The sequence below is a fragment of the Dermacentor albipictus genome, unplaced genomic scaffold, assembly GCF_038994185.2.
Source record: "Dermacentor albipictus isolate Rhodes 1998 colony unplaced genomic scaffold, USDA_Dalb.pri_finalv2 scaffold_21, whole genome shotgun sequence".
In the NCBI taxonomy this organism is placed as follows: Eukaryota; Metazoa; Arthropoda; class Arachnida; order Ixodida; family Ixodidae; genus Dermacentor; species Dermacentor albipictus.
Genome location: NW_027225575.1, coordinates 5539075 through 5823191, shown reverse-complemented (window position 1 = coordinate 5823191; position 284117 = coordinate 5539075). Strand labels below are relative to the sequence as shown.

The following is a 284117-nucleotide window of genomic DNA, read 5'->3' as shown; positions in this document are numbered from 1 at the left end:
CTGTAGATACGGAGGCCAGGAGGCTCAAAGACTTGAACAAGCATCTGGCCACCATGCTGCGTGATGCCAAATAAAGATGGTTTGTGCTGCGTGCCCTAAAATTGACCTCTTCGGAGCTGGTGGCTCATTGCCCGACTCACGTGCGATTGAAATTCACTCGCTGCAATGTTGGCAGACGATGTTACTGTGTGCAACTTCATCAGAAATATTGCATGAACAAAAGAACTCGTTCAACACAAATGAGAACACTTGTACAATGTAGCTAAATAAGAATAGCGTCTTTTGCATAGCTGAAGAGAACATTTTCATGTAGAACGATATCGTGGAGCGTAGCCATGCGAGAACGATATCGTGGAGCGTAGCCATGCGAGAACGATATCGTCAAGCATAGCCATGCGAGAACTATATCGTCAAGCATAGCTATGCGAGAACGATCTCGCTTACTGTAGCCATGCGAGAATCTCGTTCAGTGACGATGTCCACTCGTACACATGTGACATACGATGTCGCTGAGTCTACGAAGCAATAATAGCGTAGAGAAGTTCTCGCTCAATTATCATACATATTTTTTCAATAGGGTAAGCGCCACTCAGAGCCGATCCACGACGCTGATCACACGCGTATTTTGAGTGTGCAATATTGAGTGAGAAATTTCTTTTAGGGTGAAAAATATTACCGCGGATCCAACGCACTTGGTGGAATCAACATTAAGCGATGCATGAAATGTCGATTCAAACATTTCACGCTTTGCAAGGACACGCGCATAATGCGAGCAACGTTGTTTTATTTCAAAGTACGCGCAAAGAACTGAAGTTTTGACTCGTTTGACTTCTTGGTAGCGCTTCGTGTTCTGCGCCGCGGTTTTGCAGCATATAGCGAATACATGCCGACCCGGAAAGACTGCATGCAGTACGATATACTCCCACAACGCGACCCCCGTGAATCCCGGCACCCGCACTGTATCCACGTGACCTGCTTCATTACACTGTCTCCGGGATCATCCTGCTTTACTCGACGAGAAAAGGATCGTGCACCCAAACCACGGGAAAGAAATCGAAGAAACCTTCCATTTTATAATCTATTTATGCGCTGCAATGCGTATATTTGTTGTGGTAAGGACCTTTCGGTACCATTTCTTGATTCATTGTGTAACTCCGTAGAGAACAGAGCCGGTCAATGTCACAATTGTAGGGGCAGTAAAAATGGGGTTATATGAGCTAATTGGTTGGCTATGTGTGCTGTCCTGTGTTGAGCTATTCTGGAAGACAGCCACGGACGGCAATGTCCGGAAGATTTCGCAAAGAAAGCTTGGCGTTATTAGTAAATCATACCGCACTATTTAGCCTGCAGAAGAACTCATGTCTCTAATAAGGGGCCCAACTGTAACAAAGCAGGCGTATTCGCTCTTGGCTCACTACACTTCGAATATGGGCCTGAAGCAAACATGCGTTTCTTTTTTTTTGCGAAATTTTCTTTGCATCTTCCTTCGACTTTTCCACTGCTGCTGCTGCTGCTGTCGGGCACACCGCGTTGGGAAGTGGTTCAGAGCGTATGTATACGTCACAGGAGTGCGGCACAAAACAAAGGCGGCGCGAGAAACTCGTTTCGACCTTTGCACTGCGTCGAATGTGCACAATACCCTCTGGAGCTTCCTGAGTGTCGCCACATTAGCCTTGTTACAGCTGTAATATATCCGTGACCCCCTCTAAGGCATTGCAGAAATTACAGCGCTTAGCTTTCTACTAACGTGCAAGTCCATAGAGAAGGTATAGATAGAATGGCAGAGAGAACAGGGAAGAGGAAGCAGAGAATGGGCGGAAGCGACGCAGACGCGAAACAAATGAATAACAGCCTTACCACTCTTCTTTCGCAGTTCCAATACAAATAACGGGGGACGGTGGGGGGGGGGGGGGGTGCAGGTAACGTGAGAAGGCAAGGAAACACTACTAACAACGGTTGCGGGCAAACGGGATAAATTTAACTTCAAAGTAGTTACGGTACATTCCTGATGTTTCTGAAAAATAAAAACCATGCACATTTGTCAAGTGGACAACTTACGCGGGGCGTGCAGAAGCAGATACGCATTAAAGCGCACCGTATAGTGTCTAGGTGACACTACGAAAGCAGTCACACGTCAAATCAACGTCTGTGTCCGCCGTGGTAGCTTTGTGGCCATGGCATTGCTCGAAGTCGCTGGTTTGATCTCGACCGCGGCAGCCGCCTTTCGACGGGGGCGAACTAAAGAACGCTCGTCGACTAACATTTAGGGACACGTTAAAGAACACCACGGTGTCAAAATTAATCCGCAGTCCGCCACTATGGCGTGCCTGATGATCCGATTGTGGTTTTGGCACGTAGTTTCATTATTCAATTAAAGTGTAAAATTTATGCCACGATGCGATGCGCCATGTGAGGCAATGAATATGCTCGACCTACTCAGAAGTCATGAAGTATGGCGCACAAGAACGCCTTAAGCAAACACCTCCCGCTGTGTGTTCTGTGTACTAGCCAGACGAACAGCAGTGGTGCACGCAAGGTAAGGTTTAACATCAGCTCGCCACTTTCGTGTCGGACTAAACGTTGAAGAAATTAAATACTCACCGACAAGATCACCGCTTATTATCGTGAACCAAAGGAAATAGCACAGAAAGCTTCGCTGATATCGATTCCCACAGTGCGTGGGATCCGCATATTTCTTTTTTTTTTCTCGTCTGTCTTTACAGAGATGTATAAGATTGCTCGCATTAATGAAGCACATGTCATTTTCAGACTCGTGCGGATGTAACGCAAATATTTGTCATGCCAATATTCTAGAATTTTCATTACTCAGCCCGCATTCCTGAAAAACAGCGTCAACAAGTCGCCAGCCTGGCTTACTCTCAAAAGGAGCCCGGGCTATCTAAGAGCGTCTGAGCCTCGTTCCAAACTCTAGTCATCGCAAAGCGCACCCGCGAACTTTCCCTCGCGTCACATGCGCCCAGCCTGCAGCGGCGGCTCGGGCTTGCGTTCGCTGGGACGCAAGGGAAGCACTGTCAACAGGAATGCCGTGACCTGCAGAGCCTCTTGCGGCTTCCGTCGCGCTCGAACTACAGTGCGCAGGAACCCGAGGAAGACACAAAGTTTGGCGTGCGAGCCCGGGGGACGTGAGGAAGGGTCGGAGGCCGAGGAAGGAGCGTTCGCGATCCCCAGACTGTAATCCCTTCCGGACGTTATGTATGCGGGCTCCACGAAGCGAAGGACACGAAACGCGGCAGCTATCGCATAGAGAGAAGGAGAACGCCAAGGGAGGTGGAAGGAAGGAAGGAAGCAAGCCGCATTTGCATACGACAGGCGTCCGCCGTTCGGTCGTGGCTGTATCCATCGCAAGCACGTAGAGTGAGAGAACGAGCGGCCCACCGCCAGCAGCGCGGGTTAGCGCGGACGCGCAGCGCCTCTGTTTTCGCGCGAGAAACGCGAAGAACGAGGGAGGCCAGAAAAGGCTGCGGTCCTGTAACTGGCTTTCTGCGCAGAGGACACCCTCTGCCGACGCGTTCTCCTTCGCGAGAGGAGGGCAGCCTGCGATCCTTACCATGCCCGCACGCTCCCCACTTCTCTGGTCTCATCGTTTCATCGTCGCCGGTCGCAGCCACCTCCTGAGACCGCTGGTACACACGGCGCGCCAGCGCACAGTGAAGCACAATATACATGCACGCACGCACACACACGCGCGCATGAAGGCGCGCGGGCAAGGCAGCGCATCCTTTCCCCTTTTTGTGCGTTCGTCGGTGACCGCGCGCGAGCGCTCCAGATGCGTCGCAAGAGTGAGGCCGCTGAGGGCCGCGTAGGAGGGTGAGGAGTGAGGCCGGCACGGATTTGGAGGGCAAACAAGAATCTCATTACGCAGCACCGCCGCTGCAAATCCCCTGTGTGGGGTTCTCGGGCACGCCGGCCGCGGGCTCCGCCAGCCGTCCTCAGTCTCCTCCGCTCTCCTCCCCATTTCTCCCTCGCTCAGCTCGCTGCCGTGCGCGCGTGCTTTCCCTTTCTCTTGCTTCCACGTTTCACCCGCATCCCTACGCGAACGCCATCACGCGGGTGCGCGACGCGAACACAGAGACAGGGAAGAAAAAAAGGCGGAGGTAGAGAGGGGGGCTACAAACTGCCACGCGCGCTTCTGCGCGTCGCTAATCCCGACAGCGGTGGCCCCGGGAAGACGTGCCCGCAACGCGCGCGTGCGCGTCTCCACGCGATCCACGGGAAGGAGGAGGAGGGAAGCCGGGCGTTTCGCAGTCTAGCGAGCCTTGGCGGACGGACGCTGCCTGCGAGTGCGCGGCCGGCACAGCCAGCGGGACGACGGCGACGCCTCGTGTCGCGCTGCCGTCGGCAGCAACAGGAAAAGTTGCGACGAACGCCACGTGGAGGCGGTGGCGCCGCGAACGCCGGCACGCTTGCGTGCCTGCCTGTGAGCCGCTAACAGAGACCCCTCATATTTTACCTGGAACGGGCAGGCGTCGCGTGCTTGAAGCACGTTTCGCCAATACTTGCAAGTGAGGCGACTTAATGGGTTTACGACGTGGGTATCAGTGAAAAGGAACATGTGGAGTTGGATAGGACACGTTATGAGTAGAACGGACAACCGCGCGTCTTATAGACCAACAAAATAGGGGCCAAGGGAAGAATAACACAGTATATAGGTACAGGTGATCAGATGGAATGATTCGACAAGGAAATTCGCAGGTGCAGGACGAGTTGACTGGCGTAGGATTGGGGTAACTGGAGATCGCTGAGCATACCATCGTCATGCAGTTGAGTTGTCGATGATGATACTGATGGAACAGAGAGCGCTTCCGGGAAGCGCATTTGGTACCATGTTGGCGTCAAATGCGGAACAAAGATGGCAGAGTGCGTTTCATGTACTCGAGAAGGCGGAAAGAAAACACGCGTTCATGTCGCGTGGTGATATTCACCTGAGTCAACGGCTGTCATCAAGGATAGCAAGGACAGCAAGAACACAAGACATTTCTTAGGACTCGCCAAACAAGAGCAGAAGACGTGCTTCCGCGTTGCGCCATGCAGAAGGGATTGACTTTACACTGTTTTCCACCCCGAGTGATATGGCGTCTCCTACAGCGAACAAGGTTCATCGAGAACGTAGACATATAATGCCGCACCAGCTACTTCTTCACGGGCCGGCGGCAAAAGTGGATGCTACAAACGCGTGGCCCTTCAGCTTGACACATGTCACTTGCCTACAGGTTTCGTTTTGATTTCAACGAAACTTGCGTGGTTTTTGCCCTCAGCTCCACACTTTCGCACGTGAACCTAAAGCTTGCTTCCCCACAGTACTTTGGTGCACTGTAGAGCAGTGATGGCTTTGCTCTCGCTCAGCGCACCAAGAATTCGTAAACGAATAAAGCATAAGACGCAGCAAGTAATTTGCAAGAACCATTCGTTCGCATTCAACAAGTCGTGTTATAAAATTATGCGATGACGAGCCTTTCGTCAGAAAACAATTAAATATGTAATCAAATATTTCCTTCTGAAGAGTATTTGAGAGAACAAGTGAATGTAATATGGAAACTGGAGGCACCTGGGGATCATAAGCTTCAGCATTTCGCAATCGAGGCATTATGACTGCTGTAGGATGTGCAAGTTCATAAAGATGTATGAAGCGCGTTGTAAGGTTTATATCAGTATTTCTGTTTCGCAACTCTGTTGTTGGTCATGGGAAGCGGCAGCCCATTTTGTACTAGGTATAAGTCCCCTTTCCCCCATGCCCAGTGTAGGGTAGCAAAGCGGGCGCTCGTCTTGTTAACCTTCCTGCCTTTCCCCCCACCCTCTCTCTCTCTCTCCCCCTCCATAGTGAAAATTCAAAGCAACATCTTTTGAACAAACAAGAAAACTGGCCAAAGGAGCATTATGCTGTGCAACTGCACATACATGATATGACTGCTTTCCCCATAACGCTAAAAAGATACTGAACAAAAATTCAGGGACCCGTGTTAGGCTTTGTACTGTATACCTATATATATGTAGCCTAAGCATTACTACTTTGAGAGGACATTAAAGTGCTTGATGTGTGTGCTGTATTGGTGGCTCTAGGGCGCAACTTCTGTCCGGCGCACCTTCTGAAAATAAAATGCGGCCCTGCTTTTCTGTGCATGCAGGACCTCTGACTACAGGAGAATGCTGACTTACGACGCTTCGCGTACGAAACACTAACGTCATTCTTAGGTGCCTTACATATTCTTTAAGAAAACCAACTGAAAAATCAGAAGACACGGAAATAAATTTGATAGCGACAAAGCTCTCTCATTTTAGTATCCAAGAAGTTTCTCTGCCTTTGTTCCCGAGGACGGGTTACCAACTTTCCCAGGCTCGCACTCCATCTTGTCCAATTCCACTGAGGTGACGCATAATCTTTGTCGTTATACCAGCCGTTTCTGCGACGTAATTTTTCACAAATTTCTTGTTTCAGCTTGCCCAATTCAGCCCTTGAGCTGGTCTACTCGAAGAGGTGGATATTGCTTGCACGAGAAATCGAAATACATAGTCAAATAAATAACGAAAACTTACTAATTAGGTTTTTAACTAATCATCTTACGTCTCATATTCCAATTTACAAATTGTAGCTGGCGAGACTGCAAGGCATACCCACTTGAAAATAATTCTGTGGATATCATTTTCGAGATATGCACCATCAAACTTGCTGTAAAAATGCACCATCGTTCGACTTACTTCTTTAACAAAACGCAGTTTTATGCATTAGTGTTGTATACAAAGTAACTGGACCGTTAATGTATTTCTTCGCAAAGCTCGGGAATTAATATCTTAAAATTGGTGTCATCTTGAGAATTCATTCCAACTGGATCTACCTTGCGAACTTCCACGCTGCAATTTGTAAATTACAATGCGCTGTAAACTATTTAGTTAAAATTTTAATTAGTTGTTCCGTGGTAATTAATCGATTATGCATTTAGATTTCTCGTACAAATAAGGTTCGCCTAATTGGGCAATCCAGCTTAAGGATTAAAATTGTACTATCTGCCACACATGATTTTTTAAACGTTACTTAATCTATAAGCAGAAACACCCGCTATTTAACGTTTCTCTTACAATGTTCCTGGTAACTTTGACCTGGATTTGCTCGCCCCACCGGTGTTGTGCGTGCTTAATCTGCGTAATTTGTCTTCTTATCTTTCTTTATCTTTATTTTATGCATTCGACATTTTTTATATTCTGCGTGCGTTTGTTTAGACCCACTTGTTGAGAGAAAGTGCTGCGTCGCTATAGTATTATTTCGGGCAGGTCAGCCCCACTTACGGCCACTCATCACTTAGCGCCACCCGGCGCTTAAGGTTCATGGCTAGCACCAAGCGACAGCGTCCTTCTCTGGAAAACCTCACGAGTGACGGCACTCGCGGAACAAAAGCTCGAGAATCTCCGAGTCGCCATTCGGGTACACAGAGCACTAACGGACTTTCCCCGACAAAACCAACACTGAGAGGGACATCGGCAGGTGCGCGCGCAGACACATTGTGTGCCACAGTGCGGGTATATAGAGACACTTTCAGAGTTCATCTGTTCAGCGAGGTTAATGCGGCATATATGGGCCATAAGTAATAATCTCTCTCTAGCGACGACTGGGCGAGTCAGAGAGGAGACGGGTGCATTATACGCCACATCGCACCGGGGCGCTGCCCGGGGGAAGGGGGGGGGGGGGGGGGGTAGCGTTATTACGACTTTATGTGGCGATGCGTATTTATGTGCGTGTATGCGTCGCTGTCTCCCTTCCTCTCTGCTACGTGTGCGTGCGTAGTCGGAGATGAGGACGAATAGGAGGGTGTGCGCTCCACTGAGCGCCTGAAGGCTGGGTGAGGGCAGGCACACTATATAGCGCGCGCCCAGAGGAATAACTTGCGCTCCACGGAGTCCTCATGCGCTCACCTCGGGGTGCGAGGGGACGCACGTTGCGGGAGACATCAGGCGTGCGCCGACGGAGGGACGTCATCATTTATGAACGCATCGTTTAGCCGCTCCCCACCACGCTTTGTCTTTCCCGCGCCGCGAGGCGTTTATCGAGAGAAAAACAGCGTCCCTCGGTTTCTTCCGCCGCCGGCCAGTCTTGCGCGTCGCGTCCCGAGACCTATGTGCTGTTGCATGTGCGGCGACGGTTTTGCCATGGAGCGTCAAGCCACCGCCTTCCCGCGTTGCGGCCGCGACGGATAGTTCGTCCTGCATTTGGCCGTCGTCGCACCGTACGCGCTCTGCAGCTCGCGTCTCCAGTGCGGTCGGCTTGCTCTGCTCTCGCTTTTCGCGTGCGCTGGAGCTGTATTCGGAGCCCGTAGCGTAAATGCGCTCGCACGGAGTCGGGTATATAAGGGTGTCTTCGCTCCATATTGCTGACACGTCGACTAAAGTGTTTCATCACGAGGGTTCGACGCATTGCTTGACGTACTTTTGTCCTTCAAGGACGGTCTGTCTGTCTGTCTGTGTCTGTCTGTGGCTGTCCATCGGTCTGTCTGTATCTGTCCGTCTATCTACCTGTCTGTCTGCATCTGTCTGTCTGTGTCTGTCTGTCTCTCTGTCTGTCTGTTTGTATCTGTCTGTCTGTCTGTGTCTGTCTGTCTGTCTGTCTGTCTGTCTGTCTGTCTGTCTGTCTGTCTGTCTGTCTGTCTGTCTGTCTGTCTGTCTCTCTGTATCTGTCTGTCTGTATCTGAATGTCTGTGTCTGTCTGTCTGTCTGTCTGTCTGTCTGTCTGTCTGTCTGTCTGTCTGTCTGTCTGTCTGTCTGTCTGTCTGTCTGTCTGTATCTGTCTGTCTGTATCTGTCTGCCTGTCTGTCTGTCTGTGTCTGTCTGTCTGTTCGTGTCTGTCTGTTCGTGTCTGTCTGTCTGTCTGTCTGTCTGTCTGTCTGTCTCTGTCTGTCTGTCTGTATCTGTCTGTCTGTATCTGTCTGTCTGTGTCTGTCTGTCTGTCTGTTTGTGTCTGTCTGTCTGTATCTGTCTGTCTGTATCTGTCTGCCTGTCTGTCTGTCTGTTCGTGTCTGTCTGTTCGTGTATGTCTGTCTGTCTGTCTGTATCTGTCTGTCTGTCTGTCTGTCTGTCTCTATCTGTCTGTCTGTATCTGTCTGTCTGTCTGTCTGTCTGTCTGTTCGTGTTTGTCTGTCTGTCTGTCTGTCTGTGCGTCTGTCTGTCTGTCTGTCTGTCTGTATCTGTCTGTCTGTATCTGTCTGTCTGTATCTGTCTGCCTGTCTGTCTGTCTGTTCGTGTTTGTCTGTCTGTCTGTCTGTCTGGCCGTCTGTCTGTCTGTCTGTTTGTGTCTGTCTGTCTGTATCTGTCTGTCTGTATCTGTCTGTCTGTATCTGTCTGCCTGTCTGTCTGTCTATTCGTGTCTGTCTGTCTGTCTGTCTGTCTGTCTGTCTGTCTGTCTGTCTGTCTGTCTGTCTGTCTGTTCGTGTCTGTCTGTCTGTGCGTCTGTCTGTCTATCTGTCTGTCTGTCTGTCTGTCTGTCTGTCTGTCTGTATCTGTCTGTCTGTCTGTCTGTCTGTCTGTCTGTCTGTCTGTCTGTCTGTCTGTCTGTCTGTCTGTCTGTCTGTTCGTGTCTGTCTGTCTGTGCGTCTGTCTGTCTGTCTGTCTGTCTGTCTGTCTGTATCTGTCTGTCTGTATCTGTCTGCCTGTCTGTCTGTCTGTTCGTGTTTGTCTGTCTGTCTGTCTGGCCGTCTGTCTGTCTGTCTGTCTGTCTGTTTGTGTCTGTCTGTCTGTATCTGTCTGTCTGTATCTGTCTGCCTGTCTGTCTGTCTGTCCGTCTGTCTGTCTGTCTGTTCGTGTCTGTCGGTCTGTCTGTTCGTGTCTGTCTGTCTGTCTGTCTGTATCTATCTGCCTGTCTGTCTGTCTGTTCGTGTCTGTCTGTCTGTCTGTCCGTCTGTCTGTTTGTCTGTCTGTCTGTGCACACTTGTGCCTGTGTCCTGAATGCAGCACTGCGGAAAAGTTCCAATTTAGTAATGTACATTTCGCAGCAATACTTATGTATTTTATGTAGTAATTAAAAGCGAACTTGACGGGTGCAACTCCGAATTGAAGGCGTCTGCTGAACATACACTTCAGTAGTGTCATCTAGCTCATCGTGGCTCCACGTCATGTGCAGTAAAGGCGCACGTCTTCGTCATCATTATCATCATCAAGATCTACGCCAGTGAACGAAATTCCATCACGGACATGCGCTATTGTCGTCGAGGGCCAGCGAGCATCACCGCGAGAACGTATGCCAGCAACAAGTAATCCTGCGGATCTGCAGGTCCCTTCTCTGTGCACGACCGTGAGTTCACTAAGCTTGGAGGCACATTCTGAAGAACATGCAGTGCCAGTCGCACCCCTAAATGCGCCAGAAGTGTTTTTGAGTCGAAAGATTTAGGTGCCTATGTTGGCGGCGTCCTTTGTGAAACTTCGCCGTGACGAAATGTGGCCGACGCCGCAAAGAGTAAAAACGTGTCAAAAATGCTCGGATTGAAGTCAAATTTATCAACGAGGTTTTCCTAAACAAAGTAAATTAGTGGCTTTGAGTAGGAAATGTGGTGCTGCATTTGGGTCTGGGCGGGAATCAAGCCTGGGACTTCGGGGTGCGAGGCGAGCACTATTCCCTGAAGCGTGCTCCACGGCTCTGGCTTTCTGAACGTGTGCCTAGTGCGTGCCTGATTGCGCACGTGACGTCGCAACCACCTCCCCGACGCCACCTCCTACGCAAAGCGTATGAGGTGGCGCCACGTCATGAGTGTATAAAATGAGTGCGTTGATGACGTTCCGAGGTCCACAAACGGTATAATGATTTCGCACTCCCACACGTAAGCAGTCTTAAGTGCCGGCCGCATTTTAAGTTCAGTGCTTTTAAAAAGTGTTTTTTTTTTTCGAGCGTGAAAGGAGCCCGCGAATAACGCATAATTGCCGCGCGACTGGCTGCTCGAGGCACTTTGCGTGTATTCGTGGGCTTCTTTCACGCTGGGAAACCACTTTTATGTGGCACTTATTCAGCAACAGAAAGCTGCATCGAGAGTTTTTCATGTGGCCCCACAATTTTCTCACTGACACTTTTCATCTAATAATAATATTTGAGAAGTTGATTAATTAGTTAATTAGCTAATTATTTAACTCGGTGGAATGTAAAGGATAATCTCAATATCTCCAAGCGACGACAAAGAACATTACCTTTGTTCTGTCCAGCTACGTGGTATTTGCATATTTTTAAATCTTGGTGCATAATAGTTAGAACTCTCTCTATATATACATTTATATATATACATATATATATATATATATATATATATATATATATATATATATATATATATATATATATATATATATATATCAATTCTTTATCATTCAAACACTGTGATATGCTATGGTATCGCATGCTGCTTTCTTCTTTCGCCAACTCGGCTTTGAAGTGCCTCATAGCAAGAGCTAAAATAGGTAATCCGGTGCCAGCGTGCACACACACTGAGCCCGTAGCTCATTCTTTGGAACCGACAAATACTTGTCGCGAAGGAAAGAAAAAGATTGCGAGAGAGAAAAAAGAGAATGAAGGAACAAGAAGAGAACAAAGAGTCATGTAAAAAGAAGGAAGATATGAAAACGAGTTCAGGGGCTATAGCTGGTGGTTTTGGTGAGGCTGGGCAACGTGAAGAGGTCATTAAGCGAAATAAACGCAAACAATCCTTTTGAGGAGGCATTTGCGGGCAGTCTGTTGCAAAGGGCGCTGAAAATGGAAGTAGCTGACAGGGTAGCCATGTGAATTCGGGCCAACAAGCGGAGTGCTCCCGCAAAGCAAGTACCAAATAAATGGCCGCTGTCTGCAGAGAACTAGCCTGAAGCATATTCAATCCAATCAATCTCTTTTCGAGAGCTGCTGCTATCGATAAAAAAAGATACGCATTATATAGTTTAGTATTTACTAGATGGCTGACTGTGTAAAAATATATATAAATGAGTCGAGAACCTGCTATTCCTCACTGATTAAAACAAGGTAACAGCGGTTGTGCTGCTCTTATGTTTTCATACTAGAGTGGCGCATCGGAATGGACACCCCTGTTCCCTGCAAACTAAACTTGCGTCGACGCGAAAGAGTCCATGAATACTATAGGTCCCGGAAATTTTATTTTATATCATTCGTTTATATGTCCCCTTACTCAGAACTGGCGTTGCAAATAAAACATAATTTTCTGACTGCAACTGTGACGCAGACTTACTGGTCTTCCCCTATAATCTTTAGAAATGTCTCGTATACACACACTTGATCTGTCCTTAAAGTAGCAAGTGGCATAAAAAATTCCCAACTCTAACGCGACATTGATGTGCCGCCTCTGGCCAGCGCGGGGTGGTATTTACAAAGGCTTACTACACCCGTTCCCCATAGCAATGGGTGGCACACGCGTATGGGTCACTTGAAGAAGCAAAGAAAGTACTGAACGCTTTTTGTGTGCCTTTATCCCCACTACAACGTCGGGCGTGAACCTCTCCGGACCGCATCAAACGGGATGGGCTCAAAACCGCTCAATTTGCTAACAAAACGTCGTTTTATGCATTGAAGCACGCAAGTAACCGGAACGCCAATGCATTTTCCCGCGAAGTTTGGGAATTAATATCGCGAAAGTGCAGCCGTCCTGAGAATTCGTTCCAAGTGGATCCTCCTTGCGAGTGGCACGGCTAGAATTTGTCAATAGCAATATGGCTCATAAGGTAATAATTCAGATGTCAATTAGTGAATTTTTGTTAATTAGTCGGTTTTGCATTTCAAATTTTTTTGGAAGTAGTGCCTGTCGCTTCGAGTAGACCACTGCATGAACTATAATCGAGCTATCTTCCAAACAAAACCTTTAAAGAATTTTTGAAGGTGTTCGCTGAAACACCCTTATATGCTAATATAATGAGTTTGGCTGAAAACAAATACAAAATGACAAGGTTCTGCCTTCGTCAATAAAATACTTATAAAATGACTTAGGAGGAGAGCCATCTATTAAATTCCGAAAACGAAAAAAATCCAGCGCTTGTCTGATAAGTCCAGACCAACTTTAGCACAAAAAATGCTCCATATATTGAGCTATACACGTTGCCGATCTTGCCGTTCGGGAATTATTTTCGTGTGTCACGCGACGGTATGCGATCGTGTGCACGCAGTCACCTCCTCAAATATAGGGGTAAAAATGATCGACAAACCTTCGAACATACTGCCTATACAGTGTTCAGATTTAGGTCCCGCTCGCGTATTTTGCTAGATTTTGCTGTCACCGCTGTACATTCGTTCAGGCATACAGAGCAGCCAAAGGACTAAGGCCATCGGGACACCCGCACGCTTACTCGAAGACCACGCGACAACCTTTCGGTAAACGATCGTTGTTGTGTGCAGCGACACCAAAGCTGTAAGGTTACGATGGCAACGACTATACGCCAACTTCAAAAATATCACTTTTCAACTTCATCTATACAGAAGGCGCAAAACGTGCATAACCATCACCGACCAAGGCACGTGATAGGCTGTATTATCGGCTATTAATTATGTCTGATGAAACTTTAGTTTCAAGCCAGATCTTGAGCAAATTGTTAAGTTTAGATAGTAGCAGAACAATCGGCGAAGTTAGACGTTTTAATTGAATTATATTTAGCGCCACAGGGACGTTCATCATCTGGTATGCAACGCAGTGAAGCACGCTGGACAGGCGCTGTCTTCCGCTGCTATGTGCTTCACTGCGCTCAATTTATCGCGATGAATGTCAACAAACTTACGCATTGTCAACGTTTCTCCACAAAAACGAAAAAAAAAATAATCCCGGCCGCGGTGGCCGCATTTCGATGGGGGCGAAATGCGAAAAGACCCGTGTAGTTAGATTTAGGTGCACGTTAAAGAACCCCAGGTGGTCGAACTTTCCGGAGTCCTGCCCTACGGCGTGCCTCATAATCAGAAAGTGGATTTGGCACGCAAAACCCCATAATGTAATCTAATCTAAGAACGGAAAAGTTGCTCAAGTTGTTTTGCATACCATTTAAAGATAACCAGCTCAGAAAAACAAAGCGCAAATGAAAAACAAGAACAGAAGAAGCAGTGATAAACCACAATATCCTTATCTTATTTCATATTATCACAGGGCATACGCATGCTGCACCAGCATCACCGCTGTGCGTGCACAGAACACAACAAAGAAGGAAAGGTGAAAAAAATACAAAAATATATCTTGAGGCTTCGACCGCTTGCATAAGCTTGGAAAAAAACTTTTAAGGAACCACATAATAACTTGTCCTGAACTATACTCTCAAACACAAACGGAAGAAAAAGAAAACCTCATCAGGCCAGCATGCGAGACATGTGCATTTTTAGCACCAGTTGTGTACTAACCGACTTCTCAGCATAGAAGTCTAACCACAATGGTCTGCAGATCTGAGCTAAATCACTTGAGAGTCAGCATTATTCCCATTAAGCATGGGAATGTGAGGCGTTATCTTCGTGAGTGCAATTTAGCCGAATTGTCTGTATGGGATAGCGATGCTGAGGAATACAACAGGTCGCTCTCGACTGCTCGACAATAATTGGAACCGAACATGGTGTAGAAGGAGCCTCAGTGCAGCAGGTCGTGCACCCGTCTATACGGCGAACGAAGACGACAAAGCTTGCTGCACGGCGTTCCTTGGAGCCATGCGGCGATGTAGCTATAGCTGCTTTGAGCCCGCGTTCTGCACTGCCAACAAAGGAGGTATCGTTAAGTGTAAGAAAAATAAGAATAAAATTTTTTGTTTGTGCTTCTTGCTTTGTCTCTTGTGTGCCAGTTATGCACATTTTCCTTTTTTTTTTGCAGTCATTCTAACATTGTTCAAACAAAGACAAACGTCAAGAGCAGGTAGGAGATCATCATAGATTTAGTGCGGCTCGAACATCAGACATCAGTTACCTAAATTAATATGTCCAAAACAGAGAGGGAGATCCAACAGACCTGTCACACCGGACTGTTCTGTGAGATACGCCAATGCGCACATGGTGCTCTTGAAACGCAGCGTAAACGCTGCGCTGGGAGCGCAGGAGAGGGCTCGGAAAGCGCAGCGCATTCGTTGCGCGACCCTGACGAACCGGAGACGGAAGCCCCAAAGGAGGCGCGCGTGCTCGCTCACGCGGAGACGACAGCACAGCGGACGGCCCGGACGCCATCGTTTGAGGAATGCCCGAGGCCACGATCGTGGTCCTGTGTGGAGCTCTCTTTATTCGCTTTGCTGGCTCCCACAAGAGCGGCATTGAATACTATTTCTCCCGTCGTTATGACCGGTATCATTCTGGCCCTACCCAAGGCGGAGGAGGGTTTCGCCGCGGGCAAACGGCGGAAGGGACGGCGCTGCAGGGTCACCAGCGCTCTCTCTTTTGTTTGGTCAGCGTCGCGAGGTACATCGGCAGGGAAACGGCCAGTCGGTGCTGCAGGTCTTCAGGGAGGAAGCGCGCGGCCGCGTCGTCCCGCAGGCCGGCCGGCAGCGCCGCGGTCCGCGGCAGTTTCACGGCTAATGGAACGATCACGGGTCGCTGAGGAGGAACACGCGGCGGAGGACGACGAGGAGGGAAGGGGAGCGCCCAGATTTATCTTTCCTCCATCTCCCTCCTTCCCCTATCTATCCATCGCCAACGCCAGCGTCCGCCGAGCGGCGGGACCGTGCGTAGCCAATTGGGGATTAGCGCAGGAAGGAGCGCACACCGCCTGTTCCGCCACGCGGTCGCTCGTTTGTGTGCGCATCTATCTGCCTATTTATATGAGTGTGTGTCCCTGCCCCGGGCCACACGCGCTGAAACTAGTCTGCGCGCGCGCACATACCACGTAAGGGAGGGCAGCAAAAAAAGGGCAGGGATGCACGAAGACTGCAGCGCGAGACGGCTCGCTAGACGGGAGGAGCGGTTTTTTTCTCCTCCCCGCAGGCCTCCTCCTGCTTTCCCCCAAAGCGGGAAGAAAAGGGACGCCGGGATTCGACCGACGCTCATTTCGTTGGCTCGTTCGCGTCCCCCGAGCGCGCAGTGAAAGCTGGGGACTGAGAGAGAAAGAGATAGGGCACGCTGGCAGAAACAACGCCGGCGTCTCCGTCGTTACGCTCATTGGAGTCGCAAGTTTTATTTTCCCGATGGGGATGGGTTGTCTTTGCTCCCTTTTTCTCTTCCCTTTGTCCTCTGCTTTCTTCCCCAATTTCTGCGCGACAGGGTCGGCATCTTTTTTCGTGCTTCTCGAAGCAGCTCCGCGCGTTCAAGTCTCGTCGTCGGTATACCTTGCGCGGTGGCTTCCTTTTGTCGCTTGCCGTTCCCGGCGGCGTAATGGCCCCGCTGATGAGATTGTCGTTGATGATGATGGCGATGATGGCTCTTGTAGAGGTGAAAGCGTGGCATGCGCTGGTTCCTTTGGCCACCCCTCGGGGCTAATGTTCTTTTGGTCTTTTTCCTTTCCTTCCTCAGAAGAATCGTGAACACGTGCTTGCGCACGGACAGAAAATGTTTAGTTTTTTCTTTCATTCGTAGATTTGCCCTAGCAACATATTTTCCTGTTGCAGCGTATAACAACCGCGATCTTGTTTCTCATTGTCTTAACGAAAGTGAATCAGGATGCAGGAGGCTGAATATAGTCGCTCTGCTTTTGTTATCAAGAGTGAAAGACAGAAAACTCAAGACGAAGGCTCAGGCAAGGTGTGTAAGACGATGACCTTTTTCCTTACTTAATGAATCTGACATTATATTATATTATATTATATTATGTTGCATTCTATTATAATATATTAGTGAAGGTTATTTGTTCAGCCAAGATACTGTGAGACAATCGTGAAGCAAATATGGGCAGTACTTAGCCGTTATCCTTCACAATATGGCTTTCAAGCCCGGGATTTGTCATGTCTGTCCACAGCGTATGGCATACCCGGTTTCTGCTGGTTCGAATCTTTTTCGAATAGTCGCTTAGAAAACACTTGGAACTTCGGCGCCATATCGTGGGTTCAAAATGCGCAGTTCATAATATCAAACGTGAGCTGGTTGAATTCAGACGTATACATATAGGTATGCACGAGAATATACGTATATCGTACCATCGTTGCATAGACGAGGAAGCCTTCCGTCTCAGCGTCCCCTTTTAATCTGCCTGAGTCAAAAGATGGTGAAGGCGGCATAGTTTGATCATTGCGCAGTATTAAATAGCACAGAAAAATGGACACGAAAATATACGCAATATCTATTCAGAAAAGTTCACCTCGATGTATCTTCCCGTATCTCTGCTGTAATCGTCCAAAAAGCGTCCGCGGACTCATGCATGCTGCACGATATTAGCAGCTATATTAACAGCTGAGGCTGCCAGTGAAATGGCGGCTTCGGACACCAATAGGCAGGCTGTCACTTAAAGTGTTCCTACGATCTGAAACTAAACACGCCGTCCCTGGGTTCGAGAAATTCCACACCGTTTCGTGTTCTTCTGCCATGTGTGGCAATGTGTATAAACGTCGTATATATTCTTGCGTCCATGCGCCAAGTGGTGCACGTTATATTCTGCTGCATGTAATGGCGTGTTCGAACTCGTTCCAGCAAGCAAGGTTGACGCCTTGTGGTGGTGCTGGTGGTGGTTGGTATCCACTCATCTTCAGGCGCATATTTGCTCCGGTATGTTTTTGTCCTCAGGCAGCCAGCTCGGGCTTGAAATAGCACGGCACTCCGCTTTTCGTTTTCATACAGGCTTCGCCTCCTGATTTCTCTCTTGCCATTCTTGTAAACCTCCGTGGTCTTTTTAGTTCCAGCCTTTGCATCCAATTTACCGTCTACGTCTCTCTCAGTTTCTTTTTTATGACTCCTGCTTGTCTATTTGCACTTTCAATTACCCTGTAATTGGTTGCCAACTTTCCTGTCCTCTTCCTCCATTCTATGTCCACGCTTTTGAAGTACAGATATGTGCACTTTAGCCGGTCATCTCTTTTCATCCATCTTTCCTAGCCTTTTTTTCAAAACTAATCTTGTTCTGCGCTTCCTTGACTTCAAAAGAAGCCCAGCCCATGTCACGTTGCGCTGTCTCTGTGGTTTTACCGTAGGCTCCCAAAGCCTGCCGGACAAGATTTCTGATTTATAGCACAGAATTGGATTTGCGAACGTCAATGCTGGCATCATTACTCCCTTTCCAGATTCCTCGCATCATCTTGCATTTATTGCAGTCCCAAAGTATTCTATGTTCTTGCTGCATTCCGCTTCCATACCATTTTTATATTATCTTGGTTGACGCTTGAGTAGGTCTTTGCCTTGTCTCTGTATACACCCAGGTACTTATGTTGCTTGACTATGGCTATGACTTCCTGTTGAATTGATACCACGTCATCACTGGTATCTTCATTAAATATCATAATTCCTGATTTCCCTGTGCTAAACTTAAGGTTTATATGTGTGGCTGCACTGTCACTCATACTCGCAACTATTTGTAAATCCTTTGCATTGTCCGCTTGTAACACTATATCGTCCGCATGCATCAGCCCAGCATCCTTCTGCTGCACCTTTTGCCCATTACGCGTGTATAAACCATATTTAAACCACTTTCCAATCGTATTTCTATGCCCTTCACATAAAGCGTGAACAACAACGGAGAAAGAGAACATCCGTGCTTCAATCCTCAGCAAAATTCATTGCATTTCCGGCCTTCCCACACGATTTGCACTCGTTTGTCGCTATGTATCCCCCTCAACAGCCCCACGATATCGTCGTCTAAGTCTTCGTGCTTGAGAATATCCCGTAGCAATCCCCTGTCTACTTTGTCGCAAATTCCCTTAATATCTAGAAATGGTATCCATAAGAGTCTATTCTGATCTATTTAAATCTCTATGCACTTCGTTAGGGCAAAGATATCATTCTCTAAGCGACTGTCTGGTCTGAACCCATTCTGTGGTTTCCCCGGTATAACGTTTTTTTCTCCGCCCACTTCGATAGCTCTAAATTTGTGGCTTGCATTGTCATTCTGTCGACAATAAAGGTATAGTGTGGCGCCTGCTGTAGCATTTTCAATGCTCGAGATTAGCATACCTCATATTGGCATGAATCGGCGTTGCGTTGAAAATGTTTACGAACGTTCAGGAGCAACACCCGCGCTAATAGCGCGTAAGAGAGGCGCAGACAGAGCAACTGCCGGCCAAACACGACAGCTTCAGGCGGCCGGCTGCTGCGTCACCAGCGAAGCCTACAAGGAGGCCACGAGGCGTCCGCACAATAGGAGTTCATTCAGCTGGAACCGACAACAGAAAGTAAATGTCGTCAGCTATATCGTGGTCAGCCACTTGGCCAAAAGCACGGCACACTGCTGGGAAATAACTTATTCCAAAAGGAGTGACAATCAAAAAGCCTTCGTGCATTTCGTTTTCAATTCTATCCATTGATATTGTTCCACTTCGTACTTCGTTCTACCTGATACTGTATGCGTACAATATTATGCGACCGCTGTGCGACGCGTCATTTATTGGAAGTGTATATATAAATGGCATCAGGCCCCTATAATCTTAGCGAAGCGTGGGCAGCCGCAGCAGAGCAAGAAATCGATGAAGGACCACTGAGCACTGTAACAGCTTCTCGCGTTGCGCAAGTAATTCACGATAATCCTGTTAACCCAGAGACGGGATTGGGCTCGGAATTTTGTCGGTGTTGGAAGAATTAGCGAAAGCGCATTAAATCCTCGGGTTGCTTATTTTGCCCCCTCCCCTCGCCTTTGTTTTAAAGACCATTTTAAAGAACCAGCAAGCGATTCGTTACAACGCCTCGATTATCGCCAGTTTCTCACGAACCCCCGCGGATCAACCGAAGTCCTGAATATGTATACGCGGCACTAAGCGGTGCAGAAAAGCACACGATCGGCGGGCACCAAGCGTGGCCGACGGTATTGAACCAGAAATATTAAACTGATTTCTATATGTGCCCTCCGCTGCGCGGAAACGAAACGTGCTGTTCTCGCGTTAAAGTGTATCGCCGGTATCGGCGATTAGGCAATGTATGAGCATCGTGCACCGTGTTTTCTATAGCGTTAGCTCGCAAACACGCACCGCATGCGCCTTATATACAGGGTGTCCCAACTATCGTGCGCCAAGATTTTAAAATGTGCAAATGCCACCTAGCTGGACATAACCAAGGCATAACATTGTTTGCCGTCCCTTCGAGATGATGAGATGATCTTTTTGCATTACGCCCATTGCGTAATTATACCTAATTAATTATTCACCTTCTCAAATATTACAATGAGATGAAAAGTGTCAATGAGAAAATTGTAGAGAAACACGAAAAACTCTCGATGCAGCTTTCTGTTGCTCAAAACGTGCTACATAAAAGTATTTTTTCCGAGCGCGAAAGAAGCCCGCTAATGCGCGCAAAGTACCTCGAGCGGCCAGTTGCGCACATTTGCGGCCTTCTCTCACGCTCGGAAAACACGCTTTTTATTAGCACGTACTGAACAACAGAAAGCTGCATCGAGAGTTTTTCGTGTTTCTCTACAATTTTCTCATTGACACTTCTCAGCTAATTATAATATTTGAGAAGTGGAATAATTAAATTATAGTAATCGTGTAATTAGGCGGAATGCAAGAAATAATCTTGAGTATCTTCAAGCGACGGCAAACAACATTCCCTTGGTTCTGTCCAGGTACGTGACATTTGCATATTTTTAAATCTTGGTGCATGATAGTTGGGACACCGCGATGAAGTGTCTACGCAATCGGGTAGCCTTAGCTGCGCATGCGCTGACCATTTCTCGCACGAGCTTGTCGATCGCAACACATTTCGCTGAAGCGGCTTTCATGGCATTACATTACCACCACATCGTTTCGTTTACTTTTCGGATTGCAAGCTGTTCTTGTGTTTGCGTTTGGAATATGGGGTGGTAGTTGGGACGCTGTTAAATTCCGCCATGTCAAATTCCGCCAGGTTTCTGCGTTGAGCAGGCTAGAAAGGGCGTAGCCGTCCTTTCAGCTCATCAGAGCTGACATACATGTAGACGACGATTTTGATATGGGAGAATTTGACACACCAGAATAGCATCCCTGCTTGTGTTTACTTTTTTGGCTTGCACTACACCCTTTGCTTGTGATAGCGATAATAAGTGCTCATTCTTACGAATGACGTTCTTGTAAACAAACACTGGATTGCTAGTGTAGAGCTTCCCATCGGCGTCTCACCTCGCTGTGCTTCGCCCTTCGCGAAAAACGCGTGATGCACGCCGCGGCGTCAACTGTCTCGGCCTGCCATTTTGCTTACCTAGCCCCATTTCGTTCTCATTCCTCTCGCCTAATAGCGTACACATGCGCCGATGTTACGCGTGTTGACTTTATGATGGCTCCTTTCTCTGGATATGCTGACGTGCGCGGTGCTGACGAGTCTCGCACGGTGCACCAGCGAGAGCCGAGAGGTGCACACGCATAAATGGAGCTCTGGCGAAAAGATACACCACCCGCCGTGGTTGCTCAGTGGCTATGGTGTTGGGCTGCTGAGCACGAGGTCGCGGGATCGAATCCCGGCCACGGCGGCCGCATTTCGATGGGGGCGAAATGCGAAAACACCCGTGTGCTTAGATTTAGTTGCACGTTAAAGAACCCCAGGTGGTCAAAAATTTCCGGAGTCCTCCACTACGGCGTGCCTCATAATCAGAAAGTGGTTCTGGCACGTAAAACCCCAAATATTATTATTATTATTAAAATATACACCGATGATCGGGCCAAGTTTGAGACTGCGGTATACGCGTCATTGTGGAACCAAGCGCCGTGCACCCTGCTATCCCCTCGAGCGGGCGCCCACAGGCTGCGCGGCTGCGTACAACGGTGCATGGTCGGCGTGCCTGCGGACGTGACGGCGCACGTTGCGGTGTGGGCGCGCGGCACGGTTATATGGCCGCGGGGGCAACCGGTGTGTTGTTTTTTCGGCTGACCGTGTTATCGCCGACGAGTGCTGGGCCATAAATTGTCCCTCGAATAAAATGTGGCCCATCCGGAGCCCGATAGGCGCGCGCTGCGGCCCCGAGGGGTGCAATCGCGCCTATCTCTTACACAACGACACGACAACCGCACGGCGACAGCGGCAGCACACCCATTGCAGCATATGGCATGGCCGCCTTTCTGTGGCGGGGCTGCACGAAGCAGGGCGGGCGCTGGCTGCGCATATGCCCCGTGTGCACGCGCCTATGTGGAGCATTGTGTATACTAATACCACGCAGCGAGATCTGGCGCGGTTCTCGATCGACATTCGTGGAAATCATTTGTGTACACTGCGTTTATTTCGCGTCGCTTCTTTAAGGAATCGCGTATCGGTTCCTGCCAAAATTATTTGTGACGCAGTAGTCATGTCGAGTACTGTACGTTACTTTATAGCGGCCTTGTGTTTAGGGTTCCCAATAAAATAACCTTTTCGCTTAACATTAAGTCTGTCTGTGTTGATAAATGATAACTCGCCATATAACTATTGTTGTCATTGCAAGGAACATTTTCTTTGCAATGCTCTGCTTGAAAATTATCGGACGATCGAAATTAAAGGCTATGTGAGAAAAATCGTCACGCCAAAATGAATTTGCGCTGGCAGACTAAACGTTAATACTGTTAACTTCGCATCCGCTGCCGAGGATAGCGGTTTCTTACCGGATGCTGGTCGACGCACAACGGCGCCTTCGCTGTGTTTCTTGCTTCAGAAATACTATAATATAATTTAGAAACCGTTCCTTTTTTCGTGGTATCGATATAAAACATCCTAAGTCCGTGTGTCTCCATTACAATTCTTATGCTCTTAAGGTTATACGGGCGTTCATGGTAGGTTGATAGTACATGCGAGAGTTTAGTTGCTTACAGTGGCAACTATTTCTTCCTTTACAGCCAAACTTACGTACCACTCTGACATAAAAAGTACAGAGTACTTATATTCATGTAGAGAAGTGACGTACTTCACTGTGCGTGCACCTGTCATCGCCAATTCTCCCTCGAGGAGCGTCGTAAATCGCGTTTGTCCTCCTGAAATCGCTGCGTACGCACAGACTTCTCGCACTGTGAATCCTCCTGATTTGGAGTTTGCATACACATGCTGGCATATCTCGGGAGTGGTGTGATGCAGAAAGATAAACATTGCGTGAGATTACGCGCTGCATGGACGAAAGTGAATACAACCGCACATATCACCCTTAGTTGTATATAGTGTTTAATTAACCACTTCACTAAAGCTTCGCTTCACGTATATAGATTCCAACATGTACATTGGAGCTGTATTTCTGTCCTTCGACTGGCCGCTTTTCCGTGATACTGTTTTTTAGCGCTGCCACGGGCATTTACACAAGTACACACGCCAAAGGATGAAGGAAAAAAAAAGCGATTCTAACGTCGCCATTATTAAGCACGCTATAGCGCAGTGGGTGTACGGCGCTCTGCTGATAAACACGGAGAAGGTCACGAATTTGGTTCCTCAGAGTCGCGGCCGACTCATTCTGAGCATGATACACATAAGTATACCGCGCGCGGCGTCGCTATATCGACGCAATCAATATAAACTTTTAGGAGACGGGTAAATGAATCTGGAACACGCAGCTGTACGGCGAACCGTATATAGGATTTTACATTACATTCTTGGATCTCACGCGTCAACACCATGCTATGATCAAGAGGCACACTGTACTGAAGGACTCCGGCTAAATTTTGACCGATTCGGTTTCTTTAACGTGCACCCAATGCATTTATAGACGGGTGTATTTTTTTATTTTATTTTATTTATTTTTTTGCATTTCGCCCAACCGAAGTGCGACCGCTGCGGTCGGGATTCGAGCCCCCGCCCTCGGGCTTAGCAGCGCAATACAAAAGCCACAACGCCACCGCGGCGGGTGCCATATAGAGATAGTACTTTGCCGTAGCGTTCCCTACTGAATATTCGAGTGGAGAGTGAAAGGGAGGGGGTAGGCGACCTTTAGAGTTGGCAGATGTAGCTAGCTATTGCGAACCGCGGATCAGGAGTGTGAATGAACTAAATTTACGCAATTCGCATCTAAACTCTTCGTTATTATACGAAACGGCTGTTCAAACAGCGAGTCCTTTAGATCAATAATATGCGCTCGTATACTCCCGCCTCGGCTGTGGTTTCAGTTATGTTTTTCTGCCCGAAGTTTCAGCCCGGCGAATTTAGTGCGAACGTAACAATGTAGAAACGATAAAGTGTCGATGGTTTGTGGCATCAGCGATATCACCGAGTGAGTGTGAGCGAGGAAACCTCTGCCGCGATATGTATTCTTGCTTGGTCGATGGGTAAACATGCGGACACACTTCGCCAAATGCAGCTTAGGGGACCAGAAGAAGTAACGCGTTGTCGGCCACTGCGCATCTGTAGAATGTAAGCCACGTTCATGAGCTCGGCGATTGCGTCGGACTCAAACACGAAATGCGAATAGCGAGAGCAGACTGAAAACCGATAGCGTATATATATGTATATATAGTGGAGACATGGAGAGCACTTCGCCGTGTTTGCTTCGCCAATACAAATAGCCGTCGTCCCCGCTATATGTGTGCTACACTCGCAGTAAATGCAAATGTGCAACAGGTTTACACTTCCTCGTATCTTGGTTAGATCACGTTGTTTGAGCGATAAGCCGCCTCGCTCCTTATTGCTCGTTTTTTTTTATTTGTAGGACTGCACTGCGATTCTTAACATACCCGTAAAACCTTGCTGGGACCCATCAACATGAAAGCAACGACAGTGCAACCACGTTGTAATGGGGAAACGCATAATTTGTTTTCTCAAAGTAGTAGCTGATGGGTATATATCATGTATTATGCTGCTTTTGCTCTATATTGACCTGTAGCAATCGCGACGCGAAGCGTGCAAAAATGTCAAGCAGTATCTTGCTATAAGAACTCTGCTTTCTATACCCTGCGACGCAGGCTGCAAGTACAACGTCGGGCGCGTTTCAGCCTATAGCTCTCGTGAGGCTTCAGCTCGAGTGGACCAAAGTCATTAGTGTGCGTTGTATTTCTGAGACTCTTGCTGCGTTGCGTTGGAAGTGCAATAAGTGAATCTCGCGCTGTTAAGTGTGGAGTCCCACAATGCAGCGTCTTATCGCCGCTTCTCTTCAACAGCGTATATATGTGCTTGATGGGCTTCCAAGCCGATTGCCTCAAAAATGTGACTTACCAATAGGCATAGTGCTGATGACATTGCACTGAGGATCAGCGGTCCTTCGCACCACGGCCAACGTCTTCGTGGAATTTCGCAGAGAGCTCTGACTGTCACATCAGAGTACATGGAGGAAGTTGGTCTGCAGATTTCACCCGCTAAGTCAGCCGAAATTGCGTATACCATCCTAGACAACGCGCTCGTCGAACCATGAGCCGGCTATACCTCGGAGATACACCGACAGATTGGGTAGAGCAACACCGCTACCTGGGTGTAATTATCGATGATCGCCTATCATGGCGCCCTGCCGACACCTCGGTGCGGCGCAAATCGCAGTCCCTACTCAGATATGTGGCCGCCTTGATATGGGCGACGGCTGTGACCAGCTAGATGACAGCACTACAGGTATATCAATCATCTGTACTTTCTGGCCTGATGTGCACCTTGCCAGCGTTGAACGTGCCACCTAGTTTGATGTCTGAATTGGAACGAGACCATCGTGTTTCCCTCCGAGTCATTCTTGGCTTACCTCGTGAGGCGCAATCTCTTCCATTACTCAGTGAAGCTCACCAGCTGACCTGAGGGTGCACACAGATCGGAGAGCACTATATCACGTAGAGCGTCTGCATCGAGCATCAGACGAATAAGCACTTATTAACCGGCTGATTCAGCGACCGTCCTCCCGCATGGGGAAAATGGCGGAATTCTTCGTTTACATTGCTGGCAGTTCACAAGATACATGTGCTACCTCACTGACAACTCCGAAGGGACACAACAACAAATGCCCCTTCCCTATTTATCTTTCGATTCCCGAGATACACCAAAAATCTGACCAGCCTGTTTCGCCACTATTCCAGTTAGCCCAGCTGCACTTATTTGAAAAATATGGAGACCATGTTAAAGTATTTACGGACGCATCGGTACCTAGCGACGCTCAAGGCGCTGAAGCAGCTTTCTTCTGCCCTTCGATTGACATAAGAAGGGTGTTTCGAATACCTCGTCCAACATCATCGACAACTGCGGAGCTGGCAGCGATTGATGTTGCCCTGAAGTACGTACAGGAAAAAATGAGCGCATCGAAGGACGTCATCCTTACAGACTCCCGTGCTGCCCTTAGCAGGCTGTTGAGTAAGGATGCCAATAGCCCAATACTACGCAGTATAATAGAGTCCGCCGACAAATTTACTTCACATGGGGTGTCCCTCATTGCCCAATGGATACCTTCGCATGTGGGTTTTGCCGGAAATGAAGAGGCTGATCTCCTCGCTTCAACTTGGGCTCACAACGGTAATGACTGTCCAGAAATTTATTGTACGATTGACAACGCCCGTGTGTTAATCCGCCGACACCTCCTAAAGCAGCACCCAGACCACCGTGTTGCAAACGGCTCGTTCCTTCCTCATGTTCGTGGTCGTGGCATGCCTCGTAGTGCTAGAGCACTGTCATTCAACTTAACAGTTGGCTCTGTGTTTGGGCGCGAAGGCTTGTATCGTCAAGGACGTGTGGACAGTCCGTCGTGTACGTCCTGTGGCTCCTGTGAGACACTTGAACACCTTATATTGGAGTGCCCCGCATTCGTCACACAACGTGCACTGCTGATTAAGGAATATCGCCTGGTTGGACTCAAGTGTACGACCCTTGTCGATTGCCTGTTTTCGAGAAGGAGTGCTCCTCAAAGCTTCCAGGCCCATAGAGCCTTGCTAACTTTATTGTAGAAAACTGATTTGGCCTCCCGTTAATAGCATTTTTCGTGTTCCTACTTTGTTTTGTGCGTGTCCCCGTCATTTGTTTATTTTCTAGTCTCTTTCCTGTTTCTTTGTTTCCTATCTTCTCCTGTTTTCCTTCCCTTCTCCCGAAAGAGCAGGCAGGCGTTGGGCCCCTCTCGGTGGCAGTTGTCAGCTTGCTCCCTCCCTGTTTCCTTTGTGTGCTTGTATGTTTCCGTATATTATAATAAATAATAATAATAATAATAATAATAATAATAATAATAATAATAATAACAATAATAATAATAATAATAATAATAATAATAATAATAATAATAATAATAATAATAATAATAATAACAATAACAACAATAATAATAATAATAATAATAATAATAATAATAATAATAATAATTGCTGCAAGCCGTCCTCTTCGATAACATTTGTACAGCCAGTTGCGTGCGAGAGATGTTCCTTGCCGAAAAATCGAGGCTTACGAATCGCCCGCAGATGCGAACTGCGCACTGCGCGAGAGAAGTTACCCGTATGTGACGTCAACGCTAAAGTTGGAGCCTGCATGCATCTATGAGTCGCCAAGTTAAGCCAGAGTTTAATAATATGCGAATGCCACGTAGCTGGAAAGAACCAAGGTACTGTTGTGTGCCGTTGCTTGAAGATACTCAGATTGTTCTTTCTTCATTCTACGGAATTGCATGATTAGTCCTAATTAATTATTCGACTTTTCTGATATTATATTAAAAGTGTCAATGAAAAAATTGCAGGGCAACATGAAAAACTCCCGGTGCACCTTTCTGTTGCTCAATACGTGCTACATAAAAGTGTTTTTCCGAGCGTGAAATAAGCCCGCGAATACACGCTAAGTGCCTCGAGGGGGCAGTCGCGTGGCAATTTTACACGCATTTGCGGGCTTCTTTCCCACTCGAAAAAACACTTTTATGTAGCACGTATTGAGCAACAGAAAGGTGTACTGGGAGTTTTTCATGTTGCCCTACAATTTTCTCTTTGACACTTTTAATATAATATCTGAAAAGTCGAATAAATAATTAGGGCTAATTATGTAATTAGGCCGAATAAAAAAATAATTTGAGTATCTCCAAGCGACGGTAAACAACATTACCTTAGTTCTGTCCAGCTACGTGGCATTCACATATTTTTAAACTCTGGCTAAAGTTAGCTGAGACACCCTGTATATGATTATATCGACCTCTCCGCAACGGTGTCGCTCCTTCTTTCTGATAGCAGAATGAGAGCACGAATAAACGATATTTAGGTCAGTTCGGATAACTGTCGTGCTATTAGCTCTTTCTCTTAACTGCAACTCCTTTACGTGAGTCTTCGCCGGTATAGAATACTTTGGTCGCTGAAGTTGTGTGGGGCATAGTACACTGTTGTCAGCACTAAAGGAAGAAAGAAAAGGAATGACGGAAAAAAATTAAACAATATTGACCATGACCATATACCGAATAAACCTTGTGTCGGGAGCTCTCGTCTGCAACTAGAAATTGCGCTGTGGTAGGTGAAGTGTCGAGACAATACCTATATCCGCTACATTTTTTTCGCGAGGCTGCAATTAAACAACGCCATTAGAGAGAGGCGGGAATTGAAGTAGCACCATGCATTTTTCGTGAAGTTCGAACGCATGCGAAGTAAAGAAAAAGAAGAAAAATATATGGAAATGCAGGGTGTTTCATAAGGACATTCAGATATTTCTTAAGCTCAAGATCTCAAGCTCTGGTGATAATTTGGGCCCCATACGTTGATTTCGGCTTGAATTTTACCGACAGCCAGTTCGACTCCCTGATGACTTTCATGACTTTCTTCCGCACGCTTGGCAGTACACAGCAAACTCCTAAACGGAACTTTGGAATAAACGGAACCTCCGGTGTTCGGTGTGGGCTCCCTATTCTTTCTGACATCATCCTTCGAATATTCGAGGGTCTTCTCCTAAATTTCAGGTAAAGTGAAGTACCGCGAGAACTTCTTCGGCTACACGGCTGCAAATGATTAATGAGCCCTGCATATGTGCCTCATCGCGCAGGAGTTTCGCAATCACGTGACGAACGAGGCTCTCCTTTTCATCGAACGTACTTAAAGAAACATCCATGACTTTAAGCGTTAAAGATTCCTTCATCGCCGATGGTATATATATACGCTGACTCGTTCGGCATATACTCGACGCCACAGGTGCGCACACGCTTTTCGAGTGGAGGATGTCGTGAAAAAAAAATGAAGTTCGCACGCTTGAACATTTGCGCTCATATGCGCGATAGGTCTGTACGTCCTGCGTGCATAGTTCTTGCGGAATTTAGATTTTTTTTTTCACGTGCTCCTCACATTTCCCACAAAAATACATTGCGAGAAACTTGTGAAGCTATATTGGACACCGCAAGGGATATTCTTGTGAAGAGGAAGCAATTTTTTGGTCAACATTACAAAGCCTACCTCCGTGAGATGAACTCGAGTGGCTCAGTCACCATGGCCTTACGCGGCCGAGCACGAGGTCGCCGGTCCGATCACGCCAGCGGAGGCCGCATTCCAATGGTGGCGGAATTCGAGAAAAAAAAACGTTCGTGTATCTTGCCTTGGGTTAAACAACCCACGCTGGTGGTCAACAGTCATTCGGAGCCCACCACTGTATAGGACGTCCCTCGTTACCCACTGCTCAGTGTCTGGAAGTTAAACCCGGTAGTCTAATCTTGGAGCGGGCTCAATCTTTGCTTTGTCCATTTTCGCATCATTGTTCGCTGCACTCAACGGACTTTTAGGTGAAACCGATGAGTGGTTCCACCTCGCATATACGCTGCGTATGCCACCGCTTCGCGCAACCGCGACAGAGGAGCGAGAACCACGCTCGAGCGATGCGCGGACGCGTTGTTCTGACGCTGATGAGGTGTCTTTTACGGAAATTCCAGCCTTTCTTTAGAGCCGGCAGCGCCCTCAAATGGAAATTAAAATGCCTCGTATGCAGGCTGACGCCGCGAATGACGTCATTCCAATCACATGAAACGCCTCGTTCCGTTCCTTGTGAGGCCATGCTCGACACGTTCGCGAGGCTTGCGCCTTAATCTATAGATAGCTGTCTCCGAGTTTTCGTGGTGCCTGCACTCGGGCTATGTATAAAAACAAAAATAGACGAGCAACACAAACGGCTCTGTATGCACAGGGGAGCCTTGGATGTATCATGCTGGCGACCCCGATATGCTTCACGGATTCCCGAATAGAAACACGATGCTTCGTATAACGTTAGAGCCGCAAGCTGCAGGTAGCTTTTGATGCCGTCACTTCGTATAGAAAACAAAGAGGATCATTGCGCTCTTCCGAACCAGACAAGAAGGATGCGCGCGCCACGCTAGGTTTGCTACACGTACTATAGTATATACACGCGTGCAAGAAGCGGATAAATGTAATGCTGCGTTATTGTCGAGTTCTGCGCATGTGCACTGTGCAACACAGCTCTCGAGCGTACTCAACGCCTCTCTCTGCGTGCGCAACATATTGGCCTCGAGATCGAACAGAGTCGGCTCCTAGCGGCGAGGTGACGAAGCTCCTAAGTGTGGATGCCGGTGGCCCGTCGCCGCTCCAGCTGCAGTGCGCAGCGATCGTAGTTCGCGAAATCACGATGGATGTTGACGAGGACGGTTTGTTCGATGGTTAGTAAGCTCTCAACCTGTTATTCTTTCATTTTTGTAACGGAAATGCGTAAAGTAAATCGCTGTAGGTTTTTAGTGTACTGATGCGAAAAGCATTTGCTTAACGCGACCACACCATGTGCGCTCGTCTCCTTTCAACGTGTTGTGAGGTTAACATGCGTTCTTTTTCCGTTTTACAGCACCCTTGCCTCTAAGCACAATTCTCAACCATGTTAGGGACGGTGTCAGGTGTCTCGTCGAAGGCGACCAAGTCGTTGCGGCGGGCCACATCATTGAGTGAAGTGCCGTCGCTTCCACCTGCTGCTCTGACGGTCCTGTGCACGTTATCGCATTCGTGCTGCAGTCGTCCGCGCTTAGTAAAGACACAGACCGAGTCTACCTGAATTTGACCGACGAGACAAAAATCGCAGAATTGAACTGCACATGCCCTGCAGGGTAAAGTATTGTCTCAAGTTGTTCGGATGTAGTTGGTCGCGGCGCGTATCGCGATTTGTTTACATTACATCCCACTAAGCTGACTCGCTGATTTGCGATGTGTTTACGTTATGCGATAAATTTAGAGAACTTATGTTGCTTTATCAATTTTTGTTTTTAGCCAGACCTACGAAATCGCGAGTTAGTTTCAGAGTGTTACTACCATTGTAAAATGTTTTCGAGTCGCTTTATAATCAGTTGCAACCCTTACACGAAGCTCAAATAAAGCATGCAACGTATAATTTATGTTGTATCATAATCATTAGATCCCTTTAATTACTTTCGCATGCAGGCACTTGAATTTGCAGTGGTGTTCGAATGCAGTGCATCGGGCTTCAATTTTTTCCGCCCCCCTATAAAAGAGAGAAAAAAATATATCAATTTGAGCAGTAGCAATAAATTCGCTCGCGCATGTTCGTTCATCACTTAATGGACCATCCGCTGTTGGCTCGCGAAACGACACTGTTTAACCTGTACGAGGTCATGCGTACACACTTGCCGTGTTTCGGTGCTCGTATTTACACTTCTGAACACAGAGAACAGTTCCCGTGGCTGAGGAAAGACAACGGAAAACGTGACAACTAGTCACGCTCGGTGACGGTCGTTTAAACGGACTCGCAGCTGAGCGCGAACCATGAATTCACTGCGCAGGCGGCGCATGAAGTTTATAAAATAAATTGCATGCGTGGACACACGGTTAATTTACTTGCGGAAGTATATAAAAGCACAGGCAACTCATTACTGGCATCCCAGGCCACGCCGACACTAACTTTCGCGGACTGCAACGATCTTCACACGCACAGCAACCACACAGCAACTACGCATGCAGCCAACATTAATGCCCAGATTGCCGATTAGGATTCCCAAACGTGATATCATATTGGACTACTCACCATCCTTTTTCGTCAGCGAACGCTTGAACGCACAATCGTCGAAGTGCTTACTGCACACCATCGCATACTTGGAAGGCGCCTTGCCCTTCCGAAGCCTGACGAGCCATTCTCGGCGACGTGCCGCGTCAACGGGATAGTAGTGAAAGCTTATCCCTGGCTCTGTGCAATATGTACTGCATTGCGGAACCGAACAAAATCTCACGATGGTAAATGAAGCGTTTTCTGCGGGCACGGAGCACAGAATCGCGAAATGAAAACAGTAGCTCCCTACACTTCCACACACCGCACGGGCGACGCATCCACACTAACGGGGCGACGGTGCTGCCACCTATAGGTCGATCTCGCGGACGTATGGGCATGTTACAAAAGAAATCGCCGCCCCTTTCAGTCCGTGAAGATGATCGAACGGCGAAGCTTTGTTAGTTACACCGAGTGTTACACCATTCAAGTCAAACTTCGCAAGCAGTCCATATCATAAATATTTTGTTTCGTCATTCTTTCCCCTCATTTTTTCGCTTTTGCATACTTCGCGTGGTGAGCATGCTTTAGGAACGCTGCCGCTTAAGTCGGCATTTCTGGCGCGCAGCTCGAGGTCGGCCCTACGACGACGAGCCCGTTCACGAGTCAACTCTCGCTGACGCTCGCGGTAGGCGGCTTCTTTCTCAGGAGTGCGCACTACTCGTGGTCTTCCCATATCCGTAGCTGGGATGGAATGTGCGGAGCCTCTAGTCCAAAGCTAGGTGTATGGGGCGCAACGCCAACCACTGGAGATCGGGGCGCTGCAATCGTTTTGACGATTGGTTGGATTGGTTTGACGATTGATTGGCAGCCACGTGCTCCTAGCATCTCGTTTCAATTGCTGGGCGCTGTTTGTTGGTTGCAAACCGCCAGCATAACGTTTGTTTCTTTCGCGGCAGGGGGTAATCAGTCGTGGAGAAATTCGATGCTGATCTGGCTCGATCGCCGAAAATGCACCGTGTAACAACCGTATACAAGATTCCCGTATAAGATAGCATTCTCACGGAGCTGGAGAGGGGTCACTCCAACCTTTTTCCCCCTATTGAGATCTTCTTTTCCTCTGCCGCTAGGTCACGCGACCCATTTTTCGCGAAGTCCGACAGCTACGGCGCAGGGTCCGCATACACAGCTTCGCTGTAAAACTGCAATGGCAGCTGCAGCGTCGGCAGCATTTGTTGCATTCCTTGTTGAAGCCCGAGAAATTGCTGAAAAGGACCGCGCGCAGAAACACGCACAGTACATGCCTATAGATTTATTTATTTTTATTTATTTACAAATACTGCTGTCTCGTAGGGGAGACATAGCAAGAGTGCGTACATACATTAGTAAAAACAAATAACATGGGCAGCATAGAAATAGAGAACACAGAAGTATTAAAAACAGATCAACTGGTCAAATTGTTCAACTGGTCAAAAAAGAAAATTTAAAGCAGTCGATATGTGGTTTGAAAGGAACAATGTTTAATGGGCGGTTCCGTCGGCTTGCCCGTGCGCTTGAGGGCACAAATGAGAAGGGTGCCTGAAAGCCAGATGACGTGTGAACGATCTTGTGCAACATGATGATACGTTCACGTGTGCGCCTCTGTTCTAACGTTTGCAAAGATAAAGCATGCATATGTGAGAAAGGTGAAAAGTTTCAATGGTACCGGCCGAAGATGAATCGTATTGCTTTTTTTTTTTAACCGATTCTAAACGGTCGATGTTGCGCGCGTGATGAAGGGACCAAACAGTTGAAGCGTACTCAGGGATCGGTCGAACTAGTGATTTGCAAGCAGTTAATTTACATTCCTTCGTGGCATTTTTTAAGGATCGTTTGAGATAGCCAAGTTTGCGACGTGCTTTCCCAGGAATGTTATTAATATGAGCATTCCATTTAAGTTATATGAAAAAATAACACCCAGGTATCTGAACTCGCTGACATGGGCCAAGTACTTACCGTTATTAGTGTAAGAGAAATGCAGCGGATTATTTTTGTTACTGAAGGTCATTGCAACTGTTTTAGTGAAATTAATTTTCATTTGCCTTGCGTTATTCCATTCACAGAACAGTGAAAACGCTTTGTTTAGTTCCTGTTGATCCTGCGCGTTAGCAACGTTACGACAAAGCACGCAGTCATCGGCATATAGGCGTAACTTCACTGTGGTGTCATTAATAACATTTGCTACATCATTAATAAAAATTATGAATAATAGAGGCGCAAGCACTGATCCTTGGGGCACACCTGAAGTTACAGTGCCTGACGATGACTGTGCATGGTTGAAAGTGACGAACTGGGATCTTAAGTATAAGTAGTCGGTTATCCAGTCGAGTAACTTATTGCCATTAAATATGATACGTAGTTTACGAAGAAGCTTATTATGGCAGACCATATCAAATGCTTTGGAATATTCTATAAATATTGCATCGATTTGATTGCGGTTATTTAATGCGGAAGCTATGTCGTGAGTAAATTCAATGAGCTGAGGTGACAGTGGAAAAACCAGATCGAAAACCATGCTGACAGTGTGACAGTAGATTATGACAATTTAAATGCTGAACAATGTGCTTGTGAATAATGTGCTCAAGAAGCTTGCAGCAAGTGGAAATTAGGGACATCGGTCGGTAATTACTAATTTGTTGTTTATCGCCAGATTTAAACACTGGGATCACATTGGCAATTTTCCAAGCCTGGGGAACGGAGGATGCATCCAGTGATTTATTGAAAATGACTGTAAGATGGGTCTCTGAAACTATGGGACGGCAATGGGCTTCTGAAACATCTTACTGTGGCAAATGTTTTGCTTTCTTACTTGAAAAACTTTCTTTCCAACGATATCTATTCTACATCTACAGTCTCTAGTCCATTTGTAATCAATTGTAAAAAAAAAAAAAGAGATAGTGTTTAAAAGGTCGGCGTGGTGAATATGTGAACTGCATTATAGCTGTCGTGTGTTGATTGTTTGATCATGTTGCTACTCAACGTTCGGTTAGAATTAAAGTTCACCATATAATATAGTGAAAACGCTGGTGGTGAAACCTGCCCGATTAAAAATTTTATTCAGTCATAATAAAATAAACAAATAAACTAGCGCTTGAAAATTCAGCTATACAGTGCTGCAGAGAGAACATCGTGAGACAGACATCGCTCAAAAAATCTGGCTTAGAAGCGTTGATACTCGTATCAGCGATTGTTTAATTTAATTGTTTAACGTCTCAACACGTCACAAACGCACATTTAAAGGTGTAGCAGTGGACGGTTCCGCAGTAATTCTGACTACCTTGAGTATCTTTTAACGAACAATTTACATGGTCGTTTACATGTTTTTGTTTTTCGCAGTCTACCACCATAATAATGCGACGACCGCGTGGCTCATGGAGTCGAACAGGCGACCTCGTGCAAATTCTTGTACCAGCCACGAGTGCATATACACGCATAGCGCACGTAAAACCGCGTGTTTGCAGGCGATGTGTGGCGCTGCGCGACACGAGATACGTAATACCTCGAAGCTCACATCACCGGGCAAAGCCACGCTCATCGCGTGCAGGTAAAACGTGCGCAAATTGGTTAAGGGTCCCGAAAATATTTAACAGTGAGGCACGCCGTATGTATATAATGGAGGGCTTCGGATTAATTTTCACCACCAGGGGTTTTTGTAAGCCACACTTAGAATAGATTAAAAATGCACTTTAATGTGCATTTCAGAGCACGAGTGCTTTTGCATTTCTCCCGCACCAAGGCAGGGGATCGAGCCCGCGACCTAGTGCTGAGCAGCACGATGCCCAATATATCCACTGCTCCGCAGATTGGCGCAGTGGCTCTTTAAACTTGCGTCTGCATTCGACCTTGTATTTACTTTCCCTTTATTTATTGCTCGGTTATCGCACCGAACGATAAATATAAAAAAGCATCCAGATTGGACCCCTTCAGCCCAGCGTGCTGGACATGTATATTGCCACCGTCCAACGTGACGCCCTTAGAGCCACGAAACGCACAATTCCTTAAATCATATATTTGATTATAAGAAAGCTATCGCGTTACTGGCTGAACGCAGTGATATAGTGATAAAACCAGCGGATAAAAGTGACTCCGTGGTAATCATGAGCAAAACGGATTATATAAGCCAAGCGCAGAGACAGCTAAATGATCAGACTTTCTATAAGCGCCCATAGACTATGATCCTATACCTCAGATTTTTAAGCAATTGTCGAAGATACCATAAGAGGTCTCGCAAAGGCTAAGCAATTTAGCGATTAACGCAGTAGGTTCAATCGTCCCAATCAGTCCCATCCCTGGCAAATTCTGTGTGGTGCCTCAAATACGCAAAGAAAACTGTCCCCGACGCCCCATTGTTTCGGGGATTGGCACTGTCACGGAGGAACTTACTCGTTACGTTGGTGTAATAATCAGCAGCCTTCCACGTACTTTCTCATCGTATCTTAAAGATACGAACCATTTTTGTTGGAAATCGACGACCTCCTGAGATTAGATGTGGTTTCACTCTGTACAAACATGCCCCGTAGTGATGGCATCCAGGCAGTTGTTCATGCATATGACAGATCGTCTGATGAAAAAACTGTTGGTAGTGAAACACTGTCTATTTTATCGAAATTAATTTTCGAACTCAATAATTTTGAATTTGACGGTTCGCATTACCTTCAAGTAAGCGGCACATCAATGGGCACGCGCACTGGACATAATTATTATGCTAGCATATTTATGTCGGTTCTGTGGAATGACTTTCTTAGCAAGCGCGAACTAAAACCTTTTTATTATAAGCGGTTTATACATGACATTTTTTTTCTCATCTGGCCTCATGGTGAAAATGAACTGTTATCCTTTATAGCAGATTTTGATACCGCCCGCCCATCCATTTCATTTTCGCATAACTACTCTCTTTTTACGATTAGCTTTCTGGACGTTACAGTTTCCCCACCTAACAACAAATTAACTAATAAACGGCACAGAAAACCAACGGACAAGCATCGTTATCTTCACTTTAAAACTTCACACGTAGAACACTGGAAAACCAGTACACCATATAGACAGGCGCTCCGCTTTAAGAAGCATTGCTCGGAACAGGCAGACTTTTATGAAAACCGCGAACAGCTTCGCGAAGCTTTAATCCAGCAGGAATACCCACCTCCTATTTTGGATGATGCCCTTAAAAGAGCCGATGCCTTGAATCGGAAGGATTTGTTCCACGCATAAAACAATCGTCCATTAAGACAAAAGTAACCTTGTACTAATCCATTCAGCATCGGTTCCAGATGTTTCGTTAATTCTTTTTTTAAAAAATATTTTAACATACTAGCGCAGAGCGATCTCCTTAAAGACATCTTTCTAGAACCACCTCGGGGAGTCTTCAGATGGTGTACAGCAATCTGCATGACATGTTAACGACATCTAAAACGAGGATTCCTGAGACTGCGGGTTGCCGACCTTGCACTAAAACACAGTGCAAGGTTTGTGCACAAATGACGGCACCATGTATTGCCAAAAGTACTGCCTCCGATGTCCGCACCAAAATTACAGATAATTTTACGTGCGAGCTGCATCTATTTGCTCGAACGTTATGTTTGTAAACTACAGAACGTTGGACAAACTGAAATACCGTTCAGACACAGCTTTAACATGCATAAGTGTCACGCTGCTACTCTCCCTAATCTTTCGCTACCAAACACGTGCGCATTACGCGCCACCCATTTGATAACATCACCGCAACAATCCTTCAATCTTCAAATGGCTGGCGAACTTTCCTTTTGACCCACTTAGTTTGCTAACTCCTCACAAGTTTCATAGCCCCTAATTATTATTTTAGATATACATTTATACATATACATTCTTGGTCGGTACGATGTCAAAATGTGTGCACGTGTAGTTCTCTACTATTCTCTTTTATTTTGACAGTTGATTGTGCGACCGAAACGTCAGTAAAGTTCTTCTATTCTTTAAAAAAATTATGGGGTTTTACGCGCCAAAACCACTTTCTGATTATGAGACACGCCGTATAGTGGGAGACTCCGCAAATTTGGACCACCTCCGGTTCTTTAACGTGCACCTAAATCAAAGTATACATGGGTGCTTTCGCATTTCGCCTACCGCGTCTGCAGCTGCAATGCCGACTACGCATACCCAGAACCTCCACCAAAATGTCGCGCCTATAAAACTATTTACACGATGTATTTACACGATGCGTATATAAACAGCAGCCGAGAATCCCGATAGGCTGTTGCCTTTTCGTCGTCTTCCCCCCGTCGACAACCTTGTCCTCTGTTTCCACCGTAACAATATATGAGAAGAAAAGGGTTTAACCGATGGGCCTGACTTTTATTAATCATATGATAAGAAGCCAACAAACAATGACACCAATGACAAACTTGGAAAATTACTTGTATTTACTATTTACACACATATATATATATATATATATATATATATATATATATATATATATATATATATATATATATATATATATATATATATATATATATATATATATATATATATATATAAAACAATTTTGTATGACGGAGCTAGAGTGCGCTAGAGAATTCAATAACACTATTGGAAATGGTGCCAATCTGTCCGTTACATTTCCTATCATTCGCTTACGAAAGATGCCCGCTGAAAGTGACATTTGTTAAATAAAAAATGGCTGTGGCTTAGGTAAGGTTAAGCCCAGGATGCGAAGCATACTAGCCTTTATTTTAGTTGTTGAACCACTGTTTAGCCTGGTGAACTGCTGTTGCTTGGCTATATTTGGTTCGGCTAGACGAAGAAACAACTCATGCGTTACTCTGCTTCGCCTTCAAGAGTGGAACGCGACAGCGTTCCCGTCGACCCGCCAAGGGGTGTAAGACAATGGGCTACAGGGCAGCGACTACGCGCCCCGCATTGGACGCGGTGAGCGTCGAGCAAAGCAGCGTTCGGCGCGGCAACGAAATGTGCGCCTGAGCAAGAGACGCACGCCTTAGAAACAGCTCGTTTCTAAGGCAACACCGCATTCACTAGAGGCGCTTTTGTACCGCTTTGAAGCATCGTACTCGTGGCTCAGTGGTAGCGTCTCCGTCCCACACTCCGGAGACCCTGGTTCGATTCCCACCCAGCCCGTCTTGCAAGAGTTGAGCCAAAGCCACTTCTCCTCTGTCGTGACGTCACGGTGTCACGTGGTTTCAAGGCGACACCGCCGCGCCTGAGGAGCTGGGTTGAGCTCTCGTAATATGCTTCGCATAAAAAAGCCCGCCCAGGCGCGTGCACTGGCGTGTGCTCTTCTCCTTCGCTATCCGCCGCTTTAGAAAGTAATGCTTAGGACAAAACCTTTTTTGAACTTTGTGCCCCAAAATATTCGCCTTACCTTATACTTCAAGACTTAATGCCTGTACGGGCTGTCGTAACTGCGCTGCATGCACCCGGAAGCTGACGTTCACATGTCGTTCAACGAAGACTGGCATTTCTCTTTCTTCGGTTCTTTTTTTTTTCTATTTGAAGCTTCTTTAAAAACGATCAAAGGGGGTCGTTTGCTGAAACCGATGTCACGAAAATGTGCGGCTTGTATGTTGCATTATGGCTTGTATCTTTGCAACCGTACTAGCCATGCACCTTACTTTGGAATAGTCGTGTAGAGGAAATAAACCATTACTCGACCACGCATGTATCGCGTGCGCAGGTGACTCAGTTGTCGCCTCGCGCGCGTTGTTCGGGGAGGCGTATAGCTGGGCTATAGCTGTACGTTAGTCTACGCAAGGTCGCCTTTGACCATTCCTGCTGTTCACTACGCCCATAGTGCAGGTAATTTATCAAACTCAAACTTGAACCTTCATATCGGGGCTAAAGCTATCATATCGGGGCTAGGCTAAAACCCACAAATATTGGTCCTCTCCCAACCTCCCGAAGTGTGATCTTCATATGCTTCATCCATCCTTAAAGCTCCAAGTGCCATCAAAAGTTTCCCGCTCTGAGGCGACAGTATTGTGCCGCCTCTGGCTCGGGGTGGCATTTACGAAAGCCTACTCACTCCGCATTGGAATGGGGTATACGCCCACGTGCGACTCCTGTGGAGCCACAGAAACGATTGAACACATCATATATGTATCTGTCCCCAGTACGACGTCGAGCGTGAAGCTCTCCGCACAGCATTGAAACAGCTGGACTCTAGACCATTTTCGGAAATGAACATCCTTGGGCCATGGCCGTACGCGTCGATGGCACAGAAAGCCACGAAAGCGTTGTTGAAGTACCTCAAGTCGACAGGTCTTGGCATCCATGTGTAGACTCGGTGCGAACCTTCAAATGTGCGCGAAACTGTGCTCTCTCTACTTCTCCTCTCGCCTCTCTCTCTCTTTGTCCCGATACTCTTCCCTCTGCGCAGGGTAGCAAACCTCGCTGCCTTTCCTCTCTTCTATTTCTTTCTCTCTCTCAAACTCAAACTGGTATTCGTCAGGATTGCAAGGCCTACAAATGTGCAATATGTTGCGAAACTTTCACGCCACGTTTCTAACGCCGCAGTGCAGTACACGTTTCGCATATATACCCCAACTGCGGATGCGTCCTCGTATAATGCAGTACACCAGATCACTTTCCTTTTTTTAATTGGGATTCATCCCTTTATATCATTCATTTTTCTGCGGTCTTACCTGCAAACAGGCACCCAAGCTTTCATCTTCCCGTCATAAATGAGACCCATTACATACTTGATTGAAAGCAGAGGATCTCTTAGCATGCATAGCGTTAAGCTTAAGTTGCATGTCATTATTTATAGCACTTCGGCATGCCATGCGCAGCTCACTATGGAGGAAAATGCTGTCATCGAGCAAAATGCGTGACACCCTGTGGCATTTATATTTGAAAGGACATCGGACGGGCTGCGTGACATTACTAGAGGTTCCCGGAACTGGCATGGTCAGCAGTAAAGTCAGAAGTCAGAAGTAGGCCCTATAAAAAAAAAAATGCTCAACCAAGTGAAAACGGTGGGCATCAAGCTATATGTCAAGCGTTTCGATGACCAATGCACGTGTTTTTCCCTATGCATTCCATGTATATCCTTTGTTCGGGCGGATTATTGCTCATTCCCCCGATTTCGTTCGGAAAAGCGCTGCTGCGCTTGCCGACTGAACTGTTTGCCCTACATAATGCGAGTCGCTGTCAACAGCCGTACGCAAAGTGTTCCCGTCCACTGAAGAAAGCAATGGTATAGCATCGGTTCGGATAAATAAATCGGCGCAGGAACGCAACGTTCGGTACGTGTCGTTTTATTTTCGAAGTATCATGAATCAAGCTCACCTCACAAGCAATATTACAGCACCCACTTGTCACCTGTCCGCCCCCAAAAACATAACGTTGCGGAGCAGAAGCCGCTGACATATACTTTACTTCTTGCCAACATTTTCAATCTAAATAAAGAAATCAAACGATACCTGCTGCGAGACTGTCATGGTTCCATCCGAAGGCGGTAAGCCAGAGAAACGGGACGGGGATAGTCCAGCGACCAGTGATGCTGTCATCGAGCAAAATGCGTGACACCCTGTGGCATTTATATTTGAAAGGACATCGGACGGGCTGCGTGACATTACTAGAGGTTCCCGGAACTGGCATGGTCAGCAGTAAAGTCAGAAGTCAGAAGTAGGCCCTATAAAAAAAAAAAATGCTCAACCCTTATGAAAATGGTTATGCCCTTCATGTTTACTGTATGTTTCCTGCAGTTCACATGAGGAAATGTCCTTTATGTTTCCTCCATGTTGAAATTTAGCCACTGCTTTTATGTTTCCTTCGTGTGTCCTCCCTTTATGTATCCCTTATGTTACCGTACTTTATGTTTCCTCCATGTTGAAATTTGGCCACTGCTTTTACGTTTCCTTCATGTGTCCTCCCTTTATGTATCCCTTATGTTACCGTACTTTATGTTTCCTCCATGTTGAAATTTGGCCACTGCTTTTATGTTTCCTTCGTGTGTCCTACCTTTATGCATCCTTTATGTGGCCGCAGTGATGAAATCCTGTATTTTACGTAGACATGCATAGATGAAAAGTTCCGGGTGCACATTTTATTTTTATAAACATTTCCTGAGTTAAAAAGTTTTGCATTGGTTTTCATTGTAAGGTTACTGTTCCCTACATGATGCAGCGAACGGATTGGAACTCTGCTATGGCACAGAAATTCATGCCAATTTGTTCTAAAATTACAAAGTAATTATACTTCATAGATTATTTCAGTATAACACTTGGAGTGCCATGTGTACGTTCCTCACTGCAGTGCTGCTGTTCTAGTTATGTCTTTGTTACTAATATAAAATGTAATGTTTGGATAGAAAGATCAAGTTGGATCAGTGCTCGCACTTTTAAAAGGAAGTTTTGACTATACTTTGCAAAGGTTTGTCTGAAACTACGAACACTTTATTGGACTATCTGGATGTTACTGCAATTTGCCACGTCTGCTCACAGCAGACCTCTGGAATGTGGTGCTCGGGACCTGTAAAACAAAACAAAATCCAATCTTTTTCACTCATTCAAAAATATTCATATAAGCAAGAACAGCCTGGCCTGTATGCACACAGCTAAGAAACGTGGAGCAGTCAAAAACAGCTCATAAAAACATCAGGGCAACACAGAAGCTTTTAACTAATTGTTGTTTGAAGCATACTGAGCTGCCAGTCCAGTCAGGTATTAAACTGCTCACAAATTCTTTTAAACATATCTGCAGCAGCTGCTAAGTAGTACATAACATTTAGGAGTAGGCAACTGGCCAACAAATCTTTGTGTGCCTGCTTGTACAGATGTCTCGTAGTTATATCTCAAGTGGTTACACAGTTATATGGTAAAATTCAGGCGGGAATAAAACCAGCAGCAAACATCAGACTACCTGGGAAATTATCACCAAAACTCAAATATCTAGTAAATCAAACGAACAATCGATTACGAAGGCTCTAAAACCTAGGCCGCGATATTGTAGCGATCCCTTTTCCGATGCTACTCCTTTTGCTCATTGATTTGACCGACATTCGGCTATCGTTATTAACTAGAACAGCCAGCCATGGAAGGTGGGTTATAACAGTGGCAAACATCGAGCGGAAAGCATCGCAAGAAAATCGCATCCCTTATTAGGCAGTGCTACAAGCCACTGTTTTTAACAATCGCAGGCACTGACATCCTGTTCTTCGGATGAAAATATTAATGAAAACGAGCGTCTGATTGACATGCCTCGATTAAAAAGAAATTTCGCTGTTGTTATGTCGGTCTATATTTGCGCTACAATATAAAAGACAAATACGCGAGCACGTCGAACACAAACAATGCAGACAAGTTTTCGCGAAGCTGGACTTCAAACTGAACACTATGAATAAAGTAATCTTCACACAAGCTAATATCTGTTCAAGTGTCAAACATCGCAGTCGCGTGCCAACTCGCGATGGCCGTGACACATCGACATGCATTACACACGTAACTTGCGGAAATTCATATCTACGGAAGGATTTCTTGCCGGGAAACTACCGAGAAAACAGTAACTTTCAGCGTTTACGTAAATATTTGCCAATTAAGTCCCAACGATCAGCGGTGGTAGCACATCACTGCATAAAGCAAGTAAGCGGTAAGAAATAATACATTTCACAGAAAGTCCCCTCGTGAAACGCTTTGCTAAATGTGCACAGCAACGTGGTCAACATACGCTCCGAAAGTGTTCTGTTGTCGTTCCACAAAGCTTACTACATGAACCATAAGCTGCGAGAATGCGCGCAAGCGGCAGACCTGCTTACCTTCAATGCGGTCGGCAAACGGCTCCTTTGTCTCGCAGGCACCACGCGACGACGCTCTTCCCGGCGCGAACACGGTCGAATAGCCGATGAACACCAGCGCACGAAAGCACAACTTTCAACGAATTCTTCCACGCACCATAATTCGAAGCCACAATACCAGGTATTTCACGAGCGAACGCGGACAAGCGAGAACAAAGGCAGCTCGGACGGACGCTGTAGTACACATAAGACACAGGCGTATCACAGGAAACATAAGGCGAACGAATGGCGTTACACGAGTGCAGAGGTTTCCTGATGGTTAATGCACACGATGCGGATCACAGTGGTAGTTCTGAACTTAGTGTCACACATTACTTCCCCCTTCTTCTTTGGCTTCTGGATTGGATTGGCGCGGCTCGCTACGTGCTTGCGCGCGCTTTTCCGAGCGCAGATTGGTGTGCGCCTGGTTTCTGCACTAGGCTGTTATGCGATCGCTTTTTCGAGCGCAGATTGATGTGAGCCTGGTTTCTGCACTAGGCTTTTCCACGATTGCCTGCTTTTTGCACTGGGCTTTCAAAAGGCGAAGTGAGCGTCGCTTACTGCAGGCGGCAAGTGATTTGGCTCACGTACTGCGTGAGCAAAAACATAGGCACGTGGCTCATGAAGGAGATGACCGGCGACTTGCTTAATCTGTCGGACCATGTCATCGCCGACTGGAGGAACTACGCTCGTGAGGTCGTGCGGGACGAGCTGCTGGCGTGACCCCCACTCGGTGGCCCCGGGAGGATTGTGCAAATTGACGAATGCCTCCTTCGCGGCAAGCGAAAATACAATCGAGGCCGCCTGATGACGGGCGACAACGTTCCGCCGAGCCGCCAAAATTACGGCGGCATTGCAGATCGTGGACCATGGGTATTCGGCATGATCGGCGTGACCACCGGGGAGCTCCGGCGACGCTAGGCCCCATTATTGCAGCCAACGTTGAACCGGGAACCACCATCCACAGTGATGAATGGGCCCCATACAACTGCATCCCGAACTTGGTGGGGGCTAACGGAGCAAGACTGAATTTGCAATGGGAGGCTGTTAACCACAGCATGAACTTTGTAGACCCAATCACGGGCGCTCACACCCAGAAAATCGAAAGCTACTGGCAGAAGGTGAAGCGCTACTTCGACTCCGCCGGCTACAGGGTGACTCCACAGCTTCTCGAGTCGCACCTGATATGGCTATGGTGAGCATTGATTAATGGGCACATGCGTTGCAAGGACTCGTTTCTGCGTTTATTAGAAGCGATCGCACGGCGCTACCCAGTGTGACATAGTAATGGAAAATAAAGCGCACTTTTCTGACCCTTTGCTTTTGTATGAATGTTTCCCGGCATTGCTGCGCGCTTCCATACACGGTAGGCCCGCGGCGCTGCACTTCCACACTAAGCGACGCTCACTTCGCCTTTTGAAAGCCCAGTGCAAAAAGCAGGCGATCGTGCAAAAGCCTAGTGCAGAAACCAGGCTCACATCAATCTGCGCTCGAAAAAGCGATCGCATAACAGCCTAGTGCAGAAACCAGGCGCACACCAATCTGCGCTCGGAAAAGCGCGCGCAAGCACGTAGCGAGCCGCGCCAATCCAATCCAGAAGCCAAAGAAGAGGGGGGAAGTAATGTGTGACACTAAGTTCAGAACTACCGACCAACACAACGTGGCCCAGCTCAACCGTCACACCATAGAGAAAGATGGTCGCACTGCGGCAGCGCCGCACTGCGGTTAACAAGTGAATTTAGCCTCCGAGATCTGCATTTCCTTTTAGGGCGTACATGTTGAAAAAGCACGGCCTTCGAGATTTAAAAAAATCGTAGCTGGAAGGAAAGCTGGTATTTAAACACAAATTATTGAGTTTAATGTGTCTTGGTGCGCTGCCTTGTTTTTTAAAGTATACACAGAGATTTTAGACGAACTATGCATGAAGGTTTTTTAAAACGTAATCTCCGCCAGGCACCTCAAAACGTAAAACTGCTTGCCTACAAGTCCCTTGTTCGGGCAAAACTTGAATATGCATCTGCCATCTGGAGCCCGCACCAAACATATCTTATCACACGGAGGAAGGAAACTAAGGAGAGGCCCTGACGTCACTCTTTGTGAAGCAAAAGTGAAGCCGGAAGTTGGCGTTGCTCATGGCGATGCTCCGCCTTTTGTGCCACCCTCCTCTCTTGTTTACGTCTTTCGCGAAACCACGCCGCGCTGCGCGTGGTTTCGCGCGCGGAGCGCGCGCGCTCGCGCAACATCCGGCAGAGCACGGTGCAGGTAACACAGCGCAACAAGACACGGTGACTAACGCAAACCCGCCCACACAGCGCCTTTGCCACGGCACGAAACCTACCAGAGCAACATGTGTGAGCGCTCAAAAAATCAGAACAACGCCGCCATTGTGGCCCAAAAGGCGTGACCATGCAGCAAAAAAAATTAAAAAGCAGCAACAAAAAATGGCTGTGGCTTAGGTAAGGTTAAGCCCAGGATGCGAAGCATACTAGCCTTTATTTTAGTTGTTGAACCACTGTTTAGCCTGGTGAACTGCTGTTGCTTGGCTATATTTGGTTCGGCTAGACGAAGAAACAACTCATGCATTACTTCTTCGCCTTCAAGAGTGGAACGCGACAGCGTTCCCGTCGACCCGCCAAGGGGTGTAAGACAATGGGCTACAGGGCAGCGACTACGCGCCCCGCATTGGACGCGGTGAGCGTCGAGCAAAGCAGCGTTCGGCGCGGCAACGAAATGTGCGCCTGAGCAAGAGACGCACGCCTTAGAAACAGCGCGTTTCTAAGGCAACACCGCATTCACTAGAGGCGCTTTTGTACCGCTTTGAAGCGTTGTACTCGTGGCTCAGTGGTAGCGTCTCCGTCCCACACTCCGGAGACCCTGGTTCGATTCCCACCCAGCCCGTCTTGCAAGAGTTGAGCCAAAGCCACTTCTCCTCTGTCGTGACGTCACGGTGTCACGTGATTTCATGGTCACCGCCGCGCCTGAGGAGCTGGGTTGAGCCCTCGTAATATGCTTCGCATAAAATGAGAACCTATACGTCATTTCCGCCACACTTTTCTCCTAGCGCGCGGAGGGGGTAGGGCCTCTCCTTAGTTTCCTTCCTCCGTGTCTTATCACCTCACTTGAATCTGTTCAGAACCGCGCTACTAGGTTCATTCACTCACAATATTCATATGATGTCAGCATTTCCGCACTTAAAACACAATCCGGACTAACATTACTATCTAATCGCCGACGCATTGCTAGTCTTGAGCTCTATCAGTTTCAGTTTCACAAGTTCTTTTTCAGTACCCTTCATCATGCGCCATACATCGTTCCTGCAGCACGCATCTCTCACCGCACCAGTCATCCGCAGCAAGTCGCACGGCCACGTGCCCGAACCACTCATTTTTCCGCCTCGTTCATTCCTCGAGCAGCTAAAGACTGGAACGGCCTTCCTGCTGACATTGTTAGCATCACTTGCCTGTCTTCATTCCTACAGCGTGTGATTGATCACTTTGAATATAATTTATGAAGTGTACCAAATGTGGAACTTATGTTAAACCCACCCCTTATGTAATACCCCCTCCGGGGGTCTTTAAGGACAATAAACTGAACTGAACTGAACTGAACGTTTGCCGGCGGACACGAGCCAATCAGCGCGCACCATGTGCTGCTCCGTATGCTTCCCATGGCGCACGGTGTGCGGGCAGCCGCGATAGCTGTGACACCCACCGATCAGAAATTCGGAATCGCCACACATATACACGCTTCTTATGGCGCCCAGTGGCGTGTTTTTGAGAATGTCAGGCCTTATCTTGAATAGGTGGAACCGTATTTCCCGTAGCGTAAGGAATAAAGGCAACAGAATGTGGCGATGGCTGGCTTGCAGCGGCAGCGGAACTTCGGCCAAAGTGAAGCAGGCGTACTGCTTGCATGCTCGCGTAATCAAATACGGCCATACCCCGCACACAACTTTCATACTCAGCCAGCTCACAATTATAAATTATTCAGTTGTACGCCCAAGCAAGCATTTACAGGATCCGCGCTGCCCTTCTACGCGTGCTAATATCGACACAGCAGTTACTCGTACTTGTGGTCAGCGCGAAAGCGACGAGAACAGCTACTTAAATGGTTGTATAATCATATACGCTCACTAGCAAAGCGGCAGATTGGCCGCGGAGGCGTCCGCCTCTATTGCGGTTCATGTAGCGCAAGCCATCGAACACTGCGCGTCGTGCCACCGCGTCTCCAGCCGCCGCGCAATTGTTATTTGTCGTGAGGAATTATTCGCTGCATGAGGCTTTGATGTACGTATGTAGTGTTGATGGCGCGTGGTGATCAATACGGCCAAGATAGATAGGGAGGGGGAGGCAGGTGCACCCCCCCATTTTTTTTTTTTTACTTTGATACGCCAGTAGTTAAAGTTCATACATCGTTCAGGTAGACGATCTATCTGTAGCATGTGTAAAAAGTTAATCACTATATATAAGCGCACTCTATCTTACCTGGATGTGCACTCGAGGGAGTACACAGTCAGGTAACATAGAGTGCGCACACAGGTAACATAGTGCTCATATATATATATATATATATATATATATATATATATATATATATATATATATATATATATATATATATATATAAGCCAGATGTATAAATTAAGTAGATTATCTCCCAAACTGGAGGCGAAGCGGAGCATCTGAAAGACGCCTGCTATGAGAACCGTCTTAAACACTCAATCAACTATATTTGATAGCCTAGCTGGCGCACAACTTTCATGAAATTCTTGCATATTAGGTTAAATACTGCAGATTTCTACATATGGCTTGCTACTGGAGAATAGCAGGTTGAAAAAGTAAGAAATACTTTATATATTAAGAGAATACATGGCATAAATCATTATATACACCATCCTATGTCATGGCATGCTCGATTTTCCGCACAATATAGCCAGAATTAGTGCCGGTCGGCATGTCTAGTGCGAGGGGTGCAAGCGGTACCTTTTACTTGAATCTGCCAGTGACTAACATACAGTACAGATAGCTCTAACTGTACTATTCGCAAAAGATGCTTACTGCGCACATTCTGTTACCTACATGTGCACTCAAGTGCACATGTAGGTAACATATAAAGAGTACATGCACCATACATAGATTAATGCTCTATGTTACCTACATGTGCACTCACGTGCACATGTAGGTAACATATAAAGAGCGCATGCACCATATATAGATTAATGCTCTATGTTACCTACGTGTGCACTGAAGTGCACACCTAGGTAACATCCCGCCGTAAACACAAAGGGCACATACTACAATAATTATAATAAGGGTTGTTTTCTTGGGGCAAAGGAAAGGATAAATCAAGATTTAGTACTTACAATGACTCTGCAGAGTGTATCAATGGCTGTCACACAGTACAGATATATCTGCCTGTATTATATGTACAGACAGTTGTTATGTGCACTCTATGTCACCTACATGTGCACTCAAGTGTACATTCAGGTAACACATAGTACACACCCAGTTAACATCCTGCCGTAAACATAAAGGACACATCCTAGAGGCATAATAAAGGTCACTTCCTCGAGGTATACGTTAGGATGAGTAAACATGTGGTAAACACAAAGTTGGCGTCCTGGAGGTCACACAAAGGACAAGGAATCATAAAGGTCACATAGGGCACAAGAAGGAAACATAAAGGAAACATAAAGGCAATGGCCATTTTCATAGGGGAACCAAGTGAAAACGGTGGGCATCAAGCTATATGTCAAGCGTTTCGATGACCAATGCACGTGTTTTTCCCTATGCATTCCATGTATATCCTTTGTTCGGGCGGATTATTGCTCATTCCCCCGATTTCGTTCGGAAAAGCGCTGCTGCGCTTGCCGACTGAACTGTTTGCCCTACATAATGCGAGTCGCTGTCAACAGCCGTACGCAAAGTGTTCCCGTCCACTGAAGAAAGCAATGGTATAGCATCGGTTCGGATAAATAAATCGGCGCAGGAACGCAACGTTCGCTACGTGTCGTTTTATTTTGGGCCTTGAAGGACGTACTGAACATGCTACCTAGAACTGATTTCTTTACCACGCAGAAAATACACCGAGCGTGCCGACGAAGATTCCATGTGGGTGCACTTTAACGTCACTACGCGTTGCCGAGTGTACAAGGCAAGACAAAAGAAAAGGAGAAGAAAGGAAGGGAGGCCAAGCAGACGAGCATCCGGTTTGCTACCTTACACTGAGGGTGTACGAGAAAGGGATAATAGCAAACAGAAGAGAATGAACAATATGTGTGAACACTGCACTGTTTGTAGTGAAGTGCCATGACCTCAAAGTAAAAAAAGATAATAATAATAATAATAATTCCACAGTGATTCAGTTCTAAATGGGAGAGAAATGCGCTAGCATTACGTCGCACCTCTGGAAGGTCCCGGATCCATGATTTAAACTGCGTTCACCACATTGCACAATGTTGTTCAGGGCAGCTTTTTTGTAGCGATGCCTTATTCTATGCTATTCTTATCATCCACCACACACGGCCGCCTGATCGCGTTGATAACGTGGGCAGACCGTCGTTCTGACCAGTGGCCAAGCGCGAAGAGCCTGAAAAGGCATAGAATCTGAAAAGGCATCGCTACAAAATACCGGCCCAGAGCTCGCTTGACATACGTCCTGCCTCTTCGAGGAGCGAAGTGGAACTGATGGTACAGTCCGGAGCAAATTCCCGTCAGTTGCTCTTCCAAGCTATCCTCTCTCTCTCTCTCTCTCTCTCTCTCTCTATATATATATATATATATATATATATACACACCACGTGATCGGCTTCCTAGGCTAGACACACATGCACTTTTTTTTACACTTTGACACTCCTAATAATAATGCATATATGTGCAAATAAGGTTTCAGCGGAGGCTCATCTAGAGCTAATTTCCCACATCCCTAAAATGTACTACGATTTAATTATTTTTTCAACTCCTCATTTCACTGTGCATTTGTCCGCATCATGCTGCAAAACCACACCATAACGTCGCTGTCTTGGGTCGCCAGTATACATAGAGTGATCAGGGGTGTCGATTTCACAACTTCATTCGCCCTTGATCATTTTCCGCACTATTTCCCAACCGTCACGTTTGTTTAATGCCGCGCGGGCCGTTCTCCAGGATGTGCGGATATAGAAAGCTTTCCATTAGGCACCCTGTAACTGTCGTTTGCTGCTTCCCGTTGCATGTCGCATTTCGTCGGAAGGAATGTCCCATCCGCGAAACAGCAGCATTTCCCTTGTGTTCTTGTGCGCGTCACTTTTTCGCGTGTATTGGCGAGTTCCACTTTAGCGAAGCGCTCCTTCGTCGAATCCCCGACAATGCGAAAACCCTCGCCTGCGCCTCGGACGGCGGTCGCCGCACGGAGGCCAAGTTCAGCGTGGCCGGGCTTTTACGCTTCAAATCTGCTTCGCGCAAAGCAAGCATAGAGCTCGCCGGCGTTTTCCGCTCGTGGCGAGTAGTAGTCTCCGTTGCCGTGCCGTGGAGCCGTTTTCTTCGCGCCAAATAACTGTAATCTGCGCGCGGCGGCGATGAGACCGGGGAGGACGCGCCTCTCCTTCTCAAGTCAGCCGCGCAAGGAAACCAGCGGCGGCTTGCACCTGCGACTCCCTCGCCGCCGCCGCCGGCGTGTGGGCCGGGGAGACGAAGCGCGAGGGCGCGGCACCGGGCTGCGGGCGAGCAACGCACGCCGGCGCGCTGCTCTGGGGTCCGGAGACCGAGGAAACCGCGGCTTCGCGCGCCGGCGACGGCGGCGGCGCTGGGCGCGCGCACCGTGCCTCCGCGAGCATCTCCCACTCTCCCAGACATCCGGCGTGAGGAAGAGGCGGAGACCGAGGGCGCTCCGAAGCGCAGAGGCGGGCTGAGGTGCGTCGCAGGACGCAGGGCGGGGTCCCTCTTTAACCAGTCGCCGCGCGCAGAAGAGGAGCGGTCGAAGAGTCCCCGCCTCCCGGTGACGCGTGGACGCGCGTTTTTCCCGGCGTTCCGCGGCGCGGAGTCCGAAGAGGGAGGAGGATGCGGCTGGGACGCCGGGCGGCTTCGCCCGCGAGGGAGGCGGTGGCGAACGAGACAGAAAGGGCGATGCTATCGAGGAGGAGGAGGGCGAAAAAAAGAGGCGGCCATGCCGGTCCAGCGTGGCGGCGCGCCTTGGGAGAAGGGAAGAGAGGCTTCGCGTAAATCCCCCCGGCGCGGAGAGACGCGCGAGCCGGGTCGTGTGGCGGCGCGGCGATGGAGTCCCTAAGCGACCCGCTGTGCCTGCAGGATCTGGTGGCCGGCGGCGGCGGCGACCCGATGACACCGTCCATGACGCTGGCCACCCTTGCGCCGCCGGTGGCGATGCACCATCACCACCACCATCACCACGCCGCCGCCATGGCGGGTCACCCTCTGGGCGGCGCGCTCAACACGGCCTGCTCGGCCGTATTGCAGCAGCACCACGACGCCGAGCAGAAGAAGCGAGGTGAGAGCTCCGCTGGTGACACATGCGGCGCGTGACCACCGCGAAAGTGACGCGACGATAAGTGCCGCGATCGCTTACATTGCGTTGTGAACTGTTCATCACCGTTTGCCATTGAAATAGCGACCGCATTATCTCGCATCGCTATCGGGGAGTCATGTGCACGCCCATGTGATCGGGCACCCTGTAATGCGGGAGTTGCTAAGTCCGGCGACCGCTGGTCGCTTTGTGGCTTGTCAGCTGCTGCTCGCTAACGTAGTGCGCGTTTCCTCGGATACCGATGCCTCTCAAAACACGTATGTCAACTTCTCGACGCGCTGTCTCAGCATTCCACCCCAAATCCACCAAGACTTCTCTCATCGTGAAATCACACTGTGTCTATATAGCTGCACGTGAGTCACTCAGCTGTTAGAATGTCATCGGGCCGTATCATAAGTTCCAAAGCGCCGTTTTTGATGGTCCTCATTCTTAGGAGCATCACGAGGGCCATCGGCAGCTTGATTCCAAGCCTGTTTGCTTTCGCGCAGTGACCGTGTCGAATCACAAACACGTGTGAGTGGCGCAATCTCCCTGGAGACCCCGTTGTTTTCTGCAGCTTCTCCGACTTTCGGGGTGCTCGTTGCTAGAGTTATTTTACCTGAAGAGGCGTTTTTCGCGAATAAATTATATATACGACAGCGAGAGAAATTTAAAAAAAAAATGTTGGGTTTTACGTGCCTAAACCATGATCTGATTATGAGGCACGCCGTTGTGGGGGAATAATTTGGACCACCTGGGGTTCTCTAACGTGCACCTAAATCTAAGTACCACGGGTGTTTTCGCATTTCGCCCCCATCGAAATGCGGCCGAGATTCAATCCCGCTACCTCGGGCTTAGCAGCCCGAACACCCGAAAAATTTCTAACGCTTATAGTAACCAATTTCAGTGCATCACATTCTGAGTTTTCACGTAGCAAACAGAAATCGCCACTGTAATAACAATTGTCCCTCCTCACGTGCCGGCAATTCCCGTTAGCCTTGTTTGTATTTATAGCTACCAAACATCATGTGCAAGTGGTGAGCTGTTGCCACCTGTAAATCAGTAAGTGGTTGTCTACTGGTATAAAACTGGCATCACATAAAATTAAGTTGCCCTTCCTTCTGCGTTGGCTATATCTCTTATATAGTAATCACGTGATTGCTCCATGGAGCCCTCGACGTGGTGAAGCTCTGCCATATATAGCCGTTGAAGTGAACAGCCAGAGAGTTTCACGAAAGTCCAATATTGCGCAGGCGTATAGTCTATATGACGCTTCTTAATGTGTTATTTGTTCGGCTATTCCTTTAGCTGATTAGTTTGCCCAGAGAAATATATTATTACTCGATGATCCATGTTAGCATTTTTTGATGCGATATGTGAGGAGCGTCCATAACGTATAGATTGCTTTTACGCTTTGCGGGATGCACTTAAACGTCGTTATGGTCCGGAGGTGCTGGATTATAATGTAATTATAGGGAGTATTTCTCGTTGGGCTTATTGGTAAAGCATAATTTTTAGCTATAGTGTGTGTACGTCTCGGAGTAAATGCGTGTCAATTTGAGGCCCTCTTCTATAAATAACGTGATCGCATGGTCGCGGTCATATATGCTTATGTATTCTGCCTTCAAGAATGGGTAGTGCTTTCAACAGAGTATATTCAATATACGCTTACATTTGTGTTATACGATAGCTTGCGTTCACGAGAGTAGATGAGAGGCGACTTCTAATTTCCTTTCTTTTCGAGTATATATCAATTTCTCGCGGACCATAAAAAACTTGTCTGCAGCTGCCCATGTGGTTTTCTGGTTAGACTGTCACGTGGCAAACAGACCGTTCACCATGGCTTAATCAAATGAACAAAACCAATGCGCGTTTCGTTAGCTATGCGTGCCAGCGGCGACAAAAGCGCTAATCTGTACCAGCGCCATATGCTTCCTGCCTGTCGTCTGCCCTCGATTGGAAACGTACGCCTTCAATCACATTTCTGCCGATTGTAATGTTACGTGCCAACACACTCAGCGCAGCAACAACGAATCGTTCAGTGTACGGACTATGCACCTACGTCCGCCTTAATGAAACACTTTTAATGCCGTTGCTTTTTTCGTCATGTATGCTTGCGCTATGTTTCGGCATTGTTAAGGCGGACATATCTGGGCGAGTTCGTGCGGGTGCATTGGTACAATTTTCGCGACAAGACGACATAATTGCGCTCGTCTGTTCCCTTTCTTATACCCTGTGCCCTGTTGGTCAGTTTGTAGCAATGTTTTGACATTTCTGCTCACGTGCATGCATAGTTAAACTGTGGTGATTTTAGTGAAGCAAGTGACTGTATCTTGGAAGCGCGTGGATTAATATATGAAAATCAACGCATGCACTAAGTAAGCCAGTATATGCCAGCTGAAGGCCGCTGAAGAAACTCAAATGAAAACCCATCAGTATACGCAAAGCTTGGCAGCTGTGTGACGACACAATACATCCGGATACTTGAAAAGCACAACTTGACCATTCCCTGTTGTCGGTGGATCTTGATGTTACATCGCCCAGATAATGACACCAGCATGTCACCAGTGCCTATCGCTTTTGCTAGTACCGTTTTGTGCGTGCGGATGAGCGTGAAACCATGACGGGTGTTTACAACATGACGCAGTGCGCACATCTGCGTTGCACATTAAATGAGCTTATTGATTTGGGAAATGTAGACAACCGTGCACGGACGCACTTATTTTTCGAAGTATTTTCGAGCAATACTTGAGCATAACTTAGTCCATTCTAAAGTGCAGTAGCCACAGTCGATCAAGCAGGTGTACTCAGACTCGGAAGGGACTGGGAGAGAGAAATAGGTAGCTCAAGTGATCAGAGAGCCGGAACGCCGATAATGCATGACTGTTCGCTTGGAACCGTGCACGTGAAAGAGGGCTATTGGATTTTAAATTTGTCGTTTGTTTGTATATGTTCCATGGGCTGAACAGCCTGGTGTATCACAGAGAAACCGTGATTGCGCTTGCATGCTTTGATCATTCTTACATTCAGTTACATGGGCACTCCTGCACTGCAGGCCTAGGGCATCGCTTTTGAAAGGTCCTTCGTCCACCCGTTTCCATTGTTGTTTTTATGGGATGAAGTAGAACAAAGATATGCATTTAATAGATAGCTGCTATGTGCTTCTAAATCGTCCTGGGTGTAATAAGGGTGTAAAGTGCGATAAAGGCTTTTCATGCTCAGAAGTATATGCCTCAGAGCACTACGGATCACTTTTTTCTCTGGAAAAAAGTTATCCGCAGTGTGTGCGTAGAATAGAAAGTATGCTATTTCTTACAGTAGCCGCATTCGTTCGGCAAGTTTCTGTTCAGAATCTATGTCAGTGTTTTCTTCATTATTGCTATGTCGTTTACTGTGTACGGCGCATACAATTTTGTTCCCTGAATTTGCTTGCCTCTTGGAACACTGTTGCGGCTGACCACTGAGCCGTGCCCTCGGAGTATTTGTTCTATATGTGTTGTTCAAGCAGTTTGCAAACTTATTTCTTGATTGCTTGCGGACATCATCATCATCATTATCATCAGCCTACTTTAAGTCAACTGCACTACGAAATCGTGCAGCCCAGCGATCGCCAATTATAGCCTTGTCTTGCGCTAGCTGACTGCAACTTACGACAGCAAATTTCCTCATTTCATCACCCAACCGAACTGTATGCGGTCCTCGACTGTGCATTCCTTCTCTTGGTTCCCATTCTGTAACTTTAATGGTCCGCCACTTATCTGCCCTTCGAGTGGTCTACCTGTTATCTGACCTTTCGAAGGATTCAGCTATTGATTGTCGCGGTAATTTTTACTTCGCTTGCTGGTACTAATTAAAAAATTCACGCACAAAGTCCCATGCAGGAGTTGTCTAAGTAAGGGCAAACGCTGTGCCACTCGCTAATCTCCACGCAGCCAGGTGTCGTTATCAATGTTATGAAACTTGATCCGACCAGCATAAACGACAGTGCTGCGCCTGCAAGAACTGCTGCGGACGGCGGCGCAAGGTGAATTGATGACGCAAGCAAGGTACTGCAGGTGGCGGCGCCAGGTGCGCTGATGACGTTCCCATCATTAAAAGCCGTTATCGCTCTTTAACTAACACCTTATCCATTCGCGTCGAACTATTATGAACCGTGATCAGTCGTACACCAGCGACGACTGCGTATGGCGTAGCCGCGCAGGCCCTATCTAGAAAGCGAACAGCGATGGGAGCAGAGTACGCCGAGTGCTGATAGCTTCGTGTGCGCTGTGTTCTCTCCTCTTTCGCGTTGAAGCGAGAGGCATCACGAAGATCGGTTCGCTCGCTGCTGCGGGTCCCGTCTTGAAAGCGATCGTCTTAAGGGACGGACGTTGAGTACGTTGGGTTGCGGACGGACGTTGGGACGCGTGTGGTAGGCATAGAAATGCTTACGCATTCAATAAAAAAGAACTATTGCACATTCTAGGCGTGATTCTTTTGCTTAATTTCTGATTTGACAAACCTTGAATGATGCGCTCATTTAAATGTCTTCCTCCAAATTGACACCCCAGGAGGAATGCATAAAGATTATAAATGGCACATCTATAGACGCCCGGCTATATGCTCTATAAACGATGGTACCGGCCGCTTTTGCGAGTTTTGGTTTAGGTTACTTTAACAATTTTGAGTTGCATTTCGAGGCACGTATCGGTATATCGGCCATAGAGCTTCCATATATTTATATACGAACGAGGAGAGCTCTGAGACAAACTATATATAGACTGAGTGTTCTGCTTCCATGAATCGTTTTGAAAGCACCCCGCCATTTTTTTATATACCGTCTGTCAAGCTCTATTCACGCCTCTTTTGCGATTAGCATACGAGACTTTGCGTTTCTTTTTGTTAAGCTTCCACTAGTTTGCAACACTGGTGATCTATCTCGCCAATCCTTTTGAGTTACTTGTTTGCAAAAAACACAGTGCAGTGAAGTCACGGCTCCTCGTTAATCCAAATACAATGCAGCTACAATCAAAACCACCTCACCATTATAAAGACGATCTCCAGAAACCGTACGCAGGAAAATCGCACAAAACTGTATCAGCACAAGAAACTCAACTCAGTGTTGAGCAGAAGTGAGCGAGCATCAGTGCATCAGAGCAGCAACAGGAAAGGCATGTTAATGCACCAAACCAGTGTGAGAAATACATTTTAATGCATTTGAGCAGTGCCACAAACCTAAGTGTTGCATACGAGTACACGAACATTTATGCACCAGAGCAGCATATATGAACTGAAAGGTTGGGTAGAAGCAAACGAATATTAATTCGCCATATAAGCACCGTGCGAAAAAGCACACTCATGCTCAAGAGCAGCAGCAGAAACTAAAGTACATCGTGACATTCAACGAACATTGAGTAGTGCCAGAAATGCACATTAATGGCACTTAATTGACCGAACGAGAAACTGGCAATGCAAATCACAGCGCGCGACCAGACTCAGAGACGAGAAGGGACGAAGACGAGTGTTCTGAGCGGATGTAAATGGACAGCGTTGTGGAAGTGGCGCGTATGTCTATACGCCAGGGCATTAGCCCAAAATTATGCAATAATACCATTAGAAAGAATAGATGTATATCAAATGCAAAAGAAATTAATCGCTAATTGAGAACACGTAGTTTAGAATTAAAAAAAAAGAAACAAAACAGAACTTGGCAAAAAATAGACATCTTTAGGCGGACATTTCGCAATTCAGTCGCACAGAACCTGAAAGAAATTCCGCAACTGCAGCGCAAACTTTTCTGCCGTTGTGTCCAGCAGTCATGAAGTATATGCAGAAATAGATGAGACGCTCGTCTTCGTCCGTTTTTCTAGTCACTGTAAGGTTTGGGCGCTGTGATTTCCAATATCATAAACACCAAGCTAGCCCGATCACATACCCTGTTGCGAGAATCTAAGGTGCGACGTAGAAGTTCACCAAGATTTATACACCAGAGAAGCATGAGAAACGCGCATTAATGCACCCGCAACAGTATACCAGAAATTGAAGTGTACAATATGATTAAAGTAACACCAATGCACCGGAGAAAACGAAAAAATGAACGTTCACGCACAAAATTAGTATATTAGAAACAAGGGTAGCACTACACTAAAACAACATTCTTGCACCAGAAAAGTATCACATATGTATACCTATTAATTCACCACAGTTGTATAACACGAACACACATACACACACACAGAGAGAGAGAGAGAATACAAAATAATAGTTGCACAGACATAAGCCGACGTTAAAGCACCAAATCCTTGCCATGAACTCTGAGTTCATGTAGCATAACAGTACCACGAATCGAATAGTTGCATAGGAGTTAACCAACGTTAGTGACCCCCAAACTAGGCAAGCAGGAAAGCAATATCGATATATAGTGCGAGCAACAACATCTAGATGCGTCGTTTCTTTTTTCGTTTTTGTTTACATGTACTACGTGGAGTACCAACTCAAAAATATCCCAAAGTAGCAGTATTATTTAGTGTTAGGTTATTCAGAAAACTAGACATTTATATAACACAAAGTGAAAAATAAACACAGAGGGAGAGAGAGAGCATGAAAAAATACCGCTGTGTCAACGTTTAAATGTTGCGGCCTGTTAAGCTATAGGCCGTCGTTACCTATAATACGTCAAATTTTATTGTATTGAAATCGCATTGCACGTAGTAGTCACGACTTTGTGTATGCGCGCAGTACAGCAATTTCTAGTATTAGTCAAGCAAGTTCTAATATTAGGAAAAGGGTGGAGTTTATTAAAATTTCAGGTCTCCCAAGAAAATAGTTTTTACATAGATATCAGGTAAACACAGTTCACACATTTAAAGACACCAACGCTATATACATAGTCAAAGAATTTGAAGAATGTTATGGAACCTTGTGCTATGAGCAAGAATCACTGCATTTTTATGTCTCAATATGTTTAAATTATAGGTTAACGGTAGACCTTAAATACTAGTTATGGCTATGCATAGCTCAAGACAGGTTGTTGTTATTTGTAACTTTTCTACACCATTTTTCCCGCGTGATAATGACAGGCTTGTCATGACGTACTTATGCGCGCACACGTGACCCACAACGTGTTATCCATCTCTCCCATTTTCAAACTCCACAAGAGCGTGTCATCAAAATTGAGACCATAAAATATTGTTCGTTACGTATAGCAGCGTCACCGAGGTGCGCGAATAACGCAATTTTTTCTCTTGTATGTACAGCTGATAATGTTAGTATACTTCATATGGCACAATTCAATCGTGATTGTGCTGTCTACGGATGAATAGCCCCTTTTATGCTTATCATTTCCCTTCCAAGTACTACTTCTGCTCAACGCATTGCGAGAAACCCAGAGAACTCGGACATTTCGAAGAGTTGTTGACGTCTTGAAAAAAAGTGTTGAAAAAGTGGTGTCGTTCGTGACTACAAATGTAACCTAACGCGCAGTCCCACCAAAAAAGCAGGCCGTCGGGGGTGACGTGGTGTGTCTGGCCCTCCACGACACTCCATTTACAGCTGTCTCTATAGGCTGTGTTGACGGTCGTAGCACGGTCCTATATATAGTGAGAAGAGAGCGCGTAGGCTTAATAGTTAGCCTCGAGTCCCATTTGTTACCCCGACGCGCGCATTAAGTCGTGAGGCTATGAAAGAATGCCATGCATGAGAGATGGACCTCTGTATACCCGGGTGCGTATTTACGTAATCATTTGTCATCACTATAGCGCAAAGCGCTACAGCAGCGGCCGCACTATCGATGGAAAGCTAGCTGGGAAATACAATTTTATGTGGCTCCCGCGGATGGCTTAACCAGACCACATAAGCTTTAGGTATAGGCGCACGTCGTGATAGAGCTTGTGCTTGCTTGTGTGTTTCTTTGGTCCTTTCTTTTCTATTTCTGCTTACTTGGCTCCATTACAAAATGCATAGCTATATATATATATATATATATATATATATATATATATATATATATATATATATATATATATATATATATATATATATATATATATATATATATTACATTTCGCAAGTTGCCTGCTATGCTTTCACGCCCCGACGCGGCACATCACGGCGCATAATTTATCACAAAAACAAAGGCTACCAAATCTAGTGACGATGTACACCGGGTTTTCGGCTGCTCCGCAGTGGCATCGACCTAATATGACAATAGAAATGACGCTTATTAGGCAAAATAGTCCTCAGTACATTGCTATTAATTATAATTAAGTTGCGTTAGCAGCGGCTGCTACGTTTTGTAGTTAGTAATTGGCCGCATTAGTAAAGGTTACTGCCTTTCTGCGAGTCCCATTGTTGCATACGGTTGCTACATGTTTTAGTTAGTAAGGTTACTACCATTACAGCTACTACTTGTGTTTACTACCTAGGTAGTCAATATCGCGACAGAGATTTGCTACCTTAAAGTTAGTGACTGCAACGACTTTTGCTTTCTTCCTTTTTTTTTGGAAGAGCGGGTGAGCCATGATAGATGGGGTTCAATGTAAAACGATACGGGTAGACGGGGGGTGGGCCATTGTGCGCTCCCGTTGGCTATACGCTATGGTGCGGTAAGGGGGCGCAGGGATTATAGTGCTGGGGGTTTGGCTAATCAAGATGAGCGATGGTCCGTGACGTTGCAGGTTGTCATGGCTAATTACGAAGATGCGTAGGTTGTTTTCGATATGAGACCACTTCAGCCATGATTTCAAGAGTGCCAATTAAAACGGTGCCTACGAATAATTACATAATTAGCGGTCGATAGCAGAATCCTGTTCTTAAACCAAGACACGGCCCTCACGAATAGTGCCCAGTGAAGAAGTAAATATATAAGTAACAGGAAAGTTGCGACGCTTAAAACTTGTGCCACTGCGATGCCATATGGTTGCACGCATACTCCTGAGACTTATCTAATAATTCCGGCACGCAGACTGAACAGTTCCTAAATCCGGAGGCATGATGCTATTTAGGGAAGTCTTGTTCCAACGTAAATGAACGCGGGGGCTTGTGCCTAATCAGCGTCTATCTCCTTCCGCGCCTGTAGACGCTACAGGATAAATTCATACTGGTTCTGAATAACGTTTATTAGCCTTGGTGATGAGTTTGGTCTGCGGAACGCTCTATAAGCCAAATTTTTCACTCCATCCTTAATTTCCTTCTCCAGCACGGTACATGATGCCACGGTATACGCTGAAACGCTGATATCTCGACATGTTTACCGTGGTAAAGCAGAGAGGCGGCGCGTAAGTGGGCCTAGTGCATTATGGTGACGTATCCCGTGTCACCAAAGCTAAAACCGTCTGATTACTTTATGCAGTGATTTCAGCCATCGATACGCATGGTAAAAAACGCGTTAGTGTATCGTAAAATGGGCAGCAATCATGCAGGTTGGGACTCTTTTAATAAATAAATGAATAAATTATATATATATATATATATATATATATATATATATATATATATATATATATATATATATATATATATATATATATATATATATATATATGAGGTCAAGGGCTTGTGAAGTTTTTAGTTACCACTTAATATCTTGCACGGATATTCACGTATACACAACTATATTGACCGATCGACCACATCGACCAGTTCTGGGGGTGCTGTGTTTATACCGACAATAGGAGTAACACTGCGATTGAAGATGTCACCTGTCATGACGTCCACGGCTGCAGAACTCACGGCTCTGCGCAGTGCGCTTCAATTTATTGATACAGAGAGTCGTTGTGCATGGGCCGTGTTTTCCGACTCGAGACCGGCTTTACACAGCCTGCAGTCAATGCTCTGATGTGGAGCTCAATTAAGATACGAAATCGTCAAACTTCATCACGACGTCAAATAGAAAGGCCACCAAATTATTTTCCAGTGGCTACCTGGCCATTGCGGTATCAGTGGAAATGATCAAGCAGACAAAGCTGCCCGAGATTTGCATCAAGAGCAACACAACATTCCCATTCCTCTTTCCAGGACAGACGCTGCAAGGCAGCTTCGCCACCTGGCACGCAAGTTCTCTTTAACAGAGTGGAACACCCCAAATATAAAGCGCACCAGGATGTACGAACTGAGCCCTTCGCTCCAACTCCGGCCTTTACGCGGGCTTCACCGACGTGAGACATCTTTTCTATACTGGCTGTGGTTGGGAGTGGCTTTCACGAAGGCGTACACTATACTTCGATTGGAATGACCAACAGGTCTGCATGCGACGTCTGCAGCGTGGAAGAGAACATCGAACATTTACTGTGCGATTGTCATCCATTGTCATCGAAATGATTGGGGACCTTAACAGGGAGAGTGTATAAGAGTGGGATTGAAGATTAATATGCAGAAGACAAAGATAATGATGAATAATCCGGCAAGGCAACAAGAGTTCAGGATCGCAAGTCAGCGTCTCGAGTCTGTAAAGGAGTACGTTTACCTAGGTCAACTAATCACGCGGAACCCTGACCATGAGATGGAAATTCACAGAATACAAATGGGTTGGATCGCATACGGCAGACATCGTGAGCTCCTGACTGGAAGCTTACCGTTATCATTGAAAAGGAAGGTATACAATCAGTGCATTTTACCGGTTCTGACATATGTGGCAGAGACTTGGAGACTGACAAAGAAGCTTGAGAACAAGTTAAGGACCGCGCAAAGAGCGATGTAACGAAGAATGCTAGGCATAACTTTAAGAGGCAGAAAGAGAGCCGTTTGGATCAGAGAGCAAACGGGGATAGCTGATATTCTTGTTGTAATTAAGAGAAAAAAATGGAGCTTAGCAGGGCATGGCAGGCGCGCAGGATGGATAACCGGTGGACCGTTAGAGTTGTTGCAGAATGGGTGCCAAGAGAAGGGCAGTGCATTCAAGGACGGCAGAAAGCTAGGTGGGGTGATGAAATTCGGAAATTAGCATTAGCGGGCGCAAGTTAGAATCAGTTGGCGTAGCACAGGGTTAATTGGAGGTCACAGGGAGAGAGAGAGACAAAAGGGGAGGAAAGACAGGGAGTTTAGCCAGTGTAAGTACCGGCTGGCTACCCTGTGCTGGGGAAAGGGGGAAGGGAATAAAAGGAGGAAGAAGAAGAAAAAAAAAGGAACAGAAAAATTCACACAGTAACGCGATGTTACGCGCGACATCATTCAAAGATGGTCGCACAATTCACATGTCCTTAAAAACTTCAGCATAGCCCTTAGGGCCTTGAGTGCCGAAGCCCGTCTGGACCAGTGTCCTAGAACTTTTACTTCTGTGAAGGGAGAGGCCATCGTCCTGCAGTGGATATAAAACTAGGCTGATGATGATGATGACCTTTCACAGAATATCTGAATAAGCAATCGACCCATTTTACCTCTCTTGACCAGCCTTCCTTAGCAATCATTTAAAGCTGTTCCGCTAATGCGTAAATTCAAATAAGATAACGAACGATGGTGTCGTTCGTCGCCAACGCACCAACAACTGCACTAGCCGCCTGATGATACTGAGGTCGTGCTCACGGTCGATCACTTCGGGGGATACGTTCAGTTTTGCCTGACTTAACGTGCAGCGCAATGACTCATTGGAGTGACGGTCATCCTGTCATCTGGCTTGTATGATTGCTCAGAGAAAGTGATGTCTACGAAAATTATCGATCGAGAGTGACGGCCGCTGTATTCAGGAAACGCTTCGTTATCACTCGAGACGCTGTTTTGTCCTTCGTCCCTGGATTTGCTGTCATTTAGCTCTGCGTACAGGGTCTCCAAAGTTAAACTAACAGTAATATTAATAAAAACGCTATGACAGCTACGCACAATCTGATTGCTCGGATGGTCTCTGCGCGTATGCGGACACAATTTTCGCGACAAATTAGAGTGACCAAACGCATAATCAATAAAAAATATTCTTAATTAACTTTTCTACTATCCCCGTTATGGTACATGTTTATATTTGAAACGTTAAGACAATGGTATTTGAAGACAACTTCACTTAGTTTCATTCTCCTGCAGCGATTCGCTTTCGAGATATCCGTAATCAAATTTGACATTCATTAGGTAATTTTGCATTCAGGGACATGGATGAAGGCATAACGTCAAGCCACCATTGTGACGCAGCTTGCTGCGTGTGGCACATCGTCTGCAAGCCGAGCGAGGCTGATAACAGCGGCGCTGTTGCTCTTGGGCAACGAATGGGCAACGAAGATAAGCAACGAATGACTTCCTTCCATTCACTCACGTTGAAGTTCCTTCACGGCTTAAGCTTGCGTCGAGATGCAGGTGTGTGATTGTGAAATTAGCTGAATGAGTGTGAAATTTGGTGATTAATATTTCGGAACTGAAGCGCCTCCTGAAAATAAAAAAAAGAGCGAGGTAGTCTTCAAATACGATTTTCTTAACGTTTAAAATACAAGGATATACCATAATCATGATTGTCTACTCCGCATTGCCTTGTGCGGCGTTTGTATAGGCAGAACACACAAAGGGACCCCGTAAATATTGGTGGGGGAGTCGCCCGCCACCTCCCCATAACTTTAAAAACCTGTGCACCTCCACAGTTAGACGTCATGCCATAGGCCTGGACACACACAAGCCCGATTACCCCTGAAAGTTACCAACCCTGCATCGCATGACCAGCGCGACTGAGCACTGCAAACGCATATTGGAGTGCCGTACGAGACGTGCTGCGTAACACTGCCTATACTGTAGGACACGCCTATGCTCGGTGCACGCTTTCAGTTTATGCATGCACGCGTGTTCGCCCGCGTTATCTCCGTAGCTCGTTATCAAAGGGGCAGCTGGAGTGCCGGCCGAGCTCAAGTGGCTTACTTCCGCATACCTAGAAGGGACTAACAAAGAAACACAGGGTAGGGATAGAGAGGCGGGAGGGCAAGAGTCGGAATCAGCGAGACTTAAAGAAGAAAGGCTCCCGAGTGGTAAGAGACAAAAGGGCGCAGCAGACTGCTACATGCACCGCACCCGCACGTTGTTGTGAACCGCTCTCGTTGTATGTATGTATGTATGTATGTATGTATGTATGTATGTATGTATGTATGTATGTATGTATGTATGTATGTATGTATGTATGTATGTATGTATGTATGTATGTATGTATGTATGTATGTATGTATGTATGTATGTGCGTGTGTGTGTGTGTGTGTATGTATGTATGTATGTATGTATGTATGTATGTATGTATGTATGTATGTATGTATGTATGTATGTATGTATGTATGTATGTATGTATGTATGTACACGCACTCAGAGACGCTTGGCTCAGATAGTGTTGTTCACTATAGGCACATCTACCTGCTCTTTGTCGCGCTTAGATTTGAGAAAAACCAAGAAGCTTCGGAGCCTACAGAGCAAACCTTATAGTGTCATCGCCTCGATAGTGCAGTGATTGTCCTATTGACAAAATGGTGTTTCGACACTGGTAGCCTAGTGAAGGCTAACACAATAACAACTCTGGCGAACAAACCCCAGTATGATGTGCGATGTCGTTCCAGCCGAGGGGGAAACACCTCATTAGTATTCAAGCACTCATTTGATATGAAGACTAATGTCTAATTGATCAGTATCTGTGCAAAGCGTCATATTGTCAACATTCAGCCCCGAAATCGAAAAAAAAATGTCTAAAGTATATCGCAATGCGGGCGTTGCCCTATGTAGGTGCACAGGCAGCTTTGTATAGAAAGCATTTGCCGGAAGTTCGAAAGCTCATGCATGCGTGAGAAGCAGGGCTTCTGGCTATACGCCAGAAGAACTGCCACGACGTGCATATATAGCTGAATGTGACAGAGAGTAACTCCCAAAAGCTCACGCACTGCTCGAATTATAGACAACGGTCGACACTGAAGAGGGTAAAGACTTATTCGCGGAACATGACGACTGAAGACAAGCTTATAATCGGTTGGCTATCACGTCCATTGACCGGGTGCCAACCAGCGTCAATAAAACTATATCCGTGTTTATGGAGAAGCCATGACGTATAAAAATCGTGGTGGTAAGAAATAGCTGCAGCCCATCTGTTCCGCTGTGAACTATGTCACCTATACCAACCAGCTCAGAATGGGTCGTGTTTTGTGACAGCTCTTGAGAGCGTCATATCTGCTTTACCCCGAAGTCATATACGAGCAGATGACATGTGGACTAAGACAAAGTAACCATCGTTCTCTGTAGAAAGGGCTCAATCTCATCTTTCAGTGGCTCCTGGTCATCGTGGCATTGTCGGTATCAGCCTCGCTGATGAGGCTGCGCAGCCGTGGCCACAAAGGCATCCACATTATTTAAGTTCCACTGGTGAGGGCGGACACTGCGACATATGGAAACTTTGTTTGCTTTCTCGCACTACGACACAAGCTCTCCGAGTTCTCCGAGCGCCTTTCAGTTGCCACCTACGCACCATTGACTTTTTGTTGCGGCTGCAAGTGCCAAGTCGCCTCTCCTGCGGTGATGCGACGTTGCTGTATACGGCCTCTGGCTGGGTGTGGGATTTACGAACGCCTGTTCTTACCGCCTTGAAATGGCCGATACGCCAACATGCGACACTTATGGGTCTGAATAACCCATCGAATACCTGTTGTGCGCTTGCCCTCAATACGACGTCCAGTGCCTCTCTTTACAGGCCGCCACAAAGCCAACATGGCTCTCGAACGCCTTTCTAAACCGAAATTCTTGGCCCCTGGCCACATCCGTTGATGGTGTAGAAAGCTATTCGTGTGCAACAGCAGTTTTCGAAGAACACCTGCCTCAGTGATCGTTTGCAAGTCCTGCTGTCCATCCTCCCGCGTTCACGCAGTGCACCCTCTTTTCCCCTTCCTATTCCCCCTGTACCTTACCCTCAGTGTAGGGTAGCAAACCGGACGCTCATCTGGTTGAGCTCTCTACATTTCCTCTTGTTGCTTTCTCTATCTCTTTCTCTCCACCCACTTTTGAATTGTTGGCAGAGGTATGAGGGGAAGGGAAGGGGAAGTTGCGAAAGTTGCAGAGCTGGGAAAGAGGTGGGTGAAGAGAGGAAATAGAGGGAAACATGACATTAGCCTGGTTTTTAGACACGAATGAACATACCTTGCCATATGTCGCCGTCGGCGCACCTCTCCGTCTTCTTATACTCCGTGGTTATGGGACACCAGCGCTGGCCAGGAGGTGCTACGTCAGTTTGAGTGTGTGATTAAAATATGCTGACGCCGTGGGTTACATAGGGACCCCATGATAACCACACGACATTTTGAACGATAGCAGTCGGGCGCTTGTATCAAGGTTTGGGTTAGTGCGATGTGCGCTAATGCGTACTAAAAAGCCTAGTGTTTTCCACTGTAAATTTATTATAAAACATGCTTGGCTGGTCAAGAGAGATATAGAGAGCGGGCATAGAAATGGAAAGACTATTGAAGAGAGAATTCTAAGGAGCCGTTGCTATTAACTTACCATGGTAACCACGTGCAACGGCAAACGTCGGAAACGGTCACCGACAAAATGAAATGTCCCGTGTGCTTTGTACACTACCTATTGCCCACAGGTTTTCTAACAACGACCGGACTGCAGGCGGCGCAGTCATCGCAGTGCCTAGAAATGGCTCAGGATAAGATAAGAAAAAAGAAAGCTATAAGTCATTTTTGCAATAGCACGCTTTATTGACTCATAGTTGTTAACGGAGCCATAGAGTATATACCTATGTCGAATTGAGAGTGGCCGGAAACGTGGACGGCCGTGGTTAATGCGTCATTGAATTGCGCAGTGTCCCTACCGAATACAATAATCGACGAATGTACGACGCGAAAAAAAAATGCAGCGTCTAAGGACCGACTTCAGCTTATGCAGAGTCGCGTTAAACACGCAGTTCAATAGGTAGTGTCGTTGACAGCAATGCATTGTCGCATTACAAGTGTTGTATTCCCGCTACATACGGGGTGCGTTTATGTACAAGTATATATATAGGGCTATTTTGATATTGCCGCATCTATGCACTTTGAACGATATAAATTGGTTGATTGTTGCTAGTTGTGTTCAGATTAATTGTTCGCAGCGTGCTGGCATGCAAACACGCTCGTTCATTCACCTAATCTCGCGATCTCGATTCGACACGGTGCGTCCGCCGCATTACGCTTTTGTGTGCACCACGTGCTTCTGAATCGTGTCGGACGCCGTTTAGCGTGCACGCGTAATTTTACCCTTGGCTGCGAATGAGGTCGTTGCTTGTGTGCGTGCGCCTGTGTTTGCGTTTGCGCCCACGTGCATAGCGATCTACGAGTAATAAATAGTTCGATACGACTTGTTTACCTCCTCGGGCGAAGATTGCGCCTGCTTTTTAAAGCGTGTATTAACTTACTGCGATGATCTTCCAGATGTCGAGAAATTTGAGAACATGGGCACAAACGTATACCTTGAAAGTGGAGAAAACACACTCGATAAAGCTGTGCTTTGAATATATTTTTAATGACGTCAATTAAAATAATAGATAAAAATCAGTAATGTTAAGCATAAACTGAAAAAAAAAGAGGCATTGCTCAGATATTCTATAGCCGACTGTTCTGCTTTTAAAACGGTGTTTGTTTGAGATTTCGTTTTACAATGGCTAATCGTTTATTGGCACAAGTTTTCGCGAGCTTGATTAACCGACAGTTACAAGTTGTGCGGTTGAAAGAGGTCCAATGCTACTCTCACTGGCTTATTCACTTACAATTTGGTATGGAAACGAAAGGATGCTACTGTAACAGCCCATCATTTGAGGAGATTAAAGTTACTCAAATGAGGACGCTGAAATGGGCGTACCTAGTTCTTCGGAAAGGTGGGCTCGGAACTTCATTCGAAAGGCCCTTCAGGTATCAGGCGCCTGAGCGGGGTTTAAGAGAGTAGAATAAGCTCGTTTCGCCAGGTCATCAGAATAGATATGAGCTATATACGTTGGTGAGAAGACACGCAATGGGTTCTATTCTGGTGGTAGCAAAGAAACTCAGAAATACGCGATCAAGTATGAACTCGCCACGAAAAACGTAAGGAAGGGGCTGCAAAATATGCCAGAATGTGTCATTAAAGGGAATGCGTTATCAACACATTTGATCTAGCTGCATGCGGTTGAAAAAGAAAACAATGTGCTAGAAGGCGGCTGGAAGTCTGAAAAACGATGCTTGACATAATTAGAGCTAGATTTGTATTCATTTATTTGTCTTTTTTTTTCATTCGAACACATTCCGATTTTAAACCATCTACGGCATGGTAGTATGATTCTCCCTCTTTGGGTGGTTGGATTAATGAAATGCGTCGTAGATTGGCATAGACGCCGTCTAATTTTCTACTGTAAGGACCAATCTGCACACGTTGCGTGACGTATAATAGGCCCCGTTTATTTCAGCGCTTGCACTCGTCATACTACATAAGGTGGCATCGCAGCTGGCATCGGACTCTTGGCGTCACTTGTGGGACATGAGAAAGCCATATCAGCACACAGCAGATACTCCCACTAATGATAGTTGTACTTAAGTGAGCGAATTAACAATATTTACGTCTTCAATTGTGCCTATTCATTATAGGCTGCGTGTTGCATTTGCGGAATTGGGTCAACAGATACAACACGCAATTACGCATTGCCCATTTCGTAGCAGTCCCGGAACTTTTGAGCAGCTTTCACCTGAAAGTCGCGTGAAATATATTGTCGTTGCAGTTAACAGTTTCGCCGATGTCTCCTTCGCGCCTTCGCGGACAGACTAGCAGGGACGCCATTGTATTTAGCAGCAGATTTGGGAACAGATACTATGAACTTGTGCTAGCATCAGAATTTCTGCTGAATGAAGCGAGAGTCCCATGCGGCACGGAGCTCTGGAGATAGCAACATTGGGTGGTGAAAAACTCGATTGCTGGCGCTTTGGCAGCATGGTGATCTGGTTAGCGAACGGAATGTTTCGATTTATCACGCCCACCTTTTCCAAATAATCGACCCGGAGAGGTGGTATTACTTTGTCTCGGCAGAATTTTAGAAGAAAAAGAAATTGTGTTCGAAGTAAAAGAAAAAAGAAACAAATTTGGCACATACGCAAATAACGAATGCCTGTTCATTTCAGTTCATATGATATTTAAAAAAATAATGAAAGCGAACCCCATGTCAAGATAGCGTGAGCGACTCATGTCTCTCCACCTATTTGGAAGCACAATTTGTTTTGTATAACGCGATATAAGTTATCGACCCTTTTCACGGCAATCCTGAGGGCGTCGCCATGTTTGATCAGTACTTCCAAAGTACATATACCATGTTTGATCACGTAGTGACGCGTCCAGGGATTGCCTCAGCTGCCTCCGAGCTTTCAATGGATGTGCATGACGCCGGTGCGGATCGGCAAACCTTTTTTTGTGTGTGTGTGTGTGTGTGTGTGTGGATATCGTAGACGGCGCCTGCTTGGACGACACAAAGCTTTCGCAACAGCGTCGGAGAATACGTAAGCGCTTCCTAAGCTCATTACGCCTTGTACAAACTGTGCAAGCCGCGAATACGGTGCTTGTATACTAGAAGCGGGGCTAGAATTGTCTTCTTAGCTGTACATACTTTTCACTTCTGAATTAAATCAGGATCAATGCCTTTTGCTCTTCGTTCCTTACTTGCCAATAACTTTGAAGCAGTGGCTTGTCATGTTTCTGAATCAGTAACGTTCCTCGTTGCGGTCACTAACTGATCGTTTATTTTCTGCCTTATCGCTTTCAGTTTGTGGTAGATTTGTTATTGCCGCACACAAGGCTTGGAACGCAGATGTTCCCTACTTTGTAATAGCTTGTAGTAAATATGTATCATCGCTAGTCACTCGCTTACTCTGTGGACCGTTACGAAACGTTCACCTTCCTATATTTGTGCGCTGTTGGTCTATAGTCCTTCACTCACGCTTCGGAGGCTTGATTCTAGAATACACTTAATCACTTATATGCTTAATATGTGGGTGAAAGAGTGGGAGTAAGTTTGAGTGCGATTTGGGGTGAATGTGTGTAGATGGCGTGTGGGGAACTTACCGTGCCAGGAAGCGCTGCTACTTCCTTTGTCACCGCAGTGTAGCGAGCGCTATACTCACTCTTGCCGGCGTTCCGCGGTTCAAGTCCTTTGTTTAGAGCTTAGCGATACCAAGCTGGCGGACGAGTCAATTATTTTTATCCTCGAGGAAAGCCGTGCATTGCGCAGGGCCGGCAACACAAGCAGTCCTTGCGTAGCAGCAGTCCGTGAACTTGGCCCCACACAGATTCCTTCCATTCCTTAAAATGCCAGTCACTATTATTGCATCCAATCACTGCACAGGTCTTTCCTCTACCCTTCCACCCTTTGCAGCATGACTGGAGCACGGTCAGCGATCACCCAGTTGCAGTTCCAACAGCTGATGGCACAGTAGCCGCCTATATGCAGTAATGGTTTCGCATTCGCCTAAGGCAACGTGCGGCGCTTAAAGCCCCTCAATCTCCCAAAGTAGCGCCATTCACTTCCCTCCTCCTCCGCTCGGCGCGGCCTCGACGGTGGCGCCGCTGGTGGTGGGCCTGCCGTAGCAGACGACGGCTAACACGCTACGGGAGGAAATCCGCGGAAAAGTTCGTTCGAGTCCTGCGGAGCAGTTGTTTTCAATCTAGATCTTGCTTTGTCAGTCGGTAACTGGCCTTAAGAATGTCGTGTCGGATTTGCGGAAGAAACAGAGAAAAACACCATTATTCAAGGCGTATTTAAGGCGTAAAGCGCGCGCACGTTGAAAGTTCATGTTGCTGAAACACGACACAAGCACGCGGTGTGCTCAGACACGCGAGTAATTACCAGAGTTTCAGGTTTTGACAGCGCGAAAGTATGTGCACGTGGTTTCGTAGGTTAATTTACGTACCTGCAGGATGCTTTTGTTCGGCCGGCGCGTGAGAGATTCCGACTGTCTGCGGTCAGCAATGCCTGGCAGCAGGGCCGTTTCTGTTCCGCGCCTTTTACAGATGTACGTAGCTCATGCACAGGTTGTGGTGGCCATGAGCAACGTTTTCACACATAGGCGGTATAGATAATTTTAACAACGTACCAGCATATGAAATCATTATTTATTTATTACAGTGCAAATGGTTAGAATTTGATAGAAAAGAAAGAAGGAACTTGATGGGACAACTGGAAAGAGGTTCAGAAAATAATTATCCCCCTCCCTCATTGGCACCAACAACACTTTTGTTGAAGTGCTAATTTTATCTCTGTATACTACGTGCGTCTGTATTCTTTTGCGTTGTAAGTTTTCACAAGGAAGCAGTGTTGCGTTAACTGGAACAGTCAAGGCACACAAGACAGAAGAAAAGTTGATTCTTGGGTTTTACATCCCAACACCACGATCTCATAAGGCACGCCATAATGGGGGTTCTGGATTAATTTTTTTTTGCAGCTGGGGTTCTTTAACGCACCCCCAATGCACTGGACACGGGCCCGTTTTGACACGGGCGTCAAAAGAAGAGGTTGGAGGAGCCGTGTCACTTCACAAAGCCGCGCGTTCTTTGCCACTTGCTCGAAGTCAGCCCGCCCGATCTTGTGAATCCACACTTTTCTTCGTTTTGCGTTGCGCCCGGCGGATGGTAAAACAAAAAGCTTTTTGCCGTCACTGGGTCTGTTGTGGCAACCGTAGGCGCAGCAGCACGGCATCGCAATTAAGCACTCGGCCCGAACACATTGTATAAAACTACCGCGCTCTTTCAAACCGCCTGCCATACTTCGGCGCGCAGGCCCAAGAATGGGGGTCGCAGGCCCAAGATTGGGGGTCGCGGCGCGCTGGAAAGAAAAGATATACAAAAGCGCGGCGCCTGCTCTGCGCCGGAAAGAAAAAAATATACAAAAGCGCGGGGCCCGCTTTCACGTGACACAGATTGGCCAATGGGGGAGCGGAGGAGGCTGGGGCGACAGGAGGAGTGGAGGAGGAAGCGCCTGGGTGAGCGGGGTGGCGGAAAGATCTAAGAATGGCGCTACTTTTGGAAAATTGAGGGGCTTTAGCGGCGCTACGCCGGAAGCGCCACCTCGTCCTCGTAGAGCAAACTACTCCGCGAAAAGGGTCTGTGCAGATGCTCGAGGCGCGTTTGTGCCGCTGCCGTCGCGCTGTCTCGCTATCGACGCGCATGCGCGGCACCCGCGCCTCGCCTTATGGAAGGTGTTCCAACACGCGCAGAGTGTTTGGCTGCAAAAGTGACGAAACCACGTGGACGAACCGTCACGCCGCTCCGCTCATGTCGGCTCTGCCGGATCCAGGGACGCGCTCTGCCTTCCGCTTCTGCTGTGAGCGCTGTGCGCACACTGTGCGCTTTTCAAGTCTTCTAGGGAGAAAAACTGGTGCAAGTGAGAACTCTCAGGGATTATTCTGCCGCAGGAGAACCGCGGTTGTTGTGCAGACGCAGCTGTTCCAGAGCAACGACGTGGAGGATAGGGGCTCACGCGCAATAGTGTGCAGTTGCTAATGAAGCGTATCTCGCCTTAGGTAGCCTGCGAATTTGCTGTCTGTAGATTTAAGCAAAGCAATTTATAATTTGTTCACTCTCACCACTTTAGGATTCCTTTAGATTTATAAACGGTGCGGTAGTAGTGCACTTAGCTCCATCAACTAGCACTATATATACACTCTTTATCGGGAACTTTACGACGTGCTGTTTCTTGGTTTCATTGCTGTCATTGTCATGGTGCGCCAGATATGACCACCTTTTCTTCGTTTCTTGTTTGCAAGCTTCTCAGTTAGGCTGAAGTTCAATTCATAAGGGCACTACTTGTATCAAATAACGTAAACAAGCTGTTTGTTGCCGAACGGAGTACACAGGAGCTTTGTATTTCACTGTGTTTAGAAATTGTAAACATTCAGTTTCCGACTCGATAGATAGGAAAATATTGATACTCGAGCACCTTTAGCCTTTATTTATAGTGTTTCTGGTAGATTTCCGATTTTCATCTTCTCCCAACCCGCTCCCATGTGTAGGATAGCAAACCGGTTGAGCTAAACTGGTTAACCTCCCTTCCTTGCCTTTTCCACTTCTTCCTTCCTTCCTTCCTTCCTTCCTTCCTTCCTTCCTTCCTTCCTTCCTTCCTTCCTTCCTTCCTTCCTTCCTTCCTTCCTTCCTTCCTTCCTTCCGTTTTTGAAAAGTATCCCGAGAGGAGCTTTCTAACCGCACGTTAGCGCTTGCTGGGGCCATCTGTGTTGCAGAGCCAGTTGGTTTTACCTTTCTGGTGTCCTTTCTCGCAAGTGCGCGTACGGAACACGCATGTCTCGTTTGATTTGTGCCCCCCCCCCCCCCCCCCCCCCCTTTGTTTTCTAGTTAACCTCGTCCCTCACCGATACTCCCTGTCTTCTGATAATTTCTACGCTACCTTTGTAGCCATGCTATCGGTTGACCCATTTGCGGTTGAATGCAGGCTTCCCTGCAGAAATGGCGATACGGGAAGCAATTGCGTCGTACTCTTTATAGATTGAAAAGCAAATAAAACGGTATGTACAAGCCCATTTACACCTCCATCCTGTGCAGTGAAGTGCGGTGGCCAGTTAAGAATGGAGTGCGAACATACGCCTCTCGGCCTCCTGGCAAAGCGGAAGGGACTAATCAACCTTGACTAGGGGCTGTCGGGGCGTTCGTGATAAGCGAGTGGTCCCACCACCTCCGACAGTGAGCCGTTTGTAAATATAGTTGATCTCTCGCTATCTGGTCGTTGCATTGTCCTCTTCGGCCGGCCTGGTGCGGTGCTCGATGACGCGTCGATGACCGCAGAAGCTGCAGCCTCACTCATGCTGCTCTACTCAGTTCACGCACGTCTATTTCGACTTGCATTGTTCGCTTGTGGCTGCCCATTCATCTGGCCGGCTCGTTGCCGTCTTTCGTATATTGTCGGTGCTGAATGGGTATAAAACACACCTTCATCCACCATGTGTTCAATTTACCTGCGCATGGAAATCCTCGCGCCTGAAACTCACTGCACCCCCGGTTTTGCCGTTCGGAAAAGTGCCGACGCGCACCAATGAGCATGCGAGTGGTACGCCTTCTATTATAAGACTAACTAGAATCCGTGTTTTCAGGCTAGTCTTCACTGTGGTGCATCATTACAGGCATATCGTGTCCAAATAAGTGAGCTTCAGCATATCGTACAGACATGCACCGGAATACCAGGATACATACCCCCGAACAGAAGCGCACGTAGCGACATGTTGTGACGTTGTACGCAGTCATACTTCCTTTTAATCCTTCTGTCATTCTGTTACAGACCTGTACAAGCGACTTCAGCACTGACAAGTGTTGAATTTAGAGCACTGACAAGTGCTAAACTATTATTCTGTACAGTGAACAACAGTGGTTGTGTGCATGTGCTCTCTCTCTCTCTCTCTCTCTCTTTTCTTCTTATCTTTCTACGTCCCCCGTTTCCAAGTGTAAGGTAGCAAACTGGTATTTTGTTCTGGTTAACCTCCTTGCCTTTATTTTCTTTCGACTCTGTTCACTTCTTATTTTCTTTTATGATAAATAAAAAAATTAAATATACAAAAACATCCCCGTGAGTATTATGTCGCTGTTGATAGGTTTGCACATGCAGATAAGTGGAACTCAGTATACGTAACAGAGATAAGAGTTATGCGTGCTCTTTACAGCTTCACCAGAAATCGGCGCCACCTCCGCTGTTCACAACTATACACCGTCCGGTATTCCAGAATAGGTCTACGCCAGTGCATCTATACTATACGCTGAAGCTCTGTGCTAACCGCAGGCTCCTCCACGGGGCGCTGAAGGATTATGAAGGATATGTAAATACGAACCCGCAGGATTTAAAAGGACTCCAGTGGGTTTTGAAGCATCTGGCTTACGAACGGCTCCGCAATCAAAGTAGTGGTCTTTCTGTTTCTTTAGTCTCCTTTAGACCTTTTGTGAGTGACAAGCACGAAACCAGGTCAGCGAAACGAAATAAATATAGGAAGCTGAGTGAGAAATCCTATCACTCGTGACATGTGAAATGACTTCGCTCGTGAAATGCTGGGGACAAAGCTGGGGACAAGCTAGGCTCAGCCGATTGGATAACAAACAGAGCGCTGTCGGATGAAAAGATCCCGCGACCACGGCATATGCGTGCGCAAGGCCACAAACGCTCTTCTGCACTTCTTGAAGGCTACTGGACTGCACGAGCGCTTTTGACCGCGGACATTCCTCTACGTGTTCATATGCTCGCCAATCACTGACTCTTTATTCTTTATTATTGTTTTCCTCTTGCCTTCTTATCAATTATTCCCCCATTCCCCTCCCCAAGTGTAAGGTAGCCAAGCGGGTGCGCGCTTGGTTTACCTCCCTACCTTTCCTTCTTTGTTTTTCTCTTTCCTTCTCTCTGAGGGCAACAACTCAGCCCGCTACATGCACACGGCCCTGGTTCTGCGGCTCTGAAGCCTCACAGAACATCGCGAAATATGCGTGCGGGTCCTGAGTACCTCTACCACACCCATACGTGGTTAACCTGCGCACTGTTTGTTCCTCTTTCTCTCATTTTGTTCCATGAACACGACTATAGTGGGTGCAATTTTACATTGAGGATGCACAAAATATTTCACTGCGGTCTTTCCACCCAGAGTTATTACAGTCGCATGTTGAGATACCGCGCAAGTGCATGTATACGTGTACGTCTGATAAAACTGATAACTATATACTCAAATGATATTGCGCAACAAAAAACGACATGGACGTAAGGGAAGACGACACACCAAGCGCAAACTTTCAACTAAGTTTATGGCACCACTGAATCGAGTTTATACATGTGAGGCAGTGTAATCTGCGCATGCGCTTACATGAAAATGAACTGCGCTTTCATGTGACATCGTTACGAGTAATGTGATGCCGCAATTGATGCCGCAATATCATTTGAGAAATGGATTACCAGCTTGCTCGGAATGCTGCTCTCATTAACTATATATATATATATACTGTTAAATGGGTTTTTACGTGCCAAAACCACTTTCTGATTATGAGGCACGCCGTAGTGGACTCCGGAAATTTCGACCACCTGGGGTTCTTTAACGCGCACCTGAATCTAAGTACACGGGTGTTTTTCGCCCTCATCGAAATGCGGCCGCCGTGGCCGGGATTCGATCCCGCAACCTCGTGCTCAGCAGCCCAACACCACAACCACTGAGCAACCACGGCGGGTTATATATATACTGTTGTGATCGAGTATACAGGATAGCGAAATTCGAGCGTCCAAGTTTCTTCTTCTTTTTTTTATTTTTTTAGCATTCACTTCGTCATCATAGCGCCTTAATGAGAGTCGCCTGTCACAGCCTCTGTCACCGCGATCCCCGATGCCTTGCCCATATACTGTCAGAACCAAATCGAACAGATGACGGAAACGCTCGCGTGTGTCGCGCCAATGTCTGTCACACATAGCTATAGCACCGCGGGTATAGTGAAGCTACACGTAAGCGACAGAGCAACCGCGGTCGGGGCATGCTTGTCTTCATTCGTCCGATGGCGACAGGCTCCCAGCCGTCCCACCCCACGGAGTCGCACAGAGGGCGCTCGCTCGCGCTTGTTTATCCACGTCACTCGTTTTGCCGGATCGCCGGCGATACCAATTGGTCTAAGTCGAAAAGCGGCGAGCGCTCTGCCCTAAATTAGGCGATAGCGCGTGCAATGAAGGCAAAGGGATGGGGAGGGAGGGTCGCGTGACAGGCTTTCGACGCATCGTGGGTTAGCTTCTGGACAGGACAGGCACACTAACAGAACATCCACCAGGCTCCGCGCTGCAGCGTGTGTGAGCGAGGTGCAGAGGCGGAGCTGGCGGACTCGAGATGCAGAGCAGCGCGTTCGGGCGCGCTGTTCGCCGTCGCCGGGCTCCGGGAAACTCGAGTCCTCGGCCCCGACGTCGACGAGCGCGCCTCAGCGGCTCCCATCGATCGAGCACCGCGCGCTGGCGTTGGTGGCGAATGCGCGGCGGCGTCTGCGCTGTGCAGTGAACCCCGCCTTTTCATTTCGCTGGCGCACGTTGGGCGCCCGTGCCGTACACATACGCCGCTGCGTGCTTCGATCTCCGTTTTCGCTTCGTCCCCCCCCCCTCCCCCTTATTCCCACCGTATTTGTTCTCGGCTGTTATATGCGTTTGTTTGTCTGTCGCCATTTCCGTTCACTTCTCTGCAGAGAAAGCATCGCAGACGAGTCTCTGGCAGCGATCGTTTCCCCGTCTGCCTCGCGCTACTCGGAGTCGCCCGCGGTGGCACGTCGCCTTTATTGCGGCCGTGCAGACGGTGGGGGTCGTCGCGTGCGCGCCTGTAGTTCGCGCGCAGAGGATCGGGTGTCTTGAAAAAGTGAATCCCGTGGCAAGCGCTCCAACAGTGCACTGAAACAACACCGCGCGTCTGACCGTTTGTTATACGTGTCCGTGCCGGGAACGCTGCAGTGAACTGGAGGTTCGGGTCGTATTGGGCGGCACGCGTGCGGACGTATGAGCGCTGGTGAAAAAAGTGCATCTTAGTTCGTACAAATAACCACTTGTAGGTTAGCGGAAGTGTGAAGGCGCAAAACACAAACAAACAAGAAAGCAAAGAGAAATGCGAGTAATGAATAAAATAGTAGGTGTAGTAGGCTGCAAGAAAAGCGGTGTTCGCAGCAACGACAGCGCCACGTCTTTTGGAATCAATGCGCACAGACCGCTTCGCCAGGTGCTTCAGAAGCAGCTCTGTTTGAATAGTCGTAAATTTCGCATGGAGAAACGAATGTCCCGCAATTCGACTCCGTCTCCTAATTGTCTCGCTACTATTTCAAATTTCGAATGGATTCTTCAAATCGTTTTCGAGTGATAAATGTGAAACAAATTCTTTGCTATCATCTGGACCGAATCGAGAACAGGTTAATCCGCATGTAATACGATCGTAATTAATGAATCTATGTGCGTTAAAGGATCCAATCGTTATCGGATCTATTCGAAAATTACCACGCTTTCTAAACAATATCGTCTCGCGATCCATATTTGATTCGGCATTTTCATTAACAAAGACACTTTTCGCACGCGCCTGGAATTATTCTCTCAAAGTAAAAACGAATCCGCGACTGCGAACGTCTCGCCACCTGTTTGCAGGGAAGGCCGGTTGCGTACGACTGCCTTTGTTTTTTCGCGCGCACTCGTAACGGGTACGCCATCCGCTTGCACTGCGGAAGGAATAGCCTCCGTGCAGCCTTCGGCCAAGCCCGGCAGTAATAGGAGAGCGATAACTCCCCGTTAGCTACATTGTGACCCGTAAACAAGGCTTCTCGAACTGTCTGTTCGAGGCACGGGGCTAAGATAAACAGGATTGCCGAGTCGCCTGATAAGGCGTTCCAACTTGTGTCGCGGTGAGCCAGCTACTTTGCGACTCAAATCATAGATGGCGCGGGGACTGGTTACTATAGTACCCACAGCTGCGCCACCTGCAGCGGCCCAAGCGTTGTGTGATGTGTAGCGAGGGGTAGTGGGCTTTCTGTTTGCTGGCCAGTTCGTTTGTTGCATCGAGTTGCATACAATAGTTGTGTGAAACTCTATAGTTTGATGTAGAAATATGCGCGCATTCCCGCTGTTGCCCGCGAGGCGCTGTGTGTGTGAGCGCGTCAGAGAGTACCGCTAATTGTCCCCTGCAAGTGTTCGCGGGGTATCTCGTTGCGTTTAAGTGCCTAAAAATTTACTACTGTAAGTGTCACTCTTATGGTAGCGGCTGTTAATCCATATTCTATGTTGGTACGCTTTTGCCTAAATTACATTTGTTAATAAAAACAAATTAATGTAAAGCTGCTCAGCTGCCACAAGTCTGTGTGTATTCGGTACATCACTGAGAGAAAATATGACGCGTAGCTTTGCTACTTGAGCGTGTTTTCGCATCTGGTCTGTGTTCGTGAACCTCACCTAACAACATGCCGTGACATGCTTAAGCCGGCATGCTATGCATCATATGATTCCTGCCCCCAGGCTAACATCTCCAGCTACAATTAAAGCTTTACTAGAAATTACACCACTTAATTAGGCGACTGGTGTCAGCGGTGCCCTGAAATTAATAAGGGCACGCCGCAGGCACTCAGGAACATCATCACACTTTCGTTTTGTGCTGGAAATCTGCATAAATGAAACGTAATTTTATTCGAGTTTAGGTCATGAATGTAGCGTCAGGGTGGAACACACGCCCGAGGCCTTTCATGTTGTTTTCTGCTCAGATCAGCTTAGCGCCCGCAAGCCACCATCACAAGCCAATTAATATGCCGCTGCTTCGACCCTTAAACGGCGCGCTGTTATCGCGCTTATCTCTGTTAGTAAAAGTGCGTTGGGTAACTTCCGCGACACAATACTGTTCTAAATCTTGAAAATCGACTTATTGTATATTGTGTCGTTGCAGTCACAATATAACAACGCGTCGCAGGGATACACCATACCCAAGGCCATACAGCTTACTGTGGATGCCCGCGAAATACAAAAAAACACCACGTGGCATGCCGGCTTGCGCGTCGTGATTGCACTGCTCTCAACCGTTCCGCGCACAAACAGCCACTAAATAGATAGAAAGACAGAAACTGTTTATTCGGATATTTTGCAAACCGCTGTGGTACTTTCTAATTGGATTTTTTCCCTAGCTCCGTTCCTTCAGAAGTTGGTTAATTATTCTTGACTAATTGTCTAATTAAGCAAAATAAAAAAAATTGCGTGACACACTACACACCAAAGTGAGCGAAATGCAATTGGTCACTTCGTCTTAGGGTGCATCGGTATACTTTTACACTCTGGCTAAAGTTGGTTGGAACGCCCAGTATACATCATAAATGTGCTTCGCGCTGTTGGCTGCTGTGTTGTTCAGTCTCTCCTGATGGGCCTGTTGTTCGTAAAAGGGAATGTTTCCCGTTCATAAACCTTTTCTCGACCTAATTATAGGCTTAGGCAGAACTGATCTGCCATATTCAGTGTCACATGTGCCTCCAGTTGTCAATTCATTCGCCTTCGCTCTGTGGTTTGGTAGCTTCAAGGTTAGCTCGGATGGTAGATCGACCGCCCTGGCAAGACATTGGCACCGGGATCGACCCTCGGGCAGGGACGGATTTTTCTTCGACTGTGAAGCTATTTTTCAGAGAAACCTCTATCGGGTTTCCTTTGTATCTTCGTGCTATCAGTTCGGGGGATGACAATTTTCCCTTTCACGAAAGGGCATTAAGCTTACCAGCTAATAAAGAAAAAATCGATAGTGGCATATAATGCATTGTTAGAGTATTGGACTGAGTACTGATTGATTGATTGATTTTCAAACCCCACCATCACAAACTTAATTCTGTACGCTCCGTTATTTTGTGTGTGGGAGAGCTCAAAAAAAAAAGTAATAAACTTCACTTTAGTACTTCAACGAAAACGAAGTTGAAATGCCTACCCGCCGCACTGACTTGGCTTCGGCGTTTCGCTTTTGCATCCTTTTCGACTGAATTCCGGGATGAATTTTGATGGGGCGAAAGGCAGGAACGATCGTGTACCGTGCAATGGGGGCATCTTAAGGAACCTCAGGGAGTGAAAATTAAACCGGTGTCCCCAACTACGGCATGCCTCATAATCACATCATGGTTTTTGCATGTAAAACCCCAAATTTCTTAATGAAATGCCTTGCTGTCCTGACTTCTATCTGGTACTATTAGTATTTTCTCGGGCTGCTATTCATTGATTCCGGCAAGATTGTGGGAAGTGATTTACGCGGTATTGCTGCCGGAGGTATCTTCAGTCATGCATATGAACCAAACACTTTTTTTCTGTTTTCTGAAACCGAAGAGATGTAAAAATAAAGGGGAACCGATATAAAGAAGCAGTGAATGCGTGCACGTGCGCGGATGACGTCATGAAGTTACCGACGTCGTACAGGCCTCTCATTTTCAATTCTCAAGAAATACAAATAAATAAATAAATAAATAAATAAATAAATAAATAAATAAATAATCAACAAACGACCGAACAATAGCAACTGCCTCCATTGCCTTGTGGATCGACGAGCGGACAGGTCACCATTCGAGAGAGAGCGTCCGGATAGACACAGGCCGATCGTTAATTCAGACGTCCATATGCGTTGGAGAGGGATTGTCTCGGTAACTGAAATTGGTGCCACAATAGGCTGTTAATCTACAACCAAAATATAAAAAAGAAATAGGTAGTCAGTACTTTCTTCACGTTTGCAGGCATCACAAGCTTGCTTAGCTGAGGGCTTGCGCTCCGTAGTAATAGCCAGCACAGAAGAGAAACCTCATGCGGAGCGGTCCGGGTGGAGGTCAGATTTGCAAAGAGTTCTGTAGTGTGTGAAGTTTAATGGCAGCTTATATTCTAGGTATTCCACTCGGCTAATGTGAGTGTGCGTGCCCGAAGCTGAAGCTGACTCGCAGCGCCTGTCCTTGAATATTGTATTCGTGTGATGATCGAGCAACGTCGTCTGCTCATACCTCTGCTGCTTATTACCAGCGATGTATAAATGGAAAGGTAACCACAGGAAAATAACTGCATGACCCTTTTCTTCCACGTGACCTGAAAGCTCGATGATTTCATCTGTCAATTCGTTCGATGTCTGTGTGGAAGGAGGGACTGAAAATGTATATAGAACAGCCGGCTATTACTCGTAAAAAATGCACCCATTTCCTAGAGCGTTCTCTGTCGATTAATGTAATAGACCCGTGCAGAGCTGAGAGTTATGCACCTCTAGGTTTCATGACGTGTAATGTGTTAAACCATAGTGTTACGGCACTTGTCGGCACTTGTCGGTCAACGTAGTTAAGCCTCCAGAATATACGTGGGTGTTGTCGCTGTGCTTCTGACACAGAATAAGCTAAATTGCTTGAGTGCAGCTAATAGTGCGTCAGACTTTTCCTTAAGTCCTGAAACAGTGAGGTGTACGTCTGGATGGCTCATGATGATAACACGGTGATAACAACGGCTTGGCCGTGGGTACATACTAATATGAAATAAAGCTGTGACTTGCACGAACAGTTCCAGTAAATTGTGTGCTGCTTTTTACAGCAAGGCTGGCGAGATGATGATGACGGTGATGATGATGAAAACGTTTATTGAGGGAGTAAGATGGTCTTAGAGTTCCTATGCTGAGAATTGTTCCTGGCGAAATGTCTGACGTGCACACGCATTGCTTCAGCGGCATTAAGAATAATGGTTAAGTAACTTTAAGCGATGGCAGTAGCTTCTGCCATTGACACACTTTGTGGCATAACCAAGTAAATACTTACAGCAACGCCGTGTATGATCTGTGTATTCAGGGTGTAGTACTGCATATGTTGGAGATAACGGGGAGGCTCTACCACAGAAACCCGAAAAATATCGTCCTGTACAGCGGCAGCATAGATTTTATGGCGACACCCAATGTCTTTGCTTTAAAGGGAGATTATAGAAATGACAAATTTTGTTCCGCCGCTCTTTCGCAATGTTTACGTGAGGAATCCAGAAGGTGCTTGTTAGTTACGCTTGTTAGTTACAACCCCCAAATACACTTGTATATTTTGCTCTGTGAGATCAGGGATCTCATGATGATATCACATAGTGAACTATTGACTTTGGAGGAAATGTCATCGCTGGGCACTTTTTATCAGGTTTGACGTGATACTTTTCGTTGGCAAGTTAAGACGAGGTTAAGGTCTGCTGAATTCCAGCGAGAAGCTGAAGCTGTGTCACTCGCGATTTCCAATTTCATATGTCGTCGACCAGCATGGGTGGTCGAACAGTCCGATGAGGGTTAGACAGAAGAGTTTTGGGTTGAGTATTTCTCCTTAGAATTATGCTTATGGTGAATTAAATTAAATTCATTGCAAATGTCCGTATCCCCATCCTGCGCAGAACGGCGCGTATGACAATTATGACATTTTTTCTGGCACTCTTCGTTGAAGTACACAAAAGAAGATTGCAGCAAGGTTCGTATTGACAAGTTTCACTCGTGATCGAGACAGTGAGCGTTCCTCATAAATAACGTCTTTCACTGTATCATACTGAATTGCTCAAGGACAACAGCGCCGCGGGACTGTATTCGTGTGATGCTTCAGTGGTATATATAGGATCTTTATCGGGTCTTATACTACAAGTCCAATAGCTGTGTGTGCGTGTATGTTTGTGTACTGCACAGTAATTTTGCAACGCTTCAATGTGACTTCATTTGTGAATTAAGAGTGCAAATTGGACTAGTTAGATTGAATTCATGGTAACAAAACTCAGTGCTAAGACGAAGACTCCATCCATCTTTGCCCTTCGCCTGAGCGCTGAGTTTCCTTTTGTTACCATGTTTCATTTAATACGATGTCAGCTGTGAGCGTGTTATAGGCCGTTTCACAAGGTGCGAATTGTCTGCGTTTCACGCAACCCAGAAACTGATAACAATCGGTATAACTGCGCCGTGCTAGGATCCGGTTCTAGGGTTCGCAGTTCGGACTTGGACGTCACACCGAGGGTCGCTTGCCCACGCCATCGGCGCACCTAAAACGTGGTAGCTGGCCAGCGCTAAACCGGGGCGTCGCACTAAGCTGACCAAGCGGGCCGCCTCTATCGCCGAGAGTTGCTTGTCGGTGAGGAGGTGAGGTCGGGAGGTTAAAGGAAGCACATTGGTTTATTTTGCATATTTAGAACTCACAACTGGCTCCATAGATATACAGGGGAGCACACTCCATTCTGGAGCACTTTACATGTCTGATTACACTACAAGTCTGCGCACACTACATGCCTGAGCACACGCTACACTGCACCAAAAGCCCCCTTTTTAAGCAATCGTGTTCCCAGGTCACTAGACGAGGGAAATCAATTACTCTGTCCTGGCCGGAGAAGGGTCGGAGTGTTTGCAGTGCACCGTCCTTGATGTCGCACCAACTTGCTGGACTCCACTTCTGATGTTGCGCAATCGCTCCGGTATACGACGCAACCACGATGCGATTGGGAAACCGAATTCGACGCTGTTCCCACAGAAATCATCAACGTTGGCCCCTTGCATCAAATAGTGGGCTCTCAGAGACGGTCAGCTTGTATCGATTTGAGGTGACTGGCCTTGACGGTCGTTACCGCTACCACAGCATGCGGCGGTTGCTGTCACTTTGAAGGGACCCAGCTTCTTTGTTTGACCGTCAATAGCCAGCGCTGGGCTCCGTCGTCGTCTAGGCGGGCGCTGGTCAAGTGGTCGCTTCGAGGGAAGCACACCAAGAATGCCTGTTCCGTTTTGAGAGGTAACAACAGTGGTTGCAGCGGAGTGAGGAATTGGTACACATTTTTTGAGAAGCGCTGCATTTGACCGTTGAAAGCATGGCTTCAGGGTGTGACGCGTTCACACGTAGGGAGAGCCTTCATACGCAGACACGCTAAAGCGCACGTAGTGTAGGCTTGCGTTGTATTTGCGTTGCAGCAGTAGCGCCCACTACAGTCACCAGAAGACTTGCAGTCAACGCGATGGCGGACGCTCACGGTCGGAGCAGTTCGCATCGCAGAATTTGCATCATGAGAAACTGGCACTTTTGGAAAATACAGCATACTTAGGTTTTTACGAATAGTTACTCATCGCAGTAGTATTCCAAGCTTCAGACGTATTAGGGAAAAGAACGAATAGGGCTTGGGGTTTGCGAGCTAACTGAATTACTGTGCACTAACTAATCTTTTCTTCTATCTTTTCAGACTCCTTGTCCTTCTACTCATCGAAACGTAAGTCATGCCCACTTTCTATAATTCGTCACACGCCGAACGGTCTGCCCGATCCTGGGCCCGTATTCACCAATCTTCTCTTACGTGAAAACGGTTGTTGATTGGCTTCATTTTAGGGGCCCAGCAATCATGTTTGCAATTGGCGGTATGGCAGGACGATCGCCCTGGTGACAACCAATGACACGCGGCGCCTGTACTTAAGAGAAGTTTAGTGAATACAAGCACTCATCGTCTGTCGTTACTGTGTTTTTGATGATGAAAAAGCTAACAAAAAAAAAGAAATGAAAAAAGAAATTGACGGTCTACTGAACGCTTATGATTGCTGGTATGTGGCAGATGACGTTCGCAACGGACGTCCGAAATCCGACTGAGAAGTCATAAGTGCGCTAGCGAATTAGCTGTGAGGAACTAGAATTAGGGATGTAAGGAGAGACGCAGCACATTCGCAGCTGCCCATATGACTGCTGTTCTCTAAGTTGGCTAACATAGCAGTCACGGAAATATTATTGTAGCGCTTTATCTTTAACGTACGTGCATTATGGCTGCCGTTTTCCTTACCGCTATATCGGGATCGATTCGTGAAGAGCTGTGGACGACATAATGGGACGTTCTACACAAGCAGCGCTCTTGAAATATCGTGCTTCCGTTTTCTCTTATCTGTTAGCATAAATCTTTCAATGGTCACGCAAACTTCCTGATAGTATATATAACTTTGTGTCCCGCCAAAATAATACCATGCAGCTTAACTTTTACCTATTACGATCGAACGCAGTGCCACTAGATGCCATGCACTGTATACCGCGCTGATGTTCACGCCTCCATCCTGCTACTGCAGTTAAGTGACAACGCTAATATGAGTTGGCGCATTCCGTACATTCACGCCCTACGTTCACTTATAAGCTCTCGTAGCGACCTCACATGACGCCATGCCGTGTATAGTAATAGCAGTTGCGCTGCTATCAAGCATACCTTCAGTAGTTTCGCCTGTTTTGGGGATTTCATTTGGGGACAGGTGTAGAGAAACTATAAGCACCAAAGGCAATAGCGTTTCGAGGAGCCACACAATTGCACTTAAAAAAAATTAGGAAGGTGTGTCCTACATTTGTTTTTTTTTCGTCTTCCATTCTATGTCGTTCATTTGTCCAGCGATAGAAAGATCAATTGGTCTCCACTTTTCTTACACTTGTTAAATTTTATACACAGCCCATGATCTCCTGAAGCTCTTTTCGTTTGGTACCGTGATGTTGTGAATTTAAGTTTCATTCCTGGTTACTGAAGGATCAACGCTTTCGGGCATCACTGACGACGTTTTAGAAACAGAACGTTTACTAAACGTTCTGATTCTGAACGTTGAGATTTCAAATATATTAAACATTAGGATGATATCGGAATGATATAAACGTTCCGATACGTTGGCAATTCAAAAGAAAAAAAAGAAGAAGAGCGGGAGTCTAAGGAATTGTTGATGTTGCTTCTGCTGCGACATAATCGAAGCCCTTGTATAAGCAGATGGGTCCATGTGGAAACCATCAAGGTGGAGGAAGTTTCGCGAAAGGGAAGGCTAGAATCCACCCAAAATCAAGTTAGATAGGCAACATAGAGGAGCCCACAGGAAGAAAGCTGCGTAATTAAAGAACATTTTGTTCAATATCTCAAATTTCTTATATGTCATATATATTTTTCTGTGACCCACTGCCGGCACTGGTATGTCTGCTTTACACGATCGCGGGTGATAGCCTATTCATTGAAGTAATGCGAACGAAATCGTTCATGCCTGGTATAGGGGTGATGTCCAGAATGGAAAATCGTTTCTGTGCCGCATTCAGAAGGGCTAGACAGCCATAGTCAGAAGCGGTCACAGACAATAGCTCAGCAAGCACTAGTTGCCATCATTATAGCTTCGAACAGGTGTGCAACAGTCACTGGATATGTTTGATCCACTTCATACGCGCATTTTATAATCATTACCTATATACTTTCTTGTGTGTGCGTGTGGGCGCCGTCATATTTCATAGGCAGTGGCACGATCTATTGGCAGTCGGCATGCTAGATTTGGCGAATGCTCCGTGTTGTATGCCAGGTATATACGGTTGGTTGGTTGGTTAGTTTGGGTTTAATGGCACAAAGGCAACTAAGGCCATGCTGCGCCAGACACAAGACAAAATGAAACGCAACGTTAGAGCAAGTAAACCTGCATTAAATAATAGTTAGTGTAAATAACCAGTGTTTTTTCTAAACAGTCGAACAGGTTAGCAAATGGGACTAGGGGGTCATCTGCTAGTAATAGGGCAGGGTGTAATGGAGTGTGCAAATTATACAGGCTGTGTAAAAACCTCCGTCTCATTGTGTCGATGTGTGGACATGTTATTCGGATGTGCATGACTGTAAGAGCTTTATTGCATTTTTCGCAAGTTGGTGGGTTTTCTTTTCGGAGAAGGAAATTGTGCGTCAGATGTGTGTGTCCAATTCGAAGTCGACACAAGATCACCTCGTAGAACCGTTGCTGGTGACTGCATGATTTCCACTCGCCAATTACAGGTTTAATAAGATGTAGCTTGTTGCTATATATGCTTGCTGTATATATACGCTCGGTGGTAGTTTCTGGTTGTTGTTTTCGCCCTCGTGCGATCTATTTAGTATGACGTGGCGTCTTCTTTGCGGTTCTGTGATACGTAGTGAAGGTGTCTAATTCGGTATGGCCGGAGTTTCTGCTGGTGTTGCGAGAGAGAGAAAGCAAGGACAGGAAAGGCAGGGAGGTCAACCAGAAGAGCACCCGGTTTGCTACGCTACACTGGGTGTGGGGAAAGGGGAATAGAAAGAGGAAAAAAGGGAGCGAGTAAGCACTGAGTGCGTGTGAGAGGGACACTATACACAGGGACGCTATATGAACGGTCTCTTGAGCCGGTACACTTCAAGTATTGCACTAGTGCTGGTGTTGAGGCGGACGTAGCATTCAGCGCGATGCGTGCCCGACTGTTTGACCTATATAGTCAGCCTCAGCGATCAGGCGTGTATTTATTTGAAAATTCGTTTCACGAATGTGACCTTACTGCAGCATTCTTACTGTGTAGTTCTAAGTTGTGGTTTACCGTCAATGAGTAGTTACAAAACACATGGCGATCTTAACAGCGGGTACCGTTCTGCTACGAAATAAGTTGCACTGTTTACTTTGACAAACGTTGAAATTGTTATTTGTAGATACATTGCACGACTATGGTACCTTTGGTAGTCGCACAATGTAGGGTAGTCGCGCTAAAGCTCGTTTGGTGCGCGGGGTTTTCACCCACGAATAAAATAGTAATTAGTATTAACATCACACCGTACAGTGTGGATCACATTTGGTGAGTCGTGAGCGACCGCCTGCGGACTGCGCGAGCATCCGAAGTAATGGTAGACGCTTAGGTACAGATTGGTTTGTTTTATGTAGCGCATGGTCCAAGCAAGCGACATGAGCATGCCAGGTTTTACTGCGGTGTTACCCTGTTCTTTTTTTTTCTTACTTCCTTTCGCGAAAGAAGACGATGAAAACCGATGTTTGCTTGTTCGGTCTTGTTCGTCCCGTCCTCTACAGCTCACTCACCCGTTTTACAGAAATCACAAACAGAAATAGCGTCCGCACATATAGCCGTCGGATTCTTTTTATGCGATCCCCTTTGGATACTACTGCTTTACAGGGTAAAAAGGCAATGCCGAAGTACAAAGCGTCGATGTACCATGCTAGTTTGCCGACGTATATCGCAGTGATCACTGTGTTGAGGAACCCCATCCACCTCATACAGAAGGCTAACGTAGACAGATCATAGTGATGTCAACTCTACTTGACTTGAAATACGTGAGAACTATGCCGGTGGCTGGCGGAAATGTTTTATAACGATTGGCGCCTAATGTTTCGGGGTTGCATTGTCTTGGCCGTACGTGAGCACTCATTATGTTTTAGTTACCACGCCTAGCGATCAGATGGGGGGAAAATTTTCCACTTCACGCTGGCAACTCACAGACGCCTGTGCTCTTCGTCGATTGAAAACCGACACTGCAGAGAAAATAGCTCACAATACATATAAACAACGTGGCTGATGATGCACGTCGCATGTTTGTGCACCCAATGGATACCTCCGATTACTGTAGTTACCGCTGCACCGGAGGGCTACACAGTGGTTCTTCGACGACTTCGTATCAACTGACATCACGTAAACTTCACGGAGAAAGCTAAAACATCTCCGAATCGTTCCTTCACAACGCGACAGCAACAAATTCAAGCAGTGCCACGCCGGTTCGCCCAAGCCAGAAAGGAGGAAAGGCTCGCCGCGCGCCCTAATCCTCCTCGCCTTATGAAAAGGTCTATAAGGTGGCCCAAGTGAAGAACGCACGAAGTGTAGGGCGCTATTAATACTCGAAGCGTCGTTCGTCTGGCGCCAGTTGCTCTGCAAAGGGCTGGAAGGTGTCAACAATGTAACGCGCTGCAGTGTGCATTGTATATATATATACTACTTGTATAATATTACCTTACAGTTCGCGTATTGTTCACTTGCTTGGGGATCGCTTTATCTTGAGCCGCCCCGTATACAGCCTGCCCGGCAGAAAATAGTAGGCATGCACGCTCAAGTGAAAGCTGCTATGCATGGTCCTGGCGTTTTTCGTTATTAGTTGGAAAGGTGAACAGTAGACGTCGACTACAGGAACTAGGCAACGCCTTATTTTGCTCACGCCGAGCACTCTCCCGCAGAGTCTATAATTTCCTCGCAGTCTATGAACTTTCATAGCCTATTAATTCCCGGTTATGCTTTACCCGAATCATTTTACGAGTTGCGTAAACCTGCCCACGAATATTCAGTCAACGAGCGGTCGAGTATATGTACAGTTACGCGGAAACGTTATTCGCCACCCACTAACAAGCGCCCCAATTCGGCCACGCGGACGCCGCACTACTTCGACTTCAGGACATTGGAGGTGCATTATTATAGCCATGCTGCGTTATTACCGCACGCGGAAAGGCGTCGTACCATGAGCCGATGCGCGAAGACGGTGGTGGTGATAACATTAAGACGCATGCTATTCGACGCGGCGTCCGGTATACGACGGTACGATGTGTCTCAAAGATAACCGAATGGCGACTGATCGATACGACCGATAAGGAAACTGGTTATATGCGGTTTGCGACAAGGCTTTCGCTGGATCGAACACCGAATCGTGCCCCGCACCATTTCCTCCTCGAAATCTTTCTGTCCCGCTAAACAGAGTAGGTGCGGCGCGAAAGACCGTATTACCGTATATACGGCTGATATGCAAAAGTATAGCGTGGCTAAAAAGCTGTATATACGTTTTTATTCTCGCCATGAGAACTTGTTGGGTAGCGTCGCGTTTGTGCGCAATATGGCCTCCGAGATCACCCCCGCGTGCGTGTGGGGTGATCTCGGAGGCCATGGTGCAATACTCGCGGGCGCGCGACCTCCGAAGTGGGACTGCGAGTACACACGCAGCACCGGCTCGCGATAGCTCGGCATGCGCGGCCGAGATTAGGCACCCGCCGCCTTTATCGCAGCTTGCTATATACGCGCTGTGGGCCCAACCCCGGCGGGCGCACGCTCAGTGCTCGCTTGCCGTGGCGCGATGGAGCTGCGGCCGCTCGCTCGGTGCATTGTTGCAATTAACCCTCGTCATGTTACTTCTCGCATTTGGCAACATGGCATATGTGTCAAAGGGAAAAAAATGCGACCTGCTTCGCCTTATGGCATATCAACATGCATTGCGACAGGCAATGGCAGCATACAGGGAGCATGACACTTTGTGCCCTGCTCCCTGGAACCCAAAGACTGTCATATGACCATGCGAGTAGACAACGCTTTATATAATTATAACTGCATGAAATCCTCCACGAGCGTAAACAAAATCTTTTGGTGTTTAGCGTTACGGCCGTTCGACAGCCTGAACATGCTCGGCTTTAAAATACATGTGTGCCCTGTTCAGGATGATGTGCTAAGGCGTGGTTGTTGTCCACTTCTCGCATTCATGGAAAGAAAATCAAATTATGAGTCAATGCTGAGACGCTTGACGTCGCTTGTCTTCATACCAATAGAAAAGAAACAGTCACAGTTTCTTGAACAGTTTCTCGGGCTCATTTTATTAACAATCTCTCTTTGCTAGACGGCAAGACTTCGTAAATTTATGCCGTCATGCGCGATCACCGTATGAACATTTCAAATAATAAAATTTCGCGTTTAAACAGTAACACCTTCTTGTAACTTCTCAGATGAATAGCAGACAGGTATCTGATGATATATCACACATATCTTTAAGCCGACCATCAATGCTAGTTTTTCGGCCTTACTGAACACTAAGCTTTCTCCAAAAATGTATAATTTTGCGGTTATTTCTCAGGCCATCCGCTGAGCCTTCTAAGGGTCAAATATTTTTCGGCAAACTCTGTCAACCGGGCAACTATTCTATATTTAAATTGTGGCTTATGGGTTTTCCTGCGTTCCAAGAAAAAAAATTAAACTTTGCAATTTTACAGGCTTTTGTCGGTGCCACAAGCACCCAAAATGTTCAAATATTTGACATATTGGCTATTTCGCCAATCACATCACTTCATTGTCTTGCTATATGCCCAATTTGAACGACTAGATGATACAATGTGCCTTTGAAAAAAAAACAATGTTGATTGATGCCTTCTGGCTCAGCATGGCAAAAACAATAATTTTTAGCCGAAATGCTAGAGAATGTTTCGGAAGAAAAATAAACGGGCAGAATGAGTTTCAAACTTCGACACACACGTGGAAATCTTTTCAACTATATCTGTCACGGTTAAAAAAAAAAAAGGAAGCAACCTGGCTCATTTAGCGTGAAATGACCCTCATATATAACGACGTGCGTCGAACAGTGTCATGGCACACACGTTGCGCGCCTAATGCGGGGCATACTTATTTTTGTACTAAAAAAAGAAAGGATAAGAAAGCAGAGAAAGAAAAAGAATTAGAAAAGGCAAGGGGGCGTGGGCGGGGGTTGTGCTAGAAGAAGGGGCTATGAACGCAGGATGTTACTCGCTCAAATTGGCTGTTGGTGACCTCGGGCAGAATGAAGACGTCGCTTCTTTGTTTTTCTCTCGCTAAAAGGAGGGCACAAGGTGAGGTGAGGCAGATATCACCAACCGCTGAGGGAAGGCGCTGCGGGAAGTTTTTCTTTGGTATTCCTTTATTTAAAGGCCGCAATGAGCCGGCAACGGGCGAACATTTCGTAATCGCTTCTTTGTTGGAGCGATCTTGCCTCTTCGCTCAAATTTTGACCGCAAATTTCATGCACGAGGGAAAAAAATTCCTGCAGAACTGCACTACCAGGCTTATCTGTGCCTTCTGGTCTTCTCTATACGCGCGTATAGGCACAAACGCGCGCTAGCACAAACGCACAACGAACGTATACAAGCGTGCACACAAAACGACATCTGAAGTTGTGACGTCTCTACTCCCACATAGCGCCGTGCAGATGAACCTTCCCCCCAGTGGAACCGCGCCGCCGCCAAAAGTACAGCATTGAAACGAAAAAAAAAAAATCCATTGTCCGTGCCGCGTCGACGCGCACACGCTGTCGTACGCGCGCGCTATCGCGTTTGTAGCCCCAAGAGGGCGAGTGAACTTATACGGCGGCACAACGCCTTTGCTTGAAAGTGATAACAACGCTCTCCGTGTGCCGTCTATTATCGGCGCCGCGTCCTAAATCATCACTTTAATTATCCAGCGCGCCGGCAACGATTCCGACCAGCCCGTTCCTTGCTCCCCGTTGGCGAACCTATGAGCGCTGTGTGTACGGTGTTTGTAATTTTAAATGTATCCCCACGCTTCACTGTACCGTTGCTGCGCTCGCCATCCTTTCTGTGTCTTTTCTTGGTGATATCTCCTCCTCAGGTAGTCACGATAATAATAATAAAGAATTAACTGTGGCAGCGCCTGCCTCCGTGGCCCCAATTTTTTACCGCACGGGGAACATTACAGGCGCGTTAACTGTGCGCCCCCCCCCCCCCGCCTCCCCGGCGCCTCCACTGAACTGAGAACACGGTCTTCTATTATTTGATCGCTTGGCGAGCTGGGAAGACGCGTTATTTTTGCATCCGTACGCGTTGCTCTTCTCTGGTTTTTGTCCTTTCGGGGTGCACGCGGGTAACGGGTGCCGAAGCGCCAGACACCGCAGCGCGCGGCCCCGTCCACAGGCCACCCACCTTTTGCTTCGCTGTGTGCGCGTCGTATGCCAGCCGAGTTCGTCCCCTCGTTTGCCTGTCAACTCGGGGGAGGCGAGCAGTACTGCGGCGTGTTCAACGAACCCCGAAACACAAGCAACGCTCAGCGACACCGTTGATCCCGACAGTGCCTCTTTCCCGGCGTCCCATGGGAAGGTCAGCAGGCGGGACAAGCCGTCCCTCTCCCCTGGGAGGAAGCAGGGGCCGCCGGTGTCAAGCGCGATCAGGTCGGCCGGGCTTGAGAGCGCGTGTGCAGGGGGGGAGGGACCCTGCTAAACTCATCAGCGCGCAACGACGTGTCGGGTTTCGCCGAGCAAGCGGCCCACCGACGGAACGCTCCTTGACGCGCGCCCGTCTCGCAATCTCCGCGGACAGTCCGCGTGTGCTCGCAGGCGAAGGCTTCCTTGTTTCTTTCCCGCGCGTGTCTCGTCCCTAATACACGAGCCTGAACGCATTCAAAACTCTGCTGCATGCTTCGCCAGTGGCCGTTGTAACTTTCGATGTAATACACCTATCCTTGAGTGGTGGGATAAAAAGCTATCAGGCAACGAACATTTTTAAAAATGCTCCGAGTTTCCTTTTCTTTCTTTTTTTCGCTAATAATAATAATATCGGTATTGATAAATGTCCCTACATTTCGTGACGACGTGACAAACATGCACGTCCCATTAATGATCAGGCTAGAAAGGTTTGTAAATTTGCGCACTCATTCTTGTTATCTTTCTTTAAAGGGCCCCTGAAACGGTTCGGACAAATTTTGTAGGCGCGTAGGGTACAGCTTAAGTAGAACATTCGCACCACAATTTAAGTGAAGCGTTACGTATTAATGGAGCTGCAAGCTATTAGAAGTTACCCTCCTCCCTAGCTATGCTTTTCCTCCTCAACTCGCTCGCCGAGCAAGCGGCGCTAAGCTCCGCCTTCACTGGTTCAGCGTCACGAGGCGACGTCACATCGCTCACTTCCGGTTGTTTAGGAGCACGCCCCCTCCCGCGCGAGACCTCTCCGCTAGCCGCTTGGCCGTCGACCGAGAGCTATCGAAGCAGCGTGCGTTGCGAGCATTCTGTCGTAGCGCCGAACGTGTCCGGTACTCCGCTAAAAACAGGCAAGCTGGTCATTTCGGCAAATGACTGGAGGCATAAACTCAAGCTGATGAAGGAACTTTAGCGTAGACGTACGTGAGCAGCCTGATCGGTCTGCACGGTCCAGACACTTGCTGGCGCAGCGCTTAACCAGTCAAACAAAGCGCTAATATTGCTCTAACCAAGTGTAAAGCATTTTAAACATTTATAAATCAACGTGTTGATGATTACACTCCTGCGAAAAATACACACCAGCAGCAAAGAATACACTTCGTTGCTGCTACTGTGTATGGTTGAGCTCTGTGCCACCAGGTGGCTGCACCGTGCAGACCGTTCACATTTGCCCTTCTGCTCATCTCGTGGCTCATCCCGGCACAGTCAAGCGGCCAGACCCTGTCCCCTTGCGCTTGTGTTTGCCCTAATACTGGACTCGCGGTTTGCAGGTCGCTAGGTTTGCAGTCCACAAGGCAACAAAGTCAAATCATAGTGCTCGCGAAAAGACTGAGACCGACTCTGACCGCGGAGCTCTCGTCAAAATGGAGTACGTTGTAACACAAGCAGACGACACTTGCTGTGTGCCGGAAGTGCTGAAGTGTACTAAAAAACTATTCTTGTGTATTCTCTTTAAGTTATTTTCTTTTTACAAAAACAAAGTAACTAACATTCCAACTATTACGAGGATCATTTGTTCACCATAAAGTTGGAAAAATTATCGACCACGCGCCCTGGTCAGCCAATCAGATAGCTCGCCCATGTGACGTAATATGGGTTATTTGCATCATATGGGTAGGGGCGGCTTAAAATTCCGCCGAGCAGTGCGCTGCGATCGGCAGCGATGTGTATTTTTAAAACCTTATAATAAATTACACGCTTTACGCAGAGCACTTAGATGCATCAATTAATGATCAGAAGAACCTACTCTAAAGACTCAGTACGTTTGTAGAAAATCGCCAAAATCGTTTCAGGGTCCCTTTAACGATTCGCGAGTGCAACAGTTTGGACGCGAAAGCCGTCGATGTTCCTGCAAATACCTAATTCTTGCAAGATATATACGCTTCACGTGAATGTTCAACTTATCACTGTGCCTGTTTTTTTACCTGTTTTCATTTTTGTCGCTGTTTGGAGTCCTCTACAATAATGTCCGCGAAGGCGATGTAGGGTATTGAATAAATAAATAAATAAATAAATAAATAAATAAATAAATAAATAAATAAATAAAAAATGTAATTGGCCATTCATAATTGTTGCGCGTGTAGATATCTACTCTCCTTTCAATGAGTCAATTGAAGCTCCTGTTTCCTGCCTGCAGGAGGAGCCGGACATACTTTCCCCGGGAAAGGGGCTGCGGAGTTGATTGATTGTCGTACGAATCGCCTTCGTCGTTTCGCATGTTATGTAATAGCGCACGTGCACGGAGTATGAGAAAGGCCGTGGCGAAGGAATTCGAGTTAAGTCGGGCAGTGTGGACTATATACGACGTGAGCCGTTCCACTCTCGTCATAATGCATCCTCGGCGGGCTGTGAATCGAACCCATGACCTTGCGCGTTCATGCCGTTGCCAACGGCTTCGAGTGAGAAGTCGTTGAGTTGAAAACCAACTGCGCGCTACGGTTTCCAGGCATTGAAACATTCGGAAGGATATATTTGACCTCCAGTTGAAGTGGATACAAAGACAGTGTCTTCCGGAGCGAGAGAGATGGGGGTGACAGTGGACTGAGTCACGTACTGCGTACCGCACTCTTATCGCGTCACGCCTCGCGTGAGGCGAGTAGGATGAGCGCCGGACTGCTTACATCTTTTTTTACTGCACTGTCGTTTGGGATCGGCCCATATCTTGACGTATGATGACGTGTTAATTATTTTAAATAATTTCTGGGGTTTTACATGCGAGAGCTATATACGATCCGATTATGAAGCACGCCGTAAAGGGGGGGGGGGGTGGAAGAGCGCCCGTGGTGCAAAAATGGTTAATGTATCGGGATCCCCTTGGGATCTGGCCGGTGACACAATATATATAGATATGTAAGTGTGTGTGTGCGTGTGTGTGTGTGCGTGTGTGTGTGTGTGTGCGTGTGTGTGTGTGTGTGCGTGTGTGTGTGTGTGCGTGTGTGTGTGTGCGTGTGTGTGTGCGCGCGCGTGTGTGTGTGTGCGTGCGTGCGTGTGTGTGTGTGTGTGTGTGTGTGTGTGTGTGTGTGTGTGTGTGTGTGTGTGTGTGTGTGTGTGTGTGTGTGTGTGTGTGTGTGTGTGTGTGTGTGTGTGTGTGTGTGTGTGTGTGTTATTTCCTTCAAGTTCGCGAGCGCACTCATTCAACAGCCATGACACTTACGACAGCCAACAGAGATTCCGTGGCATGTAATGGAGATCAGCGAAGAAGTGCGCTGGAGGACGGCCAGCGGGCGCGAACGCAATTTTACGGCGGCGTCGACTGTTAAGGGCTCATTGTTCGCTGCGTCCGTCCTCCGTGCGTCCGCTCTTCGCTCAGCGCAGACGGTGATTTTCAAATCATTCGTCCAGGCAGGCCAATAGAGGTAACGAGTCCAAACTATGCGAATACTAAGCAGCGAATGCGTCGATGCTGTTGAACAAACAAAAGAAGAAAACTCGTCTTAAAAGTTTGACAACTGTAATAAACAAAATTGCAAGGAACCTCGCCAGAAACACGTAGACGCAGTTCAGGTGAACGTAACGTTCAGCAACACACCTCACCCCGGGCTTCACCGGAGCGCCGGCTTACGAAGCGTTTACAATCCTCCTAGACACGGAAGTATAGATACTGAGGGAAAATGTTTGTATAAAATTTATTTATCAAGGTTTATTATAAATTTATTTATCAAATGCGAAAACAGCCGTGTGCTTAGATTTAGGTGCACGTTAAAGAACCCCAAGTGGTCCAAATTTCCGGAGTCCCCCACTACGGCGTGCCTCATAATCAAATCGTGGTTTTGGCACGTAAAGCCCCATAATTGAATTGAATTGAATCCCACTGGCATCGTTGTCGAGTGTCTACACGTGCCGTTTGCTCAATCTATCTAATTAGGCAGATAGCCTTGGCAACTCTGATGCGGCACCGACTGTGTGTCGTGCGAAAATCGAGACACGAGCGAAAGCCGACGAATACTGCAAGTCCGCGCTTCGGGACCATTTTTGGAGTACACAAGCACCACGCGGCGTGAGACGGGCGGCCGATAAGGCGGCTTTTATCTGCGTGTCGTAAAAGTGACACGCCAAAAGGACACTGACAAAGCGCACAACTCACAGCGACGCGAGTCGACAGCCACCTCCCGCGGCGGCATTCCGGACTTGTCTCGCACGGGACCCAGTTCTCGGAAGGGGCCGCTAATTGCACCGGCCTATTTGGTCGACCGCGCGACGTTCGCCCGCTGGAACGGGCACTTCGTTTAACGAGTGTGAATATCCCCCCTTCGCCCAACTTACAACATTTTCTTTTTCTTTTTTTTTCTAGTCCGCAGACAGTCGTCTAATGGCAACTCAAACAACTATAAAGACGCTCGTCTTACTCTTTCTTTGCCTCGAACACCCTCTCGACTTCCGCTGGAAAAAAGAAAAACAAAGTGAACAGGGCACGAATGTATGTATACTACGGACAGCGAACTGCTTCCGAGGCCGTTGCTCTTGCCGCAAAAGTGCTTTTGTGCAAATTGTAATTGCGAAAGAAAAACCGCAAGCTTTCTTTTATTTCAGTCTCTCAGCCCCTCTAGTCCACTTGAGCGACAGGGTTCAAAATGAAAACACTCGCGAACGTGTTGACATTGTGCCTCAGGTACAGAGCCTGGTAGATGGACTCCCCGGTCCGCTGCCATGCTGCGGAAGTATTTATATCGTTGCATGTTTTACGTAGTCACATTTTGATTTGCAGAGCCCTCTTCGAACAGTGGTGTTCACCCTACAGCGGCGACTGAAGTAGGCAGTCCGCGTCTCGTTACTTTTACAGCGAAAGCTGTATATGACTAACCTTCCGTAGTTTTTTCGGCGTCTGGCAACAGAAACGGACTTAGCGATTTCCAACAAAGCGATACACAATGGGTTTCATTGTTTGCTTTGTGTGTGATCACGTACGGGTACAGTGCGGCGGGGCCGACGTCAAAATGCGGAACAGATTAGAACGCTCGCCGTGAACAATAGTCTGACGTCAAGGTTGTCGCAATATATCAACAGGAGAGGTATCGGCGCTGAAAACCGCTGCGCTATCGTTGGGGTGGGCACGTATAGTTCGCACACCCGAAGAACAACATGTGTACGAGGAGCGCCAGAGGGAACAGCAACGAGAATGTAAACGGCGCCGCCGCGAAACGACCACCGACGAAGAACGTTGCCGTGATGCTGAACGAAAACGACAATCGCGAGCCCGGGCAACCATTCCACTCTGTGAAGATGGAATGGCAGCGAAAGCACTTTGGCTTTTCGTTTGAGAGCTTTGACTGTCGTCAGCTTTCGCTGCCATTCCATCTTCACAGAGTGGAATGGTTGTAATCTTTTTTTTTTTTTAAGACCCCGTACGTTTGGGACCCCGCCACCGTGGGAGGCTGCAAAAGTTTGGTTTGTTCATATGCAGTGAGTGTGAAAGCACTGTACTCTCACTTTAGTGTCACTATAACACCTTGGCACGTGACCAATGGGTCAAATGAATTTAGCTAACCCGCGTCAAGAAAGAAGGAAAGAAAGAGAGAAAGAACTGGGAGACAGTACAAATGAGTCTGGCATGAATGCCTATGATTGTGCTTTCGAAGGCCGTACATGACGAATATACCTGTAGAAGTGAAATAATGCTGCACGCTGACTTCGTGCTGAGGCTACCTTAGTAGTGCCAGGACTGGGTGATGAAATTCGCTGAGGCATTAACAAATCAACGTGTTCAGTCTGAAACTTGAAGTTGGTCTTTGAGGCCGAGAACCATAAACAGCTGCTGTTGGGTTATGATTAGAGGCGCACAGAAGAAATAGCAGACAGCCTCACGTGACGCCCCCTACTAGATGGCTCTTATATTTTGTGTTTTGAAGCGCGCGACTGTTTGATAACAACAACAACGAACAATGACTTCGTTACCACCATGCTTATAAGCCGATACTTTAACGACCATAGAAAAGCGAGAGTTCCTGAAAGGTGTGCACGCATTGTTTAAACATGGCGTCATGAAATGTTGCCACCACCATTGCTTCTATACTATAGAGTGTGCGCCTTCCGTCCGGTACAGTGTCATATGTCTCCACTTTGCTAACGCTCCGTACTGCTTCGCTTGGCCGTCTGCTCCGATTCGGCAAAGAAAAATATTTAAATCAAAGTGGTTACACCCAGTGGCGTAGCGAGGTCGTCTAGCACCCGGGGCCCTTAGCTCTTCTGTCACCCCCCCCCCCCCCCCCGGGTGTAGGCGAGGAAGGCGAGGATATCGACAATTTTCGGGTGTCTTCAGACGTATATGACACCTCCCCCCCCCCCCCACTACTGGCCCCGTGCACCCGGGGCCCACGGCCCCCCGGCCCACCCCTGTTGCTATGCCACTGGTTACACCTCCCAAAGCGACTCACCATCCGGGGTTCGTTTACGTACCTGCGCCTGAACCTAATCACACGAGCGCCTTTTTTTTTTTTTGCACTCCGCCTTTACCGCACTGCGGCTGTGAGCCCGCGAAGTCGGAGCTGCAGCAGGGAGTCATATCCATGTACTGCGACACCACGGTGGCAGCTGCTGGCGTACATAGATGTTTCTGCAACGACGCCTGGAATAAATCACTTCTGGGACCAATGACAAATAATTATTGCGTACGAAAAGCTCTGTGTATCCGGCCCTTTAAATAGTACACCCTTCTCATCATCTCATCATATCGTCCGAGTGCGCTTTCGAGCTGCGTCGGCAAAGTGATGGAAACAATGATTCTTGCTCGATTGGAATGGTACCTAGAACGATTCAACATCTATCCGGACGCCATGACAGGCTTTCGTCGAGGTCGCACGTCCATCGACAACGTCATTGACATCGTAACATGGGTCCAAAATCAAAAAAGCCTCAAGCGCCTATCTGGGGCACTTTTTCTGGATATAAAAGGAGCATAGGACAACGTCACCCATGAGGCCATACTAAACTCACTTGAGGCTGTTGGAGTTGGTGGCCGGATGTATCAATGGATTCGGGACTATTTGACTGAGAGGCGTTTTTTCTTACAGACCGAAGACGGCCCAACTTCAGACCATTACATCTGCCGTGGTGTGCCGCAGGGTGAAGTGTTGAGCCCTATTTTGTTCAACCTCGTCCTGGTAGGACTAGCGGATTACCTACCGCAGACAGTACATGTCTCAATATACGCCGACGACATTTGCATCTGGGCCTCTGCGGTGACTCGCCCTCAGCTAAGAGCCAGGCTTCAGCGGACGGCAACGATGACGGCTTCTTATCTCCGAGAACAAGGCCTCAGTGTGTCTACTGAAAAGTGCGCATTACTTGGTTTTACGCGGAAACAAATGCCATCGCATCCTGTTACCATCGATGGTCAAGCTGTATCCTATGTTAACACGCATCGCTTTCTGGGCGTCATCATTAACCGCAACCTGTCGTGGAGCCCCCACTGCGTCTATCTGAAGAAGAAGCTAGTCGCCATTGCTCAAGTCTTCAAATTTCTATGCGGGAAAAACTGGGGTAGACTAGTCCATTCTATCTTGCAACTGTACAGGGTTCTGTTTCTCGGACTCCTACGTTACAGCCTACCAGTATTGTCAAGTGCATGCAAGACGATCTTTCGCGCCTTGGAGAGCATACAAGGTCAAGCCCTACGCACGTGCTTAGGGCTGCCTCGGTGCACTTCAACCGCAGCAACAATCGCCATCGCAGGAGACCATACAATCCAGACTCATGTAGCTGTCGACTCTCTCAGAGCGCACATTCGCCATCTGTCAAGGATCCCCGACCATCATTTGGCCTCCCTACCAGCAGATAGACCTGAAGCGACCTTTTCACGAGTGATTAGCGCTCGTCAAGAGTACATAGCGGCATCTTTTACACCGGCGGCGAAGCCTTCCTCTCCCCTGTGGTGCCTGCGACCACCTCAAGTGAATTTTGCTATTCTTGGAATTACAAGAAAGTCCAATCATCCATCGCCGGCTCTGAAGCAACTTACGCTCCTATTACTGCACCAGACGTATCATGACCGCATACATATATATACCGATGGTTCGACCTCACCTACCAGCTCAACTGCCGCATTCGTCGTTCCAGCCAAGAAAGTTACAGTTAAATTCAAATTGTCGCACACGACTACATCTACATCGGCAGAACTTGCAGCTCTCCATGCCGCTATGATGCACATCACCGAAGAGCCAACAGAGAAATGGGTCGTATTTTGTGACTCTAAGGCAGCCCTTCACAGCATCAAAACCGCATTACGTCCCAGAACTTACGAGCAAATGACATCTGAAATCAGGGAACTGCACCATCATGCTCTGGAAAGAGGACACCACATTATATTTCAGTGGATCCCTGCTCACTGTGGCATCGTCGGCAACAACCTAGCTGACAAGGCTGCCCGGTGTGCCCACGAGGATACCAAGACGCGTCCAACACCTTTGGCGAGGTCGGACGCTGCCAGAGAACTTCGCCAACTTGCGCGCAAGAAGTCCCAAGATCTCTGGATTTCAAGTGGCTTCAATTGCAGATTACGTAAACTGGACCCCACGCTACGGCTGCAACTGCCATCTAGCCTTTCCCGAGGCGAAGCAACCTTGTTGTGTCGCTTGTGGCTGGGAGTGGCGTTTGTGAACGCATACTCCTACCGTATATGGGAATGGCCGAGAGCCCGATGTGCGACTCCTGTGGCTGCGAGGAGACCATCGAGCACCTATTGTGTACCTGCCCTCGCTACGATGTCCAACGCCTCTCTCTGCGGGCAACATTACGCAGACTGGACTCGAGACCTTTCACCGAGTCAAAGATACTGGGACCGTGGCCACACCCGTCACTGGCTCGAAAAGCGATTCGTGCACTAGTGCAGTACTTGAAGTGCACGGGCTTAACAGACCGTTTATAGTGTCCTTGTGTATGGTGTCCCTCCCACACGTACTCAGTGTTTACTCTCTCCCTTTCTTCCGCTTTCTATTCCCCTTTCCCCCACCCCCAATGTAGCGTAGCAAACCGGATGCTGTTCTGGTTGACCTCCCTGCCTTTCCTACCCTTGTTTTCTCTCTCTCTCTTTCAGAGAAATCCCGTGCAAAAGAAGAATCGACCAACGCGTCTAATCCTCGTCGCCAACAGCGCCACATTTACAGGCTGCGCGTTCAGGTATTGCGGCAATGTAGAAGTCAGGCCAGTGCCTATACCTTCGAGGTAAAAACTGTGGCATCGGCGGGCCACGGGCGGTGCTGGCTCGTTGGAAAAATTATAGATCGTTGTTTGTCGCTGCATTACTTACTTTGGCAGAGCACTGGTATCATCACCTCCCACAAAAGTTGACAACACATTCAGACTTCATCGTTTAAGCGCCGCGGCACAAATATACACGTTGTCGAGAATTTGTACGGAAAATTGGGTCATAGTAAACGTGTATGGAGTGCGAAGAAAAGCGCTTACTGTGCTACACTGTAAGGTAATGCTTACTCGTTACAACAACAAGCTAATGCTTAATCTCGAGCGTGTCTTAATCTTGAGCGTTAATCCCGAACACACACGCGCGCGTGCGCGCCTGCCAGCTAGTGAAGCCAAATAAAGGAAGTGAAGTAAAAAAAAAAATTTGGAGTATTACAAAGAACATTGGTATGATGGTAATGATAAACAAACCGCTGAACACTCCCTCACTAAAAAAAAACAACAAAGAAACAGCATCCACTAAGAGAAGGTTACCATTCTTCCCGGGACTAAGGCTATATGATTGTACTCCTCAAATGCAGGAATTTTCTGTTTATGCATGCTGATCCAGATTTGGACGATTTCACTGGTCACATTACACCTGTCCTGTCGTCGCAGTTCCGCTCGCGTAAACCGCTGAAATGGGAACGCCATCAGGGCGCCCGCTTAACGGGATAGACGCCTTCTAAATGCGATGCCGAAAGAGATGGAGGGGGCGCAAAGTGGAACAAACTGCGTCCTCTTCTCGGAGAGATGAAGACAACGTCGGTCGTCGAATCTTAATAGCGTCGCTCTCCAATCTTCTCGATGGTAATTTGTTAGGGGAGTCCCGTGGCGATTCGTGGCAGGGGGCCCCCCCTTTCTTTTTATTTTTCTTTCAGTGTATTTTCTCCCCTCCGGGAATCAAAGAAGGAAAGGTCTGTCGGGCCGACTTCAATTGTCTCGACGCTTCCGTGCGCGAGAGGTGACGCTTACGACGACGCTTCGTCGCTCGGCAAACGGTTCTTATTCTCCCCTTTCGCACTAGCAACACCTCGCGCGCGCAGCAGCTAAAAGGAACGGCCCCGTGCAGTAGATCCGCGCTTTTTGTTGCGTGCAGTACTGCTGAAGTGATGGAGGGATTTTCTCCCGTAAGACGTGCGCCTTATAAGGCAACGTTTCTTTGTTCGTTCCGAATCGAGCAGCACACGGCGATAATTGAATTGCAATGCACGGCCATTGCGCCTCTCTTGAGAATGCCCCGTGGACGACGGGAACAAAGGACTCGGACGTCGCATTAAGGAAGTGATTCTTTCGAGTGTGTTTATGCGCTCGTAGCTCGCGCTGCAGGTTGCATGTATAGGGAAGTGTGTCCTGTTAGTACTATTGAGCTATTGTTCTTTCAGAGCCTAAACGAACAAACAAAAATGTGAGGACAAAAAAAGAAGCAAAGAGAACGAAAAAAGTCCATGGACTTTTTTCACGCACAGGTTGGTTCGGTTGGCTGCAGCCAACCGAACGAACCTGTGCGTGGACATAACTTGCCATCACGTTGGCTTCGTACAAGCCAAAAAATATCCCTCTATACCCGACTTGTTATTGCACGCTGGGATCATTGGTAAGCAAGACAAAAGAACGGTCTCTGGACAATTGTTCTTTGGGCGACTCAGAGTACGCTTTTGCACTATGAACTGAGCACACGCATTCGAAAAAGCGCGCACGAAGATGGCAGGTACCGTCTGGCACAACCGAGTATTTCATTCACCGACTCGATACCCCCGACTCTTCCTTCCGAATGCCCCAGCTGTAAAAAAAAAAAAAATCGGGGCTAGGACACGGGTATCATAAATTCCGCATCGTGCAGCTTCTGTAGCGGTCTCGAGTACACGGACTATGGCCAGTGCTGACCAGCTGTACATCCCCGCGCCACAGCGTCTCGCACAACGCTCGAATTTGGTACCGCTGCGCAGAACTCCACGACGACTCCACGTCCGCCACTCGCCGGCACCGCCGCGCCCCTGCTCTCCCGCCGCAGCACGCCATTTAAAGCGGCGCCGTCGCCTCGCGCATGCTGTAGGAGAGAAAGGCGCGCGCGCGAAATGGAGATGAGAATCGTAGCAGCAGCTCGACCCCCTTCTCCGCGTTCTCGCACGCACACACCAGGAGGGCGCCCAATAAAGCCGAGCCGCACCACCATTGCCCCCCCCCCCCCCCCGCCTCGACACCCGGGGCCGAGTCCGGGCGCTAGCACCGCACGACACGCGGGCGCAGTCGATACGATGGGCCCCTCTATACTATACAGTAACCCCCCCCCCCCCCCCCCCCCCCTGGCAGTGCAACGCCGGCTCCCAGTTTGCGTCGTCTCCTGCCTCAATCACTCCCTTCCCAAGCTTCCTATACCCTCGCTGCCACCGACCCTTGCGCGGCTTTTATTAAAAGGAGCCACTGCTGCTGTCTCCTTCGTCGCTGCTCCAGCGACGCGTCCTGTTTTGCCGCGAGGACGCTGTTGCCGAGGTAGAGACGCGCGTTGTATCAGCGCTGCCCGAACAATGAGTGTGAGCGACCCAATGGCGCACTTGGAGGGCTGGTGGATATATAGCAGGCAGCTTTAGCAGGATACGACAGGTAGCACCTCCCCCCCACCTCCCCCTCCCCCTTGGATCGCTCTCGCCACCTGCGGTTTCGTACTGCCGAGCTTGCCTTTTTATTCCTTGTCAGAAGCCCTCTCAATGAGACCAGCTGAAGTGGTGGCTAAATGGATATGGCGTTCTGTTTCTGAGCGCGAGATCACGGGTTCGATTATCGGACTCGACAACTGCATTCCTGTAGGACCACAATGCAAGAAAGCACTAACGTACCCAGTATTGCATGGATGGTAAAGAACCGTAGGTAATGAAAATGAACCCGGATGCCTTCGTGGTATACCGAATCTCTCATACTGCGTGTGTTCCTTTGGAACCGTAAACCCTGTTCGTTCTCATTCTACAATGAGTTCTGGTATAAAGATGATCAGCCGGCGATCAAAATGGTTTCACCAGCTGACAGGAGCAATGTCTCAATAAGGGTGATGGATGAGAAAGTTGACGACCGTTTCGTCAACTTGTGGACGAGTGTGTATACCTACGACAGTACCTTAGCCAACGCGCTGCGTTTCTTCATTGCAGATCAGGCTCTTTGATTGTCGAGGTATTCACGAACCGTGCAACAACTCTGCTGATGTTTATACTAATGCCACGTTACACGGAAAACTATATTACGGCGACGTTATAGTGTATCGCATATATTAAGTAACAGGGTTACTTTTTCTTATTTCGTCATCATCAGCCCATTTTAAGTCCATTGAAGGACGAAGGCGTTGACAAATTTTCTAATTTCATCACCACCACCTAGTTTTCTGCCGTCCTCGACTGTGCTTCCCTTCCCTTAGCACTCATTCTGTAACTCTAATGGTCCACCGGTTATCTACCTTAGGTATTACATGGCCTTCCCAGCTCCATCCTTTTCTCTTAATGCCAACTAGTATCGGATATCTCCGTTTGTTCTCTGATCAACGCCGCTCTCTTTCTGTCTCTTAACGTTACCCTTACCATTTTTGCTTCCATCGGTCCTTGTGCGGTCCTTAACTTGTTCTCGAGCTTCTTTGTTAACCTCCCATGGACTTTCTGTTCTTCTCTTAACCTTTTTCCCTACCCTTTCCCCATTCCCCCAGTGTAGGGTGGGCAACCGGGCTCAGTTCTTGTTAACCTCCCTGCCTCCCTCATTCTCTCTCTCTCTCTCCGAGTTTCTGCCTCATATATTAGCACCGGTAGAGTGCAATGAGTGTACAGTTTTCTTTTCAACAACAGTAGTAAGCTGCCAGTCAGGATTTGGTAATGCCTGCCGTACAGTGGCGTAGCCAGACATTTCGTTTGGGGGAGGGGGGGGAGGCTCACGTTGCACTTTTGCTTCCTCCGTATGGAATTTGTCGAGGGATCAAATACATGAATAATAACTGCACTGTCATTGCGAAAGTTCTTGCAAACGAATTCTTTAACGCTACGCACTGTCAAAACAAGTAAAATATGTATTTTTTTAGAAAAGAATATACTCGTATGTCATAAAAATTGTGCCCAAAGTAACTGATATCAATGCTTCCATGATTTTGTCTATTTAATAAGTAAAGAAAATATCACACGAAGTTTAGAACTATATCAGTTCAAAACCAGCAAAGCAGTGCACGTCGCTGATATGAAAAACGTAAAGGCCATGAAATGAACAAGTTCAGGACAAATCTTTTCATGAAACTTAGTCAGTCAAGAACCTTGTTTACATTTTTGTACATATACAACGGCCAGGGAAAAATCTCAATGACGCTGTCATTTGTTCTAATGTATTGCACATGAGCAGCTCTCACCGGTCGTGTACTGTGAGCAATTGCGCAAAAAATAGAGTCGCAACAGAGGGCACACATAAAAAGCAGGAGTTCTGCAAAACATATGCGGGCGAGTCAAATGAAAGTGAGCCAATGCGAATATATGACAAACGGGTGGCTTTATTTATAAGTAGTCTCCATGTGCATTTACACATTTGTCCCACTGACTAACGAGTCGCGTGATTCGCGTCTCATGAAACTCCTTGGGTTGCTGCTTCACAAAGTATGCAACTGACTCTTTCACGTCATCGTCCGACATGAATCTGGTTCCCTTGAGCAGTTTTTTTCAATTGCCCCAAAATGAGGAAGTCGCAAGGTAACAGGTATGTGCTGTATGGTGAATGTTGCAGCGTCTCCCACTTTGAACTTTGCCAGTTTTGTATTAAACACATCCTAGACATAGGGACGGGCACTGTCATGGAACAAGATGACCCCATTCCTGAATTTTCCACGTGGTTTCTTTTTGATTGAGACACACAGCTGATCTGGCGCTTCACAATATAGGGAACGATTGATAGTCGCTCCAGGTTTAACAAATTCTATCAGTAATAGTCTCTGATGATAAAAAAAAGGGAAAAAAAACCGTCAACACCTTTCCGGCGGAAATGACAGCCATTGCTTTCTTTGAGGGTGGTGAATTCGAACGTTTCCACTGTAAGCTTTGCCGTCGTGTTTGAAGCACGTAGTAGTTGCACCATAATTCGTTCCCGGTCACAATTGCAGACAAGAAGTCGTCACCCTCACTGTGATACCGGATAGAATGAGTCAAGGCAGCGCCGAACTTCTCCGTCTTATGGCGGTGGTTCAAAATCTTGGGCACCCATTTCCCACGCAAGAGCCGGTAACCGAGATGTTCATGAATTGTGGTGTGAACCGAACCGTGACTGATGTTCACGCGCTCAGCCAATTCATCTATGCTTATCCTCCGTTCTTGTCTAATCAGCTCATCAACCTTTGCAATTGCATTGGGGGTGATTGCACGGTGGCTTTGGCCTGGTCTTGGATCGTCTTTGCAACTTTCACGTCCTACTTTGAACCGTTTGCTCTAACGCTTCACAGTTCCAACGAAATGCAATGTTCAACTTACACGGCAGCCATTCGGCGACTAATTTCTTTTTAGGAAACACCTTCAGCTGTCAAAAACCTAACGACACCACGCTGTTCATCTTTTGGAGTGTCCATTATGTCACGCAACTATGTTCAACCCAGTGAATGAACATTAGAGAACCTTTATTCACACATCTGCGTGTCACTTTTATAAATGAGAGATGCCTGTGTGCTACGCGCATGCCTCGCAGATAATGAACCGAACCATTATTGCGCAGGGTTGGTTGGCTCACTTTCATTTGACTCGCCCTCGTGCATTATAAATGCGAAGATACAATGGAAAATATAAATGCGAAGATACAGCTTGATAAAGGGCAAAAAAGTGTCACAGGAAACAAAGTTCATTGCACGTATACACAAAACCTCGCAATAAGATATTTAAGTATACGTATAAATCTCCAATAAATCTACGTATCTAAGAAAATGTCACAGTATATAATGCGTCAAACAAGGCAAATAAACATGTCGCGCAATCCCAGATTCACAAATCACAGAATCCTAAGGCCCGCCCATACTCCCCCCCACCCCCTATGTATCGCGCGCGACGGAAGGCGGCGCGCTTCCTCCACGCTTTTGTCTCTTGCCACACAAGACTGAGACACTATCGTCGGCTCACCCATGCCAACCCGCCCTTTCACTCGCACATACAGCATGCGACGCGCGGTCACGATGTTATCGCCCTTGGACTTTATACGGAACATGAGGGCGACGGCGACGGCAGGAATGCGCCTGGAGTGTCCGTAATCGCTATCGCAATAATATAAGAATAGCCCGCAACAGAAGCATCTCGTGGCCCATTATTTTCCACAAAAGAAGAAATAACAAAATCGAACTTTCACCATGCGACAATTCGCTGCGCTGCAACACTGTCTTTTTTTTTTATTGCGAAAGCAATACTGCTCGCACTTTCGACCCATCGGTGGTCGTGGCGCCTCCTTACGCAGCTGCGCGTCACGTGACCGTGTGACGTCACGCCAGACCGAGAGACGGGGCCCCAGCTCGCGGCATCGATGGTGGAGGCGAAGCCTTGCGCGCCACTGCTGCGGCGCTACCGAGAGAGGGCGCTCGCTGGTGTGACGTCACGCTAGGAGGATAAATGTGGCTACAGCTTGGCTCCTCGCAGTGGTCGGCGCGCTGCCTTGCGCTATGAGGGATGATGTATAGCCATAAGTTCAACAAAGGGCAACCATGTCCACACCATCAGCCGAACCAAGGCGCAGCCAAGGGTATTGCTTTCGCAATCTTCCAGGCTTAACCAAGCTAAGCCTTCAGCCATTTTTTTTCTTTTGTGGGGCGCGGACACCGAAGTGCAGAAACGCTAAGTAAATCATCTTGGTCACAATCGAATGCCTACTTTGGACACCTAATGTGGCTACCGAAGGCATATCGAAGAAAACTTGAGACGCTTGGTCCACAGAGAACCATGCGCATACTGCTCGCTATCCTACCTCGGCGGGACTAGACTTTCCGGAGAGGTTGAGCTCAAGCGAACGCGCTGCAATCGGTCGAGTCCCCATAGCGATGGTGGCGAGTGACCATTGTTTTTTTTTTCTCGTCTACTAGCCAGAAGGCGTCCAAAACTCTGCCAGGCGAAAATTTAAAAATTAAATTATGGGGTTTTACGTGCAAAAGCCAATTTCTGATTATGAGGCACGCCGTAGTGGAGGATTCCGGAAATTTTGACCACCTGGGGTCCTTTAACGTGTACCTAAGTCTAAGTACACGGGTGTTTTCGCATTTTGCCCCCATCGAAATGCGGCCGCCGTGGCCGGGATTCGATCCCACGACCTCGTGCTCAGCAGCCCAGCACCATAGCCACTGAACAACCACGGCGGGTGCCAGGCGAAAATCCACTCGGCCAGAGAAAAACGAACGCGCGCCCAAGAACACAGCGCGATGGTCGGGGAAACACGAGAAAAACGCTTGCACTCTGGCTGACTCTGGCAGCCCGCGGGTAGCGATAACAAGAAAATTGAAGATGCTCAATGTGTCCTCGCGAATAAAATTACAAGTAGAAAAATAAACAAGAACGTAGTTTCCTTTGCTGGCTTCAGTGTCTTGACATGGATGCTTTGGTGCAGATGAAAAAAAAATGGCGATTGTTTTCTTTTTTTGTGTGTGTGACATGACGGCACGAATGAACCACCATAACGCTTCGTCTCATAGGGCATCGCTGCGTGCTTGGTCAACTTGTCTGATAGTGTGTTGATTGGCTTGTCTCGTATACAGTATGGTCCGATGTACGACTTCAGAAAAGTCAATGCACCTTTGGCGTCAAATGTTTATAACAACATTAAACCCACAACGTTCCGGAATTGAAAATCTAAAGCGCGACTTTACAAATGTCAGTGCACTTTTCGCAACAAAAGTTTATGAAAATTTTATACCCACAAAGTTTCTGAATTGAAATCTATGCGCTCCGTAGATTCCACGGCCTCCGCAAGATGCCACGACGAGCCCGCTCGCCATCAAAACACCCTTGAAACTTTGTGCTCGGATGGGGCTCCTTGCGTTATGTGACTCGCGGTGCATGGGCGAATTGCCGCGAAATCCAGCCCGAGTTCGCATTGTACGCGCTAAGATGTATTTTCGAGCGTAAAAAAGACGTTCTAGACAAAATCCAGAATGATTTCTGGCGCGGGGGGTTGTTTTGGTGGGCGGTGCATGGACAACACGAAAAACTTTCGGGGAGGAGGGGGCTGAAACCCCATAAGCCCTCGCCTCCCCTGGCTACGCCCCTGCTGCCGTATGCACTACAACCCATTTTTATTCTTGTATAAATTTTTTCCTCATGATCAGGGTCTCCTGTGAGCAACTGGCCTAGATAACTGCACTCCTCTACAGACTCTAGAGACTGACTCGCGATCCTGAATTCTTGTTCATATATGTGCACAGTGAATACTTATTGCACTGTAGGCTAAATTGCTATCTATCTATCTATCTATCTATCTATCTATCTATCTATCTATCTATCTATCTATCTATCTATCTATCTATCTATCTATCTATCTATCTATCTATCTATCTATCTATCTATCTATCTATCTATCTATCTATCTATCTATCTATCTATCTATCTATCTATCTATCTATCTATCTATCTATCTATCTATCTATCTACACGCAGCCGGCCCGAGTATAGTATCTACCACTTGTGGATGCAGCGAGGTAGTCTTACCACGATACAGAAATAACAAACAATTTAAAGACGTCAGAGTTGACCATGCTGAATGCACAAGCGAGCTGGTCGGTATGTCCTAAGCGCGACCGTGAAGAAACCGATCCACGTCGGTTATTTTCGAACTCGCCGTGGTGGCTTAGCGGCTATGGTGTTGCGCTGCTAATCACGAGGTCGCCGGATCGAATCCCGGCTGCCGCGGGCGCATTTCGATGGGGGCGAAAAAAAAAAAAAAACGCCCGTAACGCGTCGATTGGGGGCATTCCCAGGCGGTCAAAATTAATATGCAGTCCCCCATACGGCGTGCCTCATAATTAAATCGTGGTTTTGGCACGTAAAACCCCCGAAATTCAAGTCGGTTATTTTCGCCTCCACGTTTGCCGATGGGCATGACACATGCGCGGCTTATTCTCGGAAGCTAAATTTTTGTAGTGCAGGTTTGGCGGCTAAGTACGCAACGGTGCCACACGTCGGGTTTGTTGGTGTTCAAACACCTAGGAGGTGTTCTGGATGAAGTTTTTCTATTTCCCTTCGCATTTACAATGACGGTCAGGTATTAAACCTTCCTTCCCCAACCTCATTGTAATTTATTCGCAAAAAAGATGCTGCCTTATAGGATTGTAACGTTGTTGTTTTTTCTGCTATTTCAGACGCATACGACCGGAAAAGCCCATGTGAGTATTCACATCGTTGCTCCTATTGGTGTCGTGCACATTTACGGGGCAAAAATGACGAACTGAATTGTAGGGACGTACGGCTCACGAAATTAATTACAAGATACACTTCTAAAGTGCTTTTTTAGGGTTCTAACATAGCTGCCCTACTGAAAAAAAAACGGATTCCACGTAACTCCTATATCCAATAACATCATATAACATATGGGAAAAACAGGTTTTTGAATGGGGTCCTATATGTTTCATATCAGATTATCGGATATGGGAGCTATATAGGGCATATGGATTTTTCAATGGAGTGTGTTCTGTGTTATTAAAGGATGAACAAATATCCCCAGTATTTTTTAAGGCACCTCGTAATGAACTTTCACATCGCCTATATGAACGCGGTTAAAATTAAATCTGTGGTTTCTTCTAACGCTTAGATATCGCTGCAGCTAAATGTCTTACTGCAGCAACTCGATGTCTTAATTTCAGCGCCAAATACAGGTCGCGGAACTGTTAAAAAAGTAAACAAGAACTATATAGTCAAACCCGATCATGTAACTAGCCAAGGGACAGCAAATTATGTTCTGTATCGAACAAAAAGAAATTGAATTCCGGGGCTTTACATGCTGAAATTATGATGTGATTATGAGGCACGCCATATGATCAGAAGGACTCCGGAATAAAGTTGACTGCCTGCGGTTCTTTAACCTGAAGCGTTTCAAGCGTTTCTTGCATTTCACCCCCCTCGATATGTGGCTGACGCGGTAGAGAATAACACCTGTGACCTCGTGATTATGGTAGCGTAAGCCACTAAGCCACCGCAGCGGGCCTACATTGGACACGGAAGACTGATGAGCCAGATTAATGCAAAATAAACTCCTTAACACGAACTTTTTTTTGCGTGCATGCTCCTGAGCATCTTTTTTTCTCATGCACCTCAGCAAGCTTGATAACACCCTCTAACTTAACCTGGTAGCGTGCAATATCCTTTGCATCATCCGATATAGAGACCTGTTGCTGCGTTTGCAAAAACGTGTATGCTGATGCAATAATCATGTCGCCATCGGGTGTTTCCTCACCCGTGCATAATGAACTTATCATATAAGTTCATTAGTGCTCATAAGACCAGGTTTCGAATAGATCATATTACATCATAGATAGAACCAATTTTAGTGCACCAACCAGTTCGTTATAACCGTGTTTGATTGTGAAAAATGACTTGAACACCCTGTTGAAATGAAAACGGACATGCTGCACCAATGGCTGCGTCCACGAGCACTGTTTCAGGAGAAATTTTCAGAATTATGCGGGAAAGTTTATGCGCAGACCATTATGCGCTGTAGTCGAAGGCCTCTGGTGAATTGTGGAGAAGCTGACTTTTAAAAGTGTGTAAGAACTTACTAGGTCTAACAGGCGTAAATGAACTTAATGGTTGTTTTGTATTTATTAATGTCATTCCACTCCAAAGAAACTGCAAAATATGTCATACGGACAGTAAATCACGTGAACGAAGTTTTGCAAGTCCACTTCTCTACGACAAGAGAACGCCGTGTCTGTTGGCAATGTTCCGCAGAGCAGCTTTTAGGGCGTAGCTCTTCGGCGCCCGTTCCTGCGGCGAGCGTCGGCGTCGGCGTAACCGAGCGAACGAGCACCGCGAAAGATGAAAGCGAACGCGGAGCGCCGCGGGGGGAGGAAAGACGCGAGGAGGAAAGCGGAGAGGAGGTGGCAGTCCAACCAGGAGGCGGAAAGCGGAGGAGGGGTTGGCGAAAGGGGTGAGGGGGAAATCGGAGTGCCGGCACAACTAGGCACGAGGGCGGTGCGGAAATAAAACCGCTGTCGTGGGCTTCGGACCCACTGCGCATGCGCCACTTCGCATGCGGCGGCGCCGCCGCCGCCGCCGCCGCCGCCGCTACAGAATGCGCTCCGCACGAGCCACGCGTTCCCGTGTTCACGCTTCAGGGTGCCTACCAAGTTGACACTTGCAAATTCCCCGAATCTTTCAGGTTTTTCCCGAGTGCCTTTGCAACAATCCACGAGTGACACAGAACTTTGTTTTATGTCAAGACGGGCTGACACCACGTCGCTCGATGCTGTCACTCTCTAGTATAAGCATGTTAAAGAAATAAAAAAGACGACTTAATTCACTGTGAATAGTAAGGAGCAGGGTTTATTTTATTCAAAAAGAAAACCAAAGGGAAGGGTTAGTATAATGCACAACGAACAAAATATCTTCGAAAAAGAAATGATAAAGCCCATTGCAAATCGAGTCGAACATTTTCAAGCACGAATAAAAAAGAGATGCTTACAAAGGCAAATATTTTCGAACATGAGCTATTTATATCAACTGATAGCAAGCTCATTGGTATGAGGACCGAACTTTGCCAAAAGTGAGATTCCTTCTGAGCAACTGGAAAGTCAACCTCAACTGTCCCGACATACTCTCAGCCCGCGCATATCATCGCAGTGTTGCGCTTCACTGCTTTAAAAAGAGTTTATTTGGTTTAGATGAGGGACACCGGCATCTCTGCGTAAGGCAACACTTTGCTTTTTGAGCTGAAGCTCCCTCAATAAAGAGGCGGTACACGGTACCTAACGGCAAGAAACTTAATAGCGAACGTCTAAATAGCCTTGCGCCTGGCCCAGCGTTGCCGCGGTGGTGGATGCGGCTGTCAGCAGATCTGTGTGCGAGAGCGCCGGTTCGAGGCGGCGAGATAGGCAAAATGACAGCGGTGGTGGCTTTGATTAATGCTGTTTCGGACCTGCGGTCACGGCAAAACGTCCGGAAAATCGGACGGCGAAGGGTTCTTGCGTCCGAAATGTTAGTTCTTATACATTGACTCTGTACGCGTAGTGCACCGCCTATAGAGGCGCCACTGACAGCCACCTAGCGGGCGCTTCCAACAGTACGCTCGGGAGCAGTAGCAGACGAGAACCATTTGCAGGATGGATGGCTTAAGTTCGCGGCTGCGATTTCTCCTTTGTTCGGCTGCCAGACTGCTTCTTCTACGGGGACAGCTGTAGGAGCGGGTATATGAACACGATGTTATCGATGTTTTGGGCAACCTGGTCCACATATGTGCAAGGTGCGTCCCGCAGACAAATACCATGAACCCTATTTACACGAAGTGGAGCTCATGTTATCTAGCCGCTAGGTATTGTTGAGTAATGCGATGTCTCGATCATCTTTTTTAAATTCTACCCTTGTGGTAATACTGCTTCTGTTTATCAATAACAGGCACACGTCGTCAGTGCAGACTTATATATCAAACAAATCCGCATGGTGCGATGTCTGCACATGTCGTTGGGACCTTTCTGCCGATGAATAGATGTGACATCGCCAAATAAGTGCTGTCAAAGTCGCTTCAAGAATAGTAATCGCGCATTTGTTGATGTAAACGCGTACACTAGTCAACGAAGTCGCCAAACGCGCGGGTTAATACACTGTAAACAGAAATAACTCCGACGTGGGAGTATAACGCTTGTCCTCTAGCGACACCCCGGTTCGGAGTTTATTATGCTCCGTATGATCGGAATAGAATTTTTACTCCGTGCGAGCGGAATTTTCGCGTGGAATTATGGGAGTTATTTTTTCTATCTTTTCTTTCTTTTTTTGCTTTGCAATGGACGGAGTTTTTTTTAGGTGCAACGGGAGTATAAAAAGAGGCATCCCGAGAGTTTGCGTGAACATCTTTACATACAGAGGCTGCTGGTCAAATTTCGAAATATGCACACGACACTGCGTCAAATTCGACGAAACAAGTCAATGAAAGCACATATATCATGACATACATAAACATTTCATAAACACCCAATGCAGAAACTTGAAAGACATCCCACGTACACGCGATACCCAAGAAGCAACGGTGCCAGTATATATAGCCACGATACTGTGTGCCTCTAAACCGCCTAGGGAGCAGCTGTGCTTCTTTCAGAATTACGACTCCCATGCTCGTTCATAGGAGATGTGCCTCTCTGATATTAACAGAACACCTTAATCAACACAAAACTGTTAATTCAGAATAGTGAGAGAAAAAAGTTAATGGCGTAAATTTTCACAATTAGCATGCCATTCTGAATGCTGGAGCGACTTCGCACACTGCCGGCGTTCGCGGCCAAAAAGTAGTGCGTTAGTTACAGTAAGCAAGAAAAATGTAAGTGCGTCTGCTTCATAACAAAATTAAATTTTTGCGATATAGTGGTAGCGTAGCAACAAATTATTACATGTGAGCATGACCCGCAGCAGCCGACGTAACACCGAAAAATGCGCAGTCATACATATTATACACCGCACTACTTGCTCCGCGTCCAAGCAATATCTCTCGGTTGTGAAAAGGAGCTACATAGCTGATCTGTCGAGTAAATGCTTAAACTCGGAGCGAGCAGGCATGCGTCTAAATCAGTGTCTCGGATAGAGCGTAACGTTAATGCAATATCGGAAGCAATGACGTGACCAAAACCTATATGCGCGATAACAATTCGATGCACATCGCTCAATAAGAAGCTTTATTTACAGTACGCATACTTATGTCCTACCGTTTTTCTTCGGGCGAGAATATCCGTTCGCAGATACATAAAAACAGTTGCTTGCACTCCGATCTTTCTCACTGGCAACACAGCACCGCAACGAACTTGGCGTACGCCATACATGTGCGACTAGCACGGACGTCGTCGCTCGAATAGTGGCTGCTGTTGCCATTGCTACGCGGTCCTTTCAAACATTACACCGGACGTTGTCAGCATGTACCCAAAAGGACATAAAAGTCGCATTTCACGTACTGAACAACACAAGCCAGGGTCACGCAGCACGAAAACACAGTCAGAACCTGAGCCGACATCACGAGCCAGTGAGCAGCTTCGAGGTATACCTAAGCCTTTTTCCGCACTTGAAAACGTTGCTCTTGCATTCATCGTTGTCAGCAAAGTGATCAGAGCTAACGTACTTGAAGCTGAGAAACAGCGAGCTTCAGGCATGCCTATAACACTTTCTGGAAGGAAATACGGGAAACCAATTGACGAAACGCTGTCACGGAACGACACTTCACAAATGTAAACAAACCGTCCGCCATGAGCACTGCCGACTCCGCCGAATGCGCCCGGTCGCTGGGGAGGCGCACGTGACCAAGCTCTTTCGGCGGAGGGGAGTTTTTAAAACTCCCTGTCGGAGTTTCACGGGAGAACCAGATTTTTAAGCGGAGTAAAATCGCGTCATGTCGCCCTAATACTCCCGCAGCTAGCCAGCGGAGTGAAACGAGGGAATGGCGCTGTTTTGCTCCCATACATCGGAGTAAATATTTGAGGAGGGGAGGTTTTAGGGTACATCACCTGTTAAAAACTCCCAGGTGGGTTTATTTTCGTTTACAGTGTAACAGCGCGAGTTAGCGCTGTACCGCCGACGCAATTCTACTGCATAGGCCGATTAACTGCCGTTCCCGCTGCAGTTTTCGCAATATTAAATTCCCTAAGGGAGCCGCTTGAAAACGTACAAAGCTAGTCTGACCAGTTTTTCAGTAGTTCTTTTCCTCTGATGTTACTTGAGAGAGATGCCACCTGATATATTTAAAGGCAGAGCAGCGCCAGCCAAAGTAGATGGGTGCTGTTGGCAAGGCCGGGTTTAGTCCTTTGCGGCGTAAGCATAAGTCAAGTCAAGTCAAGTCAAGTTTATTTACAACATGTACAGAGTACAGTGTTGAAATAAGAAAGAATTCAGTTCAGTACAAAATTCACATGCTAGAAGGGACAACGTTGTGAATCAAACAAATCACTCGGCGTGGTAAATCTGCTCAGACAGCATCAAGGTGTGATGCCTTCCCAAAGATGCCGAGAACTTTTCAGCGAACATGGAACAGAAATACCGCATGCAGCAACTATTAGCGATTCTCGCCCTGAACTACCTATTTTCATAACGCATTTCCCAAGGAACCACAAAAAGTAAGATGCCCTCGGGCGACAAGAATAAAGCTGTTAAAGAAGCACTTGCCGATAAAACACACCGTTATTTAGACCCTTTAATAAACCTGGCGGGGTGAAAACCTGGCACCTCAAAAAAATTAACACATGAAGCAACTAGCAACAGTTCAACATGCACGAAGCCACGCATAAATTAGATCCAGCTGATGCGAGGACTTACCAGGCCGCATACAACCAACAATTTCTGTTCATGCAAGCATCAGTAGCTCAAACATGCAACACGATGCACTCGTGCAGTCGTGCTGCCTATAGATAGCGCAACGCGGTGAAGAAGCGGCAAACGGTAGAAATGGCAAACGTCATTCAGGACTTCAGCGAAATGCCTTCAAACCGCATGCTGCACTGTAGGCGAACTTCGTCGCTTCCCCGTCTAAAAATGATCGAGTGGAAAAATACCCGACACGACAAAAGAAAGATTTGATGAGAACGAGAAGCTTCCCACCGAACGGCTGCGATCCATTGCTACCGTTGCTCCCGCTGATGAGGCTTCGCGGGGAATGATTAGAACCGTATCGGCGGCACGTTTTTGCCGGTATTTCAGCACCCCACTATGCAACAATTCTCCTTCAACATTCCTTGAAGCTTTGGCTACCCGACACGTGCCAAGCGTGTTGCTCATTAAGCTTTGGAAACGTGAATAAGAGAAACAAGCACGATCAACGACGCAGCAAACTACGGCGCGCGGGTGGCTCGTTTCCCGAGCGCGCTGCGCAAGGCCGCCACCAGTGGCGCGTCCATCGGCGCGCACTACGCGAATAGGGTACGTGGTGGTGCTGCGAAGCCGTCCGAATTATCGGGCATGTCCGCAAAAATCGGGCGCCCGGAAAATCGGCCTTGACTGTACACTGGCAACATCTCCAGCCGACGACAGGGCGTCAAAGACGATTCGTTACGATTCCTCTCTGTTATACTTGAGCCAGCATTAGCGCGACTTTTGTTCCCTTTCGATAAAATTGCAGCTAATTTTCCCTGATAAAAGCACAAGTTCTCTGAGTTTTCCCCGAGTACTTCCAGACTATTCGAAACCACTGAGAATCCTCGGTTTTCCCGTTTGGTAGACACCCTGCGCTTTCTTTCTGAACAGTGAGCGACGCAAGCGGTGGAAATGTTTCGTCTACCGATGCTGCTAAACGAGCTACTCGAGCAGAGGCTCAGCGCCGCCGCCGAGAACACCTTGTCCTGCAGGATCAAATTCTTTGCTATAATATATCGCGAATTCCACAGCTGCGCTGTAAATTCGCATTAGGGAATATCCTCATCGCCGGTAATTTTTTGTGGAAGCGTTTCTTATAGGAAAATCACGTGGCAGGCGGCAGTTACGCCGCAGCTGCGTTCAGAATGGCGCATGCAACATCAGTTATTATAGCAGCACCGCTCCATCCATGAAGCAGAACAAAGACTGTGTGCACCAATTCTTACAGTTGCAGTTCACACCCTCGACACGTTCACTAGAATCTGCCCTCTGCCAGGTGATCCAGAGTGGAAAGCGGCAGAATGTCGTATATGCACGGTGGTTTACAACCGCCCCATGCTTTTCGAATGATCCGGTGTTGCGGACGTTACGAGAGCGCGACTCAACATAGATACGTCGCCTTCTAGCACCTTATACAGAAGAAATGTTTGCCTCGCACTCGTCATTCACGTCATGTCGCCAACGACTTCGCGTGCATCTGTCTCTGAGCTGTCTAGTTCACTACGTCGTCCATGGGGATCTGGTAACAAGGATCGTTTAGAAACGAAAAGGGGAAAAAAAAAGAAAACGAAACGAGAGCGTACAAAGTCAACACGGACGCGTCTCAGCCAGAGCGGCTGCCATGAATCGAACGAGAGAAACAGGCAAGAAATGAATAAAAAAAAAGCGAAAGAGAGAGAAAGTATGAAAGGCGGAATCAAATGGGAGTTTGGGGAAGTCCGAGAAGACGGTCGGAACGAGAGCGAAGTGAGGGCAAGAGGGAAGGAGTAAGGAAAGCGCGGGGCAGCTGGAACCAGGGAAAGACGAAGGCCCGGCCATCAATACTCTGGCCGGCGCTCACCGAATGCCGCCGCGAGCTGGGAAAGACCGCCAGAAACGGGAAGAAGGGCAGCGGCGGCGTGGCGCTCGCGAGGAAGGCCGCCGCTGGGCGGCGCGCGTCGCGCCTTCCCCTTAAGCCCGCACCATAAAGTTCCATTAGGAACTGATGGGGACAACTGGACCTATGGGGAAATAGAGCTAACAGATTGACGATTGCCCGCGCCGCTTCTTCTAGCCAGCCGCCAGGCAATAACCATCGCTGTCCGTTTATGGGAGGCAGCGGCCCTTTGCTTGGTTGCTTTGCTCGCTTTGGCGTCTCGCAGCGCCACGCTAGTTTCGAAAAGCGGGTGCGAGTAGAAAGGAGAGGGAGGGGAGGCTGCAGGGCGTCGATGCTTCCAGGCTAACACAACAATGGCCGCCGCGGGCCTTGGCCTGCCACGGCAAAAGCGGAAGAAGGACCACGATCAGTATATTTAGTGGGCCGAGAAACCGAGACGAAAGTGCGCTAGTTGTGATGCCCCCTCGCAGCGGCGTGGTCCTGCAGCTGTATAGCGCCATACACGAGGTGTTGTGTCGGAGCTTTGTTTTCCTCTTTCGCGCGCTCTGTTTCGTTTTCTCTCTTTTTTCTGACTTGCCTTGTATTTCGTACGGTCTCGAGACGTTTCCAAAAGATTGGGTTCTCATTTTTCTCTGTACTCCATGACGCACAGTGACGACATAGTGACGAGACCAGACAGAGGAATCAGACGCCATAAGTGAAAAAGAGCACTGCGACAACGCAGCACGCTGTCAAAATGGCATAACGACAAAAGTTAACAGCGACAAAATATCACAGCAGAACAGCGCAATGACAAAAGAGGCCAACTGCAGAAGAGCGCTCCTAGAACGCAGCATCGCGACAAAACGCAGCACTGCGATTATATACTGCGTGAGATCCAAGTCGCCAGGTCGATTGTTGGTCGCATTACCACGGAGAAAGATATGGGGCGGGGGGAACAAAACAGCTTGTAGAATTAAACTGAGAAGGCTCAGGTGGACAAAATTAATTCAGATTATAGCCCACTATTGCGTGCCTCAAAGGTGAAAGCGTGGAAGGCATGTGTCTGAAATAAACGCCTATCAGTTCTCAATCTTTCCGCGGACTGCTAGGGAAGAGAATCAACTCCCAGATTACATTGGTAAGGCCATTCAGCCGAGAATACTTCGCGTCCATTATTTACTCTAAGTTTCTGGTAGAACTATTCATAGTTGCTGGTCGGTAACAGTACAGTTTTCGTTTGCTTGTTTTGTCTTGTATATTTTTATTGATAAAGAAGGCCTTGTGGCGGCCGTAGCAAAAAAAAAATTTTGCCTTTTGTAATAAAACCGAGATACGTCAGTATGACAAGGTAGTCATCCTTATTTATTGTCCACTAAATCTACAACTTCGAGTCGTAGAATACCATTCCTACACCTTTAACACTTCTCAGCTCAACTACTCTGCGTCCGAGAAAGAGGCCCTTACCGTCTTCATGGCAGCGCAATACTTTAGGTCGTGCATATACGGCAGAAAATTCTAACTGTATAAGGAACATCAGGTTCTGACCTATCTCCTCAGTAAGACCTATCTCCTCAGTCGCACTGGATAAACGAACTGCAGCAGCGTGATTTTGAGGTTATCCACCGGGCAGGCAGCGGCTTGACGGATCTAGACTGGCGGTCGAAGTTTAGGAAGAAGTGACCATAAACCAGAATGGCTATTTTATCATACTGACGTATCTGCTCTCCCAACCTTTCCTCTTCTTTTCCCTTATACACCTTTCTCCCACTTTCCATTGAAAAACAGCGTATAGAATGTGTTAAACTTTTGTGTTTCCTATCCTTGTGTGTGGTCTTGTAAAAGCCTCACACTAGATTAAAAATGAATTGAGGAAAAAGACTGAAAAAAAAACTGCAATTTTGCACCTGTCTTCGTCAATGCTTCCAATCGCCTCGCGTTACTCGCACCAGTAGCTAGCCTGCATCTCGTAGCTTCCTGTGATTTTAACTTCACGAGAAGCAACCAGCAGTATCGTTCTGTGCCCTGTAAATTCAGGTGCAGCTATTTCACAGCGGTATCGATAAGTAGCACTGCATTGCAGTCGCGTATATAGACCAGGCCATTGCGAACAGGTTAAAGCCAAGTTTTTTTCGATTCGTCCGTACGCCAAAACGCATAGCTTGAACTGATGGATAACATACCACGTAAAAGTCGTCGACTTTGACATACACCAAGAAGCGAAGCCTATAGCAGAAAGTTAAAATAATGTAGGATGCAGCAGGTGGCACAGATGGGAGGAAACAGACTCATGCCGGAAAAAAAAAATGTAGCACTATATGTCAAGCTATAAATATAGAACGCTATAGGTCAAGCGTTAATGTATTTGACTGTCAAAGATTTCCCGTCACATGCAGCCTGTCGGCGTGTGTCACCACCCCTACGAATAACCTCTTGCTCATATACGTGATAGCGGAGTGTTTCGGGAGTGTCACGCACAGTCGGTAATCATTCGGTCTCTCCCGTCAAACCGCACCCGTCGTAGCGCACCTCGGGACTGCGAAGTGATTGGGCGAGTGCGCGTGTGCAGATTCGATATCGACGTCCACCGTGCTGCCGGACAAGGCTGCCGGCAGCAACGGCGTCGACGGCGGCGGGGGCCACAACGGTGCCGGCGGAGGGGGCGGCGGCGTCTCCTCGGAGGCCGACGACGACCCCAAGAAGAAGAAGCGGCAGCGGCGCCAGCGCACGCACTTCACGTCGCAGCAGCTGCAGGAGCTGGAAGCGACCTTCGCGAGGAACCGCTACCCGGACATGTCCACGCGCGAGGAGATCGCCATGTGGACAAACCTCACCGAGGCCAGGGTCCGGGTGAGTCTCGTTCGCGAGCTGACCGTTTCACGCGCCAGTATACGTGTTATGCACGCCCGGTTGATTACAGGTCGCGTGGTCCGTAGGCACAGTGCAGGGCCCTCGTCGACGCTTTTAGAAGTACGAATGCTATACGAAAGAGTCCGAATGTACCCGCAGCCTGTGAGAAATATGCATGCGGTGAGGATTCGAAAGCTTTAGACGTCCCTTTTGTTGTTGTTGTTGTTGTTCGCAGGATTTGCTATACGGAATATGTTAAATAAACGCGTGCAGGCATTCTTCGTGAGGAAGCTTCGTAGATTGCCTGTCCAACTTATCGTACTTAATAACCCGTTCGCACAAGTCTGTGGGACTATTGTTCTTCGGTATCCCGCCACACCCGTAAGCACATTCTCTTATGTGGCCTTGTGTCCCTTGACACAGCCAAATCAGACCTCACTGTAGTATACATGCTGTAGCCAACGCTCTGTACATATATAGCTCTCAAATTCATGCCCCCCCCCCCCCCCGTCCTCTTCTTTGAGCCCACGAGAACGCAAAGGGACGCCTCCTCGTGGCTTTCATGCTCCGGGAGAATCTGCGAGCGTCGGCGCGGCGTCTGACTCCGCATCGGGCGCATTACAGTCTACTCGGGTGCTCATGCTGTAAAGAACACTGCGAGATCCGAGCGCTCGCTAAATGAACGGACGACGTTGTGATTGTGCCGCTGTCTATACGTTTTTCAGGTTTGCTTTCGTATATACCTTCGGGTTTCAGTTTAAAAGAATGCGTTGCTGGGCTGGTTCGTTCATACTTGCAGGTTTAAACATGCGCACAATTTTCCCGTGTCTGTCTCTGTTTCGTCCTATAGTGGCAAGTGCGAGCATGTTTACAGCTGCAAGGGTGTCAGCTTGGAGCAAGAGATAACTGAGCCAGTTCATCAAGATCAAAGTCTCGCTCGCAAACAATGCGTGTTCGTTAGTGTTTCACGTGATTGCGCAAAAAAATAACACCTAATAACACCTTTGGGGCATCACTCGATCGACGGCAGTGGTTCTAATGTGATCTACAGCAAGAGACAACTGCGTGCCCCGGCCCTTATACGCACAGTGAGACTTTAGTTGAAGCAATGCTGTATGCTGAGACATCCGTTGAACGAATTCGTGCTTCACTCAATCAATTTTTTTTTGTCCTTTTAAATGCGGGTTGATGTAACTGCTGCAGGAATATTAACCAGAGCTCCATCGCGCATGCGGGAAAGTTGTAGTACCAGTATTACGACTTCTCGTGAAGCCTAATCATTCGCTTAGCTTTCGCTATTCATTAAGAACGAAGATAAGCCCGCCTATACTGTTCTATCGTGCACATCCGCCGGATGCGTTGCCTTCCGACATCGTTGCGGAGGGTATCCACCAATGCTGAGAAGTATTCGAAATCTTAAGATGTTATTTATTTATTTATTTATTTATTTATTTATTTATTTATTTATTTATTTATTTATTTATTTATTTATTTATTTCCAGGTAACAAATACGTCTTCCACAGGGTCCTCGTGAAAGCATAGCGGTCAACCAGCTAAAACATTCAGCGGGCAGTAACAACACGTGTTATCGGTAAAGAACGAAAAAAAAAAGAGTCGTGCTAATCGCAGGACGCCAAATAAATAATAATAATAATAAAAAATAAAACTGCGTGGTTCTGGCGCGGGCTGAATGTACCGACGGCACAATCAGACCTCGCCGAACGTCGAAATACGTAACGCGACATAAATGTCAGCGACCTTATACGACGCATGCGCAATTGCGTCAAACGTGCTGTCCCAAATGAAATGAGAGCGTTAAACGAAGGCTTTTGGTTAGTTTTGGTTTTCCTTTACTGATGGCTACTCTGTCTTTTCCTTTCACATGTGGGCTTGTCTCCTTCCTACCGCTCGTTCTTCTTCTGAAGTTTACATACTGCGTTCGTTATACAACACGTTTGCATGACCATAATTTACATCTGTCCGATGCGAATAAGCCCGAATTTTCTAGAAAGGTGGAAGTTCGATGATACTGCAAAGAAACGCCGGTCCAGATTTCTGAAGGCATAAGGAATGGCGAGAAGTCTTCGTACTCCTTTAGTATCCTGTGCCATGACAGTGATGAGCAACGGCCAGAAGGCGGCTGTTTGTTTAGGCTCGGGGCTGAAGGGAGCCACCTCTCCCAGCAGCTTATTTCGAGCTGAAGGACGGAGTAGACGAGGGAATAACGATGACGGTATAGACAGCGCACCAATTTGTTCTTTTGAAAACAGAAAGAAAGAAATAGAGAGAGATAGAGAGAAAGGAAACTATTCATATATGGTCAAGGACCATATATAAATATTTTCCATATGAATAGTTTATGTTCAAGGACCATAACACCGCAGCCCAGTGATCGAATTCAAATCTTTGGTTACCCAAATTTCAACAGCGAACTTTTTAATGAATTAACTTTAACGCACATGCCTTGATTACGGCATTGAAATCTATCGGTGCTGGTGTAGTCGGGTCCCATGTATGGTAGGGATCCTGAGTATGTAGCACGTACCATTTTCGCGATTATCGCCCGCAAATTCAGCAGTCAAACGCATCAGCGGGCGTATATATTTAATTGGCTCAGGATTCTATAAAGGTTATCGTGGATGCTAAGATTTAAAAATGTAACTGACGCAATTTTAATGAATTAAATAGCGTACTGGCGATTGTTGCTACAATTTATCGTGACCACCACTGCCAGAGCTATTAGCCAGCAACAAGTTTTCGTTTTTTTTTTTGTCCCGTAAATAACTTGGAGGGGTCTTCGGAGAGGGTCTCAAACACGCGGCGCTCCTGGTGATTGATTTGCAAGGGTTTTGAATTGCCTAGTCCTGGCAACTCAATGCATCATCCCTAGAACATGCACTCTCGGAACGCTACGTAGTATGCGTATGAGGCCGCTACACCTAACGTAACTTACCAACGTCTGCTCATCTCTGGCGTATTGCCCTGAAACGATTCGCGTTATGGTCATTTACTGTCGTTTTAGCAAACGTTAGACGTATTGGTATGAAACAAAATCTAACCGAAGAGGTTCATCTTGAAAACAAGGTAGGCGATAGAAGTGGCCTCCTTGACATTTTACAGACATAATTATGTGCGATTTGAAATTTTGCTAGCGGACATACGCAATAGAGGACATGTTGAGGCAACCTGAATGCAGCTACATACGATGGGCCATTGCTTTGTTGCGGGTGGGCTCATACTTGGCGTGCTTCTTCTTCTTCGAGGCATCGTATATAGTCGATCCCCAGCGCGCGATCACGTACACAGTCGCACGCGAAAGGGCGAATACACGGAGGCGAACAGGTGTTCCTACCGCTCGAGTTTCACCACGCCAGCCAAGCAGCCCACCGGGCGTGCGCACGCGCTTGATAGACAGGCGGGTGGCAGCGAAGTGAAAAAAAATAAATCAGTCAAATACTGCCACAGCAAGATGCGCGCTTTGTCGCGCTCGCTGCATCGCTGCGTGCGACGTCGAGATTCGGGAGAACGGCCCTTCTCGTCTACTATACGGTTGGGGGCGCCGCCCGGCGCAGCGGGCGCACTGCTGCTGCTTCCGTAGGCCGCCCCGAAAATTCGCGCCGCCCGAAGCTCGGCGAAGCCGGGCCCGCGGCCCCCAGGCGCCGCGGGAGAGGCGCGGGAGGCCGCTGTCATCGACGACGGCGCTGGCGCGGAACGTGCGCGCGTGCAGCGCGCCGTCGCCACCTCGGCGCGGCGCCCCGCGGGGCCATAGTGCAGGGTCGGATGACGCCGCAGTCACCGCTGACTGATGGCGACTGCCGGCCGCGCACTAGCCGCGGTCCCGCCAATTGGGTGCAGCGGCTGCGACGGATAAGGACGCGCGGCAGCCGTGTTGCGCGTGCGAGACCACGCGTTCACGCACTGCGCTCGCTGTGTACTCCGCCGAGTGGTTCCGGGAACCGGTCCGAGTCTCTTTTCGAGAGCCGTCGATTCGGCGAGATATGGGGAAGACCCGATTTCTTTGACCTCGAGACGGAAGCCACTGTGAAGCAGGGGCAGCGTTCCGAGACCTCTCCATCACGGGCCGGCCGCTGATGCGCCTGACGGAGCGCTGCGCGCAACCGCGGCGACCCTCGCTTTATATACACTAGGTGGCGAGCGAACCGCTCGACGTGTCCGTTCCTCAGGGCAGCGACAGGGGTTGAAAGAGCGGGGAGGGGGCGCTACCTATTTTCGTTCTCCGCGCCGCATGTCAGGGCGGCGAAATGATATGTGACGTGCCGTTTGCCGAGCGCACGTGGCGCGGGAGGCGGCTGCGGGCCGCGTGGCCGCCGCATCGCCCCGGCGCTGGCTGTCGTCGCAGCTTGCGCGTGTCTTGCGGAAGGCGAGCGCCGAGGCCGCTCGTGTCACTGCGGCGATGCAAATGAATTGCACGCACTCCGCGGCCGAGAAAGAATAAACGCGAATGATGGGCGGCAGCACTTGCGGTTCTCTTCAAAGATAAGCCTCCTGCGCGAACACCTAGCGCCGAATGATGCCGCTTGAAGGGCCGCTCCGTTTGGTGGAGCACTGCACGACCATGCCGGGACAGTAGTGGCTGTGGACGGACCTTATTTAGACGCGTACATGGCAGCTCGCTCATTCGCAAGATTAAAGGCAGACTTACAGATAGATTGACGCAAAAGAGCACTATTGTTTCTTTTGTTACGCGCAATTCGTTGTTACGTATGCACCAAGAAGTGCGCGCAGGGCAACGTTTCGTTTCCACCACTGGATGTGACTCCTGCTTCAAAGCAATGAACTGCGATCGGCGTGACGCCGCGTCCTAAAGAGCAAAAAGACTAAGCTGTAAAGCACCGCCAAGCACACGCCCAGTGCACACTCCGTTACGTGTAGCGTGGCCCTTAGTGACCTCCAGCAGCCCAATCAGCACATGCCGAGGAAGCAGTGACCCCGGGCACACTGGCAACGGACCACGTAATCCCAAAGGGGTCAAGACCATCTCACGCATTTCTGCTGAGCAGTGCGAGTCTCAAAAGTTGCACGTTACATCAAGCAAGGTACATGGGCACACAGAAAAAGTCTTTCATAGACCTTTCTCGCACCTCAGTAAGGAAACCTTTTCCAGCATTCCCCATTTCTTTACAAAGAAAAAGCAATGATGTTCCCGATTAGTAACCTCCTTCACTCTTTCTTCATACTTGCTTGAAAACGCTATGTCTGGCGCCCATAGTTGGTTCTGATTAAGAGTTGTTTTTTTTTCTTTGGATTACAAATTTCGCATTCACTAGTGCTGTTAGAAACCTCACCGTGCAGCATGTGCTTATGTCTATTCTGCGCAAGCCTGAAATAATATACCTGATTTGCTTTCAACATGTTGTACTTACTAAAAAGCATATTTGTGCTTAGTTTCCCATATAACGTCGCCATAATAGTTTTCAATATGCGTAATATTCTTTTTGTTATTGTATCAGCCTTTCTTAGTTCGTGTGTGTTGTTGTTCCCCACAGTAACCTGGCATAGCCTAACTTGGAGTAGAATAATGAGCAGTACATATTTTTTATACCATGTGGTTATCGACTGTTGTATTCTATGTAAACTGCCGACGACCTTGGAAAGGTGTCTCCTCAGTTTGTCAACATGAACTCTCCAGGACAGGACCGAAGCACCGAGAAGTATTTTGTTCACTTCCTTGAGAAAGTATGGGTATCAACAAATTTAATGCTGATCTAGCGATGAGCTTTCTTGTTTCTTGGTTTAAAAATTGCATATATTATTTTGATAACTTCAGAAATTTTAAGCAACCTCACAAGATATGTGATGACTGGTTCCTCTAAGGCTTCCTTAGTTTTTACCCTCTAAATAAAATGTTCGTGTCGTCAGCATATCACAATAGTTGTTGTGATCCTGGTATAGTTGCTATGTCGTTGATATAAACAATAATCTGTGTGAAATGTTGGACGCGTGGCTGTGTCTACCCAAATGTTGATTGTGTATGGATGTCCTCTAGTTAGTATATTATCACTTTTGTTTTCTATGTATTAAAGGAAAAAAAGATGCTTGTGGCCTAATCATTAGATCATAGGGATCTATAGTGCTGGGGACCCTGTTTCAATTCTACGATCGGACATATGTTTGTTTTATTCTTTTGTTTTTCTTTTTTAATTGAAGAGACCCAAAACAATTTGAAAAAGGAACCATCCTACGGCAGTGTGGATGGTATGAGGCAAAGTATATGCTTCGCATCAGTTCACAGAAATGGTGCATCTCTGATGCAGCGCCACTCTTCACTGTGATAATACGTAGACATGATACCAGGAGCTTTTTGCAGTAAAAGTAATCGAATGACATGTGCTAATAAGGGTACTCTCATGCTTTTCAATAGAGAACCGAAGTCTTTAAATATAATAAAAACTCATGTCGAACTCCGATGAAACCACCAGCTTATCACCGAACAGCAAACAAGTTGAGTAATTCAAGAAACGCAATTCATACGTGTGGTCCATGAACTCGCGAGGTGAAACATGTTTCGACGCCAATTATGAGAAGATCGTCGCACAATGGGCATCGAACAGGTGGCATGACTTCCGAGAAGGCGCGAAAAACATACTTCTGTGTTAGATCGTAGCGAAACAGGCCAATGCAAGGCGTTGTACCAGATAAATGGATACGGATGTACCGTACATTAGCAAATCAAATTGGTCATGATTTCCGTTCGACGGACTTTATTCACCGGAACCTTTCTCTAACGCAACTTTCGAGTTACGGCATTTGGGTTTGCTTAAGAAATTTACCTCCGTAAGAACTATCCAAATAAATCGTCACGTGAAATGGCCATGATGCAAGGTACAGATGACAAAGCTGTGCGGAAGATAGTAAGGACGGTTACAGAGGAATTTTTTAAAGCACAGTGACACGATAACAGCAGCGTGTCATGATTTCGTGTGTTCTTTAAATGATACTCAAAGACCCTTTCAGCCCGCGGGCTCGCGTGAAGTGGAACCCGATGACCGAGGAAACAAGAACGGTCTCGGAGAGAGAACGGCTCGAGCTCAGTGGAAGCTGCAGCGCCTGGCCGGATTGAGCGGGGCTCCCTTCGGGCACCGAAAGGCGGCCGCGAAGCCGGGCTGGTTGCCGGCCGGCAGGTTGCAGCGCAGCACCACGGCCGGGTAAAGGCCCGTCCTCCGATAGTCGTACGCGCTCCGCGAGCAGAACTCGAAGCTCGACGCGACGAAGAAGAGCTGCTCCTGCGTGTAGCCCAACAGGCCCGGTTGCGGCGGCAGCGTCTTGAACGCCAGGTACGCCTTCTCCGTTCCGGCTGTGTCGGCGAAGGTCTCCGACACGGCGCTTCTGGCGTGCGTGGGGCTCCTGGTGTAGTCCAGCAGCTGGTCGTGGACGCAGCTGAGCAGCTTGGTCGAGTTCACGTACGAGCCCAACCACTCGATGGCGTCGCCCTTGCTGCTGGTGTTGCTGAGCCGCGGGTCGAAACTGTGCGTGAGCTCGTGACCGAGAACTTTGCCTATGGCTCCGTAGTTCACCGCGTCGGGCACCGACAGCGTCACGAAGGGGGGCGCTATGATGGCCGTCGGGATGATCATGAGGTGGTTGACGGGCATGTAGTACGCGTTCACGGTGACCATGGGTAGCGGGATGTCCTCGCGGTGCACCACGATGCTGGCGTTCGGCCTGAGCAGCCGCTTGTACTTGTCCTGTCGGCGACCGACCGCGTCCAGGTACGACGACAGGAAGGGCTGCGAGAACTCCGGCAGGTAGTCGTGGAACTCGTCGAGCGCCTCGTCGCTCCTGAGGTGCTGCGGCACGGAGACGACCGATTTGAGCTGCTCGACGTGGTCGGCGGCGCCGGCGGCCACCTTTCGGTCCATCCAGGCGAGGTTGGCGAAGTGGCGCTGCGTGCTGTTGCGCAAGGCGAGCCAGGTCTTCTCGGCAGCTGCGATGGCCTCGTGCAGGTGCAGCCCGTCGGCGAGCAGGCGACCCACGGCGAACGCCGCAACCTGGGCGAGAACCTCCGTTAGCCTCGACGCGCGCGCGGCCCTTACGAATGCTATACGAGCGCCGAAATGTGCTGCACTCTTCATTACACAAAAGCCAAATTTAAGAAGGAAGAAAATATACCGTGAGAGGTCTTGCATTAGGTAAGCGCAGATGGATGTATTGCAGTAAGAAGTCCGTTTCCGTCTCAGGCTTATAAATAATCTATACATTTCGACACTGCAGACACTTGTGCGGCACGAGGGGAGCAGTCTCTTTTTGTTGCACCATTGGTGCCTGAACTATGTAAGAGTCAAAATGGAAACAAGCGCTGTAAGGGGATGCAGGAAAACGTATGAAGACGTTTGACATGTCTTGTAATAGTAAACTTAGCAAAGCCTGAAACGCAGGTGATCGGCACGTCGCACAGACTTCATTCAATATACGAAACGTGAAAGCAGGGCGGGGCACGGGTTTTGCTGCGTCCTTTGAAGCAACATCCAACCATATGGAATCTAGCAGCTTGCTGTAAAATGCATTTTTATTATCGCATTAACTCAGCAACACCAATAGAGATTTTTTGCCTGACATAGACGTACCTCTCTTAGTGTGACCGGGAAGAGCAGCTAGCTGGTGACGTCAGGCTTTCGAGGTTGTGCGCACATGTAGTACGTCAGAAATTTCTTTCATGCTGGAAGCTTTGCCTCGTTTACGCAATAAGAGCTAAAATGCTTTTGCGAAGATTACGTCGGAGTGAATAATACCTTTTGCATCAGCACATACGTAGAGCACTGCCGCGCATCCCTGTAAGAGTTCTGAGCGCATTGATTCAACGAAGGATCACAAGATGTGTACACGGGCGATGTTGTTCCCGTACACGTCTTCAGTATTGCGTCATTGCATATATTTAGAAGAGAGTTTGCAAGGAAACGTAAACGCCTTACGTATGCGCAAAAAAAAAATGTATTCTGCTCACTGCGCATACGCTCCTCACGCTGTTAGGTTTCTGTGGCTTATGGACGCTATGTATAAACGTGCTTTAGACAACTTTTGCTTCCACGTGCTAAGAAGCTTTGTGCACGCAAGCGTGAGTCTATTGCGTGCACTACGCGCCAGATGAGCGGGACGCATATAGTATAACGTGCGCAAAAGTCTGTGTGTGAAGGCATCCCAAACATACACTAAATTGTTGCTTCCGCATGTCTACTGGCGCCCTCTGCTGGCAGACATGAACACTACTCCAGCCAAGTTCGTTCAAGTCGAGCCAGAGTCGGAGCCAACGCGCGATTCTCGCGACTCGCTAACCGCGCGTCCGTGCTGGCTTGTGCTGCGTGCTTTACCTGGTAGCTCGCTGTGCCCGTCACGTAGTAGGCGGGGCGCGCATCGCAAGGGCGTAGATTTCACGTGCGTACGTTAGGCACGACGGGGCTCCCTATGCTCGGCGCGTGCGAATTTCGATCCCGCAAGATCTTCACCTACGTAGCGCTTCTACGCACGCGTAACTAAAGCTGCCTCTTATTTGGGGAGTTTAACGTGCGTAGTGTTTACGTGCGCTAATAAATAGCGTAGTCACACGTGGCGGAACCCATTGGCGCCAACGTCAGTGCCAATTGTCGAAATGGCTGCGCTCTCGGTATCCTTAGTCGCCGATAAATGGTGAATCAAACTTTCCCTTCCTCTAAACTCACCCGAGGCGAAAGGTATGAGCGACGAGAGCCTCAAATTTCTGAGATCGTTTTGTGATTGATCTGAAGTCCATTGGCCATAGAAAGGCAGGATGATTGCCAATTAATTGTTTTGGTTTAGATATGTTTCACAAGAAGGCACCAAATGGCGTCCGGTCCACTAAAAGTTTCCTTACGTTGGAGTTCCTGCAGTCAAACTAAAAGTTTTTATAAGAGGCGCACAGTCGCGTACCGCAGTGTGCTTGGGATAAACGTGCGTTACACTCGCAGAACATTCTAAAGCTTAATTACTGCAGCGGTAGCACGTGTGCCACTGGAAACCTGTCGAATTGCTAGTATTGTAATCGCCTGAAAGGAGCACTGCAGCACAAGTTGGCAAAGACTTGGAGTTCCCTATGTTTTAGCGGCGGTTGTTTCCATATTATTAAAGCTGAGGTATTAAGGCTAAACCCCATGAGCGCGATTTTGTGCGCGACAGCGACGAGCGACGGCTTCGAGCGACGCATCGGGCCGTCGCGTGAACAGATCGCTCGGTTCTGCAAATCTAGAATTCGCCGCTCGTCGCCCGGAAGTGCTATGAGCGACTAGCCAATAGCGCGAAGCCGGAACTGGATGTACATCACTTAATTACTACCGATTGTCGCACGAAACGAGCAAACGATTGAATTTTTACACGTGCAAGGATAAGAACCTACTGCAAGACGTTCAGAAATATTTTATGCTGCTTTTTACAGTAAAACACACCAACTTAAGTTATTAAAGCACGCGTCACGCTAGTTTCGGCGCCTATATTGGTGCCCTCATACCGGCAACACTGGGAAGACGTCGCTTGAAGTCGTCGCTCGCATGGGGTACGACTTGCAGGCGACTAGCGAAAGCGACAGCCATCTCCATCGCATCGCTTGTCGCTGTCGCGTGCAAGATCGCTTGCATGGGGTTTACACTTTAGTTACAAAATCGAAATTTTTGCTAACCACGTTTTGTGAAGCAGCCGATGCCATAAACGTAGAGGCTGTAAAAATGCCGCCTGGGCTGTAAACGGCTAACCAAGGTGCAGCAGGCTAGTCCTGTAATTAGCCCTTATGTTAGCTTGACGGCAGGAGCTCACAAAGCTCGGATGCAAGCTATTGACTACGCGCCTCCACTACATTGATTCAAAGGGTTTCGCAGGTTGTCTTCCATTTAATGCAGTATCCGCGGTCTACGTGAAGCCATGACGGAGGATAGTGGTTTCCGTGTTTGTCATAACAGCAGTTTGGTTACGCATGCCTGAAAGTTGGGTGATGGGTGAAAGACAATATTTCGAAGTGTAGATCAGGACGTCAGTTCATTTACAAGAACAGTGCGAGGAAGCTTTGCGCTATATGTTTTTCTCTGATGAGAACTGGTCCATTCATACAATGCAAGAGGAACCCGGCAATGTGCCGCTTACGCCTCCTATAAGTTTTAGGACGCATGAAACCCGGTTGGATATGGCGGAACTTGGGCGGTGTGTATCTAATGGCGAATTCGCCAAATCGCACCGGTGCGCCCCAATGCGCCGTTTCATCCAATCATCGTCGCCCTAGGACGCCCCGGTGAGCGCCGATGAGATTTGGCGATTTCGCCATTATATGCCACACGGATCTAAGAAAAACTAAGTTCCGTTTCTACAATGCAACGAAAAAGAGGATATCGCACCTCGTTGACAAGCTCCAAGCAGCCCATGGCCGACTTGAGCACGGTCTGCGAGCTGTAGAAGCACCTCATGAGCGAGTACGACGCCCCCGCGCGCAGCTGCAGGATCATCATCCAACCGCCGAACAGGACCAGGTCCGCGTAGTCCGACGGCTTCGTCGAGCGCAGCAGTTCGCCGAGCAGCAGGCTGGCGTTGCTGAACGCGTACACGTATTCATCCTTGGTGACCGCTATGTCCGGAGGCAGGTGCTTGTTGATGACGCCTAACCAGCCACTCAGGTGCGCCGGCTCGCTCAGGCCGCTGGCCAGGTCCTCGACTGTGCTGTAGTTGCGCAGCACCTGCCCCGTGGGCAACACATTCGCGACGATTGTGTACAGGTCTTGGTACACGCTTTGCACGCGTCGGGCCACCTGCGATGCTATGTCCACCGATGGTGCGATGCTCGGTAAGCAGTGCCGCACAGTGTTTTCCTGGAACGATTCATTGTGCTCGACGAACGAGAACTCGAGCGTTAAGCCGTACCTATCGTCCGTCTTCAGGTAGGGCTGCAGCTTAAGCAGGTACGGCGTCGCCAGCCCGTAGTCGAGCGGGATGCCCAGCAGAAAGTCCATCACGTCGAAGTCGCTTGGAAGCGTGAGTGAGGGCCACGCGAAGTTGAACTTGTTGAACACGTCGAAGAGAATCTACGGGCGACACGAAAATGAATGCGGGGTTGTGTGGCGGTCGCATTCGATGATATGTGCCGGTCTGACGCACTAAGTTGCGTAGTCCTCAGGGAGTCAAGGCTGGCGCCAGCGAACCAGCGGCCGAGTTCGCAATAAGTTCGTACGTAAGAGCGTTAGGTCATTTCGCCGGCAGTTCGGCTATCGTGTCTTTTGCTGTTGTATTTGGCCGGCACAGACACACCTTGGGAGTTCTCGCTCCGACTAACTTTCAATACCAGGGGCGTATACACCCGCAACGGTAGCCCAGTGGCCGTCAGGTTGCGCTGCTGAGCTCAAGGTCGCCATCCCGGCTGCGGATTCGTGTAATAGCTGGTCAAAGTAACCTCAGATGGTCATTAATTAAGCTCCAGGGGCACAAAATTAGTGAGTAAAAATTTAGTTAGGAGCCCTGTACTGCGGCCTGCAACACTCCAGAATTATTTTTTTCGGGAGATTGGGAGGGCAGGGGAGGGAAACTTGCATATAAAGCATGGTACACAACCACTTTTTCTTTCCTCGTTTTATCTAAATGCGTCTGCTGCCGCTGGTAGTCGAACCCACGACCTCGTGCTGGGCCAAACAACGCTCATAGCCGCGGCTGCTGGTTTCAAAACAGCGACTTAGACGAATCGGCCACGCCACTGACACGGCAGGCTGGTAGCTTATTCTACTGTTCTGGTTGAAAGTGTTGAGCATAAAAGTTCTTGAGAGACAGCTCTGAGGCCAACATTTCGTCGACAGTCGGGTTCTATATCAGTAGTTAGCATGCTTCATTGTGTGTGCGAAGCAGCTTGACTGCTGCCTCGCACGACCTTTGTATATATAGCGCTACCAATTCACTATATCAAACAGTAACTAGTCGAAGATGCCATTTCGGAAGCAATATCCCTTAGCTTACACTTCCTACTAAAAGCCTTAAGTACTCGTATTCGCATTACCGCACTAAAGAAATTCATTACCATTTAGCTTGCACTTACACAGGGAAGGCATAAAGACTTACAGGGACAAATCAAACTGAAGAGAACAATATTAGTTGCACGTCGCTCATCAGCTTACGGTTATTCGTGAATGCACAGCATGACTCTCGGTATCCCTCTTTTTCCTTAGGCTATATAAGAAGGGAGGGCAGAACCTCAATCGGATATGAGAGACGGCAAGGGAGTGGTAGGGCTCCCCAGTGGTCATTCATGGCTTTCGAAAAAGTGGCAACAAAAGATACTACATTTCCTAGTTTCGCTTACTTTTCGCTATGTTTCTTCACAAATATATTTGTGTAGGCCTTTAAACTTGTTCTCTTCGTCAGATAATCATCTGAGCTCCCACACAATAGCCCCTCTCTCTATAAATAAGGTAGTGTTGACTGCCTCATATTTTCTCTCTCTCTCTGTCTCTCTCTTAGTTATTTATTTATTTTTATTTTTATTTATAAAATACTGCGGACATGAAGTCCAAGCACGGTGAGCAGAACACAAAAGATTATTTCCACAGTATAACAGGATGAAACAAGTCTGTAAGACGTTTTTCGCACAATTTCATTGGTCATAGGGTAGACGATTAAAAAACTTTAAACAACTTAGTTATAATGCAACTATAACTAATACACGAATTAACATTATATACACAAATGGTATACAGGTCACGGGCTTTCCTCAGCTTTCCCTCATCCAATAGCCATTCATTTGAACCTATTCTACATCTCATGAATGGTAATAATATGCTTGTATTACGCATGCATCAATTATGTTACGTTATGACATGCACTCAAAACAATATATGCATTCGCACGCCCCCTTTTGCCACGCTTATGGGGCACAAGCCTTTGTCCAGCGGATTTTGGCCTTTTAACTCTTTGCCGACATTTGGTATCGAAAATAAAGATTTGATTTGATAACTCCTGGTCACTGCTCGCACGACTTTCTACACACGTTTCCCGGTTTTATAGGTCCTGGCGTTATTGGGGGAGGGGCGAAGGGGTGATTGAAAGCATAATTAGTAGTTATTAGCCGTTGAAGTGCTTCATATGATTTTCTCTCTCAGCTAACAGTTCCACCGGTCTACTTCAGGTTACATGAAGAGAATAAAAAATAATAACGCGAAATAGGGAAACAGAGGCTGCATTCAAATGCAGAGCTTTCGTTCGTAAGTTGATTCGTAGGTTTATGCGTAGGTTGAATGGCTGGCTGCCTTCGCTAATAACAATTCCAGCATCAGGAGTGGCTGGAAATGTTCTTCTGCGAACAATTCTAGCATACGAGCTTTTTGTGAATACGGGCCCAGAGGTTATAGCAGTGCACCATCAGCAGTGAAGGACGACAAGATCTGTCGTTTGTGCACCATTTACAACCTAATAGCACGAGTGGCTAACTGAACAGTGATTAGTAAATTTTGTCACAGTCTTCAAACTTCAAACGCGAATAGAAGCCCAACGATTAAAGCAAGTCATCTGTTACGATTATAACCACTTTCGAGATATACACGCCTGAACGGGCCACGATGTACACGTTCCGTCCATGGCGTTAAACATATATATATATATATATATATATATATATATATATATATATATATATATATATATATATATATATATATAGCGTTGTAGTACCCCTTTGGCGTGAAGGGCGCTTTGAAAGAGCAAACCCTTCCAAAATCGAACTGTTTATTTGCATATTTTTGGATAGCATATGTGTAAAGTGATGCTTGTTTCTGTCTCTAATTTCACGCCTATAGTGATTGTAACTGTGCCCTGAAGTCAATCCAGAGAAATTAATTACCCAAATTGAAAAACAGAAGTATGTAGCCACGCAGAGCGTATTATACTTTAAGTTTGATGACCGGCAACGGGAATAATACGTGACAAAAGAGCCCCGAAATTTGTCTCTGATGGGCTGTCCTCAAATTTAGTTTTCACCACTTCTGAAGCCGGCAGTGTTGAATGTGCAGTGTTGCATAGGAGGCCCGACAAGGCAAAAAAACTTATATTAAACTGGGACCTGTCCCGTGTAGGCGCGTTGGAAGGGTACGAAAAATAGGCGAAGCAGACGATTTGGGGTGGTCTATAGGAAAATTCCTCACCACAGCAGGCCGCCATATATCAACAGCATAGCCGCCATCGCGATATCGCGACGGCGACTATGCTACATGCCCGCCATTATGACGTACGGGCACTTCCAGGCTGTCAAGAACGCCGTCGAGGCCGTCAAGAACGCCGAGAGAGAGCTCCCTGAAGCCATACGTAAGCTTGTCATGAGCTTCAAAAAATTTCGGTATACCTTGATGTCGTCTCGCTTCTGGTCGTACACATTGCGGCAGGTCTGGTAGGCAACCACGCTCCTGCGTACGGAGTCCGGCTTTAGGGAGGCCGCCGGCAGTTCCAGCAGTTCGAGCGTGAAAGCCGAGATGCGCCCCTGAAGCAGCGAGAACTGGCCCGATGGCATGGCTGGGTGTACGCGGTCCCAGCTGGCGCACACGTGCTCGTACAGGTTGTCGCATGGGTCCACCCTGCGGTCAATGCTGGCTGCTAGCTCCTCGGTGTAGTTGAAGCAGCGCGTCGGGTGGTCGCACCTGGGGTAGGCGAGGAACGCGGCCCACTGCACCAGGTACCTGAGGCAGCCGTAGAAGATGCCCAGCACGATCACGAACGTAAAGTTCAGCACGCCTGTGGTGTTCATTCTGTTTTGCTCGGGAACAGTGGCGCGCTCCAACTATGGGTGATTTGCCAAGAATCAGGTGGCGTGTGCAAAGAGATTTTGAAGGCGCTCCTCCTGGGCGATATGAAGAAGACGACTGCAGTGATATCAAGAACAGTCGGCCGGCGTAAGTTCAAAACAAATTTAAGGTATCTTTAAAAGAAATCTGCGAAACTTTTAAAGAGAGGTAGTTATAGTGATGTGGATCGTGTTCCTACTTCTCCTTCTTTCTGTATATTGCGCGTGCCCATAGACAGATAATGATCATGATGATTAACCTCAACTATGAGACATGTCCACTGCGTGAGACTGGTCATTGCAGGCCTCCACTTCAACTTCTACTACTGCTTGCTCATATACGGCTCGGTGCAAACCCTGGCTCATGCCCTGTCGCAGGCGCGCGCTATTGATTTGAGGACGCTACCACATCAAAAACAACCAAATACAGACATACCGCAAACTGGGTGATGTTCTCAACGAATGGTAATGGCATTAAAAACCCGAAGTTGTTGCATGGCTTACCGCAAACTTCAAGTGGCGAACAGTGACACGCCATAAATGTTGTGAAAGTACCGTTACGAATACTCGTCTTAATCTCGGCGGAACATTTTGGTGAGCGCAGTCAGCCCTTTTCGACCAGATTAAAGTGTTCACTTACTCTTAGTAGAAAGAGGACCGTGGCAACGGAGCCGACGTCATGTCGTTGTTGAAACGTATGTATTATAGCACATTCTCCTCCCCTCTTGACTATTGTCATCACAGCTTGACGAGGCTGGAGCAGTCCTGGCACCTTAGTGTTAGGCCACGCTCAGTTGGTCGCCGCGGGCGCGCACGCATACTCAAGTAGGTTGCCGCGCGGAAGCTAATGGCGTGTCTTCGGCTACAACAGTGAGTGTATCGTACTACTACTAGGACTACTACTATTTCACTGCTACCAGTTTAGACTATCGATGGTGCTAAACGGTCTGTCGAATAATAACGTGGCCAAGATAATGAAGTAATATAAAAAGAGGAAGAAACAGTGTTTCTGAGACTATTGGTAATGCAGGTAATTATTTATAAGTGGTTCTTCTGAGCCAAACGTTGGCCAGTGATGCCGAACCAAGGATACAGCAAAAGTATGGTGAAGTAATAGGTATGAATTTGAGGAAAATACTGTTATAATATATGGCTCGATGCATCAAAGGAAAAATAAAAGAAGCTTAACAATCTCTGGTGGGTTAAGAAGAAAAGTACGTGTACACGTTGAAAGGGCAACACCGGCGTTTTTTCAACCATATTATGATATTGGCATTTTTAAATGGCATTGACAGTCCTGTTACCTGATTGGTGGTTCAATTCGCTTAGAAACGCGTCAATAATTTGAAATAACCAATAAACGAGGTACCGAAACCGAAAAAGGTTGCTGCTTCGTGTGACGTCTAAGATGAGTCGCTGACGTCAGATCCTAATACTTGCACCGCGTACTTGCGTACGCTACTTGCACCGCGCGGTGCAAGTGCGCGCAGTGCTAACTCCCCCCCCCCCCCCATTAAAAAAAAAAAAGGCGAAGCTGACAATGTCTTCTGACGACACGGAGAGATTTCCCAGCTCTTTCGAACTAGACAGCGGTGATTTCAGTGACGATATGAGCGCTGAGGGATCGTCATTTGCTGCTGACCCGCCACCGCCGTGCGAGGCAGCTGACGATTCCCACGCTCAACGCATTGAGCTGCGGCAAGACGAAGAGAAGCACCGGTCATCACGTCTGTCGGCCGTCGTCTAGTAGAAAAAGGAGCCAGCTTCGTCGTTTCTGGGCGAAGTAGCGGTGTATACTCTGACGCCACAAACAGATGGCGGGTAGTAAAAAAGTCATACATTCGTGGGCATGAGTCGGGAACGCGCGACCAATGTTTAAGATTAATTTTCAGGAAAACTAAATGACCTGGAGTGGGATCGTTTGGCACACATAATCAGAGTCCAAAAGAGAACATATATTCAACATTTTATTAATCTTAGTGGACATCAAGAGATCGCCCGAGTTGGAGACATTAAGTCTTCTATAATCTGTGCTGCTCGACCTTGTACGGCAAACATGATCCGCTTCGCGAGCTCGTTGCCCAGTCAGTGCTAAGTGCCAGTACTGTAAGCGGTGTGCCTGTAAAGAAAACCCTACCACTACTTCCAAGTAGTCCGGCAACGCTTATGATGCCTATCCGTTAGAGCGGCATACGTGCAGGCGCAGTAAATTACAGGCAGTAAGGGGACGTCCCTGCGCATCAGCCAGTTATACATTGAGCAGCGTCCCGTCTGCATTGTGCGAATGGCTGCCGAGTCTGGCCTTGGACACGTAGGCCACAGGTACGCACACTGACTGTCGGGACGCTGCTTGAACAAGTACAAACACCACGCGGAGCCTAAATAAAGGGTCGCTGTGCCGTATATGTGCTTACACGTCATAGCTGGTGTCTGTGCACATTGTCAAACAGGTGAACGTGGTTGGAGTGTGTCAAAACTTTGAAGGCTCTCCGGGAGTGATCAGATCTGTCGCATGACCCCTGCAGCATGTGTGGCATTCTTCAGGCCAAGACAAGTGAAGGTCCCTATATCTCCGGAGCTTTCAAGCAAGGAATTTTCTTTCTGCTCCTAAAAACTTTAACGACTTACATTATAACCCAGAACTCGTGAATTGAACTACGGCCATTGCGTCTTATAATTTTATTACAAAGTTCGGACGCGCCCAATTACAGTTTCAGTAATTGTTCTAGGAGGGAAGAAGGCGGTGCTCGCTCCCCCTTCCTTGACTGCAAATGTGCCTCTACCAGCAGGCTGACCATAGGCACACCTGCCAAGTGATCTGCACCATTTCGCAAGGATTTAGAGCAGCACGAAGAAGCGAACTTAACGTTTGCGTGGCTTACATGGGCATGCCTGTTGCGGGACGTTGTGGCGTTCTTAAATTCTTGTCGATGTCCGTGCTGAATAATTCCCCAAACTAAATAAACCGCTCGCACTCTCACCGTTGATTGAGGTTGAATAATGTATTCGCGCGTGCAACAATCACCTTAAATTTTCTAAAATGATTATAATCCTTTGCCGCTTCATTTACTTGCCTTCGGTACGTTGTGCCGGTCTGGGTGAATAATGCCGAGGGACAACCATAGACTGTGTTCCTGCCATATTATTGCAGTTTTAACTTTCAACGTCCTATCTATACTGGTACGTTAGCGGGGCTCTGATGCTTGAAGTTTTAGACAACGACGCTAGACTGGCCAAATGTGCAGAGATTGTGTTAGCGGGCGCTGTTTTATTTTTATATATATATAGATAACAGCTGCGAATACCGAGATATGCGCCGACAATTTGCATCCATCTTCACGAGATATTCGTTCACCCTCATCGCGTTCGATCTCACCCTTTGGCGTATATACGTTCAACCCTTCCCCACCTGCCTCGACGAACACTCGCCTTACTCCGGCCTGCGATGGATAAATGGATGTGAATAGATGTTATTATCAGCGTCCCGTTTTGAAATGGAGTGGAGCATGATGCCTTCAAGCTCGTTGTTATATTTATCTATTTGCTGTGCCATATATATATATATATATATATATATATATATGGTGTGTGTGTGTGTGTGTGTGTGTGTGTGTGTGTGTGTGTGTGTGTGTGTGTGTGTGTGTGTGTGTGTGTGTGTGTGTGTGTGTGTGTGTGTGTGTTCGTCTAAATAGTGACGCCTTCGCATACTGCGTGTTCCCTACCTTTACGCCACCAATATGACTTTTACTTTTCGTCTAAATACGTCAATACGTCCAAACCCTTAAAGCCCAAGGCCTCGGCCCAGGTAACTATGTTCTCATTTACCTCTGGGTGGATACTGCGAAGTGCTAATGAAACGTGTTGTTTTTTGCGCTCTTCCCACGCGCTAAACACGTATAATCGTCATCGGCACATTTTCACTCCGTGTTTCCCGACATCCTAATCTGGCTTCTTTGTATGCTTCTCCACGCCATTTGATGGCGCTCGTGTCGGCATGGTCGCCGCAGTCCCGGGAGGCGCTGTCGGACCTATGCTTTCTTTCTTTCTTTCTTTCTTTCTTTCTTTCTTTCTTTCTTTCTTTCTTTCTTTCTTTCTTTCTTTCTTTCTTTCTTTCTTTCTTTCCATACATATAGAGAAATCGAAGCAGAAGTGAAAGGCTCAGCAGCCTGACGGACACTTTTGCTCCAAATACAAATTAGAACGCAGGCCGAACAGAAATATAGGATAGCAACAATTGTTATGTTGAACTTAATACAAGTTAATTGAATCATGCCTTGATACTTCCTGCCGGTGTTGACTTATCTCGGCAACATGAACCAATTGTCGTTCGTCTTCATGGCGATAAAATGAACTATAATAGAATGTTGCTCAAACACCATCTGTCAGGCGCCTCCCTCCCTTAAAATCGACGCTGTACCCGAATGAGCCACAGCAACGTCGACCATGGGCGAGCGCTTTTTTAAAAGCAGAAGCGGCTCGCGGGCACCCGATGTGTTTCGGGCCACAGCGCTCGAGACAGGCTGAAACCGCCCACGGGGGGTGTGGTGCATGGGAAGTGAGATGGTAAGCTATAAAAGCGCGGTGGATCCTCGGCTCGAGAAATCCTGCCTGCAGCATCTCGATCTATAGTTCAGCCTCGCAACGTTGTTGGCACAGGACCTTTCGATGTCTGTGCATGCAGCAACAATGCTCAGCATACACGTCACCGTTGTCGGTGGTGCGTGTATGCTGCTCGAAGTTGAGATGTTCCCGAGCATTCCTTTTCTCTTTCTCTTATTTAAATGTTATCGAAAGTGCAGGCACATAAGCCATCTATCGCGAACGCCGCAAGTTGGGTCGTGCAAGACGTTGTACACAGATATGTGCTATGGCGCCGCCGTCATGCTGGTCTTTCGTCAACCAGGCGAGCGAGGTGTTCATCGCGATTCCATTGTATACCGTAGTTGCGCCTGCAGAGACGTTCGATCAGTAGTTACCACCAATATTCTTGCGAAGCGTCTGGTCACGCAAAAAATGTCACTCGTGGTAACTCCTCTTCGAGCCAGCATAGCACGTGCGCTGGAGTCCGCATGTTAAGAACACACGTTTGCAGGTATATAGTCGTTATTTTCCAATTGTTCAGCAGGTTATATCATTGTGGAGAACGCGGCGCTATAACAATCTAATGCTTCCTGGTTTCACATCAAGTCAGTCACAGGATCGTGCGTACACGAACCCGAACGAGCTAAAAATTGCTCGGTACAAGTTGCTCGGTACAAACCCCAAATATTTGTATAATTGCGCTATATATATATATATATATATATATATATATTCAATGCGTTTCGAGCTCGATCAAACAGAGTAACGGCCACCGGGCATGTGCATGCATGTTACAGAGGGCTATGCCGAGTCGCACAATGCTTGCTTCCCTTCCCCCGCCGAATGCACGTCCCCTTCTCGTCTCGCGTCGCGCTCCTTTCGCGCCTCACAAGAACGCGCTGGCATGGCAGAAGGCATTGAGAGGAGGCGAGGGAGTAGGGAGCCGCCAGAAGGAAAGGGGGGGTCGATCGCCCCAATATTCCCGGCCCGCGGGGGGTCGCCGGACTCGCGCTTCCTGTCAGCACCGCGGCAGGCGGTCGGCGCCCTCGCGGGACGCCCAGCGGCGATGGCCCAGCGCGGACGCCGCCGACCACCGAGGCGCGGGCGACGTCGACACGCTGTGCATGTGCGCGCTTGCATGCGGGCTACGCGCGCCTCAGCCGGACTCGACAGCGGGCCGGGCCTCGAATTGCCTGCTGCCGGGGAAACTGCGGTTCCACGCGCTGTTCTTCTTTTTTTCTCTTTTTTTTTTGACGAGCGCGCGCGGCACCGGGAAGCGTTGCTGCGGCTATATAGATTCCCGACCTGGCTGTATACGACCAGCAGTACGCGGCAAGCTATGGCCTCGCGACGTGCTCGCTAGGTGCGACGGGAGGAAAGGCGGTTGCGCTTTTGCCCGCGCCTCGGAGGGTCGGCTGTACACCGACATGCGCCGATCTCTTTCTTTGTGTGGCGTCTTATTCCCAAGAGCGGTACCGTCTGAAGTTTAGGCTCTCGCCGACGCGATACACATTACACAGCTCGCTGCTGTCGCTGTTCGTGCAACACACATGTGCGCTCGTGCTCCCGCCATTATTTACACGTACGAGGCAGCCGTGCGTACCAGGTGCCTAATTTCGTTATACGATTCCAAAGAAGGCATGGACGCTTAGGGCCATGTCTTCTCATGTGGTATTTTATTTGTCCATTCTCTGCGCCATTCGTCATTGGCGCACGGTGTGGTTAGAAAAGATTAATCGAAAGTGACTCGAAACGGTAAACAAACAAAAATATATCAGAGTTTTACAAAGAAGAAGCGTCCTTTGATGCTTATGCTCAACTGTCCTTCACTTCCTATTCACGCAGCTTAACGCCCCTGGCTAACTGCACGCTCTGGAGCCATTTTGTTCAGTCGATTTCTTTCATCGTACTCGGCTGCTTGTGTTGCCGAATTCTTGTCCACTTATGTGCAGCCGACTTCTTCTACACTTCACTGTGTATCTTAGTGCTGATCACTCACTGTCAGTCCTCGTTCAATTCCGATCACTTCACTTATTTTCCACACTGTGATACTTCTGTTGCCGACTGCATCACTTCTTGTGTCTAGTTTTGGTCGTCTATTCGGCCACCCACCCAGTGGCACATGCTCATTCTGGGAGACTGGCACACAGTGTTCACATAGCCAGTGCCACGCTCTTAGTGACACATTTACCCAGTGTCCCAAGCGACACATACCAAACGCCACATTCCCGGTGGCACATAGTCAGTGGTCCAAGTTGCGGCACACTAACACAAGACAGCAGCACCCGCAACGTGGCGGGGAGGAGGCATACGAATCGTTGTTTAACACACGCGCCCCGGGCTCGTCCAGCTGCGCTAACTCTGCTTCGAATCGATACTGGACTAACCCCCCCATTCAGAAATGCATCTTGAATGCAGTTCCTGTCTTTTATTTGTTTGTTTTTAATAAATTTTGAGGTTTTACGTGCCAGAACCACGATATGATTATGAGGAACGCGGCAGTGGGGGACTCTCCATTAGTTTTGGCCACCGGGGAATCTTTGACGGGCACCCAATGCACGGCACGCTGGCGTTTTCGCATTCCACTCCAATCGAAATGCGGTCGCCTCGGTCTGGATTTGACCCCGCGACCTCGTGCTTAGCCGCGCATCGCCTTAGGCGCCACAAATCGTGGGAACACGCCGAGGGAAACGCAACGAGCGTCCTGGGCATGCTCACGGCAGGTCAAGTCAAGCATGTCAAGCCAAGTCAAGCATGGGCTTGATGCATTTATGAATACGGGGGTTAGGCTTCGTGGAGTGTGTGTGTGTATCTGTGTGTGTGCGCGTGCGTTCTCCTTTTCTATTTAATCTTGTGCGTTTCGCTTGCTGTTTCTGTCACTCCCTTAGCGTTATTTTATCAACTTTTATTTATTTAACACAGTATCCTCAAAGCGCCCACAAGTGCATATTCGAGGGGGGGGGGGGGGTGTAGTGGGTTTACACATTACAATATGATGAAATATGTACAGGTATCTGATGAACATCAAAAACAACAACCTAACATAGTGCATCAGATAACGAGCATAAAATACTGGATTATGAAAATGTAAGAATTTACAGCACTGCGTACCGCATTATGCACCGCATTACGCAAAAACTATGCCAGAAGTATGCCACCCTATCTCAGTATCTGCCTTCCTTACCTACCCTGCGGCAGCCTGTGTTCGTCAACGGTACACGAGAAATGCTGAAAATTACTGAAACCTGTGAACTGTGGTATAAAGGTTATAAACAGGGATAAGGTACCTCAGAAAGGCTGGCCGCCTTCCTTTCTGAAGCACCTTATCCCTGTTTATAACCTTTATACCACAGTGTGCTATTCCATCTTTGCAACATATAAGTGAAGCAGGCCATGAGATAACCTTTCAGTGGCTTCCAAGTCACTGCGGGATTACCGGCAATGAACGGGCGGATCACGCTGCCCGCTCAGCCCATACTGAGGAGCGCTGCGTCCCGATTCCTCATTCTGACGCAGCACGGAAGCTCCGCCTACTTGCTCGGCAGTGCACCGCGTCGCAATGGAATGAGCCCCATTTAAGAAATCCGCGACTGTACTCACTTGATCCAACATTAAGTCTTCGAGCGCCATCACAGCTTCGCCGTAGAGACGCCACGCTTTTATATCGACTTTGGTTGGGCGTTGCCTTTACTAAAGCCTATGCATTCCGCATAAGGATGACCGACAGCCCAACCTGTGACCACTGCGGCCATGAAGAATCAATTGGCCATATTCTGTGTGCCTGCCCGCAGTACAGTACACAGAGGGCATGCCTTCGCCACGAACTTGACAAACTGGACGACCAAGCGCTATCCGAAAAAAGAATTCTACAACATCGAAAGGACCTACCGTCACAGAAGAAGGCCGTGCAAGCGCTATTGCGCTTTTTGCGATCTACCGGCCTGAGTGAACGACTTTAACTGGAACGCCTTTTGTGTGTGTGCCTCCATGTGTGCGTGTTTTTTTTTCCTTTTTTTTAGCGTTTTCCTCTCTGTCATCTTTCTAACCCCTATCCCCCATCCCCAGTGTAGGGTAGCAAACCGGAGACTCATATCTGGTTAACCTCCCTGCCTTTCCTCTTCATTCTCTCTCTCTCCATCTGTCAGCCCCTTTCTTGATGTTGAAACCTGTGAAGTCATGCTGAAGTATATCGGGGCTGAAGTCTGGCGCGAAATTGAAAAAAAAAAAAGAAAAACGGGCGAAGTTCTTTTTTTTTTTTATTACCGCAATGCTGTGAAAAAAAGTTACCTGTATAAACAAATTTTATTTTTTTTTCTTGGTAGTGTTCCTGGTTCTGCGACTCTAAACCTTGCGGAAAGAAGTGACATTGTATGACGGATGGCTGTCAGGAGATATATATGCCAAAGTATAGGATACATGTATTGTATAGGGTGCTTTTTAAGGGGGAAGGGAGGGGGATCTCTAACCATTGCCTATGGTAGATGGCACAATTCTACTCCTTGAGTAAGATTGTGCTTCCGCTGATGGCGTTTGAAAAAGAATTTTGCGATCTTTTAAATTATTTTAAACACCTAAAAAAATAAAACATTTATTTTTTTGATTCCCCTATTGTATTCGGTACCTGACATTTTGCCTGCTTATCAGGCTCTAGGTGTTTATTGCGGTGTACAATGGAACACGATATAAAGGGACGTGTAGACTATGTGTAGGACAAAAAAAAAAAAAGATCGTCACACGCATGCCAATGCTGCCCTTTCCTGTCTTGGTCTTACTTCACTTTATTTCGTGTCCCATTACAAGGTATTCAGCATAACTCACTAGCCCAGCAACAAGTACACTGATAATATCTCGGTTTTTCACGCGTCACGTCGTATTTCCCGGTCGTATTGCCCCATTAGGCCCCTTTGGTGAATGCCGCAGTGTTATTGTTATTATTACATTTTCTCATAGCCGTCTGCGAGCGTACGCAAAGAAGTAACCCACCGTGACGTCATGTTGTGTCAGCCAAGTAGTACGGTAACAAGTTTCGTATGCCAGAAAAAAAAACCTAATTAGCACTGTCCTCACGCTTCCTTGACGCTTGAAGAGGGTAAATGCACGGTCTTTCAGAATACTGCTGTCTTTACGGTGGCGAAGGGTGCTCTCTTTTAGTTTGCGTCTCACACACACACACACGCACACACACACACACACACACACACACACACACACACACACACGCACGCACGCACGCACGCACGCACGCACGCACGCACACACACACACACACACACACACACACACACACACACACACACACACACACACACACACACACACACACACACACACACACACACACACACACCATTTGGAAACTTCGAGAATTTACGTCAGCCCCAGCCTTCAAAACAGCGACGCGCGCGTGCAGTCGCATACTTTCCTGCAAAAATTACTGGATAGACCTCTGGACGCTGCCACTCTTCAGATACCATGGGAATGATGGGCAATACGTGGATATGTCTAATTATTGTGCTTGTCGCTTCAGAACTTCTCGTGGAGTTAATTACAGAGCTTCATTATTATTTTTCTAAAGTTAGAAGTGATCATATAGCTCCATAAACTCTGCGCACGTGCGTAAGTATTGCGATTTGTTCTATTAATAAACCATTATTTTTGTAGGATATGATAAATTTGCAAAGTCGCGAGGACGCTCGAATACAGAAGTACCAAGCTCGGGCAAATCCACGCGCTACACCCAGCATTCCCATGCTGGATGCACTGTCATGGTTGCTTTCGGCTCCAGTAAACACTGGCGTAATTTTAAGAGGAACGCTTTCTTTGCCTTGTCCCCTCACATTGCGGGTGCTGGCTGATGCTGCCTTGCAGATTTTAATACAACTTTTGGGCAGCCGGGCATGTGCAGCCGAGTATGTGGCTCTAGGTACACATCACCATTTTGGGCCAATCCATCGCTGCATCCAAGCAACCCAGTGTGGAGAAAGAAGTGAACAAAATGGAGCCACTCAGTGCGTGCACTGAGAGTGAGGAGCTACGTAGAAATGAAAGAAGTGAAGACATTTCAGGAGAAATGAAATAACGCTCCGCTTATCACCGATTCCCACACTATGCGTGGGATCCGCCAATCTCTCTCTCCTTTTCTCTCCTTTAATTGCAGGGAACGCTATGCGTACAAAGAACTGTGCTCGTGCGCGCACCTCGCGGCTGCCCGCAGAGTGGACGGCTTGGCTTTTCCTGCCGGGCACGTGTGCGAGCGCGCTCGCGGACGTTGTAGCGCGTGGCTTCAAGCGCATATATTGCTTCGATTCCCGCTGCTGCGAAGATGTATGCGGTGGTGGGGGAAAAAAAGCGCGGCAACTGTCGTCGCAGCACGCCGCTCGCGGTAGGCCTCACTCCATGCCGTCCCAACGACCGACGTCAGTTCCAATAGGGGAGCCAATATTTCGCACCTTGGGCGCTCGCCGGGCACGCTACGCGGGGAAGACTAACGGGCAGGGGAAGGGCGCGCGTTGGGGCAAGTCCGTGTTTCCGCGCTTTTGAAGGCCAGGATGGTGCAGAGAGAGAGAGAGAGAGAGAGAGAGAACGAAAACACCACTGCCCTGTACGCATTCGGGAAGGTACACGGGACGACACGCCACAGGGCGCCTTGGCTGCATGGGAGCGAAGTATAGTGGGAAAGTGTCTTTGGTTCTTTGCATCCGGGTATTTTTTTTTCTTTTCTTTTCTTTCTTCGTTTTTTTTGCAGGTTTTGCAACATATTCAACGGGGAAGCGTACAATTTCATGCGGCAGCGCGTACGTGTGACGCTGTCGCTGTTTGTTCTTCTTTCGCGCTTGTTTGCCCCATTCTGACACTTGCTTGCTTGTCGTCGACGCTTCATGCCGGCATTTTGTGCCCACCGTTCGGTTGACAAATGGATGCGAGGCGACTCTCCCAATATACGAAAACGAGTATACATATCGGTAGATATCGAAAGAGACGCGTATAGCTACCAGCGTGTAGAGTTAGACTTGTGAATGCGATAGCTGCACGTGTTTGTGCCTTGAGGAATGCGGCCCCGAAGTGTGAGCGGATTCCGCATTTTTGGAGTTTGCTGACGGGCTTGGTTGCTCTTTTTTCTTTCTTTTATGCGGAGGTATAATCAAGACCACGGGGTATTGACGCAGTCAGAAGTTTGACGCTGGTTTCTCAAAGTGATTCTTTTTTTGGCGGGAGGGGGGGAAGCGCAATTTTGCAGTGAACTGAGGTTTTCATGTGGAAAGGGGTCCCTCTTGGAAGAATACAGTCATTTAACGCACTGACTGAGCTCTGAACAGAATGACACAAATTGTCTGGACGTTCACACGTGTAAACCACGAATACCTTATGTGGCTGTACGAAGTCATGTTTACCTTTGGATGCGAAGGCAGTTTTCACGAGAGCATTACATTGCTTGTTATTTGGCCGATGAACCTAAGTGTAATTTCACGGCCATGCAGTATTCGCGAGATTTATATGAGACCTTGTGGCGTGCTTCTATAGTATACGGGGGCCGTTTTAAAGAATATTTTGCAAACTAAAGATGGTAAACTATACCGGTAAATTATTTTGGCTGGTGATTTACATGGATTTGTCATGGTATGTGTCCAGATACATGTACACGAGGCACTTGGGAATGCGCTGTTCTCCAGAATGTGAGCTTGTGAACTTGTATGTGCGCTGATTGACTAGGTTAAGGTGCACCGCGCGTACGCACTGCACACGTTTGACAGTTTCGAAAAATCAGCTGACCTTGTCTTTACCATTTGACTATGCACAAGTGGCGGAAACTGGCGGATGTGCTGCTGACTGCACTTGCACATAGCTGCATCTCTTATCTATTCTTGAACTCCAGACAGAGATGGGAGAGTAAGAGATGGTAGTAAAGGTGGAGAAGCAAACTGGAGGATATCTTCGGTTGGCTACCCATGTACACAGCAGAAAAGGAAAAGGGGTGGCGAGACAAGGATGGATTTAGAGAAAAGGGAAACGTGAGACGAAAGAAAGGCCGGAAAGGCTTCCTGAAAGCTCAGGATGTCGGCACTGCTTCATGAAGGGCTTGCCATTTCAGAGCGTCCTGATTTCCGTTCCCGGGGTATGTAGGGAGACAAAAGCCTGTCCCTACATGCGACAAGAGCTTCATGAAGGGCTGGCCACGGACCCGACATTATCAAGCTGTTCACAAGCAGCACGGCCCGCGACTGGCTGGCAATTCGGCTATCGCGTCTTTATACGGTCGCGATCGGGCAGCGCCGGCTAAGCCTGAAGCGTTCTCACTCGCGAAATACCGTGGGGAAATGGTAACCTTAATTAAGGATGTATCACCGACATGCGTCAGGTATGGAGACTGCCACTGTTAACGCTGCCAAATTAACGCGATCGCACCCGGTCATCCGGAGGGCGAGCGCTTCGGAGGTGGCGGCGCGTATTTCCCCTCGCGGGTGCAGTGAGACAGTCGTCTTCGCGCGGCGGATGCAGCGTGGGGGGCGGCAGTGCCTCGGCGACCGCTTCTTCTCTCAGAACGAACGAACACGAGGGACAGGCGCTCTGCGCTCGCGGTGTGTCGCTACAGCACGGCGAGTAGTTGCGCCCGGCACCCACCGCACGCCACCGTTGGGTTTTTCGCGCCCGCTGCACCCATCGGTCATAGCGGCAGCAGCTAATGGTCTCGCCCGCCACCCATGCTGGGCCTCTGCGACGCTCGGCTGGCGTGTGTGTGTATATATATACACATATATATATATATATATATATATATATATATATATATATATATATATATATATATATATATATATATATATATATATGGAGAGGGAGAAAGAATCCCTCGTGCTACCTAGGGCACAAGCCCGGAGCACGAGAATCCCCGATGCGTTCCCTCGTTCTCTTCCCCCGGTCCCGAATGAACCTAATATCCCCATTCACGGTGTGCAGCGAGCCACATCAGTGGTTTCTGTCATGTGCGCCCCCAGCCCGCGGTCTGCGGTAAAGATGACGGGGCGTTTGCCACAGAAAGAAAGAACGAATGAAAAAAAAGAAAGAAAGAAAAGGAAACGAACAAGAACTGCGGATATAGATCATCTAACTTGGGGCACTCGGCATTTCCCTTTCTGCGCCTGCGTTCGTCTGACGCAAAAGGACACCCGCGCTGCAGAAGGACATCACCGCGGTTACAGGGCGGTGCGCATTCGGCAGCAGCTCGTATTCCTGTCGTCGGGTGAAATGATTAGACCTCGCTGGGGCGAGTATGGGACACACTTCTGACGACACCAACTTCCCCCGCTTCTGCCCTTGCTTCCCGCATATTCGCGCGTACATAGAGAGCGCAAATGGGCTTGCATCGGCCGTCCTCGGGTTCCGTATACATCAATGCTTAGCGGCGTGTAAGTGTTCCGTTATATAAATGTGCACATCCCACTTTCTTAGATGCTGCCCCACAGATTTAGAAAACTCATTGCGTGCACTATGGGAGCCCTCCAGCCACATTGGTGTCAGTGTTTCCTTGTCGCCCCTTGTTTCTCTCATTAAAAATATAGCATAGCCCCTCTGTGTTCAACCCGGTACAAAACTGGCCCTGACATCACCCTCAGATAAAAAAGCCAGTACGACGGTCTCGAAGGCCTCACTATTGGTATGGAAGGTGACGCTACGGAATGCATACATTAGAATCTCGGTAGACGGAAATCGCTTAAGCGGAATCGCCACTTAAATGGAACAACAGCCTCCAAATTAGCTGGTTTATTATTTTGATAATAAAGAAAAGACAACTTTTGTTATTCGGAACCAAAATTTTCGCCACACTCTGTAAACGGAACCATCAGAAGCAAGCTAGATCAAAAAAACAAAATTCAGAAAGAGGCAGTATCTGAAATGATTTTTTTGCGACACCTCTAATGCTGTCCAGACTGCCATCCTTAAAAAGCAGTGGCAGAATCTCAAGCAGGCAAAATTTTGATAAATATTTAATTCATGGCATATACAGACCTGCACAGCTTCGTGGCAGGTAGTTTTCCTTAACGACAAAGTTAAGGAAAACCAAAATTACGGACGGGGCGCTGTTCGATAATTTGGACTCCCCCTGCACGACCGCGTGTTTTTCTGCCACTGACTGGAGCAGTAAAGCTATGCTTTTGTTTTGCATGTTGCCGCCGGGGCCGCTTGAAGCCTTGAAGCTCAGTCGCTGTAGACAGCACCCAAACGATGGGACAATATGACTGCTGTATTCACTTGTTTATGGTCAAATGGTCCACTTCTAATGGTGTTACAGGTTGCACGACATATAGTGCTGCATCCCTGCACATATTTCTCAGCAAACGGAACTCCTGTTAATCGGGACAACTTTCTCCGATTCCTTGAGGTTCCGTTTACCTAGATTTTACTTGTTATTCTTACTGCGAAGCTGTTTATGGCTAGGGTTTCGTGCATTTCTCGTGTCCGTCAACAAATCTGTGCGAGCAAAAACTACCATCATCAGCAATGGCTCGTGCCACGTACTGCTCGCTCGTTCGCCATCGTCGTCTACCGCAGCTGGCTCGTTGGCGCCACTCGGCGTCAACCGCGCAAACGCGCTCTGCTCGCGCGTTCGTCGTCCTCGTCGTCTTCCACGGCGGGCTTTGTTGCCGCTCGTCAGGCCAGGGTTCCCATACTGCCTCTCCCTCTGCGGACGCGCTGACGTCACTGGCCCACTGCCAATCGGCGCGGTGATTTCGGTCTCAAATTCTCAATATATCGCGAAATGAGAACGCAAATATATATAACGAATATATAACACGAACGAATGCGGATCTATCAAAATAAATGTGTGCGCGTGCCTTTCGTCACGATGACCACCATAGACCAAGACAACAAATATGTTCGTGCCTTTGTTCCAAAGTCTATGTCGCCTCTTTGTCGTGGCCTACATAGCTTAGCTGGTCATCTACGTTGACCGAGTGGAATGGCTCATGATTTTTTTAAAATTCATTGTATTGTTTTTATTGACTAGTCTACATACACGCACAAACACACACACAATGTCTCTTTTTCTGTTTTATCTCTCTTTGATATATCCACGAAGGGGTTCTTCGACACCTCGTTACCAAATTCGTGACTTCGCAGCACATTAGGGTGTCATTAAACTATTCTATGGATACGACTGCGGCCCCTTCTCAATATACATACGAGGACATTTATTTTTTCAGGCATACTACCCTTGTCGCGTGGAAGGGATCTCATTTCCCGAGGGCATCCCCTTTGAAATAATAAAGTTTTTCACCCATCCATCCAACCATCCCCTTTGAAACAGACGCACTTGTGCTAACGTTTCTGCAGCGCATGGGTACCAGTGTAGCATGGAGAGCTTTTGCATTGTGTCGCAGCCTTGAACGCGGACAGCCCGTTTGACCTAACTGTCCCCGCTTGAACGGTTGGCCTCGCAGGAACTCCCTCGGTGGTCCCTGACAGACGATAGTCGCTTGGAAGCGACATCAGGAACGTATACGGCAGATGCGACCGCTACCTCCCAACCTAGATCCCGTAAACGGCGCATGGTGCGTCGCGCTGTATGCGGGCCGCGGTTGCAGCGAACGCCCGTGGCGATCAAGACAGGCCGTTTCTTCCCTAGTGCGCTGCGCACGCGCTGGAAAGACATCGCACCAGCATTCGCTTTTTTGGTTTTATTACTGCAGGAAGGAAATCGACACGAACCGCGCCGCATTCTTCCAAAAAAAGCAATTGGCCTCATTAGTTTCACTGCCAAAGAGCCGCCTCGTCTGGCATCACATATCTTTTACAGACCTCTGGCCGTGTCGAAACCGTTTGCATCACTCTATAATATTGTGCTGCAGCTTAGCATCTCTTCGTCATATTGAGCTTGAAGTCTAGCGTGAAATTGAGTCAGTTTTAGGCATTCATTGGTGCAAAACTTTATTGAAATGTCCCGTTCCCCAACTGCTTTCACGGGCTTTTCCGCCATCTTGCTTAAGACGCCATTTCCGGTGCGAAATGACATCAGCGTGCCAAGGCGCAATATCAGACTACAGGTAGACGAATACAAACTTTTTCATTATGAATGGAATACGAGTAGAAAGTGTTGAATGTCGAATTGAATATCAAACAGTCAAACGCAGATGCATTTATTTACAACACGAATTTTTTTTCCTCCGCATTATTAAGTACCACGCATATACTGACTCTCTCTCTAGCTATCAGGGTCAAAGGCTCAGTTTGAAACAAAATATTACAAATTAGTATTACAGGAACTGCACAAAGTACCAAAATTTTTAGACCGTTGTTGCAAACGAGCTTTCTAAGAATGAATGCCTGCTGTACACGACTAGCGTCCGCTAAATAAATGGTTACCGTCAGAAAGGTCGAAAATTGTGTAAAAAAGAAATAATAAAAACGCAAAATCACAGGTTGTCATGTGTAGGCTTCAAACGCGACACCGGAAACAAAGCTTGCATTTCCCATTTGTTTCTGCCTTGCTTCGCAAACTTTTCTCGTTGCTTCACTTCTGATCATTTGTGATAGTTTGCATTCATCATCAGCCTAGTTAAGCCCACTGCAGGGCAAAGGCCTCTCCCATAATTTTCCAACTACCCCGGCCATGTACAAATTGTGGCCATGTCGTCCCTGCAAACTTCTTTATCTCATCTGCCCACCTAACTTTCTGGCGCCCCCTGCTACGCTTCCCTTCCCTTGGAATCCAGTTCATAACCCTTGATGACCGTCAGTTATCTTTCCTCCTCATTACATGTCCAGCCCATGCCCATTTCCTTTTCTTGATTTCAACTAAGATGTCATTAACTCGCGTTTGTTCCCTCACCCAATCTGCTCTTTTCTTATCCCTTAACGTCACACCCACCATTCTTCTTTCCAGAGCTTGTTGCGTCGTCCTCAATTTAAGTAGAACCCTTTTCGTAAGCCTCCAGGTTTCTGCCCCGTATGTGAGTACGGGTAAGACACAGCTGTTATACACTTTTCTCTTAAGGGATAATGGCAACCTGCTGTTTCATGATGATCCAGTCTCATGATCCGGATCGGCGGTGACTACCTGCCCTAAGTAGATGTATTCCCTTACCACTTCCAGCGCCTCGCTACCTATCGTAAGCTGCTGTTCTCTTCCGAGACTGTTAAACATTACTTTAGTTTTCTGCAGATTAATTTTTAGACCCACCCTTCTGATTTGCCTCTCCAGGTCAGTGAGCATGCCTTGCAATTGGTCTCCTGAGTTACTAAGCGAGGCAATGTCATCAGCGAATCTCAAGTTACTAAGGTATTCTCCATTAACTCTTATCCCCAATTCTTCCCAATCCAGATCTCTGAATACCTCCTGTAAACACGCTGTGAATGATATTGGAGAGATCGTATCTCCCTGCCTGACGCCTTTCTTTATTGGGATTTTGTTGCTTTCTTTATGGAGGACTACGGTGGCTGTGGAGCCAATATAGATATCTTTCAGTATTTTTACATACGGTTCGTCTACGCCCTGATTCCGTAATGCCTCCATGACTGCTGAGGTTTCGACTGAATCAAACGCTTTCTCGTAATCAATGAAAGTTATATATAACGGTTGGTTATATTCCGCACATTTCTCTATCACCTGATTGATAGTGTGAATATGGTCTATTGTTGAGTAGCCTTTACGGAATCCTGCCTGGTCCGTTGGTTGACAGAAGTCTAAGGTGTTCCTGATTGTATTCGCGCTTACCTTACTAAATAGTTTGTAGGCAACTGACAGTAAGCTGATCGGTCTATAATTTTTTAACTCTTTGGCGTCCCCTTTCTTATGGATTAGGATTATGTTAGCGTTTTTCCAAGATTCCGGTACGCTCGAAGTCATGAGGCATTGTGTATACAGGGTGGCCAGTTTTTCTAGAACAATCTGCCCACCATCCTTCAACAAATCTGCTGTTACCGGATCCTCCCCAGCTGCCTTCCACCTTTGCATAGCTCCCAAAGCTTTGTTTACTTCTTCCGGCGTTACTTGTGGGATGTAAAATTCCTGTAGACTATTCTCTCTTCCATTATCATCGTGGGTGCCACTGGTACTGTATAAATCTCTATAGAACTCCTCAGCCACTTGAAGTATCTCATCCATATTAGTAATGATATTGCCGGCTTTGTCTCTTAACGCATACATGTGATTCTTGCCAATTCCTAGTTTCTTCTTCGCTGCTTTTAGGCTTCCTCCGTTCCTGAGAGCATGTTCAATTCTATCCATATTATAGTTCCTTATGTCAGCTGTCTTACGCTTGTTGATTAACTTCGAAAGTTCTGCCAGTTCTATTCTAGCTGTAGGGTTAGAGGCTTTCATACATTGACGTTTCTTGATCAGATCTTTCGTCTATTGCGATAGCTTACTGGTATCCTGTCTAACGGAGTTACCACCGACTTCTACTGCACACTCCTTAATGATGCCCATAAGATTGTCGTTCATTGTTTCAACACTATAGGTCCTCTTCCTGAGTTAAAGCCGAATACCTATTCTGTAGCTTGATCCGCAATTCCTCTATTTTCCCTGTTACCGCTAACTCATTGATCGGCTTCTTATGTAATAGTTTCTTCCGTTCCCTCCTCAAGTCTAGGCTAATTCGAGTTCTTACCATCCTATGGTCACTGCATCGCACCTTGCCGAGCACGTCCACATCTTGTATGATGCCAGGGTTAGCGCAGAGTATGAAGTCTATTTCATTTCTAGTCTCGCCGTTCGGGCTCCTCCACGTCCACTTTCGGCTATCCCGCTTGCGGAAGAAGGTATTCATTATCCGTTTCTTATTCTGTTCTTCAATGTCTACTAATAACTCTCCCCTGCTATTCCTATAGTGCCTATGTCACACTCCCCCACTGACTTGTCTCCAGCCTGCTTCTTGCCTACCTTGGCATTGAAGTCGCCCATTAGTACAGTGTATTTTGTTTTGACCTTACCCATCGCCGAATCCACGTCTTCATAGAAGCTTTTGACTTCCTGGTCATCATGACTGGATGTAGGGGCGTAGACCTGTACGACCTTCAATTTGTACCTCTAATTAAGCTTCACAACAAGACCTGCCACCCTCTCGTTAGTGCTATAGAATTCCTGTATGTTACCAGCTATATCCTTATTAATCAGGAATCTGACTCCTAGTTCTCGCCTCTCCGCTAAACCCCTGTAGCACAGGACGTGCCCGCTTTCAACTTCACTTCTCCTAACTCCTATCTATCCTACTCCTATCCTACTCCTATCCTACTCCTATCTCCTAACCTCCTAACTTCACTGAGTCCTATTATATCCCATTTACTGCCCTCTAATTCCTCCAATAGCACTGCTAGACTCGCCTCACTATAGATAACGTTCTAGCGTTAAACGTTGCCAGGTTCAGATTCCAATGGCGGCCTGTCGGGATCCAGGGATTCTTAGCACCCTCTGCTGCGTCACAGGTCTGACCGCCACCGTGGTCAGTTGCTTCACAGCTGTTGGGGCCTGAGGGTCGGGGTTTAATTGTTGTACTCATATGGGAGGTTGTGGCCAGGTACTGGGCCAGGGTGGCCGATCCTGCCCTGGTGAGGGAATGCGTTACCGGTTGTGGTCACCGGGATCAAGCCGCACTCCTGGCCTGTTTGTGCAATTTTATCAACGCGCGGATATTTTTTTTTAATCCGGTGGAAAATTGCGCGGCACCGGGATTCGAACCACGGTCCTTATATACATTGCGAAATAAGTTTTAGAGCAACAAAACTAAAGAGAACTAGGCGAAGGTCCTCTTGGATGACACGCCGTATAATTCACCTTAAACGGAAACCGAAATGAAAGACGAAGAAGAATAACCGCGGAAACTTAGCTGAGGTCTCGCAAAATATGAAGACAAAAATTATAAGTGCAAGGGATAATTTATTTTCAAATACCTTAACGAGCTTTATGAAAAATCAATCGCAAAAGTTTTGGAGACGCTTATTGAAACCAGAGGACGACAGTGTCAGTAGATTAGAAATTGCTGGGTCAGTAGTCGCAAATAAATACATTATGGCGAATGCATTCAACAGTTATTTTCAACCAGTGTTCACTCGTTCATCGCCTATAAGTGTGCTTTTTGCTGAGGCTGATGTCTTTATGCCAGAAACCCGCCGTGGTTGCTCAGTGGCTATGGTGTTGGGTTGCTGAGCACAAATTCGCGGGATCAAATCCCGGCCACGGCGGCCGCATACCGATGGGGGCGAAATGCGAAAACACCCATGTACTTAGATTTAGGTGCACGTTAAAGAACACCAGGTGGTGGAAATTTCCGGAGTCCTCATAATTTCCTCATAATATCCTCAAATTTCCTACGGCGTGCCTCATAATCAGAAAGTGGTTTTGGCACGTAAAACCCTATAATTATTATTATTATCTTTATGCCAGAAATCGTTATAACAGTGTCAGTGGTGTTGAACTTGCTTTTATCATATCGATACCAAAAAGGCACCGGGTCCCGATAACTTATCCAATACGTTTCTGAGACGGTGCGCACAACAGTGATCGCCCTTCTTGTACATTATTTTTGCTGAGTAACTAAAAACAGCTACACTTCCTTCCGATTGGTTATGCCCAAAAGGGACCCCCGTATACCAAGAAAGAAAAAAAAAACGCTTCTAGTAAAATATAGGCCCATATCACTAACAAGGTACTGTTGCGAACTGATGGAGTGCATCGTTAGCAAAACAATCATGACATTTGGAACAAAATAACCTGTTATATTCAATGCAACAAGGCTTTAGAAAGGAATTATCGACAGTAACCCAACATTTAGAGACAAGAGACTTCGCTTCAGTAATTAATTTTCGATTCCAAACTGGTGCTTTATTTATTGATTTATCGAAGGTCCATGATCGCGTGGTACAATCAAAATTAATTGAGAAACTTAGGTCCATTGGTATAGATTCAAAATTAATAGAATAGATTGGTGCCTATCTGTCGAATAGTATGCAATTTGTTACGATAATTAATATCGAATCAGATTTGCTTGATATGTACTCACGTGTACCGCAGGGGTCGGTATTAGGGTCGTTATTGTCGCTCATATATGCTAATGATGTTGCTATTTGCATTGAGGATGGCGTAAAAGTGCGGCTATTTGCCGACGATATCGAGGTGTACACCCGTGTGCGCGGTACAGATGACCAGAAGCAACTAAAACTCGTCATTATATAGATAAAATCGCTCGTTGGAGCAATATGTGGGATATTGAAATTAACATCAATAAAAGAAAGTACATGAGTATAAGCCGTAAGAAGTGGTTGATTACATTTGAGTGTACATGGATCGGTTCTAATATAAATTGAACAGACCCTATAAGGTACTTAGGTATAACCATTACACGTACGCTAATGTGGGGCGTTCACATTGAAAATATGCGCGCGAAAGCGTTTTTGCGAAGAAAGTTGTCTGCGGCACCCGCTGTTTTCAAGATAACGGCCTACAAAACATTAGCGCGACCAATCCTGAAATAGGGCAGCACAGTTTGGAACCCTGATCAGGTGTACCTTGCAGATAGGTTGGAAAGCATCCAAAATAAATCACTACAATTCGTTTATTCCAAGTATTCTCATCACGATAGCGTGAGTGCCCTTCCGAATGTAGCAGGAATACCTATACTTTTCGACGACGTGTGCATGGCTGCAATGAAGTTCGTTCTGATGTTTTATCACGACTGTGTCAACAGAGATAAACACAAGCACTTGGAACCACCCCATGACAATTCCAGTAGAAACGGCCCTTATAAGCCCTCGAGGCCATACGTCACACGATGCAACACATTTAAACTCTCTCTCTCTCTCTCTCTTTTTACCCCCGTGATCTATATAAGAGATATGGCACGCGTTGCTGGGGGATGTTGTTGAAACGGACTTTGTAGACAACTTTGTGGAGGGGAATCTTACTTCCTCACATAGTAAGAATAGTGATATGCACTGATTTACTTGTATGTTTAGTAATCGTGATGCAGTAACTGCGTGTATCTTGTTACAATTTCGCGTGCATGTTTCAGTTACCGCGGCGTTATGATTTCTTTATTGTACACGTTGTTTGTTGCCATTTCGCTATGCAAATACGTGTATCATATGTGCTTCTGTGTGCACTTTATATCCCACTTCCTGTAACAGCCTGTGTAAGGCTGACAGTATTTGTCAAACAAATAAATACATAAATGAAAGAGACGAAAGTCGGAGAGCAGCAAACAGGCTTTAACAGTAGGTTACTGCAAAATATTTTGTTAGTTTCGAACATTCATAAATACCGAATAGCTGCTTTTAGAAAACGAATGGTTAGTCTGTTGAATTAAAATTAAATTATGGGGTTTAACGTGCCAAAACCACGGTCAGATTATGAGGTACGCCGTAGTGGGGTGCTGCGGAAATTTGGACCGCCTGGGGTTCTTTAACGTGCACCTAAATCTAAGTACACGGGTGTTTTCGCATTTCGCCCGCATCGAAATGCGGCCGCCGTGGCCGCATTTGCGCATATTGCTACGGCACAATATGTGCGATCACGAAAGGCCAGCAGTGTGAAGACGACGACGACGATTAGAAGCTAGCGCGGGCTGTTGCCTCTTGGCCAAGCGCAGCGTATTTTCCCTGTAAATATATTTGTACATAGCTTTTCGTCTGCGTTTTCCTATGTAACATATCTGGTGGAGGTGCGGGGTATCTGGCCGGGCAAGTGCCAGCAGGGGCTTGAGGATGCCAGCCTGCAGCACAAGGTCCCGCAGGTGGGGGCCATCGCCTGCAATGTTTCCCAGCGCCCACACGGCCTGCTCGCACACATTGGCATGGGACGAGGCCAGCAGCCGCACAAACAGGGGCACCGCGCCGGCTTGCACCAGCGTGTCCGTCTGCTCAGCTGTTCCAGATGCAATGTTGGTCAGAGCCCAAGCCGCCTCAAACTGCAGTGACGGGCAAGAGTCATTAGACAGCGCCGACACAAGAACCGGCACAACTCCAGCCTGAATCATAGCGTCTATAGGGGGGTGTCGCTCCCTTGAAAGCATCTTGCGCAATATACGTAACGCAAGATACGTAACAATATCTTCAATGTGAACGCCCCACATTAGCGTGCGTGTAATGGTTATACCTAAATATCTTATAACGTCTGTTCAATTTATATCCCGCGACCTCGTGCTTGGCAGCCCAACACCATAGCCACCAAGCAACCACGGCGGATTATAGTTAGTCTGTAATATTGAATTCGTATTCCAAACTTCCAGCATTCGCGTGCCCCTATGTATACCTGGCAAATCATCAAAGTATGGCAAACATATGGTGATATAGTGTGTGTGCGTGTGTGCGCGTGTGTGCATACTACAAGAAACCAGTCTTCGACTCGAGCGATGCTCGTACCTCTGAAGCCGATCACACCCATGTGGTTAATTCTAATTACCTGCCGATCTCACCGAGCCTTTCCTGTCGGAGCATGACTGCAAAATATGGTTGTGTGCTTCTCATTTCTCCTTCATTTGAAGGCCATATTATATCTCTGCACTTTAACTTTATTTATTATGCACCCTGTTATTATTAGTGTTGTAACCAGCGACCGATGTGCTTGAAACATTTGTTTATATGGTCTTTCAGTGCGTTCCACTCTTATATCCAACTAATTGCAATAATCATGACAGGGGTAGTGGTTAATTACTGTGCAAGCGACTGCGATTTCTGTTGTGTGCGAGAGGCTGCCTTTCTGAAAGTTAGTGTGCCTTCTCCATTTGGTCCGCTTGGGCTAGTATAGACCACGAACTTGCGGCGGCTCCTTTTCAGCTAAATTCAGGTGCCACTCTAAGGTTGATAGGCGTAACGTTAACAGACGAGAGAAGAGTGGTGTGAACTAGACAGAAAATGGTAGTAGCCAATATTGTAGTTGACATTAAGATGAAGAAATGGAGCTGGGCAGGGCACGTAAGGTATAGGGCAGATGAACGGTGATCGATTACAGTTCAAAATGGATGCCAATAGAAAGGAATAGCAGTTGAGGAGGCAGGGGAAGAGATGAAATCAGGAAATTTACAGCTAAGGTGGTGTCAGCTGGCGCAAGGCATGTGTAAATGGAGATCACCGGGAGAGGCCGTCATCCTGCAACAGGCACAAAGTATGCCGATGGTGAATCATATTTCACAATGCGGTCGCTTTCTAATTTCGCCCCGTAAAATGCGAATATTGCTTTGAGAAGGTTGCCTTTAGTTGCGTGCGAAGCGATCTTTAATTAAGTGAAATCCTGCGAGAAACATATATACCTAAAGTCAGCTAACTATACACGTAGTTTTCAGGGGGGATATGAGTGTTGTCTGAAATAGAGGCGTGCAAGTTTTATGGCGCCAAATGTATGTGTACGTCTGCAAATTCATCGCCACCTATAGCCTTAGCCGTACCAGTCGTAGAAACGGCGGGAGGGACCGTCACGCTCGTGACAATTTCCGTTGACTCGCGATATCGTGCTACGTCCCGGCGAAGGGGAACCCTCCGAGGACAAAACAAAGCCGGCAGCATGGGTGACTGTGAAATGCCCACTTTTCTCATCACGCGCCAACGCGTGCCCTCAGCTCCTCCCAGCGCACGCCTTCCCTCCGACCAGACGAAGGCGGTGAAACGAGGTTTCCGATTTGGAACGGTGCATAAACAGAGCCGCGGTTGGAAACCCACTGCATGTGTCCGCTGCTCGGCCAGTTCGTGCCTTAGGCTCCGCACACACACTGCCATCGTTCCCCCTTGGTCTCCGCGCTCCCGCGGCGTCATCCCGCGGCGTGGCTGCACAGAGTGGGGCTTCCACTGCGGCTTCGCCAAAGTTTTGTGGGCAGCTCATTTCGAGAGGCACATATTGATGGTCGCGCGACCGAGCGACCGAACGGTCCAGATTTCTTCCGCGCGGACCTTCTCCCGCGGGATTAAACGTCTCCGCAGGCTGGCAGCTCCGAACCTCCCGCTGAGACACGCCGGTCGTGGCTTGCCTGCGCTGTGCACGCAGCAGTGACGGCGGGCCGAACGCCGGCGATGGTGTGTGCGGTGGGCGCGCTAAAGTCCAGCGTGGTGAATAATGAACGGCCGAGGTGCGACGCCTGGCCGGCTACCCCGTTGGTCACTGATGGATGGACGCACCTCGGCGCGGACACGCACGCTGCACGGGCTGCAGCCGCGTGTTGGCTTTGTGGCCGCGGGGGGTGGCACCCGCAGTGGTCACTGCGCCGGGTGAGCGCGTACGTGGCACGCGTGCTCTGGGGAATGGCAGGCGGGATGCGCACGTCGTCATTAAATACGGCGTGAATGGGCAACCCAAGCGTCGACGAAGCGCTCGATCGATGCCGCCGACGCACGCTAAAGGTACGCGGTAAATGGTGGGCCATGGTCTATGGCTACTGTTCGTCTTGTAGGGTAAGACCATCCAAGCGCGAAAACATGTTTCTTTCGGATGTTAATCGTCATTTTTTTTCGTTATAGGGCTGCATAATTCGGCACCTTGGCTTCGTACCTGACGTAGGTAGCAGCGTGCGCGTTTCGGTGAGCAGCGTTCGATATGTCCCGCAACGGTCGTGCTCTGAATATGTAAACTTTTTCGCACACGTTGCGCGGGAAGAGGATATGAAGACCTATCGCTGAAAGGATCCAACCCTTGCGCGCGTATCACGCATTCTGCTCACGGGCCCACGTGCCTTGTGTTTCTAAACACGCGACAAACGTTGCATTATCCGGCATTGAAATCTGGGTGTGGATCCTAGCTTGATGTATCGCGACATTTCTTATGGAAACCCGTTTGGCTGCCCAAATGTCTATAGCGTATAGCCAGTGCGTTTGATGCATTTTGGCGTGTCCGAAGGTGCGGTTATTGTATTCCATAGCTCGCTGCGAAAGCAGCGACGCTCGCGCCACCCATCTTTGCTCCCTAACTCTCCTGCGTTCTTCCCTCTCTTTCTCTTTTGTTGCAGCCCTAGGCATGATCTTCCTGGGCGTGTGTGGGATGTTTGGTTCTCGGCCGACACCGTATAGCTCTTTTTATACTGAACGCGTGTGCTCTGCATTCCGTAAAATGCTTGGATTTGCCTCCCCAACCGTAGCTGAAACTTGTTTTTCCCGCACGACGTTTCGCTCGTATAGGCTGCGCTGCTCCCTTTCCTGTAGCCTTAGGTGACGGCGTTCTGAAGCTTAGCTTTTGCCCACCGTGCGCGCACGCGTGCGTACACAACTACCCGTCGCAAACAGCGCTCGAGGAAACACGCTCGCACTCAGATGGAAAGCGCCTTTTAGAAGACATTTTCCTTTCACGTGAGAGCGGCGCGAAAAAACGGGAGTAGGCGAGACGAAGCGGATACGCTGTAACACAAACGAAGCCTTGCAGGGTATACAAAGCTGTAAAAAAAAACAAATATAGAGAGTAACTGTGGCAAAAAAAAAAAAGGGAGGGAGGGAGGGAGGGAGGCAACGATGTTCCCGATCCCAGAACGCGCGCGAAAGCAAATGAGCTAACGGGCACGCGGTTGGTTTTCCCTCCCCGTGGGGCGCGCGAGTGCGCGCCACTCATGCTTTCCTGGATGGCGTCAGCGACCGAAGAAAGCGCGCGGTAAGGGAGCGCGCAGAAAGAAACGAACAGAGAAATCTCATTCTTCAGGAGCAGGCGCCAAATCCTTCGCGGCGCCGCGCGAGCAAACAAGAGAGCGCCGGGCGACGGCAGCGCGTTGCGGCACCCAAATCCTTCCGAGTGCGTTTTTCATCCGCCTGTCGCGCGCGCTCCCGAGGCAGGCCGCGGAGGGAAGGTGGGGAAACTTGGGGGTGGCGAGCTCGCGAGGAGGCGCACGCATGCAGGCGAGAAAGCTGCATGTGTGCGTGCGCGGCCGTGCGACGTCGCGTCCTAGTACTACACTGCCGTAGCGCCACGTCGTCGGGCGCATATACGCGGGCTGCTCCTTCTGCTGCTGGCGGCAACGTGCGCCAGACGTGCGAGCGCCCTCGGTGGCGCTTTCTCGCGCGAGAAGTGTGCAGAAGAAAGCGGGGCAGGCAAGAAAACGACCGTGGCCAACAAAGTGTTTATGCAAGACGCGTCGTCTCCGGGGGGGACCCGCTGCACGTGGCTGCTTCCCCGCATTCTCCCTTCGCTCTTCACTCCCTGGCCAACCAGAAAGCCCCGAGACGTGGCGCCCGCTCGATCGCGCTCCACCCGCCGCCTCTTGTAAGCGCGGCGCCAGCGTAGTGGTGGCGGCACCGGCAGCAGTCGCCAAACCACCGCGCAAGCACAACGCCTTCCGTCTCTTCTGCCTTCACCCAGAAAACTAAGCACAATAAAGTTAGTAACATCCGTTCTCTTATGTACGTGCGTCCGCGGAGTGCGGCCGATGCGACGAAGTGGCAAAAAAGAAAAGAAACAAAGAGGGTCTCATATGATCTAGGCTACGCGAGCGAGGATATACGTAAAGCTCAGCAGCCGCCAAACGCATACGGAAGCGCAACTAACGAATCCGACGCCGCAGCTGATAGGTTTCACAATACCGTGCACCAGCCGTAATGCATATATTACTAATTCACGATTAGAGCCAATACACAGAACTACGTATCACTCCTTGTCCTTCGGGCTCCTTTCACATCCATAACAGCTAATTATAACCGCGAATTCCTTCGACTATCCAAGTGTGGCGCAGAGCACATTTCCTTATAAACTGCGTGTGCAGTGTGTTCCACGGCGCGAACTACGATACGAAGGGGCAGTTTTCAGAGGCGTGTGCAAGAGTCCAGGAACGATTGTCGCTCGTGTCCCAAGAAGCAGGCAGGTCGATCGAGAGAGATAGCACGGCCACGGCCGCTCACTGGAAACGCACTTGGACCAAGTGCGTCCCTTTGAGCGGCCGTGGCACGGCCCATTGAAGCGATGGTTGCGAGGGAGGAAATAGAAGTTTCGTTTCTGGGTAATTCGGCGCATAGACTTGCGAAGCTGGTCGCTGGCATGCAAGCAACAGTCGCAGATAGTGCGTTCTATGCGTGCGCCGCGGCCACACCACGTACTGGAGATGCCTTCATTCGCGTCACTGCCGCTTTAGTGCCACAGTGGTGCTGCTGCATCCGGGCCCTTTCGCTAGGCGCCATCGCCATAACCGCACTTCCCGCCGCTACAGAGCGACAAGAGCTGTCTTTTCTTTCGTGCCCGAACGACGATAAGCCGTCTCTATGTCTTTCACTCCGCCGTCGTCGTTTGCGCTTTTGGTGCTTTTTGTTGTTGCTTCGACCGTTGCATCCTGTTTCTGGATTTCTGGGATTTCTGGATTTCTGGATTCTGGATCCTGTTTCTGGACCACTCAGCACATCAGCACATCCTAATGGAATACGAAGGGATTGACCCAGTGATACCTGCAAGGAATATGCACCCTCCAGAAGCGCTTGGATTTAAAGTGGACGAAACCATCAACCGGTCAGCAGTCGATATAAGAAAGAGACGTTTACAGTATTGGTGGGAAAATAAAAGCAGGGAAGAAATTGAGGCGACCGGATTCTTACAAGAATAGGTAGCGGTACAAGGTAGATAGAGAAGTGTTGAGGTAAAAAAATAAGAATAAAGAGCTGTATACAAAAATACTAGAATGAAAATAATGTACAGCATACCTGAGTAACTCCAGCAGGCTAGGTGACCATTTGTACCGCCCCATTTCAAAGGGGATGCCAATAGATTATCATCAAACAAAGACCTCGCAAGCGAGGGCACTTAAGACCGCAGGCGCCATCTCTCGACCACTATCCGAATGACGAACGAAGTTCTCCTTTCTGTGTACCGCCCTTGTCGCGGTGTCTGTAGTATTTATTCTCCTCATTCCTTATATTTTCTTTCTCCGTCATCCCAACATCGACGTCTGCTAGATAAACGAAAGACAGAAAACGCAAAAGAAAAGTAAGTACGAAGAACGTCGTAAATATCAAGCGTTAAAAAGAAATTGAGGAAAATATTGGCAACGAGAACGTAGAATTCAACGTAAACGTTAGGAACACGCAACTAAAAGCCTAGCACCGATGTTGCCTACACTATGCCGTTCTTTCAACTCTTATCGCTGTATTTGTCTTTACGTTCATTTTCATTTCTTGCTTATGCTCCTGGAGAAGCTGGGCCGCAGATAGGAAGCGTCCGCGGCTCAGCGTGCAATATATCAGCCGTGCCACGGTTCCTTTTTATGCGCCATGCGCGGAGCGACGGTGACACACCGCGTAAAAAGTAAGCGAACCATTTTAAATTCATCCCGGAACGCCGCCAAGTGCTCGTGCGCGGAGAATCGATGGACCCGGTGGTTTCTCCTCATGGGGCCCGGTCTCGTCGCTTATACATTCTTTCGCCTTCATCGGCTCCCTGTCTTCGCTTTTTCTTTCTCACTCTCTCTTTTACCATGAAGGTTTGCTACCGCTCGCGTTATCATTTATATTTGCAGCTTCGCGGCGCAATCAGGAGGAGCCTCTTCAGCGCCAAAGATACAGCACGGAATTTCATGAGACGCTGGGGGAGAAATATATCCGAAAAGGAAGAAGGCGGAGAAATTTATAATAAAGAACTGCCACGATGATCAAGTATAAAAAAGCAACTTCCTCTCTGATCCGGGTCTGCTTCCGGCGGCGCTCGCGGTTTGAAAACCTCAGAAACAGCAGGCCGCCGCGTATACGCGAGCGAGCAAGTTGAAGCGAACCTCTGACGTCTAACGAGAGTTTAAACCCCGCCAAGGCGCCGGCGCTGGCAGCCGTGGGCCCGAAGGTTGCGCAGCGGCAGAAGCGAGCAGGCGTGTATAGGGAGTCGGCAGGGGAGTGGGTGTTTCTTCCCCCACTTTTTCTCAGGATCGAGCTTCCGGTTCGGGCGCTTCTACTTCCGGCGCGAAACGTCAACTTCAACTTGGCCGGACCACCCGCGCGGTTTTTCGAACCTAAATCGTCGAGTGAACGGTGCCGGCTTTATTAATATTAAGCAGGCTGACAGGGCGGGCAGGCAGGCAGGCAGGCAGGCAGGCAGGCAGGCAGGCAAGCTATCGCAACTGACGGCCCAAGAGCAGCAATACTGAAGCCCACGGGGATAGTTTCTTATATTTTGCGATTTATATATGAGCTACTCTCCTAGTGTTTCTGTGACGTCAAGGAGCACGATCGCTCATTGGGTGTGTAGTTGTTCAAGCGAATTTGGGTCTTGAAATATATTGAGGCAAAAAGATAATAATAAATAACTCAATTTAGGTGTGCCCACTGTTCGTATATTCCGAATCACTTTTTTTTTCTTTTTTTTTGCCACTGCTGTCTTTCTAGTGCTACGTTTAGTTAACGTGCGTCTTCGGCCGTCTGTGCACACATTCGTGCATGAGTTGCGGATATGTACATCATGTGGTTTTCACTTTCCGAAGAACGGTAAGCTTTTTAGGCGGTTTCCTTGCAAATAAATTTAGTGTGCCAGTCGTTCGCGCTGTCGTAATAGTTGACGTGCCCCCGAAAAAGAAAGTTGCAGCTAGAAGCAGTTTGAGAAATGGTAAGAGGCAAGCCTGCTTTATAAAGTATAGAACTGGGTGGCACCAATAATTCTTCGACGAGCACTGGATGTTTAAGTCATCAGTTACTATGACGCAATTCTGCGAGGCGTACAGCGTTCCAGGCTGTACATGGGGGTTAAAAGGAGGAAAAAGAGAGGGAATGAAATGCCAACGTTAACCATTTTGCACACCCGCGGTCGTTGACATGAGATAGATAGACGCGTGCAATAAGCCTTACGAACGGTTTTCGCCTGGACTTCAACAGCGCAGCTGTATGTTCACTGAAAAAGACAATGCGTGATTTACAATAAGCGTCTCAGACCCAACGTATCTGAGCTTGCTTCATGCGGGGAACGCCATGCGTTTCGTTGCTTGTGCGGCGTATTTTACATCTAAGTGTAGCCTTGCCATCAAATTGACCGCAGGTAAACTATCTTGCATGGAAATGTTTATTATCCTAACCTGCCCGTACGCGACGGTGCCGAGCGGCTTCCGAGTTATATATATATATATATATATATATATATATATATATATATATATATATATATATATATATATATATATATATATATATATATATATATATATAGTTCCTATATATATATATATACAGTTCCTATATATATATATATATATATATATATATATCGTATCCGGCAGAATCCTATATATATACAGGAGGTGGGGTCGCAGTGTTCGCCTGTGTAGAGCCGGTGTATACCGCAGGGCGACAGGGGACTGCTGCTGCTCGAATGCCAATAAAATCGAGCGGAAGAAATCTCTATGCGTTACATGCCGGCATTATAGCCAATGTCTAAGCAGTAAAGGACGCCTCGACAACGTATCATGCAGTGAAGCCATGGAGCAGTCTTCGAGCGGAACCCGTTGATGATAGCTTGGAACATTCAGTTGTGATCGGAGCCACTGAGGCTGCGGCGATCTCGTCGCATGCGAGCGACTGCGGGACCGGCTAAGACTGAGGGATTCGTGTCTTCGCCATGAGCCTAACGACCCAAAGCCCGTGTGAACCCATTTAAGCCAATGTGAACCCATCTGAGACAGCATGAGCCCTCTAAGCCCACTGGATTCTCGTCAACAAGTGTGAACGCTTTTAGTCGTTTAGCCCTTTCTGAGTCCGAAGTGAGCCCTCTTTCAACACTGAACATACGCGCACTGGCCGCATATATGTTTACCTTTACACAATTGCTAAGGCTGCAGTAAACCGAGAACACCTTATTAGTTATTATTAGGGAGCTTTAGAAATGTCGTTCTCAAGCAGCTTTGACTGAGCAACATCCCAAGCTCGCTTGAGTATTTTTGTACTCTTTTGTGTTCTTTTGTATGCCAGGCGGACAAAGTGGCCTGACTTTTGCTTCCAGATTTCTAAAACTACCCATTGTTACTCTTCGTTAATTACCAGAGGAAACTCTCAGTGTGGTTAAAAGGAAGTCATATAGCTAAACACACTAGAGCGCTCGTGCGAGGTACGCCCTTCTTGTGCGCCAATTATTTATCCCCGTGTGACCGCTTTGATACAACCTAGAGAACCCTGCAGGGGGCGCAATCGCCACTTGGTGAAACACAGGCGCAGTACTTTGCCGCCAGTGTGGCGTTGAGGTGAATAAATTCGCATATTGGCTGCACCACTCGCTGTCTGCACTCCTTCTAAGTTTCCTAGGGTCAGAATATTTATGCTGTCTTCCCAGTTTATGGGTTCCTCAAGATAGTCCCCAGTTTGCTCTTTTGCAACGGAAGAAAAATAAAGAAAACAATATCTTGGTGATTGTAGCTGAACCAGCTAATTCTACGCTGTTTCATCTCCAGCGCGGACGGAGGCACCGCCATTTGTTTTGCTTTCTGCCCCCCCCCCCCCCAAAAAAAAAAAGAAAGAAAGGAGCGTGAGTGTAATAGTAAGGCAAGTTGAACCAAAGTAAAAAAAAAATTACTCCAGTGCTATATTCTCAGAAGAAGCACCAGCGACAGGGCAGCTAACTTCTTTTCTACTTTTCCCGCGCATGACAACTGCCTTTAAAACACAGTATGTTCATTTCTTTTATATGTGATGAGTCACATTGCAAAGTAACGACATTGATTAGCTAGTAGGTTACATCTTCGACTTGTGAAAATTCACAGTATTACGTAAGTACGCGAAGTACATAGAAAAGAAAGGAAACAAATCATTATATAAGAGCCAGGGAATGGTGATGTTGATAGTGGCCCGGACGTCCTCGGCCTGCTATGTATACAGCGTCGCATGTCCGCGGTATTGCTGTGAACGAGAGCTATGCAATGCGCAATCGCGCGTGCCAGAGATTGATTTCTTCAAACAGCCAATGAGAGAGCCTAGGGACAAGGTCTGGGACGTCGCCCTTCTCATACAACCAGCTGACGCGTTTATCGATGTGCAGAATGCAGAAACTTCGTCCCCTGTTAGGCCGCGCCCACCTCAGCAACGTTTCCCCAGGCTGACGAACTAGTTAAAGGGATACGGACACAAAATCTGAACATTTTACGATAATACAGGAAATGAGTCCTCAGCGTGCGAGTACACCGAAAACAAGTACTTACTTCGCTCATTTTTCAGCGGATGGCTTTATTTTTGGAGTTTTTGTGAGCGCGCGCAACGCCGCCCGGCCCAAGCGAGTTGGAAGGCGTGACGTCACGACACCCTCATCGGATATCCAGCCGGCCGGCCGCGGTCATTCGAGGCGCGTCGCCGCCGCTATCGCGAGCATGGACTCGGGTTCTGGTGCCTCTACCAGCGATGAGTACACGTCTGCAGACGAGGACCGTTCCAACTTAGCAAGAAATATAACCGCTTACGGTTACGAGCTTTCCGCGTCAAGCGGCGAAGAAGAGCAGGCGGCCTTGAACGTGCCGGTCAGGCAGTATGGGCCAGCAACATGGTAATTTCTTTTTTCTAGTAAACTTGAAGTGCAGCAGCAGCAGTTCCTAAAATTATGTTACGTAGGCTGCAAACTGCCTAGTTTCGTGACCTGCGTTGAGGCAGAAAGGGAGCTATTACGGCTGAATCGCAGGTAGCGTAGCTCCTCGCTTTGTGCTTACCTACGCTGTCGGCTTTCGATCGCTGCACACTTCGTTTTTACGCGACGAGGCACGGCATGTGTAGAATTCTCCAGCCATTTCATAGCCCTGTGTTTACGGCTACTTTCACATTCACACCATTAGAAGCCATTTACTGGTTGAACTCGTTGAGATGGGCGGCTGCGCAAGGGACCCGTCGACCAGATCACTTAGCTACATCGATTCTGTGGCCATATACAAAGGAAAGTCTTTGGCTGTGACATTTAATACGGAGATGGTGCGCGAACAACAAAGTCATGAAACCCGACGCATGATTATGCAGAGACCTATGAAAATCCGTAATTTTTTGCTTGAGGTTGAAAAGCAACGCGTGAAACGGCAATGTAGATAAATGTGCTGCGCATTTTAGATTACTACACATGTATGCTGTTGTCTGGCGTTCATTCACTGGATGTGTTTTGTATATTCGATCAAATAAAAGAGCGCTCGTATGCTGTCGTTCAATATTAGACGCAGCGAGAGTGCACGCAACATGACTATTTTGTTTTGTGATAAACACATGCATCCGCAGAGTAAACAATTTCTGTCACAAGCCGAGAATATCTGTTCTTGCACAGCCAATGAAAGGGTAATTTCCCTTCTTTCAACAGGCACTCCTGTGGTCACGGCTGCGGTTGCATGCATACAGAAAGAGAGAGGGTCTGTTGCCAGAACAACAAAAGTTGGCGAACACAACTAACAGTTACGAATGCATCACTAAGCACCCGCTCTTTGAATTGTATTGCCTCAACAGGAGCCTTTTGAGCGGCATGCCAAGGCTTTTGAGCACAGCCGGGCTGGTCGCATAAGCATCGTTGATGAAGTGGTCCGCGCAAATGAAGCCATTTTTTAGAAGTCTCCATGCTATGTGTGGTGGCTGACAGGCACGTATGCAAAGTTCACGCACCTTGTCTCTGGGAAATGTGCGCGACGGCGTGTCACGAGCGATAATGCTGTTATAACAGCCGTGGGCGCAGTAATTTCTGGGCATTTTCTTCAGCTACGAAGAATGCTTCAATACCGATCGACGACCGTGCGAACACGCGTGTAAGATGCACCACCTGCATGGAGCGCTGACGGGGATAATGTTTCAGACAGACCACGTGCGAACATAGCCGACGGCGATAAACAAACGCTGCAAGGGACCGACACTCCGGAAAGACTGCGCCGGCTGTGGCTGACCTAGGCCGCGCGCGCGCGGGCACGCGGGAGTGTCATGACGTCAAGTTTCAGCTTCTCCCGGCGGCCGCTTGGAGGCAAGGCGCATCAGAAAATCGCAAAAGAAAGTCTTTCTCGTTCTTTTTTTCTAAGCAGCTTGTTGTATTCGTCATTTTTAACAGTTCAACTTTCGTTCTGACGCAGAAAACCACCCACCAATTTTTGTGTCCGTATCCCTTTAAGCGCCTATCCGCCAGATGTCAAGTGTAGCAACTCTCAGAACAAGAATGTGCTTGTCACCTATAACTGTCTCCGTATAGTTAATCCGACACAGGAGTCATGGTGCTAGCCATATGACAGTAATTTAGCCATTCACGCTGACAACTCACTCTCTCCCCTTTTGTTTCACCTCTTTTGTTTCACCTCTCAGTGAGGCGGGTGTTCGCGTGTTTATGATTGGAGTAAACAATGAAAGTAAGATGAAGCGTAGCCAATGGCGTAGCCAGTAATTTTTTCCTGGAGTGACGTGCACTTGACCGGGGACGGGGAGGAGGACCGCAGGAGGGGGGGGGGAGTGGACAGCTGGGCAGGCTGCATACTGACATCGAAATTTCGGGACGGGGGGGGGGGAACAACCGTTCCCAGTGTACCCCCCTCCCCCTGGCTAGGCCACTGAGCGTAGCCGCTGTAGCCTGCTCGACAAGCACAGTAGCCACTGCTATAAGGTGTTACACCGCCACAGCTGCCGCTGTAGTTGTGGCACAGAACCGCACGTGTAATGTGGAAGACGTCAGCTGTGGGTTCACCTTTTGCCTCCACCAAATGGCACGTTCGTCCGTTTTTATTTCCCTTTTTCTTATTATTTCTAGTGTTCAACTTAAAGAGCAGTCAATTTGCTTCCCTTGGCTATGTTATCTGGTGTATCCATAGAGAGAGAGAGAGAAAGGCAGAGGAAAGACAGGGAGGTTAACCAGAGATTATCTCCGGTTGGCTACCCTGTTCTGGGGGAAGGGAAAGGGGATGCAATAGGTGAGAAAGAAAGAAGGATAAAAAAAAGGAAAAAAAAACCTAAGCACACACACGCACGTACACACGAACTATTTCTGTGGGCACTGTCACGCAACCCGCAAAGGCATTCCTAGTCTTACGCAGTGTCACCGTACAGTCCTGCGCCACACAGTGTACTGTCACAATTTGTCAGAAAGTCCCGTGTCTTTCAAGTATCGCAGCAGCGCCTTCATAGCGGATCGCGCTGATGTTCGCGTAGGCCAGGTTCCAAGGATCTTGTCTTCTGTCATTGGGCGCTTGTCCAGTTTGTCTAAGGTGGCTGAGAGGACAGTTCTTTGTAGGTTAAAACGAGAGCACTGACAAAGAAGATGCTCGATCGTTTCGTTGCACCCGCAGAAGTCACACAGTGGGCTGTTGGCCATTCCGATAAGGAAAGAGTAGGCATTTGAAAATGCTACTCCAAGCCATAGACGGATAAGAAGGGTGCAGTCATGTCGTGGAAGCTCGGACGGAATATGGAGCCGTAAATTAGGGTCCAGAGTATGGAGGCGTGCACTTGTGAAATCGGATGAATTCCACTGGGCTAATGTCAGTTCACGCGCAAGTGTGGCAAGTTTTTTCGCTGCGTCGGCTCTCGAAAGAGGAATGGCAACGCAGTTGACGCCGTCATGGGCAGATCGGGCAGCTGCGTCTGCTCGATCATTGCCATGTATGCCACAGTGACTAGGCAACCACTGATATATTATATCGTGTCCTTCGTCAACTAGTCGATGGTGGACTTCTCTGATCTCTGCGGCGAGCTGCTCATGTGATCCATGGCGCAGTGCTGAGAGTACACTCTGTAGGGCTGCCTTGGAATCACAGAAGATTGACCATGCCTGGGATGGTTCCTCCTTAATAAAATGAAGAGCCGCACGCAGGGCTACGAGTTCAGCAGCTGTCGTTGATGATACATGTGACGTCTTTAGCTGTATCTTGACGGATCTTCTTGGTATCAGCACAGCGGCAGCTGCGCTTGCAGATGTAACTGAACCGTCGATGTAAACGTGTACGCGGCCACTGTGCACCTCATGTAAATGTTCTAACGTGGCCTGCTTAAGGGCAAACGAGGACATGTTGGCTTTCTTCATGATTCCTGGGATGGTGAGGCGTATGTCAGGTCTGTGCAGGCACCATAAAGGTAAGGATGGTCTTGCTGCGGGCATGTAGTTCGATGGCAATGCGGGGCGATTGGCATCAATTAAACGACTGAAAGTTGAGTGTGGCCTTTCTGTGGGTAGGGCGGCAAGATGGTGAGAAGGTAATCGGGCAACGTGCCGAATATGCGTCCTGAGAGCGTCGGTTGCCAAGTACGTTGATATTGGGTGATCTCGAGCTATGACGATCGTTGCCGCTGTAGACGCACACCTCGGAAGACCGAGACACGTCCTTAGGGCCTGAGCTTGTAGTCCCTGGAGTACACGCAGGTTTGTTTTGCAGGTGTTGCCAATCACAGGGAGGCTGTATCTTGCGAAGCCGAGGAACAAGGCGTTATACAGCTGCAGCATTGACCGCACCGAAGTGCCCCATGACTTTCCGCCGAGAAATTTGAGGAGATGTATTATTGTCAATAATCTCTTCTTCAGGTATGAAACATGCGGGCTCCATGATAGGTCTCGGTCAATAATTACCCCTAAAAAGCGGTGTTTTCGTGCATTTGCTACTGCTTGCCCATTGACCTTTACGCTGTAACGCTTCATTTCCTTCCGAGTGAATGTAACAAGGCAGCATTTCTCTGAAGACAGCTCTAAGTTCTGTTTTTGCAAGTACAGAGATGTTATCGTAGCTGCCTTTTGCAGCCGTGCTCGTACCTGCAGCCGTGTTACGGCAGACGCCCAAATGCAGATATCGTCGGCATATATTGATACCTGAACTGTGTTGGGCAAGGATCGGACTAGGCCAACGAGCACTAGGTTGAAAAGCGTCGGGCTTAACACTCCGCCTTGTGGTACTCCACGGCACGTTTGGTGTTGAGTCGTGGCGCCATCCTCGGTCATCACGAAGAAATGCCTGTCGGTCAGATAACTGCACAGCCACTGAAAAGTGCGGCCACCGATTCCGGCTTCAGTAAGAGCATTTATAATGGCATAATGTGCTATATTATCATAGGCGCCTTTTATGTCTAGGAATAATGCAGCAGTGAGTCGTTTCCGGCGTTTTTGATGCTGAACGAATGTAACCAAATCGATGACATTATCTATGGATGAGCGCCTACGCCGGAAGCCAGCCATAGCATCTGGGTACACGTTGTAACTTTCCAGGTACCATTCCAGGCGAGTCAAAATCATTCGTTCCATTATTTTCCCTATGCAGCTGGCCAGAGCGATGGGGCGGTACGATGACAAGTTTAACGGTGATTTGCCAGGTTTGAGAAGTGGAACCAAGCGGCTGCATTTCCAGTCACGTGGAACCACACCGTTGCGCCAAGACTCGTTGTAATGGTTTAGTAGCATGAGTCGTGCTGTCTGCCCAAGATTGGCGAGCGCCGCATAGGTAACCCCGTCCGGGCCAGGTGACGAAGAGCGCCTGCAAGTCGCCAGTGCCGCTTCAAGCTCCTCCAGCGAAAAAATTACGTCCATGCGGGAATCCCGTGGCACAGGAGTAGCACATGGTGTAATTGCGCGTTGGAACTGCAAGCTGGAAAGTCTTGAGCAAAATTCTTCAGCAATGTCAATTTCGCTGCGACCTTGGTGCAAAGCGAGGGCTTTGAAAGGGACACGCTGTTGTGGTGATACGCGAAGCCCACGCACGGTTCTCCATATTTGAGATAATCGCTGACGTGGATCCAACGACTCGCAGAAACGTTTCCATCTTTGAGATTGTAGTGCATCGATGCGACGTTGAATCTTCTTTTGCATCCGCCTTGCCTCTCGGAGATCATGGATGGATTTAGTTCTCCTGTATCTTCGTTCAGCCCGCCGGCGAATTGCTCGTAGTCGCTGCAGTTCTGCTTCAAATTCGGCATATTTCGGGAAAGGCTGGAAACTACGCGTAGCCTCTTGCATGGCTTTTTGAATTTCGTGTTCCGGACTTGAAGGGTTCCCTCGCTGACATACTCCCTCCATGTGCGACCAAAACGCCGACCAGTCGATTCGCCGGAGCGTCATGGAGGAGTATTTCGATAGTCCCTTGATCTTCAGGTACGTCGGAATATGGTCGCTTCCATGTGTTTCAATGTCTGTAAACCATTGCACGTTTCTTTCAAGAAGCCGAGAAACCAGGGTCAAGTCTAGGCAGCTGCTGTAGGTAGGCCCGCGTAAATATGTCGGACTACCATCGTTGAGGCAGTAAAGGTCGTGCTGTGTGGCAAAGGATGCTATTCGCCTTCCCCTGGAGTCCATCTTCAGGCTCCCCCAAAGCGGATGGTGAGCATTAAAATCTCCTGTGAGAATCGTAGGGCCGGGTGTCGCTGATAGCACGTCGTGTAGTCGTTTAGAGTCGAAGCCACTTGAAGGAGCAATGTACACAGCAACGAGTGTGAACGTAAGCTTATTCGATTTCACGATTAAACAAACGTACTGGTTGTCGTCGTGAGGCGGAACTGGGTGCAACACGTATGTCAGATCACTTCTAATATATACAATTACCTTGCTTACATCACCACAGGTAGAGGACATGAATGCCTCATAGCCAGAAATACGTATAACATTCTGCACGTTCGGTTCGCAAATTACAAGGATGGGAAAACGGTTTTCGAAGACAAAATGTCTAAAATCTGAAATTCTTGATTTGAGACCACGGGCATTCCACTGCAGTAAAGATGCTTTCTTGACTTCCTTGTGGAAGGGCAGCGAGGGGCGGGCCATGGTGCTATGCGATGCTTTCAAGTACTGGAGTCAGCGCGTCCAATACTTGCAGCGCGCTACGAGCAGCTGGAGTGTCCATGTTCGTCAGTAGCAGACGCATGACATTCGTGAGCGATTTGAGCATGGCAATCACTTGTGAGTCCTTGTCTTGCATTTGGTCAACTGTAGTGACATTTGACTGTAAATGGCGAGTCATTTGCTGTGGCTCTGCCGCGTGGCATGTTCTCGGCAGTGCCGGCCACGCATCACTTGATGAAGCATGGCCACTTCTTTCGTTGACATTCGTGCTCTTACTCGAGACAGATGGAACAGCAGGTGGCGTTGCCGGACGAGACATTTCCCTTGAACCGGTGTATCCATGCGTTTATACGGGGTTTCTGCGATGGCTGAATCAAAAGCTGGATTAGAGACAAAATTATAAATTTTTACCAGGCGGCTATTGCGCTGAGGGACCCTGGTTCAAATCCCACCGCTGGATACATTTTCGTTAATGTTGAATGGACCAGAGACGAGACCAGATGGACCACAGGCGCAAAGTAGCTGGAAGAAGGAAAGAACGCCTCGTATTAAAACCAAGGCTTCTTGCAAAACCATGCTTTCGCAAGCGATAGGGCAAAGCGTAGTCGGCGGCGTCCGCCTATCAGTCGATTGATAATTTCGCGGAAGTAAAACATTTATTTTTCGGAAGAAAGACAAATGTTCTGCACGAATAAAAATGGCCTTAGAGGCTCCCTCTCTTTCTAAGGGAATGAAAGCCTTTCGCCAAAGCTGCTAGACGAAATTTGGTGAGCGTGATCTAGTTGACGCCACGATAAGGAGACGTGAAGACAACAGCCAATGCTGTAATCGACGCGGTGACGAGTGCGAACTCGCCTTGTTGATGAGACCCGCTATTACGGATGGTGCCACGAGGGTAACGCGTCCGTCACCTCAGCCACACAGGTCGCTGCGCTTGTTGTTTAAACGAATAGTCCGTCGCAGAAACTCCTGCAGAGTTGGCCTCGCAGTTATCTATTTTATTGCTTTGAATTTTTTCAGGAAGGGCTTTACTTTATCCAGCACTGCTGTATTCTGTCCCCAATTTTTTTTTCGTCATATCCAGCCGTTCACCACCACATAGCAGAATAGGAAACAACATCGAAGTCGTCAGACATCTCGGTCCTATAAGATAGATCTAGCGAGGTAGCCACGAACCAAGATGTCTGGGATATTCACTGAAGCGTATATTCTATGGCATTTTCCTTTCTTTGTCTGGCTGCTGTGGGCAAGCGGCCGTAAGCTTATTTTAGCAGTGTTTGGACTGTCTTTCTAAGCTGTGACTGGGCGTAACAATTTACTGTAGTAGAGCGCATTAAGGTTTAGCATCGGCAGGTATACTAAGCAACATTAGCATCGGGAGGTACTTTTTGACGTATATACGTATCTATGTCGAATAATGAAAACTCTTCCAATGTATGTTCTCTTTCCACCGTGTTGTTTGTCCTAAACTGTGGGCCAGTGGTGGGCCGCTTGGCTGCACTATTTCCTATGGCAATCGCCCCAGCTCTGTTTTATAATACGTTCACAAACGAACTGTCTCAGTTTAGTCAAGGCACGTTGCTTTTTCCAATCGGCCTGCTGACGCCATGCTAATCTTTGTCTGTATAGAGACAGAGACCATATATAGAATCTGTATATAGTCTCTTTCATACTTTCAACTGGAACGGGCTGAACATGCGTGTGCAGCACTCGGCACTCTCGAGAAGCGTGCTGGCGGCCGCTTATTTGCCCTTGGGGGCGTGCTCGGCTCGTAATAACCATTGACTCAGACCAGTTCTGCAGACACGGGAGACACACGTGTGATTCATCTGTCTCTATATCAGGGTGGTCGAAAAAAAAAGAAGAAGAAGAAAACGATTCTGTACAGCCACGTCTGCGATCCATTTGTATGCGTCGAGGTGGCGAAACGTCGTTCGGTCTCCGTGGCAAACAGCGATATATATGGCTTTCGTGGCTTAGCCGCTTGCAAGGAGGGACAGTCGATGCGTGGTCTCGATCAGCTTTTGTTTTCGCTCGAGGCGGCCGGTGACATCATTCCTTTTCTCGCGCGACGCGGCGCCCTTTGGTCGCGGGTGTCGTCACAGCCAATCTGTCATGGCTGCCGTGAAAGGCCCGAACGGTATTCGTCTTCATTGACGCCGCCGCCACCGCTGCGGACGGCGGCAGAGGGATATATATACACGGCGTGGCCACCAGTGACGCAGCCGGCGACCCCGCCTGTGTGGGCACCACGTTCTTTTCTGGCGGATGCCGTTCTATAGACCGTTTCTTCGGCAGGCACCTGCTAGCGACTCATTCATCATCATCATAAGCCTGTCTTTATGTCCACATGCAGGATGAAGGCCTCTCTCTTAGTGATATCCAATGACCCCTTGTCTTGACCTAGACGATTCCAACTTGCGTCGGCAAAAAAAAAATTCCTAATTTCATCCCCCCAACTAATTTTCGGCCGTACTCGACTGTGCTTGCCTTCCCTTGGCACCCTCGATGTGACTTTAACGGTCCACCGGTTATCTGTCCTACGCATGACATGGCCTGCTCAGCTCCATATTTTTATATCTCTTAGAGTCACCTAGAATATCGCTGCTGTTAGAAAATTCCGGCAGGCCCTTAAAGCATGTCTGCGCGCGTCACTGGCGCAGAAATCAGCCAAAGCATTACTGCAGTATACCTCAATTCGGGAGGTCGCTATGCGAGCGTTTATGCGCTTGCCTACGCATCTTCACGTGTGCGCGCAACTAATGCTCCTTTTCTCTCCTTCTCTTTTTGTCGCCATGCCCCCTCCCCCTGGCGCAGGGTAGCAAACCGGACGTGTGGTTGGTTAACCACCCTGCTTAATCCTTTCCTCTGTCTCTCTATATTCTCCAGGTGCGCAGAAAAGACTAACAGAACGCGTCCTATTTGGTAGAACTGTAGCACTTCCAACGCTTGCTGTTTCAGAATTAAGGAACCGGGAACGTTTATACTGCGCCAATACGTTGTGGGGCCAAACTGAACGTCTCCCGTGTGTCCGTCCACAGCTGGCTTTTACTAAATGGAGGTTTGCCACATGAATACAGAGGTATTGTTTCGGCTACGCTCAGTACTTTTGCTCTATAGATGACAAAAAGGTATAGAGCAACATATCCTTTCATCAGTGAGACTGTTACCGAGCTCATTGCGACCGCAAAGGCCACTGGTACACGTTGTGTACCTAAGCAGTGTTCTGAGGCCGGGTAAGACGTAAAATGTCGCAATGCGAGGTGTTCCAGTGTGCTGCATTCAAAATATTATGAAAACAAGGCAAGCAAGCACATGTTTTATATTGACAAAAAAAAAGAAAATCCCCCCTCCCTAACTGTGGATGACACCATGCAGCTAACGTGGATTGCAGTGGCACCCCACGAGCCACCATTTTGTGGCGGCATAGGCTGCAAAGCTGCCTGTTTCTTCAGCGATCCAGGCACGGTACATTGCTTAGCGGTAGGGCTGCACCTGAAGACAACGCCATAGAGCGAGCTGTCTCATTCATATCCACATATTTGTGAGACCAAGACTTCCTGCATCTCATCGACAATGGTTTACCCTCGGCGTTCGCACATACAAAAATGTCATGGTTTACGCTGTCACGAATCCGACAATCGATAGCGCATCTGTATAGTCAGCCACCACAAGTTCCATGACGTAACTCTAGACCGTGACCTGCCCTGTGCCAAGCACATTCTAGCGCGGAAGGAAAAACTCGATAACTTCATCCGTCTCCCGCGTTTTAGGGCGGCGAAATTGTATATAGGGAGCTTCTGAAAAATTCCTAACGCACTTGCACCACCACTCTGTTGGTCATCTGCCGCACAGTACTCCAAGCCTTTCCGGGATTTGTTGTTCTGCTACCCGCATGCATGCTGAAGACTCTTGTCATAGCAGGTACATATTGCGTTTATGACGATTAGGTGGTCGCACCTACAATACGATTACTTCCACGTGATGACATACAGGCGCGTGTTAGTAGTCATGCACAAAATGAAGTCCAAAATATGGACCCTCTTCTTTTGCGATAATCATATGCGTGACGTCGGTGCCCCAAGATGTACGAATGTACAACAATCATGAACAGGTATTAAAAAAAAGAAAAGCAACGTTTTGGCATAAAACGCATGAAAAAAGGTGTGTTAATGCAGCTGTGACATTGAAAAATTTGTTTGCGCTTCGTTAACACTCGTAACGCATCCAAGATAAGCGTGTCTTACGGTTGAACGACACTAATGAAATTCTACGGGCCTACACGCCGTCCGACTGTGGTTGGCGCCCTCGCCTAAAATGCGTTGGAAATTTGTTTCGTCTATCTGTTTTGCGCCTTCCCATCCCGTGGCCCGTTTTTTTCTTCTTTTCTTTCTTTCTTTTTTTTACGCCGATCGCTGGGAAATGGATGGAAGTAAAAGAGAAAAAAAATTATGCCGATTCAACGCACTCATCGGAATCCTTGGGAAGCGAAGATTTAGTTAAATGGCTTGTATTAAATCTTATGCCACTAATAGTGATGCGTACAAAAGCGTTTAGAGAGAGCGAGAGAGAAGGGAAGACGGAAAGGCAGGGAGGTTAACCAGACTGAGTCCAGTTTGCTACCCTACGCGTGGGGAGGGGAATGGGGAGTGAAAGAGGAAGAGAGAGAACTTAAGTGTAGGATGTCTATAGTCGGGCACTCAAGTCCGTTGCCTTCAGGTAGCGAAAAAGCGCTCTAACTGCTTTCTGGGCCAATGAACTGTGAGGCCAGGCTCCCAAGATCTTCGCTTCCGTGAATGGCCTGTCATCTAGTCTATTTAAGGCACACTGGAGAGTCTCAAGTTGATTATCGAAGCGAGAACAGTGGCACAGAAGGTGACTGATGGTCTCTTCACACTTGCACTTAGCGCACATTGGTGAATCCGCCATTCCAATGCGGTAGCTGTAGGAGTTGGTGAATGCTACTCCTACCCACAGCCGACACAGCAGTGTTGCGTCACGTCGTGGAAGGCTCGCTGGTAATGTAAGTTTTAGTGATGGGTCGAGGCTGTGTAAACGACACTTAGAGTTCTGTGGTGTATGCCAGCAACCTAACGTGATTGCACGAGCAAGACTGCGAAGCTCTCTTGCAGCGTCGACTCTGGATAAAGGTATAAGGAGTGTCGGTGAGCCAGCCTGGGCACGTCGGGCAGCGTCATCGGCGAGGTGATTACCAACGATGCCACAGTGTCCCGGCAGCCACTGAAATATGATATCATGTCCTCGTTCAGATGCGCAATGGCAGGTTTCGTTGATTTGTGACACCAGCTGTTCATAATTGCCACGTCGTAAACTTCGCAAGCTCTGGAGGGCTGCTTTCGAGTCACAAAATATTGCCCATTTGTTGGGCGGTTCCTTTTCAATGTATTCGACAGCAGCGCGAAGAGCGGCCAATTCAGAACCTGTAGATGTCGTTACGTGTGAAGTTTTGAACTTGATGACGACCGATTGAGATGGTAGAACAACGGCGCCCGTAGAATTTTCCGAGACGGAACCATCCGTGTAAACATGAATTCGGTTAGCATATGAAAAATGCAGAAGTTCCAATGTGATCTGCTTGAGAGCCGCGGTGGTCAGGCTAGCTTTCTTCACTATTCCTGGAACAGCAAGGTACACAGGAGGCTTCTTCAAGCACCACATAGGGGATGGCGTTCTTGTTGCGGGTGAGTGCCTCAAAGACAAAGAGGGCCGGTTAGCCGCAATCGATCTGGAGAACGCTGCCTTGGGTCTTTTCTCAGGCAAGTGAGCGAGATGGTGGTCAGGGACTCTGGATATATGGCGAACATGCGCCCAGAGTGTGTCGATATCTATATAGGTCCTTATTAGGTTGTCTCTCGCGAGGGCAATTGTTGCCACGGTTGAAGCATTTCGAGGTAGCCCCAGACATGTTCGAAGGGCTTGGCCTTGAATGCTCTGTAGGACATGGATGCTAGTTTTGTTAGCATTGGACAGCACTGGTGTGCTGTATCGCAAGTATCCTAGGAAGAGCGTCCTGTATAGTTGAAGCATAGATGCCACGGATGTGCCCCACGTTTTACCGGCAAGAAACCTTAGTATATGGTAGATAGAAGTAAGCCTCTTCTTCAAGTATGAGATGTGGGGGCTCCATGAAAGGTCTCTGTCTACACTCTAAGCCGAAAACGGGGAAAAGGGGACTAACGGCAGTCGTTGGACCTTTGGATCAACGGTTAATCCACCGTGCGTGCCGTGTGCAGAGGCAAAGTGTCGTGCGCAAATTTGTGGGACTAAATGTTCGTCCTTGCAAGGTTACGGTCGACGGTGGGCATCAAGGGCACAATTTAGTCCTCTGACTTTAGTCCCTTTAGAGAGGGGGGCTCCGTGTCCTCCCTCTCCTCCCTGCCTGGACGGGGTGGCAGCGGGTCATAAAACACTGTCGCTCTGCTGTCATCCCGCCCACACGAAGGTCAACAGGCTTTCGCCATTGGCTAACATTTTGGCGGGAATCGGGCCCTGCTTGCGTGCACTCCGGGTAAGCGCGCGCAAGTCGGGTCCCGGGGAGACCACATCGGGGCGTCTGAAGGTGCGTACGTTTTCCTCTCTGCTGGCGGCGGCCCCCTTTGTCCGCCGCCGGCCGATGGCTACTTCGGCTCGTCGGGGTCCCGGCGGGCGCGCGCGCACTCTTCCGCCGTCTCGATGTCCTGAGGCAGCGTCTGCCGATCGTGCCCCCGTCTGTTCGTCTGTCATTTCTTTCTCGGCTTTTGTTCTCGATTGCCGCAAGGCGTTCATGCGCCGTCTGGGCCGGCAACTGGATACAAGAGGCCGAGACGAGGCATACGGTCGGTTTCTGAGGGAGCTCGCGCGTCCCTTTTCGCCTATAGGCATTCCAGAAGGAAGGCGACGGCCCGTGTTCTGCTCGTGCTACGTGACCCTTTGAAAAAAAAGCCAACCTATTCGAACGCACTAGGCCGGAGTCACAAAGAAGAAAAAAAACTGCAACATGTGCTGTGAACAAAGAGTACCGAGCGCCGTTGAGTCCCCTGCCCGGACCCATATGGGTGACAACACCCGATAGAAAACAAAATAAATAAATAAAATGACACGTGCAAACGATTTGCCTGCTTCGCATGGAGGGTTTGTCGAGAACAACGAGAGGGAGAGTGCGGCACCGTCGTAGACATCGCAAATTGGCAGTGCGTGTCGTCTGTTAGGAAAACAAGTTGTGGGGCTCGCGCGACGGCCGCGCGCCGCATTTGGTACGAAATTGCTGTTCTGTCAACAGGCTTTGACGCTGAAATGTCGCACTCACGTACGGTCTCCTCCCAAGAGAATGCACCGCAACGCAACACGGCAGCCCGTTTTAAAGAAGACGAAAGGAGCCTGCCGACGACACTCCTGAACGGCTACAAGCATATTGTGGAATGCAAGAAAACTTACGTCGCGTCGTTGACCAAGAAGAATCAGAAAAGAAACATGGAAAGAAATAGCAAAACATTTGAATGCCAACCACGGGATTACGCGGCGCGATCACCTGCAACTGAAAAAATGCTGGACCAACCTGAAGCAAAAGCGGAAAGAGGAAGCTGCGGAAGAAAATGGAAAGCGCCACAAAACTGGTAAGCGCACATGTTCTGCATGACTGACTTATTTGGGCTACTTTTTATTATGTGTAGTCACAGGAGATAAGAAAATACGCTCGCAATCAATCTTTCCGCGACTGCGCGAAGCGCACCAGTACCAGCGCGGGTGCTTCGCGATGAGCAGAGTCACCTTTCCTACTGCGTGGCACACTGTTGACTGAGAAATGCGGACCGGACCTCCGGTGACTGTTTGAAACGTGCCAGCGCCGTAAAACATCACAGCCATCAGCAACTGCAGCATAGGAGGCACACAGTCGGTCCTCTATTGTCCCAGCTTACCCGGATAGGCAGCGTAGCGAGAAGTCGCACGGCGTTCTTCGTGAATCTGTAGCGACCGAGGAATTGTTCGTCGTCGTACAGCTCCATCGAATTCCTTCGGTCACGTAGGGTGGGTCTCGGAATTTTCGGCAAGGGCTGCGCCTCTGAAAATGCTGTATCCATGGCGTAGCAAGCAAACTCGAAAGCAGCTAACCTCCGCGCGACGTCCGTTCTGGAGGCTGCCATGTTGGAATAACACACGAAGTCAGTTTCAAGCTAGCCCGGGAGCAGACTTCAAACTTGAGCGGACTTCGACGCAGCCAAGTCGTTCCCAAGTCGTCCGCAAGATCAAGCACGATTTACGACGCGCGGCGAAGCTGTCTTGAGACTGCCAGAAGTCAAGTTCGAGCAAAGTTAGATCTCTGCATTCGGGGGTTGTAGAGTGCTTCTAACTTATATTTGACTGTGACTGCTCCTGACTTAATTTCATTTTCATGATTTTACTCTGGCTATGACACGTTTCATCTGCTGTATACTTTGGAGTTGTTTTATTTTGTTTGAACTGCTGCATATTTTCAGTCAATTTTTTTATCTTCTGTATCTATATGTCATTACTGTATACCAAGGACTTGGCATTTGTATGCTAGTATTCCTTTTTTTGTTTTGTTAATTGTGGCTCAAGATGATGGTGGGAATATGTAATCAAAAATAAACATGGGTTACTTGAGTTCGATCATTGTTTTTGCTTGAAAAGCTATGGCAACCTGGAATCATTGGAAAAGTGATTTCGGACTAACTGGGAAGGACTAAAAGTTGCTCCTGCAGTTACTCCCTGTGGACTAACCTTAACAGACTAACTGTTGGTCCTCTAGGGACTAACTGGGAAGGACTAAAAGTTGCTCCTGCAGTTACTCCCTGTGGACTAACCTTAACAGACTAACTGTTGGTCCTCTATGGACTAACTGGGAGGGACTAAAAGTTGCCCTCACATTTAGTCTGCAGTAGTTGCTCCCCCAGTTAGGCCGCTGCATTTGCTCCCGCAGTTAGTCCAAAATTGGTTCAAAATCTGTGGCAGGTCATTTAGTCCCCCAAGAGACTAACAGCCATACCCGTTTTAGTCCTTTTTGGCTTAGAGTGTATAATAACACCTAGGAATCGGTGAGTTTTTGCGTAGGAAATTGGTTGGTGGTCAATAAAAATGGGGTACCAGGTCATGGGCTTGTGGGTAAAGGCGACTAAGGCGCACTTCTCGGTCGAAATGCTTAGGCCTTGCGCACGCAGGTACGATGATGTTAGAGTCACTGCTTTTTGGAGCCGTGCACGCACCTGGAGACGTGTAACTGCCGAGGCCCATATGCATACGTCGTCAGCATATATTGAAAGGTTTACTGTATGCGGTAGAACGTCGGCAAGGCCAAGGATTGCAAGGTTGAACAAAGTGGGGCTAAGAACCCCACCCTGAGGGACGCCACGATAAGTGTAATGGTCAGTAGTTCGGCCATCTGCACTGTGCACAAAGAAGGATCTTTTGAATAGATAGCTCCGAATCCACCGAAACATGCGTCCACCAATTCCATTATTTTCCAGGGCATCAAGGATGGCTTCATGCGTTACATTGTCGTAGGCGCTTTTCACGTCGAGGAATAGTGCAACCGGTATACGCTTGTGGTGTTTTTCTTGTTGTACAGACGTGACTAGGTCGATGACGTTGTCAATAGAGGAACGGCCTCTTCTAAAACCAGCCATGGCATCGGGGTATACGTTGTGGCACTCAAGATACCATTCTAGGCGGGTGAGAATATTCTTTCCATGACCTTCCCAACACAGCTGGACAGCGCAATGGGTCGGTAGGACGCTAGGTCAAGTGGCGACTTTCCAGGCTTCAGGAGTGGTATCAAGCGGCTAGACTTCCACCGCTCAGGAACGACGCCATCATTCCATGACTGGTTATAACATTCCAGAAGTCTGCTTCGGCCATCTTCACCTAGGTGGCATAAAGCAGCGTAGGTGATGCCGTCTGGTCCTGGCGACGATGAGCGCCTGCATGAGGCCAGAGCAGCGTCCAATTCCTCAAGTGAGAAGGACACATTCAATTCTGGGAAGCGTGTCGCAGGAACCTCACCCAGAATTTCGCTACTGATGGTGACCACACTGCCCGCAGTCTTCACACAGAAGTCTTCGGCTATATAGACCTGTGAGCGGCCTTGATAGAGGGCTAGGCATGAGAATGGGTGGCGTTGCTGTGGAGACGAGCCAAGGCCGCGCACCGTCCTCCATATGATAGACAGTGGCTTGCGGGGGTCAAGTGATTCACAGAACGTCTTCCACCGTTGTTCCTCCAGCCTGTCCATACGACGTTGGATTTTCTTCTGTATACGTCGAGCGACTCTAAGGTCATGAATTGACTTCGTGCGCCTGTATCGCCTCTCGGCTCTTCTGCGAATCGTTCGAAGTCGCTCAAGCTCCATGTCAAAATCCGTACGTTTTTTAGCGGATGTAAATGTGTACTTAGACGATTCCAGTACACTTGTAATAAGATTCTCAATGGTGCCGGTAAATCCTTCTTTGCATGCCTCTTCCACCTTTGTCTTATACGTTGACCACCTTATATATACTTGTCGGGAAGTACAAGAGGAGAAGCTTCCGAATCCAATGATACTTAAGTAGGTGGGAATATGGTCACTACCATGAGTCTCGATGTCAGAGAACCATCGAACATTTTGATCAAGTTGCCGTGACACCAAGGTCAAGTATAGGCAACTGCTGTAGTTCGAACCACGCAAGTACGTCGGACTGCCATCGTTCATAATGCTAAGTTCATGGTCGGAAGCAAATTCCACAAGTTTCCGGCCCCTGGAATCTATTCTGGAGCTTCCCCAAGCCAAGTGATGAGCATTAAAGTCTCCCGTGATAATCCAGGGTCCAGTAGTCGCCGTCAGGATGTCTCGCAATCGGTCGCCGTCGAACCGAGTATATGGGGATATGTAGGCGCCGATAAGGGTGAAGGCCACTTTATTCTTTGTAATGCGGAGACACACGTATTGGTTTCCATCATGAGGCTGCACCGAGTGGGGAATGTAAGTCAGTTTTGTACGGATGTAAACAATTACTTTGCTGGATTGCCCGCACGTCGACGCCATAAAGGCTTCGTATCCAGAGAGTCTTAGCGCTTTGGACACGTTCGGTTCACATATTACCACTACAGGAAATTGGTGCGTGAAAACGTATTGGCGGAAACATGAAATCCGTCATTTAAGTCCTCTGGCATTCCACTGGAAAATCGTCGCGCTACGCACTTCATCACGGAATGAAGGCAGTGGAAGAGCCATTGTGCTTATGCAAGATTTGCAAGCACTGGGCTCAGGGCATCCAACACTTGCACTGCGCTTCGAGCTGTTGGCGTATTCGAGTTGCCCACAAGCGTGCGCATCGCATGTATCAAAGATTTGAGCATTGTAACAATTCGGCGGTCATGCTCTGTCAGCTCATCTGGGTGAGGGGTGGAGCATTGTGGTGCCTTTCCTTGTTGGGGTTTTTCCACAGGGCTTATCCTTGGCAGTGGTGGCCATTCCTCATCCACGGCATTCTTTTGAGATGCTCCGTTATCTATACATGGTTTGGAAACATTCTGCACTGAGGTTGGAGCAGATTCAACAGCAATAGGCTGTGCGGCACGCGTATTCTTTGTGCGGAGAGCAGAATTCCTTGATGAGCGTCTGCGACGAGAACGACGTCGCCTGACGTCAGCAGCTGCTTCACGATGAGTCGACCGGTCCCTCACCATTGTCTTCAAGATGGAGAGTTCTCGCTTAACTCTAGGACATTCCTTTGATGAGGCATCGTGGGGCCCTTGACAGTTCGGACACTTAAAAGTTTTTGCCTGGCAGTTGCCTGCAGAGTGTTGCGCTGCACAGCGGGAACATATAGCAGACTTTCCACAGACGGCGCTCACGTGGCCGAATTTCTGACAGTTTCTACACTGAAGCGGCTTCGGAACAAAGGGCCGGACAGCATGTCGAAAATGACCGACCTTCACATGCGATGGAAGGCAGTCACCTTTAAAGACAATTTTCACGCATCTGGAAGTTCCGAGACGGGCCACCTGTAGTATCTGGATCCCATGATTGGCAGGCTTTATCAAAAGTGGTAAATCCTCGCCTGAGATGGCCGCATCAATGTCATATATGACGCCTGTAGTAGTCTCTTTTCCCATCGGGATGATGGTACGGACGTTCATGCCACCGAGAACAGTGACGGCTCGCAGAGAATCTAACGCCGACGCTTGGGCGACGTCTACCGCGACAATATTCTTCCGAGGGTTGACTCGTACGTCCTCAATGCTATTCGGCAACAGTCTCTCGAGTTCAACCGATGCAACTTGCCTGTTGAGGAACCTCATGTTGTCGGAGGGTAGCACAGGTAAGAAAAGGATGGTGTACCTCGGCGAACTCTGCGGAGTCCTCATAGTAGATGTGTCCACAGAGGCCCTAAGCATCCGCCGCTTTGCTTTCTGACTCAGGACAGTCACGTAGTCGTCGTCGGAGCTGTCGTCGCTCTCGGTCGAGTCTATCAGGGTAGCCTCGCTGTCGCTCGAGAGGCTGTTCCGCTTCCTTGAGGCAGCCGACGCGGGCGCCGCTACATCAGGTGGGAGTGCGGGTGGCTCCACTTCCATTCCCGTCGGGCAGGGAACAGTGATGCCCGGAAGAAAGCGAGAATTACCACAAAAGCGTTTAATCGCCGTGGTGGCGTAGTGGCTTTGGCGTTGCACTACCAAGACCGAGGTCACGGAATCAAATCCTCCCCCCTCACCCCCCCCCCCCCACAAATGAACGCCGACGTACCGTGCATTGCATTCACGTTAAAGAACCCCAGGAGGCCTAATTTAATCCGGGAGCCTCGCACTATGGCGTGCCTTATAATTAGATCGTGGTTTTAGTGCGCAGAAGCCCATAATTTAATTTTTACAACTGTGTTTACTTCAATCCTATGTAGCGCGAAACCACATCCAATGTTTATGTTTATCCATCATCAAAAGCCACAGGCTTAATCTCATGCAATTTTCACGTATACGCACTAAGTCACTCACAAGATATATGCCCAAATGAAAACACGTTTTCACGGGGAAGATGTTGATGTTTATGGCGTTCGAAAAGAAAAGAAAAGTGCGGATCGTCGATGTATTTGTAGTTATAAGTACGACACATATCGTGTTACATTCAAGGATTCTGTACCTCTTGTGCCACAGTGGCACATGCCAATTCTGCAGGAACGATAAAAAAATGCGCGCACGACGCCAGTGGCACATAGCGTATGGTTAAATCAAAGGAAATCATGTATATGTTGAATATAATGCGCTTCGTGTGCTTCGTAAGAGTTTCGTGTGCTTCAGAGACACCAAACAAAACGACATTATACGTTGACGTTTTATATGGGAATTTCTTTTTTGTTATTACGCAGAACAGGGGGAGCCACGCTCACTGGCACTAATTTTTCGACAAGCTTACAAAGTTTATACAGGGCGTCCCAACTATAGTGCATCATGAATAAAAATATGCAAATGCCACGTAGCTCGAGAGAACCAAGGTAATATTGTTTGCCGTCGCTTGGAGATACTCAAATTATTTTTTGCATACCGCCTAAATACATCCTCCTCCTCCTCCTCCTCCTCCTCCTCCTCCTCCTCCTCATCATCATCATCATCATCATCATCATCATCATCATCCTGGTTACGCCCACTGCAGGGCAAAGGCCTCTCCCATACTTTTCTAACTACCCGGGCCATGTTGTCCCTGCAGACTTCTTAATCTCATAGCGGATCGCGCTGATGTTCACGTGGGTCAGTTTCCAAGGATCTTGTCTGCGTGACAGTGCCCCCACAAACAGTTAGTGTGTACGTGCGTGTGTGTGTGTAGATTTTTATTTTTTATTTTTTAAATCCTTCTCTCTCTCACCTATCGCATCCCCTTGCCCCTCCCCCAGTACAGGGTAGCCAACCGGAGATAATTTCTGGTTAACCTCCCTGTCTTTCCTTTACCTTTCTTTCTCTCTCTCTCTCTCTTAATCTCATCCGCCCACCTAACATAGGGGGCGGGGGATGGAAAAGTTAAAGCGTAGGTGCAATGTGCACAATTGAGATAATATAGGAAGTCATTAGATGCAATAAAAAATAATCTAAACGTCGACCAGAAACAAAAATAAACAGAGAAAAGATTTTGTGTAATGTTTGGTAGCGTGAAAAACGCCAACGAACTCAAAAACTTGATGGAGACGACCAGTCCCCATCAGAACATCAGTTTAACAATACAGTCGAATGAAGTAGGTAAAAAAAACCTACAAATATACATATCAGATGAAACGAAAGAAAAAAATCTTATACAGTACTAGGCACTACAAAACACGTTTAAACTAAATGTTCAAGCACATGTGGGTTATGACGCTTGATACACTTTAAGAAGGTTAGCAGTGTGGCTTGAAATAGTGATTATTCCGCAAGCGAGACAATGTATGAAGGTAAAAAGTTCAATTCGTCAATAGATAAAACTGTAGAGGAGAATTGTGACAAGCCTTATTCCTAGCAAGTATAGGTTTTACTTTATGAACGTGGTCTGCGCGGGTCGAGATGTGAGGAGCGGGAAGAACTCGAGCGAGTGGAATGGTGCTGTGGTGAAGGCTACGGAAGAACGCCAGGCGTGTTAATTCCTTCCGCATGTTAAGAGAAGGGAGCTTGAGTGATTTATTAATGGCCGACAAACTTTGATAGCGAGAGTATGAAGATACGAGCGCAGGTTTATTTTGGATTGATTCGAGTGAATTCGAGAGATTAGAAGGATGTGGGTTCCAAATTATGGACTCATATCCTAAAGAGGGCCTGACAAGAGAAGTGGGTACGTGAAGTCGGGTATGTGTTCCCATTTAAGTGCACATTGAAGAACCCCAGGTGATTCAAATTAATCCGGAGCTTTACACTGTGGCGTCTGTAACCTTAACCTTGCTTTGGGACGTTCGACCCCATCCATTATTATGGTTGCTGTCCTTTTGAGTATAATATCATGTTATTTTCTATAGCTCGGCGATGGTGTATTTGTATCTGGCCCATAAAGTCACTTTTAATGCAGGTCGAAAAGAGCCAACCGCCAAGAGATAATATTAAATAACAGAAGGCAGCTTCACCGTGACACAAATGGCAGAAATCACGCTTCTGATTCAATCGGCGCCACTTGTATACTCTGCACCAATGTTGCATCTGCATCCTATCACTTGCTGCCCGCAAGAACAATATAGTCTGCAATACACTGGTGCCCAGTGCCTTGACATATTACATACAAACCAAGAATGACAAGGCCCTGGAGGGTTGGTTGTTCATACCTCCTCCGTTGTGTGGTGGTGAAGTCAGCTTGAAGCGTGTACCACTGAGATCGTGGAACACTGCCAGTCTATAAAGCGCAGAAAAAGTGCCACCTGCTGGTACTGCCTCCCTGCATCACCGAATAGCAGCTGTCCTGAGCCCAAATAGGATGATCGACAGAATGAGATGATCGACGTTATACATTGCCTGTAAAGAACGGACATTATCACTATCACCTAAGTCGGACCCTGCGGCCTCTCAATTGCCAGACCAATACTCCTCTGACTGGGCCGCTAGAACAACGGCGAATAAATGAAGGTAACTTGGTTTGTGAATATGTTTTGCGCGCTTTTCATGACCGCTACACAGCGTGTAATCACCGCAGTAATTCAGCACAAGCGTCGCAAGCGTCGTAAGTGCAAGCATAAGCGGTTTCACCAATTCACGCTTGCACTCTCTCGACCCTAACTTGCGACTTCACCTGCCAACTGGACTCTCCCATCGCGAAAAAACTTTACTCTTTCGTATGTGGTTGGGCGTCGCCTTTACCAGTGCCTATTCATTCCTTATATGGATGGCCAACAGTGCGGCGTGCAACTTGTGTGGGTACGATGAGACTCTAGAGCACCTTCTTTGTCACTGCCCTTCCTTTGAGACTCAACCACGTACTCTACATGCTAAACTGAACCTGCTAGATAATACAGCGCTCTCAGACGATCCTTCGACCGTGGCCTATGCATTCTTTCATGCGAAAGGCCACAAAAGCCCTTCTGCGCTTCTTGAAAGACACTGGATGGTATAAACATTTGTGGCAGTGGAGATACCTCTGCGACTAACTATTACTTTTCTTTTCTCTCCTTATCTATTCTTCCCCTTTCCCCTCTCCAAGTGTAGGGTAGCCAACCCGGCACGTCCTTGGTTAACCTCTCTACCCCTACCTTTCCCACTTCTTTTATCGCTCTTTGGTTTTCTGCCTTCCGAGGAAGTCCTGAACGAATACATTCCGAATCTCGGGAGAACCGTTTCGCGAACCCCCCAACAGCAATGGCGGCTCTGACTTGGAGGAACGCCACGGTGCACGTAGAATAATAAAATAAAAATAAAATAACAAAGTAAGAAAGGAAGACCATCAACATTCCGCGTCGTATAAGTCATCTCAATCTGGGCGCGTTTAATAAGAATGCGTTCACGTTTTTTTTTTTCTCGCTCAGCGTGCGCTTCGTGTACAACAGCTAATAACACTCTCGCGCGCCGTGACTCCCACGGGGACACTCGGCGGCAATGAGAACAAAAGACGGGGCCCTCGTGCGCGCACGCACGCACGCGGTCGCAGCGCGGGACAAGAGCTCTGCGGACTCGCGTATACGTGCGCCAGCTGCAGCTGGGAGGGCGCCTGCGCAGTGTCTGTGCGTGCGCTCGTATTCGGTGCCGTATTCTTCTGAGCGAAGCCGGGCACGCCGCGAAACGCTGTTCTTCTTGTTCTCGACATCGTTCCTTGGTGCGCTCCTGCCAGGGAGCGCCAAATGAAGACGGATCGCCGCTTCGGCTCGCTCCTGTTCTGCTCGCAGCGCAGTCGGTGGCGGCAGCAGCAGCAGCAAGCCGAGGCGACGAAAGCCAGCAAGCAGAAGGCACGGCTGTCCGTCGGGGTAGTGGGGGGATGGGGGGGGGCTCGCCGCGGCGACGCTGCGGATCTGTCCCGGACCCCGAGCCTGAGCCGACCCGGAGAAATCCGGCGCTGCAGGCTGCGCCCACAGCTATGCTGCTACTCCAAGCAGCAGGGAAAAGGGCCGCTTCCCGGGGGCGCGCGCACACAGTGGAGGGAGGATTTCTCGAGGCTGCCTTTGGGCGACGAAGGCCAGCTTGAAACCGTTCTCGCCTTCCGGGCCATGCGGGCGCACTGTGTCGGGCAGTTTGTATACGTGCGGCACGTCGACGACGAGGGCGGTAAGCGCTCGCTAGCGTGCTTGAGGCATAATGCGCGCTTTGCTGCTGGTCCGTGAGCCTTTTTGGCCACGCGTACGGATACAGGTACGCGGACGCGTGGCTGCGGCGTGAGCGAGGCTTGACGCGAGCGCGGCAGCGTGTGCCATTTGCGCGCATGCGGCGCGGGAGACGAAGCGCGGACACAAAAGAGACGGCGCGAGTGCCGCCGAGGTCATATATATCAATTACTGGCCGAGGGTGTTGCGCGGGCTTCGCCGGCTCGCATACGTGCGCGCGACCTCGAGGCGCTCGTTGAAAATTAACACGAGCCGGTGGTCGCGGCGCCGCGCCAGGAACCGACGTGAGCGAGGAGGGAGAGCGCGCCGAAAGCGGACGGCGCCGAAATCGCCTCATGAAAAATGAATCGCGGCGAGCGGCACTCAGTGCACCGAGCACGACGGTGCGGGCCCCCGAAAAGGAAGAGAAAACCAGCGACAAGGGGGGCGGGAGAGGAAAAAGCAATAGAAACTCATTGCGCGGCCCGCAGGGCGCGCGTATAACCCTTTCGGAAGGAGTTAACGCGCGGCTTGAACCGCGGCGCGCTCTTGATTCTGCTCGCTCATCTTGTTGCTGCTCGCTGCCGCCACCTCACCACCGAGGCCCGCGCCTGAAAAGTTTGGCGATGAGGCCTCGTTGTTCATGCATGGTGATGGGTTTCGCGAGTTCCATTTCGTTGCCTCCCCCTCCAACCTCCTTTTTTAGACTTTTTTCCAGGCTTGAGGCGCCGTGCAGCGAGAGACTTGGTGTTGTTGTTATAGTAACCCTTTCCTGCAGGAAGCAGGCGCGAGCAGAACCTTTTGTGCGAGTTGACTCCGCAATGAAATCCTGCGCTGTGGCGAGTCATATAGCGACCGCACGTGCAATTTGGCGCAACTCGCTATATCCCGGCAATCCGTTGCCTCTGACGCTGGTCGAAAGAAAAGAAAAGCTGTTTGAACTTCTTTCTTGGGAATACCTGAGAGGTTACGGCTGAGTCCTTAATGCCAACGGAGTCGCACCTAGGCAACAGACCTGCGCTTGTTTTCAGTTCTGGATAGAGCGGCGCTGTTTACGTAGTCAGGCTGGAAAAATACGTACCGCAATTTCAGTCTCCTAATGCCTACGGTTTGCATGGCAACTAGCTCCTACCGCTGCAGGGGATGAAGTCGCAAGCAATGAAATTGCGTGATACTACGCGGACTTTGTCGAGAACAAATTCGGAAAGCGCGTAATGAAAAACGATCACGTGCGAAGTGATTTGACACCATTAAAATGGTCTTATGTTAACCAGCGGCGCAAACTCCTCGCAGAGGTAAACAACGTGCCAGCTTGCTTTGTTTCGTATTCTGCAATAGTACAGTACGTGTCGACGCTGCTTATTATTATTTTTTATTCTCTTTTTCGTACCGCGCAAACTTCCACTGTATTTAGCTGTTATCCTCTGCTAGAGTTCAGCCCCGAGTTTAGGAAATAATTAATTACGTAAGTTCATAAGTGTACATGAAGCGTTTAGAAACAATATTGAATATGGCGAAATAGTTTTTTTTTTTCGGTAGCCCGGTTTTATGATGTCGTCAGAAAACTTGTTTTCCACGAAATTTCAGCACGCGTGTTTCCACAACAGAGAAATGGGGATTAATGCTAGCCGCGTGCAGCTTCCAGCTTTAGCTCGTTTTATGAACAGCACGGCTGCGGTGACACACAGCGGGTGTGTGTAGTGGCTGACGCACGCGCTTCTCGTTGTGCGCCTGCATTGACACGTGATCCCGCCCGCCGTATGCCCACAAGAGAGACTATAGCAACGACTGCATCTTTGGCACGAAACGGCTACCAATCACATTCTGAAAGTTTCTTTGGCAGGAAGGCCGAAATACTCTGCGTTTCAGGACACGAAGGCCACTTCTTTTTGTTTTTGCTTTAGAGAGTAAGTGAACCAAGATTTTGCTATAACGCAGCAAAGACGTGACGACTGAGGCCCACAAATACGCATGGTAATAAAAGGGCCGTACCCTCTTAACGTTGCTAAGTGGAATTTGTTGGAATTCGGGTGGTCTTATGGGAAATATAAGTTTTTTCTTTTTTTTAAATGTTGGCCATTGAGTTGAACTGCATGGTGCACTGCTGTCAATTACGGCAGACAGCCGAAAGGGCAATGTCCAAAATTCCTCAGCATGCGTGAGGCCGAAGGCTGCATTGCCAGGAATCTTCCTTAGCAGGCACTGTCCACAGTCACTGACCCTGTTGAATTGACAGGACTCTCAGTGAGAACGGAGAGCTCTTTGGCGTCGACCAGTGCTCGTTCTTTCGAGTTGTTTTGTTTAAAAGAGGCTTACTGAATCCTTCCCGTTTCTAGGCTGCTGTTGTTGTAGGTAGAGTCGTGGTGCAGGCAAATCTAGGCATCCGACTCAGTGACGGCTAGTGCTTCCACGGATTCTGTCGTTCGAATGAACAATGGTACTCTTATGTGTTCATTTAGCGCAAACAGCATTCATGCGCGGATTATTGGTGCGAGTTCTGAAAACACTGCTTCGCGCACAAGTGATCTCGGGAAGACACATAATATTTTAACAGGAAGGTATTACGAGGGCCAAACGCGGATTATAAATGTTCATGGAATGCAACGTCGCTAGTCTTTATTACAATATAACCTAATAACTCTCGTTCTTCCAGTCTGCAAACAGATCGCGTTAATTTCTTCCTGTACAATCCATGCCCTGCCTATGATTATAAATGGTGGCTTAACGATTGCCGTGCTTAAATTTACTTTAGGTAACCTCAGTATTGCTATTCCCATGAGCCTCTCTCGCGCGAGAAGTTTCTGTGACTTTCGTTCGTGCGCTAGAACGGATCAAATGACGATTTTTGTTCAAGTACTCTCAGCGAAGACACCAGCCAATCCCCATCCCTTTGGCTCGCCTCTGGCTTGTTAATGTTAACCTGGGTCAAGTGTGTCGAGCCAGAAGCTGACATGGTGCAGCACGAGGCCGACGCCTTTCTGGTTATCCGAGAGGCCGAGATATGAGCTGCTATGCAGCCTGCGTCAAATATATATATATATATATATATATATATATATATATATATATATATATATATATATATATATATATATATATATATATATATATATATATATATATATATATATATAATGTTACACACGAGGTGTTTTAATGCAGAACCAGATTCATCTGGTTGATAGGCGCGGTTGTTGAAGAGCGGTCTCGCGGCAGCTTGGCTCACGTCGTTCTCTTCCTTCTTTCATCTGGTTGTTTGCGCGGCAGGCGTGGTTCATGACAGCTTGTGACATTTCCCCGCTGGCAGACGAAGCCCGCCGGGCGAGTCAGTCATCTCGTGGGGTGTAACGCCTCAGACGCGCGACGTGTGTCACTTCAGCCTTGGCCGAGCGTCGTCCACTGCTCGTGAGACGCGCAATGCGGTAGTTTACATCGCTGAGGCGCTCCAGAATAACGTAAGGGCCGACGTAGTGGGCGAGAAACTTCTGGCACAAGCCACGCTTCCGCAACGGCGTCCAGAGCCACACAAGGTCACCAGGATCGAAGGAAACGTGGCGGTGACGCCCGTCATAGCGTATCTTGGACCGGTCCTGCGATGCTATGGTGCGTAGCCTAGCGAGGCGTCGCGCTTCTTCTGCTCGACATAGGAGCTCATCAATTGATTCGTTGTCATGAGCGAAGTAGGGAAATATTGTGTCGAGGGTGTAGCGCGGCGGACGAGCATACAGAAGGAAAAATGGTGAGTAACCAGTGGTCTCGTGTCTCGCGGTATTGAAGGCATAGGTAATGAAAGGCAAGATACTGTCCCAATTCTTGTGTGCTGAATCGACGTACATGGACAGCATGTTGGCAAGCGTTCTGTTTGTGCGCTCGACCAGACCATTAGTTTGTGGATGGTAGGGCGTAGAATGGCGGAAGCTACATGAACACAGACGAAGGGTTTCTTCAACCACGTCCGCGGTAAACTGTCGCCCACGATCGCTGATTACTATGCGAGGAGGTCCATGTCGGAGTATAATGTTAGCCAGCAAGAAGATAGAAACTTCTGTAGCTGTGGCCGATGGCAATGCGGCGGTCTCACAATAGCGGGTAAGGTGATCTACGCAAACGATAACCCAACGATTACCCTTGGAGGATCGCGGGAAAGGGCCCAGAAGATCTATACCTACTTGCTCAAAGGGGACGCTAGAAGGGGGAACTGGTTGAAGCAGGCCATGTGGCGCTTGTGGCGGACGCTTGTAGCGCTGGCATTTAGAGCAGCTGGCGACGTACCGTTCGATATCTTTCCGCATCTTAGGCCAGTAAAAACGTTCTTGAGCCCGGTAGAGTGTCCGTGTGGAACCAAGATGACCGGAAGTTGGGTCATCGTGCATGGCGTGTAATACTTGGTGGCGAAGGTTCGTGGGGACAACTAAAAGGTAGCGTGCACCGGTGGTCGAGTAGCTCTTCTTATACAGCGCGCCACCATCCCGTAGGCGAAAGCGACTGCCCGCAGGTGACTCCTGTGCTGCCGCGAAGAGCGGTTGTAAGCTCTCGTCCTTGTGCTGCTCGGATATGACGGTACCCATATCCGGAAATTCCGGGGACACAAAAGCGATGTACTCATCAAAATTGTCCGCATCACATTCAGTTGATTCAAGTGGCATCCGAGAGAGACAATCAGCGTCAGCATGCCGCCGACCACTTTTGTAGCAAATAACGAAATCGTATTCCTGTAGACGGAGGGCCCAGCGCGCTAGTCGTCCTGAGGGATCCCGCAGATTCACAAGCCAGCATAGCGAATGATGATCTGTTACGACAGTGAAGGGGTGCCCATAGAGATACGAACGAAACCGTTGCACGGCGAAGATGACCGCCAGACACTCTTGTTCGGTGACTGGGTAGTTGCGCTCGGAGCGGCTCAAGGACCGGCTAGCGTAAGAGATCACGTGCTCTCGGTCGCCAACACGCTGAACTAGCACAGCACCGATGCCTACGCCACTGGCATCGGTGTGAATCTCAGTTGGTGATGAAGGATCAAAGTGGCGAAGAATTGGTTGGGATGTCAACAGGAACTTGAGCTGGCGAAATGATGAGTCGCAATCTGCAGTCCATTCAAAGGGAACGCCTTTTTGGAGAAGGCGTGTAAGGGGATGAGCTATGTCAGCAAACCGGGGAATGAAGCGGCGAAAATAGGAGCACAAGCCCAAGAAACTTCTTAACTGCTTGACAGAGTTGGGTACTCTAAATGCTTCTACGGCCGCAGTCTTTTGCGGATCTGGTCGGATGCCTTCTTTAGCGACCAGATGGCCTAGCACAAGAGTTTGCCGTTCCCCAAAACGGCATTTTTTTGAATTGAGCACAAGACCCGCTTTCTCCAAGCAGTTCAAGACCAAATCCAAACGTTTGTTGTGCTCACTAAACGTTCGCCCGAAGATCACAACATCGTCTAAGTAGCACATGCAAACTTCCCATTTTAAGCCGCGTAATATCGTGTCCATGAACCTTTCGAACGTTGCGGGCGCGTTACACAACCCGAAAGGCATCACGTTAAACTCGAATAGTCCGTCGGGTGTTACAAATGCTGTCTTTTCTCTGTCGTCCTTGTGTATAGGAATTTGCCAGTAACCTGACCGTAAATCGATTGAGGAAAAGTAAGATGCCGCAAAGAGACAGTCGATGGCGTCGTCAATTCGGGGGAGCGGATATACATCTTTCTTAGTAACGGCGTTTAGGCGACGGTAATCAACACAGAACCGCCACGTACCGTCTTTCTTCTTCACCAATATTACGGGGGCTGCCCAAGGACTAGATGATTCTCGAATGACGCCTTTGCATAGCATTTCTTGGACCTGATCACTGATTATCTTGCGTTCTGATGGGGATACACGATAGGGTTTTTGTCGGATTGGCTGGGCGGCTCCTGTGTTGATGCGGTGACGAGTTCTGGACGCAGGAATTGATGGCGGTCCATTGTGCTGCGCAAAGTCGAATACCGAGGTATGTTTCGTAAGCAGGGCCATCAAAACAGCATCAGCACAGCTTGTGACAATATATATATAGTGCACAGTATTAGGTGGCTGTTTATTAAACTGATAAAGAATACGAATGAATGAAACGGAAATTACTGCTTACCGTACTATAGTTGTTCGGTAGAATATGTTGCTGGGCAAGTTGGTTCAACTATAGGGGGTACATATTAGCGCGACGTGGAAAAAAAGACTTAGTAGGAGGGAGACCGCAGTTTTGTGCTCGCTCTGTTCCTTCCTACCGCCTCCTGCGAAGTCTGTTTTCCGCGTCGTGCAATGGTGAGCAAATGACACTTGAAAGGTGGTGAGCACTGCTGCGAGTTAGGAGGGAGTGAGAGGGGGTGAGTGGGTATGGGATTCCAAGGCAGAGGATGGCTGAAAGGATCGAGGGGAAAACAGAATAGGCTGTTAGATCCTTATGTTCGTGACTCTGGCAGATTGTTCACTATAGTTCGAGTGTTTGGCACAGCACGAACACTGGCGAACGAATAGAGTGCGCGAATGGAGAGTGGGCCAGATATTCGTAAAAACGTTATTACGGTAAAGCTGCCTTTAAGAGCTCCTGACAGCTAATCGGCATGTTGGACATGTTATCCGGGAAAACTGCCGCCACTGGCAAACAACACTCACGAACGACTGGCTTTGTGTCGTCCCCTGGCTCCTCGCTGCTGGCGGAGAACCGGCGAGCCGACCTGTCGACGTTTGATGCGGCTTGCTGAGAACTTGGCGATCAGTCAACCTACACCGTGCCGGAGGGCTGCCTCAGCTTGAGCCGAGAAACAAAGCACACTCGCTTTTGTAGCGTCCGTATCTAACTGAAAGACGGTTAATTCCAACGAAAAATAAAGAGCTTTGTGAAACCATCCTTCGGTACCAACATCTAAGCCAGTTTTAGGGCCATGCGTGGTTCTTAGCTTCCCACCTGAGGCACTTGAGTAGGCATTCAGCCATTCTCATTTCGCGAAAACTGTACTCCGCACAAAAATGAACGAGGTTATTAAACACGTTCTATAATGGCCTTCACCGCTATACTGTCATGAAATGCAGTGAACTATACACGTTCTGTTGCGGGGAAGAGAATTTGTGGAAGTACCTAAAAAAGGCGTCATTACTGCACTCTGGCGGGCTCCACCTGAACACCAACGGGGCGATTCGGGGACCAGATCCGGGCAGGACCTTGGGTTGGGGGCTCGCCGAGGCCTCTGCGTGCCCGGGGGTGTATAAGATCGGCTCTGTCGCGCACAGCCGAGTTTGTGTGTGCGTTTGCACTGCGGTGAAGCTTACTAAAGCGCATCCATCATTACGGAACGCATATAAGCCCCGTGAAGCAGGTCGCACAGGTTCACATTGATTTCCGAGACTAATCGACAGAAACCTAACCAAGTAAATAATTCAGATAAAAGAGCCGAGAAAATAAACCCTAGAGAACAGTTTCTGACGGACCATTTGCACTAAGACTTTTTACCCTGTGCTCTTTCCTTCATCGGCTGTACATTGAGTGCAACTGTAATTTTAATATAATGTGCACGTTACTGTATATGTTATTGTACGCGTAAACGCTGTATGAATTGAACGGGGGCAGGGGCCCAGTCAGGCTATTTCAGCCTTTAGTCTCTGTCTCCGCAGGAAATACCCTGAAATAAAGCGATTTTGAACCTGCTTTATGCTTCGTTCTTACCTTGCCGCGGGGTCTCGGCTGATATAGCAAGCATGATGTTGCGGCTTCGGTTCCTGAAGTAAAACTCTTGTTTGGGCTAGTTGGTTCATGCTTGAATGAATAAAGGCAAGGCGCAAAAGATCAGGACTGAAGAAGGTCCTGTCGTTTGTGTCCTTCTTCAGTCTTGGTCTTTTGGGCCTTGCCTTTACTCATTCAGTTCCTGACCGAAGCTGCCGCATTGAGACGGATGTGAAGTGAAAAAATGCTCGTGGAGTTTATTAATTCATCTATTTTATTTATGTCAGCATACTGTCTACCCTTTGGCGAGGTCCTTACAGGAGCTGGGTACAGAAAATAAGAAAAGTTTACGTATAAGCAGTTACAATAATAATAATTGTCAGGGGCAAATTTGCTAAACAAGTACAATATAAGAAGAAATAATATACGTGCAACAGTAAGTATGAATACGAATGCTGACAAGCATGTCAATAGAAAAAGAAAATAATCATATGGGAAATACAAGCAAATACAATGACATCAGGCTACATCAGCTACGACGTAAGTACGTATTAAGTGTATTATGCAGCAGTTCAAGGAAATCATCAATGCTTCGCTGTTCGACTACAAGTTGGTAAAGAGCATTCCATTCCCGAATGCACCTAGGAAAAAAAAAAAGAATAATGGAGTATATTGTTGTTGCACGAATATTCTTAGTGTGAGATCATGAGTATGACGTAGGTGCCTTGTCTTCTTAGTCTCGGAATATCCTGTGTGGTCTATATTAAAATAGCTGTGCAGTAGCATAAATAAGAACTTCAGGCGGTGAACTTTGGCCCCACTTTGGAGTGAGAGCAAACCTGCACGGCGTAGCAATTCTGTTCGGGAATCAAGGCTTCGATAGCGGTTAAAAATATATCTAATCGCTTTGCGTTGCACATTTTCAAGCATGCTGATACCGCTACTTCTGAAAGGGAACCAGATTATATTGGCATATTCTAGAATCGGTGTGGCAAGTTTGGCGTATGCTAAAAACTAGGTATCACGGTCAGCGTGCCGCAGCTTCCGTTTGAAGGGGCCCTGAACCACTTTTTATCGAAGTAGAGAAAGACATTTGAAGTGAAGATAGGTTATTTCAGAACCACTTTACCGCAAAACAACGAGAAGAAAGGGGGTTAACAGAGGGGCCCGATTTTTATTAATCATATCATGAGAAGCCAACAAACACTGACACCAAGGAAAACATAGGGGAAATTACTTGTGCTTATAAAATGAAGTAAAGAAACGATACATTAATAGAAATTAAAGTGGATGAAAAAACAACTTTCCGCAGGTGGGAACCGAACCCACAACCGTCGCATAAACTAATGCAACTTTAATCCACTTTAATTTGCATTAGTTTATCGTTTCTTTATTTCATTTATTTGAGCACAAGTAATTTCCCCTATGTTGTCCTTGGTGTCAATGTTTGTTGGCTTCTTATGATATGACTAAAACGAAAGCAGACCTTCAATACGTGACGGGCCACAAGGACAATCAATTAATCAATCAATCTCATCTCTGAAGGATCGACTGTTTTGTCGCATTACTGCACGGCAGAAGTGTTTCGCGGCCTCACTGTCGCCCATGTCTTGTGCGCAGGTGTGGTTCAAGAACCGGCGCGCCAAGTGGCGGAAGCGCGAGCGCAACGCCACGGCCGAGCTGAAGAACGGCTTCGGCAGCCAGTTCAACGGCCTGATGCAGCCGTTCGACGACTCGCTCTACTCGGGCTACTCGTCCTACAACAACTGGGCCTCCAAGGTGCCCTCGCCGCTGGGCGCCAAGAGCTTCCCGTGGGCCAGCCCGCTGGTGCCCGGCGCACAGGGCATGGGCTGCTTCAACTCGCCGCCCGCGCCGCCCGGCATATCGTCGCCGTCCATCGTGCCGACGCCCGGCAACGCGCTGAGCGCCGCGGGCGCGGCCGCCGCTGGTGCACCCTGCCCGTACGCGACGCCGGCCTCGCCGTACGTCTACCGCGACCAGAGCATGACCTCGTCCATCGCGTCCCTGCGGCTCAAGGCCAAACAGCACGCCGCCTCCAGTTTCAACACGTACAGCCCCCCGCGGCAGGCGAGCGCCTTGTCGCCCTCCTGCCAGTACGCCGACCGCACCAGCGTCTAAGACGGACCTGGTGTGTGTGGCCACGCGGGGCTGTGCGCTGCCGACATGGACTCTGTCTTTCCTTGTCCCCCCTCCTCCCCCAGGTGTCGCTAGAGGCGTTCGGTTCGCGCTCCCGGTCTGCCGCGCGGACGTGTCTGCGGGTGCGTGTGGCGCTCCCAGAAGTCAGTGCGAACCGGCAACGCTGGCCGCACGCACGCGCAGACAAGTCCGTGCGGCGACCGGAGCAGGAAGCGGCGGGCGAGCGTTGTGGACTGGCACGCACCCGTGTTGGCGAGTCCAGACAACCAGCGTCTTCCCACGTGGACATACGCGCACAGATCCCCCACCCCCCTCCTTGTTGGCGTTTCTACACGGGAAACCGTTTTGCGCTCCAGGAATGGACAGCCGAAGTTTTGTCGGAGCAGTCCGTCGCGGTTCACGAGAAGTCTTGAAAGTATTTAGGAAACCCTCTCTCTGTGGTTCGCTGCGCTCTCTAGTGCTGCTGGAGACCAGGAACCCAATTCGCAAAGTTTTTCCTTCGTAACAATTTCTTGCCATTGGCCGCCACCATCGCTTTATAATATCTCTGTTGCCACTTTTAGCTGGTTACGAACAGTTATCATGGCCAACCAGCGATTGCATTTGGTTAATCTCCCTGTCCTTGCTTTTACTTCTCTCTCTCTCTCTTGCGCAAGTGATTTCTTGTGAATGCGGGCCCTCGTTTTCAGTGCCATATACAGCGCGAGGCGATTTCTGCCCATTATGCTTGCGCCTTAAGTTTCCACGTCGTAGAACTGATTTTCTTGAGAGAATTGGGTCATACGCTTGACTAAATTAACGTGCTCCAGCTTGTTTTCTATGACAAATGAAAATATACCAGAGGAAGACGAGTACGTTCCTCCAGAAGTCAATGGATTGATCTTGAAAGAACCACTCCAGCGTGCTCAGCTTCAGCTTCACAGATATAAATTCAGCAGGGAAGCTAAAGCTTTTATATCATGGCACCTCCGTACCAGGAACGAAGGTTCTTTATGTCATTATACGTTGCGTGCTGAAAGGAAATTGCAAGTCTTCATGCAGTGTCAATGTTTTCTACATTTTATTTCCTTTTCCTCTCAAGCTGTAATGGTTTCGGAACGTTTAGACTCTTTGAAACCCCACATATCAGTCAATTTACTCTAGTCGTAGCTGTAGAGGCGCATCAAATGTCCCATTCTGCTCGTTACGCAATTAAACATTTCATATCTGAACAAATTTTTAACTACGTGATGGAAACAAGAAACACTAGTATACACCAGTAGTTGAGTGCTTTTGGCTGGGAATGCACGCGCGTAGGCATTTGACTTGGGCTGAGAGAAGTCGATGCGAATCTGTCAGTCAAAGCAAATGCCACTTTTCGAAAATTGACGTGCTGGTAACGCGGTCCGGCGTATAGTTCAAAGTCCTCCCCGCCCCATCCTTGAGCGCAAAGCAGTTTCTAGTGCGGTGCGAACAACCCTTTCTTTCTAATCCGGCACGCTCGTTTGGTCCTCGAGGCAGGGGCCCACGGACGCTCTCTCGCAAACAGTCCTGGCGCCGAGCGGCCTCTGGATTGTGGCGGCGACGATTGCACCGCACGGTGGACTTGTCCGCGGCCAACGCCGCAGACGTCTTCGGACTTTTCCGACCTGGCCACTTGGCGGCGCGGCGCACAGCGTCGGAACTCTACCTGACTGCGTCGGAAGATGTCGTCCTTTTCCACCTTGGCAGTTCTGCGGACGAACGCCAGTCATTCTGTACACGGCGGCGGGACGTCGTCAATCTTCGTGTGTGTGGTTGCATGACTTTTGGGACACGCAAGTTCGCGTGCCGAATGAGTCGTGTGTGTTTGTTTTTCTTTTCTTGTGTCGCGTGTACGTTCTTTGCACGCTTTCTGTGTATACGCTGTTGATATGAAGCACCATTTCAGATCACTACACATGTGGACGTGTAGTTATCTGGAATGCTTGCTGTGTGTGTGGGGGGGGAGGGGAGGGGGGGCAGGTGAGCCGGGCTGAGACGTCTTCGTTTTGGTAGAACTGGCTCACGAGGAGCTCACGGGTGGCGCGCCTCGGCGAGGCGGTGTCCGTGCGCGGACGACTCGCTCGCGGCCAGCGTGTGCGTCCCTCGCGTTTTCACAGCTTTCGGTGACAACTGGAGCGTGATGCCACAACTGGAATCTCGGCAGCAGTGTGTCGTCGTGCATGCCATTGTGAAACGGCGCCCCGTGGACTTCCTCTTCTTGTCCCCTTCGCAGATCACTACGCGTCCACTAGACGCTGCTACGGGTCTGGCTTCAAGCTTAGCCTGCGTGCGGAACGATCAGGCGCATGAAATGCGGACCTTTGAGGCACGCCCTACGCGCTCGCCGTGACGTTCTACTTGTATCGTGTTTCCAGTGACGTCAGCGAGCCGCAGGACGCCATTAGAAATGCAAGCTTATATTTTTGAAGTATTAGCCTTTCTTCTTGAGCAATTATGTGAGGCTTCGCTACTGGACAAAGCTAGAAAGTTGTCGCGCAACAGAGACCTATTTCATACAAACGATTTCATTTGAGCTACTTGAAGCAACCGGTTGTGGCTGGTTAGCAAGGGATATTTTTCCTTTGTTCGTGCGGTGGGCTAATTGCTTTGGAAAGTTTTCAACAAAATATTTCTTGCATAAAACTTGTGTCAAAAAAGTGAGCTAAGCTATTAAGGTGGATGGAGGTTGTAGTACAGCCATTTGCTTTTCGCATTACGCATGAATTCGTGTTCATTATTACGGGCAGTGAGTGCAGCTGTACAATGCACGGATGTCTAGGGAGATGCTTCCTCGTTTCGCTGGTAGTTCCAGTATTTGATGTGTAACCTCATACAAATTCTGAGCCTGGATACGGCATGCTACTTCCTTAGAAAAAATAAGGCAGTTGTCTGCTGCCAGCTATCTTCTACTGTCAAATTAAGTCAATGGGAATTGACCTTGCGGTCTATGCCAGTGTTGCAGTGTAGGAGCCAGTGTAGATCCAGAGACGTTTTATTCCAAACATTAGGATCCAAGCGATTTCTCATTTCTCATGCATGTTTGAAGACGCCGTACATCTTTTATCTTTGATTTCATTCCTTACGGGTCAAGACTCACTATTAAACTCATTTAGCGTTTCAAGATTCATTCATTACATTCACCACTTGTGAAGAGGTTAGGGCGCTATTATCGGGGAGTAGGAAGGCGGCTCTATTTTCTTCAGGAGTTTACGAACAGAAGAGCAGAAACCTATTGATCACAAAAAGAATAATCGCCATTAACGACGTTGAATGCATGAATGTATAATCAAATTGTACAGAGCATATTCAGTTACTTGAACATCGGTGGTAATACCTAAGGTTTTTCTATATATTATTCAGCGTTAATGCTTTCTTGTGCAGCGTGCACGGCTAAATCAAACAGAACGGCTGTAGTTGCTAGCTAGGTGCTGACTGAAGGTGCCCCAGTGCTGATGAACATGGCGAGTCTACATATCCGATTAATCCATAGGTACCATACAAGTGAGCTGAGACTTGGAAGCGCTCTTAATTTAGAACGAACAGGTGACATTTTAGGTAAGGCTACCAGATGCCCCGATTTATGCAGGACACGTTCCGTTGTCATGGTTGTATCGTGTCGCCGCGATGGTACCGTTTTATTGCACTTCTGTTATTCGTTGCCGTCAGGCGATGGAATGCACTTCGTGCCGGCGAGGTGGTGCTGATGCCTCAGTTTTTCAACGAACAAAGGGTTTCGCCAGCCGCTATTGTGACCGTAGTCTACCAGCGAAGCTGTGGACTAAGGTAACTGCCTACAGTGTCGTCGGGAATAAATCCTAAACTTGCGTGCGCCCTTACAGACACGACTCTCCCAAAAAAGCTCTCAAAGCAGTGAAGAAGGCTCTTAGGAAACCTGAATCTGGCTCAGGAACATGGTGCGCTAAGATAAAGAACTAAGGGAAGCGCTAAAACGAAACCACTAAGTCAATTAACCGCAAAGCAGACGACAAGCAAGTTTAGTCACAAAGCTGCAAGGAAATAAAAAAAAAAATTCCCTCGTGTTGACAGCGCGTACAGCCTTTATCGAAAGTACAGGATCCGCTATGTTCGTGATTCTTGCCGAGTCCTGGGCAAGAATCAGAAGGATGGAAGCAGAAGGCTGACTAGACTCCTCGACGTCGGCGGCCCGGAGCGACCACATTCATTGCTTCTGACAAACGAACTCAATGTATTGGGAAAGTTCGCGAAGGAGCGGAATCACTGTGTCAGGCAGCGATGCAATGAGGTGGCCCCGGGACTTCCTGAAATACCATCGCAGCGCAGTGGAGTTGAGTTTATCGGACGACAAGCGCAGCTCCCGCCGTTCGCAGCGTGACAACATGAGGGCACAACGGTGCGTTGTAATTGCGGGCATGTAGCTAAGCTGAGCATTGTATTGGCAACTGCAATCTGGCAATTTGAAGACAGCGCACGTCCTGCCTTGCGCTTTGGAAGTCATGGTCGTTCTATATTACGATGACTGGCAAGAGATCCACTGGTAGGACAGTATTCCGGCGCCTGAACATTGCAAGTGGCCCATTATTGATGCGGTGGTGAGCATCGCTTTCTGTTCGGCATGTGATACCGGTCGGCACGTGTGCCAAATTATACTTACCTCGTTGGCACCAAGGTTAATCGATAGCGAAATTATATTACGTAGGCCACCAAGTATAAGATCGTTTCATTTGCAGCTTCGTTTAGTATCGCTGAAACAAAGCTATTCGCTTGTGATGGTTGCTAATCTCGAGCCCAGTTTACGTTTATACTGGGGCACTTTTTGTGTCATGACTATTCAGTGAAACGGTACACCCGAAGTGGAATGACGGCACAGCTGTAGCTGGTGGCAGTGACTTCAGCATCTACCAAACCGGAAATGCTGCTGGAATATGGTTGAGCAATTTTCAATTCAACGCTGTGCATGCTGTGAATACGCAGTAGGCAATGCAAAGTGTAAATGGCCAGCAGTGAGAGTTGACGCAAGAAATCTGTGTACAAAATGCATTTTGATATCACAAACATAGTGCTCATTCTGCCAAAGTGTTGCCTGGCTCAGGCCAAATAATATTTTCTTTGTCTGCCTCTTTTGTCGTTCGCGGATGAACGCTGCACAGAGCACAGTCTCGTAGCGATGAATTAAAGCTTTGTTAGTTCGTTAATCAATAGTTTTCGAAGGTGTGCCCGCGTCACTATTTGGAAGTGCCTCGCCAACAGCCGAAGTTGAACTTCAAGTTTGAGCGACAGAAAACGTTGAAATTCTTTTGTCGAACCATGAAGCTGTTTATCCCATAGACGGCTTATTGTGACACCATAAAGAACGGTAGCGTAGAGGGAACAGTATGTATCATTTCAAATCGCGACTACAATTAGAACAGTCCGCAAATGACAAAGCATCGACGTTGTTGCAGTCTCCGGAAGGTGTGGACCAGCTTTTGCGGTTTCAAAAGCCATCCGCTACAGCTACTACATTTCATGTCAGCCAACCTTTTCGCACGCAAGCCTGGAAGCAGCTCTCGCACGTGTAACGTCGCTCGACTCGGTGAAAAATTGAGTTTTTTGGGGGGGGGGGGATATTGTCACGGTCAATCACATAGACACGCACAGTGCGTTCGCGGCACATCGCATCAAAATGTACATGTCGCGTTCCATCCCTTTAGTAAAACCAAAGAGCTAACCTGACCGGGAGTCAACTACTCGCAAATTATGACTCATGTGCGCATATGCGTTAGTCAACATAAAGTTCCTTTAGTTGGAGACAGTTGCATCCCGTGTGACTGAGTTTAGCAGAGTGCGTGACGGGGGCGAACGAGGGAAACATGAAATGCCCTCTGTGTGTACGGTGCCGTGTGAAGAGCATACTCGCGGGGGGAGCGCGAACGCGCGGTACGTTTGCGCCTAGTCATGACCGCGAATGCATTTCTGAATGACACTCCGTACGTTGGAAGGTGTACTAAGCGAAACGAAGGAGTGACCGTTCGTTTTTTGCTGTCTTGTGCGTACGACATCGTCTGAATTATCTCGCGCAGAACTAGTGCTTGGAAGCGCGAGGTCTGGAACATTGTATAAAGCCCCTGTCGCGGTTACATGATTTTTCGCGGAGTATTCTTTTCCCTTCGGAGATCATTACGCAGATGTATGCCCGTGAAGTGGCCATTAAGCATCACAGAGTTGTCTCGAAGCTCTTTTCATGCCAATAAAAACAAACATGCGCCCAAAAGTTGTGTCCATCCCACTGCTTCTGCCAACCGCCATCATCGAGCTGCCAGGCGGCAAGGCCTGCATATTGAGAGGACCCCGCTCTACTGCTCGTCGATGTTTCAGTTTGTCTGCAATATCTGAAACCTTTACCTGCTATTGTCGTTTCCAGCGTGCTGAATGATCCAAATCAGCACTGATCACCGATCAATATCATCGCATTTTTCATATGTATATATACTATGCAATGAATAAAATGTACATGGCAGTTGACATATAACAAACGAATTATATGCCATTATATAAGGGCATGGAAAATACAGAGAAATGGAATGCAGACATCATCTACATACCATGTAGTGCACCATCGTCACTACAAACCTGAAATTCACCACTGAACATGGGAATATATCTTTCACTTATTTAATTCTACATTGCTTATTCCTTGAATAAGGTGTCACCCGTTAGCAATGCATGCAATTATTCTGCGTGGAAGGCTGTTCCACTCATTGATGGCCAAATTGAAAGAAAAATGAAAATCGCGCTAGCTTATGGCGTGCGAATGGAGGCTGAACTTTAACATCCTGGTCAGTACATGGAAAAACGCGTAGCGCAGGTTTAATTATCGTCCATGAGTAGTTAAGCGAAACTAGCCCTAAAATTCGAAAGGTAGGCTATGATAGAGGAGGACAAAGCAGTTGCGTATCCCCACTTTACAACCGGGGCACGCCACTTCCGCAATAAATTATGTGTTCTTATCGGTTGCGGATTGCTCCGCACGCCCCTGCGAATGTTTACTCCAAGCGACAGTGCGTGAAACAGTGCAATACTTACGGGGCATAATATTGACAGAAATTTACTGCGCAAACTGGACGAGGGTACAGACGGAAACTACAGGACGGGCGCCAACTTCCAACTGAGTTTATTCAGAAGGAGAAATCGCTTTTTAAGCACCGCTATGTCACGTGATGAAAGCGAGCATGCTATAAACAGAATAACCAAAAAAAGAGACGAAATCTGAGTGATCAGCTGCGCATACTTGAGAAATGACACGTCCTGGGAGTTGCCCAGAAAAAGTAGTTGCTTATCGAGAAGGGATAAAGACGGCATGCTGACACATACCCGTTCGCTTGATCTAATAATCCTCTATTACCCCCATTTTTGTCTTATCTTTGGCTCTGTCTATAAACTTCGTTTGCATACAGAGTGTCCCACGAAACTTGAGCGAAGAATTTAAAAATGAAAGACGGGTTGGAAGCGAAATAAACCGAACGCATACTATTCGCACCGGCCTATAGTAACTCAGGCAATTTCTTATTTTCTAAGTAACTCGCGAATTAATTAATTTTAATTAACCAACTGTTTCATTTTTGGTTGAGGACCAAAAGTATGATACGCAGATTTGTAGAGCACTTTCATAAACTACCGATTGAGTAGTTTCCTGTGCGATGCGTCTCACGTAGTCCTTTTTTCCGGGTGGCAAAGAAAGCCCGCGAAATGTGAAAAAAGCGACGTGACTGAGCGCTTGCGCAGTGGCATCGTGCTGCTCTCAAGGTCGGCTCTCGTCGGATGACGGCGCAAATGCATGCTGCTGGCCGAGCGCTGCCTAGGAGATAAAGAACGCCCTGCCGCTTCCCCGTCGCCAGTCACGATGCAGCCGGCCTTGTTCACCGAACGCACGCTTGAGAGCAGCGAGATACCAGTGCGCAAGCGCTGCATCACGTGGATTTTTTCATATTTCGCGGGCCTTCTTAGCTACCCGAAAAAAGGGACTACATGAGACGCATCGTACAGGAAACAACTCGATCGGTGGTTTCGGATGGTGCTCTAGAAATGTGCGTATCATACTTTCGGTCCTCAGACAATAATGAAATGTTGGGTAATTAAGCTTAATTACTGAGTTGTGGGTAAAACAAAAATTTGCCTGAGTTACTATAGGCCAGTGCGAATAGTATGCGTACGGTCCTAATCGCTTCCGACTCGCCTTAATTTTTAAAATCTTCGCTCATGTTACGTGGAACAACCTGTATAGGCAGAGCTAAAGGCTGATCGTGCGAATTGGCTCTGCTTTAACAGCGATTTCTCTTTCTGAATCAACTCAACTGGAAGTTGGCGCCCTTACTGTCGTTTCTGTTCTATGTCGCCGCGTAGTTTGTGCCCTAAATTTCTTTGAATACAATCCGCAACCTGGCTCATACCAACTTTCTGCATTATACTGCAACGCCACCAATGCTACAACAGAAAGACCATGCACTTAAAGAACTATGACTGGCCGACTCTCTACGATTTGGTGATGCTTGGCAGCTGATCTAAAAAAACAACACCATGCTGGAATACTTTAAACGAGGCCAGTGACTAAAAGCGAAAGCCAGGATAGGAATTAAAGAAGAATCCCCGTGCGTGGGCCCTCTGTCTCCACTTTACCACCAGGGATGCCATATGCATACGTAAAGTAGCAGGATGACCACAGTTGCCCACTGTGGCCATATGATTTGCTCGAGCCACCGCTGGGGCAAATCGGTGGAAGAGAATCTCATAGGATTCTTATTGCTTGAATAGTGAAGCACCAGACCACCCTTAAATTCTGTGAGGTAGCTAAACCGCATATAACACGCTTTCAGTACCCTGCAAATATCAAGATAGTGCACTGAGAAAGTTTTGCTAACGAGTGCACTCATTTTTGGACTTTTCAAGAAACGTAAGCTAGGGCGCAGAAAACGTGTTTAGATATTCAATGCACCATCGGGGGTGTTGTTTGCCTGAGTGTGCTGCATCTTCTTTATGACGTGTCCAGGTCAAGACATCTTTCAATCATTGAAATGCTTCTATATGTGGAGCAATGCCCTGCGGAACAAAGTCACATGCGAATAACACGGTGCTTGGTACGCTACGCCTAAGGGCAAAGCACATTTTTGGTTTCTTTTTTTTCTACACACTTGCGAACATGCTCTTTTCTACTGTAAGAATAAACCGGTAAGTCGTCGTTTCCACCTTCGGAAATATTACGCCTAGTCAACAGCAAAGCTAAAAAGAACAACGCAGGACGTGTTAAGCTCAGACTGATGGTACGTCGCCACACCACGGAAGAAGACCGCAGGAACACGCACATTGCTTTGTCAGATACTCAACACTGGTCTTCTGAGGTGGCAATACGGCGAGACAGGGTATTGCAATCATTTCCCGAGTCGAGACCAATTGATGTCTGAAAATACGAGAAGGTTTTAAAATGCCGAATACCTGATGACCTCGTCGCTCTTCTGGTTTTGAACTTCCAGGTACACTGTTAGCAAAAATGATCCGAGATGGGAGTAAATGACTTGTCCTCCAGCGCATTCCCTGATGGGAGGTAAATTTACACCGGGTAGGCGGAGTAAAAGATTTACTCCGCTGCTGAGCGGAGGTTGTAGAGGTACTTATGGGAGTATATGTTTACTTCCATCGCGGAGCTTCTGCGGGGAACTAAGGGAATATATGTTTACCTCCATCGCGGAGCTTTTGCAGGGAAATATGGGAGTAAATGTTTACCTCCATCAAAGAGCTTTTGCAGGGAACTATGGGAGCACGTGTTTACCTCCATCGCGGAGCTTTCGTAGAGAACTATGGGAGTAAATGTTTACCTCCATCGAACAGCTTTTGCAGGGAACTATGGGAGCACGTGTTTACCTCCATCGCGGAGCTTTTGTAGAGAACTATGGGAGTAAATGTTTACCTCCATCGAAGAGCTTTTGCAGGGAACTATGGGAGCACGTGTTTACCTCCATCGCGGAGCTTTTGTAGAGAACTATGGGAGTATATGTTTACCTCCATCAAGGAGCTTATGCAGGGAATTATGGGAGCATGTGTTTACATCCATCACGGAGCTTTTGCAGGAAGCTATGGGAATACTTTTTTACATTGATCATGGAGGTTTTACAGCAACATATGGGAGTATCTGTTCACATGACTCGGCTAGTATGCCAATTTAAGAATTTTCAATATTGATTTTCCACACTGAGAAATACACAATATATAGGTTTGCAAGCTAGAAGATCCAAACAAAAGTAAGCAAAGTAGTGCTTTGTAGAAAATAAATTTATTGCATAAGCAGAGGCAAGGAAGAAATGGACGTCGCAAGCACAATCTCTCAACTGGTTTTTCATTATTTCTTGCCCATGTGTTATCAGCACAAACCAAACAGTAAGAATAGAAAGCAACTCATCCAGCTGCAGGTTTAAGCCAAGACCTTATGAAGTACATAAAAAATACATGGAAATCAGCCACAAGTGCCTAAACAAGGTGCAATACAGTCATTGTAGAAATAACATAGCTATAACAGTGCATTCTCCGACAAATATAGACTGGTACTACAAAAGGTAAAGAGGACATCATTTCTCATTTATATTGACATGTGCAAGAGTTAAAGCAGCAAAAAGTTGAGAAGACGCCAAAACACTTATTGCACTTCAAAATTAAATGATTAGGAGAATGAAAGTTCTGGTAGGCACTAACAGAGCCATTTTTACTGTGACAAGCTGGCAGAGTGGACTAAATAAAGCAGAGTTCAGCTTTGCTTTTTTCCCCCATATTACCGAAAGGCAAACATAGTGGCTAAGAGAGAGTCGTAAGGGATGGTAAAATGTTCATTGTATTGTACCCCGATTTTAAGAGCGGGTGAAAGTGAATGCCCTTAATAGCAGCACCGCCTCACAATTCCTTGCACAGACTGACTCTAGGAACTTTGAAGCCGGTGGATCAAGTCCTTAGCTCCGAACATACACCGTGCTTAAATTTCTTAACACAATAACATTGAAAAAAAAGCAGTCTGAAGAAAACCAACAAATGTGGCAGAATAATGACAAGTGGGCTTCTGATGGCCATCATCCAAGCTTCCTTACTGATATTCCACCTGGACAATGCTGCTGGTGCAAGAAGGCTTACAGAGCCTCAGAACCACCGCCTGGGCTCACTTCTGACGATTAAAGGCAAAAAACAGGCAGTGCTGCAGACCGCATCATAAAAGAACATGTGGACTAGTTGAGATGACAACTTTTGGAAGCTTCATTCCATAACATCTTGGGAAGGATAAAAAGTAAAAAAAAATCAGAGAAGTGCGCCAATCTGAACTTAACGTTACAGCGCAAACACCTAAGACAAACCACAAAAAGACACGATACACACTGGCGCTTCTTGTGGTTCGTCTTAGGTGTTTGCACTGTAACGTCAAGTTCAGAATTATGTACCAACTAGGCCCAAATGAAGTTTTACTGTGCCAATCTGACAACATTGTTATAAGAGATTTCTCACACCCTTTAGAGGAATAAGGGACCTGATTGCTGGCTCACAGCCTTGATTACACACAGCAAGTGCTGCTGCGCTCGAGTATGGTCAAGGCTGGTTGTATTAGTGATAGCCTGCATGCACACTAGCAGCAGCTTGGCATCTGCTTTTAGGGCAGCAGCCATACAAGGTACTTGCTGACTTAACACAAAGCCAGTATAATAAAATGCGAGCAACAAAAATTATGAATTATTAAGAAACCGTGCAAATAAGCTACGTATTCAAACAAGGTATATGCAGGTAACTTTTATTTTATAATTGTTGATAATTATGTTTCAAAACAAGTTCAAGGCTCCGAACCAGCATTGCATTTACATTTAATGCAGCTGCATCCACAGTGTAACTTTTCTTAACAGCATCCCATAAGATGTTGGAAGCCTCAATGACACTGCATATATTGCACATAAATAAAAGAAGTATATAGACTGTAACCATTGCGAAACACCTCGTAACTGTGTCGCTGTAAGACAATGACAATGCAGATATTACAGAACTAATAAGTAAATAAAAGGTACATATAAGCAACGAAATAAAAAGTGCACTAGTAGCAGAGAAGGAAGGCATTTTAAATATCACATTAAAATGGCATAAGGCATTTGAACATAATGCTGAGAACACTTGCGGTTTACGAGAATCATCGAGTGAAGCATGCAGAAAAGTGTTAGCCATGTTAGCCAATTCCACGGCCTTCAAGACCTACAATGCCATAAACTAGAGTGTCTCAAGGTGTACACTCCTGGCCATTTGGGCAACTGAAGTCAAGGAGTATGCTTCCATTCAAGCCGGGGTACTATCTCTTTTCCGGTTTGCACTGCACTCTTTTCATATGTCCAATACAAACCACCTTGGCAAGGAACAGTACCAACAGATGAGATAAAACAAAAGACGAACACAGTGCTGACTGACACGTGGATATGTTTGCTGCCATGCTTTCCCTTTTCACACTGTCACGAGTCACCGGCAGAGCATGTGCGATAATGTGGAGCAGACGACATTGGTCAGTGAAATGGAGAATGGATACACGAGGTGAGGAAGCATGTGAAGTGTCAGAGAAAAATTGAAGGAAAAGGGGAGGAAAACCAAGCAGTGCGCATTGCTGACATGGATGAGAAGCACAGCAGTCGCATCTCTAGCTGTGCTTTGGAGATGGGAAGTAGTAGCTTGGGACCACGGACAGACGAGAGGACATCCAAGAGTTGGCCAACAACAGCTTCCAAGACCTGACTACATCGCCATGACTATGCTCTGCAACCCCGGCCCAACGCTACACTGCCGTAACCGGCCTTGTCCAGTGCCACAATCACCTGACCACGTCAGCCACAGAATGCCCGACTAGTCCAGACTGCGTCCTGTGCAATGCAAGTCTCGTAAGGGGGCTACAACCTCGTCACTCACAATGAAGGTCTATGTCTACGCTGTGTTGGAACTACGCAGACTGACATCTTGTACCACGCCATGCCGACGTTCACTGCTACTCTGACAGTCAGAACATTCAATTCTTGGGGACTGTGTCACTTGGCCAGTCAGACTATAAACATTATACAGATAATATCTAATTTGTTTTGATTATATACCTAGTTTTGCGAATATCTCTTTTGTGTACAGGGTTTATTTTGTGCGCATTTACTTTGCTGTTCATTTGTTTTGGGTTATGTTGTCTTGGCAAAAATATTTAACATATTTTCATTGCGTCTCTGTCCATTCCTGGAGCGCTGAAATTCGTGACAGTTGGCAAGCCGGTCAGGATTTGTTCTTCCTGCCGTGCTCTTCCACATGAGCAAGGGTCTCGCTTATGCCACGGATGTACGGTATTGAAGCCCGTTTTTTGGGGGGGTCCAGGGTGGGTGGGTACTGCGTGAGCCAGTTGGCATCCTACTGAGTCAATGAAGTACTCAGGGTATCCCCAAGCCATCAATTCCCACTGCACAAGTGAATTGTCTGCCATGTGGTCTTCTGCTGTTGTGCACACATTTTTCACCCAACGAAGGAGAGAGCAGACAACAGACCTCTTTTGCGAAGCAGGGTGCACCAATGTGTAGTTGAGGTAGCGCCCTGTGCGAGTTGGCTTCCTAAACACCTCGAATAACAGGTTTGGCCCTTCGCGTGGCACAAGGGTGTCTAAAAATGGCAGTTGACCTTCACATTAAACTTCTATGGTGAACCTAATTTTCCTTGCATATTGTTTGAGCCGTGAAGAGGTCGAGGTTTAACTCAAGGTTAATTCGTTTAATTGACACCTAAGGTCTTCTCCAGATATGTCGACTGTTTCAGAGTTTTGCAACAACAGAATGTTCACCTCTTCACGGCTCACTTAAACAGTAATGCAAGCAGCAATTAAGTTCACCATAGAATTGGAATCTTAAGGCCAACTGTCATTCTTGGACAGCCTCGTGCAACGTAAAGGGCCAAACCTGTTATTCGAGGTGTTTAGGAAGCTAACTCACACGAGGCGCTACCTCAACTACACACTGGTGCACCCTGCTTCGCAAAAGAGGTCTGTTGTCTGCTCTCTCCTTTGTTGGGTGAAAAATGTGTGCACAACAGCAGAAGACCACATGGCAGACAATTCACTTGTGCACTGGGAATTGATGGCTTGTGGATACCCTGAGTTCTCCATTGACACAGTAGGGTGCCAGCTGGCTTGCGCAGTACCCACCCACCCTGGACCCCCGAAAGATGGGCTTCAATACCATATGTCACCTGCATAAGCAAGGCCCTTGCATGCGTTGTGGTCATATGATGTGGAGGCTGTGCACATTCCAAAATTTAAACACGAGCTCATGCATGTGAAAGACCGTACGGAAAAAAACAAGTTCCCAGGCGTAGTGTAGGGCCTTTGGTGTGCGAACTGTCAGTATGTCTACATCGAAGAAACCGGTAACTCCAACAAAAGACTTAAACAGCACAGGAATGATGTCCAGAAACGAAACTTTGCATCGAATGCCCTGGCCGAGCACTGTGCAACTACGTCACAATTAGCTAGGAAAAATATCGCTCGATTGTTAAGGAATGAAATCATTTTACGTGTCGTTATCTTGAATCTCTAATCATCCATGTCCATGTATGCCAAGTACCTTAATCGTGTTTTGAGCTGCAGATAAGAACGCTACCTACTCTGCTGCTGGTTTCATTGTGAACAAGGCTCCCGTGGGAAGCCAAAACATAAATATATATTTTAAACCATTTTAGTTGCGTTTGCTTAGTCCTGTCATTTCGCATGGCCCCCACGACTTCAAATTAATGAGGTTTACTGCATGTACACATGTTTGCAATTACACGCTTACTTAATTTCTCTCAGCATGTCTGCTTGGCTACGGTCAGGGGCACCACATCTCGAAAGATATGCAACAAGTGCATCTGGAAAATTAATCATTTCACTGTTATACATGTATTGTTACAAACATAACACAAACAAATTTGAAACAATGTCGATGATACTGTCCACAGCTTCCAATTTATGGAGGCTCAATGCCGGCTTCTCAATGACATTGCGGGTCGTTCAGAAGGCACCACCAAAGAGCCCCTGTGATGCTCCTATCCTGAGTGCCAGAACTCCCCACACCAGTTTCGCCAGTTCTTTGCAGAACACGGAGTCCTAGCCATGGCACTAGAGCAGGTGCCACTCCTCATCAATGTATACATTTCCTAGGTGTACCTGCAATAAAAGGGCAGAGGCATGTTAAGACTGTTTACGTGTGGGAACGTGAAAGCATCTTTAGTGAACCAGATGGCTGCAATGTGATGTGCACAATATAACACACACAGTAGGCACACCTTAAAGGGACTGACAACCGATTTATAAGGACCTAGTTCTTGGCACAACACAAAGCTCACCCTCAGTAGCGTTTACATCTGCAACGGTTACTTCCAAAAGCACATGGATATTGTGGCATCACAGAAGTGTCCTTGTTTCACACCCCAGGTTCTATTCCCACCCAGTCTGCCAAAATTTCTCATTAAAGCAGCTAATTTGCTTTGTTTACAGGAACCTGAGAAATCTGACATCAAGCATTTTTTATGCATTTTTATTGTTTGTGCAATAGGCCATTGGTTTTATGTCAATAACTGCTGGCAGCAAGAAGTATGTCCAGTAGCATTAGTGTAGGGGCTCCACACAAAATTATATGGCTTACCTCTGTTTGAAAGCAATCTTTAAAGAGACTACACAAGCAATACATAACCAGTTTCAGTGAGCCCAAGTTGACTTTCAGTTTTGTGAAGCGTAGAAAGTGTACAGGTTGTACGGCATGGTGTTACAGCACAAAGAACTGGAAAAAGAAAGGTTCTAAAGGACAGAAAAAAGGGAAAGAGGGCACCACACTCAACTGTTTATTAGACACGAAACTTGCTACATATATATGCGCGCACTCTCGACATCAGGGGAAGAAAAGAGCAAGTGTCAGGTCATCTTGTTTGCGTCAAACCCAACAATTTCTTTTTGCATCATATAACAAAACAGGTGTTTGACTAACACACGCTTGACCAGTTATACGAATGTGATATGCCTCTAGCAGTTCCTGCGCAGTTTTATCGCTACTCTTACCTAGGATTCTCACCACAGAAAAACGTGGCTTACAGTACAGCAGCACGTTATCCAATACGCAGAAAAAATGGGCGTTCATATGCGCTTTTAAGTTGTTTGCATGTTCCCTCATTCAGTCGTTCACACAACGGCCAGTCTGCCCGATGTAGGTTTTCCTGTAACTTAGCGGTATCTGGGAAACCACAGCAGTGGAACACTTTTCCACGTAGCACTTTGCATGTTTGAATGTACGTCTGCACTGCACACTCTATGATTCGGGGACATAGGCAAGACAGCTTGTTCGAGGAAGAAAACAACAAGTACCTCATACCTGTTCACCGCCTTGAGGCTGTGGCTCACCCTGTGGTAATAAGGTGCCACCTGAGCCTTTCTTTGGGAATCGTGCTTACTTCCCTCACTCCCCTTCAGATTATTGTTACATCTGAGTTGCTGCAGCGAGGTTTCTGCCACTAGGTGACGACCGAATGAGGAAATATGGAATTTTAAAAGCTGCTGGACATGATGCTTGAAACTAGACAAAAAAGCTATGTGGAAAAGCGGTCCACTGCTGTGGTTTACCAGACACCGCTAAGTTATGGGAAAACCTGTGTCGGGCACATTGGCCATTGTGTGAATGAGGGAACAAAAACAATTTAGAAAGGGGTATGACCAACCATCTCTCTGCACATTGCAAATCGTGCTCCTGTAAGCCACGTTTTTCTGAGGTGAGAATCCCAGGTAAGAGTAGAGATAAAACCGCGTGGGAACTACTAGAGGCATATCACATTCGGATCAGTAGTCAAGCATGTGTTAGTCAAACATATGTTTTTATATGATGTGGAAATTAAAATGTTGGGTTTCACACGAACAACATGACCTGTCACTTGCTCTTTTTGCTGCTCCTGATGTCAAGAGTGTGCGCAATATATATGTAGCAAGTTTTGTGCCTAATAAACAGTTGTGAGTGTAGTGCCATCTTTCTTTCCCTTCTTTCTGTCCTTTCGTATCTTTCTTTTTGCAGTTTGTTGCACTACAACAGCATGGCATTTAGCAAAGACCAACTTGCTCAAGAGAAAGTTACTGTGGTGTACGGTTTGTACCATCCAATCAGAAGAGCTCTCTTAGTATCCGCCTCTGATCACCCTCTAAGCAATTAGTGATAGCCAAAATACAGCTTGTATCTCTACAACTCTTTGCTTGTGCTGTTAGGCTATCATTACATAAACTATAAATGCGGAAGTACATATTAGCATGCTTTATGAAAAGCCAGAATAGTACTATACTGACTGGATGTGATATAAATGGTAAGAATGTTCTGGCTGGAAACATTTCGAGTTAATGAACACTGACTGACGAGTAACTGAGAAAGTTGGTGCATGTTCATGTTTAACTTTTGCGTACAACACAAGGAACAGAAGAGAGACCACAGGGCACAAAAGCTACCAATTCAATGTTTAAGTGTTTATTTTATGGGAAGGAATACAGAAAATATTTACACTGCATGTGCACTTGTACTGCACAAACGTTTTTTTAGAATGAGGACAAATGTTGCATAACAAATAGAATTAGAAAGCACAGAGTGATTGCTATTCTGTGTCATTTAGAGAGTGTTCCTCTTTTTCAAGCAATCATAATGAGAGCGGACTGACACGTCCCAGTATTTAAGTGATATTCCTTACTGTTATTGTTGGCCATTCAGTCACCAGAGGTGAACAAGACAGATGAACAATCTAAATCTGATGCATAGCATCAGTCATGTCAATGCATTGTCATGTGGGACATATGGTGCTCTCCTGGGTGCATGTTGAGGCACCAGCCAGTCTGCCCAATGTACATTTGACCAAATATACAGATGATCAAAGGAATAGACTACACTACTGCTAACGAACACAAGACAAATTTGGTGGTATCTTTAACTAAGCAAGCCTCCCTATCCCTCGCCTGGGTGCCTTTCTCAATTCGCTTGTAGATTGCTTGCTAGGGATACACATTTGTACACACATACATATGTATACACATGTACAACAGTACACAAGTGAATTGAGAAAGGCGAGCAGGCGAACGAGGTTTGCTTGGTTAAAGCAAGTTTGTCTAGTGTGTGCGAGAGGCAGTGTACTGTATTCCTTTCACATGTGGTCAAATGTACACAGGGCAGACTGGCCATAGCTAAATGTGCCAAATGTGTGCCAAAATAATCACCAGTATGCTGGTCCAACTAGGCCGTGCATTGCCACGATAGGGCCTCAGGCTAAATTAAGATTGTTCATCTGTTTCCACCCACGGTGAAGAATTGACGAGAGAAATCAGTGAGGCGTACCACATAAATAAAACGTGTGAGCCAGCCCTCATTGCCAACGCAAAAAAAGCGTCCTTTCTAGATGACAAGGAATAGAAATTATTCTGCACATATTTACTTTTTTTTTATGCAAATACTGTTTATCGTGGTTTAATTCCTTTATATCACAACTTACATCTTCCCTCTGAAAGAACTTGTGCACAATATAAGCACATATCCAGTGATATTGTTATTTTTAATCCTTCCATGAAACTAAAGAGACAGTTGTTAGCAGCAGTCATGTTGTATGGTCTCCCTTCCCTCCCTGTGCAAATTCTGTCCTGAAAAGTTACATGAACTGAACGGCAAACTCATAAGGACACTACAAATTTCAACTAGTGAACACAGCTGGTTCTCAGAAAATGCACGAATACGGTGATAGGTATGTGTTGGCATAGTGTAGCACGCTAACTTTGACACTACTGCAATACTTCAGCTGTCACACGACTACAGTGCTTAAGAGACCACAGAAGTGTAAGTGCACAACAAAAAAAGCAGGTGCATCAACCATAAATTTGACTTCAGCAAACACAACATAGGCTGCTTCGTGTGGCTAAAACACTAGCTAATATGTAGAAAGTATATGTATGCACAGGTATACTTAGCTATAGATACTCACCCATCCAACTTAAAAACTTATGAGTTGCTGTGCATATGATGCTTGCTCTAGACACTGGTGGTTACAACAAAGATACGTTTAGAATGAGATAAAATGCTTTCATCTGCCCAGTAATCGAAGTTTTACGGATAGCATTATAATTTAAACTTGCTGGTTGAAGATATTCTGACCTCAACAGCACCAAGCAGATTGAATAGAAGAATGCCCACTGTGCTGACCAAATACATAGTGTGAAACAGAACACATGAAAAGGGACCCAAAGTATTAGAAATTATTCATGACAGCTGTTGAATTAGGGCTTGTTGGTAGATTATCACTATTAAAATTACAGAAGTGCCAATCGGAATGTTCTATGTGGTGGAGTTGAAATTCAATTAATTTTATTAGCAACAACGAGCAAATGCTACAGCGAAAGCAACCAGACAATTGAGCACTATGTACGAAATAGTGTTCTTTAATGATTGAGCATCAATACACGGATCTATCAGCTAACTATGTGATCTATACTGTGTTTACTTAAGGTGAAATAATGTAACTGGACATAGACTCTTAACTGCTACAATGCCTATTTGCATGAATGGGCATAGCTTGCCAAAATTTTTTTTAATGGGAGAGAAAAAAATCAAGCTTACTAGAAAACACCTCAGTATAGCAGTAACGTCATCAATACTTCCTTTTGGGAGAGTTGGTTCATCTCGAAACATATGGGTAACAGCACAAACAGACCACAAGAAGGCAGACACGTACACACAGTGCTGACTAACAATTGATTTTATTGGCAAGGATAGCACACCTTGCGTGTCTCAGCACACCTTGTGGGTGTCTCACATAACTTGAGCCAATAATTTTTTTTTTAATGAAAGGCACGTTGGAAGTGAACTGAACCGAACGCATACTATTCGCAATAGCCTATAGCAACTCCTACAATCCTTTGTTTTCCCCATACCTCACCAATTAATTAAATTTAATTACCCAACTCTTTAATTATTGGCTGAGGACCCCAAGTATGGCACACAGATTTGTAGAGCCCGTTCAGAAACCACCGATCGAGTTGTTTGCTTTACGATATGTCTCACATAGTCATTTCTTCTGAGTTGCAAAGAAAGCCCACAAAATATGAAACAAGGCACGTGACAGAGTGCTTGCGCAGTGGTATTGTGCTCCTCTCAAGCGTGCCTTCGGTGAACAAGGTCGGCTCCCGTCGGATGATGGCGAAAATGCATGCTGCAGGCGGAGCGGTGCCAATGAGATAAAGAATGCCCTGCCACTTTCTCGTCACCAGTCACGATGCAGCCAACCTTGTTCACCGAACACACGCTTGAGAGCAGCACAATACCATTATGCTCCATCACGTGGCCTTCTTCATATTTCATGGGCTTTCTTTGCAACCCGGAAAAAAAGGACTACATGAGACATTTAGTAAAGGAAAGAATTCGATCGGTGGTTTCTGAAGGTGCTCTACAAATCTACAAATCTGCGTACCATACTTGGGGTCCTCAGCCAATAACTAAATGTTCTGTAATTAAACTTATTTAATTAGCAAGTTATGGGGAAAACAAAAAAATTGTCTGAGTTACTATAGGCTATTGTGAATAGTATGGGTTTCGTTCAATTCCCTTCACAGGCGCCTTTCATTTTTAAATTCTTGGCTCACGTTATGTGGGACACCCTGTATATGCCAGAGTGAAGCAAGGGAAATGAAAGGGAAAATCATGTCGAGGGTGACAGCGTGCCAAGTTCACAAGCGCAATGAAGCCAACCAAACACAACAAAACGCAAACAATTATTTTCCTTTTCCTTTGCAATCTGAAGCCCCAATAGCCACACCCAGAAGATCAGATTCAGCATCAAAGAGAGCAAAGTGAGGGGTGCTAAAACAGTTGCTACCGAATTTTCTAATGTGCAAGGCTTTTAAACTGATGCGCGTAGTCATGTCACTGCTCTTTCCTAGAATCGTCGTGACTTTCAACTAGGCCACACAATCCGTATACTTGCTAACGTGTGCAACTAAATGTGCATATTTCTCATCTAGTGCTTTTTTTTCAGTTTTTGTGGGTGTTCCCCTGAACGGTCATTGATACAGCGAGCAATTTCACGGACAGAAAACATCCCACATGACATGGGGATGCAATACACCACTCCAGTGGAACATTTTACTAACGGCGGTTGGTGGTTCTTCTGGCATTACATATACGTTGACACAACTTTCCCATCTTATTTCGGGCATAGAAACAAATTGGCACACCGTGCCTACTTGCCACCTTAAGATTGTGGGAAAGATTGTGGATGTAAGGGACCACCTCTGCCTTAGGTGCCTTCAGTTGATCCTAAACCATTGTACTTCCACATCCACACTTGAACTTTTCAAGGAGGACTTTTGAAATGGCAGTCAAGACCGAGATGGGGAACCCTGCAGCTAAAAGACGGCTTACCTGATTATGAAAACTGAGCTTAATCTGATGTGGGCACGATTTTTGGAGAGCCTATTTTTTACGCAACGCCTGGATACTTCTCGTAATTGGCTTGGAGAGTGCCGAGTGAAAGGGCAGCAATTCCTTAGCCCGTGGGTTGGAGGCCCAGCCAACATGTCCATCACTGAACGTGATCTTTAGGTATAAAACCTAAAATTGAAAGGTCCGGGAGTTCAAGGATGAAAGGCAACTCACGTCCATGTTTGCTAAATATAGATAACACTTTGCCTACTGTAGAGGGGTAGGTGAAGGTGGGCTGCTGTTTATAAAAGCACCAAATAAGTGTCAACATGCCTAAAAATTTTTAAAACTGGCCCCCCATTAAACTCTTGTTCCAGTGTGTTGTCCACCTTGACCTGAAAAATTTCACAAAGAATAGGGGCTACGCAAGACCCTATGCAGATGCCATCGCACTGCAAAAACAGCTGCTTGTCAAATACAATAAAAGTCGAGTTCAAATAAAACTGCAACAAAGATAGAAAATTATGAACGGCCAAACCAACGGTGTTCTGGAAGGATACGTCGCCGTTATCTTCCATGCACTCTTTGTCACATGCTAGCAGTTGATTCTGTGGAACAGAATAAAACAACTCCTGCACGTCTTCCAAAAACCGAAACCAACATGTTCATTTCCCTCTAAAAACTGTACTACTGCGACTGATTTTTTTAAAAGTAATGGGTCGTTTAAAGCTAGCGCCTTGAACTTCTTTAGCAAAAACTGGCTAACACACTTCTGCCACGACCCTGTTCACTAACAATAGTGCTAAACGGAACTTTGGGCGTATGTGTCTTGGCTCTGAAAACCCCCCTCAAACTGTTCCCTCTGCTGTTAGATATGTCCCTGGCAAACTTTCCAAGGCATAATTGCTTACAAAATTCAACGTACTTAATTTTTCCTCGCACTTCACTTTTCTCTCCAGGGACACAGTTCTTATTAGCCGCTACCAAAAATTTTTCATTGCAAATTCCCTTGGATAACGTATGTGATTCCGTCTGGTCCTGGTGCCGACGTTACCCATCTTGGCATCGAATCATGACGTCTTCTTCTATCTTATAATATGATGTGGGAGACAGGAAATGTTCCAGATTCTTGGAAATGCAGTCGCGTTGTAGGCCTGCTTAAACCGGGGAAATACCCTAACGAGCTCTCCTCCTACAGACCGATCGCCTTAGCCAGTTGCGTCTTAGCCAATGTCAGCGTCATAGGGGACGTCCATATACCAGAGAAGATTATGCAACATCTGCAGAAAGGATCCAAATTTGGGCTCCAAGCTGATTTCCTGCGCATGATATCACTGCAATGAATCGAAAAGTGGCCACTCAGGAAAAGATGATAATCGGGACAGCTGCCTTCTTGAAGGTACTGACTGCCTGCGAAAGTTTGCTCCAAAAACCCCGGACTAGTACCGTACTAGATTCTTGAATGACATCTTTCTTTAAGAGTAACAACCTGATGCTTATGCAAGCTGACAAATGGTGGGTTCATTGTTTTACCCACGGGAATTTACAATGAAAAAGGTTTGGTAGCGGCTAATAAGAACTTTGACCCCGGAGAGAAAAGTGAAGTGCAAGTAAAAACCAAGTTCGTTGAGTTTTGTAAGCAAGTAGACCTCAAAACGTTTTCCAGGGACATATCTAACAGCAGAGGGAACAGTTTGAGGGGGTTTTTCACAGCCAAGACACGTAAGCCCGAAGTTCCGTTTAGCACTATTGTTAGCGAAGAGGGATCGTGGCAGAAGTGTGTTTGCCAGTTTTTGCTAAGAAGCTCAAGACGCTAGCTTTGAACGACCCATTTCTTCTAAAGCAATCAGTCACAGTAGTAGATTTTAGAGGGAAATGATCATGTTGGTTTCGGTTTTTCAGCAGACGTGCAGGACTTGTTTCATTCAGTTCCGCAGGATCAACTGCTAGCGTGTGTCAAAGACTGCATTGAAAACGGCGACGTATCCTTCCAGAACACTGTCGGTTTGTCTGTTCATAACTTTCTATCATTATTGCAGTTTCATTTGAACTCTACTTCTATTGTGGTAATAGTTCTGCAGAAACCCGCAAGGTGGAGATAAGTAATTAATTATAGGAAAATTAGAAATTAGACATCCACCCAATCAGTAGGGTAGCAGATGTCAATCGTAGCAATTAATTGTTGCGATTGACATCTGCTACCCTACTGCCTGCTAGCCACCGGGTTAGCTCAGCTGGTAGAGTGGCTGCCCTGGAAAAGCAGTGGTCCTGGGTTCGAGTCCCGGACTAGGACGAATTTTTCTTCAACTGCGAGGCTTTTCTTTAAGGAACCCGCATGGGTTTCCTTTGTAGCAATTGCTACGATTTGGTGGATACCTCATTTTCCCTAAATTAACTACATTTATTGTATTTGACAAGTAGTCATTTCTGCAGCGCAATGGCATCTGCATAGGCTCGTGCGTAGCCCCTATTCTTCCTGACATTTTTCTCGCCAAGGTGGAAAATGCACTGGAACAGATGTTTAATGGATGCCGGTTTTAAAATTTTTTAGGTATACTGAGAATGTTTTAGTGCTTTTAAAGAAGCAGCCTACCTTCCCCTACCCCTCTACATTAGGCAAAATATTTTCTATTTTTAGCAAACATGGACATTGGTTGCGTTTCACCCATGAACTCCCGTACCTTTCAAGTTTACAGTTTTTAGACCTAGAAATCAGGTTCTGTGATGGACATGTTTGCTGGGGCTACTACCGACGAGCTAAGAAGGAGTTGCTGCCCTTTGACTCGGCACACTCCAAGACAATTAAGAGAGGTATAGCGGTATTGTGTATGGCATCAGCTCTCCAAAAATTGTGCCCACATCAGATTAAGACCACGTTTAATAATCAGGCAAGCCGCCTTTGGCTGCAGGATCCCTGTCTTGGTCTTGACTGCTGTTTCTGAAATCCTACTTCCAAAATTCAAGTGAGGATCAGGAAGTACAATGGCTGAGGATCAATGGAAGGCACGTAAGACAGAGGTGGTCCCTTACATCCATAAATTTTCCCACAATCTTAAGAGGGTGGCAAGTAGGCACGGTGTGCCAATTTGTTTCTCTGCCCCAATTGAGCTGGGAAAGTTGTGGCCACATATCTGTGACGCCAGAAAACGTGGATGCCAGAAGAACCACCAACTGCCGTTAGTAAAATGTCCACTGGAGTGGTGTATTGGATCCCCACGTCATGTGGGATGGTTTACGTCGGCGAAACTGGTCACTGTGTCAATGACCGTTTAGGGGAACACGCTCAAAAAGCGAAAAAAAGAAACAACCAGATGATAAATATGCACATTTAGTTGGGAACGTTGGCAAGTATACGGACTGGGTGGCCTGGTTGAAAGAGACGATTATAGGAAAGGGCAGTGACAAGACCGCACGCATCAGTTTAGAAGCCTACCACATTAGAAAATTTGGTAGCAGGTGCTTTAGCACCCCTTCTCTTGCTCTCTTTGATGCTGAATTTGACCTTCTGCATGTGGCTACTGGGGGGGGGGGAAAGACAAAGAAAATAATTGTTTGCATATTGTCGCGCTTGGTTGGCTGTATTGTGCTTGCGTGGTTAGCACGCTATCACCCTTGACATGTTTTCCCCTTCATTTCCTTTGCTTCACTGGCATATATAAGGTTGCTATCCTTGCCAGTAAAACCAGTTGTTTGGCAGCACTGTGTGTATGTGTCCCCATTCTTGTGATCATGTTTGTGCTGTTACCCATATGTTAGAGCAGTAACTGCAGCACAGTGAATAATGACCTTCATCTATCATTTCAAAAAGTTCAGGCTCATCAAATGTGTATTTGCGAGTGGCAGTTATTCTGGGGACAAGAGATAAATAATTGCAAATATGAATGTTAAACAATGGTAAGCACGCCATGTGCTTAGACATGCAACATAGTTGGCCCACTACACTTTGAATTCTTATGTGCACAGAAACTTCACAAGCGTGTAGAATAAACAGAAAAGAAGATGGAAATAAAGGCTGCAGCATAGGAAACAGTTTCAAAACAATAAAGCCAAAATATAGAGTGAGAAATACACCGTGTACTAAGCAAAAATAATAACTTTTAGGCTTTTAGTGCACGAAAAGGGACGAGAGACAGAGATACGACACGGACACAGCGCTAACTTCCAGCAATTGTTTTATTCTACAAAGCGGTACACATATGCATTGGTTTCTAATCAAATGAGACAGCAACGAGACATGTGTAATGGAAAGTTAAGATGATATTGAAGATGAAAAAGCGACCATACATAGCCAAAAAAATTTTGTAATTGCAAGATTAGAATGCCATCTCCATCAAGCCACCCTCTGTGATACGTTCAAAAAATCTAATTCTTTTTTTGAAAGATCGAATGAAGGTGCGCTAACACGAGCATTCCCCAAACTAGCGATCTTCGCTGCTTCAATAATCTGTGTTAGCACGCCCCTGCAATCGATCTTTCAAAAAAAGAATTAGATTTTTTGAACGTGTCACAGAGGGTGGCTTGATGGAGATGGCATTCTAATCTTGCAATTACAAAATTTTTTTGGCTATGCATGGTCGCTTTTTCATCTTCGATATCATCTTAACTTTCCATTACACGTCTCGTTGTTGTCTCATCTGATTAGAAACCAGTACATATGCGCATGCGTACGCTGTTGCCTGTTACCTATATGTATGTGTACCACTTCGCAGAATAAAACAATTGCTGGAAGTTAGCGCTGTGTCCGCATCGTACCTCTGTCTCTCGCCCCTTTTTGTGTGCCAAAAACCTAAAAGTTATGGAATACCAACATGCCCAAACCTACGCTCTTTCAAAAATTATAAAGGGAAAATCAGACAGAATTTGTCAGCTGTTGACAAATTTGACTTCGCCCTACCATTTGCTAGTTGCCTGGTTAGTTTAGATGGTAGAGCGGCTGCCCCGAAAAGGCAGTGGTCCCAGGTTCAAGTCCCGGACCATGACGAATTTTTCTTGAACTTCGAGGCTTCTCTTTTGAGGAACCCGTACAGGTTTCCTTTGCAGCAGTTGCAACGAATAGGTGGATGTTTGATCTTCCCTTTATTAAGTACTTCTCTCCACCTTGCGGGTTTCCGCAAGAACTATTCTGTCAAACAAAAATGAAATTTAAATTGCATCCAAGCAATTGATGCAAGAAAAAATACTTAATAACAGGACATGTTAGATCTAGTTTTATATAGAAAACAATATGTGCATAACAGCTATGAAAACAAATAAGCAGCAAGTTGCAAAAATACTTAGCCTACTTAGTAAGCTGTGTTGAGTAATATGTTGATAAACTTATTCACGAATGATACCGAGGTCCTACTCTTTGGAACACATACACATCATACATACCTGAACCAAGCAATCAGATTACACACTGCGCTATGGCAGTCATCCAAGATTTCCCTGCATTTCTGCTGGCTCCTCCATTATGTGGACACTGGTGTGGGTTACGGCCTCGCCACTACAAAATCAGTTCGGAAAGTTCGCAGTTAATTTATAGCAGTGGCACATTAACGCTGTCACAGTGTGAACACATGCAAGGAGCATCTAAAAATAGTCACGAAAATAATGTTTGCAATAATGAAGGGTGGCAACAGAGGGACCCCTTCATCACCGTAAAATTTTTAACACACAAAACAGCAGCAACACATTACAAAGAAATCTTTGTTTACATACCAATTCAATTTTTTCATGACTTAGTTTAAGCAACTGTCTCGTGTCATATTTAGTTACGCATAAGTTATGTCAACACATCTTGTCTTAAAAATTTTTAGTAAGCTGTACCAGTTGCAAGCTTTGACTGCTTACGTTTTTTTTTTCTTTCTAAAACTGCTCGTAAATTCAGGACCGCGTAAGCAGAGATTATTTACAACGTAGAAGCATTTATACGCGAGGAAACGTCATTGCAGTTAGAATCTGTCAAGATGCAGATGAGCGTTGTTATGCAACTTAAGCAGAAAAGCGGGAGCTCACGCACAGGCGCACATAATGAACACGATTATTTCCGAACGTAATATTTCTCAACGGAAGAAAACGCTTATAATCATTTTCAATTTCGCATTAAGACAATAAACTTGCCTAGCTAAATTCTGACAACCAGCGCTCAGCAAGCATCAGCACGGGTTCAACTGTTGCCGTGGCAGTTCTATTGATTCTATTTTACGCTCGTGCACTATGTGCACACACGAGAAGCACGCACAATACACGTGTAGTTAGCAAGCACGATTACTTACCTTTTGAATGGTACGACGCGGTCGAAAAGCGCTCTCCAAGTTGCTGGTGCTGCGTCGACACCCAGCCTACACGCCGTGACGTAGTGGACGAGCTGAGGCACGCTAATAATACACATTATTTCTTGGCGACGTGCAGCGAACTTCCCACAACCAGACACAAAAGAGAACGCACTCCAGGGCATGAAAATCGTTGGTCCCCATTTGCCTGGCACGCCACGCATATGGCGAGTTTTCAGAGAGACACAAGCTATCTTCTGGCACTTCTGTGTTCGCGAACCAAGTCACATTTCGTTACACCAAACACAAAACCACACGATTAGACAAACACATCACAACGGCTCCCGCAACCGACCGGCGACCGGCAGTTGCAAAATAGAGAGCAGTGTAGACGAATGAATGCTATGAGCGTCTCCTTTGAAACAGGGTGGTGGGTTGCGCCACCAACCGATCGCATGGGGCGAGCGTCATTTGTATACCTGTGCGGTTGTGTGGCCCCCGTGATGCATTAATAATAACCAGTACGCCCTCATTTTGTGCCGTATTGCGCCAAACTACGTATAGTTGCGAGAGAAAAAAACATTGAAGCGTCTATATTGCACGCTATACTTCACTGTAGAAAAAAATTTTGTGGCGTATTTTCGACTTTGAACAACTACCATGTGCAGCCAGCAAAAGTATGGCCTCCGAGATCTGCACTTCAAGTCAGCTGTATTGACACGGAGGAAGGAAACTAAGGAGAGGCCCTGACGTCACTCTTTGTGAAGCAAAAGTGAAGCCGGAAGTTGGCGCTGCTCATGGCGATGCTCCGCCTTTTGTGCCACCCTCCTCTCTTGTTTACATCTTTCGCGAAACCACGCCGCGCTGCGCGTGGTTTCGCGCGCGGAGCGCTCGCGCTCGCGCAACATCCGTCAGAGCACGGTGCAGGTAACACAGCGCAACAAGACACGGTGACAAACGCAAACCCGCCCACACAGCGCCTTTGCCACGGCACGAAACCTACCAGAGCAACACGTGTGAGCGCTCAAACAACGCCGCCATTGTGGCCCAAAAGGCGTGGCCATACAGCAAAAAAAATAAAAAAGCAGCAAAAAAATGAGAACCTACACGTCATTTCCGCCACATTTTTCTCCTAGCGCGCGGAGGGGGTAGGGCCTCTCCTTAGTTTCCTTCCTCCGTGTGTATTGAAGTTTTTTCATGACGTTATGAGCTCCTGCCCGTGCTACGTGCGTTGTCACTTCGTTTTAAATAACTTTCTGCTGTCGTCAACATCAACTGTAGCCTCAGGAATTGTTGACACGGTATCAGATGTACGCTTGGGCAGCGTGCGATGTTTCCGTGCGTGCTGTAACTGTTTCAGTCGGAAAGCATCAAATCTAGCAGGGTTCATCACTCGTCTAGCGCAGGTTACGCCGGTGTCGTCCGCATTTGCTTTCATGCCGGTGTGTTCAATGTGCGCGGGTTGCGCGCCTGTCGCCCGTGCCTTCTGTGTTTATCGTGCGACTCACGAACATTCCTCAGAAAAAAACACATATCTCTGCAGCGTACATGTGTCCTACGTGGTGTGTGCTAGAAATGTGCGGTGGTGTACGATGTTTTTGCAGCCAAGTGGCTGCAGTGCGTTCCAGCGAATAAACGCGATTACGTAGTGTTTCCTCGTTATCTTTGTGATTTACCTGCATCTGCGATAGAACCCACGAGGCGTTTGCATGACCTTGCATTGTGATTGTGGAATTTTGTATTTTGTTTGCCTTCTTCAATGAGTGGCCTTTTATAGACGTTCTTGCTTGATAATAAAAAAAGAAATATCTGTAATGGGGCTGAAATAATCCGGCTTTTTATTCCTTGAAAATTGGCGTGAGTGGTAATTTTACAAGATAATAGCAATCCAGCTCTGGACATCGAGCTGTAAAGCAAAATATTTAAACTTGTTACAGTATGTGAATCTTGCTATGATGTGTCAATATCTCTAGCATGTTGTCCGTGCTGAGGGCTGTGCACTATGTTAAAGGCAGATGTAATTGTCTACTCATCTGAAGTAGTATATATGATTTCTTCATATCATTTGTTCCAACTACAAAAATTTTATGGGTGCACTGTTCACTTCTAGAGTTAAAAAGACACCATGAGATATTACTCAACAGTATGCGTTACAATCTTTCGACATGAATTCAGGAGTATTATATGTTGTGCTGTGCATAGTTACTTTGTACGTACAAAGTATTTATATGAATACACAAAATCTGATTCCTCCATCGCCTGTTGTTTGTAAGTCATGAAGCAAATAAATAATTTCAGCCTGCACTGATTGCTTGCAGTATACTTCATATTCAAATGTTTTCTAAAAATCTGCGACAAGAATGATCTACCTTAGTTTTGCTCCTACTGCTGACATTGATATAGCAATTTCTGTAGAAAGATGTGCACCATGAGCAAAATACGGATGCAAAATAAATAGCTGATTTTGAATCAATTTTTCGAAAGCTGCAATACCATTTATACTTTGCACAATAAGTGCAATGTAAAGGCAATGAAGGTAACTGTAGACTTGTGTTTCGTCATTTGACGGGTAGAAACAATTTCTGGTACCCTATCTGAGCTGATGCAGCAACCTAACCCATACTTCACAGAAACATGGAAAGTTTCTTCACAAGTGACTAATTCACACAGGCTGGGGAATAGGACTAGCATATTTAATGAAATCATTCTGAAACATAATTAATCAGCATTCTAAAGATGAATGGATAGTGGTAACATGGCCAGTGGCTCACAAGTGGTTGTGTTATACTCCTGTCACACTGGAAATTTTATTGTCATTCGAATCGAATGGCATTAGCATTGAATGACATTATTCGGTTGTTACGCAGCGATATTTAATGCCATTAGAATCGAATTACTTCTGCAATCAAATGAATCTGAAAAAAATCAGTCGGCTTTGCACTCGTGGTGAATGACTAAAATGACATTGAGCATTCATAATTTCAGAAACAGTGATGTAAAGAGGTAATTAATTTTGTGTTATTTAAGGCATCTGCTATTTTACTAAAGGAAAGCTGCATGGCAGGCTTTCACAAAATGTTTTTTACTCTCCACCTCAGTGGCGTCTGGCGGCTGTCGCTTTACTAGTCAGTTATACTGCAAGCAGTCGGGCACCTGTATGGATCTATTTGACAGTCTCGCTTCTTCCTCTGATTGCTTTGTTCGCAATGCAAGGCACACATCAACTAACTGCTTCGGCTACTGCAACCGAGCGTCGTCCAGCACTGCCATGTCAGTCGTATTGTTTGTCTTCAATTTATTGGCTATGGCTACTAAGCTGGTCAAGCCTTGTTTTTTCTTGTAGTGGCTAGAAATTCTGGAATTGGAAGTTTTATATGCGTGTTATTCTGGTGAAGTGACACGCCATATATATGTTAAAATAAATTGACTTTCTACATAGACATTCTACATATACCTTGCTCTTGTTCTCTCACCAATTTTTTTTGCAATGATTGCCATTGATATCATGACCGAATGACATCAATTTTTGTTGTGTACCACCACCACAGGTCGAATGGCATTTATTGCACTGAATGTAATTTGCATCCTATGACATTAAAATGTCCAGTGTGACAGGTATTAGATATGGTATAGCAGCTTACACTTTAAAGGAGTTTCGGTAGGTTAGCATGTTCCATAAGCTAGGGTGAATCGATACGTACTGGCCCACCTGTCACACGTGTAAAGCTGATGTTATTAAAGCTTAGCCTTAATTTTCTATGTTTAGTTAGATTAGGGCAGTTTGTCTTGGCGTAAGCTTATAGAGATTTCATTCAGCATAGCACATATAACTTTGGTAACGTGAGACACTAGGTTACATTATTCATCATCTCTGGTTACAGTGACGTGATTATGCGTGTGCTGCTTAAATATGTTGGCAGTTTATTTATGTCATGGCCAGACAATGTCGGCTGACAGCAATTTTTCTTGGTTCATTGGTTCTGCAACTGTGCTTAAAGACCACTTCGACCTATATAAGTAGCCAGCTCCAAAGGGCCCGGTGTTATAAAAGTGGACAGCCCGTCCCTGAGGCACGACGTTAATTAATTTAGTCACAACTCGAGATCCGCGATACAAGTTGACTCGTATATAGGCGGGCAGCACAGCGATCGTGAGTCGCGGTGGTTTGCGTGGCTTGCGTATGTGTTTGCTCATCGCTGCCAACCATGTCAAGACATTTAGTAAAGCAATGTCAAGCCAAGACAGCCAGCGGCATTTTCATCAGACATGACAAAATTGTAGAGACGTTATTTACCTGACGAATATAGGTTCTAAGCCTAGTGGCTCCCAGCGATATCAGCGGCTGCAAGGGGAGCCTAAATAGACGGCACTCCACTGCGGCGACACTCGCGTTGATAAATCGGGTCGACATAACATCGACACTCGCGTTTAGTAAGATCGTTTTGTGTAAAACGAAGGAGTGCTGAGCATAGACGTTTGTTTGCAGCTTCTTGGCTGCGAGTATTCTGGTCGTGTTTGCAGGGGCTTGTTCCTATATACCACACGAATCGCCGCGGAAACCACTCCGACGCGTTGCAAGGCGGATCGCGCGCAAAGCAGGTGTTTCCCGAACGCGAGGGAGAGCGCCGCCGCTCAAGCATAGAGGCTCAAGTCTGTTGCTTCCAGTGCCTTCCAGTGTGAAACCAGCACGTTTTTTGACACTGGATCGCACATGGGGACGCTGGCGCTCGCTGGGACTGACGGGACACCAGTGAGAACGCTGGGTCCCACTGGACGAGACGCTGGTTCCACTGCCATGACTCTCGGGCGCATTGGTTTGTGCTGTACAGGCGCTGGTTCTCGCTGCAGTTCGCTGGTTCGCACTGGAAACTGCGCTGGGTGTGTTTGTGCCGCGCTGGTTCCAGTGCGCGAGGACGATCGCTGCTGAATATTAAATGCTTTATACAATTTCATCGCTTGATACTAATCTCTTGTCCTAAATAACGTTATATCTTGGGGTCATAACACTCTATTTCGTGTCGCAGCTTGGTGCAAAGGTGCGTAAGCTGCCCTGCTTATACATGCACATTTGACACTGAAGATCACTCTCGTTTTTTGCATTTTCCCTTTTGACTGGGCGGATAGCTAGATTCTTGAACGAAATCACGCAGACGCAGAGGACGCCGCGTTTTTTAGTAGTTTGCGCGTAACATATGACTGGGATTTGTCGCCGTTGTCGCAGTGTTGTGGAGTGGACATGAAATCCAGAAGTTGTTCAGACGCGCTCGAACGGGCCCCGAGTTCGAAGCCTACCGCTGATTGATATTATCGCACCGATGACGAAGTTGAGGCGATTCGCGCGCTTCCACTTTCCCTATTGTACTAAAAGCAGGTTCTGGGGCTCAAACAAACGCATTTTAGCTTTCGCCAGCTACCCGCGCCGAGATCGGTCCCCACCGAAGCTCAGGCGTATCCGCCGAGTCCGTCTGCACGCTATCGGCGCGTCTGGGCTCAGGAACCAACAAGTCTAAACAAGGATACATCACTCCATATTTCAACTTTCGCATCGGTGTTCTTAAGTAAACAGTTTTTTTCTTTCGTGTCTCCGGTGCCAGTAGAAGAAGTGATGCGCGCCGATGTGACGCGTCATAAACACAAGCATACGTGCTGTCGCCGAAGGCTGCCATCACTAGCCTGCGCTTCTCTGACGAAGATATATGACTAAACGGACGTGTCAATTGAATCGCATCACTGAACTTAGAAAACGTTGCATATCCCATGCCTGAAGAACAAGAAACGGCTATCGAAATCAGTAGTAACAGCCCATACAACTTCCCGGGTCGGCGGTTAATTTAGGACTTTTTTCGTAGTTAAAGTACCTATCGCAAGTGAAAATCGATGGTGTGACACTTCCAAGCATACTACTGAATAAGAACAGCAACTTTATTTCTCTGGTACAGGCGTGAGTTTTAGTTGCTGGGCGATAACGCATTTACTATCTGTACGAGATGTCCCTCTGCCTAACTGAAATCTAGTAAATTATTCATAACTTCGCACCTGCTGACATGGCGTAGTGGTTAAGTACCGCGCTTGGGGATCTGAAGGTCAATACATCGATTCCCGATCCGCCTTTTTTTTTTTTCACTAGTACGTTTTTTATTGCTCTTTATAGAATAAAAATATATACACGTTTCCGGGAACCGCGTATTTAACGCGCTAGAGCTCTTTTTCGCACCAGTACGCCGTGTCTGACTAGCGCCCCAGCATGCAGCGCGCGACACGGGCCCATAATCCGGCGTTGTTTTGGGTACTGGGTTTTGCAATAAGATTGCCAGGGAAGCGGCAGCGACGGCTGCAGACGACGCAACGAGGAGGCAGCGTGATACATTTCGTCGTCTGTTTCGATTAGTAATCGTCGCTGTGACGGAGAAGTCGCACTTTCTGCTGCAATTTGCTCAAGTTTGTGAACTGCTACCGACAGTTGAATACCACGAATCGTTTTGCGTTCAATGTACAAACGGTGCGATCTCGTTGATTGAGCGGCTGTACACAGCCAAAACATGCCTTGCACAGGCGCACAACATCTTGTCGCATTGGCGTTTTCTCGGAAACCGAAAATATTATCGCGGATTTTCAAGCGTACAACCCAGGGAAGACGTCCAGCGCGTTTGAGCAGCGAGTGCAAATAACCTTGACACGTTCACACAAAACACTAATCGGTCGTTGCAGCTACTCGGTGCACTGATGATACGTTCTCTCGGCAAATGATCACATGAAATAACCAGCGAAGGCACTGGAGCTTCACAAGCTTCACACGGACGCGCGCTGACACACGCACGCACGTCGCTATTAACTCCGTGGGGAGTTTTCGACCACGTGACCTGAAACTCCGTGCGGAGTATAATCGTGTCATGTCGTTTTTATACTCCGTTCCTAACCTATCGGAGTATAATGAAGACATATGCCGTCTTCACTCCGCTATGACGGAGTAAATACTTGGGGCATGGGAGGTATTGGGGCTGATAAGCCGATAAAACTCCCATCTCGGCTAATTTTTGCTTACAGTGTAGGTAAATCTCGCTTTGTCACCAACCGTAGTTTCCTAATGAACGGCTGCGTGCGTACGCCAAGTGACAAAAGGTTCAGGACATAGTGTCTGACATGCGATTGCCTTGGCGTTGCCATTTCCGAGGGGTTGTCACGGAAATGGAATTAAAACAGTTTCCACAGACACGCAGAACATGGTGAGGGAAGCGATGCATGCGTGCATCGACCTTGACCCTGACAGCTGATTGGCTAGGACCATGGGCTGTCTTTAAGTGCTCGCTCATTTAACGGCGTTCATCACGTATCTTACCTTCCCGCAGCTCGGGAGAGCACCTGAAAAAAAAAAAAAAAAAAAAAAATATATATATATATATATATATATATATATATATATATATATATATATATATATATATATATATACCAGAAAAAAAGCAGTTCTGGGTCCGGGTAAATATTCACAGTGAAGTAGACGCGCGTATGAAGCGGTTGATTGACGTTTCGGCCGGAGTCCGGCCTTCATCAGAATGAAGGCCGGACTCCGGCCTTCATTGAATGATGAATGATGAAAGCCGGACCGCGGCCGAAACGTCAATAAACCGCTGCATACGCGCGTCTACTTCACTGTATATATATATATATATATATATATATATATATATATATATATATATATATATATATATAAACAAAATGCATTCTTTCTCTCGAGTGTACCGGTCTCTCTACTCTCAAAACAGACTTATTGTTACGAACAAGCCGCAGTCGTTTGAATGCTAAATAAAGACTTGAGAGTAACGTTTGAGACTGAGATACCTAGATATGGGTGCCTTATCAACCGCTTTTGAAGCGAATAGCCTTACTTTGCCTGTTTCGCCCGTTTTCGTCGTTGACGGTCGGTGGTGCTCGGTGGCCGCCCTTTGACCGGCGTCACAAAAGCGTCCATGCAAAAGGCGCGTGCTCTCGTGCAACCATATTGCGGGCCACGTCCGCCGCCGAATGCCAGCTGTCTCTTTGAGACGCGCGCCCTGTCGCGCGAGAGCTTTGTGGCACTGGGAGCTTTAAACACAACTGTGTTGGAGCGCTCGGGAAGGACAGCCCTCCTCTTCTCCCATCCACCCTCTCCCACTGTGGTGGCTGCATGAGAGGGTTCCGGCAGCGGGAGAAAAGGATGGCAGTTGCTGAAATATAATAACCTTTGCCTTGGGCGGATTAACTTTAACTTGATTTGTCTTAGACCATCTAGAAGTTCACTAGCAATAAGTTCACTACAGTCTAATATGCAGTGCTGGGCACTATCAAAGATACATGTATCTTAGATACTATCTTAGGGAACTCTTTGCGTGTCTTGTATCTGTATCATGATACATCCGAGAAGAGGTGTATCAGTATCTGCATTTCCGTTACGTGAAAGAATGTATCGTGTATCCTAAGATACGAGATACTGCTATCGCAACAACACCATGCGAACCTATGAACGTTGGCTGAACTTTGCCTCTCACGATGGTACTGCTGCCACCTGAATAAAACAAAAACCAGCGAAATTCTTTTACCTTTCCGCCGGAACCCTCCAGCGAGGGCAGGCGATGGGCTCTGCGCGTCCCTATTGGTGGAGCAGAGTCACGTGGTGGCGCTCGCGCCGTCTCTGCAGAAACAAGCACGAACGTCTGCGCGCAGCCAACCTTCTCTTTATTTTTGCCTTTTAGTTGCGTTGGTGCCATGACACTTGCTCGTACTTTGCTGCGCACGCCGGTCGTGCGGCATCAAACGAACATCAAACGGCATCAAAGCGTCGCTAACGAACGCTTTAAGTCGGCAGATAAGTAGAATATGAAAGGTGATTGAAGCATTATGTGCTCTCTGTATACACAATGCGTCGCAAAAAAACATGTCGCTACCAGCATTGTTGCCGCTGTATACCTTTCCGGTGATGCGGTATTGCGTAAACGGTATCACGTTTAAAGACAAGGTATTGCGCGGAGGCTCGATCATGGACGCTCTTGTAATTAAATGGCGATCCGCTAGCTGGTCGGCAAGCAGAGCAACGGCACCCATCAATAACAAAAGCGACGAGCCAGAACCCCTGACAGCACAGCGTATAAAGAACTTTCATGTTAACTACCACTGTTAACACCACATGTTAACATGTTACCACATGTTAACAACCCCAATAAGTTGTTTCGGAATGAAAATATTATACTTCGAGCGAAAAAGCAAAAATTTTGAAATACTAACAGACTAAAAGACATTTCATTCAAATGAAACAAGGTTCATCGCAGTTAAGAAATTTCCAAGCAAGCATTTTTGTGCATAACCATTTCCTGCTGTATTATGTAAATCTATAGTAAGAAATTTGAGAATGCATCGAAGTATCTTAAGATACAAATGGGAAGCATCGTATCGGATACAATAATTACGGTTGTATCTTGTATCTGTATCTCAAATACTTGTTGCCCGAGTATCTTGTATCGTATCTCGATACAATTGCAAATTATCTTTGCCCAGCCCTGATGATATGAGGCTTACACAGTGGCCAGAACTCGGCAAAGTGCTATCATCAGCATCAATATTAACTATGCCATTAACATATTTATTAAACAAACATGGTCCTCGCCTAGAACCTTGCGGTACGCCAAATCTATTCATTTGGAAGGACGACGTGGGGATATATACTTAGATGTGAACACTCGAATCCATCATTCAAGTAAGATTTAAACAGAGATAAACAACTGGCCGGGTGTTCGATAAGACTCCGATTGATACAATAATATAGTTTGACTAAGAGAGTCCAATGACTTGCTGAAATGAAGAAACGATGCAAGTGGAAATATATTGTTATCTATGTTTGGTACTATGTATTATTTTATTGAAAGCCAGGCTGTTTATGTCGATCTACCCTTTCTAGATACATATTGGGCATTTGTTATGACAACGAAGTTGTGAAAGGAACTGATCAGACCAAATATATAATATTTTCAGGCCCTTGAAGAACACTGGTAATAGTGAAAGTGGCTTGTATTTGTTTGTTGAAGTATGATTGCAACACTTAAAGATTGCTGAAACTTGCACGTACTTCATTGCTTGTGGAAAGATGCCCGATTAAAGTATTAAGTTAAATATCTGCGGAAGAACAGGGGAAATGTACGATAGACAATACCGTATGTCGTTCAACATGCAATACTCAGATACAATGCTGGATGTCGCCTAGAATACTGTAGATCGTAACTGTATATAAATAGTCGATGTTAGGTGCCTTACTGTTTCGTAGTGCATTGAACACGGGCTCATCGCTTCATATCTGTCACTAGGCAGAGAGAAAATGCTATCTTTGATGACATTATTACTTATGGTTCTACTGGCTGTCACTTAAAAGAAAGAAAAACTGATGCCTACACTAAAGAAATGTCTGTTGCAGTGATTTGCAAGAGGCTTGCCACCTAATTCATTACCGTTACATGATTTGCTATTTAGAACGCTCCTTTTATTTTGACGGCCTAAAAAACGCCATTATTTTCCATGCCATATCAGGGCGTCGTCGAGTAATGGTTCAGAAAAGTTGCTCATAATACAAATGTTTAGCGCGCCTAAGTTATGAATTTATATGGTTTCTATAAACTTTACTCTTTGAAGTCGAATACCGAGCCTGTGCGTATAAATGTATTATACTTTGCCATTTTTTACGTCGGATCATAATAAAGTGCTCTTTTGTAGTTCATGGCTTTCTTGAGTCAACTTGTTGGCGGGGAAGGTTGTGGTGTCGCGCGTCAACACACTGTTGTTTGTCAACATTGTTGTTGCAACACACGCTGCACAAGACGGTCGGTGTGTTCATCAAGACTGTCAGAATTGTCACATGGTAACATGGCTTCTAACATAACCTGAACTTCACGACCGTAAGCAAGAGAAAACGGTGTGAATCGTGTGGTCTCTTGCGCAGCGGTATTGTATGCAAACCTGACGTACGGTAGTACCCCGTCCCACGTCCTATGCTACACGTCTATGCACATCGACAGCATGTTGGTCATCGTTCTGTTAAACGTTTTGGTCAAGCCATTTGCTTGCGGATGATAGGCAGTCGCCCTTCGGTGCGCGTGCTGTAACTCAGTTGAAAAACTTCCTTAAGCAGCCTTGCCGTAAACGCCATCCCTCGATCTGTGATGACACAGGTTGCGGCCCCATGACATAGTACGATGTTCAGTACGAAAAACTGCAACTTCAGAAGCCGTGCCTTTATAAAGAGCCTTCGTTTCAGCATAGTGGGTTAAATAGTCTGTGGCGATCATGAACCACTTGTTTCCGGAAGTAGACAGCGGAAACGGGCCCAGGAGGTCCATGCCGACTTGATCGAAGGGCCCTCGATGCGGCTCGATAGGATGCAACAATCCCGCAGGTTTCATAATTGGGTGACTTTCGGCACAGGCATTCACGGAAGGCTTAGAGTTATCTTTTAACACAACTAGAGAGTTTCGGCCACTAGTAGGATTTCCGTACCCTAGCAAGGGTTCGAGTGAAACCGAAGTGGCCTGACGCAGGCTCGTCGTGGCGTGCGAACAGGATTTCATCACGAATCACTGCTGGTAAGCCACTTTCGGATTATGAGGTACGCCGTAGTGGGGGACTCCGGAAATTTCGAACCCCTGGTGTTCTTCAACGTGCACCTAAATCTAATTACCACGGGTGTTTTCGCATTTCGCCCCCATTGGAATGCGGCCGCCATGGCCGGGATTCGATCCCGCAACCTCGTGCTTAGCAGCCCAACACCACAGCCACTAAGCAACCACGGCGGGTTGCTTGGTTTTGTAGCTGGCAGCAGAATTCGTCTTGAATAGGATTCCCTCTGGCCAACAAAACGAAGACAATCCGCGAGCAATCTGTCAGGGCAGACGTACGTTGCGGCCTTCTATAGTTCAATGATAGGTCGCAATTCACAATCTGCTCGCTGCCGTGTAGATACGTCTGCCTCGCTTATGGCCCCGAGAAAAGCGCTGTCATTTTCGGTGTGTTGATCGGCAGGTTCAACAGGCGTGCGTGACATTGTGTCGGCATCTTCGTGTGTGCGGCCTGACTTGTACACGATGATCACGTCGTATTCCTGCAGGCGCAAGCCCCACCATGCCAGTCGTCCAGAAGGGGCTCTTGGGTTGGCCAGCCAGCGTAAGGAGTGATGATCCGTCACGACCCGGAATGGGCGGCCGTAGAGATAAGGTCGGAACTTTGCAAGTGCCCATACGACGGCAAGACACTATTTCTCAGTGGTTGTGTAATTGGACTCAGGTCGCGATGAGGTGCGACTGGCGTAAGCTATGACCCTTTCGCCGTTCTTCTGCTGTTGTAAGAGCACCGCACCCAGATCGACGTTACTGGCGTCGGTATGAATTTCCGTTTCGGCGTTCTCGTCGAAATGCCCAAAAACAGGGAGCGATTCCAGGTGGTGTTGAAGCTCAGCGAAAGCCGCTTCCTGTTCAGAGCTCCAGAAGAACGGCGTGTCATGTCTAGTGAGACGAGTAAGTTGTTCGGCAATTTTAGAAAAATTGCGTATAAAGCTGTGGTAGTATGCGCACAGTCCCAGGAAACGTCGAAGGCTTTTCTTGTCGGTAGGAGTCGGGCAAGCAGCTACAGCGGAAGTTTTCTCGGGATCGGGACGGTCGCCTTCCGCGCTCCCGACATGTCCAAGGAACTTCAGTTCTTTATAACCGAAGTAGCATTTCTGAGGCTTTAAGGTGAGGTTCGCCGATCAGATTCCTTCGAGCACTTGCCGCAGTCGCTTAAGATGTCTGGAGAAGCTGCTTGAAGATACGACCACATCATCCAGTTAGACGAGACAGGTTTGCCCTTTTAGGTCGGCTAGCAAAGTGTCCATCATCTGTTGGAAAGTGGGCGGAGCAGAGCACAACCCGAGCGGAAGTACTCGGAACTCGTAAAGTACATCAGGAGTGGCAAAGGCTGTTTTCTTCCGGTCATGCTTGTCTACCTCAATGCACCAGTACCCACTTTTCAAATTGAGGGGGGCAAAATACTTGGCTCACCGTAGCCGGTCGAGAGAGTCATCTATGCGCGGCAACGGATTAACGTCTTTTCTTGTGACGTTGTTGAGTGTTCTGTAATCGACGCAGAAGCGGAGAGTGCCGTCCTTCTTCTTTACCTGGACAACCGGTGACGACAACGGACTGTTTGAAGGTTGGATGGTGCCATCGTCAACCATCTCCTTGACTTATTGAATTGCTTCGCGTTCTTTCTGCGAAATAGGGTATGGCTGCTCGTGAATAGGACGTGCATCGTCGTAAGTAATCCTGTGCTGCGTGATTGGCGTCTGAATGACTTTAGACGATCGAGCGAAGCAGCCCTTGAATTCACACAACAGTCCTCGCAGTGCCTCCTTATTGTCCTCCGATAGCTCGTTGTTGATGTCAATATTTGGAACGCATTCTTCATCGCTGCCGCTTTCTCCACAAGCGAAACACTCAATGACGTCATCCAAGACTTCCGCGTAAGCGACGGCAGTGCCAGGGAAGAGGTGTCGGTGTTCATTTGTGAAGTTACTGATCCCTAACGTCAATGATTCCTCGAGCCACGCTAATTCCGAGGGTAAGTAGAAGGGAGACGTTGCACTCTGCGAGTGCTTGGCTTTCGCATGTGCCCTTGGACGTTGCCGGAATCATTATACTAATAAGAATTGGTATTGTGACGCTGTCGTCGGAAATTTGTAGAGCGGCTCTGTGGCGGTAGGCGTCTCGTGTCGTAGCTTTCTTTGTAGATAACGATATACAGCGTCGGCGGAGGTCGATGGTGGCGCCGTGCACACTTTGGAAGAAAGTCTATTCCAAGTATCAATTCACGGGAGCATTCTCGGAGTACAAAGGAACTGATCGGAAACGTAGAGGTTTGAATTTGCACCCGAGAAGGGCACACATCAAATGGTTTCACGACATGTCCGCCAGCTGTCCGCACATGCTTCCCTCTCCAAGGCGTAACGACTTTCTTTAAACTGCATGCCAGTTTTCCGCTGATAATAGAGTAGTCAGCGCCAGTGTCTATTAAAGCAGTAACATTTCGACCGTATATCAGCAGAAGTATGTTCATTGAAAAGTTGTCTCCAGCCTGAGGCACGGGTGTCGTCAAGTCTCCGTCGGTCTGAGGTCGCGTCGATTGGAGGTCTTCTGCACGTCGAGTGTCAGCGGCCTTACCTCGAAAGGTCGCTGACGTCAGTTTTCCAGGCGAGGGCTAGGAGATCATCTTTGTGACATGCGACCTGTACTTCTCGAATAGGATAGTCGGGGTGATGGCAATCGCGACTGGCGCCTTGATGACGGTGGCGCCCTATGTCGGGCGATAAAATCTTCAATCTGAGGTGGCCGTTGTCCAAAACGGAGTCGGGGCGAATCGTGATAGGAAACCCCTGGAGTCCAAGGTGGTGGTACTGTCACTCTCGGTAGACATGACCCTCCTCGCCACAGTGGCAACACAACAATCGTCGTTCGAGCATGCGCCAAATGTCCGATTTACGTACGACTGGTCGAACCTCTGCAAAATAAGTAATCGCCTGCGCTGACTGAAGCATGGCACACGGGGTGGCGGCAGGCAGCGGCGCTACCTGCCGCTACCTTCCGCTACCAGCGCTACCTGCATTGGGGCACCCTATTCCTGTACCAGGGATAGGGTGCCCCAATGCGTCTGCATAAGTCGCACGCTGGTATTCGCCCCCTGTAGAAGGTGTCGCCGGCGACGGGACGGTGCCTCTTAAAACGTCAGCGTAAGTTGTGCGTCGAGGTTCACTTGAAGTCGTGAACGCCTGAAGTGGTGGAGTGACTGGAAGTGCTGCTTCGTAACGCGGTGTACCGAGCGCATGCCGCACTTCATAGCGCACGACGCTAGCTATGAGGTTGGCTGAAGGCTGCTGCATCTGATGCAGCTGTCGCAGCTCGTCGCGGACTACCGATCGAATAAACTCGCGAAGCGACTCGACGTCAGTCCTGAGAGCTCCTAGGCCACTGGTAGAGCAGGAAAGATTCACTTGCCGATCGTACTGGTGCGAGCGCTGGTGCAGGTCCTTATCCATGGTGACGGCTTCAGTGAGAAACTCTGCAACCATTTTGGGCGGGCTATGGACGAGTCCACCAAAAAGCTTCTCTTTCATGCCTCACATCAAGTGACGCAGCTTCTTGTCTTCAGACATGGTAGGGTCAGCTTTCCTGAAGAGACGCACCATGTCTTCCACGTACATAGCCACACTCTCATTGGGTTCCTGAATGCGAGATTGGAGGGTCCACCCTGCTCGTTCCCGGTGATCGGAGCTGCGACAGAACTCACGCCATGATGTCAGAAAAGCTTCGCGGTTCTTAAACCACGTGCGAACACCATCCAAAAGGCTGAAGTAGACGTTTCGGAGCTTCGATTCGTCGTCCCATCCACTGAACTCCGCTACGCGCTCCAAGTCCGCCAGCCGGTCTTCCACGTCTTCAAGAAGGCCGCCATGGAAGGGACTTGGCATGCGCGGTTTTTTCAGCGTGTAATGAGGAAGCACCGGGGCAGCCGTTGCAGGGTTAGTTGTGGTAGTATGAGATGTATCATCCATACCTGCCGTCGCTGTCGTTATCCTCGCAGGTAAAGGCTCAAACTCAGGGGCCAAGCTCTGGATTCTCCGGCTGGCGCGGTGTATTGGCGTGGGCTCTGGTATCGGTCTAGCGTTCCTGCTTCTAGGAGGGGTCTGTTCCATGGGTCAAGAATACCCCGTCCTTCCACCAGAAAAATGTCACGCTTAATTGACAGGCGACTTCTAAAGAGGCCATTAAAGTCCGCGTCGTCGAAGGGGCAGCGCAGCACCGACAAAAGCCGAAGGCGCCCGTCCTCGTCTTCTGGGAGTAAGTGGCCCAAGCGCGTGGCACAAGCGTGCGGCAATATATTTTTAAACCATTTAGGTCGTCCGTCTGGCCATCTGTCGTCTGTCCGTCTTTCGTCTGTCCGTCCGGGTCTCTTCCATTTAAGTATGGTCTAGAAGAAGTGTGACATCAACCTCTTTGTTTGCAAGAGAACGAGTGTTGAAGTGCAGAACCAATTGACATAATGGGCAATGAAAGTCGATTGCCGAAGATAGAGTTCACACTGGATAGTCGGCATTGTTATTGATCTTAAAGAACCGATGCGCAGTAAGTCGAAAATAAAGGACCAAGAAAAAAAAAGCCGCTTTCATTCAAGTTATAATCGGCACCGCCGTGACTGCCGGCCTTGAAATGGTCTTATCAATGTCATGTTCATCTAGAAGGTATACACCGGGCGCTTTGCATAGATTATCCCATTGCACGACCTGACCGATTTCCAGTTTCGCTCGCATTTTTTTCTTGACAGCAAGCGAAATAAGCTTCTTTAGCGCAGGGCAAAGAAGCTCGGTCACGTCATGTAAACGGGACTGCCACTGGCCAGACCTGCCAGACCGATGTCCTTGTTCGTGAGATGAGTTTGCTTCGTTTTTAGTATGCTATTACTCTTCGCGCGGGACTTGAACTGTACGACGATGTTGCTTTTAGCAGCATCTCGGCTCGGTGTACATGATGACAGGTCTCGAGGTCGTGTTCTTCAATTTTCTCGCTTATGGCATCGCCAATCTTTGATACTACATCGACAGCTGATTCGTTTTCTTCCTTGAGGACTCCTTGTATCTCTATGTTTTCTTTCCTCACGAGTACTGCTCGGCGTGAACAAGGCCGATTTCAAGGTCCCGGGTTCGGTTTTCAAGTAGCCTGCGATCGGTACAGAGAACGTTGTTCTCGGGTTTCGAGATTTGTGGTCGTCGCAACCTCGTCGTCCAGTTTCGTTTTCAGGTTGTTTGTTGCACTGTGGGCATACTCAAGGCTCTGCGACATGTGGCTCTGCTCATTCCGTAGTTTGCAGATTTCCTTCCGCATGCCATTTCCCGTGAGCATCACGATTTTTTTATTACTAGCTTTATCTCTTCCTTTAGTTCTAGCTGTTCAGCCTTCATCTCGTCCTTAAGCTTTGTTGTTTGATTTGACATTTACAGCGCTCGCTGAGGAAAAGGAGAACAAAAAACACTTCAAAAAGTAGCATAATGACAGCACTAACCTGCGATAAATCACGAAATATTTAACTCGTGCGCACAGTGTCCACCTGAAGTAAGGGTTGCGGCCAAGGTCGATCTCAATGGGTTACGAAGCTTCGGGTGAAATGTGGTCCAGAAGCAATCGTCACCGCCATCAGCAAGGAGAGTTACGGGAGCATTGATTGAAGCGCGACACATGTGAGAAGAAAACAGACATTGAAAAAGAAAAACAATTTTTTACCTAAATCAAGATATAGTTTGATTTCATTCAACAAAAATTAAATTCCTATTCTATGTTACATACGTGCGGCGAAGAAAGAAAATACAACTATCTGCGGGAGGCGGCGCGAAGGGGTAGCTGCCGTAGCCACGGTTTTTTAGGCCGGCCAACCGTGGTGCAGCGTAATGTCTGGAGCAGCCGACACCGCGGACGCTCCTATTCTCGCGTTATCTGCTCGTGAGCCCATCTTCGCCTTCGTCTGCTTTGGAGGCTATAGTCGCGTCGCTACATATATTTTACTTGATCATTACTAATAACTACCGCTTTTAATGCGGAAGAATTATATGGCCCATGAAGCTGGAAATCCGGCGTCCGGCGTCAACATCCGATGGCACCAAAACGCAAGTGATGACGCTATGTTCCCGGCGCTGGACCTGCTGTGGCTCGCCCTGTGAAATTCCATGGTGAACTCAAGAAAAGACAACGTCCCTGTCTTTCCCTTACTGCTTCTCCCTCTCTAGTAAAGTCAACTCTCGGGAGGCGAGCACTAGTTTCGGTTTCAAGAAACATGCGTGCTCCTAGCGATTGCCAGGCATCCTACGATCAAGTGTGATGAAGTAAAGTAGAGGTGGTTGTTCGCATTTTTTGGCAATCACTAGTTTTTAGAAATTAATAAATTGAGTGCGCGGGAAAGAGCGATTTTTGCCGTTTACTCATTTTCGACTGCTGTTCTTGCGACGACGAGCGTCCGTCGCACTTGCCCCCACTCCTTCTCGCCTCTTACTCATCGATACCGCAGGCTGACTCACCCCGGTGACGATTGTCGGGCTAACTATGAAGAAGGGGAAGATAAAACAGATCGGTAGGCGCGCAGAAAAGCAAGCCAGCCAAGCAGCAGAGGAAGAAAGATCAATAGAAACATTATTGGTGCGCCTCCGTGGCGTTCGAATACAGGTCTGCAAATTTTTCAGGTCTGCTAATGACGACAGGTAAGCACAAGTCGTTTACAAACTTTCGCAGCAGGCAATCGTTTCGCATAAGTGCAACGGTGTTATAAGGGCACTAAGCTTCTTCTCAAGCCTGCGTGACATATAGAACATTCAGTGTCGCCTGGTTCATTCCTCATGACGGTCACTACTCCGTTTGATGCCGATGAAATGCTTCTGATGATGCATGGGCTTGAGTTCGTGTTATTTGAGCTATACTTAGTGCTCACAATTTGCTTCGTTTTCGTATATTGCCAGGATTAAAATCGACAAAAAACGCGATCGGTCTATTTTATTTAGTTTTCAGAGTAGTAGCGACGAAATCATGCGCGAACGTAATTGTTATCTCAGTTTTCATGGCCGCTCCTGAGACATCGCTGCAGATGTAGGTAACCCTGTTTTGACAAATTTAGTTGCACCGACGGCTGCATACAGGTGCCCTCCAAAAAAGACAGCGTGGGCAAATTTTGGCAATATTAGTTAATGGTTGTTAGTTAATTAGCTTTTTTTAGAAACTAGAAGATGAGATTAGGCTGGGCTTTCAAGCTAGAAAACTTAGCGGTATTGGGACATCCTGGCGCTGACGTTTGCTTCATGTGCACGAAAGAGAGAATTGAATAAATATTGCTTATGCATTTCGAAATTTTCATCGTGCTTTGAGTTGCCTCGCAATACAAAATGTGTAACTAAAAATCTAAACGTTCAACTCTGAATTGTGGGCTCCTTTGTCTGACTTGAGAAATCAGACAACTTGAATTGCTCCATATTTAAATGCATGACGCTACACGGCTGCAGGCGGTACGGAGTGTCGTTCTTGTTGGCGGTGAGTGCCTTTCTAGTGTTTTATGAGAATGACAATAAATAAAGTATACGGAAGAAGGAACACACACACAAAAAAAGCGCAGTTTCGTCCGAAAGGCGAAGCTTTCATCCATTGCGATAGCAAATTAGTAGACAGTTATACGAAGCAAGGATACTAGTTTTATCGACCGTATAAACTTGGAAACATTCGCTTACTAACTTAATTAACAAGAATGCATGGTGTCAGCGCGCACAGGCAAACATGAACACATCACACTCGATGACCGCGGGCACTCGCTGTCAAAACGCTGGCGTGAGCAAGTGCGGCAGCAGCAGCGAGCGAAGTGACCTTCGCACTGTCTATCGCTTCCACGCAAACAGCTGCGAGAAAACAGCACGCACTAAAGTATGAGCCGTCTGCAGACCTCGCGCAGCCGCGCAAAGTACGCACTTGCAAGTACGTGTTTGATTACGCCCATCTGTTCAGTCAGCGTACTACGTATAGGGCTTCTAGGAGATGAGGCGAAGAAAGCGCTGCAGCCGTGTTAAACTATTCCATACGACGCGTAAAATCAGAAGTTACTCTGGTGAGATACTAAAACGGACTTTAGCCTCGAAGCAGCCGCACCTAACTTATGGTTCATTGAGGTCAACTCACTTAGAGTTACGTGGCAAAAAGAAAGAAAGAGAAAGAAACAGGAAAAAAAAGAGAAAGAAAGTACTCACCTATACACACACTCTCTCACCTATGAATTAGAAGTTTGACAGTGTATTTCCAAGGCTAAAAGATTCGGTGCCTCAGCATAAATGACCAACCTGGACAGGTCACCTTGTGGCGGGGCACATTTAGCATGTAGTGAACGCAAGGCGACTGTTATCTGAGGCAACGGCCATCTGTATTACCTGTCACTAAAGGCCCGATAAAAAGCATCAACCGAAGGCATCGCGCCACGAGACAACACGGTTGCTTCCCGCCCGGCGTCGATCCAGTGGTAGGCAGGCATCCATTGCATGACGCACACGCAAGAACTGCAAAAACACGGCGCTGTTTGTTCGCATGACCCCTGGAGTGCGGCACTGGGAGATAGCCAGATCAAATACACTCTTAGGCAAAGTTACACCCTTTGGCTTGCCCCTTCTGCCACACAACAATAATCGTTATCTGCCTTGATGCGTTTCCTTTCTTTAACGCTGCGAGCCCGGAACTTTCCAGTAACGAACGGCACGCGCGTTATCAGCATATAACAGTTTACACCCTTTGGAGTGCCGCTTCTGATAACGCGCGTGCTGTTCGTTACCGGAATGTTCCGGGCTCGCAGTGTTAAAGAAAGGAAATGCAGGAAGGCAGATAACGATTATTGTTGTGTGGCAGAAGGGGCAAGCCAAAGGGTGTAACTTTGCCTAAGAGTGTACACAGACAACTTATATTATCAGTGTATGCGGCGCAGCTACTTCTTTGCCCCGGTAACAAGAGCTGAAGGCAGAGTAGCCGTTCCCTACACCAGATGATGCGTCTGAAAATGTACTTTTCTCATTGAGAAGCTCACAGAGACCCGATGTGAGATTCACGGTGCATGCCATGGTGTGCACACCCGCTACGGCAGAATTTTAAGCCGTGGAATTGTCAGTCCATCTTGGCACCTAGTGTAATGCGTTTACTTTAGTCATTTAGTTCACACCAGAAATGCATTAGTGGCATAGAGAAATATACGTACGTATTGAGTGGCCACTCGGGCCGTTTCACGGCCGAGCAAGTAAGGGCCTGACCACCTGTCAGGTGGCGTAGCTACACTCTTAGGCAAAGTTACACCCTTTGGCTTGCCCCTTCTGCCACACAACAATAATCTTTATCTGCCTTCATGCATTTCCTTTCTTTAACGCTGCGAGCCCGGAACTTTCCTGACGTCACGCTGACGTACCGGCGCTGGGATTTTGGCGCGAAATTCAAATATCGATACTTCGACCTTTATTTTCTCATCTAATAATCAAACTATTTTTTTAAATGACTGCCTGCAGGGTTCTCACACAATGCTTCATTAGTCTAAACTGATTTATTGTTTCGCTTTAGTGTCCCTTTAAGGAGCATGTTCTTTCTTGTGTATAATCGGCGCCAGCGCAATATTATGCGTAGTAAGTCTTTCCCTGTTTCACGCAGTGTCTGTTGGAATAAGCATTCGCAGGTAGTACATGCGGAGGCATCTGCTACGGATAAAAACGCGGCGTTTATTCCGGATATGGAATGCCCCTGTGGTAAAGTTGGGAGACCAAACTATTTTTACCTCCTCTCTCCTTCCTTTCTTTCAGATCTTACTGCTAGCTCAACATGACCTAGTTAGCACTACGCCTGTTCACTCCGATTCATTACGTTAAGCTGCCTGACCCGAAATTTCCATCGCCAATGCTGGCGTGACGAAAGCGGCGACGTCAAAATCACCACTGCTACCTCGGGAGCATCCCCTTTATATTATATGGCAGTCGGGCCAGCTAACATGACGTCGTGGATCGGAGTGAACAGGCCTTGTGCTATCTAGGTGGTGTTGGCTAGCTTTGCTTAAATTGCTTTACCTTGGTGCTGGTTTATAAACTGAAGAGGCGTGGCATTAGCCTATAAGAGCAGCTAGAGGTGCCAGCACACTCGTTTAAGTGCTGTAACGTTCACTGTGGTAGTACCGGCGGAGTGGCCGAGAGGTGATGGTTCCAATCGGTAGGACCCAAGTTAGGAACCCGAGGGAGCGCATTGTGTCTTTTTTTCTTCGTTTTTTTTACGAACATATCGGAAAACACTTCTGGATTACTTCGGCGGACATCCCAAAGTCTAGGGTAGTGATAAAATCAAATATTCCGCTATAGAGAGAAAACGCACTGGACATTGCCGCAATGTACCCCCTAGAAAAAAAGGGTGCAATTCTAGAAAATCACCCATTCATATGGGTGTATTAGCTCGTTCAAAATCTTTTTTTACCGGTGTATGGCAGTGAGTTATGCATACAATAAACACCCTTAAGGGTGCACTTTCTCCTTACTGTTAAAAAAAAAATGCACCCTTCAGGCTTCAGCTTGTCTCACAATAATAATCGTCATCTGTCTTGCCCGCCTTTCTTTTTTTTTAACGCTGCGATCCCGGTACTTCCAAGTCAGGAACGGTTTGCGCGTTATCAGCGTAACGCAGCATTCTCAACGGAAAAGCAGCGAGCAATGAGTTTTCAAGAAAGGAAACGCAGGCAAGGCAGATGGTGATTATTGTTGTGGTACAAGATAAACCCCTAAAGGTGCAAACATTTTTAACAGTTTAGTGTGCTCTGAACTCATTTCCTGGGACAGCGACTGGCGGTTACAGCGCACAACGCCATTTTCTTTAAAAGTAAGTTCAGTGTGATGTGCCATGCTCGTCCACTGCAGTATTGTCCGCTGCGGCCTCCAAAATACTTAAAACAGGGGACAAGCGGCGCCGCGCAGGAATGTAGTCAATTGCCAGAGCTGCGTGATCGTGCAGTAATGAATGCGTCCTGCTCCGAACGTGCATATATGGTGGCAGGGGCTCGTGCTTCATACCCAGTGCCGACAGGGCTCGGACAATCATGTTGGAGCGCAGCTTGCGCGAACACTATCGACATGGTTGTTCCTGAGGCGAGCGTCGGCGTCGATCTCGGCGTAATCGAGCGAACGAGCACAACAGCGAAAGATGACAGAGCGAAGGCGGAGAGTGAGATTAAAGACGCGAGCCGCGAACGGCGCAAACCAATGAGATCGGCTCCTTCAGTGACGTGCGCGCGGGAAACTGGTGTTATGCAGACCCATCCGACCGCTCGATGCGTACTCGTATCTGGTTTAAGCCGTACCGCTCCTTTCGTACTATCGTCTGTTCGCGTCAACTCTCTCTCGCGCTTGTTTGGTTTGCTCGGTTTGGTCTCGTTCGCGCTTGTTTCGATTGTCATGGTTTGAGACTGCTTCATACAATGATGAGTTTAAACCGAGACGCCCTGATGGAAAGGTTTTTGGAGACAGTGCGTCATATCCGATACCGTCGGACCCTGAATACAAGGATGCGGAGGCGACACCCAGTACCTCATTCTCCTTGACTTTGGAACTCGACGACTCCGCAACAAAAGAGAGCACACCAACATCATTATGATCAGTGACAATGACATCGTGATCTTCGTATGACAAGACCCGCGTTAAGGACGAAGGACGAAGAACGTAAATACAGCGCCGATCTGTCAGCAAACAAAGGAAAAAGCACTCGACCTCTTGCCACTATAGAGAGGAGGCGAGATTTTCGTGCTGTCTCGAGACTGCCGCAGCGACTCGCCGCCAGTTGGTGTGGCCGCTCTGCCGAAGCTGCGACGACGCGGTGCGGTGCGTACGTTTTAACGCTAGTGGCATCAGTGTGCATCGGGTTTTTTGCGGCGACGATCGCTATGTGATAACGCCAGAATATATAGCATACGTCGTCTGTTCACCAATGACGCCTTGATAAGCACTGGACAGAATATTGAGAAGACACATGCCGTGCCAATGCAGACTTTTCCTCACGCACTAATGCCTGATCCTGGCTTACTTACTGTGTATTATTTTCCCGTCGGCTTACCTCATTTTTTTTGTAATTGACTTTTTTATCAAATTGCACTTTGGGTTTCATGTTTTCTTCATTTACTTTCGTTTGGCTTAAAGCTGCTATAGCTTGGTGGTGCGGGCTTCCTTCACTTTTATGTAGGTTGTTTTTTACATTGAGGGGCTAAAAAATATGCCATTGATAAGGCATGCGGCGAGCGCATCAAAACAAAGCGCTGCTTGAGCAGACGTCTGTCTGCGGCGGCTGCTCTGAATCGCGCTCACGGGAGAACCTCGCGCTCCCTCACGCGTTCTCCCCATCCACGAGACAGTCGTGCCACACTTCACTCATTTGCAACGTACCGCATGAGACAGATTGTCCGTGCCACACCCTTTATAGTATAGCGTCGCGCACCCGGGCTCTGCAAGGGGTCGGTGCGATGTCTCAATATATCGCGAAATGAAAACGCGTGTACAACTGCACTCAAATTTAGCATTAGGAAGTACCGTAAATTTTGGGGATTTTTTTTTAATCTTTGTTATACAGTAGAGTGAGGAGTTGGCCTGACTACCAACGACACGATAATGAAAACGAGTTGACGATGACGGCGTAGCGGAAAGGACGGACGTACGCTGTAAATCCAGCTTCCATATTTTAGCTAATGTATAACAGCTTAAGCAACTCATGCAGCCAGCAACAAGGAGTCACGTTTATGAAAAAATAAAAAAAAAAACGACAAAGGAACAAATCGCCTGAAACGGTCGATCTACTACCACGTTCCAAAGTGCGCACGCTTTGACCGCGAGGTATACGATACACCAGCGGCCCCTCGGTCTTTTCTCGTGGTTGCATTCGCTTTGAGCGCCGGACTCCATAATGAAAAATTTTGCGATATATTGAAACATCGCACCAATCACCACACGAACTGGCAGAGCCGCGACGCGTGGTGCTATACTATACGGGATGTTTCACGTACCTTGAGCCAAGCTTTAAAAAAATATGCGAATGTTGTTTGCCGTAGCTTGCCGATATTCAAATTATTTTTGGCATACCGCCTGATGACGGAATTAGTCTTAATTAATTAATTAAGGTCCCAGTTTTTTAGTTAGATGAAAAGTGTAAATGATAAAATTGTAGAACAACATGCAAAACTCCCGATACACCTTGCTGTTGCTCAATACGTGATCCTACGTCGGGACGGGTAGGCCGAGCCTCAACGCCACGTCGTGGGCCCTCGGGACGGGCCTGAGTTTATGTAGAAGCTCTGAGCTGCTGAGCATGGATGAGCATGAGCATGGAGCTGCACTCCACTTCGGTCGTGTGTTGAGGATTCTGTAATGAGAGGGAAGTACCAGAGCATGCAATCTAACGTAGAAGCGGCGCCACATCTGGGCACGTTGGATCAAATTCTTCGGTAAACTGGCTGTCGGAATAAAGACTAGGGTACGACCTGGTGTGAAGCATGCGGAGGGTAGATGCCTGTGCTCTAGAGAGCTTCACACGAGGGAGGGGGAAGACCCTCCTGCCCAACGGATAATGTTTGCTGATCTCATTAAAACTGAGTAGAACGTCCCTAAAGACCGCTAGACTGGAGTGTGGTGAGTTAGTTCGCGTGCTCAGGCGTGGGCGATCTCGTTGAGGTTGGCCATGGAGACCAGATGTGGTGCGAGGTGAGGCGTACACCAGAAGATTGTGTGAGGAGAAATACCCTTATGACCGAAAATTCGAGTTACTTCAGCTGATACCGATCCGGACGCAAAGGCCCCGGCCGCTGCTGGTGAGTCTGTATAGATATGTTGCTTAGAATCGTCAAGGAGAGCGATGGCGATAGCTACCTGCTCAGCCTTAGCGGGAGTGGCGTCCCTGATAGAAGCGGAGTGGAGAACCAAACCAGTGTGATCAACCATGCCTCAGTAGAACGGAAGAAATTTGCCTGATTTGGGACGCAGAGTGGCCAGCAACACTATTTCAGTCGCGTCCCCCTATTGGCAGCGAGATCGACCTATAGGTGGCAGCACCGTCGCCCTGTTAGTGTGGATGCGTCGCCCGTGCGGTGTGTGGAAGTGTGGGGAGCTACTGTTTTCATTTCGCGATTCTGTGCTCCGTGCTCGCAGAAAACGCTTCATTTACCATCGTGAGATTTTGTTCGGTTCCGCAATGCAACACATATTGCACAGAGCCAGGGATAAGTTTTCACTATTATCCCGTTGACGCGGCACGTCGCCGAGAATGGCTCGTCAGGCTTCGGAACGGCAAGGCGCCTTCCAAGTATGCGATGGTGTGCAGTAAGCACTTCGACGATGTTGCGTTCAAGCGTTCGCTGACGAAAAAGGATGGCGAGTAGTCCAATATGATATCACGTTTGGGAATCCTAATCGGCAATCTGGGCATTAATGTTTGCTGCATGCGTAGTTGCTGTGTGGTTGCTGTGCGTGTGATGATCGTTGCAGTCCGTGAAAGTTCGTGTCAGCGTGGCCTGGGATGCCAGTAATGAGTTGCCTGTGCTTTTATATACTTCCGCAAGTAAATTAACCGTGTGTCCACGCATGCAATTTATTTTATAAACTTCATGCGCCGCCTGCGCAGTGAATTCAAGGTTCGCGCTCAGCTGCGAGTCCGTTTAAACGACCGTCACCGAGCGTGATTAGTTGTCACGTTTTCTGTTGTCCTTCCTCAGCCACGGGAACTGTTCTCTGTGTTCAGAAGTGTAAATACGAGCACCGAAACACGGCAAGTGTGTACGCATGATCTCGTACAGATTAAACAGTGTCGTTTCGCGAGCCAACAGCGGATGGTCCATTAAGCGATGAACGAACATGCGCGAGCGAATTTATTGCTACTGCTCATATTGATATATTTTTTTCTTTCTTTTATAGGGGGGCGGGAAAAAATTGAAGCCCGATGCACTGCATTCAAGCACCACTGCAAATTCAAGTGCCTGCATGCGAAAGTAATTAAAGGGATCTAATGATTATGATACAACATAAATTATACGTTGCATGCTTTATTTGAGCTTCGTGTAACGGTTGCAACTGGTTATAAAGCGACTCGAAAACATTTTACAATGGTAGTAACAGTCTGAAACTAACTCGCGATTTCGTAGGTCTGGCTAAAAACAAAAATTGATAAAGCAACATAAGTTCTCTAAATTTATCGCATAACGTAAACACTTCGCAAATCAGCGAGTCAGCTTAGTGTGATGTAATGTAAACAAATCGCGATACGCGCCGCGACCAACTACATCCGAACAACTTGAGGCAATACTTTACCCTGCAGGGCATGTGCAGTTCAATTCTGCTATTTTTGTCTCGTCGGTCAAATTCAGGTCGACTCGGTGTGGGTCTTTACTAAGCGCGGACGACTGCAGCACGAATGCGATAACGTGCACAGGACCGTCAGAGCAACAGGTGGAAGCGACGGCACTACACTCAATGATGTGGCCCGCCGCAACGACTTGGTCGCCTTCGACGAGACACCTGACACCGTCCCTAACATGGTTGAGAATTGTGCTTAGAGGCAAGGGTGCTGTAAAACGGAAAAAGAACGCATGTTAACCTCACAACACGTTGAAAGGAGACGAGCGCACATGGTGTGGTCGCGTTAAGCAAATGCTTTTCGCATCAGTACACTAAAAACGTACAGCGATTTACTTTACGAATTTCCGTTTCAAAAATGAAAGAATAACAGGTTGAGAGGTTACTAACCACCGAACAAACCGTCCTCGTCAACATCCATCGTGATTTCGCGAACTACGATCGCTGCGCACTGCGGCTGGAGCGGCGACGGGCCACCGGCATCCACACTTAGGAGCTTCGTCACCTCGCCGCTAGGAGCCGACTCTGTTCGATCTCGAGGCCAATAGTGTACTCAAGTCTATTGAAAATTTAGGCCATTCTTCGCTGGAACAGCCTCTCTTCCTTTTCGATGTTCCATTCCAAGGGCTAACGCCCTAGCGAAGCTCCTTCCATGTCGACCGCTTCCGTACAGCACGAGTATCTTTTATCGGGCGCCCTCGTCCACCAGGGCAATTCGCCACCTCTGACGCTCTCGGGCCCACAATATACTCCTCGCCCCCATAGGCCGAGCCCTTATAGCGTCGTGGACCTCCGTGGCCAGATAGCAAATTTGACGAACCGTCGGCCTGGCGAGAGGCGTCGTTAATTGCCGCACTGCTCGCGCCGTTTCCGTCCCCCGGCACGGCCCCCCATCTTATCTGAGTACCGCCCTGCAACAGCTCGCGGGTCATCTTATGTTGTTTTAGCGTGCTCTCGGCCCCGCTGTAAAGGCGACTGCGGGAAGGCGGTCGCGGATGCTTATCGTGGCTCGCAACGAGGTGGAGCGCACTTCCGCCGAGCGAGCGTGGAAACTGACGCACACAACCGACGATTCCACGAGCGAACCATGACTGCGCTGCATAGTATACTCGCGAAACCAACTACAACGGGCCCCCTTTTTTGTGCTACGTTTTCGCTGAGCATGTAGGGTATCGTTTCACTTTTGTGCGATGATCCGCAATCTAAAACAGACTGTATCGACGTTTACAGCATTGCCCTCAATATATGGGCCGGATCTATATTCAGAATGATGAACTAAAGAGCACTCTTTTGAAGTGAAGTTTTCTTCGATGACTCCCGCATTTTGGGAAGGGGGGGGGGGGGTGACCGTGTATGCTGTTGCTGTCTTGCTGATGAGGTCATACAAACAAATAAAGGTAAATGGCGTGCTCGACCGTGGAATCGAACCTCGGTCCCTTAACGCAGCAGCCAGATGCTCTAGTCATTAGGCCACAATCGTTTTTTTTATCCGTTTGTTTCACTGCTTGTTTGCACAAACCAACACAGAGTATAATTGTTAAAAACGAGTCAGCCCACCTTTACCGACACAATAGGATTGAAATTTCTTGAATGCAACCGAGTCCTGAAGCACTGTAATTCCATCAGGCAGCGCCCTATAGACTTGTCTGTACTGCCCGACACTTTCCGTGAAATTTTCACGTACTTAATTTTTTTAATTATGGTGTTTTACGTGCCAAAACCACTTTCTGATTATGAGGCACGCCGTAGTGGAGGACTCCGGAAATTTCGACCACCTGGGGTTCCTTAACGTGCACCTAAATCTAAGCACACGGGTGTTTTCGCATTTCGCCCCCATCGAAATGCAGCCGCCGTGGCCAGGATTCGATCCCGTGGCCTCGTGCTCAGCAGCCCAACACCATAGCCACTGAGCAACCATGGCGGGATTTTTTTCACGTACTGACATCAGCTTGCAATGTATTACCTGCATATGCGTTTTCCACAAGCCGGGCAGGCCAAAGAGCATAATCTGGTCGCGAGGAATTTCCGTCGTATAAACTGGTAGAAACATGGCGCCGTACGGATCTAGTGGTAGCTCTTCTTTCCACATCAACACCTCTGTCAACGTCTCTGTCAACATGTCGACTGTCAGATTTTTCTGTGACATATTTGAGCAGCGTTTCTAAAAAAATATATGCAAGGACCTATTTGATACACTCACGCTAGAGCCTATATATCGATTGACACAGCGTGGAGGACAAGGAATAAATGATTTAAAGAGGGTTAAAAAGTGCCAGTCATTCTTCAAATCGCGTACGAACACTCTACCAATGAAAACATGGCTGAGCGGAAGTAGGTTTGCCCATACCGCGGGCGACGCTCTCACTACTCTGAACCTGATGCCATTGAGCATGTTTGACTAGAATGCTGGGACCCAGTCATTTAATGGGCCATTATACTTATACCTTCCTATGCTGAAGCTGGGTGCTGCTCATATTCCATGTCTACAAATAAACATGCAGAATAACGATGAATGCCCATCACTGCCGAATCATATATCTACATATTGGAGTTGGAATGCGCAACAGTTTGACGATACACACAGAAGAGACGCTGCTATACCAGCTGCTATAGCTGCTATACCAACACGCCCAGTCGTCAACCTTGGCAAGTTTCATATATCTACATTTATTCTTCAGGAGCGGTATACTCGGTGAATAAGTGCTGTCGTTTTGTCCCTTTATACCTCGCCTCCCTTCACTTCGTCTTCACTCAATGGCTTTAGCTCCGAAAACCATTTTTTCGCCATTTTATTGGCTTATGTTACTAAATTTTTTTTGGATCGTCGGCAACGACGACCCCTATTCTTTTATCTTTGATTGGCGTTCTATGCACGTTATGCCTTCGGATGGCGCTGGCTTACCCCCACATTTCTTTTAGTAGTCTTTTTTGCCCTGGGAGAAAAACTAAGCAAGGGACATTATACAGAGGGCTAATAAAAAGACACTGATCCGCCGTGGCTGCTCAGCAGCTATGGCTTTGGGCTGCGAAGCACGACGTCGCGGGATCGAATCCCGACCACGGCGGCTGCACTTCGATGGGGGTGAAATGCCAAGACACCCGTTTACTTGGATTTAGGTGCACGTTAAAGAACCCCAGGTGGTCCAAATGATTCCGTAGTCCCTCGCTACGGTGTGGCTCATAATGAGATAGTCGCTCTGGTGCGTAAATCCTCACAATTTAATCAATTTAGGAAAAGGAGATTAGGCCACAATCGTATACGCATACTCCTATCATTGCCAACGCCAACCAGCTCTTTGAGATGACCGCCACGTGTGGCACGTCGCGTAGCACGGGTGCGTGAGTGGGCATGCGCGGGCAACCGAGCAGACGCGACAGTACTGTGTTTGGACTGCTTATCACGTGGAGGGGAAACTGCTTCAGTGCATCAAACAGGGTTCCCCTAAAAGAGGTAACTGGAACGTTAATGCATTTCGTCAGACACACTGAAAATGAATATCGTGAAACTGGTGCAGTCAAGAGAATTAATTCGTTCCAAGTGGATAGGCTTTGCGAACTCACCGGCTATAATTCGTAGATTTAAATATGTGCCGTAAAATAATTAAATAAAAAGTTAGCTGGGTTATTAGGTTATTTATTTAAAGGCATACTGATTTTTCGCACAACTTATGACAGCCTCGTCGAGTAATTTAGATCAAGGGATAGAATTGTGCTGTCTGCCACAGGCAATTTTTTAAAAAATTGGACCTTACAAAAAAAAAAGAAGAACACACTCGCACACCCGGTGTAATGCTTCCCACGACGATAACTGCCTTTAAGGGGGTTTCGGCCATATATTTTTCTATTGTGATGCCACCTATTTTAAGGAGGAGTGTCTATTAGGTTAGTTGGTCTTGCGTTCTAACATGAGTACCTTGGCGGATAACGTTGCAACAAACAAACACAGAAAAGACAAGGAGGAGCGCTACTGTAAACAGTTTATGAACATGAGACCATCACAATAACCCCGACGTAACAATATGACCTCGAGTCAAAGAGCGGCAATTATCAAGTCCTACTCAGCAGCGTTGAAGCATGTGATCTCCTCGCTGATATACATGGGACATTCTTTTTGATAAAATGCATGTACGAAAAACCAACCGAGACGCGCTGTCGTTGACCTTGCCTAGAATATCCCGAAGTCACGCTTTCTCACGTCCAGACGCACTGAGACCAAATGTGCGCATTCGTCGCCCACTTTTAGGTCAAGGCCGTCGTTTGCACGTCGCTTGCCTGGCTGATGCAAAATTTTCTGCACGTTATTGGTGTGAGCATAAACAATGCATGAATCTATCCGCATTCAAACGCAGGCCTCACGCGAACACAAGCCTCGATCCTGCGTTGAATCGAAACTAATTCGTTCCACAGCCCACATTGGCTGGCCATAATTACTAACGGGAAACGGAACCCAATATGTCAGAACTGCATAAATCAAACATTGGTATACCCAAAATCACATTCTTTGGGGGTGCGAGGACTTACCCCCTCCAATGTCGCTTCTGCCAGCTCCCTCACAACAGACGTGGGAGGAGCTGCTTAGAACGCCGGGTCAAAAACTACAAAAAGCCCTCGTTGCCTGGGCCGAAAGGGTCGCTCCTTGTGAGAGGCCATCCTAGGACTCGGGCCTTCCAGAGCTTACCTGAGCAGAATTTTTTTTAAATTGTTACCACCGCCATTCACAATGCAGGTGGAATGTTTAATGGAGGGACTCCTCGTGTATTGCTCGGTACCTTTGTTTGCTCCTAGCTCTAATCCTACCAACGATCTTTAACAGCATGTTAGTGGCTGAGAATACCGGACGAACGTCGCGTCTGCCTGCAGCCTTCTTGAGGTTGCGAGAAATTTGCCTAAGTACGGCCTTACGTCTGGCCACCCCTTCAAAGAATGGGCTCTTTCCCTTCTGGCTGCGTGTTTCGCCCTTTGTAAGTGATGACTCGGCCAGAGCAATAACGACAAACGTACCAAGACTAGTATATCGACCTTTAGTTTGTGAGCGTAATTAGTATCGGTTCAGCAAAATTTTAAACTGCGCGAGGAAGACAGGATGCCAACAGAAACATAGACGCAGACGTTTCTGTTCATGTCCTGTCTTCCTCGCGAAGTTTAAAATTTCGCTGAACCTATGAACCGACTAACCCAACAACATGCCTAACATCAGTATCGGTATCTCGCGGCTTCTTTCTCCTGTGATACGGCAGACAACTGCGATAACAACAGCCATTTAGTATGTTAATGGTGATAACGACGATGAAGACTTCGTGATTCCGAAGGTATACGACAACGATGACATGGTAAGGACGACGGCCGCAACCACGGCACGACGACGACGGTAACATGACGACTATACGATGGCGACGACGCTGGCATGGTGACTGCGATGACATGACGCCTTCGCAAGGAGAATCGGAAGCTTCAAATTCTAAAATTACGAGTCGTGCTTCTCGGTACACGCGGCCTTCTGTTAACACACAGCCACCTATATACTTTTTAAAACTGCATTCATTAGAAAGAAATAAATGCCAAGAAGAGGAAAAAGAAAAACGAATGAAGGCGCCCCGGTCAATGTTAGTAAGACATAGGATAAAGTTAACAATGAAACCAATACCAGTCAATGAAAATTCACAAAGCAATAATATTCATCCCCATTTATTGCAGTTGTAATGTAAATGTAATGGACAGTTTACTGTAAATAAGCGCAATTTGAATCGCTTCAACAGCACAGGTATCGTGATTTTAATGCTTTCGCCCAACATTGGTTTCTGCGGTGCTTGCGGGCTGCGTAATTTTTTTTTTGTCTTTATGGTATAGAACTGAAGTTGTGCAAGCCAAGTGGCCTGTGTCGTAATACTGTCATTCGTATAATAGAAACAAGTCGCACAGCTTTGACCAACACTATGGAATGTCTCTGCTTAAAAGTCGCCTGCAACATGCCTGCAAAATCCCTGCAACATCTCTGGCATGAAAAATGCGTCGTGTGTACACCGCTGCGATTCCGTTTCCTTCTTCAAACGAACAACTCGAACGAACAACCCACGATGGTTGTCTATACACTTGTTATTCTTGTTAGCAGTATTATTGTTAGACCAGCAACGCGTAAGGAAACCTACCGAAGTGGAGCAGGAAGTAATTCCTGCATTTGTTCTTTCCCGTAGAAGTTTTCCCCTGAAAGGTGAAAGCACTTCTCATTTCTATTTTTCGTGTAGACTTGTTTTACATCGCAGAGGAGCGGAGCCAGGTTGTCGACAACAGCTAAGTGTGGCAGGGCACCTTGACAGGACTCACATTCTACCTCTTTGCAGTTTCGGTGAGTTGAAAAGCGTTACAAGAAAGTGCTCCGGCCACCCCAGCGACGCCGACAGTGAGTGAGGACACGCTGATATACTCTTCTGTCAGTGACGAAAGCTCGGATGAAGGTCACTTTGTGCTCGTGACAAGGCGTAAAGCAAAGAGAAGGCTACTTATGCCTTCTGCTTCAGTAAGTAAGGATACCATGATTACGCGAGAGCCACCGGTTCACACTATTTTGTTTGTACCATTTTACTAATCGAAGTTACCTTTTAGGCCCATTTAACGTCCCTTTTCGCACGCAGCACGTGCCTGTGCTCTGACAGTAGCTGCTGCGATATGATTCCACGGAAAGCACTCCGGTGCATACTGATAATAGTCTCAACTGGCTTAAACGTCAAGCCACGTCTGTGTCTCTTGAGGCCCTCTCCTCGGGACAAATCACATATGTGAGGATCAATGGTTGCAAGAATATTCTCGCTATCGACGTTACGTAACGTAGTGCGCTGGATGTATTGAACAAAGTCAATATGTTGGGGGACGTCAATGTACTCTCTTAGATGCCAGATGGTAAGGACTCTACGGCAGGTGTGATTTAGGATGCCGACACTTCCATCAGTGAAAGTGACTTTCCGATTCTCATTAAGGCGGTGACGGAAGGTGTGCTCATATTGCAAGCCCGTCGTCTGGACAATTCGCTATGTGTAAAACTTGTTTTAGAAGGAGACATCCTTCCATCACAAGTCAAAGTTGGCCATTTTCGTCATGCAGTGCAGCCCTTTGTGCCGAGACCACTTCAGTACTAGAATTGTTGTAAGATGGGACACGTCAGCGCTGCTTGTACTAATTCTGCCAGGTGCTCGCGAAGCTCAGAGTCACGCAGTACAGACGCTTGCCATGTAGAACACCGCAAGTGCGGCAGTTGTCACGGCCCTCACGATGCGTCTTCAAAGGATTGCCCAAACATGAAGGAGATGCAAGTGTTGAAGCAAATGGTCAGAAACGGTTCCACCCACAAAGAGGCTGCTGCCAAGGTTCGACGTCAGCACTCTCGTCACCGGAGACCTCCTAGGAAACCCGTCGCCGAAGCTAGGCATGCGCCTCTCCCACGGATGGTCCACCCACCAGCACAAGCGTCCAACAATGCCAGCAACAAGCATCCTGAGAAGGACATAAGTATCATTAGCCTACCTGACGTGTGGCCAGCGCTGCCGTGAATAACCCGCCAGCAGAGCCACAGCATCGCTCGTCCAAGAACACTTCACAACGAGTCTCTGGCAACAATCAAGATAAGGAGGCCATAGCCATGGTAAAACCCCTCATGAATGCCCTTCGAGTGCTCCTAGCTGGAATTCGCACTCGGCCCGCTCATAATGCACTTAAATATTGCATGCTCTAAATCCGGTACTGTCAAGTCTGGAGAAGCACCATGGCTCTTCCTCTGCAGCTCTTCCGAAAAGAAGTCAAAGAAGCTTCGATTTTCCATTGGAATGTCAGAGTCCTTAAAGGCCCGCATTTCGGATATTCCGCCATTTGTATTTAAGAAACAGTTTCCAATAATCGTCATTTGCGAACCACGCCTTCGCAATGCCATAGAATTATCTAACTATGAAGCTTTCTTGTCTGCTACCTGCAACGACCACAGTAGATGGTTTATATCAGGTGCGAGTTCACCTATTTTGAGCATCCAGTAACACCTGATGATAACAACCAATACGTGTGCTGGACAGCAAAATTGCAATAGCCTTGAAGCCGCTTTGACACGGCGAGATTAAGCGCTCTAATATCAGCGACACTTGGGCTGTGGATCATCATCGGCGATTTCAGCGCTCAGCACCTACTGTGGGGAAGCCAGAAGATGGATCGTCCGGGAAGATGAGTTTTCTCCTTTGCGTCAGATCATCAACTGTATTGTATAAACGACGCCAGTCCTACGCTTTTGCGGGGACTGACAAATAGCAGCTGCCTCGACCGGACTTTTGTGTCACCAGCCTAAGTAACAAAGTGCAATTGTTTGCGGATAATTAAGCCCATGAAGGTGACCATATTTCCACCTATATAACTATCAAAGGCCTAAGCAAGTCGTACATCACCGTTTCTTCACACATCAACTGGTAAAAGTACAGGTCACTCACAGAGAAGTGGTGTCAGGGAAATAAAGAACGTTCTCTTGAAAACCTAGAAGGCATAATCAAAGATGCTACTCAAAGGGCGTCCTCTAATTTGACACCTTTATCACAGTTTTCCGAATATGAAGCGAAATAGGAGCGGCTCCGAGGCAATCTGTCGTCGTGCCGAACGACGGTACAGGCGCACAAAATCCATCTACGATTTGAGGGAGGCGAGATGGCTGCAGAAGAAGATTCAGCGCCGAATCAATGTACTCCAGTCTCTAAGATGGAAATCTTTATGCGAATCGCTTGATCCACACAAGCCTCTATTCAAATATGGAGAATTCTCCGCGGCCTAAGAAATTGCCACAGCAAGATCGCCCCTTCAAGTGCCTTGCTCTGCAACAAGGTCGTAGCGAAATTCAAGTAGCAGAAGACTTCTGCGCGAGGGTTGCCGGTAAGGGGTCCGCGTTCACCGCGAGTGATCTAGAAAACGCACCGATGTCCCAAGTTTCCATGATGGACAATCTGTTCTCTGTAGAGGAGCTCCAAGCAGCTTTGACAGCATGCAGGCGTTCTTCATCACTCGGACGTGATGGTGTCACCTACATAGCGCTGTGTAACCTCGGTCAAACAGCTTGGCGTGCCCTAACCGTAAACACCGACTCGTGGTGCAATGGTTTGGTTCCTCCTTCGTGGAAGTCCAGCCGCCTCGTTCCTCTTCTCAAACGAGGCAAATCTACCCTGGACCTGGCCTCCTATCGCCCCATCGCACTAGCCGGCTGTTTTGGAAAGGTGATGGAGAGGATGGTACTGACTCGCCTGTACCTGGAGCATAACGATATATAGCCTGATGCTATGACCGGCTTTCGGCATGGACGATCCTCTATAGATAATGTGATTGACCTTGTCTCGTATGTGCAGCAAGAAAAAAGCCAAAAGAGATTATCTGCGGCGATGTTCTTGGGCGTGAAAGGGGCATACAATAATGTATCACGTGACGCTATTCTGGACGCCTCGAGGAACACTGGATTGGGGGGCTGTGTCTACCAATGGATATATAGTTATTTGAAGGGCAGAACCTTCTTTGTACAGATAGAAGATGGTACAACAACGCACGACTACACTTGTCGCGGTGTTCCTCAAGGTGCCGTCGTGAACCTTACTCTGTTTAACTTTGCGCTCATCGCACTTGATGATGTACTTCCATGGTCCATGCATCTGTCAATTTACGCAGACGACATCTGCATTTGACCATCAGGGGTTACGCGTCTGCACGTACGCGCCAGGCTTCAGAGAGCGGCTACACTGACGTCAGACTACCTTCAAGGGCGGGGACTAGAGCCGTCATCTGAGAAGAGCTCGCTGGTTGCCTTCACGCGCACGGTGACAGGGCCATCAGTCAATAAAATCAATGGACATGCTATTACTTATGAAAAGACCCACTGCTTTCTGGAAGTAAATGTAGATCGCGACTTGTCCTGGAGCGCTCATATTACCTACATGAAAAAGAAACTCGCCATGATCACCCACGTGTTGAGAATCCTTGCGGGAAAATCGTGGGGTGTATCTGTACGAGCGATGCTTCAAATTCATACTGCCTTTTTTCCCGGGTTCATGTGCTACAGTTTACCTGTGCTGGGCAGGACTCGAAGAACAAGCGCACACATCCTCTAGTCGGTTCAAGCCCAAGCACTGAGAATATGCCTTGGCCTTCCGAGATATGCATCTTCAGCAGCTACTGTGGTCATCGCGCGTGATCACCCAATCACAACATATATTCGCGTCGATACCTTAAGAGTGTACATCACGTTTTTCGCCTGGATTCGATCACTCCACCTCGCCTCACTTCCTTCTTCTAGGCCACACTCTGCATTCAGCGATTTATTGCTTCGCATCGTGCAGTGCTTCCCTCGAACTTCACGCCTGCAGCAAGACCACCATTACCGTTGTGGTGCCCACATTCCCTTGAAGCGCTCCTAACCATTCCTAGAATCCCAAAGAAAGCACAGTCGTCATTTTTGGCCCTACAACAAGCCCCACTACTGCTCCTGCAGGAGAAACACAGCGGAAGCCTTCACATTTGCATGGATGGTTCAGTTTCTTCTGCAAATTCAGCAGGAGCAGTGTTTATTCCCGTGAAGTCCGTCAGCACGAAATTCAAGGCATCCCATTTTACATCATCGACAGCTGCAAAACTCGCCGCCCTCCGTGATGCTCTAGAGCTCGTAATTGAAAAACCATCACAGCCATGCTCAATCTTCTCCGACTCCAAGGCCCCTCTCCAGTGCATTATGTCGCCATTTCGCCATGGACCGAATGAGCAGTTAGTCACTGACTTATATAAGACTTCTTCACCACCACGCAATAGAGGAAAAACGCAACATAGCATATCAGTGGATACCGGGCCATTGCGATGTCTACGGAAACGACCGCGCAGATGAGGCCGCCCGATCTGCTCATGATGGTCCCCACTGTGTAGCTATACCGTTATCCAGAACAGACGCATCTACAGGGCTTTGCTCGCTCGCGCGTGAACTTACACTTGCAAAGTGGAACTTGACGGAATTTACCAACACTCGCCTCCCCAGCTTGGATCCGAAACTACGGCTCCGCCTCCATCAGGACTACCTAGAGCTGAGGAGACGTTTCTGTACCGCTTGTGGCTTGGCGTGGCCTTCACAAATGTGTACTCATTTCGTATCGGAATGGCCAACAGCCCTACATGCGACAACTGTAGCTGCGAGGAAACAATCGCCCACCTTCTGTGTGAGTGTCCCCGCTTCAAAGAACTTTCAAGAGTGCTAGATAGTCTTAACAAACGCCCTTTGTCGGAGGAAAACGTCCTCGGACACTGGCCAAGACCATCCTCAGCACAGAAGGCTTTGAAAGCGTTGTTGCGCTTCTTGCGAGGGCTGGTCTTGGAGACATACTTTAAGCAGTGCCGTATTCTCCTTTCCTATTTCTCTTTTATTTTGGCTTTTCCTTCCTTTTTTTCATCTCCTTTCTATTATCTTTTATTCCCCTTACCCCCCTTCCCCAGAGCAGGGTAGCCAGCCGGTCTGAGAACTGGCTAACCTCCCTCTCTTTCCGCCTAGTTCTCCTCCTCCTCCTGAAAAGCGTTACTCTTCAAGCCACCGAGATATTCACAATGTTAGCTGCGGGAATACGAAATTGATTGCAAAAAATAAGCACCGCACTGTCGATGCACGCAAGTTTTCCTCTCCGATATAGAAATAGGCGATGAAAAAAAAGAAAAAAGAAACAATATAACGCACGCATGGCAGACCCGAAATACTTTGTACCAGGTGTGAGGGTTTTTAAATATGCCGTCACATCGTGGTGGGCGGCCTAACTTGTTTTCACCGCTAATGCTTCTCTCCAAATGCTTTCATTCTTTTCATCCCTCAGCACCCTTTCCCATGCGTAGGGTGCCAAACAGGACATGCTACTCCTCCCCTCCCCTCCACATATGGTCGACCTCCCTGTATTTCCTTCATTTCCGCTTCCTCCATTAGAATAGCAGGTATACGTTAAGACAAGATGTATCGCATGGATGTGACTATACGAATTTAAACAAGCAGTGCATACGAAAAAGTACAGTGTAAATTGGTTAATTTGATATGATTCAAGGGAACACAAGTAAACTAGACGTTGTTCTTCAGAGTTTTGTACAATGAATGAAGCTGCGTAAACAAATAAAGAACATTTATCGTATTTGAAAACACGCTGAGACCAAGTGGATATGGTCCCATCGGTGGCTCTTGGAAAGTCCCTCTGGACTCTCCCTTCTCCGCTCTTCGTTCCCGGCATCAGCAGCGCTTAAATGAAGATTTGATTTGATTCGAAAAGTTGCGAATTGCGAGATTCGTCCGTGCAAGGAGGAAGCACTCTTGCGCTTCATTAGGCGTCAAGAGAGGAAGCTCCCGCCGACGACTTGGCCTATCGTGCGACCCACGGCCCCGCAAGTCAGCGTGGACAGGGCATACGCCGGCTTGGCGCAGTGGCGTGGAAGGCTCTCTATATATTGAGAACCGTGGCCGGCTTTGCCTCGAAAGCCTCTCAAGTTTTTCGTTGTCGCCGCGTCGAGCCCTTATAACCGACGGGGTGAAATCCGGTACCGCAACCGCGAACTGGAAAAAAACAGAGGGCAGGAACTCGGCGTTTTCCGTGAAAGGAGCATGAGGGCGGGCACGGGGAGGGTGCGGAGGGGCAGTGAGGCGCCGGTGGCAATTTCCGCGCTCAAAATTGAAAGAGACAGGTCCGGCAGGACCGATTTGTTGCCGCGTCCTTTCGAGGCAAAACCGCCGCCTCGAGTGAGCGTATAAGGCGCTCTTCGTCCGGAAGGCGGGCTGGCTGGCGGGCAACGAAGGCGGCATTTCGCAGCTCGGCGCAATCTTGTTCAACTGGGCACTGCGCGCAAACTCCTCTTTTCTTAACAAAGCGCAAAGGTAAGACAAAGAAATCCCTCTGACCAAAGCCGGCGTTCCCGAACGCCCTACAGCGCTCACACACACACAGACGCGCCGCGCGCCCCGCACACATGCAGTCACGCAAACAGAAAGAACGGGCAGAACACACCCGGTCGCCATACTATATAGGCTGTCCGCCTCGGCCATTCGAGTGGTTTGAGCGGAGAGAAAGAGTGATTTTCAGAGCGGCGGCGGAGATCTCCAATCCCGGATCCCATAAGCCTTGGGCTCGGCGCTCGGCCAGTGCGCGCGACACGCTTCCTTTAAAACGACCCTCGGCGGTAACGCTACAAATGAGATTGCTCGCCGCGCCGGAGATTGCTTCCCCGCGCTCGGCCGTGGCCGCTTCAAGAAGGAACCGCGCGCGCAACTTTCGCGGCGACCGAGATGTGAGTGTGTGCACGCTTGGTGCGTGGTTCTGCGTTTTCAGAGTTGTTGCCCGTTTGCGTTCTCCTTATTGCGCTTCTTTTTTTTTCTTCCATTCTTTTTCTTTCTCGCTTGCTTTGAGCGGTGGTGCTCAAGACGCTGGCCAACGCTGGTCCATTTCTCCGCTGCTCCGCCGACCGCACGCGCCACCGCGGCGGAACCGCTCCGCGAAGACCCCCCCCCCCGCGCACTGCTTTTTTTGAAGCCAGTGGAGCCTGAAAATGAAGCGAGGGCAAGGGAGTAGCCGTGGCAGGCAGCTTCGCTATGTCCTTTTCGAGAGACCTCTCCCAAACTTACTGCCTTCATTCCAAAGGCATTTTCTAGGTGCGCAAACAGCGTGGTTACTTAGCTTACCAAGGGCGCCATGTGCCATATGCATACGATGCCTTTGTGTACGGCTCAAAGTTGGCTCATACCACAAACCTGATTCGCTGCTGTGAGCCCTCAGTGCCCTAGCCTGTATAAGTAAGTATAAGCATAGCATTATACAGGCATAAGCAATGTGCGGACCGATAGAGCATGTAAGACGAGGCACGGCTTCTATGCTATACAAGCGACAAGTAATATTGCCTTCGTTCTAAAAGTAGTACACTCCATACGCACTCAGAGTGTGCCAACTATTTTTGGAACTGTCGCGGTAAAGTAATATTGTTGGCGCCAGCTGGCTTGCAGCAGTGCCGGCCGCGCTTGAATCTGGAGAGAGGGCGGAGCGAAGCTGCAGTTGCCCTCTTCGCGCCACGACTGAATATATCAACACGCTTTGCAGGAAGAAAAGGGTGTTGAGATAAGACTCACGACAGCGCATAATTACGACGAATAGCTCCGCTATACGCGTGATACTAGTTCCTAAAGAGCGCGCTCTTTGGGTTCCATCGAGGTACGTTCGGGATTTTAGAGCGATAAAAAACTTCCACAAGACGTACCTCCGGACGTATAGATGGAGTGTATAGAGCAACGTTGGCACTCGCCCCTTTCCGCTTTCTTTAAATCTAATATTATTCTGGCGCAGAGGATGGAGGGCCTAAACAAACCTTTCGTACTGACAGTTGTTCCACTTACATTGAGTTTGTGCGTGCCGCTAGTAGGACACTTTGTCGAATTGCTACCACTTTTTTCATTCTTTTTTTTTTCTGCGATTTCAGAATTATATATGAAGCCAGTTGCGTAGCGAGGGCAACGATAATGACTGAAAACAGTGAACGCTGAGAAAACACTGATGTAAGTTAAAGTTAAGTTCTCTGCTTTTAAGGGCCAAAACCAAGAAATGATTATGAGGCAAACTGTACAGGGGGACTCCGGGTTATTTTTTACCCACTGGTTTTTTTTAACGTGCACCCAACGCCCGGTACACGGGCGTTTTTGCACCTCGCCCCCATAGAAATGCCGTCGCCGTGGCCTGGATTTCATCCCGCGACCTCAAGCTGAGCAAGTGGCATCAATTGATTTTTACGCTTGTTGTACTCGGGTCAAGGTAAAGGGTGTAATTAAGCCCTCGAATTTATGAAAAGGTGCTTCTGATGCTTACTTATCAAGCACAGCACATTGGCAAGTTTAAATCAACGGAGAGTCACGTATTTTTCCAATCATCTACACACGGGTGAGCCCACCGTATGTAGTCAAGCATATTGTAATGGGTTCAAAATGGTTCATGCGAAAGTCAAAGCTCTGTTTCCACACACTATAATAATAATTGCAACGGGGGTGGTGTTCGCCTAGCAGCACTAGCTCGAGGTTGCAGCGGTAGGCTTAAAACAGGTCGGTCCTATCTCGAAACGGGGAAGCAAGCACACCTCGTCGTCTTCTTCTCACCCGCTAGCACCATGCCCGCTGCCAAGTGCCTTCAGTACAATCACTCCCCACCGAAAGAGTAGCCATCCTGGCGACCTAAGGGCAGGAAAACACAGGGGGGTCATGGCACTTCTTGAGCCGGGAGACGTGCACAATTTCCTGGCCGCGACGACGCTGGTCGGAAGACGCTTCCGTTGGCTCGATGAGGTAGTTGACCGCGGATGTTTTTTTCAGTACCCTATAAGGACCGTGGTACTTGGAGAGCAGCTTAGAGGAAAGGCCTGGAAGAGTAGAGGGCACCCACAACCAGACCAGCGAGCCCGGAGCAAAGCACGTAGCCGCAGTAGATGAATCATGGCGATGCTTTTGGCGCCACTGGTCCTGGGATGTCAACGAACGAGCGAGCTGGCGACATTCTTCGGCGTAAGCAGCCGCTCTAGAAACAGTCGTGCACTCCGAAGCATCTGGTCGGTAAGGCAGAATCGTGTCCATAGTGCATGAAGGTTCGTGTCCGTAAAGGAGAAAGAAAGGGGAGAACCCAGTGGTGCTTTGCTTGGCGGTATTGTAAGCGTAGGTGACGAAAGGCAGAATGCGATCCCAATTCGAGTGGTCAGATGAAGCATACATGGCCAACATGTCGCCAAGGGTGCGGTTGAAACGCTCTGTCATCCCATTAGTTTGAGGATGATATGCCGTGGTGGTGCGGTGAATGATGCGACACTCCTTTAGCAATGCTGCAATGACGTCGGAGAGAGAAACGCGACCGCGGTCGCTCAGTAATTCTCTAGGTGCTCCATGACGTAAAATCAGGTTTCGAAGGAGAAAACTGGCGATGTCTTTTGCTGTGGCAGATGCTAGGGCTGAAGTTTCGGCGTACCGCGTGAGGTGGTCGATAGCGACAATAACCCAGCGGTTGCCGCTTGGAGTGTTGGGAAGCGGACCGTATAGGTCAATGCCGACGCGGTCGAACGCGCGCGCGGGGCATGGTAAAGGTTGCAAGGGGCCGGTGGCATGCTGAGGTGGCGTCTTGCGTCGTTGGCATATGAGGCAGGACCGGACGTACTGGCGAACGAAGCGGTACATACCGTGCCAGTAGTACCGAAGCTGGATGCGAGAGTATGTCTTTAAGACACCAGCGTGGCCGCATTGGGGATCGTCGTGGAACGTGGCGCAGATGTCAGGGCGCAGGTGTCGGGGTATAACAAGCAACCACTTGCGACCGCTCGAATTGTAGTTGCGGCGGTACAGCAGGTTATCCCGAATGATGAAGTGCGCTGCTTGACGACGGAGCGTTCGAGAAATTGGCGCTGGCGACTGGCTAGACAGGAAGTCAAGAAGCGAAGAGATCCATGGGTCCTTGCGCTGCTCTGATGGCATGTCGATAATGTTGAGGGCGAAGGCTCCATGTGTGGAAATAGACGAGTGGACAGGACTGGAGGGCAGGGGTGACCGGGATAGAGCGTCTGCGTCTGAATGTTTTCGGCCGGAGTGATAAACAACGCGGATGTCGTACTCTTGTAGGCGCAATGCCCAGCGGGCGAGCCGACCAGTTGGATCTTTTAAGGAAGATAACCAGCATAGGGCATGATGGTCGGTCACGATGTCAAATGGACGCCCGTACACATAAGGACGAAATTTTCCGATTGCCCAAACGATGGCCAGACATTCCTTTTCAGTAACCGAGTAGTTCGCCTCGGCTTTGGTAAGGGTGCGGCTGGCATACGCGACGACGTACTCTTCGAAGCCATCCTTGCGTTGTGCAAGAACAGCGCCGAGCCCGACACCGCTAGCGTCCGTATGGATCTGAGTTGGTGCAGATGGATCGAAGTGTCCCAGTACTGGAGGAGAGGTGAGAACGCGTCGCAGTTCTTGGAATGCGTCGTCGCACGCCGGGGACCAGGCTGATAGGTCAGAACTGCCGGTGAGAAGCTGCGTCAAGGGGGCGATGATAGAGGCAAAGCTACGGATGAAGCGCCGGAAATATGAGCACAAGCCGATGAAACTGCGAAGCTCTTTCATGGTGGTTGGTTTGGGGAACTCGGTTACGGCGCTAAGTTTCGTGGGGTCCGGGAGGATACCGTCTTTGGAAACTACATGACCGAGAATAGTAAGCGTGCGAGCGCCGAAGTGGCATTTCTTCAAATTTAGTTGCAGTCCTGCAGTGGAGAGGCACGCAAGGACTTGCTCGAGGCGGCTGAGGTGCGTCGCAAAGTCGGTGGAAAAAACCACAATGTCATCCAAATAACAGAGGCACGTTTTCCACTTCAGCCCTCGAAGAATGCTATCCATCATTCGCTCGAAAGTGGCAGGCGCGTTGCAGAGGCCGAACGGCATGACGGTGAATTCATATAGCCCATCTGGAGTTACAAAGGCTGTCTTTTGGCGATCGGCCTCTGCCATTGGCACTTGCCAATACCCGGAGCGTAGATCCAGCGAGGAAAAGAATTCCGCTCCCTGCAGACTGTCCAAGGCATCGTCGATGCGCGGCAGAGGATAGACATCTTTGCGCGTTATTCGGTTAAGGCGGCGATAGTCGACGCAGATCCGAATGGAGCCGTCTTTCTTTTTAACAAGGACAACCGGAGATGCCCAGGGACTGTTAGAGGGCTGGATGATGCCACGCTCCAGCATGTCGTCAACGTGCTCGTCGATGACACGGCGTTCAGCGGCCGACACACGATACGGACGCTGGCGCAATGGTGTTTGTTGGCCGGTGTCGATTCGGTGAACGACTGCGGACGCCCGGCCCAAGGATGGTTGGCCAATGTCAAATGAGGCACGAAAACGCTGGAGGAGCTTGATGATTTCGGTGTGCTGCGCAGGTGTGAGTTCTGCGTCGACGGAACGAGCGAAGACGTCTACAGGGGCATCGGTCGCGGCGGCAGGGGTTACGGCACAAATCGGAAGTGATGCCGTATCACCAAACATGGTGGCCGGGAGAATGCTATCGAAAGCTTCAGCTGTACCCAGGCACTCGCCGCGGAGTAGGGATGATGGGCAGGCGGACGGATTGCACACGTAAAGGGCAGCAGAACCTTCGCAAAAAGTGACGACAGCAAACGGGAGCAGAAAGTTCCGGCGGCGCGCGCAAGTGGTCGACGGCGTAAACAGGACAGATGAGTTCGCAGCAGAGCTACATAACACAGGAACCCGAGCGGCGGAGAAAGGTGCAATATCGATGTCAGAGGCGGCAACAACTTTAGGAGAATAATAGTCGTCAGGGTCAAAACACGGCACTGATAACGTAAGTTCGCAACGAGCGCAGTCGATAAGAGCTTGATTCACAGATAGGAAATTCCAACCAAGAATAACGTCGTGCGAGGAACGAGGCAGGACGACAAATTCGATAACATGCAGAACGCTTTGAATGACAACCCGGGCTGTGCACGACGCTGAAGGCTGAATGCGATGCGAGGTTGCCGTACGCAGAGAAAGAGAGGTAAAGGGAATGGTCACTTTGTTCAAATTGCGGCAGAGCTTCTCACTAATAATAGAAACGGCGGCTCCGGTGTCGATAAGTGCGTGTACGGTGACGCCGACTACGGACAGTTCAATTTCGTTCGCCGGCGCAGAATGAGGCCTTGAAATGTTCGACGGAAACGCAGTTCTTGCCTCTGGAACTGCGACTGCTAGTTTTCCTCTCCGGCTGGGCTGGGTCGGCGAACCATCGGGGAAATGGATCGGCGACGTGGGGAAGGCGACCGGCGTGAATCGAAGGGGAGGCGACTGTAAGAGGTGTCCGGAGGAAGGTTAGATTGGTCCTGACGCGGAAGTTGAGCAGGCCTGTAGCTTGAGGCACCCCCACTGTCAGGTAAACGGGGGCTGCGACGGCGGCAGAATCGTGCTACGTGGCCCGGAAAATGGCATGAATAACATATTGGCCGGTTATCAGGTGTTCGCCACGGGTTGACGACAGGGGCTCCAGCAGCCGAGTAAGGAACGACTATCGGGCGCGAAGGTGGCGGCGGTACATGGAAGGTGCCGGTGGCCTGGTAGGAATCAGGAGCCGGAGGAGTGTAAGGCCGCGCGACAACGTCAGCGTACGTTAGCGGTCCAGCTGCAGGCTGCGGAGGAGGGGCAGATGGCAGCGCCGCGGCAACTTGCGTCTGAATGACGTGACGAAGCGCAGGAGCCAGGGTTGTCGACGGCTCGGGTGCGCTATTCGCCAGAGAGAGTTGGCGTGCGACTTCCTGGCGGATGAACTGCTTTATCTCCGGCATTAAGGCAGAGATGTCGGCAGCGTCGCGACCGAAGGCCAACGGGGAGAGATCCGCAGTGTCCTGCTGAGCAGCGCGTGTGGATGCACGTTGCTTGCGCAGCTCGTCGTACTGCTGGCAAAGCTGTATGACCTCGGCAATAGTGCGGGGACTCTTCGCGACGAGCATCTGAAAGGCATGCTCATCGATGCCTTTCATGACGTGCTTGATCTTGTCTGCTTCATCCATGGATGAGTTGACGCGCTTGCAGAGCGAGAGCACGTCTTCAATATAACTGGTGAAGGTCTCTTCCTGGCGTTGAGCTCGACCACGCAAGCGCTACTCAGCGCGAAGCCGGCGAACTGCGGGACGGCCGAAGACCTCAGCCAAAGTCGCCGCGAAAGCCGACCAGGTGGTAAAATCGGCTTCATGATTGCGGAACCATAGGTTGGCCACGTCATTCAAGTAAAATATGACATTTGTGAGCTTGGCGCGGTCGTCCCACTTATTATAGCCGCTTACACGGTCATATTCGGCGAGCCAGTCTTCCACGTCGTGGTCGTCTGTGCCGCTAAATATAGCCGGATCGCGCTGGCGGATAACACCAGAGCAGACGATCGCCGGGGGCACGGGAGCAGCAGCCTGGGACGGTCCCGGTTCATCCATTGTAACAGCTGGTAGTAGCGTCCGACTGCGGAGTTCCAGGATGTTGAAGAGAAACCCAGCAGCTCCACCAAATGCAACGGGGGTGGTGTTCGCCTAGCAGCACTAGCTCGAGGTTGCAGCGGTAGGCTTAAAACAGGTCGGTCCTATCTCGAAACGGGGAAGCAAGCACACCTCGTCGTCTTCTTCTCACCCGCTAGCACCATGCCCACTGCCAAGTGCCTTCAGTACATAATAATAATAATAATAATAATAATAATAATAATAATAATAATAATAATAATAATAATAATAATCAACCAAAGGTGTTTATTATTGTGTTCAGGCACGACTTCGAGGGGTTTGGTGCTGGTGCACTCGGCCAAAGAATGTAAAGGGGAAACAGTGCAAGCGCGCGCGCACGCACACACACACACACACACACACGCACACACACACGCACGCACGCACGCGCACACACACACACACACACGCACGCACGCACGCACGCACGCACGCACGCATGCACGCACGCACGCACTAATCATTTCACGAATACACATTTTAACAGAGCATAAAATGTGTACACGAAGAGAATACAAAGCAAAAGTGGAGAAACAGAAAAAAGGATTACAGAATGACGGAACAAACAACAGATACGAGAGTTATTGTTCACCTATTCGAATTATTTTAACTATTTATTTTAATTATTTTAACTTATTCTATTCAAATATTTAACTTAGGCATGAAGATATCCAGGCACTCTGAATGGGCGTTATATGCATGTCCCCTGCACTCTAGATATATAGGGCGTCACAAAAATCTGAAGGCTGAAAGGCGCGCTGTTTCCTTGTAACTTTCTGCGGAATGTAAAAGCGCACATAAGAAAGCAAGTGCGAGCAGCAGATTTTTTCATGTATTAATTTCTGGAGAAAAAGAATATCCAATTTGTTGCGTCTACAGGTGAAGGTGGGTAACGTGAGTGTCTGTGTTAGCTCTATGGAGATGGAAGGCTTTTGACAAAATCCATGTTTAAATATAGAGGCGAACTTTTTTTTGCACATTTTCGAGAAGTTCACAATTTGACTTACAAGTGCCGCTCCAAATCACGGAGGCGTACTCAAGAACTGGAAGGCAGACGCTCTTATATAAAGTTACAAATGGCCCAGGTTATTTGAAATCTCTCGTCATACGACATACTCTGCCCAGCGTTCGAAGTGCACGATGCCTCGTCTGTTGAGCGTGGGGCGAGAAACTCAGAGAGCTACGGAAGTACACTGTTTTTCTTCTTGTGTGCTGTCACTTTTTGGCGCTTATTCTATTGAAAGTAGGCTCCAAAGTCCTTTGTTCCCTGAGCTCTTGGCAGGAGAACGTCTTTAACGCTATAGGCAAATAAAGTCCTGTTAGTCTTCCGCGTGAAGCTTACAACTTTCGTTTTTGATGCATTTATGACCAGCTTGTTTCCAGCGCACCATGACACAAAATTCGCAATGTCCTCCTGAAGAACACCGCAATCATTAAAGTTTTTAACCCGTTTGAAAAGTTTCACGTCATCAGCATATAACAAAATTGAAGAGTTTTGAATGACTGCCGAAAAGTCGTTAATAAAGAGCGAGAAAAGAAGAGGACCCCGGACAGACCCTTGAGGAACTCTACTTTTAACCGCATAAATTTCAAACGACTGACCATTTACGCTAACGTAGCAGTACCGGTCGCGTAGGTAGCTTCTTATCAGCGCTGTTACAGAGTGGTGCAGATGAAGTTGTGTCAACTTTTGAAGGAGTATTTTGTGGCATACAACATCAAAGGTCTTACTGAGGTCAAAATAAATTATATTCAGCAGTACATTTTTACACACTGCTTGAGAGGCATGCATCATGAAACTAACGAGGTTGTTAGTTCTGGAGCGTCCCGATATTAACCCATGCTGCTGGGAAATTATAGTATCTTTAATAGCGAATGAAATTATTGAGTGCAGAGTTGACTCCAATAATTTAGATGCTGCGCATAGGTGAGAAATAGGCCTATGGTTACTCGCAGAAGTTTTTACTCCTGACTTAAAGGCGGTAACGACCCGCGCTATATTCAAGCCTTTGGTAATGTGTTCGTCTTTAAAGCAGAACTACAAATACAAGTAAGCAGTGGAAGTCAAGAAAGCAGATGGAATGTCATCAGGACCATACGAAAAAGACGGTTTTAAGCGTTTGATGCACTTAAATACAAGTTCCTCTGAAACCGATAGACTTGAATCCAGGGAAGGGTAATTGCAAAGCTCATTAACTCTGTCACTGTACCCTTCACCGTACACAGACACGCAACGTAGGGTGAAGGCTCCCGTGACATCTAAAACACGTTGGCTGTCGCCACTAAATAATAATAATAATAATAATAATAATAATAATAATAATAATAATAATAATAATAATAATAATAATAATAATAATAATAAAAATAATCATTATTACAAATAATCAATTCGTTCATATAATTTTACTAGGTCTGCAGAAGCCTTCTGTGGGCTTGTATGGCAGAAACCTGGCAGTCAAGGCAATGCATTATGTGACCTTATTACAGACAAACTAAATGTCAAACTAAAAAAAAAACAGCGTATCACAGGTTCCTCAGTTAAACATGCCCAGTAAACAACACTTGATGTTCAAATGAAAACACATAGCACACAACAACCATTAAAACTGAGTAAACATGGCACAATATGTAACCAAAGTTACAACCTATCGAGAACAAAAAAAATCGTGAGAACAGCGGAAACAGTCTTACATTCATATTGGCAAAGATGCACATTCCAACAAAATATACTTTACACATGTGAAAACTAATCTATCATTGCCTTGATGGCCTTTCTTAATCCTGAAAAATTTGTCTGATCCAGTACTTCACTGGCAAGGTTGTTAAACAGGTGGAGAATATAGTACCTTCTTTGTCCTTTTCCATAACGAGTTCTTGTTCG

General features: G+C 47.7%; 2 protein-coding genes and 1 long non-coding RNA gene across 3 annotated transcripts; 1 reads left to right on the top strand and 2 right to left on the bottom strand.

Annotated features, from left to right (window-relative positions):
- Positions 1 to 51466: 51466 nt before the first annotated feature.
- LOC139052308 (pituitary homeobox 3-like) lies at positions 51467 to 208540 on the top strand. The gene is made up of 5 exons (XM_070529402.1): positions 51467 to 52097; positions 85687 to 85713; positions 112688 to 112711; positions 123284 to 123564; positions 206010 to 208540. Exons 1-5 carry the CDS (start codon positions 51866 to 51868, stop codon positions 206526 to 206528), a joined length of 1083 nt encoding a protein of 360 aa, XP_070385503.1. The 5' UTR covers positions 51467 to 51865; the 3' UTR covers positions 206529 to 208540.
- On the bottom strand, positions 130152 to 139493 carry LOC139052307 (endothelin-converting enzyme 1-like). The gene is made up of 3 exons (XM_070529401.1): positions 138891 to 139493; positions 134917 to 135597; positions 130152 to 131574 (listed from the first exon to the last, which is right to left on the bottom strand). Exons 1-3 carry the CDS (start codon positions 139287 to 139289, stop codon positions 130615 to 130617), a joined length of 2040 nt encoding a protein of 679 aa, XP_070385502.1. The 5' UTR covers positions 139290 to 139493; the 3' UTR covers positions 130152 to 130614.
- A 13034-nt stretch (positions 208541 to 221574) lies between the features above and the next one.
- LOC139052289 (uncharacterized) lies at positions 221575 to 234591 on the bottom strand. Its single transcript, XR_011509824.1, has 3 exons — positions 234241 to 234591; positions 233357 to 233468; positions 221575 to 221730 (listed from the first exon to the last, which is right to left on the bottom strand). It is a non-coding gene; the product is annotated as an uncharacterized lncRNA (long non-coding RNA).
- Positions 234592 to 284117: the final 49526 nt, after the last annotated feature.

Excerpts from the sequence above, each read along its gene's own strand:
- LOC139052307 (XM_070529401.1), bottom strand. The coding sequence starts at position 139,289 with ATGAACACCACAGGCGTGCTGAACTTTACGTTCGTGATCGTGCTGGGC. Across the intron at positions 135,598-138,890 it reads AGAAGCGAGACGACATCAAG|ATTCTCTTCGACGTGTTCAA; the intron begins GTATACCGAAAT and ends TGTCGCCCGTAG. Across the intron at positions 131,575-134,916 it reads GCTTGGAGCTTGTCAACGAG|GTTGCGGCGTTCGCCGTGGG; the intron begins GTGCGATATCCT and ends GTTCTCGCCCAG.
- LOC139052308 (XM_070529402.1), top strand. The coding sequence starts at position 51,866 with ATGGAGTCCCTAAGCGACCCGCTGTGCCTGCAGGATCTGGTGGCCGGC. Across the intron at positions 52,098-85,686 it reads CGCCGAGCAGAAGAAGCGAG|ACTCCTTGTCCTTCTACTCA; the intron begins GTGAGAGCTCCG and ends CTATCTTTTCAG. Across the intron at positions 123,565-206,009 it reads TCACCGAGGCCAGGGTCCGG|GTGTGGTTCAAGAACCGGCG; the intron begins GTGAGTCTCGTT and ends TCTTGTGCGCAG.